The sequence below is a fragment of the Polistes fuscatus genome, unplaced genomic scaffold (genome assembly GCF_010416935.1).
Source record: "Polistes fuscatus isolate 324 unplaced genomic scaffold, CU_Pfus_HIC Scaffold5, whole genome shotgun sequence".
Lineage (NCBI taxonomy): Eukaryota > Metazoa > Arthropoda > Insecta > Hymenoptera > Vespidae > Polistes > Polistes fuscatus.
In genome coordinates this window covers 3,519,817-3,808,174 of record NW_025113129.1, presented here as the reverse complement: position 1 = coordinate 3,808,174, position 288,358 = coordinate 3,519,817, and the positions used below count along the sequence as shown (strand labels likewise).

At 42.3% G+C, this 288,358-nt stretch overlaps 3 protein-coding genes across 12 annotated transcripts; 2 read left to right on the top strand and 1 right to left on the bottom strand.

Moving 5' to 3' along the window:
- The first annotated feature begins 51,188 nt into the window (after positions 1 to 51,188).
- On the top strand, positions 51,189 to 73,202 carry LOC122522658. 2 transcript variants are annotated; one of them, XM_043643920.1, is made up of 2 exons: positions 51,189 to 51,290; positions 72,949 to 73,202. In XM_043643920.1, the coding sequence occupies exons 1-2, from the start codon at positions 51,227 to 51,229 to the stop codon at positions 73,185 to 73,187; spliced, it is 303 nt and encodes a 100-aa protein (XP_043499855.1). In that variant the 5' UTR covers positions 51,189 to 51,226; the 3' UTR covers positions 73,188 to 73,202. The 2 variants fall into 2 exon arrangements, with proteins under 2 accessions (XP_043499855.1, XP_043499856.1); XM_043643921.1 differs by lacking the exon at positions 51,189 to 51,290 and adding an exon at positions 71,364 to 71,395.
- A 29,538-nt stretch (positions 73,203 to 102,740) lies between these two features.
- On the bottom strand, positions 102,741 to 233,656 carry LOC122522656 (protein tiptop). 6 transcript variants are annotated; one of them, XM_043643909.1, is made up of 6 exons: positions 233,609 to 233,656; positions 232,094 to 233,071; positions 148,407 to 148,538; positions 134,965 to 135,027; positions 111,637 to 111,883; positions 102,741 to 109,315 (listed from the first exon to the last, which is right to left on the bottom strand). In XM_043643909.1, exons 3-6 carry the CDS (start codon positions 148,471 to 148,473, stop codon positions 105,586 to 105,588), a joined length of 4,107 nt encoding a protein of 1,368 aa, XP_043499844.1. In that variant the 5' UTR covers positions 148,474 to 148,538; positions 232,094 to 233,071; positions 233,609 to 233,656; the 3' UTR covers positions 102,741 to 105,585. The 6 variants fall into 6 exon arrangements, with proteins under 6 accessions (XP_043499844.1, XP_043499846.1, XP_043499845.1 ...); XM_043643911.1 differs by lacking the exons at positions 232,094 to 233,071; positions 233,609 to 233,656 and adding exons at positions 151,390 to 151,553; positions 154,849 to 156,348; XM_043643910.1 differs by lacking the exons at positions 232,094 to 233,071; positions 233,609 to 233,656 and adding an exon at positions 175,289 to 175,915.
- LOC122522657 (zinc finger protein 473) lies at positions 217,688 to 267,302 on the top strand. 4 transcript variants are annotated; one of them, XM_043643915.1, is made up of 10 exons: positions 217,688 to 217,824; positions 217,969 to 218,591; positions 245,878 to 247,021; positions 247,118 to 247,387; positions 247,607 to 247,924; positions 248,106 to 248,713; positions 248,781 to 249,269; positions 261,360 to 261,557; positions 263,470 to 263,647; positions 266,859 to 267,302. In XM_043643915.1, exons 3-10 carry the CDS (start codon positions 246,035 to 246,037, stop codon positions 267,096 to 267,098), a joined length of 3,288 nt encoding a protein of 1,095 aa, XP_043499850.1. In that variant the 5' UTR covers positions 217,688 to 217,824; positions 217,969 to 218,591; positions 245,878 to 246,034; the 3' UTR covers positions 267,099 to 267,302. The 4 variants fall into 4 exon arrangements, with proteins under 4 accessions (XP_043499850.1, XP_043499852.1, XP_043499854.1 ...); XM_043643917.1 differs by lacking the exons at positions 217,688 to 217,824; positions 217,969 to 218,591 and adding an exon at positions 234,549 to 234,636 and having other exon boundaries at positions 246,019 to 247,021; XM_043643919.1 differs by lacking the exons at positions 217,688 to 217,824; positions 217,969 to 218,591 and adding an exon at positions 234,560 to 234,636 and having other exon boundaries at positions 246,007 to 247,021.
- Positions 267,303 to 288,358: the final 21,056 nt, after the last annotated feature.

Sequence of the window (288,358 nt, the reverse complement as noted above, 5' to 3'; positions counted from 1 at the left end):
TCGCGGTAGCGTGTACTTATCGAACGTCGCCGACGCCTAGGTAGACGCGAGAAACCAGCAGCAAGGTTCGTTCGTTCGCTGGCTTATTCCTCTCGACTCTTTGCAAAGCCAAGAGCTTGCGAACGAGCTAGCAAACGATCCCCTTTGCGACCGTATTCGCTCTCCCTCTCCCTCCTCCTTTATCGTCCCTGTTTCTCATGGTAAAGACGGAGACGAGCATTAAATATTGGATCTACCGGTGTTGGGAATTATAGAGGAGAAAGCCCCGTATGTGGACTACACTCTCTGCATCTTTTCGCGAGCGACCCTCGACACATCCGGAGAAAAAGAGAGGAGAATCGAACTACGGGAAAAAGGAGAAGAAGCGGAGGGATAAGCCTCTCTTCTCGCGGGACCTTGAGGCGAGAAGCGTTGTGTAAGGGAGAGAGTATCTTTTGCTCCTTTTGGGAACTCGGTAGGAGAACGCCGGCACAGCAGTGAAGAGAGATAGAAGAGAGGAGGATGAGGGGAAGGTATATAGTAGCAGTATTCGTACCTAGACGGGCGAAACGACTCGGGAACGGTGAGGATACAGCAGGCAATTGAACTCCTTCCGTTTATTGCTTCTAATTAAACGACCGAGATATTTCTGCTACGTTTCATTAGCGTAAAGCCGAACTCGGAGCGCGACGGCACGGTTAATGCATTACCTTGCTGCCGTCGTCGCCGACGTTGCTGTTGGTGCTGCTACTGATACTAGTGGTACTCTCCTATTGCTCTACACTTTATCCTTTTTTTTTACTCTCATCGAGTTTGTCCAAAGAGCCAGAAAATTCGGCCCGCTCCCCTTTTTATTCCACCGTAGGTAGAGCGAGGCTGCTCGAGTCGTATCGCTGCTCAAATCATACCTTTTAAGTTTTTAATTTAATATCGTATCGACGAGCATTTTTAGTGACAGTTAATTGTTCAAATTTCTATTCTCGAAAGGGTCAACGTATAATATATTCGTGAAAGCCGAGGATAGAAGAGGAGGAAAAGTTACTTCTATAATTATTGCCGCGAGTCAGCGACGTCATACGCCGCGCTTTGCCTCAAGGCTCCTTTGCTTGGGAAAAGTATTCTATTTTATGACACCGTTGACACATTAGTTAGACCGTCGCTCGCGGTAATTCAGATGACTTGCGAAAGTGTATTTTGTCCGTCGTTCTCGGCATCACGCTATACTGTCATGCCGAATGTGTCAGTCATCTTTTATGCTCACCACCAAGCCTCCTCGGCACGGTAAATATCGATCTTGAAATTCCAACGTGGGATAAGACGGGGACGGACAGGGAGAAATTAAAGGAACGACTCGAAAGTAGATTAACGTTCGTTTCGAACGATTAATAAAAGACATTTTCTTCTTCGGTTTACAAAACGACGAGGTAGGGGAGGAAAGGAGAAGGATCGATTCTTTGTTTGTTCGTTGAAAGAAAAAAGGCGAAGAAACGGAAGATTTACGTCTCTCGCGTCGTTCGGGATCTTCCGATCTGTTCTCGCGACAAGAGTAACGAAGACGTTCTCCAGAGAAGGATGCCAAAATAAAGAAAAAGAAAAATACGGAAGAGGGGGAGGGAAGGGATGAGAAAGGGTTGGTAGAGGTTACGGGATGGGGTAGATCGGAAGGAGAACGTGACTCGCTTGCGCCAATTCTAATTTTGTGCTGGTTCGCTTAATATCTCGTCGTCGTAGCGAGAAACACGCGATAAATCTCCGGATTCATTATCATAAATTGGCTCGACGGGACCTGCACGTCGTCGTACGGTTGATGCTGACGGCCGGAGAGCTCGTCTTAACGCGCGGGAGACGTGGTGTAGGGGGACGAGAGGGCGACGAGGAGGACGGGGAGGAGGGCGACTAGGAGGGTGACAGATCAAAGCACCGGCGAGGAAGGACTTCGATTCGGTCGTTTACGCGTGCGAGCTCGTCGTAAAAACGTCCTTTCGCGCTCTCCCTTTTTATTCCCTTCCCTCCTTCCCTCCTTCGCCCCTTCCCTTATCTTATTTCTTTCTTTCTTTCTTTCTTTCTTTGCCTTCTTCGAAGACCTTCGATTTATAGACTTAGAATCTTCGCCGTTCTCGAGTAGCGGAGTATCTATCGAGAGTGATCTAGGGCCATTAATCTATCCCCAAGGATATTTATTTTATCCTAAAAATAGGTCACACTAGTTTTGTCTTACTACGAGGAACTATAAAATCAGTTGGAATGAATGGATTGTACATTTTATTTATTTAAATAATTACTCTAATTTGTGCGATCTTGCGTTGCAAGAAATATTGCAATATTTGAAGAATTCAATTTATCTGACTTTTTTTTTATTCTTTTTTTATTCTATATAAATATAAAAAGATATGTAACATTTACTTTGATCGACATTTCATTATGTTTAATATATTTGAGATAAACGAGTCACCGGGTTAGTTTTGTTTTTATTAACGACCTTAACTGAAAACCGTTGTCTGGAAGGAACAATAACAATGAGGGAGTTTTATCGGTGATCGTCGTTCGTACAATGATCGTATACGCTATTCCTCTCAGTAGAGTTTTTGCTTTCGAGGCAGATACATGCGTGGCGAGAATCTAGCAGTTGCCAAGCAATAACCAACAACGCGGCCGCTTCGTGTAATTTCCCTCGACAGACGTTTCAACGTGTTCGCGTTTGTCTACTTGTATACGTTGTTTGACCATAGGAAGCAAATATCCCGAGGCCGCTAAATAGACAGGTAACCATCAACGTTGCCTTCTTAATGACCGCTAAGCTCTACGAGCTACGCTAGCCAGGAATAAAGATTAGATAGAGATTAGAAACATAAAACCGTGGCCAGGCGCAAATCGCGTTATATTTGCGTAGTTTATTAAAGTTTACCAAGCATTTATATAACAACTACTCGTTATTTTATATTATAGTAATATCTATGCTAAGAAGAGAAGGAACACGCTTATTAATATTTCCAACTTATTAATCTAAATAAAAAGTACGACATTTAATTGTTATTAACGCATTGGCTTCGTTGCGTCAACGGATATAAAAGTATACAATGTATAATTTCACTCGCATAAGTATCGAACAATTCTACATCGCTACTTTGTCAATCGTTAAAAATAAGAGCGATAACGGATTTAGCAAGGACATTGTCAGAGTGAAGAACGGACGCAAGTGCGAGATATCAATCACTAGCTTTCTCGAGGGCACTTCGAGTCATGCCAACAAAGAAGTCTAGAATTACGGTGCACGTCGAGTTGAATCGTCGATTCTGGACGACGTAAAACCTTCCTCGTTCGTTCGTTCGTTCATTCTTTTTTTTTTCCCCTCGTCGTCGTCGTCGTCGTCGTCGTCGTCGTTGTCGACAAACGTCGAGTTTCCGAGAAGGTCGACGTTTCTCCACGAATCTCGAAACGTTTGTCTCGTCTTAAACGAAGCTTGGCCGCTAATAGGAGAGTGATTAATTACAGTTACGCCTTGGTGTGTTACGATCTCCGTAGCGCATCGAGCCCTTAATGGAAATAACTAAGTATTGTTCGGGTGCATGCCTTCCGTACGGAAACGATCCATCATGGCCCGGATAATTAGTACAGCCGTGGTTGCGCGTATAATCATCACTCGGAATAATAATGCCGCGTGGCTGTCCTCTCTCTCTCTCTCTCTCTCTCTCTCTTAGTTGCAGCGAGAGGTGCGAAACGAGCCGAGCGTGTGCCATAAGCGACCCTCGATGCGTCCTAATAGTGTATGCGTGTGTGTGTGAAAACAGTTACAAATGTTGATATACATATGCATGGATTACATATATACACTATTCAGATATAGAAACTTACTCACACGCGTGTACGTATTGCGTTCTCCTGGCGACGATACACCAGCTTAACTATCGTACTGTCATCTTACGTAAGTCATTACGTTGAGTGAATATACGAAACAGGAAAAGCTTGTCAGCGAAAAAATGTTGCCGATGGATGATTGCGAGTATCGTTTTCCTTTTTGTACTCGTTGCGTCATCAACGTACATGTGCATGCATATCAAAGTATAAATAATATTTCTAAACAAGCTGATTATATACGCTTCGTTTTTGTTTGAAAAGTGTCAGGAAAAGTATACGGTATTATTACAAAGTAATTTCTCTTCGAGTGTTGATCGAGAAATGATTGACTTAGCTTCAAAATGTCGGATAATACGATAAGGAAATTGTAGATATTATCGTACTGGTACCTAGTAAACTCGTAATTCACCTTAACATCTGAAAAGGTAAATTGAATTTATAAACGTTGGGAAGGTTTGGTATTGTTAACTAGGAGAAATTGTTTTGCAGGTGTTATTGCGGATACGACAATATTCGTGATGAGAATAAATAAATCAAAAGTAAATATATAGAAGAATAAAGAATAATTAGCAACCTTTGTACGTATGCGCGTGTGCGTCGAAAAGAAAAGACGATCTTGATTTTAAGCGTAAAAAGAAAAGAAAAGAAAAGAAAAGAAAAGAAAATAAGATAAGGGTGTTCGTTCGTAGCAGAAAGAAAATCTTGGTTGGGAGGAAAGACTCGTTGGCGCAGCGGCTCGAAACTTTGGAAAAATCAATCCCTCCCGCCGCGCAGCGCCAGTGTCGGTGCAATTCATTTGCATGGGAATTGCACCCCACGGAGACGGCTGCACCCCGGTATCGATTTTAAGTGGACCGCCTGTCCCGTCAGCCTCCTGTCTCGTCTTCTCTCTTGGACAGAAGCTACTCGAAGTCGCGCAAGCGCTCTGCCGAGTGCAAAATTCTCCTACGCTTTACTCCGTCCGAGACGTCGAAAGAAGAAAGAGAAGAATACCAACGGAAGAATAGAAACTTCCTTCTTGCCAACCTTTGCGTATCCTTTTTTCGGCTCTTTTCATTTATTTTTTCGTTCTCCAATTAAATGCGTTTTCGGGACATTATCTAAAATTATTTAGTATTTCGTATCTAAATCAACGACATATTATTTTTAAAATATCAAATTTCGACGCGCATCGTTTACCGATCGATTTAATTTATTCATAATATTTGTAACTTTACGATATATTTTCATCACATTTCATTAATATGATTTATACATTTATGAACTTTTACGAAAGCAATTTAAACGTCTACTTTTCTAATAAGTTCCTCGAACGAGGGGTAAGGGAGGGGGTGGTTTCCATCGCTGATTCAAGAAATTATAAACGAAGTTTGAAAGTATTTTCGCGTGGAAAGTCGGCGTTTTTGGATCGTACCTTTCGGATTTCCTTGGCCGTACATAGGTGTAAAACCGCGGCTTTCAGACAGTTTCAAGGATATCCCTTGTGGCCAGTACGTAAGGACAATAAGCCAAAAAGTTGGTAAGGCAGGCACGGCTGAAGCCGTTACTTGTTATGAAGCTCATGGGTGAAGTCAAGATTGTAATTAGCCAGCACTAAGTTTTGAGGTTTCTCTTGGTATTTGCATGCGATCCTCGCTGTTCTTCCACGTTGCGTATATACGTGGATACGTATGTATAGTACGTTAGTAGTGTACGAACTACGAACCGTCTACAGACAGCACGCGTTTAAACGATTCCATTGGCGATGGTAAGAGAAAGAGAGAGGTGGTCTTTGCGAGATAGAAGCAAAATGCACGGCACGTATCAAAATTTCGTATTGCGAGTTCTCTACCGTTTCCTAACGACCAGCTTTTCCTCTCTCTCTCTCTCTCTCTCTCTCTCTCTCCTCCTTTATCTTTATCTTTCTCTCTCTCCCTTCTCTCCGTTGATCTTTAGTAACTTTTAACATGCATTCTACGCTCTTTACATATTTTCAGATCCTTTTTCAATTTTAATTTGGAACAACGGGTGTTTCACCCGTATCGTCAATGAGACGATTGAATATTTTTCGAAAAATGATTTTTCTACTCTATCGAACGCGATCGAGGTCAATTGTATCTTGTGTGAAGAGCTACTAATTACTTTAACGCATCGATGTTGGTATATAGCTGTCATTCGCATGTATCGGGTCAAGCGTAGTAGTTTAATTTGATCAAAAATCAGAGATTGGCAGGTAGGGTAGCAGGGGTAGTAGATTCAACCAATAAATTAAATGATATCAAACCGAAACGCTTTCGAATCGTTATTAACTTTGAATTATAACTTATATTACCATTATTCTTCAAATTTCCACGGTTTGATATATTCAAAGGGATCATCACGCCGAACACGGAGGACTAGTTTGAAATATTCATTTTATCCCTTTCTTTCTCTCTCGCTCTCCGTAAAGAAACATAAAGTTTCATTAAGAAAATGAATAGATAAGTGTCGCGTTAAAGAGTAAGTAGTTATTAAACATAATTAAATAAAAGAAAACAAAGTTCGACAGAGAAAGAAATAAAATGAAAATTTGTTAAGGAAGGACACGTGTCCAAATCTTCTAAAAGATTTCATTTAAAGGTATTATTCTTCGCATTTTTTATTAACAAGGTAATATCTCTTTTTTTTCGTCTGTTTTGAAGTTTGTAAAGTTTGCATCTCTCGGTGAGGGAATGCTACGATCGCGGAGAAAACGGAGTCCTACTTTACGCGAACACGCGCGTTGGGAGTTTATAAGTCGAGCGTGTCAATGAATAAATAACGACTCAGCAAACCTTTTCGGCAATAGGAGCACCGAAACGTCAGGATGGAAATTTTATTGTCAACGATCGTGGGTATCGAAGTGAATGAGTCTGAAATAAAAGAAACGAAGTCGAGTGAGAGAGTAGAAAGAAGAAAAAGAGGACGAGGAGGAGGAGGGGCTAGCCGGTGGGGATGAACGGGGGTTTAGAATGGCAGTGCGCCCTCTGTCTCTGTTAATGCATCGCCTCCGGAATGGCCGATTAATTCCAACTACGGGAAGGAAGCGACTATAACTCGTCTCCGTGGAAGCATTCTTAATCCGCGCACTCTTTATTCTCAGCCACCGTTCTCCTCACCGTTTTCTCTATTTCACTATCTCTCTATTTCTTTTTTCCCTCTGCCTCTCTCTCTCTCTCGCCGTTTCTACTTTAAAAAGAAATCTCTTCTCTGGTCGTAGTGGTAGAAGCATGGAAAGGACCGTACCCGCCGTTTCTCTGGTGTTTCGGTTTTCGAAGGAACCAGGACTTTGCTTCTTCGTCGAAGAGAAAGGCTCGCTGTTTTATGGGCCAGCAAGTGCACTTCTTATTAGGATTCCTTCGAAAGCGGTTTATCGAATACGACGTGCCTCTGTCCGCGCTTTTACTACGGTGATATATATTTCTCGAATCGTGCGAAACGTCGAATCGCCGGTAAAATAATACAACGGAAAAATATATAAAGTCGGACTGGAAGGAATGGATGAATATTTATCAGGGAGAAAAGTTTTTGCCGACGATTATGAATGCATTAATTACGCCCTTTTAAAACGTTTGTACCGATGAATTTAGAAAACGCGAGGACTACATTCCAGCACTTCATTCTCGCGGACATTTTTCATTCGGGGATGGGAACGGGAAGGGTGAGCTTTAGAAAAGGGGTAGACACGGACGGAAACGAAGTTCGGCGAAACACGTACGGCAATTATAGTCGGCCATCCCCGGGAAAATAGAGGGGTTTCTATCCCGCGATTGTTATCTACACGTGTTGTTTATTGATTGTCTCGTTGTCTCGAAGCAAACCTGGAACGTACGTCGCGCGGACTAAAAGCGCGGCTGGTGGTAATTGCCAGTGGCGAGAAGAGGCGTAACAAAATGTACGTTCCGAGCGTGTATTCGAAGAATTAAATTCCCGAATGGATTAAAGCTAAGCACGGGGGAATCCGTAGGTACGTATGCAAATTTCGTTCATAAACGTTGCACGACGCCAAACCGGTGAGAGAGAGAGAGAGAGAGAGAGAGAGTTTTGTTAAGATATCTTTGCACGCAAAAACCTTCCTTCCGAGGCCGTTATCGTTACTACGTTATTCAGCTTCGTTGCCAGCATTACTATTGTTCCTTGAAGAAGTACCTGCCGTCCATCGTGCCATTTTCATTTTACTTTTCTTCAAAACGCATATGCCATTTAATAACATAATCTTTATCAAACGTACTTAAAGAATATCATTATAGTTATGACAATAAAAGTCTTCTTGTTCGTAGCAAAAATAAGATTTTTATTGCCCAACCTGGCAGGAGAGTGAAACTTTTGATGAAAACATCGATACAGCGAGCCACCTTACAAACGATCAACGAAATTCCAGGTAAACCGGGAACGATCTCGACGGGAGTTCTCTATCCAATTTTCCTTGCATGATCTCGCGATGAACGGTGCGTATCGGGAGTCTCCTGCGAATGGTGTGAACAAAAGAAAATAGTCGACGGAATAATCGGGAGAGAGAGAAGAAAAGAGTTTGGTACTCTATACCGTTCATCCAAATCGACGAGTCCAGGCAGAACGGCGAATTCCTCAGAGAAATCTTCACGGCGTTAGATCATCCGAGCGCCTTCCGTACCTACCGTACCAGCAACGAATTTGTTTCGCATTGTGCAAGGTCGAAAAATGTTTGAGATACTTTCGCGTCTCGGTAGAACCGAGGAAATAAAAAGGAAGTTCGACGAGAGTCTTGGGTCGAGACTTCTTTGAAAAATTCTCTCCCGGGAACAGTGACTGAAGTAGGATGGAATAAAACTAGGTAGGATGATTCGAGCGTTAAGTTAACTCTTACATTCATTCGATGGATTTTTAAGCCTTTGCCCTCGAGAGGCGAGTCTCGGTCATTACGGCGCACGGTAGGACGAAATCCGCATAACGTGGCCAAAGGTAGACGAAACTTTTTTCTCTTTTTTCGGAATTTTTAACTCGTGGAGTTGTTTCAACCGTTTAAAATAAACAAGTGCTTATGCACATCCGTAAATTTTCGAGTCGGTGGTAGGCCCCGAGGAAAAAGGGTTTAATCGATGCCGCGTTCTTCCAAAGACATGCACGCTGTGCTAAGGGGACGCCTTAGTCGCTGGTACGAACGTTGCTAAGCATGTACGAGTAAAAGAGAAAGAGAGAAAGACAGAGGAAGATCTAGATGGAGAAAGAGGGAGAGGGAGGGAGAAGAGGCAACAACGTGTACGGTGTTAACGGGCTGCCATTTTCGATAAGAGGCGTTGTAAGGACGACACTGATCGCCTACGACGTGTAGGCAAGCTGCTCGTAAAGTGTTTAGTTGAGGGGAAGGTAGAGTCGGATGGGAGGGAGGAAGGAGGAGATCTCGTAGGGAACGGGGTAGATGAGTTAAACTACACGAGGTCTGACGGTAATAATTGAGTGCCGCTCTGTCTAGTTAGCACTTCGTGCCACCGGCTGGCTCTCGTCACTTTATCGACTAAACGACAGCGATGCGTGACAAATCCATCTTGTCTTAACCGCCGACGCCGAAGCGATTATCGACGGTGTTGCGAGGAGGAGCGTTAGATTCGAACGAGTATACGGCTAACTCGTGGCATGCCGAACAATGGAAACTAAATTATCTATCTATTCTTTTATATACTATCAAATTCCATAAGAACCTTTTACCAATTTCTAAAAAAGTTTGCACCTATTCATCATAGAAGAGTAGAAAAGGTGGGACAACGAGTGTTCCGAGGGAAACGGAAATAGTCGGAGAGCGTGTATATCCGTCTCCGTTAGGTTTGGCGAAGCTGTTCTTGCGACTAAACAGCGCCGCCACTGTGCCGTGGTAAGGAGAAAGATTTACGCGACTCTTTGGCAAGTGGCGGGGAGTAGAGATATCAGACGCAAAAGGGAGGAAGTGTCTGGCTCGTTTGTCTCATGCACTTTTTCGGAATCTCTGGGCTCCTTCTACGGGTTCTACGGGGCGGCGGGGGGGGGGGTCGGAATCGTCGAGAGAAGGAGGGAGGCCGAGAGAGGATAGTTAACGGGCTCAGAACGCAAGAAACGCAAGCAGACGAATGGTAGTCGGCCAAGATCCGGTGAGTTTGGCTCTCGAGTGAATAATTAAATTACGCGAGTGAAAGATCCCGCGATGGGGCGAAGAAGGTGGGCGGGAAGGTGGTGGGACTAGAGGAGCAAGAGGAAAACGAGGAGAATGAAGAGCAGCAGAAGGAGGAGGAGGAGGAGGAGGAGGAGGATGCTGGCTGCCTGTTCGGTTGCTGCTTCCTTGCTTGCTCGGCTGCTCGAGGATCGAGAGCGCGCCTTGGAGGAGGCTCAAAGTTGAAATTTCACGCGCCATTGTTCGATCCTCCCGCCGAAGGAATAGGAGTTAGAAGCATTTAGGGAGCGGCAAGCAGGCAGGCAGGCAGGCACGGGGCGGTGAATTACGGTCGTAGATACGGTGAGACGTGGCAGAATGAAGGGGTGGAGGAGAGCGAAGGGATGCCACGAGTAGTTGGGTGGACGGAGGTGGAACGAAGAGAGAACGGGATGGAAATATAGATAGAAAGCATGGTAGGGAAAAGGTAGAGGGTTGCTCTCTGGGTCTGAGACTTTAATTCCAGGATACATTCGCACGGGCCACGCGCTTCTTCGGCCTAAACGACTTCGATTTCAAGTTTCTCGCGGTGTGATGTTGTGCTGTGATCTGGTGAAACGAGATTAATCGCCCTTTCCTTTCTTCTATCCTATATGAACTCCTTCTTATCGTTACGCAAGCTCATCGTCCGTATCTTTCGATCGTTAAGAACTGACGATCCTCGAAAGGATCGATACTTCACGCTGGTCCACGCGTTTTTTTATATTTTTTTTTACGACAAAACGTTTTTCATCTCCCTCTCTTTCTCTCGTGCCTTGATGAAAATTTCGTAGTTTTCCGTCACATGCAAGCTGCCGTTTTGGCAATGCAAATGTTGTAGTCGTATACGTATATTGAAAAACAAGATAGAGAGAGAAAGAGTATTGCGTGCCCCATAAAACGAAGATGCGAATCGAAATACTGTAAGGAAGAGGTAAAGGAAGGGGAAAAATCACAGGAGATGGTTGGAGGGATTTGGTGGAGAAGCAGAGAGTGGAAGGAAGTGGGAGAGTAGGAGGAGGAGGAGGAGGAGAAGAAGAAGAAGAAGAAGAAGAAGAAAAGAGAGAAGAAGAGGGCCCGCATTCTCGGAGATTATCGTGCTCGCCATCAGCGTATCACGGCGTCACAGGACAAGATTTATATGTAGAGTTTATTGTCGCTGAGTCCGCCCTACTGCGTTTTATGGATGTTTTTCGAAGGAGCGCTGCCGCCCGCGTGATCTATCGCGGCACCCTCACCCTTCCAACCCCGCCACCCACCCTCTTCCTCCTCTTCCTCCTCCTCCCTTTCGTGCTTCTTCCACTTTCTCTCCTCTGCTCTGATTCGGCACACTAGGGTGGTAGCACGTCCTCTTCGGTGGGGGGAGATGCGGAGGTTTCCTAATGAACGCCACAACCGAGTCTCTTCCTTTGCTCGTTCTCTTTTCCCTCCTCTTCCTTTTCTCTTCTTTCGTTCTTCCCTTCTCTTTCTCTCTTTCTCCGTTGGTCTTCCAACTGTTACCGTAGCCAACGCCGCGTTGCTCGTTCCACACATTAACGCGAGATTTATACCGCGGAATCCTAGACGATATCGCATTTACATTTTTGTCGCATCTCTATAAACCACCTAGTTGGATATACTCCTCGTTTGCAACGCTCTTGGCCCTCCTATCCTCTGATTGCCGATCTATCAATTTTAGCCGTCGTTATTTTTCCAATAATACAACTTCCTGACATTTTCTTATTAATAACGCGAATTAGGTATTCAATGAATAATCGAAATATATATATATATATACATATAAAATTGTATGGAATGATTGGTAACTATCCGTAAATACTTTGATCGTTCATTAGTCGTATCAACGTGTCCCGCATGCCCGTCCATCGTAGGAAATCGATCGACCACTACTCGTCTATATCTACGATACACGATATAGGACAGGATATAGGGATATGCGAGGATGCATAGGATATAGGTGTGCGCATCGGAGAGAGAGTTGGAGATTCGGAGGACGCGCGAGAGAGCGATCCTGTCTTCGGGATGTGCGAACGCGACGCGACGGCGAGCGACCTCGATTCCCCATAAACACGTGAACGGGAGAGGGAGATACATGGCGGCAGTATGTTACACGTGTTACCGGCCAGCACGTACGGGTTACGTCCGGCAGTCAATCGCTCTAATACTCGCACCGAGTGCGCCTCGGTGTATACAGCTGTCGGTGGCGATGCTTGTGCGCGCTGCGTTCCGATACCTATATTTCTATCCCTCTCTCTCTGTCCCTCTTCCCTCTCTTCTTCCCGCTCTAACAACCGTGCACGATCTCTCTCGTCGAGGTTCTCTACCTCGCTTCGCAGGAACTACATCACCAAGTGATTACCTCGGCCTCGTCCTCTGCACCCTTCTTCCTCTACTATCGCCACCACCACCACCACCACCACCACCACCATTTCTATCGCTATACCCTGCTTGCACTCTTCCTCCTGTTCTTCCTCTTCTCTTTTTCTCCTCACTCTCTCCGATCGTTTTCTGCTCCTCTGCGGCCCGTTACCAAACTTCAACGGGTAAACCGAGTCACCGTGGCGAAAAAAATGCTCTTTCCTCTTTGTACTTTTTCGTCCATCGTTCCGTCATGATTTATCGTATGTGGGATGCCGACCAGAGAGATCGCTTTGAATTCACGCGTTTCGTTAAAATCGTTAGTTAGATAGGTATATACGTACGTTATACTTTTTCCTCTTCTTCCCTTTTTCGCGAAATCCAACTACAATTTGATTTGTTTGTTTGCATTTATTTCTTCAGAAAAAGTTAGATATTTGTATACAGGGTAAATTTGCTCGAGTCGTCCCTACCGTCTAAACCGTATTTTTCATGTTTTGAATTTAATATCGTATCAACAATGTTCCTAGTAGCAATTAATGGTTCGATCAATGTTTTTTTACTAACTATGTGCTAGCATTAAATTGAGATTTGATTCATAGATTAGATTCGATAGAACGGCACGACTAATAGAACATTGTTTTTTTAAGTACAGAGGAAGAAATTCTTTTTGTTTAATCAAAAAATATGTAGAAAAGTATCTTGCGTTGCTTTAAGTTAACCGAGTAAACTGTGGCAGATAGAAAACGTATACGAGGAGTTCGGGTAGACGTAAAGCTAAATTTAGATTCAAAGGTAGAATTCGCGGACGACGTCTCTCGTGGAGGTTCTTACGCGCGCGTGAATCTCCAACTCGTGACATTCGTAGTCCAATTAAGACTACTTTCATCGGCGAGGCATGGATTACTCACTCGAACCCCTACCCCACCCCCTGTAGCACGGCATCCTTATTATGCGTGTTTAACAAAGCTGAGCTGATTATATCAATAAATTAAGGAAAGCCGTACAAGCTCTTTCCTCTCGGCGCGTTTCCTACTCGCGGACGAGTACTCAAGTTACGACGATGAAAATAGTAGTGGTGGTGGTGGTGGTGGTGGTGGAGGTAGTAGTGGTAGTAGCAGTAATAGTACCGATGACGGTGATAGTGGTGGTAGCAGCAGTAAACCCCCGTATGGGTCTGGTCTACGCCGTAGTCCCGGAGCTGCTTTACCAAGACGTACATCACCGACGTCCAGCTTGCTCCGCCCTGAATTATGCTCGACAATTATACCCATCTACCCGTGCGGTGGGCGTTATTATCATATTATACCACGTAACCCCTTGCTCGCGCCTTAACGCGAACCTTAACTTTGCTCGAGGAAGAAAACGCATTTCGATTTCTTTTCAACCGAGCATCGTTCGAGCGAACGGGGGTAATAAACTCGATGATATTATTTCAGTTATTATACTTAGGATCCGTCCCAACTAAAGTGAAGGAAGATGACATCCTTTTGGAAAGTATAAAAATGTTCCAGCCAGAAAATCAAAACTATCGAGAAACTATGATTTTGAGAATCCGATTCGCGAGGGAGAGGGAGAGGGAGAGGAAGGAAGAAAAGGAAAAGACGTGGGGAGAGGAGGGAGGGATGCGCGAGCGAGGAGCGAGAGGCGAAGGTGGAGCTGTTCGATCGATCGACGCGTGTCCCTCTCCGCGTGGCAATCGGGCCTGGAGCCAAAGCCGGCCGTGCTCTGCGGGACGGCCGTGAAAAATCCCTGAATTATGATAATGGCGGCGACATAATGCGATCCAATGAGGCAATCAAGGGGCGGCGGCAGCGTCGGCGGCGGTGGTGGTGGCGATCGTCGGTCGACGGTATCGATGGCCGATGTCGGTGTGCTGCTACGCCGAGGGCTGCAAATCGGGAATGGAAGGGGGGGAGAAGCGCGAGTTACGCAAGCCAACTCTCGTATTAGTGTTACCGGCCACCGAGCCGAACCGAACGACCAACCGGGCGATCTATGTGCTGGGGACGATACAGTGCGTGTACCAGGTATAATTGCCGTTCGTGGGCAGCAGTTGCTCTAGGAGGACCAGTTTCCATCAATCAGCTCGGCTAAACGGCCGCTTGCGAACGCGCACGAAAGCTCTTCTCCCTCGACCGATTCCAATTCCATCGACGAGTCGATGCTTAACTACAACTTTTTCTTTCTTTTGCCAAATATACAAAACTCTTCGCAGGTCTTGAAACTTTTTTAGATCATCGTTTGTTCTATCGATCAATGCTTTATTCGATTGTAAAAAATTTACCAATAAAGATCGTATCCGATGGTGGTGGTGGTGGTGGTGGTGGTTAGCCGCGGAATCATCTCTCTCATGATATGCTACTTTATAATTGAAATAATGATACGCGATGGTTATTAGTGGGCATTCGTTCGCTTAAACGAGCGTATATTTATTATCTTTTAAATTATATCTCGGGGGTTGTTTTACCGTAAATGAGTCCCAGAGTACGTTTCGATGCATTTTATTTCATATTTCTAATTATTAGTAATGTACATCCTACGCGATACGAGTACCTAAATGCGCTTGCAATTAAAATGCGCAATTCGTCGTTACGTTAATCCAAAATATCGCGAATACACATATCGATATTATGGAGAGTAAAAAGAAAGCTCGGACTCGGCATAATGGAGTTGGACGCTTTTGTTACGTTGGCCTGGTCGGGTGGCGTTAATTAAAAAAATTGCTACGATAGAATTATCCCGATTATTTCGAGTACGCGTTTGACTCGCTTTGGAAAGGATTTTCGTGCCGCTTCAATCTTCAAATTTCCATGGGAGATTTTCGTAATCGCTGGCTCGATTTCGTCGAGGGCGTCGATCAACGTGAATGCGCGAGTGCGCGTGCCAATTTGGTAACTGTATCCAATACCAATACCTGCACGCATAGGCAATACATACGTGCTCGAGCATATAGAACGGTTGCGAGTGTATGTAGAGGAGCAAGCACTGCTGATAGGATGGGACGCCATGCGGGGTAGTTATGGGACCACGAGGATGTTAATGACCATAAACAAGCAATCACTGTAATCCGCCATGAGTCACTCCAGCTGTCTGGCTAGCTACATAGATACGACCTGCCATATGCCCTGCCTAACCGAGCATTGCTGGATATGCGCTAGATCATCCGTGTTCCTACGGTTAAACCAGACGCTTCGCTATCGAGCTTCCGCGCGTTATCCTTCAAGCAAATCCAACCAATTTCTTCGATCTTTTTTCTTTATTTTCTACGCAATTTTTCCAACGAACGAACATCGAATCCGAAAAATCGTTACATTTTAATATCGGTTAAGAATTTAAACGACGATATTTATTTTCTCGATGTTTTTCATTCTTCATTGATTTGTTTTCGTTTCCCTCCCTAATCTTTCTCTCTTTCATTGTTACTTTTAAAGAGGAAAGATCATTTAGTTGTCGACGAAAAAATCCGCAATCACTTAGTTGCCAACCCAATAGTAATCTCTTCTATCCAACAGATATTCCAATGCTGAGTGAGCGTTCGGTGCAAAGCGTGAGAAAATCACCGACAATTTCGAAAATCTACAACTTACGATATAGTTTTATATCCTTCCTTGTAGAAGCGGATGGAGAGGGAATGAAAGAGAAGGCAAGAAAAAGGTAAATGTTGGCGAGAGAGAGAGAGAGAGAGGGAGAGGGAGGGAGAAAGAAAGACAGAGAAGAAAGAAGATGGGTAAAGAGCAGACCCGATATCGACATCTACGGCGAACCTTACGATCGAGGCTTACGACGATCGTAAATACGTCGACGATACAACCACCTCCTCTCGTTTTATCCCCTCCTCCCCCTCCCTCTCCCTCTCCCTCTCTCTATTTCTATACATCGGTTTTCCAAGAAACTACGAAGAAGGGAAAGAAGAAGAACGATGAATAGATAGACAGCGAAGCGAAAAAGGAGCTGGTACGAAGTTAGAAGAGAGGAGAAGGGTCGAAGGAGAGGTATAACAGAAATAGAGTAGCTAACCGTGCCGAAACATTTTATGAGTATCGATCTCTGACATAAAACGACTTTTCCTACTTACGTCCTACTACATACACGCGTGTGTCAAGTTTTCTGATGATGAAAGTATTATCTTACGTTTACCTACAAGTACTTACATATTTCTTCTAGTCATACTACGATGATCGTATTACATCGACGAAAAAATAAACCGTTCAAAGTTCGCAACAGTTTGAAATAGGTAGGAAGGGATATATTCGAAGAATTTGTATTCTTCGAAACTTAATGATAACACACGTGTTTTATCTTATCGTCCTGTAGTGTATAGCAAATAGATCCTTTTTAAATGATTGCCATTGGAGAGATTGACGTGCTTTTCGATGAGTTATGTGTCTCGTACTATTCCCTTGTAAGATAAATTGTATTTCTTGTGAAAAATACTTTCAAGAATTGGTAGAGACAGTGATATGGATAGGGCGCGTCCTCGAAGGAAAATCTAGGGTGTCGAGTTAAGGAAGGAAAGAAGGAGAAGTAAAAAGATAAAAGGATAGAAGGAGAGAAGAAAGTATGGCAGTCAAGCAAGCTTCGCTTGCCTCGGTTCGCTTTGAGCGTTAGCGGGCAAGATCGCGGAAAGTTGGCGATGACGGCGGATGTTATTGGCAGCGAGGCCATTCGTCGCGATGATGGATGCTTGACAGGCGCTCCTCGTTCGCTCGCCAGGCAGTTATAATAAGTAATGGGCTCACTTCCGCCGCCATCGCGCTGCCTGAATGCCTCACTGCTTTGCTCGGCCATGCCTCCGATGCCCTGCGAAACCTTCCTACCTCTTTCTCTCTTCTTTCCCTCTTCTTTCCCTCTCCTTTTCTTCTTTCCCTCTCTCTCTCTTTCTCTCGCTCCGTCTTTTTCCACCTAGAGCACTTTCTCGTCGCTGGGCTCGTTCCCTCGGGCTGAGTGAGGCCAGGCCACTCGTCTTCCTACTCTTTCCATCCCGCTTCCTCCTCCTCTTTCTGCTCCTTCTCCTTCTCCTCGTAATAACTACAAATCTGTCACGCATTAATTCTCCGTCCGGCATAAATTCGAGCACGGTACAAGCGGAGAAGGAAAAAGTTATCACGGGGGTTGGGACGGCAACTCACCCTCGTCTCCGCTCTCGTCTACTCCACTTTCTCCGTTCTTCTCGTTCCGTCCAACGCGAGAATCCGACTCTTCTCCCTTTGCCCTTTCACTCGCCCTTATACTTGTCCACGTCTACTTCTTTTCCTCGTGAGCGGAGAAAAGGGACGACTGCTATGCTAGAATGCTGCTGCTGCTCAACGTGCTTGCCGCGATGGTTTTAAGGGTTGGAACGTAAACGTTATCTCCTTCTTCTTCTTATTTTTGTTCTCTTCATTTTCTATTTCACGTTATTTTACCCCGTACTATCGCAACTCGCGTATGTACGTACGTACTTACGTATTACATAAATATTGGACATAACGCGCAAGTATTTCTTCCCCCTTCGTTTGAAAGTACTTTCTGCCCTCGCCAGATTGCGGTCGAAGTGATTGCGGGAAAGTTCGCGTAAAGTTTTCATTCGGACTTGGGGAGTTGTCGGAAGTCAGTCATCGGCGCAATCAACGCCGAGAGAGATAGAGAGAGAGAGAAAGTCAGACGGAAACTTTGCGACGACGAGTTTGTACCGTGGTTGAAAATCAACGACCGTCTTTCTCGAAATACCGTTGATGTGTTCAAATATTTCATAAAATCCGTCCAACGAAATACGTTGATTAACGCTCGAAATGATTTTCTTTTGCACGATTTCGAGTGCCATCGGAAGAAGAAAAAGAGATCGATAGAGGATGAGCGGGGTGCATGGGCGAGGGGAACGGGGTGGAGGGAAGAAAAAAATAGGAAAATCGGTAGCGTGTAACGCGTGTTAGGTGGAATCGTCGCGTCGATCGTGAAACGCGCGGCGGGGGCAGTTATTTGCAAGTGTTGTGAATTTATACGCGGTAGATAGGGGTAGGTGCGAGTTCGAGAGGGTGGGAGTGGTGCAACGGGGAGATTCGCTCGACGTTCCGTTGTTTATCGAAGCGGTATGCCGCGCTACGCGTCTCTCCTTCCACTTTAGTGCTAGCTAGCATCCACTCTCTCTCTATCTCAATCACCGATCGCTGCACCAATATTATCGCGAGACTGCCGTGTTCTCGATTCCGTGCTCGTAATCGTTCTCTCTTTTTACGACCAATCCTTGTTATTAGATACTACGAATCCTCCAAAAAGAAAATCAACCTAGTCGAATCTCAATCTTTCCGAATACAAAACGGATATAAGTGGAGAGCACGAAATAAATGTTTATTTTAAACAAAACGAAAAGTAGTAAGCATCGATACCGTTGTTTTTTTTCCCCCGCCCGGTAGAGAAGATTTCGTCTCAGGATGAAAAAGATCACGTAACGGATTTAGTTTGTAAGAGTAGATTGCTCGTTTCGTATTCAATGTAATAGACTCGTTACAAATAGCGGTTCGGTTGGGTTAAACAGGAGAATCCTTGAGAAGAGGGGAAACGAAAGGTTGGGGGGGGGGCGAATAAGGTGGTGGAGAAGACAACGGTAAAGGCCGCATAGAAGAAGGAAGAGAGAGAGAGAGAGAAGAACAACCCTCTGGGTAGTAGGTTCGGCGACGAGAGGAAGCGAGAAGACTACTTCAACGACCGTGACAAATAACTCTCCTTCAACGTGGGTCTGCATCATTTAATTTTCCTTAGCCCCGCCACTGGAATCGATGATCTCCTCTCTCGAGTATCTTACCGAAGACGAATGGGATGACTTAGACAACGTTTCGCCACCTTCTCGGTACTAAAAGCCGGAGGTAGGAGATCGATCAGCCAGGATCCCAATTATTCGCGGAAAATTAACCCTTGACGTTTGCGATACCATCCAGAATCGAACAGCGATTAATGACCTTAATCGTTAGATTCTCATCCTGTTTTCTCATTCTCATTCTCGCACTTTATCTTTTATTATTTTACTCTATTTTCATTTGGAAAAATTACTTTGAATAAATTTGTTAACGTAGATTAGACGTTCGAGTGAACACTCTTTCGTGATATTTTGGAACCCTCTAAGGGTTGTCAAGGGATCCAGGCGAGAAGGGTTCGAGAAATCGTACATAGGTAGGCTTGAGAATAATCTCGAGGGTAATCGTAGACGAAGGTAGATCTAAAGAAGAACCTTTCGATAGCAGCCGAGGGAAAAATTAGAGCCTCCCGTAGAATTGGAGAACGGAGATTCTAATTTTCGGGTGGTAGGTAGTTGTACGGGGATACGATAAGAGGGAGGGAAAAGGGAGAGAGAGAGAGAGAGAGAAGGAGAGAAAGCATCAGCTCTGTTCAGGCGATTCTCCCGACATTTACAGCCTTCAATTTGCCTTCCGAGAAAGTGCCGGTAGTGGGCAAGCCAGGAATGTTAATTAAAGCCGTTCGCTCCTCGATCTCGCGCTTCGACTAATTAGTCGTGCACAATGCCATCGTGAACGCCAGCGGAAGAAAGAAAGAGAGAGAGAGAGAGAGAGAAATATAGAGGGAGGGTGAGTAGCCGAGGGTGAAGACGAGGAAAAGAGGGTGAGTTGGTCGTGGCAGACGAAGATCACTTCACTCGGATACCCCCGATATCTCGCGTTCAAAGGAACTGCCGAATGTCAAACCCTGCCGCTCGTATCTACTGTCTGGATTGCGCTCGAAAGAAGAATGCCAATTTGCTGAAAGCCCTTTTCGCGGTAGCCAGCGTCACCGGTTGAAAATCTTCTAATGGATGGTCAGAATTCCTGAAACGATCTAACGCGTTACCACAATTCGCCTACGTATGTTTCATTCCATCGTCGTCTTCGACCTTATTTCTTGTCATCGCAAAAAAGAAACCTTTTTATTTTCGTCTTCTTCTTCTTCTTCGACAAATTTCATCGCTAAAGCTTATATTCCCAAGTTGTCAAGTTTAGCCTGGCCGTGTAAAATGTGAGCGTGGCATTTAATGTATTCAATATATTTTTGTTTATTCTTTTTTTTTCTTCTCGTCCTATTTTTAATTACTAGCAAATTTGAATTTTCAATTTTGTTAGCGCGTAGAGGGACAAAATCGATACCGTATTCTCTTGGTTTAAATTCTCAGTGAAAAGTAAGCGCTCTAAAAGGAACACTAATATGCGCGCCCCCTCCCCCCCGGTATACCTGACGCGGTGGTACGCACGAAATATTCGTAAGATTCGGTATCGATTCAAGGTGCATTGTATGCAAATGTGTGCGCGATCGATAGAGACAGGTCGGTGGTAAGGAGGTGAAGAGGACAGGGGAAGTTCGGGTTCCTTTCCTCCGTCCGGAATTTACGTCTCCTCCCATTTTTATTTTCTTTTTTTTTCTGTTTATTTTCGCGGCATTTGTCCGAAGCTTGGGGGGAGACTAGAGACCAGTTAGATAGAAAACGAGATCGAAAAGAGTTAAGACGATCGTAACTGGGAAAAGGAGTCCCGGTAAGAGAGGACTTTCTCTCGAAATCCGGCGGAAGGAGAGATCGTAGGGAAAATTCTTTTACCAGGATAACACGCGGATACGAACCGTCGGGGTAATACAGTTAAAGAGGACGGAAAGGAAAAGTACGAAGGAGGAGTAGAAGGAGGAAGCCAGAGAAAGAGTAGGAAAAGCCGAACGAGCGGCAGCGGGGGACCTCATCTAAAGTTACAAATCGCAATTCTTCCATGGCCGTGGTTCCGATTCTGTAAAGTTATGTTATGGCGCAAAGTAAGCGGGATTTATCAAGAAAGTTGGTATAACTCCGCTACGACTATTGATGCAATGAAACGATTGGCTCCGCCTCATTTACTACCCCTCTGCTGCGTCCTCACCCCTTTCTTTCTGATCTTCGTCTAACGCGAAAGTATTCTTTGTCCTCGTCCTCGTCCTCGTCGTCGTCGTCGTCGTCGTCGTCGTCGTCGTCGTCGTCGTCGTGCCGGCATCTTTTCCATTGGAAAATGCTTCTATGTATCTACTTACGTATTCTCTTTATTTTCGCGTTCAACGTCCCGTAGTTGCGAGAGGAAAAGCAGGGACAATTAGATCGTGAAACGAGGTTATTTATTTCATCGGATTAACTTTACTTTTTTTCATCTAAATCTACAATGTATTTAACGTTGATCGAACGAAGGATAAAAATATATGTCGTGGGACTTTGGATTTCACGGGGAGTTACGGCAAAAGGGGTTGAATGGGAGAGAAACGAAATCGTAGGTTTATCTTTTATCTAAAAATATTATGATGTCTTCATCCGATGCTCTTGGTGGTGCAAGGTGGCCGCCGGTTTTGATACGTCCCCAGCGTGGTGTAGACTCGCGCATGGCCGTATAGCCGAAGATATATGAACGGGATTGCAATCATGTTCGTGCTACCCGAGAGTGTCCTGTTGGGATAATATAAATATTGTACAGTCGTCGTCGTCGTCGTCGTCGTCGTCGTCCTCGTCGTCGCTGTCGTCCTCGTTCAGCGAAGCTAGCAGAGATGGAGAGGTAAAGACGAGTAGGATCCACCTTCCTGGTGGATCCAACTACGATACGATGTTTCTTAGAATATTAGCCGATATCCTTGGCTATTGGCTCAAGTATTTACGAGGACGACGTCCTCGAGGAGCTTGCCAGAGTACACTCGTCCTACCCACGGTGGTAAAGAGCTAGGATAAGTCTGTAGTAGAAAGAGTCGAAGCGAGGAAATAACTGTACGTACACGTGTGTGTCTATATAAAAAGAGAGAGAGAGAGAAAATACCATAGTCGCAGCATATCTGGTGTAGGTTGTTGAATTCGGGGAGGAGGGAGGGAGAGGAAGCCACAGGCCGGATAAGATTGCGAAACCGGTGTTCTGGTCCCTGGTGTCCTTTAGCTCCTGGCTTCGCTGTAGAAGATAGCGATGACTGGCCATGGAAACATCCGGATACGAAAACAGAGTTACGTATCGATGCTGACCGTACATTCTGATTTTTGACCAGTAATCATGATCATCCTGACTTTTCGCCTCGGAAAAGAAAACAACTAACTTACTGAGAAAAAACAAGGATAGTTGCGGAGGTCTCGTCTAAGGTGTAAAAAGAAAGGAAGAAGGTGGAAAGAGGAAAGAGTAAAGGAAGCACGCACGCGTCTACGAGCCGGTTAAATAAGCATCGTAACGTAGTGGGAAGAAAAGTTTTCTAATACCGAAGCCCATTCAGGATTACGCCGGAGATTGAAATGTATATACGTATTTACGAACGAACTATGTCCCCGAGGACAAGACGAGCTTCTCAAATCCTTATCTCTTCTTCTTTTTCCTTAGATTTGCTCCCCCTCTATCTGGCAGAACGTAAACGCGTGTCCTACCACGCTCGTCCAAGGGCCCGTTGTCCTTCCCTCCTTATTGCCTTCTCGGAAAGTAGTAGAAAGCAGTGTCGTTATTACTTTTAAAGGAGTCTCGGGCAAATGCGTATTCTCCAAGTATCGAACTTTATGCGTGTTCCCTCGAGAAGAGGGGAAACCGCTCAATCAAGTTTGCTAGAAATTTCATCGACTAGCCCTATCTCTTGCCCCCTTCCCTTTTTATATATCTTACTTTTTTTTGTTCTCTATTTGTATCTCTCGCCGTCTCTTTCCCCTTTCCCATTTCTTTTTGACAAGTATAACCACCGGTTGTCTCCTGGAAGCGAGGAACTGCGAGTTCGCATAGTTGTTGCGCGAGTCCAACCTCATCCCTTCCCATCCCCTTCCGTTGTGCGGCGACCACCCCTGGTAGTACCCGCCCGACCACCCACCCGCAGAGACCACGGTTACAAGGGGCCAGTATTTATGCACATTGTTGACTGGCACGTGGATTTATGCACGTCCGTTATATTATGCGTCCTGTCGTCCCCCGTGTAAAGCCGGTATGCCTGGTACCGTCTCGAGCGTGCACGCAACATGTATTTCGGCTTACCGTCGTCTCCCGACACTCGACAAATTCACCGAACCTTCCAACCGAGAGTCCTGAGGGTAAGACACGAGTCCAACGAGTCTAAGACATCTATCCGTTAATACTCATTCCTCTATGATAGGGAAGAAGGAAGCTTTGGCGAAACGGAAGAAACTCTCGTGTCTGGTTTCTCGTTGAACGTTGAACAACGTAATAAAACGCGGTGTCTCGAATTCCAATGGTCAGCTAGTGCGGAGACTCGTTCACGATTCTCTTGCAGAAAAGCTGTATACGTTAATACATATATGTATGTAGGTAAGTCCGTAGGTATAGAGTAGAAATGTCGGAGAGATGACGGTTGTTTGCGAGTCCTTCTTGGAACATCCCCGGGTACAAAGGCAGGAGGTTCTGTTCGGTGCGGCAGAGCTGACGTGGCCCCCGGCAGGGTGAGCATTGTGTCTGCACTCTCGACCACAACCGTCTCCAACACCACCTTACCTCGGCCACTCGACGGTGAACTGAATCGAGCATGTGGACGGGACAGCAAGGAAATCTCCTTCTTGCCCGAGACCCGTCATTCCTCCTCCCGCATCTTTACCCACCTAAAACCTCTCCTCCCCCCTTCTGCAATATCTACCAGCCAACCCTCGTGCCAATTCCAAATGTCCGTCCAGTGTCCAGCATCGTCTCTCTACCGGCTACCGACCGAGAGCGCGAGTTTTGACCTTTGCCCGATCGAACTTTTAGAAATAGGACGGACAAGTTTAGGGTTTCTTAGCTTCGAGCATCATCCTACGATATAGGATTTTCTTCGGCTCGAAAGACTCGATACACATAAAGGTAGATCGAAGGATCGATCCATAATGGAGAGTAGTAGGTATTCTCTAACCCCTATAAATTCTCCCGAGTTTCGAGGCATAAGCGATAGAGAGGCGTTGTGTGTGAGGTATCTAAGCAGCGTTCTTGGATTCTCCTCGAAGGCAATTAGCCTCAAGGGACTTTGGCAGCGAATCGGGATACGGCGGAAATGGTTTCGCAAGGTGGTGCTAGGAAGGAAGGAAGAGAAGAGAAGAGAAGTGAAGAGAAGAGAAGAGAGGAGAGAAGCTTCGAGCTTTCTCGAGTGTGCCGTGCGGCACACGCAGAACCTTGGCCGGCCAACGCTTGCCGGCTTGGGTTGCTGGGGTTTTAGTGTCTCGGGGAGTAATAACGTCTCGGGGTGTAGATTATACGGTGTGTGTGTCCGGCCGGGAACAGGGGGCGAGTGCCCAGTTGGGTCCTCCGATGATGCAAGGTCCCCCGGTGCCACCCCCAACCCGGACATATATTAGCATTCTAACCAACCATTATTATATGTGCCTGGTGAGCCGCGTTGGACCGAGAGAGCACCCGGCAACGCCCGTGTTGCGTACTTGGACCAAGTTTACCAACAATTCACCGGGGCTCGCGCTCTATAATGGCCCCACGGCTGCTTAATTTATCGCGGTCGTAATTAATAGCTTTGTAATTTTCATACAGGCATACACGGACCGCGTACGCGAAATTTATGGATACGTTTTCGCCAGCGATTATCGATTTCTCAACGAGATTCTCGTTGAGAATACTCCGACAACACCTGAACACTCCAAGTCGATCGTCCTTAAATCTTTCTTGCGAGAATCTTACTTATCGTTAGGGTCTAAGCTAAGCGAGTGCTGCTTTTCTATGGAATAACGATCGATGGATGAACATTAGAATGCTCCTCCTATCTTCTTTGTATCTTCCTACGTTGAGATGCTCAACACCGTCGATTATCAATATAACGATTACCGAACTTGCAAAGAAAGATTTATGACGCGCTTGACGTTTCCGACGTTGGGAGAATAACCAGAATTTCTAAATTTACGAGACAACGATCCTTTCCACGTACTTTTACATGATAAATCTACGAATGATTCTTAATAATAATAATAATAGCAGCAGCAGAAGTACTCGTGCAATTTCTACTGACCTTTAACGACGTCAAATTTACAATGAGCAATTTCGATACCGTGGAGAATTAGTGGTCGCATGTGGCATCGGATTTAGACTATCTGTGTAAATTACGAGCACTAGAGTCGTTATCGGTTTAGACCAATAATCAAATCATTTCTATTATTGCATCTACTTTTGAAACAAATGTCAAGGTTAGTTAAAATCTCATCTAGGTAGTATTGGTCGTCCCGATAGTCAAGTTTGAGTGAATTTATTATTAAATATCTCTTTCGTCCGGTAAGTAGTTCCTTCTTTACGGCGTTAAAATATAAAATAAGTAGACGGGCATGGAACGGCACGAGGTGCTCGGCCGCGATACCCTGCCTGACTTGTGGCTCCATTAGCGCCCCCGCCCGGTAACGTATAGCATAATAAGAGTTTATGTGTCAGGTTGATGCGCCAGAAGGCTGCCAGACGAACTCCGCGGCATAGAAAGTGTTATATTTTCATTAGGCCGCCGCGCTCGTAACGAAGGGTGTCTTCGATGAATTCAGAAAGGGGAGTGAAACGGCTGGGCGGTCGCGAAGAGTTTTATCGTGGAACGTTGGAAATTTAGATACTTTTCCCTCCACCCTCGAAAACCCCATACCATTTACGACGAAGTAATCGCTAAAGGTTTTTCGTCTCGGAGGGAAACATCGTATAAGAATTAACTTAAATTAATGTTTCAACGTAATATTTCCATCTCCTTCTCATCAAAGTTTGTTCAATCATTTTGATGTAACATGAGCGCGATTACATTGAATGGTAAGAATTTGGTAAAAACTATTTTCCAGACAAGTATTTCCAGAAGGAGCATTAAGAGTAAGGTTTATGAAATGTCGCGATTCGAAGAGAGACAATATTCCTCATGGGTGTAGAAACGGCTATCAATAATGATCCATCATTTTGGTACGTAACTGTCTCGGTGACAGAGGCAAGGCGTTAAATTTGCCAGGACGTTCCTCGTACGAGGACAACGGTGGCGATACTAAAGCGAGTAAGAGAAGCAGGAAGATCCTTCGTGTTAGTGGTCGTTGTAGGGAGGATAGCCATGTGTACGCGGCTGAGGCATTATGCAATCTTGGGGTAAACTTAGCACTTAGAGGGGACGGGGAGTTAATGCAACGACTACGACGACGACGACGACGGCGACGACGAGGACGAGGACGAGGCCGAGAACGAGGAAGAGGAAGAGGAAGAGGACGACGTAGAATGGGCGAGGATTCCCTAGGCTGCCGGTGGGTGGTCGAGTTCAGGGATATATCCGTCCGGTTTCGAGTAAGAACCTTCCTATAGCTCGGGCCGCTCCTACCCTCTCGGAGCCGTACTCGCGCGTTCTCTTCACCCTTCTCTAGCACCTAGGACGCGAGAGCGAACGTACGATGGTCCCTTCACTATGGACACTATAGTTGCGGCTAGTTGGCCGTCACCTCTGCGTCGACGCTCCCTTGTCTCTTCGACTGATTCAATTTGCCCGCCTCGTGGCTGTTTAATTACTGGCCGGAGAATGGACCGTGGACGAGAGAGACGACTACAACAGAGCCAGTTCCCTCCAATATGCGTCCTCCGTGTATTTGTGTATACAAGCGTATGTGGGAGAGTAGGAGATAGAAAGTCAGTTAGAAAGCGAGAGAGACGGAGAAGAGCGCGTTCGAAGCTGGCGCAGCAACGACAACCCCCCCGCTTGCCCAGTTCCACCTAGTGGTGTATTGGTGCCGCCGGTTCTGCTGGCACTAAGACACTAACGGAATAACGGCATTCGCCGCTGGAGATTGTTGTTGATGCTAAAGTAACGGGTAGCCCTGAGGGGTCGCCGCAAGAGCGGAAGAGAGGAACGGAGAGATCCGACAACGCGGAGGGTTGTTTCAGGGGCTATGGAAAGGAATAGGAGGGGAAGAAGAAGGGTCGGGGAGAGAGGGGGATAGCTCGGGTCAACCCTACGACGTGTCTTGCAAACCAAGCGACCGTCGCGTCCACCCTTCCCATTTTTCGCGTTCGCCGCCCCCGCATTCTCCAACTCGACGATGTCCTCCGGCTTTACGGTCGGTTTGGAATACGATTTTACTGCTATCGGATAAAGAGGCCGCCGTAGCGTCCTCTAAATATCGATGGCCCTGCGCGAACGACCCGAAGGAAGGCGACCAGCGCGACGGCTTTTTACGGCTACTGCTCTCCTTTTTATTTCTTCTTTTCCTTTCTTCAAGCTTTTTGTTTTTTAGTTAGCCAGCTGAAATAAACAAAGTATGAACAAACGTCGATGATATCTTTATAAGCATTCGTTGACTATGTTCGCGTGATATCTATCTGAAAGATTAACGGTGCTCGTGCATCATTAATAATTATATTGTTAGGAAGAAAAAGTTCTCGGTCTCGTCGTATCGACCTTGATCGGTGAGCGACGCGAATTTGTCGAGTGGTAAAAAGGTGACGTCAGCAAAGGCGATGCTCTCATCCGTCGAAGCAAAAGAAGAGAGAGAGAGAGAGAGAGTTAATGGACGTACCGACGGACGGATGGACTGCAGGCACGCGGAGGCAAATTCTAAATTTATACCGGGCAGCATCGCGCACCATCGCGTATCTCTATTATAAGACGGCTATAAATTCAGGGATTCATTATCATAAATTGGATCGCCATCGGGTCGTGCACGTCAGCCGGGGAATGCCTCGCAAACGGAATAACGTGTACTATAATAAAGCTCCGGGACTCTTTACAATAGCTCTTCGCCATGGGTACCGGTATCCAAGGTCATTGGTCTCCCGACGACCCGAACCGATGTGCTTCTGCTGCTGCTGCTGCTGCTGCTGTTGTTGGTCTTCGAGAAACCTGGCTCCCTTCTTCTTTCTTCTTCGCGTTCTTCTTCTTCCTCCTGTTCTTCTTCTTCTTCATCTAGCGCCGGCTCGGCGAACAATACGGCTTTGCATATCGTTCGAGAACGGTCGATGCGTCCTTTCCATCGAGACCAGACTTCCCACTTACGCGAGCCTACTTGGGCTCTTTTTAAACGTCTCCATAAGTCGTAAATATATCTACCTATCTAAAGTTTGTTTATCTTTTTATCGAATAAATGATAGGATGTAGGATAAATCCGGAATCGATTAAATGATCGGCTAAGAAGAATTACGTTATTCGACGAACGAATGAATTATTGTCGGTCATGGATATCGCGTTTTATGTTGAATGGTCATTATGGAAATTTTCTTCGGTATACAATTCTCTTTTCATAAATCATTAGGCATTTAAATCAAACAGGATTTTACCTGGAACGCGAAGATTAGATGTCTTAGACGTTAGAAATCTTCTACTTACGTCGTCATCGGAAGGACTACGTTCCGTCGGATAAAAAAGAATTTTTATTCCGAGACGGTATAAATTTATTTTCTACAGCTGAATATAACGTATGTCATAGACAATGAAAATTTATAAAGACAAAGTAGGTACCGTAAAATCGATCAAAGTAATAACATCAGACTGCGAGGAACTAACGTAGAAATTGAGAATACGAATCCGGCTAAAAAGTGAATCCGTGTCAAAGGAAAAGAAGGAAGTCTTTGAAACGGCATTTATGCGCACCCTTCTGAGAAAGTACGCGTATCAAAGTGGAAATTAATCGTTGGAAGATAGACGAAAACTCCTGACGAGTCTCACGTTCGCTGATTGATTTAAAAGGGGTAGTTCGTAGAAGGAAATTCTTCTGAGACTCGCAAGAGTTATCGTCTGTCTTCGACCCCCGTTTCATCTTCCGCTTCTTTTTCTTCTTCCTCTTTCTATCTCTCTCTCTCTCTCGTACTTTCTCTATTTCGCGTATTTTCGTTATTCCGTCGAACGCGACTCGTCTCTTGGAGCTTCGCGACGTTTACGACGCCACGCGACGCTAAGTCTGTCATTGTCGAAGCACGACAAAGCGACGGAAGCTGAGAAGGGGATGGCCTCAAGACGACTTATGGTTCGTCGAGAGAAGTATCGCTGCCGATCAGTAAGCTCTTTATTTATTGTCCTCTTTATATCACTCGACTGTATTTTTGCTCGTATGTATTTCTAAGCGATCGAAAAGAAACCCTCTAGCTTTTCTTACGTAGAACGACATCATTAGTAGCAGAGAAGACAAGAAATTTGAACCCTTTGCACACTCGAGGGTATAAGTGTTTATCGATTGATTATCATTTTGTTTTGTTTGCAGAGAGTAGATCAGCGTGAGAGACTGCGCGAATATATCTCTAAAAATCGGAAGAAATCCTAACATAAGATCTTACCCCGCAATCCATTACACTGTACCCACTCAGAGAAGGCCTACGTCCAGCAGTGAACCATAGAGACTGAATAACGATGACGATGATAGTTTAGTACATATACATAAAGAAATGGGAGAAAAAGGAACCCACGAGAGTATTAAAAGCATCGGTCGTATTTCTACTTTCTCGAATACATTGAAAGCACAGGTGTAACCGCAGAAGATATATGTATTATAGGTAGAGCTGGTGGGTGCGAATATGCGTTCGGGACGTTACAATGGCACTTTAGTAACGAGGATCTCGACTCGTCAATCAGCTTTCAAAATTCCTCAGTTTTTTCGTCTCCCCGTACGTTGAGTTTGCATTGCATTCGCGTAAGTGCTTAACATAGGAAAAATACTCATGCATAGATTTAACGCGTATTGGCGTATATACATATATGTAAGCAAGTGAGCATCCGTTCTAGGTTCGTGCCGGACGATGTGCCTGCCGATGACGATGAAAAACAGAACAACGACGACGATGGGTGGTCAGAGTGGTAGTGGTGTAGACTATGTCGATTCCAATGGAAGTGGTAGTAGTGGTGGTAGCGTGGTGGTGGCGATGGTGGTGGTTGTTTGCAATGGGGGAGTCGGTTCGCTCGACGCCGGGCAATAAAGTGTGCTCCGACGAGAAAGCTCACGTGTTCGCGTTTAGCATTTATCGAAACCCCGTGCGCGAGATCGTAACTCGAAAGTGCAGGCCTGCCTGCGTGTCATGCAGATAGGTTTAAAAGCCGAACGTGCCGCATTTACAAATGCGCTTTCGCTCTCCTTCCCACCGTTCTTCCGATCGCAACCTCTCTTCTTTCTTCTTTCCTTCTTTATCCTTCTCTATGTCCTCGTATCGCTAGAAGGAAAGAGAGAGAAGGACTCGCGGCAGCATTAAAACGCTTTTGTGGGAGGAAAGTATTCGCTCCGTTCCTCTTTCTCTCTTGCTCGCGCGCGCGGGAGAGCGGCCAATTTAAATTGAAAACGATAGAGCTCGGCGCAGGAAACATCCGGATCTTTGCACGATTCCGTTCTCGTTGAAGTTTTTTTTACCGATTTTCGTGCGACTCGATTCGGAGATCTCGTAAGATCGTCGAAAACGGATCGATGAAAAGTTAATCGGTCAACGAGTTTAGGATGACGTCCGTTTTTACATCGGAGATCGATAGAATTCCTCGGGTCTTGGTAAAATAAGAGAAGAGGAGAAGGGCTTTGGGATGTGGGAAGTCGTATATTTTTGCGAGACTGGTATCGGGCGCCTTTCGTGTCGTAGAAACGTTGTTTCGTTCTGACGAATCAAGGACGAGCGGTACGCGAGTAGGGGAGATCGATATGAGTCGAAAGGAAACATAAATTAGGGCGTTTCTCGGGACGAATGCGGCGTTCTATGGAGCGCCTACGGTGAACAAACGTGTGCGTGCCTAGTATTTCGGGGAAAAGAGAGAAAGATAGAATGAGAGGGACGAAGGAATAGTCGGGCTAAGACGAGGCTTAAATCACTCGTCCGCCGTTGCCTCGCGAGATTGGTTTTTCCCCCAGGAATTCGTATCATATAATTTCCCCGACGGCACTCCGACGTAAATTAACCGCTTTTGCCCGTAGTCGAGCCTAGTCGAACGTATTCAACAATAAAGTACGTTTTCGTGAATTATACATCGATCGCTCCTTCAGGAATAAGATGACTCCTACGAAAAAGGAAAATAAAGAAGAAGAAAAGAGAACAAACCTATGCGTTGCTCCTACGACGACCCTTTTGTACGATGTAATTTCGGATGCGGGAGCGAGCGTGAAAATTTGTTTTTCAGTCTTTTTACGATTTTCCTACGTTTATACGTAAAAAATAAATGAACGCTCTACCCTATCGTTCCTTTTTTTTTTTGGTCTCTTCCCCAGTAAGATAAGTTCATTTGCATTATTTTTTATTAATTTTACCAACAACCTATATACTCGTATATTCGATCGCGAAGAAACATCGTCGTTGCACCATAAATCAGTGCATCGAGGCAGCCTCGAAGCACGCATCTCAAATTTGTCGGGCCGCGACGGAGTCTATCCAGGTGACGAAACTATCTCTGTCGCACTCGATAAAAAGAAATAAGAAAGAAAAGAAAAGTGGTAAAGTAGGTTGAAAAGGAAGAAGAAGAAGAAGTCTCTTTGTAAAAGGGAAAGAAAGGGTTGGGTTGTTTCGTTTGGTGCGAGGTGCGTTCCGCGTGCGGCTGACACGCGAGCCCCGCACACGTACGCGTTCGGAGAACGACGACGAAGACGACGACGACAATAAAAAGGGATCAATCCGCTCGCTGGCTCGGAGGAGGAAACATAAATCGTACTGCCGAGACAGTTTCGGAAAGGGCGAGCTTCGGAAGAGAAAGAGAGAGAGAAAGATTCGGAGAGTAGCGGTGTAATACAAACAAGATCCAGTCGGTGACACGAGGCGGTAAATATACCGAGGATGGCGAAGAAGAGATGGAAGAAATCTGGAGGAAGAAGGAGAAGGAGAAGGATGCAAGACGCGTGGACGTGCTGCTACACGAGAACGAGAGAAAGAAATAAAGAGAGCGAGCGAGGAAGAGAGAATGGCTCTGACGCGAAGCGGAAGAAGTCGTGTCGCAGTTGTGTGTAGCTTCGTACGATGTCCTCTTTCTCATCCTTCTCTTCCTCTCTTCCCACCGCAGTAAGTCTTTTTCTCTCTTCGAATGCACATCTCTCATTGGACGAAAGAAGACAGAGTTAGAACAGGGAAAAGAGCGTTTTATTTGGTAAGACGACACGACCGAGAGACAACTGACCACATCGAACTGTCGTATTTCGGGCTGTCACCTGTCCGAATGCTACGAGTTCTCCGCTTCTTACATATGAAAGAGGAAGAAAGTGGTGGAAAGAGGAGAAAGAAGAGGGGCGAAGCGAAAAGACGGGTTCTGGCTGAGCAAAAATAGTATTCGCCTTCCCCTTCCTTTTCTTCTCTTCCTCTTTCTTGTTTTCTTTGTTTCGTTCTGTTTCTCTTTCTCGCAGGGCGAGGGCCGAGGTAACGACAAGAGGACGACGAGCCACTAAGTGTGTCACGGCGCGTCGTCGTCCGACGATGACGACGAGAAGAAGATGAAAACTATCGGCCGCTGACTCGTTTAATTACCAATGTTCGCACGCCACCTGACTCCTTTAGTTTGTCTCGCGAGATCGTTCTTCTGCTATTCTCTGCTCTTCCTTCCGTCCTATTCGAGGTTAAAATTAACGTCCGCAAACAAGTCGACGAACTTTAATCGAATATTTTTGTCGGATAAAATATAGAGTAAGATTATTGGCGCCGAGCCTAGTTTTCCTTAAATACCAACAATGCGTTGATATGAGCTTAAAGGAAAATAAATAATGTATTTATTTGGGAAAATAGGAAATATCGAAAAAGTTAAGAAGGTCGACGTTTAAAGTTCCACGTTTGGGGTAGGAAGTAAAGAATGGAAGAAACGTAGTAGAGGGGAAGACCGCAAAAGCGGCCTCTCGTCGACGTCAGTGCGAGTTCTGGTTACCTTAATGGAGACACGTTCGCGCGAGCCGTCTCTCACGGCGGCAAAGCCGATTTATCTGCGCCCACGTTCCCTCCTCGCTTCTTCTTCTTCTTCTTTCTCCCTCTCCGTTTCTCTCTTCGAGACAAGCTCGATTCCAGGGAGTCGGTCCTCTTCTTCCACCGAGACTTTCCCTCTTTCTCCCTCTCGACTTTTTCTTCCTTTCCTTTCCCTTATGCTTTCTCCCTGTTCTCCCGCACACACCCCCGAAGCATCGTGTTCGCGTACACCGAGTATCGTGTCTTACACGGGGATATTTCACTTTTCCGTGTTGCCGTGTCGAGAAAAACGAAAGGTCGGCCGAGGGTGAAAGAATAAAAAGAAGGACTAGGATACGACTAGTAAAGAAATACCGACGTTCGAGCCCTTGGTTGCGATAGAACACGCACCTCTTGTTTCTGATCGTTCCAATAGGAAGGGACAATTTTTCAAATCGCTAAAGTAGGATGAAAAGTTGACAATGACCGTGCGAGTTCTCGTCAAAAGGAATTAATTAAACGGTAAATCAAGAAGGAACGGAAGGAATGAAAAAGGGAGGATAGCTGATCGTAAATCAGTAAGGAAGTTAAGGAGGAGTCTTCTTGTCTCGGAACGTAGATCAAAAGAGTAATCGGCTAGTAGTGTGTACCCGCATTCGACGTGCCACACAAATCGCCGTTCAAAACTTGTAATTCTTCCCCTAACGGTTGGTCGTCGTCGTCGTCGTCGTCGTCGTTGTAGTCGTTGTTGTCTGGCAACAGCATTTCGTAGTCGCGGCGACAAATGTAAATTTCTACAAGGACGAAACCGGATTGTAGGAACCGATCGTGGTAGTGTTGCGAGACGTACGTTCCTTGCTCGGGGATCTATCGAACGGACGGACATTCGAATTATCGACGCGCCGATCCGTACCTAAAAAGAACGCTGAGTTACAACTTAGAGGAAAGAGACGACGGAAAAGGGAAAAAGAAGAAGAAGGAGAGAGAGAGAGAGAGAGAGAGAGAGAGAAATCGTAAAAAGGCGTCCGAACGTTTTGCGTTTCTGACGTTCGACATAGATCAGTCGGAATTACGATCGTCGTCGAATCGTCCGAACGAACGAGTCGATCCGGTCTCTTCCATCGAGGACGCGAGTCCCATAAAGAATGGCGTTTCTCTACTATCCCTTCGCTTCTTCGATCACAATACCGTTTCATTCTTTCTCCTTCTTTCAATTTGACTTTATTTTTCTTTCTATCGGTGGTACGGTCCAGAAAGAAGCAGCGGAGGAAGCGAATAGAGCCGTAACTTATGCGCGGACACGACGAACGACGACGGCCGTATCGACGCAGATTTCGAGAGAAACGTCGCTGCTCGATGTTGAATTACGATAATCGAATCGTTTCGGTTGGAGAAAAGAAGGAGAGACGGAGGAAGGGAGGGAGAGAGAGAAGGTTGTTTCTTTTTCCACGCGAGAAGCTTCTCCCGTTCTACCTCGTAAAAAGGCTCGCGTCCACCTACGCTGGAAGCGAGCGGATCGGACGTCGTGCTCGCGCGATTTCGCTCAAATTTACGATCGATACGTTTTCGGTGCTCCTTCTCTTTCTCTCCCTCTCCCTCTCTCTCTCTCGGTCTTTTTCACCGATATCCGAGGCGCAGTAACAACCGAGCGAGCATTAATTATAGCACTGACGTGAGTCACTGCCACGAGAGAAAAGTTTTGATTTCTTCGAGAACGTGTTCTTTCTTCCTCCCTTCCTTCCTTTCTTTCTTTCTTTCTTTCTTTCTTTCTCATAGATCCGCGTAACCCGAAGATACGTTCATAACCCGTCGTCGATAACGCGTATTTACGATCAGCAAGCTTCGAGCGATACCACCGAGATTCCGTCTCTCTCTTTCTCCTGCCGGACTGCTCGTATAAAAAAGGTTTCTACCTTGAGATAAGACCGGATGGTATATCGACGAATAAAATCGTAGATCACGTGGGATTCGAGGGTGGACGACGTCGTTGCTGGGAACCTTGGAAGGACACGAGGTTGACCTTAACGTAGATACGACGACCGTACGCGGATCGAAACGCGCGCAACCGAGAGAGCGAGGAGAAGCACAGTTGCGAGGAAAGAAAGAGAAACGAGAACGAAGGAAAAAAGACGAAGAGGGCTTTCGAACGGAATGGAAAGACGATGGTAAAGTAGTGGAAGGAAGAAAGAAGGGGGGACAAACGAAAGGGGGTGGTGATCCGTGGAATCGGAGCGCAGAAGTTTGCCCGGAAGGCAATGAAGCACGTCACGGAGATGATGGACGCCTCCGCATAAACCTGACGAGTGACTCCTGGCGCCTTCAGGAACGACTCTGAGGAGCCCTCTACATCACTTTTATTACGGCCGTCCTCATTTTCATATCTCATAAAACCTTCGGGGTGCTCTCTCGTCTTTCTCCTTCTCACCGTCTCTTTCCTCTTTTTCTTTCACTCTCGCGGCCACGGACGAGCTTGATATACGTATAATCCGCGATCCAACTTACGTGGCGAAATTATCAGTCCCTTTCTCTCTCTCTCTCTCTCTCTCTCTATCCATCTCCCTTTACTTGCCTGCCTGCCTGCCTGCCCCATCCTCGGCCGTCTCTTTTCTCCCGTCTCTCATCCGTCTTCGCTGTGGCGTTAGCCACGTTGATGCGAGCCAAAGAAAAAGACAGAGAGAGAGAGAGAGAGAGAGAGAGGGGAAGAGCTTTGTGTGAATTATCCGCGACTGTTAAGCGGAAGCGAGATATATCAAAGTTGCGTCGCCTGCGAAATACTTCAAAGTTATTTTCTTTCTTCTAAATGTGGGTGAAGCTTAAAGGAAAACAAGCCGATGTTTCCAAGGAAAAGTATCGGGAGGAAAAGAAAGATTAAAGAGAAAAAGCCGACGGCGTGTTAAAACATTAGCCCAATTTCCGTTTAAAAGTCTTGGCAAAGTTTTCGCATGAAACGTAAGTGAAAAGGATGATAGAGAATAATGAAAAGTACGAATAAGGTATACGAGGGGTACTCTGAAAGCTGACGAAGGAGCAGGTGAAAATCGAATCGCGATGGTTAGGTACTCTTAGGCAGCTCGTTGTCGCGATAAGGGTCGTTCTTCGCCCTTCGCCGCGCCGGCGGAATAGGACGCTCGGTGAGTGCCGCTATGCTGCCGGCGACATTGAATGACTGCGCTGCACGTGACACCGGACTGACAGGTTTATGCGAGCGCGCGTGTGGGAACATAAAAGGGAACACGTAGCTAGCTGCCTGCCTGCCCGTGATGTACGTCTGTTTGTGTAAGTGACACGGACCGAGTGAGTGACACGTCTCTACCCGCCAACTTCCTCCTACACCCCCGCCTTCTCCTCTTCCTCCACCTCATTCTCCTTTCCTCCTCCTCCTCCTCGTCCTCCTTTATCCTCCTTCACCTCTGCCTCCTCGACGAGAACCCCTCGCGAGCGATCGCGCGGACTCCACCCACGCCACTTCCCCCTTCGCCCCTTCGCCCCTTCTCGTCGTCTCTCCTCGTTCTCGTTCTCTTCTCATTGCTTCTCCCGCGGGTCTTTGTTGGCTGTCGCTGACGTCACGTTACCGCCTGCACTTGACGCCGCGTGAAACTGCAAAGAGTACTCTTGCATGAACGATACCTACTACTGCGTTATCCCGATTCTCGGAGAAAGCTATCGATTGATCTCTTTGACTTATCAACCCTTACTTACTTGGGTACCTACCTACTCGAAGCTGTCTTTATTAAGGTATCGAGAAGTTTTATCTAAACTTGGAAGAAATAGGACGGGACGCTGGAACGCGATGAAGAGATCAATTTCAGGAGTATCCGCAAAGAAATTTTCTTCATTTTCTCGAAATCAGGCGATCTAGATGGAAATCGGAAACGCCGGTTGGAAGGAGGAGCCACGGAATTGGCAGGAATGCAAGTAGAACGACACGCTTGACGATAAATCGCTCGACTTCTTAGCCGATAAAAATCATTATGAAGGCGGTATTGTGGACATTATTAACAAGTAGCTATGATTACATTAACGTCGAATGGCACGAAGTACAAGTCGTATTATATATGCAGAAATATGTCGGAGAGAGAATGTGCGTGTCTATGAGATAAGAGCTATAAATTCTCCTCTTTGAAGCCCATCGGAGCACGTCACGCAGAAGGCGAATGCCTATCGAAATTTTTGACGATTACTCGAACCGCGTCGTCCGGATTGGTCGATCTCGATAAACAATATTAAGCGTGCTGCATGCAAGAGTCGCGTTGTCGTCCCCGTTCTCGTTTCTCGGTATCGATGTATTATTTTAACGTTTTTTTTCTTATTTTAAATATAATATATCATTACGGAGAACGGTGACATCATTTTTTGCCGAAATACGCTCCCACGAGTGTGAGAAATTAATCTTGACGCACGGCTCCCATCTAAGAGTATATTTATTTATCTAAAATATATATATTTTTTCACGATAATTTCGTTTATGTTCATTCAAAATTATATTTTTGTCGTAATATTGAAATATTATTTTGCGATAATGTCTATTGCAAAGTTTGGTAATCTCAACGTTCATTCCTGTTTATAAGAATTTCAAATGTTGCATTTTAAACAAATATCATTCGTTTAAAGTTGACAATTGGTGGGGTACGAATACTCCTGGGATTTATTGTTCGCGTATGTATACCTAATAAACTTTATTTCATTAACGAATACTCAGAAATGTGTACGGATATCTACAAACGCTACTGTGCGAATCTCGCTCCGATGGGCAATTATTGGTGTGCAGTCGTTAATTAGCGCATCCGATCGTAATAGGTGTGAGATTCTTTGACTTCTCTACTAATATCATACGACCCACCCAACTTAATCGACCTTCAACGAGACGGGAAATAGATCTGACGCGAAAGGTTCGTTCTTTTAGTCCCTCTTTCTCTCTCGTTTCAACGTTTGTATCATTTTCTTTTTAACTCTTGATTTATACTCGATTAGCTTTACGATCGTTCTCTCAATCGATCCCGAACTCGCAATTAAAATAACGCTAAGCATTAAAAAGAAAATCCTTTCCGATATCTCAGACAATTTTTCATTTAATCGTACGCGACTTTGGCCTTTGTGAGCGATATTCATCTTTACGTTCTTTTTTTATTATTTCGTAATTATGACTTTTTCTTTTTCTTTTTATAAAGTTTTCATAAATTTTTTTTCTTAAACCTTATCGGACTACATTGCTTTGATATTATTCTAGATACTTTTTCGGTCTGGCATTAAAAGGGTTAAATAAAAGAAAAATATGTTTAATCTCTTGCAATAAATTTCGTATGAGAAATTTTTCTACTCACATATATACCTACTACCAATACGTCTGTTTTGAGTGATCAGAAGTAGGAAGGGTGCTAGACGGCGAAGAAACGTCGACGTTTCGAGGAAGGAGGGGTTCGGAAATTTACGCAACAGCAAGCAGCGACCTTTCCTTTGCTTCCATCTAATTCAAAACTATAAATCGAGGGCGTCTGTTGTATGTATGATGGCGGGCTGGCGTGAACCTGCGAGCTCGAAACGAACGAACGAACGAACGAACCAACGAACGAACGAACGAATGGTAGAGACGGAAAGAGTAAGAGAAAGAGGAACGATAAGAGTGTGAGTGAAAGAGAAAAAGAGGAAAAGAGAGAGAGAGAGAGAGAGAAGGTAGACTGACGAAGGAAGGCGGAGAAGAGGGAAAGACTGCAGAGCCAGAGTAACGTAACAGATGCTGCACAATAAACACCTCCCGTCACTTCGCTCCATAAATCGCGCGGCGGGCTCCTAGAAGAAACATTCAACCTCCATCTACTCCTCATCCTCCTTCCGAACCCGGCCACACCATCCCTTCTCCGTACACTTCCCCTCGATCCTCTCTCTTCCTCGCCCTTTCCAGCTCGTCCTCCTTCTCCGACTTCTCCTCCCTCGCCTTACGTGCCAACACGTCGCAGCGTGTTCATCCGTGGATAGCACGAATCGCGTTAAAGTCCCGCAGGACGAGCTAAATCCCGACTAGTGATTTCTCCTAGATCGAAGAGAGAGAGAGAGAGAGAGGGAGGGAGGGAGAGAAATCGTGTTTATCGTTCTAATAATTCAGTTTATTGCATTTATATCGTTATAGAAAGCAATCGATATCGCTAAAAGCTTTTGTATTAAAAAATAAGTAGACGAAATATAAAGATAGCGGTACCTTTATAACCATACGTCCAACATTTTCGATATCGATTCGAATTAATACGGATGATTAATTAAATGTTATTTAATTAGCATTTACGCTATTAGATTTAGAACGTAAGGCAAACGATTGAATAAAATACGAGAGTAAAATAGTCGATCGAAGCTTCATTAATTCGGTTTTCACTTTTAAACGTACTTTCCAACTTATTCTTCCACCCTCTTTTCCGAGTTAGTAGAGTTCCTCTTCTTTTTCCTCTTTCAACACCTGCAGTTCGGTTACGCACGCGAATCCCGAAGTAGGGCGAGCCTTGAGACCCCTCCTGGTCCGGTCGAAGGGGTGGTGGAAGAGGTGGAGGAGAAGCAGCAAGAGGATAGGGCTATAAAGAGAGGGGGGGTGTTGGCCGGCAGGTTTGTCCGGACGCAAGATTTACAAGAGCACAGGGCCTCGAGGGTTACGACTCGTTATTATATGCTTTAATTACAGCTCGCGGTAATGAACTATGTTTAACCGTAACGTGGTAGGCTAGGCAATAAATTAACGGCGTGGAAAATACTAAATCATAACTTTGCCGATGCTGCCGAGTAGATAATCGGACGCCGAAACGAATGCACGTACGTATCCCACGGCCAGTGATCCACGCTCACCCCCACCCCTCCCTCTTCCAAAGGACTCCCCCCTCAGCCGTTTGGTCCTCCCGAACCTCTCGTTTACTTCCTCCCGCTCGTGTTCGCTTGCACTTTATGAGAGAGAGAGAGTGCAAATTCGTGGCTGCGTTGGACTCCGAGAGTAAATCGATTGAAAATTTCGACGACTCGAAAGCGATTAAAGGGCTGAATGAGAAAAGTCGAAGAATTGTCGATTCTTGTGGCTCATCCTGCGAGAGAAAGAGAGAGAGGGGAAAGAGAGTTCCGACGCTTTTCTTATTGGCGAATCGTTCTACTCGATCGTGTCTTCGAGAGAGAGAGAGAGAGAGAAGGGTGGGGGTAGGGATGGCAGAAGGGAATAGGAGAAACCAACACCCCGAAGAAAGGGGAGGTTACCGAGTCTGAATTTATCGGTCTCTAATTAAAGAGCACGTTAGAGCTCGCGAAGGAGGGCACGGTTCCGTGCAGCGATTCGAATTAAACCCTCAATTCTGGGTAACGAATGTACCCTCTGACCTATGCCACCATCGACGTCGTTCCTTTTCTCCTTTTTCTTCTTTCTTCTTCTATCCTTATTCCACTTATCTATTTCTCTTTGTCTCTTTAGTTTCTTTCGCAGTATCCTTTTTTAGATTCGTCGTCGTAAAGCGTATATTATAGTAAAACTCGCGTACAAAGCTCGGATTCCGGAGCTCTGCTCCTTTTTACGTCAGGATACATTACGTGCTCGTTACCGAAGCGGAGACGCATCAATTGGGATTTATGCGTCTGAAATTGCGATTCTCCTCGTCTCTATCTATCTCTCTTTTGTTCTGTCTCCGTTGATTCGTCTCTTTCTCTAGCGGTGAGTAACCCTAACGACTTATCAACGTTCGTGGGTTGTCACTCGAGACGTTTTCTTCTTCTATACAGCGTGGTAAAAAAAGGATCCAATATTTGGATTACATTCGCAGAGAGAGAATTTGCCTAAAAATACGCTAGGCTTAAGGAATATGCAAAATTGTATGTCAACCTATGACCAGTAGATGTTTCCCTTACATGTCAATTGTCGGCTTGATTTTAGGACTCGCGTTAATTAGACCTTATTTATTCCTTTACTATAAGATATTAAAATATTGGACTGTTTCTTTTTACCACCCTGTATAATTTCGTCGAAGGAAGCAAGGACGGACTTGGGAATACTTTTCCTCGGAGTTTCGACGTTTCTCGAGAAGAGTTTCAAAGTAACTTACTTGCTACTACCACCACCATGATGTACCACTGGCGTGTACTAAAGTGCACTTACGTACATACGCGCGTTGATTAGACGAAGAGAGGAAATAGAGAAGAAGAAAAGAAAAGGAAAGAAAAAGAAAGAACTGAAAAATCTAAACCCATCTAACTTAGTTGCATGACCGTTCAAGGGACTCCATTCATATGGAGTTTCTTGCTATTAGCCGTCTCTATCGATCAGCAGACACCGCTAATGATACTCCATTAAGCTTGGGCTTGCCTTACGGTAACCTTCGAACGTTAATAAAAATCACACGGCTTTCATTGAGGGACACCGAACGCGAAGGAAGGAAGATTCCTTTAGACGAGAGCTTTTTATCGGAAAGTTTGTCGACGTTTCTTCGAGGCATCAACAAAATCATTTTCTCTCTCTCTCTCTATCTCTATCTCTGTTGTTTTTAATTCTCAAAGTACTCGAAAGATTGGAAAAAGAATCTCCCTTGTCCAGATTAGAAAAGTTAGTTCGGGATGCTGGACGAAAAGTGGAAGAAGGATATCGTAGGATAAAACGAACGAGTCCTGCAGCGTGCACACGCGATACCTGGACGATTATTTCCTATTATTTACCTTATTATTTAGGTCCAGCAGGGAGAGCTGGTTGAAGGGAAAGAAAGAAAGAAAGAAAGAAAGAAAGAAAGAACGATCGGGGCGGGTGAGGGGTGGTGGAGAAAAAAGTGGGAGAGAGAGAGAGAGAGAGAGATGGACCCCGCGGAGGTTAGGGGCAACCGTGGCCGCGCGCGGCCGTATTGATCTTATCCCCCGACATGAGAAATGCCCGCCGGTTTAATAAACTCCCGGGACTTATGAAGCACGTCAGGGTGATTCACGGCCGCCTCATTGAGTCGTATTTATACAACCGCGGCTGATAGATTTATGGAGGACAACGCAGCGTGGTCTCCCTCCTGCCCCTCGCAATACTCTTCCACCAACACCATCCGACGACGACGACGACGACGACGACGACGACGACGACGACGGAGAAGCAGAAGACGAAGACGACGAGGACGGTGACGATGATATTCCTCTTCCTTTTCTCCACCACCTTCTCAAACGCAACTTTTACCTTCCTAGCCTCTTTTTCTCTTTACATACGTAAATACGTATGTATGTACGTATGTATGTACGTATGTATGTAGGAAAGTATTATAAATACATGCATAACATGTTCAGGGCCGCGCGAGCGAGATTCCATTTAACACGATATTCTCTTTCTCTTTCTTTCTATACGCGTGTATATATATCTTTTTCTTTGAGTTCTTCTACACCTTGATCAGGCTCCGTCCGCGGGGAAAGAGTGCGAGAAAAAGGAGAGAGAGAGAGAGAGAGAGAGAGAAAAGAAGAAAATGTACGGCCGAAGACGGCTCGAAAGAAGAGCGTAAAAAAGTGGAGAAGAGGAAGAGTAACGAAGAAGGTGGCTGGAGCAGGCGGCGAGTGAGCGAATGTGTATGTGCGACGGAGAAAGGAAGAAATAAAGAAAGACCAAGAGAAAGGAAGAAAAAGAAAAAGAAAGAGAATGAGAAAGAGAAAGAGAGAGAATGGTAGAGGCAACGTCCATGGACGTCAGGAGGAGGCTCATGGCGTCACACACGCAGTACAGCTCGCTCAAGTCCGAGAGCGAGAGCAAGCAGCCTTATAAAGTAGCCGGGCTACGATTTAATCCAAAATTTATTTCCTCCATTAGTAAAGGCTTGTCTCGCGGGGCCTCGAGCGTGAGCGAGAGCCTGACGAGGACGACGCTGGCTGCGATCGGGCCTCCCTCTCTTCCTCCTCCCTCGTCACCCCTCGATTTCTTTCACACGTACACACACCCAAACATGCCCTCTCTCTCTCTCTCTCGCTCCCTCGTGGGAGCGTCGGAATGCACGCCGGTGCATCGGTGCATCGCAAGCACACCACTACATTATGACTCCTATATCGCCATCTTTATTATATCCGCGGCGCGCCGGTGTCCGCGCTCGCGTTTGACAAGCGTCGTTTCTCCCATCCTTTTCCTCCTTCTACTCTTCTTTTTTCTTTTTTTTTTCCATTTTTTTCTCTTCTTCTTATCCTTCTCCTTTTCTTCCTCCGTTTGTCGTTCTGTCTTTTCACATTTTTCTTCCCCACTCTCTCTCTCTCTCTTTTTATTTCTTCTTTTTGTAAGAATTCAAGGTTCCGGGGATCGACTCGACGCGAGATAGGTGAATGGTGAACTCGCATGGACCCTCCACTTCTTTCTTTCTTTCTTTCTCTTTCTCTTTGTGTGCATTTCGCACTCGGAGACGCGTCGACGCTCCTTCCACCTTTCGAGTTTCCTCGAAGTGGACCAATATTGCATTCGACGTTCGTAAGGACCCTTCCCGATAATAACGGACATCGACGTAAAATTAAGGATATACGATTGGCTGCTCGCCCAGCGCGTATAATCGTCCAGCTTCGTCGATTACGCGCCGTATATTGATTCTGTTTTATCGCCTTACGCCGGTCTTGCCCGTTGCGGCAATCGAACGGCTGTCGTCGGAAGAAGTTTAAGGTCCGAGGTAAATCTTCGTAAGTAAGTGCGAGCCTTTCGCCGATTCTCTCTCTCTCTCTTTCTCTCTCCCTCTCTCTTCCTCTCCAAAGTGCTCGCTTCTCTTCGCTTATTCTTCTAGGGGAGAGAGAACGACGATAATTGTCCGTCCGGCTTATAACTTTGTCTTGTTCGAATGTGTTACTTTCTTCTGAGTCCTGAGAGGGTCTAGCACGATGCATGTGTATTTACGCGTTAGCTAAGCGATAATGATAAAATTTATAGCTATGTATATACGTATATATGCATGCATACATACGTATGTATTTATACAAGGTAGGAGAAGAAATCATATTACCCCTTTAACCATATCCAAATGTTTTATTTCGCGAGAGAGAGAGAGAGAGAGAGAGGGGGAGAGGATCGCGGGTGACTATACTTTGCGTTTCGTTTTATCTCAACTCGTTTGAAATCCATTCGCAATTTTTGTCGAACGAACACGGACCACTCGAGAATGATTCTGCTCTTTAACATAAATTCCTTCCTTCTTTACTTTGGACCAATCATCGATTCAGACTACTCGGACTTTCCTTTCGGTTGAATTTTATTTCGAGGGAAGGAGGGACCGTATATTTCGTTCTCCCTTTTTAATCGAAAACGGTTTAGTTTCGTTCGACAAAGAAACATATTACGTTGGTGCGAGAGAATGCGCGAAGATGAAAGATGAGAACTCTTTACTTAAACCATAGACAGAGGTGCTGCGTAAGATACGCATCGGCCGGTTCTCGACAAATTGCCTTCTCTCTTCTTCCTGGAGGATCGGCAGTTCGGTAGGTAGGCGGGTTGGTGCAGTAGGTAGAAAGGTTACGTTCCGAGAGCTCGAGGAGTGGGGCTTGACGTCTCAGTCAGCAAGAAAACGAGGAACGGAGAAAGAGAAAGAGAGAACGTGGTCTGCCATGATCTTCCTCGATCTTCCGAGACGGTCGTTTCATCCCCCGGGGGGATCGTGACGAATAGATCGCTTTATTACAGCCTCGAACAGCGATATCTTCTAAAGTCAACGACAAAAACCTACGCGTTTGACAAGGATCCTGCGCATACTCTCATGAAAATTTCTCCAAAGATCGTACATGAACCGAGTCGAAATTCTTTCCATTCGTTTATTTTATTTTTCTTGACTTTTTTTAATACACTCCATGGGTGGAACGCCAAACGAGGAAACAGGATACTATCTGGTGGTAATTAGATGGTAAAGGAACGAGAAGAAAGTACGATCTATCACTGGTTGCGAGTTCAACGAGTATCGAGAGGAGCAAGGAGGGATAAAAAGAGAGAATCGAGCGCGAGAAAAATTTAGAGGGCAACAAGTGGGCGGTTGGTGAACCTGATCCTTCTCTCCGAGGGTTAAAGCGTGAGTCGAGGGGGAAAGGAGGAAAAAGAAGAAGAAGAAGAAGAGGAGGATGAGGACGAGGAGGAAAAGGAGGAGAGGAGGATTGGAGGTCGCGACTCCTGCACTTGTGCATTACAATGGGGATCGTAAGTGAATAGGTCAAGACCTCGTGCATTGTAGCGATTATGTATGTAGAAATGAGTACAAACGATTGAGGGGAGGATAGAGTAGTAGTAGAGGGAATGGGGTTTTGGGGGGGAATAGGTAAGGAGGGAGGAAGCTCTCGCTTCGAAGAAAGAAAAAAGCTTTGCCGATTCGAAACCAGTTTCGCGACATTCCAGGTGACTCTTGAGCAAGCTTAGAAACGAATTTGACTTTCCTATCGGCTACCGATTGTGAGTTTTTCTCTTTCAGTGCGGGCGAGTACGGCGTGTTACATATTCGTGCAAGGATAATGAGTCGATGAATTAATCGATCAATAAGTTTTATCGCGTTGGGTAACATCGATGACGAATACGACAACTACTACGACTCGTCGAATATATTAATATCGTTAAGTTAAAAAACAACAACTATGCGTATATGTAGTCACGCGTGTCTGTGTGTGTGCATTATCGATCGTTAGGAGAGATATCAATATCGCTGGAGGTTGCGTTATCGATGACGATACTATATGTTACGATATGCTGAAAAGCGGATTAAAAGGTTCGAGAAAAATAAATCAATCATCGTGGAAACCGATCGGTTTTCATGATAATACTTTACCGAACCTATTTTATTGCTACTTCTTTCGCGTGGACGGCATCGTCGATGACGCACGCGTTCGTTTCGTTGTCGTCGTCGTCGTTTCTCACTCTCTCTTTTTCATATTCCATTTTTCCTTTCTTTGTCTCATACTCTCGACTATGTTCTTCGTCCTTCGACACGTCGCAGCCGCGGATCGATCGACCCAACGCGATGCGTCCGGCGACGATCGTAAAAATCATAAATCGCCTTCTTCGACTCTTTTGCGTCGCATTGATCGCGAAGGATTTCTCTGTTTGTATGGCGAACCAACAGATGGCGCAAAGGGTAGTGGAAGGGTGAGCGCTCTTTTCTAAGAACAAGAACAAGCTGATGAATATGACGAAGAGCAAACTCTAAATTCTTTTTTCCAGATTTTTATGCTATATTATTTCTTTATTCGCGCGCATATGTGCAGCATAAACGATACGAGAATAATCAAACTTTTTCATCTACCATAGCAACATTTGTAGATCTCTAGTAAACAAAATTTGAAAGGTACACTCGACAAACCGCGAACGCGAATGTAAGGCGTGCATTATTAAATCACGGATTTATGATCAAGATCATTCGATATACCTTCCTTCCAATGGATCCATTCACTCACCTCGATATCGCGAGTTTCGTATTTACCTACATAGAAACGGATCTGATCGGAGAAACGTAAGCATAACTACTAACACAAGTATAATACAGTATATTCAAATAATAATATAAAAATAAATATCGGCAAATTTTTTGAATTACCTGCTACCTGTAAAATTGATGACAAACTAGCCCGCGGGAGAATTTGTCCACCCCCAATAGATTCCGATTAAATGCAATTTACGAATTTTTGTCGAATGTAAAATAAGCATTCTTCATTCCTCAACGATTCCTTCTACGGAATCGAAACAAGTCGACGTGCGATCGATTCTTTCAATCTAATCACTAAAAATCTTATCGACAGTTTAAATATAACCATTTATAAAGTAACCGATCAAAGACCGGTTTTCAACAAAAGTTCGAGTTTTAACGATCCAATAGAGATAATAGTCAATTTGCTACTGGATCAAATAATAAAATAAAATGATCTTAATAATTACGTTGGTCGTAAAGTTCAAACGAATGAAAAAGAAATAACATGGTATACGGAATTTTAATTCAAAATTGAAAACCGGTCTAGGTAATTGTTAATTGTTAATAGAAAAGAAAAAAGGGAGTGAAAAAAATGGTGATTAATGATTATAAAATTGTTTTCCAGGTGTGTCTGCGAGCCTAGCCTAAGCAGCACAGTATTATCATAGAAGCGTTATACGACATCCTTAAGAGTTTGTTCGTTACTCGCGATATTGTAGATGAAAATCGAATGTTATCTCTTAATCTATCTATCTTAGCCGGTTGTCTCTCTCTCTCTCTCTTGGAGATCCCACACACGTGTCGATCGAACGCGAGCCGGTGACCACCCTCTCACCGGTGTGCGACCGTGATCGGATTAGCGGCTCCCCTTCTCCAGCCATTTCCACTTTGGTAGCTCTTACGGTTAACTACTAAAACTCTAGTTGCTGGAAACGTTCTCCTGCGGCAGGGATCGCACTCGGTGGTTCTCTAGTAGTCGCACGCGTGCGTGCACGCACGACACACTTACTTAGACCCTGGTTTTGCTGGTGCGGCCACGGCGAGCAGCCGGCAATGCGAGATGGTCGCTTGCCATAAATCAGATTCCCGTGAGATAGCCGAGCGTGCGAGTTGCTTCTCTCTCTTTCCCATTGGCGGGTTCTCGCTCTCTCAACTTTTATCGGCCGTACCGGCGCCGCGTGCTAATTAAACCGACGTGAAATAATCGCGGCCGTTTCACGATTGATCGTTGATCGAGGCCGTCCGAGTCTGGCCGCCTTCCTCTTCTCTCTCTTCTCCTTTTCCTTTTTTTTCCTTCTACTCAACAACCCTCCTACTCCTCCTCCTCCTCCTCAATCGCAACACAGAGGATACAGGATATATATTTGCTATACGGTAAGCGGTATCTCGTAGAATGCGACCGACATTGCAGGCATTTTTTCGCAATCAACTCTCTTCAAAGTTTCTCTTCGACGATTGGTACCGTAACTTTGATTCTTATTTCGATATGAAAATCGGCCACGGGGGGATGTAGGGATTATTTCCGGATAGTAGTACCTAGACATACCATTAACCGTTTTCTCTATTTACGAACGTAGCGTAGAAACGTTCGAGAACGTAAATTTAAAGTCGATCGAAAGTATTATAGGAGCAAAAGAAGAACAAGAAGAAGGGAGAAGGTGTAAGAGAATGGATCTCACCGATCGAGATTTATTTCCTTTTACACCGTCTTTATTTAACGGCTCGTAGTCTATCGTAGAGTCGTTAATCGTACCGTGTCAACAGGACTTTATATACATGATAGAAAGGAAGAGAAGAAAGAGAGAGAAAAAAAGAGGAAAGGAAGAAGGTAGCTAGTCTGAGATCGTCTCGAAAACAAAGATCGATCTTTCCGTAGCGAGGAAGGATCATTATCATGAAAAGCTTCGACGAGCGGTTTCGATGGGAAGCACGTCCTTCGTTACTCGCGACAAAGCTCGGAAAGAAAAGGGTCGACAACGGGAGGAGGACGTTTCGGTACGTCACGCTTTGCGCGAGTATGGTCAAGGGGTTAGGGAGAAGGGTATCGAGGGAGGGCAGCGGTTTTGGTATTTCTCGAGCGAGGGTGCGGACGGCTGCCTCGGAGTCCTTTCACGCAAAAGGGGCTCGAAGAAGGTGCTGGAGGGAAAAGAGGAGGAGGAGGAGGAGGAGGGCTCGGGCTAAGACTAGCTCGACTCTGGATTTATGCGATACTCAGTTTCGAGAAGGGAGGATCGCATCGTGCACTACTCCCCCTTTGCCTCTCAACGCTAGTATCTAGACACAGCAGAACTTACGTACCTATGCTCGTCTACATTCGCATACGTATGTGTATTAAGCACCTCTCTCCCTTTCTCTCCGAGTCTCTTTCACTCCGTAGGACGTTGGATGATAATTACAGAGGCCGTAGGATGGATGTGTGTCGGGCGGGACCGCGTTATCTGGTCTCCTGCCCGCCTACGAGGATCGGCACTCTCGACTTATTCTCTATTGTCCGGCACGGAGGTTATCGTTTGCCGAGTCCAAAAACACGAACTTGCGAACCCATCCTCGAGCCTATGGAATGACTTAGTACTTTGAATCTTCGGAACAAACGAATAGATTCCGAACCGATCTTATCGAACTCGAACAATTTTCTTCTTTTTAATTCAACGCCAAGAATTACGATCGGTGACTTATTTAATCTCAATTTGTTTATTGAACTGAACGAAATTAGAAAAATTATTCGAACGAATAGATCTCCGAAAGAAAATGAATGTCAGAGATTATAGTAACAATCGCGTAACGAATAACATATTCCTCGAGAAATTGATAGAAGATTTCTCAAACGTTGCAGCGCAATTATTATATCGAATTGGTAATGCGTACGACGGTAGGAGGGATCGAGCTCCTACGCCGTTCGATGCGTTTCATAGAAATTTATGTCGCGGGCAGACGCGAGATAGCGTTCATAAGTCGTAATCTTTACATTTAGCCGCATACTCTTAATGCACGCCATAAAGTAGATTTTATCACAATTATCGCCGTTGTTTATTACACGGTCCTGACTTCGTACCTACCGAGGAATAACAAACTACTTTACCTTGTTCGGGGATCGTAAGAGTCGGAGGTACTACCTAACGACATGCATTGTAACAGCTGTTTCCTGTAACTTCTATTACAATCACTTTCGTGCCTAGCCGATTTATCACAATGCTACTACGGCCGTATTATGTATGGTCCAACTGTTACAATAGCACACACTAGCGACAAGAAGCTACGAGTCACGGCAAGAATCGCTATCTTCACTGTTTAACAGGATGAACGGAAAGGGGAGGTTAATAGGAGGATGTTTAGAGGGTGGAAGGTAAAGACTCCTCGAGTTCGATTTCCGCCCTTACTTATGGTTTCCCGTGTATCCTCTTATCCAAATATTATTCACGACCGGCGACTCTAACGGCATCTTTTCGATTCATTTTAAAACGTTACAATCTAACTTTTCGTATTCGTAAATATTTTGTATTATTTTGAAACGTTAAAAAGTGTATCTTACCTATCCTTGGGTAATCAAATGTAAACGTCGCTACGTAAACAACGTCGGATTATTACAAGAACGTTTCCTTCTGTTTTCGGCGCGATCATACCGATATCAGGGTGTAGCGTCAATTTTTATTCAGTCAGAATAGAAGAGAGTCTGTTCGTTTTTAAAGCGTATGCGAGCGAAAGTATCTTGCATCGTAAACACTTCGTTTTAATCGATCGCTTTGAAAGCCATTGCCATCGTTTAGGATCCACGTTATCTCCTTCCTTTGGTACAGTGCCTCTCAACCTTTCTCATCTCAGGAAGTATTTATAAAAGATTTCCGAGTACTTCTGAGGGCATTTGTATAGTAAATTTCAATACCTTTCGTAATAAATTTGTAAAACTGCGCGATTAATCGTAATAATATTTATTTATATATATGCGTAAGTTTTAAATTTATTTTCACCTAGGTATACGTTTGTATATATCGATAAATGAATCGCGTTGCTCGTTGGATATTCGTTAAACGTAACACGCAGCAATCGTTAAGGTAAAGAAAGATTTTCGCGATCTTCTCAGATTAGTTTCCCCGAAGGTGGTTAAGTTAGATTGGAAAAAACGTTGGGAGACCCTGCCTTGGACGATAGTTAACGCACGACCTACGTGGCAAAAGGGCTGAACAGGTTTTAGAGGATACCGGTAGCAATAAACACTAATACCATAGTGGTATCTAACCCACGAAATATATTCTCCATCGATACACGCTATCTCCGTCTTGGCTTGGCTGAATCTTCTCGGTAAACACCACGGGAACATTGCACGAACTTAAAATATGAAGTGTCTCGGTGGTCCTTAGCTCGCAATCAAGGACATCTTCGGTCTCGATTGCTTTGCTTTTTTCATTTTGCAAAATCACGAATAATTTGCATTTACTTGATTGTACATTTTATTGACTAACCGAATAAGAATTACGAACACGTTCCTCTTTTTCCCGAGTTAAGTGCATCGTTTTTTCAATTTGCGTAAACCTATTTGATTATACCGAACGTTGATCTCCGTACTCATTGACTTCAAGAAACTTAATCCACTTGTTAATCGGTATATTTAATTCAATGTTTTCAAGAAACTAAACGACGATCTAAAACATATTTCATTCGACGAGTTAAATATGCCTACATTTACCATAACTTCGACTGACTCTTCCCGTGAATATCTTCATCGGATATTATTTTTACAGGAAAGAGCCGCTCGAACGATTTGCTTGATTGGAGAAGCGCGTACACGTTGGTCAGGAACAGCAGCGATGGCGACTACACCAGAAATAGCAGATGCAAGGATACTGCGGTTGATAGACGAAAAGATTTTTGGTATACGTTCTATCTTTTAAGTTACAAATCCGCTAAAAGTATTTATTTTTTCGTAATGTTAATATTTTTATCAGTCAAACTGCGACAGTGACGCAACACCTGCAACTCGGTATTTTAAAGACCGATTTCCAAATCGTTGCGTCTTAACGTATCCTATGCAACGAACGGAAAATTAGCGGTGGTGGGGATTTGTGGAAGTAAGAAAAAGAAAGAGAGGAGTAATTAATGGAGAGATTAAAAAGCTAAAGAAGGAGCCGAGTGTACTGAGATGTCGAGTACACGAAGCGCGAGATTTTCTCTCTTTCTCTTTTTCTCACTCTCTCTCTCTCTCTTTGTTGCTCTTTTCATCGTCGGTTAGTTCGTGCAGAGGAGCATACACACAAACATCTGCGTGCCCGTGCAAGTTTGCAGGATGAGAGCAAAGGCGAGGAAAGATGCTGCTTGGTAATTAATGGCGGAGCGAGTTCGTCACAAATCACGTGGCTCGTCCTATAACTCACCGTGTCTGACGTGTATTTAAATAGGGTCCGATAGGCTGAGAGTGCCTTCGCGGTACCGCGAGAGCATAAGTCCGTTTCTACTACGACGACGACGACGTCAAAAGCGATACGAATGACAAACATTAGCTTCCGACCTTTCCTACAACTTTTCCATTCCCTCCGAGGAATCGAGGTGCAACTTTGTTCGCAATAATCACCGGTGCTGCACTCTCCCAACCCTAAATTCTTCTTTTTTTTTCCATCGGCAAAACGAGTTATCCAATAAAATCTTACCACGCGGATGTATTAACCGTCCTCCTTCTTTAATATTTTCTTCCTTTTCTTCCATACGATCGTATTTTGCGATATTCTCAATTCGACTGATCGATAATTGGATATTATGTATCATCGATTATTCCCGTAGATAACGCAAATAACGAGAGTATTCGATAATTAGAGAAACGAAATGTTTATTTGCGAAATACGAAGGTGATAAAATACATTTTGCGGGGGCATTGTAAAAGAAATAGAAAAATAGGAAAGAGAGGTAAGAAAAGGAATGACGTAGCCGAGATCGACGAGGATGGTAGAGATCGAGGGACCGGTGATTATGCAGCTCGTTTATTCGATAAAGGTTCGAATGCATAGCATCGCCACGAGAGAAAAAGAGAGAAAGGGAGAGAAGGAGAAAGATGCCCGGCGGAGATCTATGACCCGGCAATATTCTATGAGCGATATTTACGAGCTTTAAGATAACTAGAAAATGTTTTGCCCGATGAAGAATCTACTTCGACTTCCCGAACATCGAGTTCGTACTTAGCGATACATTTTCCTTTTGACTGGAAACACTGACTCGATATCCTTAGCAAATGATTAATGTATTCCTTTATTCGATTCAATCGTCCTGAAGGATACGAGGGACAGTTTTCCAAGTAACAGCAATCGGTTAATTATAAACGCGAAGACGTATTACAACTATCGATCACCTCCTGGCTGGTAGCACATCGATGATGGATTTAAATGTCTGGCAAGTAACCGCGACACAAAATCCAGAAGCACGATCCCGTAGAAGCAGTTTCCTGCGAGAGGAGGCTGTTATCCTCATCCTCCGTTATCGAAAAGCTAGTATTTATAGCTCCATTAAGGCTGGGACTAAATCATCGGCAGAGCCGCAACTTTGTTGTATCCAGGCCCGACACGCCACTGCCCGTACGTACGATACCTTCCCGGTCGCGGACCTCTTCTCTCTTGTCTAATATTTCCTACACCCTCCGCTCTTCTCTAACTACAACAGCCTCCCTATACATATTTTCGTGATATCGATATCGCGGTGTAGGAGTAAGAGGACAAAATAGAAGAAAACTTTTCGCAGCCGTCTTGCGACAATACCGATATTATACCTACGTACCTCCTTTCTCTTATTGCTACACCGAGAATCGTTCTAAAGCAATAGAATACTCGAGAATCGAGATGATCGTCCGTTATCGATACATATTAACGAGACTATATATCAATATATCCAGCTACGACTAAAGAAAGTGCTTACGTTCGTCGCACTAAAATACACCACGTACCTCTACCAACTACCTCTACAATCATCCGAATCGCTATGGAGAATCGGACTATAGGTTAGCCGTAAGTAAGTACCCGAGTCGTTCGTTATGTCCATTGGATCGTTCCTTTGGTCTTCCTTCGGGAGCAAGAAGAGGGCAAATTAGCGAGAAACGATCGACACGATTTCTTAGTGGACGCCTTGGTTGCTGCTTCGACGGATAAATACACACACACACACACACAAACACACACCCATATACATATATATGGTACGTGGAGAAAGGTTGGTGAAAAGAGCGTTTAGAATGGAACGCGAAGCCATTGAGAGAAGAATCCGTGCTAAATTTATCAAGGCAAGGACAGGTTTCTAGGAGGGCAATTTTCGTCCATTAGGCTAGTCGAGAGTCGAGAGTAGATCCGTCCTGATGACGCGCCGGTGGCAGGATATCGCGGTCCATCAGGTTGTTTAGTGTCGACGAGGGCGTCGAGCAGGGCGGCCCCGTCAACGGCATACATTACGACCCACATTTACCTCGAGTTACACCGACCGAACTCCTCGGAATATATACAGGCGTGAGCGCACGCGCAATCACGCATACACTCATATTCTACACACGTACATCCACGCAAACATGGGCGAGCATATTCGAACAAACACGAAGTCGACGGAGGACGAGCCAGAGGAACTTCTTTTTGGTGACTGCACTGGTGAAGCGCTGGAGGATCGGTGCAACGCGTCAGCATTCATTAGCTTGGACCTTATCTCCTTTGCCTCTACTCTCTTATTCTCTCTTTCTTTATCTTCCTTACTCTTTCTCTCATCGAATGGAGAAGCGCAAGAAAAGGAAAGAAAAGAGGAAGAACGTATCTTCTTCTTATTCTTATTCTTCTTTTTCTTCTTCTGCTGCTGCTTTTTTCTTTTCATCGCTTCAGCCTTTATCCTTCCTCCCTCTCTCTCTCTCCCCTCACTCTCTCTTATCGAATCGACGATAGACTTGATTTATAATTGTTTTCTTTCGTTGGAAAACAATACACTCGGTATCTGATGAATTCTTATGAATTTCCGACGTCAAGTTTCTTCTCTATCCTGTTATTGTAACATCTATAAAATATCAAATAATGATCCGATACAAAATTGAATACTCGTAAAATAAGAATGCCGTTATCTTTGTTATACGAGTAGAGATGATCAAAGTTAAGGATAACGCGATCGTTCGGAGAAAAATAAATATGTAAAGAAGTATGATCGGGTGAAAGGATCATTAGCATCGTATTTTTTAGAAAGCAGGAGGAGTCCTCTAACTGGTGCGTGTACAACTGCGTGCTCCGCCCTCGATCGAAGAACGGAGCTCTCGTAACATAAAATGCTGATTTTATTTAAACCATCTCTCCCTCCCTCAACCCTCTGGGAGCGTTGCTCTATCTTTGTCTCTTTCTATCTCTTTCGGGTCCAGTCTGCACCACTGCCGTCGTATTTATCGCGAGGCATTCCGGGCGGACGTAAGTATGTCGGTCCTTGGGTACGCCCGTTAATAATGTCCTTAATCCTCGTGCTCGAGCTCTCTGTGGCGATCCTCGAGCCCCGACGAGCTTTTTTGCATATACTGCGAACACACACACACACAACTATGTATAAAGTATAGGGGTGTGTGTTTGCGAATGTGCACGAACGCGTGCTTTCGCCATCTTTCGCCGAAACGGTGATCGCAAAGCGAATCGTCGCTTTTGCTACGTTTTTTCGGCGCTCCGCGATATCTACTTTACAACTGTTCGACGATGCACTCCTGTGTACGTGTGCATCTGTACGAGGGTGGAGGGATGCCTAAAGACGATCTAGTGGTTACGCTCGTCGTTCCATTGTATTCGACGATATGCCCTCTTGATATACGAACGAGAGAAAAAAGGGAGTTTGTGAAAAGCCCTCGTATCCTGTTGACCAATACGTAAATACGTTCCCCATTCGGTGGTGGCTCTGTTAAAACGTAGTTGCGAATACATTTGCTTCAGCTTTAACTTCTTCTTCGACAATTTTTAAACACTTTGCTTAATATCTATACGAAATATGTAACATGCATCGTGAAATGATTCCGGACATATAGGAGAATAATTTATGCGTTTTGATGTATCATAAAAATTAATTGGAAACGTAGTTCTCGTGGGATCGTTTTCCCGAAAAGACGGGAACTTTGAGAGGAACGAACTAGACACGTCGGTCGGTTTCTGCCTTCCGTCGTTCGTACGGTCGAGAAACGTGGAACAAGAGAAGGAGCTTGGCTGACGTCAAGGTGGTGGTAGAAAGGGGAGAAGAGAACTGGTAAACGAACAAGAGAGAGATAGATAGAAAGAGAGGATACATTGGGAGAGAGAGGAAGAACGAGTCAGACAGAGAAGAGAGAGAGGTTTCAGGCCACACCGAGACAACCGGGGCTAAACAGCCATCTAAATGCATCCGAGGTGGCGCTCACTGCCATTACGGCTGATGGACGCTTATTGACGCACGCCCTGCCAGCTAAGGTTGGGCCTCTGGCAAGTCCTCCAGCATCCCTCCGTATCCCCTCCTCACCTGTTTCTCCGTTACCGTTTCCTCTCTTTTAACCCTCTATCTTCCCTCACGACCTCATACCATTCCTAGAAACTCCCCCGCGCTAGGGAGCGCGAATTCTGGCAACGTTAGAACGTCTCGTTCGTGATAATAGAGAAGAAGCATTCGTGACTTTTCTTGTGCTTTACATTTTTAGCAGAAGGATATATAAGATGAAAAGAGAGAAAAGATGTAGTCGATTTATTATCGGTCATTAAATCCGAGGCGAACGTATTTAGCTAAGGTATGTATACTGCATTTGTATGTACTATATATTGACTATTAAAAATCCCGATTTTAAAGGAAAAACTTTGTTAAAATCCAAATATAAATTTTTCAACAAAAATTACCAATTGCACGATTTTTCATGCCACCTTGTTAGAGCACGTAATGTCATTCTATTACTATATTTACCAGGAGAATATAATTATTCAAGAAATGATACGATTTTTCATGCTACCTCTTTGCACAACATATGATCCTGTTATAAAAATCAATTAGCTTGGAAAAATGTTCATTTTCCCGATAATTTTAATTCGATCCTTTTTCGTAGTTTAATATTTTTAACAGGAGAGTATAGTTATGTTATGAGCGTCCTTTTAAAAACATGTAACACGATTCCTTCATCTTCCTTTCTCTCTCCTTACAATGTAGAGAGTAATAAATTCAATAGCAATCGGACTCTCAGAATTTACCGAACGATTTCAGATAAGATAAACGTTCTTGTCGGACTCGTCGAAACGTCCAACTTCGATACGTCCGACGTTAATCCCATAGGATCCTTCGTTGTACGCGAACGATATTCGATAAGGGAAAAGAAGTTGAAGAAGGGTAGCAACGTAAATGGAGAAGAGAAAGACAAAGAGAAAAGAAGGGAGAGAGGGAGAGAGAGAGAGAGGGGAAACAAAAATATCAGTAGGCGTCAGCTTCCGTGGAGAAGTGCCACCCCGAATCCTCGTCGTTCCATCGGCACGGCAGGATTATCACGTTATTTATGCGGCAATAATAACGAGTTAGTATATGCGCGGGATGTGCTTTATATCCTCGCGAGCCATTAGGGTTAATACAGCATCAGAGATCTCCCTTTCTTTCTTTCTTTCTTTCTCTTTCTTCTTCTCCTACCTTTCCTTTTTCTTCTACTAACTCTCCTCACTTCGTAAGGAAGTTCGAACTAACGCACCCTGCGAAATGAAACTTCGTACTTCTCGACACCGTTGTCGTCGTTGTTGCACTTCTCGTCGTCCTCGCAAACGAAGGACGGCCGGTTATAGTCCTTTCTACAGAAGAGAAAGAAGGAGAGAGAGAGAGAGACTCGCTTCTTACTTACGACAACGTCGTATCTCACGTCGCACCTGCTAAATGCCGCCGGTACGTCATACGGGACGAAGCAAAGGGGATAATCTCAGCGAAATGCATACTGCCAGCGTTTCTCTCTCTCTCTCTCTGCTCTTTCTTCTTCTTCGTATGATAAAAATCGAAATTACCGTGACGGCTTGGTTTATCGTCCTGACGATAAACTACGAGGATCGGTAGTCTCTTTTATTTGTTCTTTTATTTAAATTTCATTCCCTTACCTTTCACGCACGCACGTACACATATATTGGGTTCATACCGATTTATAAACATATATTCGATTTATATTTCTAATATACATTAATTTTTCTCTTCAACGGTACGAACTTTTGAGAAAATTTCTTACAGCTATACCTTTTCAATATCCCATCATTAATCAGCATACAATTTTTCGTAAAAACTGTAAATGTTATCCAATGAAAATCTATATCTATCATTAAACAAATGTACTGTGTTTAATTAAGTAGCAAAATAATGATGTAAATGGAGAATTATTATTTTAAAATTCAGCGGATACTTGCAAGAATGGTAGCCATTGATCGGTAGCGTTCGCCAATAGGACCCAACAAGGAAAGCGATTCGTCGAGGGAAAGATCATTGCGAGTGGAGTTACCTGCCGAAGAATCACGTGGGAATCCGAAAGAGGCCGTGCCGCAAAGCAGCGAAGAGAAAGGGTGTAGGGAAGAAGGAAGAGAGGATGATCAGGGACGACACACGAAGAAAGGAATTGAGCCGGTTGATTGGCCGGCATCGATTCAATGCGATGTGTGCGGAGAACGATAGATCAAGAGAGAGGACGCTTGACGGCCATGCTGGCCTCAAGTCCCTTCTTTCTTATTATTCCCTTTCTCCTTCTTCTTTGTCTCTTCGCGATACGCGAAGATAAGTATATATCAGGTGGTAGGGGGTTAGCGAGGAAAAAGGCAAAAGAAAAAGAAGAAGAAGAGAATTCCGTCTTATCGACACGGAAACGACAAAGAAAGGTAGGAAAATCAGGTGGGAGACGGAAAGAGGAAAAAAAGACCGAGAGAGAGAGAGAGAGAGAGAGAGAGCGCTGTTGTTCGATTCGGGCCGCGCGACCGCGGAGAATACGAACGGCCGAATTATGAAAATGACCCCGTGTGACGCGGCAACCACCCTCGCCCGAAGAGATAGCTTCGAGCAATAAACATACCGCCCCGCAGCCTCCAACCCCTTTTGCTCTCTATTTCTATCTCGGTCCTTCTTCTTCCATCCTCCTTTTCCTACTCTCCGAACCGTGGACGTGTCGTACTCTCTCGCGAACGAGACGAAGAGCTTTGGAAAAGCGAGAAGGGTCGCAAGCGCTCGCGCGCACGTTTTCTCTAACGGGCTGGATGGATCCTTCCCACACGCACGTAAACACCTACAACGAACGAACAACGGAGTTCTTAGCGTGAAACCTACCCGGACTTTATAAGGACGTTTCTCGCTGGAATGCCGAGTGGATCTTCCATTTCTGTCTTCTTCTTTTTTCTTTTTTTATAGTTTTTTTTTCTTCTCCTTCTTGCTCCATCTTTCTCATTGTACGGAAATAAAAAAGCGAGTATTTTTATTCGAATAAAATACATCGATTATAATACGTTTTACGGAGGAGCGTTCGTTATTCGTGATTCCTCCTAAGTGTAACAATTACGGAATAAACGCATCATTTAATTTCGATTAATGTAAAATAACAGCTCTCCCAATGTGTACACGTAGATATAAATCTTAAGGAAACGGATAGTTTCGTCTTTGACGTTTCCACGATAATAGAAGTACGATAGTATCGAAGGAACCGAAAGAAGTAGTCTACGTTAATCGTAAAATGCGGGCACGAGCGTGCTTCCCTTGGAAAAAACGCACGACCCATTGCCCTAAAAGCTATTCGGCGCGGCATTTATCCTGGAATCTGCCTCGTAAATTTCCATTTCGACCTCGACTTCTTGGCGAATCGCCGTCCTGACGGCAAACCTAAGACGATATCGCTACTGATTGCGAGAAAAAGGAAAATAAAATCGATCGCGAGTTCATTCGACGACGTTACGTTACTTCTCGGCAAAGCACATTTGACGAGCCAAGAAATAGATTTTTTGTATTTCCGTTTCGAAACGATTAAACGCTATAAGGCAAACAAAGGTAATATAAACGGATAACGAGGTACGGTAAGAGGGGGTTGGGCATCGAGCATGTATATCGAAGTAGATCGACGTGCACCTGACAAGGCTCGTGACGCATTTCCTGCGGATCGTTGCAGAGCGTGGAAGCTCGAGCAGTGGCTATAAAGCTCGCTCGGTCACCGAGGGCCATCCGTCAACCCTTTGCCTCGTCGTCCGACGTCCATCGCTAGCTGGCTAGCCTGTCAACCGTCGATCACCCTTCGTTCTATCTCTATCTCATGCTCTCTTTCCACCCGCTAACCCCTTCTACAACGGTCAACCGAATGGATAATGAGCCTGGAACGTCCCTTTATGCAGATAGGCCCGCTTGTCTGTGGCCGCTTCTCTTCTAGGCGCTGCGTTTGGCAAATAAACCAGTAAGCGATGTGCTCGGGCCTTCGCTTCGTGTCACTTCGAATCACGGAAAGGTCCGATGGATTTTCCTAGTTAAAAGCACCTCTCGTTAGTGAATACCTATCGTGAATCAACACATTTACATATCTACATACGTATGTACGTGCATACGTAAATACTCGTGCATATGTAGGCATGCACGTATATACTCGGTACGCGCAGCGTTTGAGACATAGAATGTGCTTTGGTAAACGCGTCTGCGCCAAACGACGACGTTCCAAATGGGACGTCGCAAAATAAAGGTATTTTATCGGTGGCTTAGGAAATAGGCTTCGACCTGTCGTGGCCGTTAATTGTTCCGCAATTAGCAGTACTCGCGCAAGCTTGGCAAACGTTCAGAATGGGAAACACCACCAAGATTTATGAAGACGCGCGAGACTTTAGAATCATGGATTGTGCGAACGTTCCACGTTTGTTTGTGTAATGTGTCCATTGCTTCTACGATCCTTTGGTTACAGTTTAGACGTAAGATTAATTGTTACTTTTCCTGGATTTCTAGAGCTCGTCTAGAATCTTGGCAGATGTTAAATTAAAGATAACATTCCTAAATTGAAATACTCTATCTTTTTACTCTGCAAATCATTTTCAAACGAAACAAATGTACATGAAATGTAAATAAATGAATTGTTAACTGCTTGTTTATGCGATTTCAATCGTTTCGTTATTCAGTGTGGTATTAATCTAAACATATAAAAGAAAGAACATATATAAATGACCGAGGTAGTATTTCATCCATGTTTCGTCGAAATCGAGGCCAGTACGAGTATCGGAAAAGAAATTTACACGGGCGGTCTACTTCGTAGCCGAGTCAGATATTTGTTGACTTATGGGACCACGCGCGTCGTCATAAAAGAGCGATCGAATCCGGGTGGCGAACGTTTTTCGCTCTCATGCTTCTCTCTCGCCTGCTTCGTCTCTTTTCTACATTCTGATTCTTTTTCTATTTTTTCTCTTTCTCTCTCTCTCTCTCTCTCTCTCTTTCGAACATCGTAAATCTATCTCGTTCGGTACTTGATGGACAGGTTTCATACGCTAATTGCCGATTTTTGCTTTTTTCCTGTTTTTTTCCTTTTATTTTTTTTTTGTTCGAGGGTGAAAAACCAGCTCTGGCCAGTGGGTTCAACAGGTGTCGTGGTGCCGCTGGGTCACGGCAAACTTTTATTTGAGCGCGAGAGCGAGGAAGGCAGGGAAAGGGAGAGCAAGCAAAAAGGGGGAAAGTGAGCGAAAGAGGAAGAGCTGGAGAAACAGAGAAAGAGAAAGAGAGCAAGAGAGTGGGTACACGCGGAGTTCAGCGGCCGAATGGGAGTCTATTAGTTCACCCCGGAAAAACGCGCCCCTCTTGTCACCTCTACTCACCCTCGTTCGCTCTCTTTGTCTCTCTTTCCGCATAGAGGAGACCACCCTGTTGTTTGGTATCGGCTGACGTTTTTTTTCTCCATTTTATTTCTCTCTCTCTCTCTCTCTCTCTCTCTCGTACTTTTTCCATTCGAACACGTCGACCACCGTAATCGCTCTGTCGAAGCAATCCTTCAGTCTGGTCTCACGGTGGACAGTACGATAGACCTACGAATCGTTACCGTCACAGACTCGACCGTAATTTTTCCAATTACTTCGATCGTCGATCTACTCTCCTCCACGCGATTTCCTACACTTATACGTTCAACGTCTGAGTTCTAAAGCGATACGTTTGACAGGGCAAAATCTTCGAGACGAAAAAAGAAAAGAGAAATTTTCGTGATATTTAACGAATGTTACTTGGCGCAACCAGAATGCGATAAATGAAGAGGGACGAATAAATGAACATACGTGACGTTTATTTGTGTCGCGGATGTCAGTCGAATCGAAAGGATAATTACAACATAATTGGCATGTCGATTAACAAATTTGGAAACGATGCGTTGACCTTGATAAGTTTCAATCGGTCGGACGTTTTAGGTTCGCGTCGATTTCCTGCCCGCTAATCAAAATCGTTATTCGCGCGTCAATATTCTCGATGTTGGTGCATCCGAAGCGATAATTAATAATTACATATCATCTCTAGAACGCGTATTAAACGAAAGTCAATCACAAGTAAATCATTAATAGGAATTTTTATGAAAAAATAATTATTACGCATAGAAAAAGTAGATGTCTAATCATAAAACCTATTTATACGATTACCACGCTTCTTCTTTTTTATATCTCAAGCTTTCTTTAGCTCATCGTATATTGTTCCGACTAGACATGATCTCATAGCGACTACTAAGTAAAAACCATTTCAACTTATTTCAAACAGAAATGAAACGCGGAAATGATTATCGAGAGATTAGATCGGCAGGTATTCAGGATCATCGGCGAACGATCGTTTCTTCTTGATATTTCAGGTCATCGCGGCGACATCAAGAACGATCTTGCCGTTCGGCACCAACACGCGGTATCCTTTTCTCTCTCTCTCTCTCTATCTTTCTACTTTTTTTCCAGGCGCAAAAGACGAGTCATCGCCATCATCGGGCGAAGAAAGGAACTAAGTGAAGCAGATGCGTCTGCAGATAGGAAGGAACCCGCTGCTCATTGAGTGACGGTAATCAATACGTTTCATTTCGGAGAACAATCGAAAAGACTGGTCAGATAAATCCGTCTCGTTTCGACATGTGTTCTCTGACAAAGGAGTTTTGTTTTCTCAAAAGACAACAATCAACTCTAGAGATCCAAGAATATCCAAGACGTTTATCCTGACGTCTATATTTGATCTGTAAAAAATGATTCATCTTAAGATACGTCATTCTTTTCAACTCATTTAATAGAAATTGAACTTGATGACAAAATCGATCGAGTAAAAATAAAAAGAAACATAATAGGAAACGAGGAAAAATATTTAAGCGAATAAACACCTATCAACGACGCATCATCGATAAACGAGATAAAGATAGGTGTTTTATTTACTAATCGGGATGAAGTGGATGCGGAAAGACGGACAAGTCGTGCGACCAAAGTCGTCGTCGTCGGCAATTCATCGATTGGAGAACGATCCCGGTCACGTACGAACGCTTTTAGCCACGTAAGGATGACAGGACTTATTCCAAGCGGGTATTGTTATGCACCCGTCCATCCACGAGCAGATATTGCGGCTACAATATAATGCATAATACTTTTGTGTAGTACCGACCAAAGAGGAGAATCAGGGAACGGTCCTGCCCGTAACAGGACGATGGAAACGAGTTGCGCCGGAGATAATAGCAAAGAGATAAGGCCACTGCCTCGTTACATTCGGCGTGCCAGTTATGTGACTCTTCTCTTTTCTTCCTTTCTTTCAATCTTCTTCTCTCCTTCTTCTCACCTTTCTTCATTCTATCCATCCCATTATCTTTCTTCTCTCCCTTATCCAATAATAATTTTCTTCCCACGTATTTCCGCAAAATTTCTATCCACGCGTCTTCCACCCACGATGATCCTTAATTTATAACATTTCCAGACCGTTCTCCTTTATCGATATTCACGGAGAAAGGATTTTACGAATCGGTCGACGAAACGATTCTAGTTCGACATCGTGGAACTCGTTGAACATATATGCACGTTGAAATCCCAATCGACGTTAACTCTGAAAGGTTATGCATAACGCGAAACAATTCGAACGAGGAAGCGGCCAATTTCTCTTATAATCTATCCGCATTGCAGTGCACCAGCAGCGAAACAACATATTTTATTGGCCATATAGGAACGTAAAGCCGAAGCCACGAGACACACGTCACTCGATAATACGTTTCAAGCGACGATTATTATTACGGATTCCCTATGACGAGATCTCCTATCCCACTATCTATGGTGAAAATACGATGAAAAATGGAAATACCATTTGGAAAAAATAATTGACGTATTTATCCCGTTCGGCAATGTTATGCACGTGCACTGTACATGTCTCCGCAAGGCGGAAACACGCTTTTCCTATGCTTTTACATGCACAGACGAACAAAAAAAATCAACCGATTTACGAGAGTCCAGCACATTTCCATCTGCATCGACATCGGCACTCGAGCGTATCTGGTTACGCGTTCCCATTCGTTTATTTATCGCACGGAAATTTCGCTGATTAGTATCGTGCGGACTGCACTAATGCGTTGTCTCGTAATTCATCGATTTTAAACCAAGCTAACCACGCCGGTCCATTGAATCCACGAGCGAACCTGACGCACGCGATGACGAGAATTTCGAGAGAGTAACGCCAGAAAATTACGCCAATGCTTTTTCGATGCTATCTATCCCTCTACCTCCTATCTACACCTGCGCCCGTAAATGCTCGCTGCCGGGGATTTTTTTTTTCTCCTATACGCTCGAGTTTCCTTTTCCATCAGTCATGTGTCATCCTTTCGCGCATGGAGTGTCATTCGGTGACAGTAATGTTTCTGTGCAGCGAAAATGGGATTACCAATAACAAAAGCACATATCAAAATCAAACTACGATGAAGTAAACACAGGCCTTCGACGTTTCGCTGTTTTATTCTTCACAGTGATAAGATATAAACCGTTCGAGGATCAAAAGAAAAACACAAATTTATTCTGATATGAAAAAAAAAATGGAAAAAATGCTCATACTCTAACTCCTCGACATTACTTCATATCACGTTAACCCCAGAGTCGCGTACTCCTAGTCCTATACCTCTAGTAAAATAAAATAAAATAAGTTTCTTCTCTCTCTCTCTCTTTTCCTTTCTTTGCAGAAAGGGAGAGAGAGAGATTTTTGTCTTTTTCGCCCTTTTTCGTAGTCTCGCGCACCATCTCTATCCTTTCTTTTATCGTCTATTCGGCGGCGCGTTCATTATCTCGTGGAGTTTCTTAGGAGAACGGCGCCAGGAGAGGGCGGAGGTGGGAAGGAAAGATCGCCGGGTGCATGAGGCTTCTTTAAGGGATGGAATTATCCTTCGACGTCGTTGTCTTCGTCACGATCGCGGGCAAAATTCTCCGGAGCTTCGTTGGAGATAGCGTCGGTGGACGGATCCCACGGGATGGAAATGGACAAAGTTTCCCTCGCAGTAGCACGCGCTATAGCTATGACTTCACTCAGAGGGGCAAGAAGAGGGAAAGAGAGAGAATCGTGACTGGAGACTCGACTCAACTCGACTTGCTTCGACTCGACTCTCCACCCTTCTTCTTCTTCTTCTTCGTTCGTTCATTCGTCCTTTGCAGCAGAGAGAGAGAGAGAGAGGAAGAGAGAGGGAGAGAGAGAATATAGAGTCGACCTGCCGTTGCAGTTCGGCTCGCATAAACTCAGAGCGATACACTTGGCGCTCGTCCTGAAACGCGAGAGTCCCCTTGTTGGGCGCCACGAGATAAAGTTAACTCTCTTCACCACGCTCATCCACCTACGCGTGTATGCATACCTCTCTCTCTTTCTCTCTATCTCTCTCTCTATCTCTCTTTCTCATTTAAGCTACTCCTCGTAGGGTTCTTCGCTTGTACCAACACAAAGATACTTGCATACGTATAGGATGATATTCGACACAGAACAGGGATGCGCGTTAGGCACGGATAGTCGTTGGAACGTCTCGCTATACAGAATACCTATGGAAGGAGGGTGAAATGGAGAAGAAGAGTAAGAGAGAGAGAGAGAGAGAGAGGGATAGATAGATAGAGGGAGACAAAGATAGAGATAGATAGAAAGGGAGAGAGAGAGAGAGAGCTGTTCTAAAACGTCGTTGGGTGGCGGCGTGCTGGCAGCCTTCGGTCGAAGCAAAGAGGAGGGTGGCTATACGACCGGGTGGATAGGTGGATGTAGGTGATGGGAACTGCAGGTTGGCCCACCACCGAGCCGAGAGATTGGATCCCGGAAATGAGACAAACCGATGGAAGCCCGAGCAGCCAGCCGATGTAGGGATGGAAATACACCGCGTTCTCCTCGATAGTCGCCGTTATCCTACGATGTGTCTTCCCTACCTTCTCTCTCTCCCACCTTATATATGCATCTATATATATATATATTCCCTCTTCTACACCCTTGCCATATCCACGTATCTTCGCAATCGAAATTATGAGATCGATCTGGAATCAAGCTGACATCGTATACATTCGGAAAAGATGGCGAACGTGCTCAAACCTTCTTCGTCCTCTTTGGCTCGATTTAAAGATTCTTTCAAAATGTGGTTTCCCAGAGAAACTCTGATCGATCCTTCTAATTCGTGACTCGATCGAGGGACCAAATCGATAGGGTATGACGAACGAGATATACTCCTGCCAAGTCGTAAGAGAACCTTGGTAAACGCGTATTCCCCGGGAGAGCTTAAAACAAACGATAGATATACCGAAGGGTATACTACTCTCTCTCGCACATATATATGCTTTACCGATTTTGGAAGCTTTCCAATTCGGAAAAATCATCTCACCGACGACGTAACACGACGATCCCATGGAAAGAGAGCTCGCGTCTTAACGACGGTTCAATCTCCCGTCCGGCCTACGTACGCGAACGTTTCACGTAATTGGAAAGGATTTTACCTTCGTCTTGTTTTTCCTCGTTCTTTCTTTTTCTTTTCATTAGACTCTACTGCGAGTGTAAGCGTTATTTCAGACGTTTAAACGAAGAGTTTATTCAAGAGACTATAAGACCGCGTTGGAACTCTAACTCTGTCTTTTATTTCTCGTCCGAAATGTAGAAAACATTTAACGAGACAAGAACGCGTCGACGTGTCTAACACGGAAAGTTTGGTCTCTGGTGGTGCTCTGAGAAAAGGATTGAAGGAAAGAGGGGAAAAACCGCGAAAGCAGAGTTAATGGACGGTCACTGAGAGTGGACAGGTAGGGTCCGTTCAGACTTCTTCTCGCATTTTTCCAGCATTATCAAGTTTTACGAATAAAAATCGTGGCGGGTAGAAGAGAGAGAGAGAGAGATAGAGAAAGCCGAAGGAGGATGTGTTGGTAAATGCGGTCGGGTATAGTACGGACGCGGAAAATATGATGGATTCGGACTCGTCGTCTTTCCGTCCCGTGGCGACCATCCGTCAACCCTTTGAAAGTCGACGGTAGTCCCGGCGGTCGAGGGAGAGAATATGAACGAGTGTGCGCGTTGTAGGATGGATATGTGTGTGGGTGGTGTTGCGGGTCGCGTCGACAGACCGTTTCCGCGTTGCGTCTCTCGGTTATTCGGGCGCAGTGTGTGGCCCGAGCGCGTTATGAGCGCTGACTGCGAGCTGCGCGCGACAACGGCACTCTCTCGACCCTAGCGCGCTTGATAAATGGTCTGATCGAGTCGTCGATGGATGCAGCCTTGCTACTCTCAGCCTGCAACAACGACACAACAACAACAATCGCTACTACTACTACGAGCCACCGTAGTTCGAATAGAACCGCATTGCTTCCGGCTGTTACGCCATCATTCCATGCGCTTTCTTCGGGCTTAATCGACCACTCTACGAGGAATTTTCGTAACGACCATTTCTCGCGAAACTTTCATGCACGTTCTAATCATTTTTTCCATCGATTTTAACTCACGAATATGTAGAAAACTAACTGACTGCTGACTGATTCTCTTTTTAATCCGTTAGATATCCCTGACAATTACGGTTCTCGTGGATAATGTCTAACTAGTACTAACTAACCGACGAGTAATTCTCGAAGAAAAATAGATTCCCATCCGTCTCTTCTACGGCTAAGTAATGAAAAGGGTGTTGATACGGCAAAGTGACAAATAACCCTGTCCGAGCGTCACCAAATTTCCAACCACCCGTGATACCTTTGACATGGGCATCAGCAAGAAAGAACTCTCCATAAGCGAACATCGATCGTACCTTTTTCTCTTTCTCTCTTATTATTCTCTCTCTTGGTCTTGCACACTCTCTCAACCGTAGAGACAAAGTCATCTCTCCGCTATGACAAATTATACGGCTTTGTTTCTAGATGGGTGGTAAAAGTTCGCGTCTCATCTTTTATAACTGTTCGAGCTCCCTCCCGCGGAGGTTCGCTCAACGACACTGGGTCGTCCAAGAAGAGCACTGGGTGATGGGGAAGAGAGGGAGGAGAAGAAATAAGGGGTAAAGGAGAAGGAGAGGGATGGTTAGTACGGGAAGGCGTTTAATGTAGTTTCGGGCGTTCGAGCGGCAAATCCATCAGGCAGTTGCCTCTACAGCGCCATTCCCCACGGGGCGGATAAATACTTATTTAACGCGCTTATGCATGCAACCCGCGGTAGCGATACGACCCGTAAATCTGTCCGAGGAAACACAATGCTGCTAATTATATACATTCCCGTGACGCAAGAGAAAGAGAAGGAGAGAGAGAGAGAGAGAGAGAGACGGTGAAAGAGTACTCGGGGGTGGTAAGGAATAAGAGAGAGAGAGAGAGAGAGGAAGAGAGGGTAGGTGACCTCCCGTAGCCAACGAGCCGCCCTGGTTCCTTCCCCTTCCACCTCGCAGGACCCATGCCGTCGGCTCAAAAGACTCGCAGATTTATTGCCAAAGAGAGGAGGGAAAATGTCGACCTAAGCTCATACGTACGGGCTTGGCAGTTTGTATGTCCGCGCACTCGGCTGACTCGGGAGAGGTCGTCGGTAGAAGCGAGACGACCTGTGAGTGCTCTCCGCGTAAGTGAACGAACAAGAGAGTAAAAGAGTAAGAGAGAGGCAGAGAGATGAAAGGTAGGAGGGAAAGGGGAGCTCGGCTATCGGAAGGGGTGGCTGCGCTTGGAGAATGAGTACCATTGGGAGGTTATGGTGGCGACGAAGAGGGTGGGCTAGACGGCAGAGAGAGAGCTAGAAACTGGCAGCGGAGGAAAGAGAACGAAGCTATAAATTCCATCCCTCCGCGTCTCCGCTCGTCGTACTATATCGCTGATTTATAAATATGACTGCAGCGAAGTATAATAATACGTAGGTACCCACCGAGCCGAGTCGGTATTCTCTCCCTCGCTCTCTTTCTCTTTCTTTCTTTCTTTTTCTCTCATCTTCGTCTTCTCGCGCGTCTCTCGTCGAAGCAACCCTCCTGCATCCCGTTGTATCTTTCCGTTCTTTCTTCCTTCCTTCCTTCCTTCCTTTCTTTCTTTCTTTCTTTCTTTCTTTCTTTCTACTCGCTACTGGCAGGTATGTATATCTATCTATGTAAGTATATGTGTTTATATATGATCCGTGCGTGTAGAGAAGTAGACTCCCTTCTCGTTCGTCGACTTTCTTCTTCCTCGGTCGATTGCACGGGCATTTACCCGACCGACCGACCGACCGACCGACCGACCGACAGACCAACCAACCAACCAACCAACCGACCAACCAACCAACCGACCAAACGACCGACCATCAACCTGCCTCGGCTTACCGTGCGCTCGTGCCTGCATCGTGCCTCCCTATATATGTACGTATAGCCGAGCCGTAATTGAAAATTGATTTACGCGGTCAAGGCTGTCAGTCTGTACGGGGAGAGAGAGTCTCCGGTATCCGGTTTCGCGAGGGTAGTCTTTCTACCACCGTACTTCGTGGATCAGAGAAAGAAGCAATAGCAGCAGCAGCAGCAGCGACTACGAAAAAAGAGAAAGTGAATAGAAGAAGAAAAGGAGAACGAAAAGAAAAGAAATAAATGAAAAGAAAGGTGTTGCTGGATTATGAGAAACACTCTTGCGTAGTCGACCACGGTTGCTAGAGTTGTACGTAGTGGTTGACGCGAAAGGAGAATCGCGCAAGGAGAAGAGAACGAACAGCTCGAAACAAAAAGCAGACTTCAACGCGCCATCGCACCCTTACGAGTACAACGTCACTCGCAGAATATAATCAGGATTTGTAGCGAGTCACGGAGTAGTCGAGGATACGTTCTCGTCCTCGTGCTTACCGTCGTCGTCGTCGTCGTCGTCGTCGTCGTCGTCTCGGGGGGTGGACGCTTCGAGGGAGAAAGATAGAAGGTCGAGAAGGCGGAACGAGAAAAGGATGGTAGAGAGAGAGAGAGGGAGAGCAAAAGTAGGAGGGTGAGACGGCCGAGCGCGTTATTAAGGCACGACAAGAACTCTGGCGTGATGAGCGAGCTGCCGCGCCAGAAGATACCGTCCGTGATTTATGCGACAGCGACATTCAGCAACGAGCTGCGGCCACCACCGAACCCCGACGACCGAAATGATTCTCTCGGTATCGCCTTCTGACCAGAGCCGACCAAGACACCCGTTGCACTCTCTCATTCTCCTCTCTCTCTTTCTCGTTCTATCTCTTTCCCTCTGTCTTTTAGAACGATGCCTGCGCGTAACGTCTTTCTCGTAATCTCTCTCGAAGTCGAGACGCTTCTCGAAAAGGGTACTACCACCAGACTTCTCAACGCTGACGAGGATTTTCGATTTAATGGAGGCACTAAGTCGCCTTCGTGGGAATCGAGAAATTAGGGGAACACACCAAGTGGTAATTATTCACGTCACGCGCTATACGTTACGTCTCTTATCCCGATCTTCTTGTTAGATTAACAAAGGAAAAAAGAAAGTATTATTTTCGAATATGTAAGATAATTGTCGTCGTTAGTTGCATCCTAATTATGTATAAAAATTCAACTTGTGTATTTATTAAGAAAAGTCTTCCCTTTGGCATTCTAGTAATTTGGGCTCGTTATCGCGACGAACTAAATCAAGTTGAATTATTAACTCCTTAAATACGAAAGGCACATACCCTTAAGCTCCCGTCGCGATATATCATATTAAGATTCGTACTTTCGGGGTAAAGTACTTCCAGCGGAGCGTCGATTATCGTAACGTTTCGACGGAACGACGCAGAGAAAACGTATAAACTATATATCTTTCGGTGAACTTTGTCGCTAAAGTAACAAGAAGAATCTTTGTTTTCCTTTCGTAGGAGGCGATCGCGCGTCAGCCAACAGCAGCCAGCTAGGAACAATCAGTTAGCGGGAAAAGCAGCAGCAGCAGCCAGCCGCCGGCTTAATCCGAAATCCAGATTCGCAGGGAGTAGTAAGCAAGACGTGAAAAATCACCGGCTGATTTCGACTCTACGACGGACGACCGTTCGCCGGCCGTACGTCAGCGTATGACATTATTTATTGGCAGCAGCTGACATTCAGACGCGTACTACTACTCTCTGATCCCTTCTCCACTCCCACCCTCGAGGGATCGTTTCTCTCGACGCTTCTCCGCATCGTCGCACTTAGTTCTCTACCTCTATCTCTCTCTCTCTCTTCTTTACCGTTACACTCCTAGCCATGGCAGAAACCAACGCAATGTTCGTTCGGTCCGACTTCTGTCTTCTCTCTCTATCTCTTTTTCTCTCGGTGCCCTCCCCTCTCCCAACCGTTCTCTTTCCCCTCTTTTCTCAACCCTCCTTTCTCTCTTTCTCTATCCAACAACATCCTTCTCTTTCATTCTCCATCTCTATCTCTCTTTCGTTTCCTGGCTGTCACCAATAAGTCAAAGTTATCCTCGGCAGAGAAAAATGCCAGGCGTTTCCCAGAGCAGAGAAAGGCCAGCTTTCTCGGCGTGATTTGTGGCGACCGCTCGCTCAACTCGCCGCGGCAATGAGTCGGTCAGTCGTAAATATCCTGCCGGACCTACGGACTGTTGGACCGATGGATGGACGAACTGCCGAGCAGACCGAAGAGTACGCCCTGCCTTCGACTCCGATCTGGATGACTTCACGTTAGCTCTCTCTCTCTTTCTCTCTCTTTCTCTCTCTCTTTCACATCTTCCAGACGCACGTACGTCTTTCTCGAGTCAGTGCGCTTGACATTTGGTGCGATAAGTCGAAGAGTGTCGTGCTCTTCTGCTCTGGAAAATCGAACTCGAGAATCTCGAAGGAACGCGTGGGTCTTTTTCGAACAAAGACAATCTGCCACTCCCTTTTTGATTAATCGATCGCTATAAACATTTCGTAAAATAAAATATAACGGGAAGGGATAGTTTCATCGTTTGTCGTTTTTCGGCAATCGAACTCGACAATTTGAAAAGAACTCCTGAGGTTTTTTCGGAAAATAATGCAAACGATATTTTTGTACGTTGTTAACGCGTAGATTAGAACTGTTTGATGAAAATGAATAAATATTGTCTTGTAGGATAGATATGGGCAGGATCGATGAGAGGAGTATTCGATCGATTCGTTCTACCTGCCTAAGACGTTCTGGAATTACTGTCGGGCGTGGGTACGTAGTTTCCGGTACTACCTTACCGAAGACAGATAAGATACTTCCCGAGTAACCGGGAATTATAGGCTAGGGCGTTTTCGAACGGTCCTTCTTACAACGAGCACGATCTAACTTCCGTAGAGCTTTCCATTCAAAGAAGAGGATTCGAGCTGGTACTTACATGAAGAGTAATTGGTTTGTGATAAATACCAAATAAGTAGGACGTTTAGTTCTCGCGATTAATCTTGTTCGTCACGGACGAAAAAAAAAGAGCTAGAAAAAGCTCAAACAAATTTGTCCTTTTTTTGTTTAATGTAAAGGGAAGAGTAAAATGACGAGATTATCGATTGAAAATTCGTAGATATTTCAAATGGTTGGATATATCGATACGCTCGTTATAAATTGTCATCGAGTCCCTTCGCGATATATCTCAAAAAGGACACATATCTATGAACATATTGTTTCGATGCTGCAGAATGTTTATGAGCGATAATGATAATGCAGTCGCATGAAGCGAAACTCTTTCAAAATGATCGTTACGAAGTTCTCGAGGAAGATGAGAGTAGAAGAGAGCCAGCCGAGTGCCGATCAAATTCACGATCCTTTACTTACCCACCCACTTCGTCGGCGTAGCTTAGTCGAGCTCCACCCCTCCCTTAAATCACTCATTCTTTAATAATAGACAGATCCCATTATAATACTTGAGATTTATATCCATCGGCCCTCTTTCTTTTTAGCGATAAATTTCATCCTTTATTTCCTTTTTCTACCGTAGATTAGCGAACCGCCCGATCATGATCGGCCTCTAATAAAGAGGTTGCAACGAGTAGACTCTGCGTGATTACTGCTGAACGAACGAGAAAAAAGTCAGAAATTCATTCCGCAAAGCTTTCGCGATCTCTCTCTCTCTCTGAGAAATAATATGACCACCGTACCTTTATTAGCGATTTTAATTGTTTTCGATTCTCGTTAGACGACTCTCGAAAATATTTTGAAAAAAAAAGTATCGACGAAAATTTAATCTACATTTTTCGGATTATAATCTTACGATCGAAATTATTTTTGTTACAGACTTGACCGGACGTAGGAGGCCGGTTATAGTTCGTGCGGTATCGTCGCAAGAACAACGTCTACGCGGATATCGAATTGGGTTACCGCAGGACACGGAGGCACTTAAGCCGTGTCCGCAGACTTCCAGAGCTATGGCCCTTCACGTTCACATGAAAGTTAAAGCAAGAGAAAGAGAGAAAGAGGGAGCAGAGGATGGAAAATTGAGATGGACCATGAAGAGAATAAAGGATCGAGAATAGAGAAAGAAAGAAAGAAAGAAAGAAAGAAAGAAAGAACGAGCGAGTCTGAAGAGGCTGAAGGAAGAGAGGTTTCGTTAAGTCGTGCCGACGTCGTATGTACACGGTCAGGTCGAACCGGACCTATAAATATCTTCGAAACGCGTCAAATAAATCCAAAGCTTTCCCATGTTGCAAGGACAAAAAGGAGCGGGGTGAGCGATGGTCCGATGCCCGCCACAAGGGTGACCCCTATTTATTGCCGAATTAAAGCGCGTCACCATTAATTTGCATAGCATGGAGCGCGAACGCAAAGATACGTCAACGTACGTCCGGAATACCACGCCGCCAGTTGACGATACCCAAGGATCCTTCTTAATGCTTTATGTCTCCAAGCACGATAATTCCTCGTGACGGCGTTCCTCTTCCATCCTTATATCCTCCACACCAATCTTCCTCTCTTCTTCCTCTTATTTTCCTTCGAGTCGAACGAAACGAGAAAGAACAGACAGAAGGAGAAGGACGCCTAGACTATATTTTATTGCATCGATATATTTATTACGATTCTATTCCGTCTTATAATAATCGATTGTTCAAATTCTTTTTCGGGTAACGAAAAGAAATCGTAATCCTCCATTTATCCCTGCTATGTACTCGAATGTTCGTTGGCAACACGAGGTTAGGCTAACCCTGCTTGAAATGGAAACGCTTTTGAGATCGAAATGAGTACGAGAATATCAAGAGTCGAGGGGGTGAGATACGAGGGGAGAGAAGAGGATAGAAAGGACAGAGATGAAGGGAGAACGAGTCGCTCGCTCGATTCGCGCCATAAATTAGCAATTATTTAATTTTCGTAGGGCCCGAGGTCCTTAGACGGCTCTAAATCAGTCTCCGTTGCAAAAAGCATAGATAACTATGACGCATGGCCGTCGGGAAGGGAAGAAAGGGGTGCGCTCACCGGATTGTGGCGGTGGTGACTTGGCCCCGACGCGAGGACGAGCTCGTGAGAAGGATGGAAGAAGGGGAGGAAGGGTGAGGAGGAAAAGAGGAAAAGAGAGAGAGAGAGAGAGTGGTGGGGTAGATAGATAGTAAGAGAGAGGGGGCCAGGAGTCGAAGCAAAAGTAAAAGTAGAAGAAGAGAAGGAAGGGAAGGGGGGGTTAAAAGACTGGCAGCAGGAAGGTAGGATCGTGGGAGGATATCGTCTTCGTCGTTGTCGTCGTGGAGATAGTGGCAGCAGGAGGGGCATCGGAGAACTCCTGGACGATAGGTGACTATGGTTTTGAGTCCGATGGCGGTGGTAGCAGAAACGTGCTTCTGTTCCTCGTGACAACGCTGGACCGCCAGTTGCTGGTTTGCTGGCTGTCGCTGAGCTGGTGGTGGATGAGCTTCGCTGCCACTGTTGCTCTCTCTTGCCTCCGCTGTGTATGTAAATGTGGACGAGCCGGAGCGAGCGAACGAGCTCGTTCCGAGAGCGCGGGGCAGAACGAAAGGCTAGACGGAGAGAGAAGGAGCAGAAAAGGAGAGAGAACGAGAGAGAAGGAGAGCGGGAGAGAGGGAGAGGGAGCTGGGCACAATGGCAACTAGTTTTAATTACAAAGTAAGGTGAAGCGATCAATCATAATGATGTACGTGAGGCAGGCGCGGCCTCTGGGGTGTCGAGGGAGGAAAACGGAGAGGTGGTGGATGAGGCGGACGGCGAAACGAAGAGCGCGAGAGAGAGATAGAGTAAGAGAGACCGTTGTCGGAGGAGAAGGAGGACGAGGAGAAGGGAGATCGTACACTTTGCGTATAATTTACTGGCACTGGATATACCTGAAGTTATGCTATACCGAAGCTGCTGTCTACCCACCGAGTCCTCTTCGTCCTTTTCTCTTTAACTCTCTTTCTCCCTCTCCCTCTCCCTCTCTCTCTCTCTCCATCTCTTCTTCCGCCCTATCTTTCTTTCTCTCTCTTTCTCTCTTTTCTGTTTCTCGTCTCTTCGGTTCTTCGTCTCTGCCACTGTAACGATAGAGTCGAGCATTTTCTTCCTCTCGGTCTTTCTTCCTCTTCTGCATCTTCTTTATACTAACCACCCTCTTAGCCCCGCGCCCTCCAGCCACCCCCCATCCGTCCCTCCTCCATCCGATTTCTCTCTTTCTTCGTCCTCCGCCATCCTTCTCCTCGTTCGCGCGTGCTTTCTCGCTGTCTATGACTTTCTGTGCTCCGTCTGGCAGACTGGCCGCCATAACTCTCGGCTCTCTCCCTCCGAAATATCTGATGCGCCACGCGATATTTACGATCAGCACGCCCTGGCGAAACTTGCCGCTGAAAGCCTGACGGCGATTCACCCTGCCCTTCGCTTCTTCTTCTTCTTCTTCTTATTCTTTTTCCTTCTCCCGCTCTCCTCTTTTTGTCTCCGTCTTTGTCCCTTTTTTTTGCCGTTTTCTTCTTCTTCTTCTTCTTCTTATCCATCGTCAAAGTTTTCTCTCTTTCTTATCTTTCTCATTCGCGAACACGCTGTTCTCGTTTAATGAAGATGTAGGGAGGGGTGGCATACGAAAATTGTCGACAAAAAAATAGATTAAGATCGTTCTAATAGTTGTGGAGAATTCAAGGAAATGGCAGAAAAGCAAAGAGGACGAGGATCGAAAGTTGGGTACGTTGTTCGTCGAGTTGGTTGGTCGTTGTTCTTCGTGGTACGCCATGGTCATGAATATTGCGAGCACCGGTATTTTGAGCCAGCGTGACGGGCGTTGATGGGGATCCACCTCGGCTTCTCCTTGTGTGGCTCGCCGCAAGAACTCCAAGCGAGAGTACCTTTTTCAGGCCTTTCCGACGACCCTCTCTTACTCTCCCTCTTCCTCTCTCTCTCTCTCTCTCTCTCTTTCTCGGTAGACCTTCTTTGCCACGCTCATGTACATACATATACGTATATACATAATGTCCGTTATCTCCTTTCTTCCTTTCTTCCTTTTATTTTCCCTTTTATTTTCCCATGGCAAAGCGAACGTACATATACACCCAGGTGAACACGTAAGAATCTACACACGAACCAAATTTAATATATTATTTGTATATGTGTATACATGCGCGTGTATATTGTATGTACGAATACTACTATACCTGTTCGTTATCGCGAACGCAGAGAAAGGTCGGAAGCATCGAGCACCGACACCAAGCTCGCGTGACGAGCCAATGTCCATCAGCAGACTCGACCCGCCACTGCAACCATACCCATAGCCATACCCATAGCAATAGCCACTGCCACCCGCTTCCACCACCAAAACAAAACGTAATTATTTCACGTGATTAGTCGACCGAGTTGCCCAAGCACACGCCTCACTCTTCTTCTTCTTCTTCTTCTTCTTATTCTTATTCTTCTTTTTATTCTTTCTTGGAGTACATTACGTATAACGCCTTACGATCTTCTACCTTCTCTTACTCTCTCTCTCTCTCTCTCTCTCTCTCTCTCTTTCTTTCTCTATTCTCATCATGCCGGACGTGAATCATTAATGTAAATCACCTGCCCGTCGTTCTCTGGTTAACGCTCCCACCATACCAAGAAGCGTTTTGACGTTCTTCTTCGACTACGAATACGAGAGAACAAATAGAAAGAAATAAAAATAAGGAAAAATGGCAGAGAAGGAAGAGAAGCATGTAATGCGGGAGTAGCAGAAGGCTCTTTAGATAATTTTCCACCTTAACTTAAATGATCATTGTGCATGCGCGTGTGTGTGTGTGCAGTTCCTCCCATCGACTCGCGACAAGATGCATACGGAAATCTCGATGCATTTACTAACCCGTACCAGGGTGTTTTGCAATTAAGCTTTCTCGAAACGATGCACTTCTCTTTCTATCTATGCTCTATTATTGCATTATATGTATTAATGATCGAGGAAAAACCTTGCTTCTCAAAATAACGAGCGTTCGCAAACGGAGTGTCCTTTTTTTTCTATATTTTCTATTTATTCTATTGTCATTTCTCATAATAATCTACAGATTTTTACGACGATCAATACCGAGATATTATTAAAATAAGGAGCATATATTCATTTGAAAAAAGAAAGGGAAAAAAAGAATGAAATAGAATCCGCGTAAATGTGTATTCCAATTCTTACGACCGAGGGTCGTTCGATTTTGAGCGTAGCTAAAAGGGTAGACGCATTACGTAGCCGAGTCTCTCGCGTGCTGCACGCGCAATGAAATAATAACTGCGCGAAATCTATTAGACACGTAACCCTTTGCTTCTCCTTCCTTTAGCTTTTAACGATCATCGAGCACACGCATATGTATACTCGTCTCTAGGTACCTATGTACCTGTGGTATAGCTTTCTCTAGTTTATTTCCACGTGTCTCCATATACACACACCTAAGAGTCACTCGATCTTTCTTTCTCTCACTCCCTTTATCTATAGCACGCTCGAGGGACACGCTGGGAGCAGCACGCGTGACCTTTCTTCCGAGGATGATCCTCCTGACCCTGAAACGAGCCTCTTCTTCTCTTTTACCGAATCAAAAGTTGCCATGGGAATGTCGTACTATTGCAAAAATACCTCCCCTCGAAAAGCTTCATTCGAATGACTGTTTTTTGATCGTTTTTCAGAAGGAACAAGAACGCGAAAGAAAAAAATAAATGTTTCTTATCAATTTGTTGAAACTACTGACGAAAAAATATAAAAGTATTTATATGTACATTATATTTAGATGAATTCGTTCGAAAGACCGTAAGAATCCTATATACTTGCATTTTTTTTCCTCGCAATCTTGATTCTCGTTTGAATTCGTTTCTTTTTCACGAGTAAGGTTCGAAAGACTTATCATCGTTTAAACATGGACTAGTATGTAATATTGTTGGATATCGAATACACGATCGCGGAACATGCTGAGAGAAAGAATAATTATGACGATCGTACTCGAAGTAGTTTCTCGGCCGATCGAACTTTGAAACGAGAAAAATGAAGGAGAGAAAGAGAGAGAAGAGGAAATCGTATTCCATTTGAAGTTTTCTTCACTTACGTCGACGGGAAGTAGCGCGAACGCGCACGCTTATCGGTACAGTGAATGCAAGTAATTTCACACGACTAATTAGCCTCTCGTTAACGAGAGTCCGTTCGAGTTCCAGGAACGGGAATGGCCGAAGTAAAAAGGCGAGATAATTTTGCAATACAGATTCACGACTTATTGAAGCGGTATGGTCTCTTTCCTCTTTCTCCTCCCCTTCCTCCCCTTCCTCCTCCTCCTCTTCGTCGTTCTTCTCCCGTTGGATCCCTCACTCGTCGGTGGTACTCTTCCTTCTTTCGGATCGGAGTCCGCGTGGCGATTAATTAAATTCTCGGGTAATCAAATATGTCAGTCAGCCATCCAGTTTTAATTAAAGTTCGGACATTATCTATTTGCTTTATCATCGTAGAGTTGACTAGTATGGCCTCTGCAGGATAGCACGCGGGATCGAACGATGCTGGAGAGAGGGGGGAGATCGAAGGGAGGGCGAACAGATGAGCGTCAAAGTGACGGGAAAGAGAAGTTGGCTGACGCCCGATCGAAAGTGTCACTACCCTCCTCTGATAGATTGCGATTCGACGCTTCATGCTCTTTTTGCGTTAACTTCAACTCACCCTCTTCCCCTTTCTCTATTTCTCTTGGAAATCTCTCTCTCTATTTTTCCCTCTTGTTTTCGGTCATCCTCCGGTCATTATCGTTGAACCGGTGCGATGCAGCGGGAATTCTCTCCGTTCTTCGCATAAAATTACTCACTCGAAGTAGTATGCATCGAACGGAAATCATCATTTCTAATCCGTTAACACGAATGTATGTACATATACCTGTATCTGTACAGATATGGTTATCGTTCGCGTGGAGATCGTATAATTGAGTGAACGATAGGCTCGATTTGTGTCTTGCTCGCAAATCGAATTCTATCGTCGGTAAACTTCGAGAGTATAATTCTTGCGATAACGTACAAAGTATGCATATGTGTGTAATATTCATGCGTGTCCTATAGAAGGAAGGTTGGAGAAGATATTTTCTTGTAACATAGCATTCGACGTAGGATTATGTACATATATATATATACTATAGTAGAAGATGCATCTCGCGGCTTTCTTTTCTCTTTTTTTTACTCTTTAGATTAGAAAAGGAAGGGGAATCGACGAGGTCCCAGCCACCGCCCGTCGCAGGTCGTCTTCGACGGCGTTCTTCTCCACCTCCTTGAAGACGACGACGACAACGACGAGGACGACGACGAGGACGACGAGGACGAGGACGAGGATGGCGACGACGAAGAAGAAGGCGGTTTTACGTCTTATGAGTTCCCAACTGCGGCACCTCTTCTATTCCTCGCAATGATTTCGTCGCAATCACCCTCATCCTACCAACCGGCTGGCAGGGCCCTCGACGGGAGCGGTAATATCGGAGAATGGCGCGACGAAACTACGAGAGGCGGAGGAACCGACCGACACTTTTGTCAATACAGAGAGAAAGAGAACGGAGTAGTAGGAGTAGAAGAAAAAGAGAAAGGGAGAGAGAGAGAGAGAGAGAGAGGGAAAGCGTCCCTCTTTCTTTAACGCACGCAGACTCTGCCGACGCTATAAAGACCACTCGTGTCATTTCGCAATGACGAAACTTTGTCCTGAATTTTCTCTTTCTCCCGTCCTTTAACTCCGTTCTACTCCTTCGTCCTCCCTTATCCTACCTCATCCTCCGTAACGCCGCCCCTTATATTCTCTCTCACGCTCGAGGTATAGCGAGTTTGTTAGTTCGAGCAGGTTGCTAGCTCGAGCTACCATGACCCTCTTATATCGGTCCACCCTTTTTCTTTTTCTTCCTCTTTCTCTTCTTCTTCTTCTTCTTATTCTTCTACTTTTTATTTTTCTTCATCCTCTTCTTTTTTTCTCCTCAACGATTTCGTACTTGGACGATTTCTTACGTTTCTCTTCTTTCAACCAACCGCAAGACTGCATCGAGTAATAACAAACTGCTCGCTGAAAGTATTGAGAAACAAAAGATATACGAGGAGACGGCTGAAGGAGATCGCTGAGAGAGAGAAAATAGCTGTGATTGAACTGGAAACGAAAAGGACGGCAAAAAGGAAGATGGAAGAAAACTAAGGATGTTGGAGGATGCTGAGTGAGCCGACGATGGGAACGATATTACGTCTTGTCGGACGCCATCGTCCTCTTACGAGCACCCGTCACCTCCAGAAACTTACGACGGCCGAATGTCCGAGAACTTGCCACTGTCCTACTACTATTCTGTATCTACTACCGACTTCAACGATTTTCGAGGATGCGTGCGAAAATCTACTTCTACTTCAACTTTTACTTCTTTTTATTTTTCTTTTTCTTTTTCTACGTGATAAGTTTCATCTCGAAAGACTTTGCTTCGTTTGCCGTTAATGAGTGTGACGTCGAGAAGGACGAACTGGAAATTCGTTCAGCCGAGAAAGAATCGTCGAAGAATATTTCTCGCAAAGCAAGTTTTCGATATGCTCGTCAACTTCAGCTACAATTCTGGTCGACCAACGAGAATTCTAATGGGACGCGTTACGAGCTCGTTTGACTCGCGTGAAGTTCGTTCCCGTTTCAAACGATCTCAAATGTTGTATTTACTTGAGCAATAAAAACTTAAATCTTTGTAAAATATTTTCTTTCTCTATTGTCAAGGAAGAAATGTATCCTGTCTTATTCACGCATAAACAAACTTTATAAACCGAATAATTTTGGCGTTTCATAACGGTTGAGATTTATGAACGTGACTATTTTGAAATACTCTTGGCTGGTAATGATTTCGATGCGAGATTACTCGAATGCGTTGGGTGGACATTAATCGATACTATTTAGGCGCGGCAAAGCACGGAAGCGTCTTATTAATAACACGTTACTGAGAAACGATGGATTTACGACGCATCTAAAATAAACGATACTTATGTATGGAATATGTAAGTACCTACTTTCCTAACTAGCGGAGAACGTAAAAAAAAAGCATCGTTCTCGAGGATACGATGCGGGTTGGCATTAATAACCGTCCACTTTTATGACATCCGGCAAAACTATTTGTCACGAGGCGTCTTTCCGAGAAATGCTCGAGCGGTGCGCGCGAGCTTAACACGCACGCCGATGAATCAGGAAGCGGGCATTACATATTTATCATCGGTAAACTTGGGAACATGAACGAGAGAAGGCGCGGGAAAGAGACGTTTCCTTAGTTCTCTCAACTTATCCTTTCTAGTAACCCAAGTACGTGATATCCCATGTGAATGAGGAAATTTAGTAATGAGATATGCGTTTAAACGTAAAATAGGGTGCATAAAAAGAGATAATATATCTTTATATTATAATTTCAATTTCAAACGTCATTCACCAATACGACGATATTCCATCATACGTACGTTGAGGAAAATGTTTATATTATGACTAGCTGTTTATAATTTTTATCGTGTATTATGAAAAAGACTCTCTTTTTGTTCATTTCATCTTCCTTCGCAAATGAGTTTATTTATTTACTCGTAGAGTCTTTTATTACTTTTCCTATTACGAGTTCGAATCATTTGACTATGTAAACCCCAAGAGCATAAAGAAAATCGTTTGACTATTTCCTCGTAGAACAAAAAGAGAAAGAAGAAAATAAGTTGGAAGGGTCTATAAGGAAAGAGGCCACGCGACACGGCTAGGTAACACGGAGAAGTCCCGCTTGTCATGGTCGTTGTCGTCGCCATCTGCTTTGGTTGCCTTGTGCATACTGATCGTAATGCACGCGTGCATACGTGCGAACGTTATGGACCACCCGCGGAGAGGGACCACCGACGCCCTTTCCGCTGCATTCCTACCAAAGCGAGGACAATTTCGACTCCGTTCTGGACTACCGCGTACGCGAACATAATAGTAATAGTCCAACGGACTATTGCTCTCCTGTGTAACACCTCCTTTTTAAATAATGTTATTCGGTACTTACCACCGGACGTTACTGCCTTGTTCACCTTGTTTTCGAGTTATCTCGTAATTCCTGTCCTTTCGTTTGCCTCCTCGAGAAAATTCATTCCATTGCCTTTAATACTTGAATATTTGACGAAGTCTGCTCAAATTATGCACTATGATTCTTACAGCTAGGACGAGTTCCCACAATTACTCTACATAATGCTGCTGCCATGGTTTAGCTAGAAAATCCATCAAATTCATGTTTTTTTTTTACAACTATTGTACATAATATTTTTCACACATATTTAATTGTATATTATATTACGCACACGAAGTGTACTTGAATAAGCTATATAAGTATTACAACAAATTAAAGAAATTCAAACAAATTATAATAAATTTTTTTTCACATTTCTCGACTTAATCCTAATTAAAGACACATATATGTGACACTGGTCCGAAGATAAGCTATAAACCTTATATATGTGATACATTAAATAAAAACGACCAATCAACGATATCACACATGTACGATACCATATGCTCTTAAAAGCCAACCGGCTCATCACACATATGCGATGCCTGGTAGCAAACATGTTTTTATAATTTCTATCATTTCATCTAATAATCGTATATTTCGTTACACATACGCAACGATCTTCGTCATTGGTACAAGTTTATTACATCTTTGATCGTTGCCATAAAATCGATGCGATCCGAATACTAATGACGGTTAAATTTGATATGTTAGCAACATTGGAATGAGCCGATTAAGCTTTGGCAAAGTTTACAGAGCGATCATTAAAAAAGAAAAAAGAAAAAAATAAAGGGAAAAAAAGTCTTAACTTTGTCAGTGGAATCTTTATCCGCGACGTATATAATGTCCCTCGAAATGGGAATCAACGATAATGCTCGCGTTTAAGTAGAATCGCCGCAAGCCAGAACGATCGTGCATTATGCATTCTCTATCGTGGCGAGTTAAACGAGGCGTACCAAAGCGTGAAACCGGCGAGGAAAAGTATTGCACTCTCCTTTATCGCTCCTGTAAAATCTTATTAGATCGACATTGAACTCTATGCTGGTAGTAGGCAGATATAAGGTAGGAAAAACGGATCGCAAGTCGGGGGATATTCATTTGTCGTTGATGCGAATGAATGGGCCAAGAGAAACCTTCTTAACTATCACGGCCTTCGACGTGAATCGATCATACATTTCGAATAGAGGAAAATGAATATTATAAAATTAAAAATGATATTAGCATAGTTACGTTCCTTGGCAATTACATATCGTATAAAGTTATGAATTTTTGCGTACCGCTCAAGTACTTACTTTTTTTATTTATCTGGCCACGTTATTACACGAGTGTAAAGTCAAGCGATAGGTGTAATACGAAGGACGATTAATTCGAATTACCTTAAAGACGAGATTCTCGCTAATCACGACAAATCGATCTTAACGAATCGATAACCGGAACGATTAATCGGAACGCAAGGAGGATCAATGAAATTTCTGCTTGTTAGTTTCCCTCCGAGTCACGATACTACTATTTGCAAATCCACGGAGAGAGAGAGAGAAAGACTGCTGCAACATATAATCAGAAATAGTTAGTATCAAGGCGTGCATCGGATTCGCATTACAGTTTTGGTTAGATCGGCAGGATGAAAAATCAATCTACCGATCTACCCTTATCTCTAATGTTAGTTCGAATCGAAGGAATGAAGCCGACTGGAGAAACGTGGTCGTCGTTCTTTCGGAAAGCCTCTGGAACGCGGTTAAAGAACCGATCGACAAAAATCCGCTTGTGGATACACATTATGCAAAACGAACGAGCTAGAAGGTCCGAAGGAAGGATTTCAGTCGTCGAGGGGAAGGAGAAAGAAAGAAACGGAGGAAGGACTCGGTCGCATTTGATATGGACCGAAGATAGCCGGTAACGTACGCGCGGGTTCGCTGTCATGCAGGTACGTACCTGCCTCCGCGTGTATATGGCCTCGTCGGTTCGGGCCTAACCATTCTTTCTCTCTCTATCTTTTTCTCTTTCTCTCTTGGGAAAATATTCCACGCACACAGAAAGAAGAAGGAAAGAATCGTTTCGCGATTCTTCGTTGACTGTTCCTTTAGCTCGGACGTATGTACCGGGCGCGAGAGAGGTAAGTATTGTACATACGCAAAGAACTCGTGGATTCTAATCCTGAGAATCCAGCCACGGGATATTATTTATATGGGTGGAGTCGAGTAGTTCATGGGGTGGTTGCTGGCTGGCTGACGGTCGCAACCAACAACCGATCTCTCCAACCTGTGCTGGTGACGGTGAGAGCTTGGTGCCGATGCCGTTTTCCTCTCTCTCTCTCTCTTTCCTTAGTAGGACCGATGCTGGTGCTTCTGCCCGTGCTCCCGGTCACGACTCGCGAGCTCCCGTATTTGAATACAATGCATTATATTGTCCGCGTCATATCATATATCTCCCGGCTAAATAAACACCGTCTCAATATTTAGACCTCGCGTACGAAGCTTGGCTTATGTCGTTGCCGCCGGAGAAGTTGGAGGGTGGAAAGAAAAAGAGAGAGAGAGCAGTGGATTTGGGGTCGAAGGTAGAAACGAACGAATGTATGTAAAAAAAACGGACAGGCTCGGAAAGGGAGGAAGGGTGGCTTGGGTAAGGGTTGGACGATACGTTCTATATATATCTATATTGAAAGAAACCATCGACGCTTAATTTCGTCCTATTCGATTATCGAAATCTTTTTTTTTCTTTTTTTTCGTTTGTTCGTTCGTTCTCGTTCTCTTGAAAGATGGTAGGATTCTTCGAGACTCTGATTAATTTCTTCTTCCATCCTTGAGAATACTACAATACTAAGAGGTATGTTCTGGCTAAAGTTACATTTATGGCTTTATTAGCTTTTTATTACTTTGTTAGTCGGCGAACATTCAATCAATATCGATACGCGGCTTATCCTTCTAAGCTGGACCAACCGAGAGCGACGATTGGGAGATAAGACGAGTAATACGGACATAAACTTCTCACAGGGATCGATTTGCAACGCGTTTACGTTCGATAATAGCTATCATATATTTTTGGTATCGTGAAGAGCTTTACGAAGGCAGTCTTGTTAGATGGTTCGTAGTATCGCTTCAATTTGCTCGAATTATTCGCTTCGATTGTTACGAATTATAGAAGTAAAATGATTAGACTAACTTTTCATCTGCTCTAAACAGTTGAATCTTTCTGAAAGGGTACAAACGACAATTTTATTTATTCATTTTGTAAATTATTAAAGTCAATAAAAATGCTCCCACTCTTGTTATTTTTAACTCTTTGACTGCGGTGCAATCAAACTCCCTGCTTTTAGCAGTCAAAGGGTTAAGCGCGACGAACAAACCTTTTCTCGGAAATTAGAGAAAAAATCTTTAGTTATGGGAAACACGTTGAAACATCGAAGAGCTATGTGACGAATATCTGATTGTCTCAATGACCCGCCACTTGAGTAAATCCAGACCTTCGAATGGGAATCACATGTGCGTTCGTTAGTACATTTTATCTAATTTTCTACAAGAAAATCTTTCCTAAATTTTGTATATTTTTACTCCAGCTTTGGGAGTCTTTTATTCCTACATGAATTTTATCGACAGAAAATTTCTACTGAAACTTTTTTGGCAATCGATAAAAAATCGATAGACCCGCGCAATCGAAAATTACGTTTTCGATCATTAAAATGCCTCATTTTATTCCTAACACGTACATTACAGTCTATTTCCCCTTATCCCTAGTATTAACTTTAAAGAAAAAATTTTCATAGATTCTCGTAGATGTTTATCCGACGTCAACGAAAGATTCGAATAGGGGTATCTTCTTGGAAGTATTTATTAGTCCTCGCAGCCAACGATCATCCTTTAATCGAGACAATTTCACGGATGCCGTTGGTAGGATCGTTACTTTTCGGATTCCCAATCAGCGAGCAAGCGATCGTTCACATTCTATCCTGTTGGAAAAAAAGAAACAAGGTAGACGAGGAAAAGGAGGATAACTAAAACGGAAGAAAGAAGAAGAAGAAGAAGAAGAAGAGGAGAAGCAAGGTTGGTATCCTAGGTCATGTAAGAGAGAAGATATCGAGAGGAACTCGTAAAAGCATAGGGCGCGGGCTTGCGCGCGCACGGCACGGCGTTAACTCGTGATCGAGATGATCTACGGTTATTGAATTCCCTGGAGGCTGCGCGATCGGCACACGTTCCCTCGCGGATACGACTTTCGCAGTAAAAGAAGAAGAAGAAGAAGAAGAAGAAGAAGAAGCCTCGAGCCGGGTAGATCCTAGCCCACGACGTCGACGTTCGAGGAGGATCGGTGGGTGGGTCGAGCCATAAGGTGCGATCTTATCGGTAAACGGGGAAGTGACGTGAGCAATCATCGCTTGGTCATCAAGGGCGAACCCGGGTGACCCCATCAGGATTCGATCGCGAGGGACTCCGAACGGCTGAGCTTTCTCGTACCGAGGATTGAGGAAGCTGCCGTGTTTCTGTTGCCGTCTACACTTATAGCAAAGACGAGGATGGTGCACTACTATGTAGAAAGTGAGTGAGAGAGAGGGAGAGAGAAAGGTGAGATAGAGTTCTGATCGTGCTTGAGCAACTCTTGCGGAGGCGGTGGTGAATCTCGGCTCTGGGACCGTGTTAGGGAAGTCCTCATTTTCTGCTACGCTGCCTGTAATTGTGCCAATCATGTCCCATTGAGCGAGCAACCTCGCGTACGACGGATATTTACCTGCACCTTTCGTAAAATCCACCTCGACGAGAGGCATTCGGGATTTCTTCGTCGTATACGTGAGCCACGCTCCTCTCCCTCCCTCTCACCCCGTTTCTCTTTCTTTCGCAACGTGTTCTTTGGTCCCTCACGTGATGGAGACGCTCTTTGGAGTTAGCAGCTTGGCGTCGACGGGACGGATGATGGTGTTACGATGCGAAAGCGCGATGATACGTAATGAAAGGTTACTCGGGAACGTCGTTATCGTTCCACTTAAGACGCGCTACGATCGGATCTGATGTCGATAACTGGCATACCTAGCTTTTATCAGGAAGACAACGAGTTGTTTCTTAAATAGCCTACTTCGGACATTACGCTATTTCAATTTTCTAATCTTTCCGTAGCTGCTCGTTTATAACTTTCTTTCTTGTTTTATTTTTCTTTCGCTTTTGTTGTCTTTTTTATTGGGATAGAAATTGGACGATAGATATAACGACGTAGATCGTTGATAAAAACGAGAGATTTGATCGTTCTCCGGCCAAAAATATCATCTCGCGCATTCGTCGTAATCCGATACGTCGGGCCGACGTCAATTGACATTTAACATGCAGTCGTGCACTTGGCGTTATATGGATCTGTTGGCGCAGTGTATCGCCCCGGGTTTATGATCTCATCGGCCGATTGATTTATGTCGGCAATTATAGCATAGCTAGGAGTGACGCACGGCTCCGTGTCCGGAATGAGTTATGGGTGTTAATCTCGGGAAAACCAATGAGAGAAGATCGAAGGAGGTGGAGACTCGTAGCGGGACCACCTTCTACCATTGCCGATCGCTCATCTTACTTTCCCATCCCTCTTATTTTCTTTATCTCTTTTCTTTCTCGTACTTTTATTCCTCCTTACTTTTTCGGAGATGAAACATCGTGAGAATGCGACATCGATAGTCGACGCACGGACGTTCGCATCGCCCTCGTAATCTGCCGGCACCTGATCGGCCGCGAGGCGCCGTCAGGACATTTGGGTCCTTGCCAACGTGTCTCATCGACCAAAATAATAATGTTCCTTAATGTCTTCTATCAGAAAATTATTCCTCGGCGTATTCCGTTTACGTGAAAAATCGTTTGCGTTCGTCATCAAGAATATACAACGAATCTACAACGTGTTTCATTTTTATAATCTTTTTTCGATCGATCAATTGTAAGAAATATTTGTTAAATTAATACTAATTTCTATCGTTAGTTTTAGCAAGTATTTCGTAGATACTTGTACATCTTAATGACACACTTTATTTTTTTGTTTTACTATTGTATGATTAATTAATATGTGTAGGTTATTCACGACTTGAGCAACCTTACCCTGAATAGTTAAGGATCGTTAAAGATCGCCATTCTAATTAACTCTTCGAAGCAAACAATTAGTAAGTTCGACTTAATTGACTTCCATTTCTCGATTTCGATTGGATAAGATAAAGATCGGCGACATATTCCTGAGATCTTTCCTGAGTAGGTAGAATTGCCGAGAAGGATTCTCCTGAGAACCAGTTTTCAGAGGCAAGATACCACCTTCGACCTAAGATTTCTAGCAGCATAAGGATACGTCTCCTTTGGATTAGGAAGGCTGTTTAGCATAATTGGTGGCTGTTGCACCACGACGTCTTCCGTCATAATAACCGACGCGTTCACGCTTCGTGCCTCGATACTTTTTTCAAATCATCATCGAACACGCCTAAACGCGTTAAGTTCGTTAGATATCTAACGATTACAGCTTCTTCGCTTTAATTAGGCCGTCCGTTCGATTCGAAAGCGATCGGATGATCGAACATTCATCTTTTACTTTTCATCTTCCCATTTCTAAAATTGTTTAACTTTCTCTTCTATACTATGTGCTGCTATTCGTGCATCATCAAATTGTAGAAATCATATTCTTCGTCGAATTTATTTCGTCTTGTCTCGTGAAAAAGTTTGTCTACGACAAAAGGAAGAAAAAAGTCTTCCTTCCTTATTTCTCATATTCCCCTTTAGATATTTTCTCTCGACGCAATGTCGAAGCATGGAGGAAAATCTCATCGCGTGCATGAATCTGCCGAGGTAACCGACAAGAAAGGGACAGCTAAGGTAGTCTTGGGAGTTATTACAGTGTCCCACGTAAAACATAATTAGATGACGCTCGGTCGAACCGATGCTGCTTCTCTTGCCAACTACTCATATCCCAGTGGTTCTCAAGGAAAACTTCAAAGCAACCGCTAGGACGGTAGTAGGTATATTCGAAGTATAGCGATTGCTCGTATTGCGAATGTCGTTGAAATTACATTCGACGTTAGGAGTTTTAACTGGCGGACACCTATGATTTATAGGCAATTAGAAACGATACCTACTAGTCTCCGAACGTAAGTACTTACTACAATAAGGAACTTGAAAAGAATTCAAGTGCCAACTGACGGCGACCGTTTACACGTAAACGTGTTTCTCTCTCTCTCTCTCTCTTTCTCTGTCTCTTTCTTTCTCTGCAGCAAGAACGCATTTCAAAGGAACAATAAACGAAACGCTTACTTCGCGGTCGAATCGCTTCCGTTTCGAAGAGCGAGAAGTTATAACCCGTGCTATAATTTCTAAACTCTGCGATCTTGTCACGGCAAACTCGAATTTATAGCCACATAGATGTAAGGGACGACTTATTAATGGTGCGCACAAGAGACGCGTGTTTCACGTACTTTACTACTTTCGCGACAAATAATTTCGCGAAGAATTTATTCGGTCGAACGCGTGCAAACTCGACAACGATAAGTGAAAATCAAGGAAGGATCGCTTTGTTAAACGATAAATTGGACTGTTACAATCGACGATAGCCTAGGTGTCTCGCAATTTTCTCAAAACGAGAAGCAAAAGAAGAGTCTTTTGTAAAGCGTTACAACCATTGATAAGAATAACCAAATATCTTGTTCCAGTAAATATACATCCGACACAATCCTCCTTGAGACACGTGGACGACTATTTTATTATTTGACGTACCGTACACGCATGATCTGTCAATAAACTGGCAACAATACGACACGTTGTTCTTTTTCGACAAAGTTAGCGAGAAGGTAGTAGTAGTTGGATAACGTAATCTGCCCACCTGTCTGTCTCCTTCCACGGTTGTCCACAAATTTTGGCTAATATTCTCAACGATGACGACATTACTTTCTAAAAGAAGACAATAGAATGCTTTGATGTCTGGTTTCCAGACTACGAGCTAGTGTTCGCATTGAACTTGTTCCTCTGATATTCTTTAAGAGCAAACATTATACTTTAGTTATTCGTTTTGGCACGTAAAGAAGTACTGGATGATACTCGACGTTATTCGAATGTATGCGAGCTACCGAATTCCTCCTCAGTTTTCTCATTCTGTCTCTGTCTCTTAGTCTCTCTTTCTCTCTCGCTATCTCTCTTTCTCTTTTCTTAGGATCTGGCCCCGTCGCACAGCCATCTCTCGCAACAAACTTTGAATTTATATCGCTAAGGCGATACGAGCATCACAAATCATTGTTATAATAAAGCGCACGTACGGAAGACACGTTGAATGTTTCCCCACCAATACTACCAGCAGTATCTACCGTGTAAAAGTCTTCTCTCCTCGTCCCTCAAATACTCACTCGCACGATAGCACGAAGAAAGAGAGAGAGAGAGAGAGAAAAGAGAAGAAGAGGTGACTCGAACCGAGTCAAAAGAGAAACGTTAAATCACGCTGCGTCCCCGGCAGCAGACGAAACGCTTCTTCTGTCTCTTTCCTTCTTTCTTCCTCACTTTCCCTCTCTCTCTCTCTCTTTTTCTCCGTCTCGCCCTCCCGTGGAGGGTGCCGAGATCGTTTGCTGGTCCAGTACAGAGATACATTGGGGAGAAAAGGGTGGAGATGAAAAGAGAAGAACGGAGAGAGAAGAAGATGAAGAAGAAGAAGAAGGAGAAGAAGAATAAGAAGAAAGAAGAAGTGGGAAGAGGAGGAGAAGTGGAAAAGGAATGAGGAAAGGCGAGAGGGGTATTTACATTGCTAATGTATCGCCAGCCTAACTTCTAATTAAACAAATTCGCACAACCCAGCGCGGCGCGCGGTTGCCGCGCGGAATTGCTTCGAGGATAAAGAAAGAAGCTAATGTGAACGAGACGGAGGGAGATGGAACTAAAGGAGATAGAGAAAGAGAATATACTTTGAACAGGGGTTGGCCAGATCTTCTTCCTCTCTCTTTCCACAAACGTTTCTCCGTTTCTCTTACTTCTCGTCCTCGTCCTTGTCCTCGTCCTCATCCTTGTCGTCTTCGAAGATGGAGGAGCGGAAGGTTGAGGAGATCTTCCTTTCCCCTCTGTCCCGCCTTTCGTACCACCCTATTTTGCTTGAAGGGGTCGCTCGTTAGCGCTCTTAACGCGACTTACCGCCTGGAGCGCGAGACTCGAGCCCCCTGATTCATCGGGAAGGAGGAATGAATATTTATAAGAAACTGCAAAATACTCCCGTCTCTCTCTCTCTTTTTTTTTTACTTCTTTATTTATCTCTTTCTCTCCTTCGCACGTTTTTTCCCTTTCACTCGTTACCACTTGCCCCTTTTTCTTCCAACGTCTACCATCTACCTTTAACTTACTAATTCGTCTATTTCTTTCTCCTTTTCTTCATTTTGCTTTAAGTTGAAACTCGCGTGTAAACGCTGACGTAATTAGAAGGTTGTTTGGATCTCTTCATGGACCGAGTTCTTATGTATAAGCGATATCGTCGTGGATACGGGTAGATATTGTTTAAATTAACAACGATTTCGCTTCTCCTTAATGATTTATGTATACGTTTTATGTAACCAATCTTTACAACTTAATTTGTCCAGTATTCGCGAGACTCGTCTTTGAAAATCTACTCGAAATATCGATCACCTTATTGCTTACTAATTTACACTGATTACAACGTACTCTAGACACCTATAAACCTTGGATATTCTTTTGTTTTAATCATATTGCATTTGCGAATAAAAATAAACGTCTTTTATAATCATATAACAGCGTTTCTTTACCCCTAATATCGTTTATCCAACTTACGTATCAAAGGGTGCTTCTTGTTAGCGAATAAATAACGACGAAGGTAAGGATTTGAAATAGAAATCGATAGGATATAACGAATACCGTTCTGATATGTAATATATTAATACAATTTAATTGGGAGGAAAATCAAGCTCAAAAGAATATGAGAGATAAAGAAAAAGAAATGAAGAAAGAAGAAGGAATATTGTGGGATATTATTTATACGTCATCCGGATAACGGTCTCTCCAGTGTTTTATATCGAGTCAATTTATCCTAAGAACTCGTCCAACGTCGAAGACCCGTCTGCTTTCGGTATATCGAATTCAGTAGCATTTCCCGTAATTGATTTAATCGCTCGGATTAATATCGAGTGCGTGCGTGTCTATTAAAGTAAGTGGAGAGTACCCACGCGTTCTCGTCGAAGGCATCACTACGCATACGAACGACTTATCTTGCTCGATAAGTTAGATACGATGGATGAATATCACGTCCGTTTTTCTTCTTTATTTTTCTACATCGCTTACTCGCGCTTTTTCTCTCCGAGTGAGTTGCAATTAGCGTGGATCGACATAAGACGAGGCAAGACATAAACGCGTTATCCTCCTCTTCGTTTTATCTCGAAGAAATTGCACCCACATTCCAGCGAACGTCGTTGAAGATTAAATGGAGCATTTACAACAGATCCTTCGTAAATCTGTATATCAAAGTATATATCTGTGCATTTAAAGACGTGAGAAAAGATGATATCTAGTTAGCGGTTTTCTTATTTTCTTCGTTTTATTTTATTTGAAATATCAATCTATGCGAAGTCATCGATCCGAGTCCGATGAAATTACATCGTCGAAAAGAAAATAAATATAAATAATGTCTGTTATCTTTGATAACGCATACAAATGTATTAGCACTATTAAAGACAGACGAAAACTCGTCACGATACTTGCACCTCGACAAACGTTTCCTGGACTCTTCTCTGGCCACTCCTTTCTATCTTCTTTGCCACTTCCGGCGTCTACGTCGGCTCGATTTTGCTGCAATAAAACATCTACTCTTGACACCTGCGGGCCCAACGTGACTTGCCATCGTCGTTTTTCTTTTTTGATAACGAGACCACAATACCGCCTCTATGCTTTAACACACGTAAAAACGTGTTCTCTGTGCTTAAGAAATGTATGTGTATACGTATGCGATATGAGTTTTGACCGTGAGAATATTTTACGAATATTTCATTTCTTTTTTATGATAAAGGGTTCGATAATATATTTTTAACCCCGCTAAGTATTCCACGAATGGACAAAAGTTTAAAATAAACAGCTCATTCGTTGTAAAATAAAACAATTAAACGATGTCGTATTTTTTTTGTTTTTTGACGTTACTCGAAAACGTATTTCTGGTCTGACCTTGAAGAATGCACATCGTTCACTGCTCGGATAGATCGGCGGTGTTAAGTGGCGAATTCGTGTACGCGAGTTAATTAAGTATTCACAGTGTGGTCGCGTTCGCGCGCCATGCATCGAAATAACCCGCTAAAACGAAAGAACGAGAATACCTTTTATACGAAACCTCGATAAAAAGGAGCCACGCGAGCGTGACGTCCGATACATTATTAATACAATACTAACTTACGCGGCATATTATCTATTGCAAGAAAATGCTCATCTTAACACTTAAATACAAAAATTGAAGTATCGATCGAATGCTTTGATAATCAAATTGTGGAAATTTTTCTATATCGAATTAATCGCTTTGATCTACATTCCTCGTCAAAAAGATAGCATACGTCATTGAGCAACTTTAAGATAATACAATCTTTTCGACGAGGAATGTACGGTTCGCAGATTAGCTCGCCAATAATTTTTTCATAATCACCGATCATTCAGCTCTGTTTTGTATTTTTATTTTAGAAATGTAAAAGTACGTTCGTTTCTCAGTGGAATTATCGGTCCTTCGTAAATTCAGAGTCGAAGTCTCCTCGATAAGCGTAAACGGCGTCGTTTAGTTCGCTCTCGCTAGCTTATCATTTGTGTGGCAACCGGTAAACTCAGTTAAACACTCTGAGCAATCAGTAGCTTCTTCCGAGGTACCACTTCAAACGACTACAAAGAAAGCCGAAGATTATGCGACGTAATACACAGCAGAGAAATCTTCGTACATGAATTATTTTTTTAAATTCAACGACTCTTGGCACCAAATTTAATGTGCACATCAATGTTACAATCAAAAAATTGACCTAATAATTTTTACACACGCACATGCAATATATATTTTATTTATAGAGAAAAGTAACGAAGCATCTTACAATAATACAAAGTACGTGTAGGAACATATTAAGATAAAATAAAAAACTATTAGGACAACACAATATGTGAAGAAAAACCGAGACATACCAGAGATCAAATTATTCATTCTTCAAAATGGTCAAGCGATTGGTTAATGACGGAAATAGGTCATGCAAAGTTTTAAATAATAGGATTGGCGAGGTGATAGCAAGACGTGTTTATAAGCGTTCGCGCGTACACCGTTTGAACGATGCCGTTTACTTTACGTTCGCGTAAGCGGAGTGAAAGAGAGAGGGAGAGAAAGAGGGAGGTAGGTGTACATAAGCGAGTCGAGCGGCACTTTGTGGGGTCGTAAAACAGCGGCAGCCTTGTAAATCTGTAGCCGAGTGTGGCAGTCCTGACAGATTTTCGTCCCTCCACGCTTATCCTTCGGTATCACCATAGTTCACATCAATAGTTTTCGTTGAACGCATATATTCATTCATACAATTCAAAAGGATAATTTAATATTATACAGAGATATTTTCTTTAGAAAGAATTATAAATAATCTCGAGGAAAAGTAAAAGACAAAATAAAAAAAAAAAGATCGCGTTATACGGCATTATCATTTTACTGTATAGGAAACGTGTACGCGAACGTGCATTCATACAAATGTATGAATATTCGTTCGCTTTGTAAAAATTCAAATGAATAATCGGTGGTAAACGCACGCTTGTCTGTCTTCGTGCGTATTGATTTTTAATGCGTTTATGGGTTTGTAATCAGGACTTTTATACGTCGATTGAATCGCTCGAAGCGCTTTTATGGAGAGCGCCTTTTTGATTTGAAATTATTTACATATTATATAAAGAGCAACGGGAGCAAGAGCGAATGAGCGAGGAGGAGGGGGAGGAGGAGGAGGAGGAGAGGCGGGGTTGCGTCAGGTGAAACAAACATATCCCGCAGATTTAAATCGTTTAAATATCGGACTAAAGCGAATCGTTCTTTAACCGCGTGCTCGGTCTGCCCCTGTTGCGAGTATGTAATTTTAATTGTATCGAACCTATAATTTCATTTCGTTTCGTCCACTTCGATCGTTTATTTTTACAAGGGAATTAAAAGATTACCGGACCGGACTACAAATCTGTATGCCGGGCTCGAATAAAATAGAATTCTACCGTTGTTATAGAATTAACCTTTCATAACGTTAGTTCGCCAACAGAGGAGGATATACTATTAACGTTATTGTAATTCGTCTTTCGATTTATCATCAAGTTATACAAGGTGTTCCCGAAGTCGTTTGAAAAATTATACAAAAAAGTCAACTGATATTATATTCATTAGGAGGAAAGTTACTTATGTGGAAGATACACTGGGCTTCAGCACTTGTACACCACTGGGTGTTATTCGGATACAATGATGCGAAAAAAGCCTCCAGTGCAAAGGGTTAATAATTTATCTGTTATACTTAAGTCTCCACGAGTTTTCGTTTCGCATGGTTGCGTAAGAAAAAATGTTTCATGAGATAAGACGAACGCAAAGGATATTTATTTATGCCAATCTCTTGCTAATTTTCGAGTTCTCGATTGACACGGAAAACGTGTAATCGTAACGGATATCGTGGATAACTGAGAAGAAGTCGAGTTAGCCGAATGGAACACTTTTCACGATGTGCTTTACGATGTTATGCTAACCCGAATATCTGACGAGGTGACGCACTGACAGACGTAAAGCATCGTTAATCACTGCCCACGGAATAGTTTCTTTTTCTTTTTTATTTTTCTCTACCAACATGACGATTCCAGTACGATGTTTTTAACACGTTTAACAAAGAATCTTTCTCGTAAATTAATTCCTACGCAGCACGATACTCGAATGTGAGAAATTCTTTCTCGATTATTAACGAATTAGTGTAACAATTAAATCGATGCCTTATAAACAAATTTAATAATATTTCACAAAGTAATTATACATCTGTTCTCTTATATTATTATCTTTGAAATAGTCTCCATCATTTTCGATGACTAAATCAATAATAATAATAACAGGACATTATTCGAATAGATGTTGACTTTTCAAAAAGAAAATAAGAATTATTTCCAGTCGGTTTGAACGGAAATCATGATCTAACAATAAATGTTAAAGGTACATTAGAAAGTAAAAAGAGAAGAAAAAAAGGGAGGAAAGTTAGATGATCGCGTAAAAACGCTAATCTGAAATGCAAATACTCGGTAAGATTTTACTATGGTCGCGCGTCCGAAGAAAGACGAGTTAAAGGTGGTGGTGGTGGTGGTGGTTGAACGGGGTGGGAACGAGGGAAGAGACGAAGAGAGAATGAACTGGAGGATGAGAAGGGTGAAGAATTTTTATTATTGCGATGCGAGCTTAAGCCTGTTGTTCATGGTAGACGCGGTTCGTGTAAAGTGAAGAACAAATGTAACGAGGCAGTCGCGTCTTACTCAGATAGTAGCTTACCTGATCAGGCGCGCCTTACCCTTAAGCGCGCGACCTTTTTTTCCTTCCTTCTTATTCTTTTCCATTTTCTTTTTTTCTCTTACCTTTCCTTTTTTCTTTTCTTTGCGGCTGCCTTTTAGTATGCACGTGCGACCGTCGTAAAGTAGATGTACAGATCGCGCGTATCTTACGAAACTAAATTGGAACGAGACGAGAAGGGTACGAGAAGCAAAAAAGATGGAACGGTGAGAAGAGGAAAAGGAAAGAGTAAGAGAGAGAGAGAGAGGGAAAGAAACTTGGTGCGGAGAACGCACGACGAGAGTGCGAACACCCACCGGCCAGGCGCGGCATATCCAGCTGGCTCTCCCACGCGTTCTCGGCCAACTGACATCTTCATCATCCACTGCCGGAGTCACGTAGTAACAGGATTAAAATCCTCTCCTGAGCATGGAGCCGCTTCGAAGAGACGCTTCTGCCTAAAAATTGCTCCTAAAAATCACGCCTAAAAATTGTATCGCAGTCGTCGAACGTCTCCCCTCTCCTTCTCTTTTTCTAAGGCGAACGACTTATCAAACATTTTATCTTTATTTGCTTTTATATTTTCTTCCTTACTTTATTTCGCATTCTACGTAGCCTTTACAAAATCTTTGCGAAAAGGAATGCTCGCCACTTGTCATAAAGTAAGATTATCCAAATATTCGTTTACATCTACATTCGAGAGATTATGTCCTCTACGTTGAACCAAAAATCATTAACTGCAGTTTTTAATTTAAGATCTTTGACAGAAAAAGTATTTCAAATCTGTAATTGTAATTACGAGTCACGAAAGACAAAAGATTTATAAAAGTAAGTAAGTAAGTAAGTAAGTTGTTAGATAGGAAAAATAAAAAATCAATGAGGAAAAGATGAGAGATTGTGGTCTTGGTATGAAGGTAAAGCGCGTATTACAAGGGTAAGCCCGTTGGTGTGGATTAAGGCCCGATGTCATCGACGTGACCGGGCATGAAGTGGGTACGGAACGATCCTTCGTAGGGACAAGCGGCGGGTTGGTTATCGGCTGGCCACGACCACTACAAATCTTGGGCTATCGTCGGATCTCTCCTGCTTTTTGGTGGCTCTCTAATGCCTCCTCCGTCTCGTTTTCGTTCTCCCTGTCCCTCTCGAACGGTTGAAGCACAGGAGAGGAGACAGAAACACACACACACACACACATACACGTACACATATACACGGAAAGAGAGAAAGGAACATGGAAGGAAGAAAGGAAGGAAGGAAGGAAGAAAGACTATGGGAGGAGGAAATAAAAGAGGGAGAGAGAGAGAGAGAGGAATCGTTGGAGAGTCCGCTAGCTAGCTAGACCGTTGCCCATATATACCTAACCCATCGTTTAATGGAAGGAGAAAGAAAGAGACAGAGATTCTCGGCACACCCTAACCTCTCTCTTTTATGGTACAGATAGTAACTAGGGATCCCCATAGCTCTTAGAGTGGCGCACATAAAGAACAGAAACGTCAGGACGCGCTGAAGACGAACTGCGTTAACGCGGAGACACGGATTGCACCTAGCCCCGGAGTCAGAGCTTTTGCAGGAGAAAATCGAGAAGTAGTAGTTTTGGTAGGATGAGGAAGAGGAGGAGGAGGAGGAGGATCCATTCTCGCTAAGGAAGAAACCCTAACCGGCCCGAAAGATCCTTTGGAATGAGAGACAAACGGTGAGGAGAAGGAGGAGAAAGAGAGATTTGCGCTCAGCGGGTTCATCGGGGGGGCCAATCGTCGAAGAATTACGGATTTCGATAGGGCACTGGTGTCGTCAACACCGGACTCCCTGGATCCGCGCCAGCGACTCTCAAACTTCTTTTCCTTTATCTTTGACGTGGCTCTTAAAGAGAGGTGAGACCTATCTCTTATCTGGACAAGACGGCTACGGATTTTTAAAGTTCTTTGATACTTCAAAATGTCTTGCGTGAAATTATTTCAATGAAATATGTAATAATAATAATCGCAACGAATACTATAAGATCGAAAGATATAAATAACGAGAAAATATAAGTATTTATCGTTGTAATAATATAATCGATTATGTTAATAAATACAATGATTTTGTTTTTCAAGCTAAGATATATTACTTTACCTATTTCTTTAGGTAGATATCCATTCATCGGCCGAAAGTCGTATTTTTTTGTAAGCCTCCACTACAGAAGCAAGAAAAGTTCTTCTCATCGACGTTGGTGTGTATCGACGAGCAAGCGTTTAAATACCGTGGGCGGGCGGAGAGGGATGAGGGCTCGTTCCTTTAAAGCGAGGGTTAGTTTAAGGGCCGTTCGAGAATCGGTAGCCTCTCTGCCGATGTTTTATTTTATCCTCTCCGCTCCATAAGATCGCATTCTTTACGACCCATTAGACGAATTCATTACCGGCCCCAGGCAATAGAGTAGGTGAGGTTCGTAAGCCCTCTTTTCTTCCTCCTCCCGGCCCTCTTCCCTCTCTCTCTCTTACCATCTTCTTTACCTACCTCTCTCTCTCTCTTTCTCTTTCCTCAGTAACCTCTCCTTCTCGTCTTTTAAGTTTCTCGACTTCTCGCGTTCAACGTTCCTCCATCTTTCCCCATGTAAATCCTATATACACTCACTTATATACTAATATATACGAATATACACGCACATATACGCACTGAATCATCTTTTACGTCGCGTATCGTCGAGTTTTACGCGTTATTGTCTTATTGTCGTCAAAAATAACGAATTAGAAAAGAACGAGAGAGCTCTATAATTATTGCAAGTTCCATCACCGAATTTCGTAAAAAGAACGAATTGTTTACATATACGTAAAGTACATACTTTTGTAAAGAAATGATGAAGGCCATTTTCCACAATTGATTCCCGGATTTGTTTATCAGTTTTTCGACGTTGTCTTGGTTATAGATAGAAATATAAACATTGTACGCGTATGTACACGCACGTAACGGTTTAGACAGCAGGTAACGAATTGAAATAGACATTTGCACCGATAATTACACGTTTTATACACTTTCTTTCAATAATCACGTTACTAATTTTCCATAATTGTTTCCAGAAATATATACCGATGAAGTACCTTCAAATGCGTTTACCAGCTGATCTTAGATAACCATTACAAGCAAGACTAATCAACGCCGTCAAAGAAGAAAGTTAAAGAGATACCGCGTTCGAAGAAATTTGTCCTCTCGCGATTTCTAGCATTTATATACAAGTACTTATTACATTTAAATTGGTTATCATTTATTTTTCTATTTCTGTCGTCTAACGATCGCATTGAGATGCGATAGAAATTTCTATAATTGAAAATATCCTCGTTTAATTTATATCGATAATTATACGTCTCTTATCTCGTAGCAAATCCATTCTGGGTTATCGAAATTTAGATTATACGTTATCTTTTATCTATTTTTTTTCTTCTCATCTCTCGATCACGCTTGGTAATGTATAATAAGTTACGCGGAAAGAAAAGATAAAAGTAAATTCGCGCGCAGTAAAAATTCGTGAAACCAGTCGTTAAAGCAATTAACGAAATAACGTTTGACGAAATTCTATTTACTCGGTGCAAGAAATTTTGTAGCATAACAAAAGCGAGCATTAATGAATGCGACGTAGGATCGCGATGGGTCCTTTTTTTAATCAATTACATGTTACTGCCCGTGATTACGACGAGCGTCATGTATCAAGTGGAGAGGCCCACCTACCATCTAAATCAGTTGCAGGAGCCCTTAATAGCCCGAGCTCCGGAGAAGCGAGAGAGCCTTATCGAGGATTTACCGGCCGCTCGCTTAGATAGTACAAGATTTAAATTCTTTATCGTTACCGTTATCCATCCGTCTTCCCTCTTTTTCGGAGCTCACCGAGTGGATCCCCTCTCCATTTCCTCCCCTCCCTACACTCATTCCGTCTCTTTTCCTCCCTTTTTCGTTTCTCAAAAGCTTTTTCGTCTCCTTCTCCTTCTCCTTCTTCTTCTTCGTCCTTCATAAATCCTTCTTACGTCTCCCTTCGTACCTTACCTACAAACTTTTACTCGAGAAAGGTCCTCCGCTATCAAAATCATCCAACGTCTGCCTACTTCTTTACTTAACATCCAAGTAGAATCCATTCTTTCTTGATTTTAGAAAATAAAGAAAGATTTTCCCTTCTCATCTCCATATAACGATTCGTTATAGATAAAAACATTTTAGTAATTATCTTCATTTCGTAGGATTTATTACAATGAAAAGATTAGCTCGGGAACGAGAACATCAGCGGGATCTGGTATTTGCGGCAATGAGCTCTCGAGTTCTTAACGTCATCTAATAATAATAGTAATCAAAATAATAATAATAGAAAACCGCAACAAAGATGAAATTAACGCGTTGGGAAAGAACTTACCAAAGGGATGTTCTCTCGAATGCATTCTCGAATTTCGAATACGCGTAAAGTATTCTGACCGGATCCATCTCGGGTGGTTCTCTGGAAGAACTAAAAGAAACAGAAAGAGAGGAGGAGGAGGAGGAGGAGGAGGAAGATGTGGCGGATGCGGAGGTTGTGATCGAGCTCGCTCGTAGAAGAGACCAACTCAGAGAGAAGGGGGAGCTTCTCGATGCTGTATCAATTCATTAGCGCATTACGGTTAAAATAAAAGTATTCGCGTATCTGCGGCATGCGGCGTATCTCTTATGAAGAGGAGGACGCAGTGGTCGACCGGTTTTCTGCGACTCCTCTCCATTCCCCTAACCACCACCTCCTCCTCCTCCTCCAACCCGTTCCTTCCTTTTCTTTACCTTCCTTCTCTAGCTCGTTCACCGGGTCGACCTTCATCGTGATTTGCTGGCTGGAGACCGGCGTCCAGCGACTCGAAGTCGTCATTATGCACCGAGAATGCTTGAAAAAGAAGAGAAACGCCGACGCGCGCGAGCGCGAAACCGACGCCGAGGGTAAATAAGAGAGAGAGAGAAAGAGAAAGAAAAATATAAAGAAGAAAACAGGGACACCAACAAGGAAAGGTTCTTCTCGAAGGAAACCGACGGCCTTGAGGCAGATCTTATCTGCACGTTGAACGTCTTCGGTCCCTGATAAGCAAAATTGTCCGCTCGTAATATGCTTTACAGAGTCGCCCTCCCACCTCCCCACCACACCCTCCTGTTTATCTAGTTTATCCGTTGCTCGTGTCTATTCCTTTAAAACGTGAACAACACCACCCCACCACCACCACCACCATCACCACCATCAGCTCGCTCGCGCGCGCTTCTTAGGAGAAGACTTGGGAGAAGGGTTGGTGCTGGCTAGGTAAGAAGGGTTGTATCTGTTTCTCATTGCGCGCGATGGCGTGCACACATTCGATGTGCTATTCTATGATACCGAATTAGCGATCCTACGAGACCCCGACGAGCACAACTTCGAGCTTGTGTCTATTAAGTATTCCAACTGCTCGACGTCCTCGAACATAAATTCGTGTGCCGGCGTAGAACGTAGATAAGGCATATACGTATGTATGGGTGTTTCTGTATGCGTCGGACACGTACCAGCAGCATAGTGGAAACGTATACCGGTATTTCTAATTAATGCGAAAGCAAGTTAAAAGAAAGCGAGAAACGGATACGCCTTTAACGATCTAGTACATCGTTGCGGACATTACGCCGACTTTGTATTATGTATGTCTGCAATTTAATGGAAATACAAAATGGAGGAAGGATCCTATTTGCTTAGATTCCAATTGCTGTTATCACCCTTTAGAAATTCTTCATCGAATCTTCTTTTTCTTTTTCTTCTTCTCCTCCTCGTCTGCTGCTGCTGCTGCTGCTGCTGCTGCTGCTGCTGTTGCTGGAATCTATTTAAAGAAAGCGAATCTTCCGAGTGTACGTGTAATAAATAAGTAAACGTTGAACTCGAGTTATTGTTTTTTTTTTTTTTTTTTATAGTTTATAACATATATATTTATTTGAGCTTTAATTGCATTTTAAAATACAACCGAAATAATTAAATAATGACAAATCTGGTAAAATGGTTTCAAGAGTCGCGTATACATGATGCATAATCTTTGTGGTTGCTTGTATGTAAGTCGGTAGGTACGTTTCGAGCATATCTCTGTCGCACGGTATTACTTTTTTTTTTTTTTTAATCATTTCTTATTTTCTCCCTCCTCTCTATCTCTCTCTATTTTTTTTGTGTTCCGTGTCTCTTTATCTTTCTACCTAAACTTCATTCTCTTTGTATATATGTATTTACGTGTGTAATACGTGTGTAGGCGTTTGTTCTCTGACGAAGAGTATGTATATGTAAATGTACGTGTGTTTCTATGTATATTTTCGTGTGTATGCTCGCACCCACGTAGATTTCGTGTTCGTTCATCACACTTTCAGCAGTCGTATATAATTACAATAATAATATTAATATTATTATTATGTCGATAAATACTTTTTAAAGTCCGCGATGGAAGAAGTAGAGTTTACAAGAAATACGTATACAAGTGTGTTCCGTTCTTTACCGGCCCACCTCGCCGGTGGCCGTACGCAGCAGCTGCCTCTTCTGTCTCTTTCTCTCTTTACCTTTCTTTCCATTTCTCACTCATTCACTCTCGTTCTCTCTCTCTCTCTCTCTCTTTCACTCTCATGCATTCTTTCGACCATTTTTCCACGTTATATCCATCTTTCCCTTGTACTTGACTTTCTTTTCTCTCTTTCTTCCGTACTTTATCATATCATATAGCACACACACAAACACACATCCACGCACACGAGCCTTTCTTTCTCTTTATTAGCTGCATTCACGCTCAATGCCCTAGTAACATTAGAATCACCACACGACACTTTCATCGTCTATCACCCTCTCCCATTTTTTTTTCTCTTTATATTATAATAATCGTAATCGTTAATCAATATACACAATATTCGCAGTAATTCGAGTGACAATAATGACAATATTTTACACGTAAAATGACGCATCGGCTCGCTCGGCGCAATAAATATTATTTCAACAAAGAAAATTTACAATGGTCTCTCTCTCTCTCTCACCCTTTCTTTCTCTCTTTCTCTCTCTCTCTCTCTCTACACGCCATCCTAAGCGCCGAGAAACATGGGTCTCCTTTCTTCAACCCCCTTATACTTTTTTTCTTTCTTTATCATTTTTTTCTTTAAACAAAACAATCGCACATTCGTCGGCTCGATTAAATTTTCGTCATTTTAATTAATCAAGAGCCCCGTTATTACTTAAACATATTTTCATTTTCTTTTCCAACGCACAACATTTTCTCGGAACTCTCTCGCATACTTTCGTTTATTCACATGCATTCAACTTTCGCACGATTTCTTTCTCTCTTTCTCTTTCTCTCTATCTTTCTTTCGAACTACTTGTTCGATTCATTTACTTCCGATCGATTAGCAGTCATAGACCTTCGAAGAGGACTTTTTATTTTATTCATTTTCCATCCCCCGAGCGGTCTTATCGGTTCTCCAAATTTTTTTTCTTTTTTTCGTGACAGTAAGTATCAACAAAGAAATTCCTATACAGGGGCGAACCCTAAACCTATCCTAAACGCTAATAAACTACGGTTCTTATATTCTAGAGGTATACATGCTGACGACCTTACGACAGGTGATAGGTAAGCTGTTCCATCAGTTTCTTTCTCTCTTTCGTTCTTAATTTTTCTTACTCTTACTCTTTCTCACTCTCTCTTTCTCTCTCTCTCTCTCTCTCTCTCTCTCATCTCTCGTCGTAAATGTCCTTAAGTATTTATAAAATCACAAACTTGGCCGCGTGCCGAGCCTCGTGACTCAGCAGTGCCGCGAGATATGGTGGCATCACAATTTAATTAACGCTCGTTCAACACCCACTTCATCGTCACACCCTCTAACATTCTCTAAGTAACAAAAAAAAAACAGTAATTGACAGGAACGGATACAGTGTCGAGTTTCTCTTATTAGTTTCATCTTTTTTTTCTAAGTTTCCTTTCTTCACAAAAAGTTATTTCGTAAGTATAAGTGAAATTTGAAAAAACTAAATGAGGAAAATTACGAGAGGATTCTGTTTTTTAAACGTACGCCAGAACATCTTAGTGGTATCGCTGTGTTATCGTTTGGACATTAGAATTAAATGTTGCTAGTTATAAGTTGAATTGAAAATACGTAATTTTATGCATTAGAAATAACGTAGGTCATCGTCGTTGTCGTTGCAGTCGTCGTTGCAGTTAACTTTACGAATGCGTACCACTGAAATTTCTCGCGTGTGTGTTTCTTTTTTAGTTATTTTTTATTTGAAAGATAATTTATTATAAACGCAATGGAAGAAGTAATGCGTTTTGAAACGTGGAAGGGGCTTGCTTCTTTTTATCACGAAAACGGAACTCGAAACACTCCACCACATTCCGTGCGGAGATTTTCTCGATGAAGGGCGGCGCCGTGCACGATCGAACGAATCGTGCCGAAAACCCCTCCCCTAGGAATGACAAGATTTTTGTCCTCGATGATGGCCCAAAAATGATCGCCGATTAATTATAAAAGGTATCCACGTCGCCTTGTTTTAACTTTCCTCGAACGACGTACGAACGAAGCCTGCCGTTCTTGTGTCGTCGAAATGACATCGTTTGAATTTTCATTTCTATGATAAAAAAGCACCGTATTGGAAGATCAACGGATTCGCGTACGATTACGAATTATTCGTGATTCGGACACGATGCTGAAAATTTCTCAGTGTTCTTCTTTTTTTTTCTGCACAAATCTGTAGCCGATAATCTATCGATCTTTGAACTTTGAAAAGCTATTTAGAATGATACGACGAAGGAAGAAGCTTTTACATAATTTATGTAATATCATCGAGTGATCGCAATGAATATGTAAAATTGTCGAAATTTTACGCGTCGATTAAAAACGAGCTATCGTTCTACCGCGATAGGTCGCCGCGTCCGATGCTCTTCGAACATAAAATTGAAAATAAAGTAAGATGCCATTGGCGCAGGGCGTCCGCGCGGCGAAAATTCCAACCACATCGCTAGTTTTACAGTCGTTACAGTATAGATACACTTATGTACAAGTGGCACCGCTACTTACGGAGCTCGGACTATACGTACTTGCTGGACAACTGTTTGGCCAGCTCCGTATACTTGAGAAACTTTGAGTGTGGGCTCTCCTCGAGCGGAGATGCCGCTGACTGGGATGGGCTGCCGTTGGCTTGCGGAAGAGGCGGCGACTTGTTGCGTTGGGACGACGTGGGTGGAGAAGAAGAACTGTGACCACTGGGGCCACCACCGGAAGTCGCCTGCGACGCCGCTGCGGCCGCGGCTGCCGCTGCCGCCGCTGCCGCCGATCTTCCGATCGTCAATGGATCTGGGATGACGCCATCTTTCACGAAGTGCATCTTCGAGAGATGATGCCTGTAGGCTCCTTTGGAAATGAACGGGGTGTCGCAGAAGGCGCACTTCATGATCGAGTCTGCCGTGACTACGGCGTCGTTACAGGCCCAACTGAAGGCTAAAATGGCTCCAGGAGTTGGTCCGGCGCCTGGTCCGCCAGCGCCTACCGCACTACCGCTTCCAGGAGCGATCGAACTACCGGAACCAGAAGTGGACCTGGACGCGCCGCTCCCACTGGGACCACGCGTTTCGGTTTTGTCACAGAGTTTTTGCAGAGCTGCCAGCGGATGGCTGCTCGTTTTTCGTCCTTGCGAGTCCACCGTGTTACCGGTACCTCCTCCACCTCCACCGGATAGGCTATCGAACATAGAAGAGAGGGCACCGAGGCTACTGGATGCTTTCGTATCTGGCGTTCCTCTCGGGGTGACCGATCTATCGCTGCTGGTAGGACTGCTCGTGCTGTTTCTGCAAGGACTGCGAGCCACTTGCTCGACTTGGCTCGTCGATCTCGGAGTAGGTGGATTCATACGGGGCGACTGAACTTCTCTACCTTCCTCTGCAGTCTCGTGAAGACTGCTTCGTCGGTGATTATACGAGGCTTGTTGTTCTTCCTCCTCTCGACAATCGTCCACCACTTCTTTCTTAACGAACACCTCTCTCGACGATTGTGCTTGTTGTTCTTCCTCGTTCGTTCCTCTTTCGTCCGTTTCTTCGTCCCTCGGTTCTTTCTTAACCACCACCGCCGAGGTAGACTCCTCGTCTCCGGACTCTTCCGCGGTTAAATGATGACGCGTTGATAATGGCGTCGGAGCTTGTTTATCCGGAGTGACACGATGGTGATGAGAATGAGCGCTGGAATGCCTCTCGTGGCCAACCGAAGGAAGATCCATACGTCTTTCCGGTGTCATCGTATCCGTCCGACCGCTTCCTCTCTCCGATATGGAACTGGACTCGCTTCCGCTCCGTTCTCTCCTCGCAGCAGCGCTCGCATTGTAGTGCTGTTGTTGTTGCTGCTGATAAGATCGAAGAAGATTCATCGTTTGCGGATCCACCAGTGGCTTCGTGTAATCCACGCTTTCGTCTATTCCTAATCTTTTAAGAATGCTAGTTCCCATGGGTGCACCTGGCTGAGCGTGATGCAACCCTGCCGTTCCATGTCTCACTCGAGAATCGAAGCTCTTTTCGATCAACTTCTCGATGGCGTTTAAGACGGAGGGAGAGGACGTGCCGCCGGTGGTTTCGTTCGCGGTCGGCGTTGGAGTGTCCTTACCTGGGGTGGTAGCGTCGCTAGCCGAGGAAGGTGATCGGTGATGCCTCGACGATACCGAAGAAGCATCCTCGTTCACGCTTTTACGGCCACTCTCGCTCGGTGGCAAAGTCGCTGGCAAGTGATTCGACGACATGAGTGCAGTTTTTAAGAAATTTCGGTTGTTAACACCGACCGTTCCGGCCCCTATGCACTGACGTATGTGCTCGACGAAGATGGTAGTCTCGATTTTCTCGCCGCATTTCTCGCAGGTAATTCTACCTGCGTGTTTTCCAAGACTGTGGCTTAGGCCGGTCCCAGCGTCGCCATTTTTAAACTCGTTTTGCGCCCGTTCCAATTCCAATAACTTTCTCACCGGCAATGATTTTTTTCTCTTCTCGCGCGTTTGTCTCCGACGACCACCGCTCTCGGTAATCGAGCGCATTATGTGCTCTTTGTAGTGAGAGTTCTTGACCATATGATTACTCAACTCTTTCAAAGAACTAAAGGCCTGATCGCATACTTTGCAAGTTAGTACGGCGCTGACATGACTGCTGGCTGCTCCAGCACCGGGACCACCACCGGCGTTACCTCCGTGGGGACCGCCGCCGCCGCCGCCGGTTCCGGCACCAGGCGGTACTCCGCCCGCATTTCCTCCGCTTCCGACTCCACCTCCGCTACTACCGCTGCCTCCTCCCCCGCCTTTGCTCTCATCGGAAGATTTCCAAGAAATAATTTGCTCCTGCGAGATGATGTTGGTATAATGTTGCGTTTGTTGCATGTGCGAGGTCATTTCTGCGAGGGAACGGAAGCTCTGACCGCACCACATACATTTGAGGATCTGCCTGGTTTGCTCGGCACCTTTCCCAAGCCAAACGTCTTGACCTCTGACCAATTTTCTAGGCAACGGCATAGTTTCCTTTATGAGGAGGTTCAACTCGGATGGACTTTGCTTGTTAGTTGGGGCAGCGGAGTTGTTGCTACCGGCGACGTTGCTTGTCGAAGTTTGCGGCTGGTGCGATTGTTGCGGCGGCGGTATCGTCGGCATCGTCGTTTGTTGGGGATGCAAAGCTGCGGCCGCCGGTGGTACGGGCATATTAACGCCGCAATGCTTCGCTTCCTTCATGTGCGTCGTCATAGCGGCGAGCGTTGGGAAGCTTTGTTTGCACCATACGCATTTAAGAACATCTTTGGCCTGATCCGCTCCTTTGTTCAGCCAATGAGATTGCCAAGCACTGTGACGACTACTCGACGTTGTGGACGGCGTGCTGCCTACGGAAGTGCCACCGCTACTGCCGCTGCACGAAGACGGCCTGAAAAGATCTTCGCCACCTAATTTGCTCAACTCGCTCATTTTTTCCAAAGCCTTGGTCGCTTCGCTGGGTTGATAGGACTTTTCGAGGGCTGCCGGAGGCTTCATTTTTCCGTTCCAAAGTTGATGGTGATCAACAACACCGCCAGTACTTTTCGGAGACAATTGTTGCTGACTAGTAGCCGCTGCTGCCACAGCTGCAGCAAAGTATGGAAAGTGCGAGGCCACGACCGGCGATGTCCACGGTGAAACTACCGGTGGCCTACCAAACGTGGACGGGGAGTTGGTTGCCGTTACGTCTTGATGACCAGTCGAGGCCGCACCGGCCAATCTCGAGGATTTACGGGGAGGCGGAGGGGAGGAATCTTCGGGGCCTGGTCGTTTTCTACTAGGCACCGACAAATCCAACGGACCGTTGTTCGTCTCTGTCGAAGAGGATGGCGTTGGCGGCTTGCTGAGGTTCAGAATATGCTCTTCCTCCTCTTCTTCCGTCGAGGAAGCTTTTCTCGTGCTGAAGTCTAAGACGGCTGGCAATGGGGTTGCCGAGGGTGAAACCTCGCCGATGCTGCTCGGCGAGACCATGAGACCCGGCGTCGCTGCTGGTGGCGAACAAGAGGACGATACCAATGGCGATACGGAGCCTCGCGACAAAGGCGAATGTCCGAGGAGGAGCCGTTGATGTGTTTGCTGAAGATACGCCGCCATCATTGCCGCCGAATGCGATGGCAGAAGAGGATGAGTCCCAAGGGGTAGAGGCACGATACTACTCGGACTAACTGGACTCGCGCTGCTCCTCGTTGCTAAAGGTGGGGGACTTCCGGTCGCTGGACCGGAGGATTCCCGAGAATCTCTCGAGGGACAGCGTGGACTCATTTGTTCCCTGAAAGAGTAACAGAAAGGGCTATTGAAAAATAATGACTTTTGATATCCTCTTCGACTAGTCTGTCATATTCGGTCGACTGATCGCCGATTTCCTGAGATTTTGACGATTCACCTGCTTCTTAATCTCTCTTTCTCTCCGAATGTCTATCTTTTTCTTCCATCATTTGCGACTTTCCCCGCCTCTCTGACCGATCTCTGCAAAGCGCGTTCGATGCCACGAATCGTTCGTACCGGAACTCTCGACCGGACAGGCATCATTAATCATGATAACCGAGCGATAAATTTCTTGTAACTGATCCGCGAATACCGGCACAACGCAGGTGACGCCGTGACGTTAATATTTCATAACCGGCCGCCATGAGAATTACTACGTAAACAGCTTTCGCTGTTGCTGCACGATGGAAACGACGAATACCCGGAATCGGTGATGAATATAAGCAGAAAAAAAAATTCTCTCGTGATAGATAGAGCCTCTCTTGACGCTGGCATGTTTTGCGACGCAAACAGCGATGGATAATTCACGCTTGAAAACGCCTGTCGTTCTTAACTCCTCGTATCTACGAGGATATGAATGCGAATAAAAATACTGTAGTGCAACGGGAAAGAGACGATTCGTAAATGCCAGCCTTACCATCGCGCGTCGGTTCGTTGAACGCATAAAATGTGACCCGGTATATGACATATGATACTGTATTCATTGTTTTCAAAAATACAAATCACATCTAAACGACGGAACTGTCTCCCCAATAAAGTCTATTAACATTTATCGCGAATGTACACGCACGGTCGACGTGAGAAACGCGTGATCGAATAATTCTCAAACACCATAGAGGGCAAAAAAATATTAGATACCTTGCGGAACGTCATCCACGCATAGGAGAACGATCTATCTCAAGAAGTAAGCACGTGGTCGTAAGCGCGGGCGCGGGTGCGCTCGCGTGTCCTCTCTCTCTCTCTCTCTCTCTTGCTCTCTCTCTCTCTCTCTCTCTCTCTCTTTTTCACACTTGACGACGAGGTGTTCTCGACACGAACGGAAGGGACACAGTAGAGCTGTCGACGGCTCGCTCGTAACTGACTCCTCCTGACTGAATGCCGAATGCGTGCCGCGAGATGAAAGGGGACCACCGCCACGCATGCAGGGGAAGTTTTTGGGGGCTGGCGGCTCGAGGGGAGGGGACATCACCTCCGGCCTTCGCCACGGCGTCCCTAGTTTAGCGAGCGAGGCTAGAGGTGGAGGTGGAGGTGGAGGTGGCGATGCTGATGGAGGTGGAGGTGGTGGATGTGGAGGTGGAGGAGGCGTTAGCGGAGCAGTGGGTGCCTCTAACGGGTGCCGCTAGCAGCAGGCTCCTCTCGTCGTTGTGTGTGTTGCAGGGCGGCGGCGGAGGCGGCGGAGGCGGCGGCGGCGTAGGACTCTCTTCGTAACACGTGCCTATCTCTATTAGCCGTGCGACGTTGCGCGGCAGCCACCGATATCAGCTCTGACACCAGCTTATTTATCCCTCTGCCTCCGTCCTACTCTTCTATTCCCCTCCCAACCCCTAACTCGCTCTCTCTCTCTGACGAGACCCGCCGCTCTCTCTGACGATTTGTTGCGTTCAAACAAGGAACAGAGCGTAAAACACACTCATCCACGTACGTGAGCACACAGAAGAGGGACCCAACGACGGCAACATCAAAGTGCAAAAGCACCGTACGGCTTCCCCGATGATTTAGGTGCTTTATTATCAAGTCTACGGATAAAGCACCGACTAATGAGTTTGAAACGCCACGATGTTGATCGTCCTCTTTCTCTCTCCCTCGCTCTGTGCCGTATCTACTTATACGTACCATCATCTAAGTGTGGCTTTGTTGCGCGATTCCATTTTAAAGACTTCATTTTATAACTACGCCTGACTATTTTCTTAATTAGCTACCATTCTAAAAGACCAACATTGATGTTTGATAAGCCCTGCTCGAGACGTTCATATTTGTACTAGAACGACTACATACATTTGAATCAAAAAAAAGTCCTCGCGTGATCAAGACTCTCCAGAGAGTCCATCGTATCCCACGAGTGTCATTTTTGCCTGATAAAATGGTAACGTTGTTTCTTCGATTCAATAACGTTAGCGAGAGCGATAAAAATTCATAATACCCAAGTATGTCATTCCGAGAAAGTATTAATGTGTATGATGGATTGAGGGGTAAAACTTGTTTCATTTAAATTACGCGATTTTTTCTTTTAACCATTATCTGATGCTTCGGAGAAAGTATTTTTCTTTTAACCTAATTATAAAACATTACTGACGCGTCAAATGATATAATGAAAAATTGAGATACCTATCAGGTGGTCCAGTATCCCTCAAAATGGTAGGATTTAATCTCGCGGAAACGGAAGTTGATGGTGGCGTGGGTGGTGATGCTTCCTCGTCATCCTCCTCGTCGCTGGCCTCGCCATCGTCATCTTCTTTGGCTGCAGGTGCACAACCTCTTTCACTAGGGCTGACGGGGCCATCCTCGTCGACGCAATCGCCCTCTTCGCCCTGGAGGTCCGTGCCAGGCCCTGAGCCTTCGACGCCGTCCTCCCCTACGATCAAAATCAAATTCACAAATTTATTTTTCTGATTGCTATTCACAAACGATCAAACATGTTTTTATTTCATTAATTATTCTACCAAAATCACACGAATTGGCTATTCCAGTCTAATATTAACTATTTATTAGCTGTAGTAAATATGTAAATCCTAGTACTTGACATTACAATAAATTGCACTTTGAACCCGATCATAATCGTAACTACGATAAATTGTTAACTTTTATTAAACCTTCCCCATTTTAGTAGTACTTGTCACGGTAAAACCTTTCGTTTAAAGTAACGTATAGTGACGTAACGGAAAGATTATAGAAAATGTGAGAACTAGTATTTCGAATCGACGAAAAGAAAGTGTATCTTTTTTTAAAATCAATTAGCTCTTAGGATTGGCAGAGAAATCGTTAGAGGTTTTGATAATTTATAGAATATATATCTGGAGGCTGAAATCTTCGATATCGCGATTCCATCGACTGCAACCATCCGTGACAGAAAGGCAGTTGGAAACAGTGAAGTAGGACTTTCTATCATCTAAAGCATCGGGCACGAGGTGATTAAGTACGATAGAAGGAGAAAGGAGGAGGTGGCGGGGAGAGGGGGAGGAGGGGGCAGAGAGCATGCGACCCGGTAGAGAGAAGACGCTCAGAAATGACGGAGCTAAGTACCCAGGAGTGATATAAAGGTGCAGATGGCGAGTAACACAATGGCACTATCGGTTCATTTATCAGCCTTTCGCGATGGCGCCGCTGCCAACGACGACTACTACGACGACGACGACGACGACGACGACGACGACAGCGATGGCGTCGTCGACATCTACCGTACTCTACGATGAGAACGTTGGATATGTTCTCGACGATGACACTGTGCCATTGTGAATCGGTAAAGAGTAAGAAAGAGAGAGAGAGAGAACTTCCGTCATTTGCATTATGAGTTTTAATCAAATCATTTCCTTTTACATCAGAATCGACGAATCTACACAAAGAGACAGAGAGAGAGAGAGAGAGTCCAACTGGTACGATTCATTGTCCTGCTTCTTTTACAATATTAATCGTGATTTAGCATTCGATTCGTTGGATAACGAAAGACTGTCAAAGGGTGGTAGACGTTTTCCATGAGGCTACATTCAAAATGGAGGAAACAGAAGTATGGTATCAACGACAGCGGAGCATCGAACTCGAGACGAACGATCGGAGTATTGAAACTCTCTTTCTCTTTTCTATATCTTTGTCTCTTTTTATCGGAGGAACCCTCGGAACCGACCGCCATCTTGAGAACGACGTGTCCACCTCCAGGAAGGGAGTGTCGTCGGTGGCGATCTCTTCTGGTACTCGTACGAGAGCGTAAGAGAAGAGGATGAGTTAAGAGAGAGAGAGAGAATGGTACGGGGGAGAGGCGTACGGAAGGAAGATAGTCAGCAAGGTAGCACACCTCCCTGATGCAGAGAGGGGGTGGGGACAAACCAGGAGCACCGTCCTACTTTGCCGATTGACCAACCAAACGATCGTTTGTTCGCGGATGGGCCACGGAAGAGGGAGAAGAAAGGAGATCGCACATTGATCCGTAGGAGCATCGGCAACTAATTACGCAGATTTATGTCCCCATTGTCCATTGTCTCTCTCCCAGAGGAGAGCGGCCCTTCGAGAACCCAGCAAGACCGAGGACGACTCTTGCTCGGGGAACCAGCGCACGGTTCGAGATCCTACTCGTGAGAGAGAGAGAGAGAAACGAATGCGGGGGTATGAAAAAAAGAGACAGAGAGAAAGGAGGAGAGAAGGAGAGACAAGCACGACGACGACGAGGACGACGAGGACGACGACGACGACGACGAAGAAGACGAGGACGACGACGAGAAGAGATAAAAGGAGGACCCTGAGGATCGCTCGGATTCAAGCTTGTTGCTGGTAGGGGAATGCAAGAACTTGCAAGAGGGTATGAGGGAGGGAGAGAGAGAAAACGAGCGGGCGGGCGGACCACCGGCAAGCAGCCCCGCCCGCTTCGAATATCGTCTCTTCTTTTACCCTCTCGACTTGGTTCGTTTGTACTCTCGTCTACTACCTTTCTTCCTTCCTCTCTTCTTCTCACTTCTTCCTCCGTCCCCTTCTCTTTTTCCTCCTTATTCCTGCTTAGAGCATTTTCCAGCTGTTTGGACAGTCTTAGTGTCATCTTTACCATTTCTTTCCGAAATGGTAAACGTTCGTATAGTTATTTCCCATACTAAACGAGAGATTTCAACGAAAGCATCTTCTCTCTTTCCTTTTAGTAACAATGCGTCATTTAAATATTCTCTTATTGAGTATGCGAGAAAAATTGATGAATCTTTTATCTATCTAATTTATGGATGATGTCAATGAATTGTTCCTTAAGAAACGAGGGGGGGAACCTTAAGGTTGCACTTATACTTCAATGATCGTCCCATGTTATCCAGTTATGGTCAAGGTCACGGCAGATACCGAGAAGAGGATGCAAATGCAGCTAGCACGAAGAAACGTCGTGCGGGTCCTATTGGCAGGACGCTAACAAGGTGCACGGGGAGTTGGTTGGTTGGCTGGTTGGTTGGTTGGTTGGTCGGTTGGTTGGTTGCATATACCAGCACGGTGCAAGGTAAGATACGACGGGAACGTGGCGTACCGAGTTTTAAAGCGGCCCGAGCCTTGACACTCGACGAGATGTTGCCGTACGATATCCGTTCCTCCTGTCCTCGCAGCTATTTCAGCTGCTGGTATCATGCAACTAACTAGTACTTACATTTGTATCTACCTATGAAACTTTAAACCTGTTTCCTTCTCTACGTCTTTCATTTTTCTAATAATATCCTTTAATCTCAGAATTAATTAATTTACAAGAGTATAATAAATAAGGAACAATAATTAATCTTAACAGTCAATTCTTTCCATTCCTATTATTTTTCGCTTATCAAATTATTGGTTTCTCATAGAGTCACAAAAACTTTCCTTAATACCCTTCCCCTAATCCATCTCCTTTTAGTTTCACTATTCCTCTCGTAGTCCTTTTCTTTGTCCATCTTCCGATGGAACATGTGCTACGAACTCGAAACACAGATAACTGAATAGGTGTGCAACACATGTTGCTATGTGAAACTGGTTAACTGCTTACCCGCTTGAGTATCCGTGGTGTTCGCGATACCGCGATCTAACTCTCTTGGCCGCGAGTTCTCCGCAACCGACGATAGTCACGCTCACGACTCATGGGGACCAGATCGTTCCTTGCTAATTGCCAGTAACCCTGTTCATAGCATCAACCTTTTCCTTCCACTCGAAACGCGATGGACACTCTAAAGTTTCTCTTTTAAAACGTGACGTGTTTCGATCTACTTCCAAATATTTCTTTTCTATTCAAAGTAGTTCCTATTTGTTTGGTTTAAATTTAAAAAAAGATTTGAAATGGTAGCGTTGCTTGCACAAGACCTGGTAAGGAACTAAAGTATGACTACTCGAAGTTACGCTAGGCACGTGTTCGAGCGATAAAATGAAATTTACAAAAAAAAATAACAGAAAACAGAGATTAGAAAAAGTACCGTCTTTTATGCTTTATAATAAGTCCACACAAATGCGTGACTTGAATCACATGAATGATAAAGTACGCAATAATGTTAGTGAATATTATCTACCGATCGTATAATGATAAGATCTCCGAAATTATCGAAGCGATGTTATAAAACAAAACACTTATTAGATTTCAGCATGGTTCCAAAATATTCCCTAGGTTCCCCGAGATATTAAAAAGATTTGAAAAATGTACGGAGTCGATGTGTCCGACAAGTGAATTCCTCAGGATGCATCCTGCTTTACGTATACGTAAATCACAGGGATGACCAAGAAGTATACATTAACGTGTTTAAAAGCTCGCGGTAGTGAGCACACGAAGCACGACGCCTTGATTTATATGACCTTCGAAAGTGCTAAATCAGTTTCATTTAACGGTAATTAGACTCACTAGCGTAGTCATACTTTTGCACTCGCAAAAATTTACGACACTGCCGAGAGGAGAGTAATGTTTAGTTATTTGCGAGACACCTTATCGAAAGAAAGGGGATTATTTAAGCGATAAACTCGTTGAAAGATAAATCAGCTTCTTTAAAAAAGAAAAACCAAACGCAAGCTTATTTCTGCAAAGATCGTTCGACACATTTCGATATCAAGCAAAATTATAGGATCGCAGAAGAAAATAAGTATGTACGTAAAATAATATCACCATTTCGTCCATTCGAATAATCTTGATACCGAATCTTTAGGATATTCTATTACGAGAACAAAATGAAGTTATTTGTTTTTCGTCTCTGTGAGCAAGAAGCCAACCAACAAACCAACCAACTAACCGAGCGATTTACGAATGGAGGGGTATAAAAGAATTTAATTTTCCCTTCCATAATAGCTACTCAGAGATTAACTCGGGAAAGTCCTGGTTTGATTTCGTCGAATCTTTGTAAGCATCATCGTTCCTTCGTTATGTCATTCTCACGTCTTTTTCTAGCGATTGTGTCAAAGACACTCGTTCTGAGATATCAAGTAAAATACTCCGTTTGATAAAAGGGAAGGAAAGAAAGATAAAGAAGAATAGAAAGAAGGGAAAAGGAAGAAATATAACGGATAATCATCGTAATAAGAGATATCTTACGTCGTAGAAATGAAATTTGCGAATAAACGGATCGAAGTTAGATAGCTTAGAAGCTTGCAATAAAACAATACATAATAAGCCGGCGGCGTTGGAGCAGCAGCAGCAGCAACAGCGGCAGCATCAGCAGCAGCGGCAACAGGAACGGCTCTGCAGCCGCGGCCGCGGCAGAGATGGAACAAAAGGAGACTGGAGGAGGACAGGAGAGGAGATGAATTTCTGATGCGAGAACCGTCGGGAGGCTGGCGAGGAGAGTGACAGGAGGCAGACGAAGAGACGAACGGATGGACAGGCAGACAGACGGACGGACGGACGGACGGACAGGCGGACGGGCGGACAGAAGGACGAGGATGAGGATGAGGAGGAGAGCGAAGGGGGAAGAGGGAGAGCCTCTGCATTGTGATTCTCTCGCGGTCTGCCAGAGAGTGACTGACGGGTGAATCCGTTCTCTTTCCTCCACGCGTCCCACCTCTTCTCCTCCTCCTTTCTCTCTGGGCACTTCTTCCTCTCAAACCGAGCGCCTCTCGAAACCCAGTGCTACATCTACGCCAAGATGTAGGTAGTACCTCTACCTATCTACCGAACAAGAATGAGAGAGATAGGAAATTTCTCGGCCAGCGCGCCATTTCATGATTTTCCTGAATCGTATGTTCACATTCAGCTTTCATTTCTTTTCACTTTATTTCTCCCACTTGGTGTGCTCGAGCGCTTGGTATGAAACGACGGTGATTCGATTTCGCGATCTCTTCTCTTCATCTGGAATTGAATGTCCAAAAGGAGAACGTTCATCATATTTAATATACGAGTGTATGATAAATGAAGACTGTGATCGTCGATGAAAATCTCGACGATTGTACTTTTTCATTTCTTTTCTTTTTTTTTTTGGGAGGAGGGAGGGAGAGTTAGTTTCTTTCCTACGATAAGTTAGGACTGGGTGTCCGAGAACGTCGTCCTTTCGAAAACGTCAGGTGGTCGGATTCGTGATTCATTTAGGCGATCGTTCGGGAGGACGTAAACGGAACAGGAGGACAGGCTGCGGAACCGAAGACGGAGTACCTACCTACCGTAGTCTACCTGACTGATTGACTGATGAGGCGACTGTTATCCTAAGTCAACACTCACTCCATCAGCCTGTCGAATGTTCTTTCTGTCTCTTTCGCTTTCTTATTCTTTTTAGACTACTCGAACGACGATGCATCCTACCAAACCAAAGCCACTTTGTTGCTCCTATAATGTTTCTCTCCAACGTTGAATAAATTCTACCATCTTTTTTTTTCCATTCTACAAAATACGCGTGGGCAGACATTTTTTAAATTTCTTTTTTATACAATTCAACGAATTTATTAAATTTATATTCGAAGTTCATCGTAATGAATGGTGCATTTGTATAAAATAAGACTTAAAAGTAATACACGTTGGATGTGTATGGTTATGCACCCATAATCCACGCCAATATCTTTTATCAGACGAAGAAGTTTTAGCTCGAAAGATCGTCGGGTGGGGAAAGCATTCTCTACTTCAATTTTCTATACGGATATTCCAAAGTCGCGGCACTTGGACACGCCTCGTTCAATCTCACGCGATCGACAAGGGCTGTGAAAAGCCTGAATCCGTGCCGCCCGATTGCTTTCTCCCTGCTGCCACCGCCTTTCCTGCGTACACTTGAAATCTCCCTCATTCTCTTTCTCTCTCTCTCTCTCTCTTTCTCTATCTCGCTCCTTCACTCTTGATCTCTTTCCAGCTTTAGTTCGAGTCACAACTCGAAATATCCAGCTTCGAGATCTTGGATTTCCTGGGCCCGATGGCTCTGCTCTATACGAAATTGTTGTTTCTCCGAGTAACAAAGTCTCTCGTCGCGAATATTACGTGCCGGAATCCGTGAAAGCTTCGTCCATGCTTTTCATTTCGTTCGTTCCTTCGTTCGTTCCTTCGTTCATTCCTTCTACTATCTCTACCGTGTATCCAAGAAACATCTAACTCTATGCATACATCTCGCATACCAAGAAATTCCCTGCTAATGCCGAAAAATACTCACCGAGATGAAAGCGCTGACGCTGTGTACCTATTTCACGTTGAAACTTTTATCGATAAATTATCAGTCGATCGGCAAGGGTACGAGGAAGAACAAGTAGAACAAAGCAAAAGAGAGAAATACTTTTGAGCATGCCGAAAATTACTCTACTTTCTTCGTATAAAGAAATTGGAGAGAAAAATTCATCTCGATTAATTTATTTCGATATGTCGAACGATGAGTGAGAAAGAGAAGGTGACAGGAGGGCAAGAATAAAGGATGAAAGAGGGGAGGAAACGCGAGGAGTTCGCGCCAAAGGCGTAGTAGCGTCGTTCAAAACTGCTCTTGCTTTGAAGAGGCCTGAGAAAACCGCGTCTCGACTAGAGCGAGACCAAGTTAGATGAAGTGAAAGGTAGGTGAACGAGAGAGAGAACGACGACGACGACGACGACGACGACGACGACGAAGACGACGTAAAAGTGGGAGATGACGGAGCGACAGAAATGTCAGGATGACGGTGAGTGATGGACAGGAGCCCCGGCGACGCAAAAGCTCTTGCGTTTCTCGTGAGAACAGCGCTTGGCAGATTGGCAAGATACACCGCGACCGCTCAAACGCTTGTACGCTTTATTAATGTTCGTATTTTAGTGACATTCTCTCTTCACTCTTTTCCACCTCTCTCTCTCTCTCTCTCTTTCTCACTTACTCGTACACTTTACAATGAAAACGTTATGAAAATTTTCTAGACAACAAACGAAAGATTATTCAGAAAAAGATATTGTTATAGGACGATTATTATCCGTACGATATACTCTCCCCTATAATGAGCTTGATTTTCATATTTTTGTTTAGATTTTCTTTGAGATAATTTATAATTGGTTCGTAACAACAACACGTGTATCGGGGATAAACTTTCTCGTTGTAAATATATTTGAAATAATATGAAATAATTTAATAAATGAATTATGTTATTGTAATTAGTTAAATATATTTACGGAGTAGAAGATATCGATAGCTAAAAAAAAACAACTGCAATGTATTGTAACACAGGGAGTTGGTAAATTATACGATTTTATTATTTAACGTGTTATATAAAAAGAGTAGTCGCGAAATCTTTGGCTCGTTATACAGGAGTCAACTGTATTTTCCCAGTGTAGGAAACACAGGAGGTGCATTATTCGTTCGTATCGAGAATGAACATTCTCGATTCTTGAGAGATCTCGAACGTCACGATTAATTTCGTTGAGACTACGATCGAGGGCGGGATTCACGGAGGGAGGAGAGAGAGGATGAGGGGTTAAGTGGGAATGAAAACTTGAAAATAACTTTGGTCGAACGCGCGAAAACGTGTACTTTATACCTGCCGTGTCGTTTCACAGCAACGAGAACGAAGACGACGACGACGACGACGACGACACGTTTCCGTTTGCGGTTCTCTACCGTAATTCGTTGTTTATTACGGTAATAAATATTCAGACTAGGTTTGTCGTAGAGTTAACGTATGAAGAGGGATGGACGAGCGAGTACGACGTATCCATCCTCCTATTTTATTTTCAAATTTTGGCACAAATAATGTCGACTTGTTACTCTAGATTTTCGTTAAACGATAACATCGAAACAGAGAAATGAAAATTTCGATCTATCGGAAAACATTTATTTAATCATACGCAGACTCGTTAAACTCCTTTTATCATGAGTACATTTTTAACTGTCATTTCGTACTAATATTTGTACCCACGATATTCTCGGGTAACGTTCCGTGCACGTAGTTTAGCGACGCCTCTTAATGCATTCGCTTTAATAACTAGCTAATACGTTTAGATATATATTGGAGGGGGAGAATTATAAATCGATGCATTAGGCGGAACGCGTGGAAAAAAAACACGTGACGTTTTAACGGCGCTCTTAATGTCTCTTTGCCTCACAAAGTAAAGATGGCTTATCCTACTAGCACCCTTCTCTCTCACCTCTCTTCTCATAGATGCTATAAGACGTCGTAAATAATAAAAACGAACTACGCACAGATTGCAAGCAAGTACGATCGTCTTAAATAAAGAAGAACAATTATTATCTTTCGCGATGATTGCAGCAATAAAAAAAATAAAAGAAAACAAATTGTTTGGACGAAAAATTAGCACAACGGATAGAGAAAATTTAGCATCGTGTCAGTCATCGTTGGAGCGATTAAACGACGATCCTTTTCATTCGAAAAATATTCTAAACGTGCCAAAAGAATGTTCACGTTGTCGGTAGTTTAATAATCCACCTTTGCTACTACGTCATCGTCGTCATAATCGTCGTTTCGTAGCCTTTCGCATTTCGTGAGATGAGGTATAATTAACTATCCGGCATCATCGGGTTGCAAAGAGGAACGAAAAGTAAGAGAAAAATAAAGGAAAAGAAAGAATAAATAAGGGGGAGAGAGAAAGAGAGAGTGCGAATATGAATGTATATGAGTAAAAAAGTGTGAGAGAGAGAGAGAGAGAGAGAGAGACGGAAGCGCGGTATCTCTTTGGTGATTGGGTGGCAGGGAGTGAGAGGTATATAGAGAAGGCAATCGGGTTAATAGTCTCGCGCGTTCTTCGTCGAATGGTATTAATGCACACAACATACATGCACACACGTGTACAATAAATACATGTATATACAGTGTAGGTAAGCCGCGAAGATGCAAGCAACCGATGCGAGAGACCGATGCGAGAGACCGATGCAGGTACGACGACTGGATGATGGATGGACGGTACACGTCCGGTAAGACCGTCCGTCCGTCCGTCCATCCGTCCAGTTCGTCCATCCGTTCGTCTGTCTGTTCGTCCGTCGGTCAGATCGCGCAACAGGCGACAGTGATGATCGATGCGGGACTGCCGTCGTTCCTGCTCCTGGCTCCTGCTGCTGCCACTACCGAGCACGATGCTCGCTTGCTGATATTGATGCTGATGCGTTCGTTGTTGCTGTTGCTGCTGCTGCTGTTGCTGTTGCTGTTGCTGCTTAGGAAGGCAAAATCCGCAAACTCGTTTCGCGCTCTTACTTAGTTAAGTGTCTACTCGTATCTAATGATTCTTACGAAAGTTGACACGGAGGTGCGCATTCAATCAATATACATATTTATATATCATTTGATTAATGACAACTATTATTTTGTATTAGAATTTAAAGAAACTTATGTTTTATTTGATATCTACTATTTATTATTAATATTATTTTGCACGCGCGCAAGCAAATATTACCTAATAAATCGATACTTTGGAGGAATCATAAATTTGTCTATTCTCCGAGAGGGAAAAGAAGGATCTCGCGATAGACGAAACGTCAACAGTCCCTCAAGCTTTCCCTTCGCTCGTTGCTAGCCGTGTTCGGCTTTGGAAGGTTCGACGAACGTCCCGAACCGGACGCGGCACCGAACGAGAGAAGCCGTAGAAGCGTGGATGCTACTGTGAGGGACAGAAGGAGAGAGGAGGTGACAGGAGGACGCCTTCATCACGATATCCGTCACTCCACTCCTCTCTCTCTCTCTCTCTCTCTTTCTCGTGCTTTCTTCAGTTCCTCTTTCTCTTCATCCTTCTACTCCACCTCTTCCTCCTCCTTCTTGTCCTCCTTCTACAGCTCTTTCTTGCACTTTCCGTCACGCTGCCTTTCGAAGTGTCAGTCCTGTTACAGACTGCCGGTGCACGGCCCGTGACAACAATAATTGTCAGCGAAGTAACGTCTCTCAAGTCGAGAAAGAGCGAGGAGAAAGGGTGGAACGTCCGACGAGAGAGAAAGAGAGACCCGACAAACGCTGCTGTTCGCGCGCGCGCAAAAGAAAGAGAGAGAGAGAGAGAGAGCAGTACGCTCTATTTATAGAACCGACAACAAACACGGAGCAGCTGGTGTCGATCCGTCCGGTTATCGTTGCGTTTACACTGACTGTGTCATATTCGCTTTCTCTCTCTTTCTTTCCCTCTCTCTCTCATTCTCTTCTGCAGATCTTTTTTTCCCTTTTCTCTTTCTCTCTCTCTCTCGCAGCAGCGCACAGAAGTTAAGAATCTTTCGCCTTCCTGTATGCCCGTCCATCACATAAGTGTTTCCTTAATACGCGAACGTCTGTGCTCGATGTACAATTTCTTCTTACCCATCCTTCTCTAATAATACAAACTTAGAAGAAGAAGAAGAAGAAGAAGAAGAAGAAGCAGAAAAAGAAGGAGGGAAAAGAGAAAGAGAGCGAGGGTGAAAAAGGCGAGAGTAAAAAATCGCTCGTACACTTTGACTTCCTTTTTCGTGAAGACCGTTTCTGAGGAGTGAACGTTCTTCTTATGGACGGATCTTTCGATCCGTTCCGCGTGGAATACCCTTTACTTCAGAGAGGGAGGAGGAGGAGGAGGATACTTCGCGGCTGGCCGCTCGCGGCGTGACGGACGTAGAGAAAATAAGGCGCGTGACCGGTCCGCGTCTTAATCCCGTCTTCTCTCTCTCGAATGGATGTCTCTCGAAAAGAGCCGGCCGTCGCTCCTGCACATCGTCTTTTCGTTTCATTTCGAAAAGGAAGAAAAACAAAATGAACAGATGAAGAAGACGAAGAATAAGAATAAGAAGAAGAAGAAGAAGAAGAGGAAAATCCGAAAATAGGCCGACGTGCTCGCGAGCGCGAATGAGCGAACGGCCGGCTCACCGATCCGTCCTAATAAATATTGTGTCAACGTAAATAAATGCCTTGCCACGTGGTACGCTCGAGTGGTTAGAACTAAGAAGCAAAAGTAGTCAGAGAGAGAGAGAGAGAGGAGAGGAGAGGAGAGGGAAGAGATGGCGGCAAGCTCGATCCGTCCTCCGGATGACGGACGGTTGATGTACAGGAGGACAGGTGCACTTTTCGATCTTCTCTCGAGCCCGAAGCTTGCACTCTTACCGCTCCTTTTATTGTAGTCCGTAGTCTTAGTCGTCTTATGTTAGTTTCGATATCATCCTCCTACTTCCTGTCTCTCTATGCCCTTTTTACCAAAACGATTCGTTTCGTTTGCTTACTCCTGACATTCCTTCGACTCGAAAGATTTCTCTTACAGGAATCCTTCCTCCTTATAATATTCTACATGTCTATGAATATTCCTATTTCTTATCTGACATATGCATTTCTATTAAATTTAGATACTTTGTATCGCGGAAACGATTTATTTAATATCGTAAATGCTTTTATCGGGCAGATAATGATCAAAAGCTCGCGTAATACCTTGTAGGAAACTCGTCTATCTCATTGGTAAAAATCGAATGTATAGGCATCTACATATCTGCTAGTCGCGCTCGTTGGCCAAGCGTATAAAGTATTTGCTACGTACGTCCGGCAGATTAGCGTGAATAGGGATTAGAAACATCGACTTGTCGTTGAAGTAACGGATGGGTGATGCGGTGGACAGGTGCACCACTCAATCTTCCTCTCTCACGCCGTTCTCCTCTAATTTGCCTGTCTCTGCGGGCTTCGATCCGCCATCCTGTCCGTGTAAAGTGCGTCACGGATGCACCGGTTAACTTTACGCTGCAAAGTCCGAACCGATTTCTATGTCCGTTACTACTATTTTTCTTCTTTTAATCTCTTCTGTAATTATTTTCACTCTTTCTTTATCTCTCTCTCTCTCTCTCTCTCTCTCCATTCCTTACAAGAGATTAAGAGAAACGTATTCGGTTTGTCTTCGCGTCCGAGTAGTAATGGCGTCGGCGTCGATTCAACAGGAATGAAGAGTTCGCGTCGTAGTTTCTAAAATTACATTGAAAAGCAACCGTCAATGAATTTAATATACTTGGGCATTTCGAAAGATCTTTCCGTCGGTTTAATTCTCCTAATATTTCCTCTCTCCTTCGTGTCGTCGTTACGGAAGTCCATTAAATATCTCTTCATCGGTGGACAGTCCGCCTAAAAATAATCATGCTAATGTGGTACATGACAAGATTTACGAGCTACCCGTATCTGTTAGCTTCGACGAACTTTCATCGATCAACGGTAAGGTTAATTAAAAATTCCAAATCATCGAGATCCGAGGAATTTTCAAAAAACTTCACGAAAACATTTTTATGTCAACAAGATTTCTGATTAAATTTGGTTATTTCGTAGAATTAAAGACAAATTATGATCGGTCCTGTCGTTCGTTCTTGGCCTTTGTCCTTTTAACGACTGGAAACATTCGTATGGAGAAGAAGAAGAAGAAGCGCGACGAAAGGAACGCGTTCCTGGCGTACGTTTTGGAAAAAGTTTAGTTCTGGAAGAAGCGTAGGATGATGGTGAAGTAAGGTTGAGGGGCGGGAGGGGTTGGGAGGTGGCAGTCAGTCAGTCACTCGACTCGCCGTCGCTCCAAGCCAGAACAGTTCCAGTGTAGTCGTAAGGGGGCCGGGACCGAGCTTGGAACAGATTTATGCGACACACATGCGGCAAGGCGTATAACTCACTCGCTCGCCCATAATATCCTCCCTCTGAACCCCCCTGACCGCCCCATCGCTCGCCGCTCCTGGCCCCCAAAGGCATCGGGATGAGAGACAGACGCACCAATACTCTCCAACGAGACCCAAGCGCACTGATATTTATTACGTATTGGGATTATGTTATGCAGTGGTTCCCACCACGATGGTTTCTCCTTACAAACACGGATCCTTCGAGTTATCGTTATTATTATCACCAACGCTTTCTAGTTTCTTTTCTCCTAACATTAAATTATTTCGTTGTTCGTAAAGAAAGTAGAAAACGTTATCTCTAAATTATCGTCACATTGTTTCATTTTTTCTCTCTTTCTTTTTTTTTACTTTAATTCGTGAATCTAACTCGTGGACTACTTGGACCCTTTATTATTCCGTTTAACTAGAATTTAATGTCTTCCATGTCATCGGGTTAATAATCGTGTCCAAGTAGCGAATAAAATGAAAATACTTGAAAATAAGGTCGTCCAACGTGATCGTCGTGGCTGATATACGTGACTAGAAGCAATGCTATTCAAAATATTCGACGTTGTGTAGAGAGTTGTTTACATTGCTATAATAAAACGGCTGGTACAACGCCATCGTTGCATAGCAGGGAACGGCATCAGTCAACGTAATTTACAGTAGAATGTGTCATACTCCCGACCACCACTCATTTAGAGCCAAAAAAAACAAAGTGCATATTCCAATTTGTACATCGTCAATATCGGATACAAAATGTACAAGTACAGCATACCTACGAAACTATACCAAACTATGATTCTTTTTCTCGACGCGATAACGATTTCGTAATTTCGATTGCGTGCTATCGCAAATAAAAGGAAAATTTTTCCATTGACTCGCCCTATTTCGTTTGCCCGTTTGATGTATTAACATAGCAGATGTAAAAATCGTATAAAACAGGTGTCGACGAGAAGAGAAGAGAAGAGAAGAGGAATAGAAGAGAAGCCATCGATATAAATCAACGCGATTATTGATGTTTCGGCTGACTACGTTCCGCCGCGACCACTTGATTATCGTGTCTGAGTAAATAACCGTATCTACTTACGGAACAAAGGATGAGCGCGATACTCATAAAGTGCTAGGCAAGGACGGATTAACAATGTAGCCAGCACACATTCGATGTAATCGGATGACTCCTCTCGATCGTTCACACGCGTTACGTTGCATTTTAAAGAATATATACAGCGTCTACCAACATAAAAATAATTTCATCGCTTTATCGTAGGATAAGAAAAAAGAAGAAATGACGACTTTAAAAGACGTCTCGCGTCTAACCGCGTTAGTATTTGATCAATTTAAGCGGCTTTTCGTGTTAACGCTGGATATAACATTGGCATTCGTTATTAAGATAATATTCTACTCTTTCCCGTCTATCACATCTAGAATTCGGCTGAAATATGTTAGATGTTTATGAGCAACCGGTAGGTATTCAAAACGGAATAGGGGAACGAAGCGAAATCGATTAGTCCCGTCGCGAATCGTCAACGCCGCTTGGAAAGGCAAAGAGTTTTTTCGCGGCATCAGGAATGCCACCGTAAATCGTCCTGTCTCCTCGCTTTCGCCCAACGGCTTAACGTATATTCCCATAACGCGAATAAAAACGGGAAACGAAGCGGCAACGGGGCGGCACGAGGAGAAACTGGGGAGGGAGAGAAAGAGAGTGTGGTTAGAAGCGTTCGTAAATCGAGTAACTTTCGTTTGTGTGTGGGAGCGAGTGTTATGTTCCTATATACCAGTTAGAAGCTTCAAAGTACAAGAAGAAGAAGAAGAAGAAGAAAAAAAGAAGAGAACAGCCAATGGTGGTGACGAGCAAGTTGAGGAGAAAGAGAGCAAAGATACCAAGAGAAAGAGGAAATTGTGTATACGAGGGGGGTTCAGCTATGCCCATACAGAGTCTAGTTAGCTTGGGATCGTACCACCTTTGTTTGCGTGCCCCACCTCCGCCATCCTCGCGATCGTAGCGTGTCGTGCGCGCGAACGCGGGCTCGTTCGCTCGCTCGGCCACACGCACACAGCAACGCTTTCAGGACACACACGTGTACAAGCCTCTTCGTTACGCACACCACGAACTCGCCGGTAGCCGTAGCATTATATCGTGAGCACAGAAGTAATTTATAGTTGCAATAATTTATTGGGTACCATGGGGTTTATACTTGCCTGACGTGTAGCCATCCGTCACCGTCAGTGACGTCACCTCCCTCCACATAATGACTACCTACGTCCCTGACTCTTCCCCTGTCCCGCCAATAGCTCTCGCTCTCTCTCTCTCTCTTGTTCACTCCCTGTACACTAACGGTCCCACCATTTACCCCGTACCTCCCCCGCTTACACCTCTTGCACCCTTCTACGCGTAACTAACCCCGCTCTTCTCATTTCTACTAGACCATTCGTCTAGTTATACTATGTAGCTTGTACCATCGCTTAACGACGTGCGACGTCCGCCGTAATAATCGTGTGAATCTGCCTCAGATAGAAAAACGATGATCAAGTATGGTATTAACCGTCCGAACGATCAAACTATCAAATTCCCTTTCCCCTTTTCTTGCATTTAAATTGCATAAAGCGCCATTTGTTGACTTATTATTAATGAAAATTGTCTATTCTGGTAAATATATGCGTAACGTGGATTTGATGTTGGTAGTAATCGAGTGGAATCGGAATGAAATCAGCTAGACGATCGGTCAAAGGTTTCAAAAGAGAGAGAGAACAAGAGGTCAACGTTCGTCATAGTACGAACGAACGAGGTAGCGATAACGATTTTTTATAAAGTCAAAAAGCGAGAACGAGAAGGAACTAGTATATTCTTCACGCGGCAAAAGTTCGTTTGCCTGACGGACAGCGTCGCGTAAGACAGGATGACGTGAGACCACGATACGTCATGTCTGGCCTCTTTCCTTCCCTCACTCCTTTTACCTCTCCATCTCATTCCACTGGTGCGCTTCTTCTCCTTCGCCGACATCAACCTCCGATCTTCGTCGTCTCGTACCTACTTCCTTCGATTTCACGTACACGCGAGAAAATAGTAGAGTGTGCGTGCGAGAGTGAGAGAGAGAGAAGGAAAATGTCGGCATCGATGTAGGGGTGCCAGTGTATAGCAGTCACCACACGATGGCTGCTAGAAATGACGAGTCGGTCCAGAGCTAGATATGCTCGTCACGTCCCTCGCTCGCCTTTTCCCATGAGGGAGAGAGAGAGAGAGAGAGAGAGTGAGAGAAAAGCAAGAAGGATGGGGGCAAACGGTGAAGGAAGAAGGAGTAACGCGCTAGGTAGTGGTAAGCAGGGAAGGCAAGGTGTTGGTATTGCTACCGTTGGCGATGTTGTTGGTAGTAGTTGTAGTAGTAGTTGTAGAAGTGGTAGTAGCTGTGGTGGTGTCACTGAAGGAGAACAAGTAGGGTGGTGCTGCGAGTGGAAGTGACGTTGACGGGCGTTTGTCACTGTCCTCGGCAAATAATATCCAGCACTGCTCGGTATAACCACCCCCATCTCTCCCACTCCCGTCTTTCTCTCCTACTCCTCCTCTTCCTTCTCTTCCTCCTCCTCCTCCTTTTCCAACTGGAGACTCTCTCGCGGACAACTCACACCGTGAAAGTTCGAACGTATGCGAGAGAGAGCTTGTTCGTGTCTTTGCTAGCCAAGACGCGTGTATGTATGGTATATGTACGTTCGTGTGTGGAAGCATCCGTACGGATCTATAACCACTTGTGCCATGAGCTATGAGGGATGGCCGTCCCGTTGTACATTTTCTCCTTCGGCGCATTCTACCATCACTTTGTCTATCTGCTTTCTATCTGGTTCCTCCTCTTCTTATTCTTTCGGATAATTTCCGTATGGATCAATGATCCTAGACGAACGTAATGTAACATTTGTTTTCCATATGTCGTGCATATGTATATCTAACGTCTCTCCTCCACGTGACGCGACATTAATAGAGTAGAACAGGTAAAAAAGATAATGAATCGTGAATTAGCACGAGGGAGCTGAAATACTGCTAATGGTGCTGTCCCTTTCTTCATCCACGGTGTTAGTCCCCCTTCCTTCGGTATACCCAACGAACGAGTATAATTAGGGGAACTTATTCCTGCCGTCGGAAAAGGAAGACAAGATCCAACGTAGTCGAAGACGAGGAGAATTGATCGAAGCAGAGTGGGCGCTGGTGCGAAGTGGCAAGGGTGGAGTGTCTTGGCGACAGCCGTCAATCGATTGTCAAGCAGGTCAGCCAACCAACCTAACCCAAATCCTTCGAGTCCTTCTTCTCTTTCTCTCTCTTTCTTTCTCCCTCTCTGTCCTTTCGCTGTCCGCTGTTACATTGAAAAGGGGATGACTTTGGAGACTTTGGATGCTTAATAATTACTAAAACCTAAACTATTCTACGTAGTCTACGGTCTACGGAGGCTAATAATTATCGATCTATTCGAAAACGTAGATACTATCGAGAATTATCGAATGGAAACGCAATTCTTGGGACTCGTCGTAATAAACTCGTTCGCTCATTTCGACAACGACGACCTCTCGAATTAGGCTGCTGATTCGTAATTACAGACGATCAAGAGCGAAACTCGCAGCTTAATTTGATGTTATACTTTAAACTTGGCTCGTGGTATAAAGTCAAGATATCTCTGAGAAGAACCGCTTTACAATTTGTTGGGGTTTAGCCGTAATGACGATCTCGCTGAGAGTTCGTGGAATTCCGTCTGCGACCATAAACTTCGGGGCTGTCATTAAGAGCCGCTTCATCGCCGATCACTTGGGCTAACCAAGTTTTTGTTTCAGAAATGGTCTGATGATCTCACGACGAACAAATCTCTCTCGAATCATTTCCCTCCTTCGTCGTGTAAATTAGCGAATTATAAAAGTAATCGATCTTTTATATTTTTTGTCTTGCATCAAATAACTATACAAAATTACATACTTTAACTGCCTAGACGCGTACTGGACTACGTAGACTGATATTGAAAAGTATCCTGTTTCACGTTAAAAAAGAAGTAGATACGTTGTTAGTAGGAAAGGGTTTAAACGTCAAAAGAGGGGATTTAATCGAGCGACGAAAACTGCGGTGTGTTCAATTTCCCTCGATTAACGTCTCCTCGGTGGGGAACAGGAGTTCAGGTTTGGGGCGAACTCATTCGTCGAGTCAAGAGGGAGATAGGGAAACCAACATCGAAAGAGAAAGGAGGAAGGTTAAGGGGGTTAGTAAGGAGGAAACGAGAGGAAAACTTTCATCGAGGAGGAGGAGGAGGAGGAGGAGAAGCAAAGAGAAGAAAAGAGAAGGGATGTAATGAGTCGAGCGTTGCGGTGACGAGTCGTTTGTTAAAGTGACGTTTGGACTTGACCCTTCCGTGTTCCCTTTTCCATCGTCAACGTGAACTCTGCTTATCCAACTGCTATCTTGTCTTCTCTCTCCCTCTCTCGTTCACTTGACATCGCCAGATACGAAATAAAGCAATACGTACGCCGATGTATACCTATAACCGTGTCCAGTGAGTAAGTGGAAAGGGAAAAGGGAAAGAGTAGACACCCTTCTAGTCGTTTTCTGGACTCCCTCCTTCTCCCTCTGGCCCTCTTCCCTATCGATATCAAGACTACCGTCCGACAGATCAATGCCGTGAACGGCGACGACGCCTGGGCGTCCACCGACGTCTCTTTGGACAGACGGTTCTGAGCATCGACGAACCCTTCAAAAGCACCAGCCAGTCGGCTTTAATAGACCTAACCTACATTACTTTCGGAAAAACTACCATTGTGAGAGCATCCGTTTGCTCGAGACTCCCAACGGAAGTCCGTCCCTTACCAAAACTGATTAACTATAAAATTGTTGCAACCCTGTCGGAGGGTTTTTAATCCGAATACTTTAGAAAATGATGTTTAGTTTTAGGTAAAATATAAAAAAAACATTAGTCTCGGACTTTGTCGGAATGCTGTCAGCGGTATTCCAATAATTTCAATCTTATTGACGTAGGCCGGCTAACCTTGTGTACGAGAAAGGGATGGTGTCTTGCGGTGGTATGGAAGAGACAGGACAGTTCTGAGCAAATAATGTGACGGACGGACAGACGGCACGTTGGAAATCAGACTCGTAGAGTTCATTGCATATTCAGCGAGTGGAGACAAAGTAGGAAGGAGTTTTGTCTTGGACTCTGAAAGATAGAAAGAAGAAGCAGGATAGTCGGAGGTGGTGGAAAACGACGAAACTGGTGGTTGGTTGTCGGAAAACCGAAAAGTAGCAGTCGGTCGACAGAGACTTTCACGAGGATAACGCGTTACTGTACGATATCCTCGTGTTTATTGGTTTCTCTATTTCTCTCTCTCCTTACCTTTTCTTCCGGATACTCGAGGAGTCTTTTGGAGAAAAAGCTAGAAGAGACGCGGGAAAGACAGACGTGCCTGTGCAGAGGGTACACGATTACTGAGCGGCCGGTGATATATCTTGACGCGAGTTATTTACAGTAGAGTAGAAAAAAAAAGTTGAGCTAGGAGGATTCATTCGAAGTTAGTAAACGTATGTAGTTCGTTTTTCCTTTTTTCTATTTTACTGTGTTATTTCCGACACGTGCTCAAGGGCACGTGTTCTCTCTCTCTCTCTCTCTCTCTCTGTTTTCTATTATGTTTCATAGTATATTATTAAATCGCAATGTAAAATTAATCTCGGACCATATCTATCTTCTTAATTGGGTTAAACGGAAATGCGTTTGAATTAAAATAAATGTTTACGAAAGATAGAGAAAGAGAAAGAGTGAAAGGAAGAGAGAGATAGAGAGAGAAAGAAAGGAAGCATGATGAGCGTGCGTTTTGATTGAATAAACTTGAACAAAGCCAGGTCTAAGTTTAGCTCGCGAAATCAAGGCGATTTCTTAATCTTCCTCTGTGTGTCTCTTTCGATGAAGCTAACAACAATTTTGCTTAACAGCCCCGCCGGTTCGTCCCTAATGACGCATTTTGACGGACGAGAACAGAAATCTGTTTGTAGAAAATGTATGGTAATTGCTATCACGCATGAGATTGTTAATTTGAAGCCAACGCGTGGGATGATGTCTGACAGCATTGAAAAGAGCAATAATAAGCATTTGATGTTCCGCAGATTGGAGACGTTTCTTGGCATCGTTAAGTTTGCAATAATCTGAATTATATGTATTTCCAAATATTTTTACGTTTTCGTGTTCGCAAATGAGAAGAAAAATAATGTAAAGAAAAAAATGTATATTTGAATCTATTGTAAAAGATATATATACACGTTTATGACGTAGCGTTATATTTCATAACGATTGATTCTTGTTACAGACAGCATACTATGGGAGAGTAATGAGAACGGGATACGAAATGGGATTTGAAAGACAGCTTAAAGGATGGATTAAACCGTCCACGGAAGACAGTGTCGAGACTGTCCAGAGGTTTCGGTCCGAGAGTTTGAAGGAAGTTGGAGCCTTCGACAGCGACCCAAAGGTTTGTGTGCTGTAGTACGTGAAGGGTGAACGTGAGCTTGCAGTAACGAAAGAGAGAAAGCTCCTGTGCCATTCTACGTGTATATGCGAACAAGAGAGAGAAAGAGAGAAGGAGAGGGAGAGAGAGAAAGATGGTGTATGTATTCGACAGTAGAAGAGAAGGAAGGAGAGATCTAGAATGAAAGAGAGAGAGATAGAGAGAGAGAGAGAGAGAGAGAGAGAGAGATGGAGGGTGGCTGTTTCATCTGTCACCTGCAGACGCCGCCTTCCTTTCCGTCATCGTCCCTCTCACCCGGCCGGCTACCACCCCCGGCGACCCCCTTTAATAATAACAACAATAGAGCTGGACTAGTGGCGGTCGGTCGTCGTCGTCGTCGTCGTCGTCGTCGTCGTCGTCGAGGAACGCGGCTTGGGGGTGGATGTCGGTGAAGAGAGAGGGATATGGAAGGAGTAGTGACGGTGGGACGGTACGGGTCACAAGACGGCCGTGTCACGTCCGCTTCCAGCCTCAGTTCTACCCCCCTCGACAGGTCCACCCTACGTGTCAACCTCTTCCAGGGGCGTACTAACTTATCTTCGACAGCGGTTGCATTTTTTTCCATTCCTCTTTTCACCGATAACAATAACTCTTTCTTCCTTTTCCCCGTTCCACCCCCATTTTATCTTGGTCAATTGTACATTGGCTTTTTTTTCCTTTTTACTTTTATTATCTTCGGTCCAAGATTATCTCCGTTGGTTTATACATTCCATCGAAAAAGGTATACGAATAGTTTCATATATATTTTATAGGATAGAGTGAGATATGTTACTCGATTATACGAATGATAAATCATGGAATGAAATTTTTCAGAAATTACGAAACTACCGTCTCGAGAAAGAAGGACGAAGATCCGTCCCTGATATCATCCAGTTTCTCCTTTTACCAACGTTCGTTCGTTCGTTCGTTCGTCCGTCCGTTCGTCCGCCTTGTCTCTCGTGACCCTTATTACACGTCGCGGCTCAACTTCATCAGGGGGATGTCGCACCACTCACGAGTACGAGCATTAACCTACACGCGTATTGGTGCGGACTTGCTCGGTCCTATATGTGTAAGCTACTACCGTTATGCTAATGCCCACGGACATCTCTGTGGGGGTAGATGCATCTGCAGTATTTTGCGATAATGGTTACTTCGGTTGATAGTAGAAGTAGATGGCTAAGCTTGAAACACCTTTTAAGACGTAATATAACAGATAATATATTCGGAACAATATATTCAGATGCATTTATATTTTTCTATCTATCTGTTCGTTCTATTATTTTGGAGATGTACTTTGAAAGCACCGATGAACCGAAACTCGAACCGATCGAAGTTTATTCCTCTCTCTCTCTCTTTCATTCAACTCTCACATATCCCCAATCGATATGTACTATTCCACGAACTGTTCTGGATTACGAGTAGTGTCGTAACCGTACATCGCTATTCGCTAATTAGAATTGTACAAGTTATTTATATTGGTAGTGGTAGGTATGCATGTCGTCCGAATAAAATAAACTCGTCGTTTACTATAAATCGTGACGCAGACTCTCAGAGCGTGTGGTTTTATACCCGCGAATGCATTCTCGCTCTCTCTCTCTCTCTCTCTCAACGCGAGCAAGATTCTAAACTCGTATTTCAGGAAATTCCAATAGATCGTAAAGTATCAGGGAAAATTCATTTACAAACTTGCCGATTCGCGATCCCAGCATCGTCTTCGAGAGGTTATCGATATTTTTGCAACATTTTTATATTCGCCATAAGTATGAGAAGTTGCACGAATATCCAACGATCATTTAACGCAAACTCGTGGAAAACAATGCTGAAATTTTCATATTTCGACGTGGGGCGATATTTTTTGTCCGATAGCTACTCCCATCGTATTTGCTGTAAGCGAGGGATGAAAAAAGAAAGAACAGGATACACGTTTATTAAAATCGTATGAATATTTTCGACGTCGCATTGCGTCCAATCGCGAACATCCTCCTTCTCTCTCTTTCTCTTTTTAGGTAATCGCATATTATTTTTCTGTACGCGCACGTAGGTAATATAAAGTGTAGGTGGCCTGTGTATAACCGAGAAAGATCGAACGAGGGAAAGGGGAGCCCCGTTGCGCATACTTTTTGTCGCGAACTTCGTGATTTCGCGCGTGACCTCCGAACGCGTTCGGACCATTAATCGTTCGTAATTTCGTTCGATTTAATTACCTGGTCGACGCGTCCGAACCGAACGAGGCATTAACCGTCCGTACAGAACGCGAAATGTTTGCATTTTAATACGCGTCGCCGATGTTTCCTCTAGCTCTTTCCCTTCCCCATTCTTCCCACCCACTCAGTACCACCACTGCCACCGCCACGACTCACCTCCCTTCGTTTCGCTCCCTACCAATCCGCATATACTTTTGCTTTACCTACCTAATAATAGACGCGTAACGAGTGTGCATCGTTGCATCAATTAACTCCTGATAATAATTAGCGAGATGAGAAACACGTTGCGTGCAAATCCGACCTGCATTTTTTCGTGTCGCTAAAAAATACTCACGAACCACTCAAATTACGACGTTTTATAGGTCGACGTATACTCCCATAGATTTTATCCTGATGCTTACCTAGAACAAAAAAAGAAATAAGATTTCATTAATATACTGATCGGTCGAGTATTTACTCAACTTGTGCATAAATATAAATACTATCTATAGGAATGTATGTTCGAGCAATTAAATAGCAGATTGTTGATTGATGCCGATGAACTACCAATCCATAGGTTACGTTACCCCATTAACTAAGCATTATATTGCGAACTGCTTTTAAGTACGTCGAACATATACGCATATACTAAACATATACATACATATACAAATATATACGCAGACGTATATGCGAGAAACATCGACTGGCAAACGGTAGACAGAAATTGGCTAATCGTTCAACTGCGAAAATACAATTTTACGAAGCGTATTAAAAGAGAAAAGATCAAATTACCGTTCCATACATGGAAAGGTGTATTGTCTTTTTTATTTAGCTCTCCACTGGCGCAAAAATAAAAAATAAAAAAAATAAAAAAGGAACAGGAGAATCGGTAGTAAGCGCAAGAATCTTGTTGGATATTGGTGGTTCGGGTCGATCGATGAGTTCGATACCGAAGTAATTCGATGAATGCACGGACGCGTGTGCGTAATGGCAATCCCACGCTGCGCTTCTCTCCGAGTTTCGTTCGCCACCGCCCCGCTTTTACCTTTTTTTTCCCCCCTTCTTTTCTCTTTTTTAATTTTTTTTTTTTTTTTTTTTTTTTTTTTTTTTTTTTTCATTCGAAAGGTAATCCAATCGAGAACGATGATTGAATTATTAATTGAATGACGCGCGTGGTCGGGGTCACACGCGCGTTCCCGTGTATCCGCCGTCGTATCCTCTTGATGGTTCTCTATTTCTCTCTTTCTACCAAAATTCCCCTTCTATCCATTCTCCCTCCCTCTCTCTCTCTCTCTCTCGAAATCGCTTTCTCCCAACAGTGAGATGGTTGCATTCGTCGCAAATAATTCGTTGCGCCTATGTAGCCTACTGTCGTAGTATTTGCGCCTTTTAATGTGTCATAAATAATTTATTGACAGACTGTGAATTAATGGAATAAAATTGTAGGTTTTTCTTTTTTTTTTTCACAGGTAGATTTTATCGCAATCCACGAGAATAGCGAATAGACCTAAGTTATTTTGGAGTGCATGAAATTTGCTCCCATCTAATCTATCTATCACCATAAAATCTATTTCAATCGAGAAGACTATTAATCAACGTTGAAATCGAATTCGCGATGTGAAAAATCGTGTCTGTATTTAAGGGTAAAACTTAGAAGAGCACAAAGAGCAAAATACGTTCGACTGCGGTTACTGTAAACAGATCTGAGTAAGGAGTCTTCTTGATGTTGAACGAAGCATAGCCATCGTATCGAATTAAATCGACTCAAAAAGAAGAAAACGAAAAGAAAAAAAAAGAAAAAGAAAGGAACAGAAGAAGAAAAGGAAGAAGAACAAGGAAGTGAGAAGAAAATAGACGAAGATTAGAGAGGAGAGGGAGCTAGCTAGAAAATTAACTGAAGACGGTAGTGAATTTGAAGTTAAGAGGAAAAAGAAAAGAATAAGAACAAGAGATAGAAAGATGAGAGAAGAACAGAAGGCGAGAGAAAAGGGAGTACAAGATTCCGGATGGAATGGTGGTGATGGTGTGGTGGTGGTGGTGTTGGTGGTATACGGTACGAAAGGGGGCTTTGTCTCGATCTCGTCGACGTCCTTGAATAATCTCGTCCTCGGAAATTTGATCGACACCGGTCAAACGGGTCGACCGGACTTCAAACGCACACGTGTAAGCTCTTCTCAAGTAGGCGGACGCTTGGGGAGTCGCTTAAGTCGATGGAGAGAGGAGATGACAACGAGGATGAAGAACCAAGATGAAATGAGAGAGGGAGAAGTGGAAGGGAGAAGACGACGACGACGACGAAGAAGAAGAAGAAGAAGAAGAAGGAGAAGGAGCAACGATCTCGTCTTTTTGGGCAAATCGAGAGAAGAGAAAGAAAGAGAGGGATAAGATAGAAAGAACATCGTCAAGAAGGCAACACATGGCTGGAATAACTCGGAAAGTGTCAGAACGATAATCTGACGCTGGCAACGTGATGGACAGGATGGACAGTCCACTTCGGTCTCTCGTCTCTGTCCGTCTGTTTCTTTCTCTCCCTTTCGCTTCTTTGCCCCTTGATCAGCCGTCATCTTCCCGGTTTATCTCTTTTTGCAGCGGCCCACCTAACAACCCATCAAATCATTTCGAGCTTTCATAGTCCTCGGAATGAAATAGCATTGGCAATTTTCTCTATTTTACAACGTCACCTTACCCAAAATTCAAAGCCCTCGACTTTAGTAACATTTGACGAAAATGTCAGGTAGTAGACATAAGAGTTAAAAAGGGAGGATTGAATAAACTACGAAGAGAGAGAGAAAGCTCGGATGATATCGCGCGTATCTCAACGACGATGTGTAAGTAGTATGCGCGAGACCACAAAGGAACGACGATCAATAATACTCTTTTTACAAAATGAACAGCGTGCGACTTAAAAGAGAATTTAGACATTGATTTAAGCACCTACGTAACATGATTTATCGTAACCAGCTGTTAGAGCAATGCGCGACCCGTAACATTTATTGTTCTCTTCATAGTATACGATTCGTTTCTTTTTTTTGTCCGCCCTCTCCTCCCTCTTCTACCACCCGTCTGCGAATTGCAAAATGATCTCGACGCGTTCGGGGTGGAGAATTGAAGGAAAAAGTAAACGAAATCTCAGACTCCTGGAAAAATAATAACCGAGAAATAAACCTTTTTCTCCCGTTTTGCGTCGATCTATTGACTGTCGCAACTGAAATCAGAATTTATCCCCCCGATGGAACAGCAAATAACTTTATCGTGAGAGAGAAATAGAGAGAAAGAGAGAAAGGCTTCGGAAACGAGACTCGATCGTGCGTGTGGAATAAAACGAATAGTATTCAGCGATATCAGGAATAATTATTAACAGCAGCTAACAATAGAGAAACGTATATCGAAAGTAGCGATCGTTCTTTCCCTTCGTTCGTTCGTTCGTTCGTTCGATCGTCGATTTACCGATCGTTGCGAAACAAACTTCTCTCCTATCCATAAAGAAAATCCGATTGTAATATTTAGCGATCTTCGAATGAGATCTGAATGAAATCGGTTCGAGATATTAAATAGTCTACGCTTGGTGTGTCCGTTATTCAATCAGGTGTTCAGCATGCGTTTCTACGCGTCCGACAAATGAGGTGTTTAGATCGGTTAAATCGATACGACGGAGAAATAAAACAGAAGAGGATAAAAATATCGTACACGTATGTAAGTAAGTAAGATGGACAATACCTATGAATCGAGTATTAAAAAGAATAATCAAAAGTTAAGGTGTCGAGAGAGCCGAGTGTGGTCTCGTTTACGAATATTAATTCCAGTCTCGTCACTCGAAGCTTCTCCGTTGGTTGGTACGAGACGAAAGCCAGGTGCACCGAGACGGATCGAGGTCGTCGCGACGAGGATATTAATTGCTATGTGACACGTACGACAGAGAAAGAGAGAGAGAGAGAGAAAATGTGAGGGGATGGGGAGGGAAAGCGAGGTCTCTTCGATGGCTTCTTCTTACCTCCTACTTCGCCATAGCGATTGATTCCGACAGGCTTTAGCCAGACTGCATATAATCACAATAATTGACGACGATGGAAACGTATAGGACAAGATCCGTATGACCAAGACCGCAACCAAACTGGCTTTCGATTCTCCTCTTTCTCGTTATATCCTCTCTCGTCATATTTATGTGCCAAATTTTTGTTATAATGTCAAGTCTTTCGCAACGTATCGATATATGTATGATTCATATACACGAATTCACACATACATGTATATATTATACATTCGCGAAAAGTAGTTTCCCGTCATTAAATGAGACGATTAATTATATCTTTTCTACATATTAAAGCTCGATGATCACCTACCTACCTTCATCGTGAGAATAACGAAAGAATATTATTGCCTTTTAAAATGGTCTTTCTTAACCGTGATACACTCCGTTATTATTCTTTAACGTTATGTCATAATCTGCAACAATTAGTATTGAACAATTTAATAGAGGAAAGGGTAATAGTTCATCAGTACGATTTATCTTGGTCAATCCTATGACTCAAATAATGTCGTTGGAATCGTTACGTGTACGTCAAGATTAATCGATCACGATTCCAACTCGAAGTGGCTCAACAGAGCGCTCCGCTTATCGTCGATCCGTTTGTAGGAAAAAAAAATGATGGAGAAAAAAAGAAAAAAAGAAATACCGTCTACTATGACGAAGTTAGAGTAAGGAACCAAGAGAGTACGGGGGACAATTAATAGATCACAAAAGTGAAACCGTGCGCAATGAGTTTGACTTAGCGTTGCGCTTTTACACGGTAATGATCGATGTCGGGAGTTAATGTTCAAGGCGCGATATCGCGACGCGGGTATATATCTTACATCGGAGTGACACGTGCACGAGGAAAATCGCATTACTTTCGAAAGAAACAGGTTTGTGACAGCATATCAGCAACGGGACACCAGATGTTAATCGTTCCGAGCGTCGAACGCACATTTGCTGCACGTAAGAGATTCTGATCGATCTCGAAATTAAAAAATCATCGTCGTTCCTCAATACAATTTGTATTTATTAATTGAAAAGAATGGGAGGAGGAGGAGGAGGAGGAGGAGGTAATGGAAACAAAATACCAATCGATATATACACCTAACAATTAGTTAAATAATCAGTAATACGTGACGTAAGTTGTTTGTACGAGATGAAAGTTAAAGAAAAAGAATGATACGAGACGAAAAGGTTTACACCAATTTTCGATGCACCTAGTTGTTTAATTGAAGTAGACAAATTGTCGACAGATATCGATCGATGTCACGCTATTTCAGTACCTAGGAAAATGAGAAAGAAGCAAGGATAAAAGTTAAACTCGTTTAGGGATTAAGATTATCTCGAGATCGAGAATAACAGTTGGGGGGAAGATAAAAGAGCAGGGGGGGAAAAAAGAAGAAATGATGGAAGAAAGGGAATAAAGAAGTAAGTAAGGAAAGAAGGAATGAATTCTATTCGCGTTATTCCGCGTATAAGCAGCTGGACGCGGGTGAAACTTGCGCGAGTGCAAGGACCCCGTCGTGCCATGCGGCTTACATTTGAATGGCTCACCTGGAATCAGCGTTGCCGCGGTGCAGATAACATCTAACGAAATCGGTTGTCCAACCAGAGCCCCGGGGGAATTAAAAATGAGAGGAAGGGTCGCCTGCTGGCAGGTGAAGGAGGAAAAGGACCGTATTATTCGGCCTTTCGTTCTTATCACATTCGTTCTACCTATAAATCTAGCGGACAGACACGCGAATTCCGTTTCTTACTTTGCGTATTCGTAGATATAGATTAGTATGTCTACCGAGAAAACTGAGAACCTCGAATTGTGATCAAAGTTATGTCTCCTGAATAAATCGACGAATTTGTCTTCTCGTTCAACGAAGAAACTCGATTGTTATTGTCGTCCTATATGTTGAATAATTTCATTATTCTCTTACTTTCACGCGAATATTGTATGAAAGAGTTCACTTGATCCACCTACGGGCATCGACGGAAATAGGCGCTACAACGTGGCGATAAATATCATGATATTATAATTAAGCTGCTAGCATAAAGCGTGGGATACGAGATGCAACTAGAGAAATACTTGAACCTAGACTCGATAAGAAAAAAGAAAAGAATCGGAGGGAAAGAAAACGCAGAATGTAAAAGCAGAGATAAAGGAGAAAGAAACCGTGTGTACTTTTAAAATACCAATGGATAAAACTTATCGCAGGATGCCAATATTGTGAATGGACACGAGAAGTAAAGGTAAAGGAAAGGAGAGGAGATGGTAAAGGGACGTAAAAAAGAAAGAAAACCGAGCACTTGGCAACGAAGATCGGTCAAACGAGAACGTGAATGCGTACATCAACATCGTTGATTCGATTGACGATCGTTTTACGATCGTACGCGGCCTTGTCGGCTTCTCGGAGTCCGCGGCTCCTTGAGTGGCACCGACTCATTTCGATCGCATTCGGAATCGCTGCTGGCAGCAGCTTCTCTACTCACGACGGATGAGGCAGACTAAAGCGAATGCGATACAAACGAGACTTCAATGCGACTGAACAGCATCTCTCTCTCTCTCTCTCTCATCTGATATTTTTCTTCTGTTTTTTTTTTTAACATATATCCTCTTTGAGATTCATACAAACCTTTCGTTTATGCGTTTGTAGTGTCATCTCAAAATCAAACCAATGAAAATTGTATTTTCCAATGATCGCGTTTTTCAGCAGGAAAATAATACGCGTGCATGTACACGTTAACGCGTTTAATATAATACTACATCTTCTTGGATCCTATTCAGACATCGAGATGGTCCATGCCGTTTGAAATTTATTTACGCTCAGCACCCACGCTCAACCAACATCTTATACACGCTTTCCACTGAGAGACTTAGATTTACGTTGCCTTCATAATCCATGATATAACCGTTCCGCAAAGAAACTTAGTATCGTGGTACGTGATATAAGTGCATTAATAAACGCTACGTTTCACGCTCGTACGAGAACCTAGGATCGTTCTTAGTATTTCACAATGTTTCCAGCGAAAATTATACCTATGTACAGATCTATGTACATAGATGTGCTTTATTTATGAAAAACGCGTATGCGACGTACGATTCTCGGGAAAGGTGATTGTCTCAACGAAATAGCTAAAAAAAACATCAACCTTGATTTCGTTATCCTTAAAAAAATACAAATCTTGTGTAATAGTTCTTTTCTAATCGATGTTTAAAATGAACAAAACATATATATTAATTGCTCTGCCAAGTTACTTTGGAATGTTTATTAACGACTCACAGCGAATGCAACAAGACACGGATTATCGATGATTCTCGTATGCATCGTTTCGGTTTATACATCGCATTGGCTGAAAGTGGCATAAATCATGATTTTCCCATCGGTCGTTCCTATCATTCCTAGTACAGACAACGACGTATTCGACGGCGTATTCATTCGAGCGTAACGAACAACACGTTTGTCGGTGGTTAATCCTTTCGATATTCAACCTTTTTTCTCTCTCTCTCTCTTCATATCGACCATTATCCATCGATCGATCTTATTTGACGCGATTCAAAAAACCGATTCCTAAGAAAACAATGTTAGTGTTCTCCTATAGAAAAATTAAACAAATAAACGAACAAAATGCATTTGTATTTATATTTAAAAAAAAAATCCTTTTCTCTCTCTCTCTCTTTTTTCTCTTCATTTTCGTTCTCCCTCTTTTCTTTCTTTTTTTTTCACCCTCGAAAAAGATGAGAATAAGGATGAAATATTTGACTGGGAGAATTCGTGGCCTAATTATTCGTCCTGTCGGCGGATGTAGGAGAAACGTAGACGGGAAGGACGAAAATCAAGTGCGGTCGAGAGGACGTCACTCCTCCGGAGGGGCTTCACCATCTCCACTTCGGCCAGCAACAGCCAGCAACAGCAATAGCAACAGTAACAGCACCAGCACCAGCACCAGCATCAGCATCAGCATCAGCACCAGCAACGGCAACAGCATACCGGCTGCCGACTAATATCTCGTTCTTTTGTTGCGTTTCGCAGCAATTCGCCTGGCTCCGCAGCTCGCAACGAATTTCGGGCTGATTATTCGGAGCTGTGGAGTGACGTAGTCGGTCGGCTGGATTAAAATGCTGCTAGTAGGGCTACCGAGCGAGGACGAAAAGAGAGACACGAGTAATGGAAAGGGTGCGGAAGAGTGCAAGAGAGAGAGAGAGAGAACGAAAAAATAAGAGAGAGAGAAGATTTCACGTCGGAGATGTCACCCCCGAGGGGTCCCTGCTACAACTGGTCGTGCACAGCCTCTAGTCTTTCGTTCGTTCGTTCGTTCGTTCGTTCATTCGTTTGCATCTTCCTTCCTTCCTTCCTTCCTTCCTCCTTGCTGTTTTCTTTTTTCAATCGTATGCATCCCTTCACCTCAATCTTCCATCACGCGATTCACAGGTCATTGTTGTGTGTTCTAAATAAAAATTTAACCGATTTGAAAAATTGAGATTATTGTCTAGTACTATTAAAAATACTCAACATTCATATGAATACTTTCGGGAGTAACTGTACGTACTGTATAGCTCACTCAGAGACCAGTAATCATATTTTCTATAAAGAACTGGTATTGCTGTGCAGATAACGATCCACCTACAATTCGCACTATCTATACTATTTTCTCGGCACTTTACCGGAGGGCAAACTGAGACATACTAAATATATATATATATATATGCACCAACATGGGGGGATATTCTTGACTGGTACGAATTCGATAATAAAACTAGCGATATTCCTTGCTCGAGAAGGCAAACACACACGCGCGTGACGTATCATCGAAAAATCTCATCCAGACTATCAAAAACTAAGCGTAATGTACGGTCGTAAAGTAGCTAACGCATTAGTACCCAAGACATAGCATACGAATAAAGTCGACACACTGGCGTCATTCAACAGAACCGAAGACGGTGTAAGAAGGAAGGACGACTGCTTGGTGTCACGATAAAGATGCTACTCTGGGACATCGTTGAATGCTTCAGGGGCTAAAGAGGTAGATAGAACAGAAACCATATATACCATTGGGGAGAGGGGAAGAAGGAAGAAGAGGAGGAGGAGGAGGAGGAGGAGGATAAAGGCGTAAGAACACCCTCCGGCTCGTGAAGAGTCTGACGAGAGTCGGCCGTTAGCGTGTTTTACGGCGGCATTAAGCTTCTCTTAAATGACGCACGCAAAGTGCTCCTCCTTACCACCTTACCACCCCCCTTTCTTCTTTCATTCCTCATGCAAAATCATGTCTACGTTTCCAACCAACCACGATGTTACAGTCTCGGCTACCTCGCCAATCAAATTAAGTTTTATCCTATCGAAAGTAGAGGACTAGATACGGTTGGTTGAGATCCTTCGAAAAGGAGCAATTTTGGACTATCTAAATGCATCGAGAGCTCCTGTCCAAGCAATAGGAATTTACGGTAACGCTTATTCGATAGGTCTTGTGTAATAAATGAAATCTCGATGGCGGATAGGGCGGAGGTTGAAGGAAGGGTCGATAGTACCCGATACGTACCTACATATGGTTGGTACATAGACGGCAGGTATGTAGGTATATCTCTATAATAAAAAGGATAAGCTACGTAAGCTGCAGCGGACAGTGAGAAGAGAGAAAGAGAAAGAGAAGTAGAAAGAAAAAGAGAAAGAGAACGCATCGAGAATCGAGAGAGAGAGGTACGGAGATGACGGGACGAGTACAAAGGTGAATCGAAAATACCTGCACGACAGAGATCAGACGTCTGCAAGCGTGGTTGTGCGGTATAGAAGTATCGCACTGCTGAAGAGAGAACATTTGTGGAAAGAGAAAGAGAGGGAGAGAGAGAGTACGACGACGACGACGACGATGGAGAACCGACACGGTACCTCCGTTCCTCTAACGGAGGACTGGTGGAGGACCAACGATGGTGAGCAACGGAGGGCACGTAAGTCCGCCCCCGGCCCGGACGACAGCCCTCGTTGGATTCGAGTATTGACAGATATTTAAATGAATATTCCTCGGCTGTTAGGGTCCTCCCTCTCTCTTTCTCTCTTTGAAATCAAAGCAGAAGGTAGAACGGTTCATTTAAACGTGCACCGATAGCTCCTCCCGTTGCGCGCACATGTATATGCTAAAACACACATAACTAAGAGTAAGAGAGAAAATATGTATGCGCGGATACAGGTTTTCACTTGTCACGTCATCCACGGGTTATCATCGAGCGAGACGACGACTACTAATACGGGGGAGAGTCAAAGTCGCCCTCTTGACGACCCTGTTTGTCGAGCACACGTGCGCGAGTACGCTTATTCACCCTCGGCCATTACCACCCTCTCTCACCACCATTACCACCACCATCGTTAGCCTCATCGTCTTCTTCTTCTTCTTCCTCTTCTTCGTCTCGTACATTCTTGTCACTACAAAACATTCTGTCCTACAATTTTCAAATTTCTATATGTGTGTGTGTGTGTGGATATTTATCTACTTGAAAATCTGCCGAAAAATGACAGAAGGTTCTTAGAATTTAAATCTTTAGTATTTTATGGCGTCGATAAAAAATTCTTTGCTTTACATTGCTTCGAAATTCTGAAACAAATAATTCTTGGATACCTGAACTTGGGTTTCTCTTTTGTATAAGTGTGGCGTGATGTTCTTTAGTCCCATGTAGTCATTCTATTTTTTTCTATTGTACAAAATAGGGTTGCATCAAGAGGATGAAAAGTTCTGAGTCTAGTACGTGGAGAGGTGAAAATTGTGGTGAAGATTTTTCTTTTTTACACGATCAGATAAAAAAAAGAAAAAGTAAAGAAATCCAGTTCTTTGAAATACGTACGAACCTAAACCAACATTTAAAGTCACTCCTTTCCGTCGACGATCATTTTCTATTAAACTTTGAACCAAGTGATTTTCAAATGGGAGTTTCGGTATAACCAGGAGTGAGTTCTCGAAGCAAACGAGAGGCGCGTTAGTTACTCGTAAAAGTCATGTTACGAGCACGTGACAATAAATCACGAAGAACGAGTCTAATTTTGAGAAGCGTGGCATAGAACGAGCACGTACAATACTCATATCCACCTATCCTTTAGGTTTATTCATACAGGATAACAGTCGTGGTATCCCATACACCTGCATCATTCGAGACGAGTTGTGGGAAACGACTCGCAGAATTATCACGTTCGTAGCTATCTCTTCCTAAAAAACGTGAAACCATCAGAAACTATCTTTTCGAGTACGCGCCTGCTCACGTTCTTGTAACTTTTATCGCGACAGATCCGATGACACGCGCCGAACCAAATTTATTACCCGTGCTCGAATCGATGCATCACGTTTGCCTGACGCGTAACAAGCTCGACTGATACTTTCAGGTATCCCAAAATTATTGCCACCACATTTTCCTGCTAAACGCGTTCACGTTCACGTCGAGGAGGTATACAATAGCAGAAAATATGTGCGTGTTGTTTTCAAATAAAGAACTCAAGATTTAGTATACGCCTGTCATCGTCGTTATAATCAATTTTTTCATTAAATAATAAATATATTCAATACAAATATAAAAAGAGAGATTATTTTTTTTAATTTGACAAAAAGTACAATCTAGATCTTGATCTGAAAGTAAAGTAAATTAAAGTAAATTAAAGCTTATTGTAAAAGGACCAAATGAAATAATCATTGCAAATTATACGTTCGAAATATCGCGCACGAAACGATCAAAGTGCTTTTAAGGAGGACTTTTTCTTTCTCATCGCACCCTCCTTTCTCTTCTCTTGTCATCCATTCTGTCCAGTCTGGAAGATGGTCGTTCGCTGTGAAATCGAGGTTGATTGCACATTTTACGGACAGTCAGAACAGATCGAGAAAAGTCAGTCGGTTATCGGTTTTACGACACCGTTTCGTGTCTTTGCTTCGTAACGAAAAGATGGGAGTAATACCCCGAGCTTCAACCGATCTTGCTGATGTTGTCCGTTTGGTTATCCTCGTCGCTTGATTGCACCGCTATATTCCTTTGCTCACGAGAGGGAGCCCAATAAAAAGTTTTATTTAAACGACCGCAATTTTGTTTGGACTCGGCGACACTCGCTCATTACCATAAAGTATTATGTTATCTGAAAATAGGTCGAACTACCTTTATAATGGATCTCATAATTATCGACGGCCCTCTCCCTCCTCGAATAACGAACGGACAAACGAACGAACGAACGAACGAACGAACGAACGAACGAACGAACGTTGCTTTAGAGAAGAGAGGAGATGAGAGGAGAGGAGTGAGAAATCGATATGAGTTTAAATGCTCCCGTATCTTTCATCCGCGAGGTTCAAATTTTCATCGGGATAATTGCTAACTACAACTTGCAACATACTACTCGAGCAGGAAGAGAGCAACGTTTTAAGTAGGATTTACGCGACAAATAATTATGCTAAACACTGACGATGAAATATACATTCTATTTGTTCATTAAATATACTCTACTAAATCTCGCGTCATAACGTCATCATTTTTCTTTATTTAGTTTTGTTATTAAATGAAGAAACGATGAAAAGTGTTTTACGATCGACGTGTACGATCATTTAGAATAAATTATTTATATTATGTAATCGAGAAAAAAGGAATAGTTTTAAAACCACAAATAAAAATGTAACTAATCTTGTATTCATCGTGCACGAATACAAAGTGTTACTTTTTTGCAGTTGCTATTTATCGAGTCAACATTTTAAAACATATGTAGTATTTATAATAAAATATCATTATGCATTCCGTATCAATATGTGCACTCACACACACATGACGCAACCCTGATCTACTCCTACCCGTTCTATAAATATTGATCATTTATTTAACATTAAAGATACTACGATCGATCATCGATGATCGGTTTTTATTTTTAAACGTCAATTCTGCATTCAATATTATTACCTTTTTACATTTGACTTCGCGTTAATTATAATTATAAACATTATATCTTGATGTTTTGTAAATATGTTATTTAAATTAATACAAAATTGAAACTATTGTTAAACTATTAACCAATTTGTGTAATAAAATATTAATAAAAAGAAGTGTTAGAAAATTAGAAGAATACAATTTTTATTTGACACGCTTTTAAATTTGGAAGTATAAATCGATGAACGTAGATCGAGTTGAAATTCGATGGAAAAACGTGTAGCAATTAAAAGAACGACGATAGAATATCGTAAAAGTTGAAAAGTAGAATGTATCCCATCGGAATGGCACCTGTGCAAACCTCATCACGGGTATCTGTCTGATCGAGGTAGAAAACCGTTCTACCTGCGCCCACCTATAGGATCGCTATACCGTTCGTCGTATCGGTCATGTTTCTTTGGCCACAGCTTTGCCTTTATACAACGCTTTACATTACCGATTTACGAGGCTCTCTTTGATGGGAGAGAGAGAGAGAGAGAGAGAGACAGAGAGAAAAAGAGCGGAATGACGACAAGCACTTAATGAATGGGAATTTCTGAACGTGAGAAAAGTATAAACGTCGTTAAACGAATCATTGTGCCTAACTATTTATTACATCGGTATTTTGATATATGCACGAAGAATCGGCAAACGAGCACAATAATATTTACTACGTTAAAAACAGAATGCGATTTAAAACGTTTACAGGCGGCGAACAGTCTACTCGTAACACACATTGGTCTATGTATTAAACATTGCTTCTATTTTAAATCGTGCGTGCATATAATGCTTCGTCTAATGCAAAACGTGAACTGAAAATAACTGGTGTAGTATAACATGCGTAGCGATTTTTCGAAAAACGTTACATTTGTTATATTTACCGGTTAGATTATCGCCGCGCTGCTGCGGCCACCGGAAGGAAGGCCTCGGCTGTTGCTTGCTTCGCATATCTTCCGTCCGATGCGGCGGCTTCGGGCCGCTCGCTTTGCAAACGTTCGGAGACCACTACTTACCTAAAAGAGAAAAATGTACTCTGGTCAGAATATTGTTAATAATCCTAATCTTCAAAAATGCGAACAAATGTTTACAGTCCAACTGATAACCCTTTAATGAGTATATATTAAAAAAAGACTCGCAAGTAACGTTCAACATAAAATGAGTGACCAGGAAGTTCATACCGATGAAAATATAATCCGAGCATAAAAAATGCTCGCGCACAACGCGCGATACTTTGGAGAGTAGCTTTCCGACAGTCAAATTTTCGCATTAACGAAAGGGAGAGGAGAGGAGAGAGAGAGAGCTCACCCTTCTTGACTACATGCTTTTACATAGGAGTAACAACGTATCCACCTCATTTTCCTCTATTTCCTTCTCGTTCTCCTTGCGCAACGACACTCGTCCTACTCCTAGCAAGCCACCCACCGAAAACGAGCGAGCGAAACTCCCTTATCCACCCGGTGCCAAGCATCGTAACCAGTCGTATATCTTTCTGGCGTACGCCCTCGAAAGCGGCCGCCTTTGTTTCAGATATTTATGAGGCGTTTTAATTCGCGCGCACCGTCACCCGGTCGGTGGGGGGGTGCCGAATGGTGTTGCTGGAAAGGGAAGGGAAGGGAAGAGAGTACCTCTGCTACTAGCAATGGTGGTGGTGGTGGTGGTGGTGGTGGTGGACAGAACGAGGCTAGGAGAGGTATGAGAAGGGGTTGTAATAGGCATAAGGGTGCCTCGATAAAACGGCACCCACCTCTCAGTCCTCCGACCCTTCCTCCGACCCTTCCTCCTCCAGGCGTAGGCCATAAGCGCAAACAAACTCTCGCTCGTATATCTCACCTCAATGGTTTCTACGTTGGTACGTAGGGGTGACTGTATCGCGTCGACATCGTCCACCCTATTCCCCCAATCCTTCCCACCTTCATTCCTCTCCTCTCTCTTATTTCATCCCCTTCCTCTAGGAGCTCCCTAACTTTGGCTCTTTTCAAACTCGACAACTTCAAGATATTTTTATCCATTGGTCTAAACTATAGGCAGAACGCATCACCAAAAAACAACTTTGATAAAAAGTATTTAGAGCTCAAAAAGAGTTGTTGACATTAAAAATCATTAAAAAGAAATAGCATATAATATCTAAAAACTATTGACAATATTTTAAACAAAAAGTCTAACTCCTCTTTTCCTTTTTCTCGCGATTAACGATATTGGATTCAAAATGAATGGATAGGAAACTCTTTTAGAAGTACTTGTACAGGTCGATAAATTCCTCTAATAAGGTCTGGCACCCCAACCCCATGTGATCGAGTTAATTAGCTTTCTATAGCGAAGAGGTGGGTCTTTTTTTCACGCGAAATACAATACATCCGCCTGACTGATCCACGAGAGTGGACTATGTGGCGACCCTTTCGTAAAGACTATTATAAGAAAGAGAGAGAGAGAGATAGACGAATCCGTCCACAGTTGTGGACTTTCACCGCTAACCACCTCTACGTTTTACCTCTACATATCTCTCTCTCTCTCTTTTTCTTTTTCTCTTTCTTTTACTCTTTCTTTTACTCTTACTCTTACTCTCTCTTTTCGTATGCTCACGATACACTAGAGAGGTAGCCACACTCCTGCTCATGCTCTTCTTTACGCGCAGCCGAGTTTAACAGTAACAGTACGTCACCCTGTCGCTCTCTCTCGTTTCTATCTCTTTCTCTCTTTCTCTCTGGAACGTTCCTACGAGAAGGCATCTGTTCTCCGTTCCTCTATCTCCTTCTTTCTCTCTCCCCTTACACTATTCTCTTGCACACACTCGCCTCTTCTTCCAACTTCCCTTTACCGACCTCTCTCGACACCCTCTCTTCACTCTCTCTCTTTCTCCCATTCTGAACGTCATCCTCTCTCCTTCTCTCTCTCTATCTATCTATCTATCTTTCCTTTTCTCTCTCGCATGCTCCTTAACAGCCTTCACTCTCTAAAAGCCTGGGTGTGATCTATGGCGGGACGTTGCGTCACTCGGGGAACAGATGCAGGGCTCGTATATTACTCGGCCATATCTGCGAGAAAGACGGAGAAAACGCGATGGAGGAGGGTTCTAGGGGAAGCGAGGAAAGAGAGGAGAAAAAGAGAGAGAGAGAGAGAGAGAGTAGAGGGAGAGAAATCCTTGCCACACGGTCAAAAGAATGGCAAACGACACAAATCACTCGGCCTTTGTGTCACCCACCCCGGGCATGATTCTTTCTTTCTTTTTTTATTTCTTTTTCTTCTCTATTTTTTCTTCTTTTTTTTTTTTTTCCCTTTCCGAGGGTAAAGGAAATTTACTCGTCGACGAAGCTTTCCGGGAAACGTCGCTGTTTTGTTCACCGGATCCATGTACACGCTCAGCGGACACGTCTGGCGCCCGGAAACAAAGGCTCGCCTTCGTAAGAGATGTCTTGTCGTACGAGAAAATTTGTTAAGAGCCGGTAAAGTTAAAGCGACGAAGGAAGGAGCACTCTGATGGCGAGGGCGTGTGTGTATATATAACACATATATATATAGAGGGTGATATTCGAAGGGCTTATTAGTAGTCACTAAGAGACGAGGAAAAAATATCTAATTAACATGGATCATAAAATCAACCTTTTTCTGCTGTTAATTAATTTTGATTATTTTTGAACGTTCCATATCGCAAACGAGTCTTTTGATAACATATCTAAAATTGACTCCGAAAGAATTTCAGTTTATTTTATTTTAATTGCTACGTCGATCTTCTTCGATAATCACAAAAACAGGGCAGAGACAAAACATTGTTCGGAAAATTACAAGAAGGCAATCTGGATGGTGTCTTCGAGGCTTGGTATGTCCTAACTATGAGATATGTATTTAAGTATCAACTTATATACTTACGTTATAGAATCTTAAGACGTCTTTCTTCCTAGAGCCCTTAAACTTTAGAACAAAGAGACGAAAATGAACGCTTCGCGACATAGGTATTCCACTTGCCTTGGTACTCTCTGACGCTCAGTGTGTACGTATTTATGCGTTTGCTCGTGGAAACACTAGCCAGCTGTCTGTGGTAGGAGAGGGAAGAAGAATGAACAAGAAGTGGGGAGGGGGAACGAGAGAGGGAGAGAGAGAGACAGAGACAATCCTCGAAAACGTACGTCGGCAGGGCAGACGCTTCCAGAATCCCATAAATCAGGTCAGGGTTGGCGACGGGGGTGGCTACGGTGGTGGTTGCAGTCGTAGGAAACGGGAACGTTGTTAGGTAAAGGTCGACGCACAGAATGTGGGAGGGTAGAAGAGAGGAATAGGAAGAGAAAGAGAGAGAGAGAGAGAGAGTAGTCCAGTACGAGAACGACGAACAATAATGGCGCGCATGCTCGTAAAACCTTGGCGCCAATTCCATCCACCCGGAATGGATCCACGTACAGTCAACCAACTATCCCTATCTTCTTTCTCTTCGAATGTTGCAAGGCGAGCGTAAGCTTTGTTTGATCAGGATTTTACATTGGACATAACACGCACGTGCGATTCAAGATTGGCTTCGATCCAGTTTTCTAACACCAATCTACGTATTATTAATACGCCGGCTGACGTTCTTAATAGATCCGCAGATCATCGATTTGTCCTTCGTAGGAAAAGAAATAGAAAAGAAAGATGGAAAATAAAAAGAAGAAGTTGTTAAAAAAGTAGAAGAAGGCGAGCAGGTGGAAAGAAATCTGTTCCCTCTACCTTAAGAAGACCCCAGATGGAAACGTTGCAGTTCGGGATATTGGAAACTGTCGGGTTTCGAAAGGAAAACGCGATCAGTTAAAGAAAGGGCGTAAGGAGGTGGAGGAGGAAACGATGTATTTATGAGCAGCACGTGAATTTGGAGATAGTAACGTAACGTAACTTAGCAGGGAAAATGTCCGGTGATTCACTGAAAATTGCCAAGGAAAGAGCATCACGTGTAAAAGGTGAACTCTGTTAGATGCTAGATGTCGTTCATTATTTCATATATATATACTATATTATATATTTTCCGAAGTTTAGAGAGAAAAGGAAAAAGTTAGCTTTTAGGTAGAAAGAGAAATGGAAAGAAAATGGATGAGACAGTGAGTGAGGGTTAACAAGGGAGAGAGGAGATAGAGAGAGAAAGGCGAAATCGAAAACGTCGCTAACGCGCTGACGCTGCTCGGTGCTCTTTGAGAGATTCACCCTTCAGCAACGTTAAGGACAACCGTCAGATCAAAGGCAACGGACGTAGGGAAAGGAAGGGAAGACTCCGGGGCAACGTGGCATCCGATTGATTCATTGGACGCGCGTGCCTGGTTTCAAATCACCAGAATAGAATCCGGTGCCTCGGAATGCCAGGCTCACGGCTAATCCATCGAGCGTCTTTATTGCTTTGCGACATTTATAAAACGTCAGAGAGACGAGAGATCCACGCGATCGCGCTCATTCGTCACCGATTATAAATCGTCCTCGTGTCTTCCCTCCGACCCCGTTAAGCCCGCTCGATCCCCTCGCAGCGATTTTCTGCTCGTCTCCACCTCGCCGCCGTGTGTCCTCCGATACGAATCGAGACTCCACTTTATATCAGGCCAACTTCATTACATATATATGTGTAAGATTAAATTTATAAAAAATTGAACGGATTCGAGAAGCAGCCACTGTCGTTTGTTTCTGCGAATCACGACTAACAATAAGTTGCGTTTGGGTGTTTTAAATCGTGATCGACCGATTGGGTCGATCTCGTTGGCCATTCCCATTCTATATAATAACCTACCTCCGTTTCTATCTTCGTCCACGAGAAATCACATCGTCGCGTCAAGTCCCGTTCTCGTCCAGTCTCGACTCGTCATGTCACGTTGTTGATCATCGATCGAGAAAATTTTTACCCTGCTATATAAAACGAAAATGGTATAATTCAGTGACGGTGGAGGATTCGCTCGATTATCGGAAGTCACAAATCGAGCCAACGTAAAAAAAACGTTCGAATCAGTGGAATTGTGCTCGTTGTTATTCGGTTCAAATATTAACCCTCCGCCCTTCCCACGATTTTTTCTTTTACCTACCTATCTATAAACTTTCAACAAGCTATATATCATTTAATTCGAAGAAGACCGAATTATAAATATATATATAGATCCGACGACACATTTAACAATAGACAATCCTCATATCTCCGTATAGAAATAAGTCCGGTCGTTGCGGCCAAATTTATTTCGATGGTGCAAATAAAATATTTTATTGATCGATTTGTTCGAATCGCGCGTGGCAATGAATTACGTACGGCAGGAAAGAAAAATCTTCTTTTATTTTGTTATTTTTATTCTCGAGGAAAAGGTTTGCTAAAGCGCAAGGAATATCTCTCGAGTTAGGAAGTACACAGTGCACTCTTCTCTTCGGGCCACTTGATTCTAACTGGAACCACCGCCTTCGGGCACTTGGCCAGTTAGAAGAGAGAAATAGAAGGAAAAAAAAAGAAAGAGGAGAAAAAGATCAAAAAAGAAAGAAAGAAAGAGACTAACAGAGCGGATCTCTCTTAGCTCTTGACGAAAAAACGAGGGTATATCCGGTTGCCAATAATTACATTCGCGCGAGTAGTTTATTCGATGGAACTAATAGAAGGTGAAAAGAGAATTTCCACGTGCGGAATAAAAGGGTCAGAGATGACAGTTTTAGTCGAGTAGGAGGAGATAGTAGTAGGAGTAATATGGGATGGGAAGAGGGAGGGGTGAGTGGGTAGAACGGGCTCGTACTAACCGGTCTAAATAGGTCCGTCGCGTTTCGCAGGCGAAGGTGTAGCAAAGATAAGGCGGTCGTTGCTTTGAAGCGTCCCAGGGTGGCCGTCCCGAAACGAACGGGTCCTAAAGACTCTCCACCTCTTTTCCTCTTCCTACCTAGAAGGGGGACTCGTAACGACCGATTCCCTTCGGTTCCTCCCTTCGTCCCTCACCTAGGGAATACTCTAGTACTCCTGTATAATATCGCGCCCTATCCCTTCGCTCCTCTCGTTATCCTGGAGCTCGGTGTGTCTATGGATGAAACTCCCTCCTCATTTTCTTCCCTCCCTCCCCCCCTCACACTCTCATTCTCGATGCTGGCACACTCGGAGACCCGCGCATGTACAACACTCACACGCGTAAGAGAAAGGCCAGTTCTACGGACGAGAAAGCAAGAAGATACAAGCAACGTTGGCCATGGAAGAGCTCGCCTGGAAGCCCCTTTAATACTCGCCCCGATAGCGGAGTGTTTCGAGTAATTGGGAAGTAAAACAGCCCTCCGACATGCACCCGGGCTCTCTCTCTCTCTCTCTCTCTATCTTTATCTTTTACTATGTCTATCTCTTGCTTGCTCTCTTACTTTTACCTTTACCTTCTCCTTCGCGTCATTTCGTTCTCTTGCTATCTTCCTCGCAAGACTGCCAACGAAGAAGCTTCTTCTTTCTTCGAGTTTCCTTTTCCAAGATGCAATAACAGTAAGAAAGAGAAAGAAAAGAAAATGGGAGAACGCTAATTAAAGAAACCGAACCCAAAGTTTTTGAGTTTCTCAAAGTAACGGATCAAGTTCTTCAAAGATCTTTACACGATTACCAAAAGTAACATCGATTTTCACTACAACGGACACCAGACAGACCAAATTTCTGAAGTATTTAAACATTTATAGTTTTTCTAATTTTTATTTTCCCTAAATAAACCTAAAGAGATAGAGAAGAGCAAAATTACGCCAACGTGACGAGACGAATATATCAGTGGTGTTAATCGCGACTAACGCCCATCAAAACCTTCATTCGAATTCGTGAATCATTATGGCCGTTTCTTTAGAATGGAATTACCGGTGAGTGGTGCTAATAACACGTATGAGCTGTTCTCCGTGCTGACTCTGATCACGGTGATAATTCCAACGAAGGAGGACGAAGGGGGTAGGGAGGAGAGGGAAGAGGAAGAAGGATTCTCGACATTGAAGTGATTGTAGAGTCTCGCAGTTAGGGTATATCCTAATCGTTGTAGATGAGTCGAGGATAGGGCTACCCTTTCGGCCTTATTATTACCAGTTGGCTCGGATGTAAGCGCGTGTCCCATTACGCGGACGATTATTTGACTAGTCGGTGATTGTGGTAGTGCCTCGGGGAGAAAGAGAGAGAGAGAGGTCAGCAGAGGCGAAGAAATCGAGCCAATAGAAGGGAGGGAAGAGGGAACGAGAGGGAAAGAGAGATAGAGAGAGAGCGAGGGGAGACAGGAGCAAGGTAAGTAGGTATAAAGGAACCTGACTGGACGCGAACGTATACGCGCGCGTTCAATACGCGGCCCTCGAGCACAGCTGTCACTGACATCGCCGCAATTCGAAACTGACCACGACAGCTAACCTCGGTACCGGCGGACCACAACGGCGGAAACTTATACCCGCCTTCCGATTGATCCGTCCCGGCCACTCACCATACGCCGAGGGGGACGGATTAGTCGGCCGATGTCAGGACGCAACCCTGCCGAGGATCAACCAAACGAAAATCAACTATGAGAAGCAGCCAAGCACCTTCGACAACCTCTTCGAATTAACTTCGACCGAGTCTCCGATATTCCACGAAATTCATCTTTGTTTCCACGAGGGTTATTTCCAATCGGGAAAACGAACGGATAATTGCTCCTCTACTTTTCACGAGTAAGGGAAATTTTATTTTACGTAAAAAACATTCTTATTGCAGATATTATCCTACGGCGTCTTTCGATACAAAATCTCGATACAAAATTTCGATACAATTATCTCGCTTTGGGATCTTCGATCGCAATATAAACGATTTATCCTAGTTTCTAAAGTTGTACTATCGTTGTAACATAAAGAATCGGTCAGGTAGAGACGAGTCTCTTTTTTTCGTTAGAAAACGGCAGGGAACACTTTACTACCAGAAAGACTCGAAAGTTGAAAGACTAACTCACGTGATAGAAATCGATCGAAAGAAGAATGATGAATCCCGTAGGCGGCTGAGAATTAGGAAGCATAACGCCGGTGGCCATCGGGAGATCCGACTTCTTAATAGGAGGACGCCGAATAAGAGGATTCGGGTAGAGCAAAGTCATCCTCGGTCTCATCCTCCGATCGAGAGGGAAGAAAGTCGAAACCGTTCAAGGGGGAGGGACGAGGTAGGGCGAAAGAAGGGCAAGGGTCCTTCCTGGCTAAACGCATCCAATGAGGAAGGTGAAAGGAAGCTGGGTAATAAGAACGAGTGCGATAATGGCGTAGCCAACACAAAACGGCTTCGACGAGGGAAAAAGGAAAGTCCGAGGGAGGAAGTTGTGAGGGGGCTTGGGGTTGGGGGGGAGGGGAACGAGGCTTTCTCGGGGGGAAAGAGACCGTCGGTCAATCCTTCGTTCGCGAGAAAGAAAGACGTATATACATCTACAAATAGAAAGAGAGAGTAACCAAAGGTGATTGATGGATTGTCAGTCATGGTGCAGCTATCAATCTCCCCTTTATTATTTATTATTCTTTCCGCGGTGGGTACTCCTCTTCGAATACTTCTCTCTCGTTTCGGCCTTCGGCGAAGTCTAAAAGGCTGACGGTGACGAAGCAACGGCTCAGGTATTAAGGTCTGGTATATAGGGTGACGCGTTACGTTCGTTCTGCGAAAAATACTTCGAAAGAAAGACTGACCGTTGAAACGCGACAGGATCGATTTACCGTTCAAAATTTGTCCTGGATTTCTTGACGTATATAAAGCCTATATATATATATATATATGTACGTATGAAATATATCGTCTATATTTAATAAAAAGTCATTAACTGCAACATTTATGCTACCCTCGATTATTGCTCGTCAAATAAATTTTGAGTTAAACATAAGTATAGATATGTTTCCATCTATCGGACAAAAAAGTGGTTGGACGTTTAATTAAAGAATTTTTCTACGATCGTCGTCTATGGAAAAATCTTCAAAATAAAAAGTTTCATCCGACTATTTAGTACCCCGAACGAAAATTATAGCGTCACGTTTCGTTCTCGGATACGACAAAGGAACGCATGGTTGGCGCACATCGACGATCCTATTCTTCGTAACTACATTGAACGCGCGTACCGCTCATGCGAACGAACGAACGAACGAACGAACGAACGAACCTTCTCCACTCGCCCCTGCTGCGTCACGAAACAAATGCGCGTTCGGCCAATCATCGTCGAACCGACAATGACGATGACGAAGTGGAGGATGACTCTTTGCAGCTGTCAATCCTCGAGAATCGCGGGTACGTCACGACCCTGGCTGATCTTCGAACCGTCAGAGCCAGAACGAGAATTTTCTCCTTCTATCTATCTCTCTCTCTCTCTCTTTCTTCATTTCTTTTTTTTCTTTCTTTTGTTTTTTTATCTTTCTCTTGTTTTTCATCCTTCTCTTGTTTTTCATGCTTCTTTTATTTTTTCTATCGCCGGCGAATCATTGCTCGTAAATCGATAATGTTTCCTTTTCTATGCGTCAAATATTCGCCGAGGTTTACGACTTAACTTTCAAGAAATTTATTCTAGTCCTCACAATCGAAAACCCCTTCCTCCCTCCCTCCTTTAACAAGTTTTAAACCTAACTATGTTTTGCCGATCGTAACAACCGGGCAAAGAAAAATAATTAATCGACTTGCCTTTAGAATCGAAGTCGGATGAAACCACTCCCCGTTCCTCTCTTTCACAAAGACGTTAAGTAAATACATAATTACTATAGTTATACACGAAAGACACTCTTGAGATTGACTGACTGACTGACTGACTGACTGATTGACTGACTGACTGTCTGACTGATTTGGTCGTTGAAGATGAGCAACTTGGAAGAATCCTAAACAGAAATTGCACGTGCGTCATTTATCTCGTAAGGATAAAAGAAAAAAAAAATGGAAAATAAATAATGACCACAAGCTATACCCACCCATTCGTATTGCATTCAATTGCGATTAACGAGAAATTCATTAGTTTCTAATTGAACCCTTCGTGCCTTCTAATTCAACCTTTCCGATCGCGGGGGTAACAATCTTAACATTTGATTAATGATATTCTGAAAATACATTGGGCGCCATTGTCCGTGCTAAAAGTGGGAGCATCTCGTTTAATTAGAAAGTGATAATTTATGCGATGTCTAATTACTTTAAACGATGTTTAATCACTTTCTTTTCAAATCGCAACGAGAAAGAGAAAAATAAATTGGGGAGGGAAGAAAAGGAGGGGGGAGAAAGATGGAAGAAAAGAAATGAAAAAAAAAAAGAAAAAAGAAATAAAAAGACAGAGAGGAACTGTAAAACGTTCTTGACCTTCCGTTGATGAGATGCCCTCGTTATCTTTTATTGCTAAGTCACACTCCTCTGATTCATTCGCGACCAAAATCGATCGTATCTCTACCATTTTCTACCCCCTATTCCTCCCGCCGCCCCCATCACTCTTCTTTCCTTTTATCTATCTATTGATTAGCTTTCGAAGATACTCCCGCAGTGCAAAAACAAACGACACGTTTGCATGTCCATCGACTACGAAAATTACTTCCCGATGAGCTCGAAGAAGTTCGTTAAACGTTAATTATTCTTACGCTCGCGACTTCCGCGTATTATCGCGTTGCAAAAAGAAAAATATGGACGACTATTAACAAAAATTTACGACCAAGCTATTACTTTTATACCATTCATGATTTAATCTTTATGTAAAAGCAGACTGATTAAGGATTATAAGAAGTAATGGCAGTGGACATCGGAAAAAAGTTTTCCACGTACAATAAGATTTTAATTAACCTATTGCACTCGACAAGGGGTATATCCTTTTTCGTATATTTGGTTAACTAACAGGTCATTCCATTTCGTTGATTTGAATGATTATTTTCGTCTGAAAAGATAGTTGTGATCATGCGGCTCTTTTGAATGATGGATATTACGAAGAATTTGACGAAAAACAATAAGATCCTAATAATGCTCTTCCGTTCGTAAAATCGAAATGAATAAAGGCTCGCAATGAAACGTGGCATGATGTAGCGTAGTAAGAAAAGGAATCGAGAAAGGTGGATAAAGAGAGGGAGCTGAAGGAGGAAAGGTGGAGGAAAGGTGGAGGAGCATCGAGAAGTGAAGTAACAGGGAAGGAAAAGTCGGCGGCTTAGGCGTTTTAAGTTTCTGCAGGCATTTGAGAAGACATCGAGCAACTCGATCTCTCAAGCCGGACGCCGGGGATACCTGCACTTGAGCCTCTTAGACATTTTTTGGAGAGTTAAACGGGTCGCCTACCCAACAACCTAGGAGCAACTCGACAAAAATGAACGCTCACCGACGATCATCGAAGAGAAAAAACGTTTCGTTATTGTTTGGGGCCCAGATGCAAAACATCTCTGGGCAAAGCGGATCGGCTTATCTCTCTGCGTGACCGTTCTTCCGAAATCACCCTTTCGTAAAATCACTTCGACGACTGCTCTAAATTACAATAACTTAACATTTTCCTTCCTGGTAAATCGTTCTTTTCGTTCATTAACAAACGTATCGAATTCTACTTTTATTCGGTTGTGTATTAAATTCAATTTATATTTTTTAATCTACCGAGTATTCAGAGATTCTTCGAACTAGGTCGAGTTACTGCTTTTTTTTTTTTCATGTACAAATAAAAAATAATGACTCTCAGAAAAATCGCATTTTTTATATTCATCCGCAATTCTTAATATCGATCATGAAATATGACATACATACTTGTATCATAATCAATATAAATTTCTCTATTACATCTCGTATTATGTAAAAGATTAGATACTCATAAATAGACGTAGAAATACGTCACCGATCTTAACATTTCTATTTCTCATACGAGGCGAATATTTATCGGAACGATAATAGCTAATATACTACACGATTCTCATCGAAAAATCTTCCAATCGTTTAAATATATATATATGCACGTACATATACATTAGAGTCTACGATCATTCTCACGGTGTTAGATTATGAAAAAAAACTTGAAACACGCTTCGACTTATGAAACTTCTCGAGGATCACGTACTTAACTTACACTATTCGTAAGATTACAAGAAAATTTTCTGTTTTAATCGACAAGGTCTTCTCGTTGAGAACACCGATCGTAATTTTCGCTCGATGGCAGTCACGCTTTTTGCCAGATATGAAAGACGTTCGCTTGAACAAGCAAACTATAAGATTCTATCTTTGACATCTAATCGACTACAAAAAATTCTTCTTCTCAATCATCGTCTGATTTATTTCGCACCGCAAACTACAACCTGTCAACGTTGATCTCAAAAAAGAAAAAAAAAGAAAAAGACCACGTCATGATCAGCAATATTTTAATTAACCTACGTATTATAAATATCATAGAAAAAAAAAGAACTTCCAATTGGCATGGATTGAGTTAGATTGAAAACACGAGCGCGTTTTCGCTAACGCATTTCACTCGCGAAGCAATGGACGACGACGAGTTCCGAAGGTTTCCGTTGACTCCATTCATATTTAAGTGGTGCTGTTTATGAACGAACCTGGGGTATTACGTAACGCATCGCGAGACCACGGAATCTTTTTATATCTCACCACGTAGAGACTTGCGAAGAAAACCTATCACGTAATACGTACATTTATTATGTTGCCGTGAAAACTGGTGCCAATTTTTAATAGAAATTTAACCCTCCGTTGGGTAAGCTAAATTTTTCCTAACGTCGTAGTGGAAAAAAAACTCATATGAAGTATCGATTGTTCAATTATTATTCTTAATACCATAATCCCAATCCATTTAATTACTTTGAAAAAGAATACGGGAGAAATTATCGTTGAAAAATAACAAAAATCATCTCTAAAAACTCGCAAGGAAAATCATTTTTGAGACGTCTTTCTCTCTATATATATATAATATATATTTTCTTTTTTTCGCAATACTATTCCAGCAAAAGATAATTATTCCGAGGACGTTTCTAAGAATTCATTCGATTCGTCTGAACATCTTTTGTCCGGATTTCATCGCGAGACCGGTTTTCACTTTACGTTCTCTCTTCCACGCTAATGAAACTCCTTCGGTCTCTCGCATTTCACCGTTAATAAAAGCTATCCCCCGTGAAAACCATACTCGACGACGAACGGTCAACGTTAGAATGAAACTTAGACGAAGATAAATAAATTACGAGCACCCTGTCATAAAAGTTTGCCCGAATCGAAACTGCTGCTGCTGCTGCTGCTGCTGCTGCTGCTGCATCGAGGAACGAATTACCGACACGTTTCTGCGCCTTTTCATTTTACTTTCTTCAGGTTTATAGGACCTACTTTTAAAGGGAGAAAAAAAATACGGATGGAAAAGCGAACGTTAAAAAGGTGAATCCTCGCAAAGGGTGCGGTTGGATAGACTACCACGATGCATTCACAGAAAACGTCAACAGGTGTCCGTACGTTCGACAGTCTCTAGTATTTCTTAAGTTAACCCAAGTCTCTGGAATGCTAATTCATCGATAGCTCCGAGTCATTCGAAACGTTAGGTGGAATGTTCACACGGCCTTAAAATGCAATGTTTATTTGTTTAAGTGGATATGTGACTTTTTGCATAGTTTTCCCGAGGTACAAACACGAATTTATTTGTTCCTTCACGTGCTAGACTAATGACAATAAAGAAAAATTGTAACACAAATAAAACTAGTTACATTAGTTTTTTTTTTCCAACCCCCACGGTGCCACGAATAAATTAAGTGCCTGTCATCAAAGATTGTCACGGCATTCAACTTGTCAATTAAACATAAATATAAACGTGATATTAAACTATTATATTTTTTGATAGTTCCAATTCTGCGACGCGAGAGTTTATTATTAATAAAATTATACCTTATTTAAATTAATCTACCAAGAATTTTTTCAAGAAAAAAAAAAATAAAAATAAGAACAAAGAAACATGACACGTAAAAAAAATTCGTCTATTCGATCCGATAAATTGAAATAACTTTTCAATAATGTCTTTTAATTTTATTTGTGTTCAATCAAGCGAGCAACTAATTCGCGAAAATGTCGACTTGAAACTAACCATTCCGAGTTAATTCGATCAATCTAACGTCACCTTTCGTTTTTTTTTTATTTCAGAATCGGGTTATTAATGAAGTCTGCTAACCTGTAAGAAAAAGAGGAAAGGAGATAGATAAAGACGAAGCTGGAAAGAGAAAGGAAAAAACAAGAATGGTGACCACGTCGTTGAAATCGTTACTGATCGATTCTCGGATTGTTCCAAGATGAAAGAATAGGTTGAACGTATTATACAAATACAGTTATATTAATGATAAGTGTCACTTAATGCTTGAAGATCATTTCCAACGATAGCATCACCATGATATTTTCTCTCCTTCTAATTATCGATGCATCTTGCACTTCCTTCGAACTCGATTTAACGAATCGCGACCGAGTTTTCTTCATTTTACTTTTTATTTACTACTAACGGAAAACATATAATTCGCTTTTAATAAGAGGAAATACTTAGAATTAATTATCAAAATCCGAAAGGAATATTAATTATCAATAATATACTATCCGTTTATTAAGTTGATATCTATATGACTTGTAAAATATACATTTTATGTATTGATACTTTCACAATTATTATTTAATCGAAGAAGAGGAGAAAGAGAGGTGGATGATGGAAGGGAACGGATCGAATAAAAATTCAAAAAAATGATAACCTGCTCATGCTCGCATAACTATTCTTAATTTTAAATTGAAGAGTCATAAGAGAAAAGTATGAACAAAAACTATTGGATAATAATTGTATAAACCGTAAAGGGGTACCGGATAAATTTATAAATGAATCGGTAAGTATCTCGAAAGATCGTTTTCGTGATTGAAGGAACGTGGAGGATGAACGACAAGGAAGGACGACGAGAAGGAAGGACGTCAATCTTTTATTTTCTCAGAAGCGGGCAAGGCATCGTCGCGAACGACATTTATTGATAGCCGTGCTTACGGATAAACTCGAAATTATGACGATCCGTGACGATCGTATCTGGGCGTCGATGCGTGGAAGCGGGTTAATTGGAATCGTACGTTTGCGAGGACGGCCTAATGGAACCAAGTGAGAGAGAGAGAGAGATTCCAATTGAAATAAAAAGAAAAAGAGAAAGAGAGAAAACTGTAAAAGCAAAGTGCATGCACACGTCGAATGAGTCGCCAGTGACTCTTCGACGACTACGATCGATAAAATTATGACGAATGGCACATCGTGACGAGGCCTTAAGACGTCAGCGGGGTCTCTCACCGGGAAATTGGGTTACACGGCCGATGAGCCGATCATAGAACCATGGAACGATTATCGATTCTAACGTCCTTCGATGCTCACTCCTTTCGAAACAAAGAGAAAGAAAAAGCTAAAAAAAAGAAACGATAGGAACAGATTCAAGACTAATTCCCAATCTTTTCTGTTCTAATTGATTTAATTATGACGAAATGTATTTTTATTTTTATTGACTATCCCTAAATCGATATAATATTAATAAGTGCAGTTGCGATTATACGTTTGAATGTACGTATGGAAAATGAAGATGTTATAAAATCGAATCCAAGTAAATATCGTTATAAATAAGAAAAAGTAATATCGAGAAAATCGATTAAAGTAGACCAATTAGTGTCGATAATAACGTAATACGAATTCGCTTGAGCTGTTTTTAGTGAAGTGTGATCGCGTACAAATCGTAGCCAAGACAGACGTTGAACCGTCCTTGAATGAAAGAATTCTTTATCGAGTAGAAAAATAAATATCAGCGCAAATTGAAATTCATCGTGTACAAGGTCGTAAGAAAAAGAAGATTGTGACAATCTTGTTACATATAGAATTTATTTGTTCGCACGAGTCTAATTCAGGGGTACTCAACCTTTTTTTCTTCGCTTCGTTTTCGGTCGAATGGACCGGAGGGCGAGGGGTTGCGAAATAAGGGTGTTAGTTTTGGCTGTTAAAAAAGAAAACAAAATTCATGACTGGGTGTCTCCACCTGCTCGGTCTAAAAGGCTGCTTACTAGGGCACAGGCTGCTTACTACGATTGGTCTAATCAAATCGAATAGAATTTTGTAACGGACTATAGTTTCCTCGAGACTGCATGTATGCTAATATCGTTCACGAATACGTCACTGTCCGCGTCCGGCAAACGATAACGTCAAGGACTAGTAAGTACTTTACTTGGAGGAAGAGGTGGAAGAAGAAGAAGAAGAAAAAGAAGAGGAGGTCGAAGACCGCCACGAAACACAACGTTCAACGATCGATCGATCCTGCTTGCCATCAATCAAGCTTGTCAAAAATAATCGATCGACTTGACAATTCGAAGCCGACTCGCCGCTGCTTACGACGAACCAGAGCAAACTGTCAGACACGAGCGTACAATCGATCAGACCAAGCGCACTTTTAAAATAACCAAAGATACGACCTCTATGCACTCGTATACTCTTAAGACTACATTTTATTGCATATCATTGCATTATCTTTCCCGTTATTTACATTTCATTTCAATTAAATTTCTGAAAACCTAAATACCCGCTCGGCCTGTTATATATTTTTACAAGCAAATTACATTATCTTATATTGATTATATGATTACCTAGAAATAAAATTCAAAATATTGTGCACGTGAAACTTATGAAAACAAAAAGAAATAAAAAAGCAAAGAAAAATACCAAAGTATTCTAACAAATGAATAGATACTTTCTCTTTCTTATTCAATAAAAGTGTATTAAACCCATCGATCAATGATTTTTCTAATAATCGTTTTATTAGTCCTATAAGAATATGCGAGTGGAATCATTGGCGAAGAAAAAAGAAAAAGTAAAGGAAACAGACATTTCTAGGTAGGATCATGATTTATTAATAAGTACGACAACGAACGACGTCAATCTAAGAGCGGTCAATAATGCGCGATAGAGAAGCAATTAATCTGACGTCCGCTCGTCATTGTCTTTCAGAACATTATGCGCGTCATGGCTCAATGTTGATTACACAATCCATACGAACAAACTTGCAGTTTGTTATTTTTCCTGCTTACGCGTTACGAAGTTAGAATTCTAATGTTTTACGCAACTTAAATATGATTATTTTTGCTCTCCTTTTTACGGGTTCGAGTCATTTCTTTATCAACACCAATACTATCAAAAATGTGGTGTCTTTTCAACACCTTTCTAGAATTGACAGCACACAGTTTCTATCTTTTTGTGTATTGATTTAAACAAAATAAAAAATAGAGCTTGCTAATAATCCATAGTAGGTAATCCATCGTGTTTAAGCGATTGACTAGGCAACTTGAACAGTATTACGTACTTTGTTACACGCGTGCACCCTGCGGGAGCAAGCTCGGTCTCTTTGCTAAAGAAAGGATGAGAAAGAAATAAAATAAGAGAGAGAGAAGAAAGAAGAGAAGAAAAGAGAAAAGAGAAAGAGTGGGGAGGTAGAAGGGGAGGAAGGGTGTAGGGGAGGATATCGTTGTTATCCGCGACCTGTCCGCGTGAATGTACGTGCCAGCAGGAGGAATTACTATTCCTTCTCACTCACTCCACTCACTCACTCACTCACTCACTCACTCACTCACTCTTCTTGTCTATCCTCTTTTTCTCTACATCTCTGAGATCCTTCTGGATTCTCTTTGGAACGAGCCAAGCTGAACGGATGGATTGATGGACGTTTATTATCATTCCCATGGATGAATATCCCCGGCAACTCGGTGGACCGTGTCACGTTGAAACCTCCAGTCCCCGGGCATCGTATCGTATTATCAGATATTTTCAACTTAAATCTTTTTTTTCCAAATAATACGACAAATAAAAACTATTTAAATGAGAAGAGAATCGAACGATGTCTCTTTCGTTCTTATTCGGAACAAAATAAATTGCTTGAAGAATTAAAAAAGAAATTAAAAAAATTAAAAAGAGAGAGAGAGAGAGAGAGAAAGAGATTGTTCGCGTGGTCGGACAAGGCATCTTTGAAGACGAATACGCAACGCCGATGACGTAATAGCCACGATTATTAACTGTTATCACGGTGCATCGTACGAGCATAGGCGTATGACAATGCATACGTACATGCTGCATCGAATACTATTAAGAAAGACCAAGAGAAATAGAGAGAGAGAGAGAGAGAGAGAGAGAGAGAGAAGGTTCGTCCTTCGATACCAACGTAGGGCTTCGTACTTCCGGTCATGTGGAATCCGGAAACGGACTGTCGTACGCGGTGATTCATCGCTCGATCGTGCTTAGATAAAGTTTAGAAAATTTCTTTACAAAGATAATAAGACGTTTGTGTATACTTTGAAAAGAAATGGAGAAGAGAATTATTCAATCAATAAATTATTTAATTATTAATATAAGTTATTATATACATGGATAAAATAAAAAGCGCGCGTACTGAGTTTTTAGGAAACACGATATCTTTGGAAATGTATGATATGCATGGAAAGGGTTTCGTAGAAAAGTAACTCGCGAACTCGTAAAAAAAGAAATAATAATAATATAAATAATCGTAATAGCAAATATAAATAAGTGAATAAAATTGTCCAATTGGTTTGGTTATTCCATTGTCATAATTACCAGTACATAGAAAAAAAGAAACGAGAAACAAATCGTTCCCTCCTCGTTGCGTAGAATGACCGAGAAACGAGAAGGGTTTAATTTGATTGAACGGCACACGCGATCGCTATAATAGCAGAAGAATTGTAAGGAATAAGAGAAGAAGAGTATATGAGAGAGAGTATTAGAGAAAGATAGAACGAGAAAAAGAGTTATTCTGTCTTAAGAGAAATGTATCAACGTCGATAACACGTGTTTGTCATTCCTCTTGATAACGATGATACGCTTTTAATGCGACCGGTGCAGCGTGTCTACGTAAATACCATTTGATTTGGTACGTCGCCTTGAATTAAAGAAAAGTACGGGTTATATAGATCCTAGGCGTTTAATGCGGATCAAGAGTGATTTATAGATAAGAGTCAGTGCTGTGCCCGACAAACGCATGCAATTCTTACTGCGGAATACCGTGTCGCGTTAATTCTGTAGTGCACGTTCGTATACGAGATTATTCCGATGCATCAATAATGCAGTAATGCAGTGGCACTTAAACTGTTTCGATTCGCGATCTTTTTTCAAATTTAATCATTTCCTAAGACCCCCCCCTCCCCACCAAAAGGTACAATTTTTTCAATTTTTTTCGTGACTTCCCTGAGGATTGGGACCCTCGTTTTAAGAACCACTGATATAACGGATGACTCATCGAGCAAGACTCTTTTTTCTTATTCTTCTACAGTTCTCTCTTTCTCTCTCTCTCTCTCTCTCACTCGATTATTCCCTCTCATTTTTTCTAACAACTCGTGTTTTCCTCCTTTTTCCTCTTAACCAAACGAGGTTTATCGTTTATCGTAAGACGACGCGCAAAGTACTTCGTTCCTCTGTTTGCCTTTCCTCAAATTACCCTTTTCCTTGTATGATGACTTTAATAGTGAATTAAAAGTTAACCGTCTACGAAGCCGTGCTTCTTCTTCCTGCAAAGTCGTTACTTTCTCATGCATATATACATGCACGCATATACGTACACAGATAGATGGATGTATAAGTATTATCATGAAAATGAATGAGTGTTTCTCATGAAAACTTTCTGTTTTCAATCTTAATTCCCAATTAAGTGTGAGAGAGAGAGGTAGAAAGAAAGAAAAGAAAATGAAAAAAAAAGAAAAAAAAGAAAAGAAAAGTATGTTTTTTGCTCCCATTTGGATGTCATTAATCGTGATGGTAATTTACGAAGAAAAGATGTAGAAATCCGATGACGTCTCGTTAACGCTGATGCAAGCGGATTAGCGTATGCGCAATCTTTTCGACTCACTGACTTCCGATATCAATCGCATTTCTAAGCATCGTGTCGTATTAATATACCATGAACGGTACGTACGGCGCATGCCATACGAACTACCGACGGAAAATCAATGAACTTCTTAATGTCACCGAAGCGTTTCCTCGTACCGTACCGGAAAACTCAATTTCGCGAGAAAACCGACTGCACGGTTCGACGCCATACCAACCTATATTTCCAAATGCGTCAGTCGCGTCTTCGTCTCTCCTCGTCTCTTCGTTTCTTTCAATGACTTTTTGTCCGTCTATCAAAATTACTTTATCAAGACAGACACATCTCACTCGTACGGCCAGAATCTTTTCACTTTAACCTAACAATTGTGACCGTCGATTAATTTTTTTTCCGCTAGAAAAATTCGAAAAGAAAAATAAAACGCGTCACACATCGAAAGATGATCGTTCTATTTTCGCAAATTAGAATTCAAACAATATAAACTTTTTGTTTAGGAGTGTGTTACTTTCCTAGATAACGTATATACTTGACACCATAAAATTGCTCGGATAGATCGAAAGCTGGAGATTCCACTAAGGTGTTAAAAGAAAAAGGAAAATGATAGACGACGTTTCGCACGACGTATAATTCAACTTTAATTAATTAATAAGACCAGTCTGTTGACTTAACAACTTACGTTCTGCTAACGCAGTACTCTCACTTTACTTCTCTTTCTATCTCTTCCGTATCTTTTACTGTTGAAACGGTGCAAGTAATTCGCTATTAGCCATGTACCGTGTTTAAACATGTATCCGTTATCCCTTCCTCGCTAAACGTTATCGATAAGTTTTCATCCGGAGCATCTAACAGAATCTGTAATCGGAGATAGAGGTAACGAAGTGTTCCCGTGTAATTATCGCATATTAGTCTCCTCATCGTCCACATCTCTTCTGTTCTTTTCCAAATTAATTGCTATCCAAATAATTTTCGGCTATACGAACGTATATATCATCAAAAATCCTCATTTATAACTGATAGATTATCATCAAAAGAAATAATGCAATATGTGTGTGTGTGTGTTTAATGTAATTATTTTTACTGAGGGAACAGCGGTTACCTCTCCTCTTCCTCCGCTAAAAAAAAGTTTATATTACATCGATACGTATGACCGAAATAGAAAATACGCTAGAATGTTCGATGTATCAAATCGATGAATTCAAATCTGCCCGGAATGTGTTTTATGCGATCTACCATTTAAAATACGATCGTATATGTTAGATCCTACAGCAAAAGAATTCGTAAACATTCTGTAAAAAACCAAAACATTGATACTTTTCTTTCTCTCCCTCTCTCTCTCTCTCTCTTTTTTGAAAGTTCAGCTACTTGAGTAAGACAAGAGTGAAAAATAATTCAATGATAACTAGAGCAAAGTTTATTTTTATCTTTCCTGAGAACTTCGCTAGAAATAATGCTATCCTCTTAAAATAACGATAAAAAAATGTTTACTCATCGCTGAATGTTTTCTAAACGAACGAACGAACGAACGAACGAGTTGGTGTCGTGACGGTAGGTATTGGTGATAAACGACGAAATGCAGAGCTTTTCGTTTGTTCGTTGACGAGAACGATGGTTTACAACGAACGTATCGTCGTGGTCAAGCTCGTTATCGATAATTAAAAATTGTCAAACGCACTTTGGTCGGCTCGGCACATCATAAACCGTGCAGAATCCGTTGGGAAGTAGCCCTGAGGGTCATTGTGGGAGAAAGAGGGGGGTGTGGGTCTGATGATAGGAAAATGGGGTGGGGACAGGAGGGTGTGCGTACCAGAGAGAGAGAGAGAGAAAGAGAAAGAGAGAGACAAGGCAGATATACAGCAGCGTCGCGATCATTAGCCAGTGTATTATTACTCGCTGTATATTAATTGATTTCGAAAATACAATTTTCTGTTCGAGCGATCAAAACCGTACACCCTCTTCCCCCTTCTGCTCCTCTTCCTCCTCCTCTCGATAGAGGAGTATCCTATCGATCCTCATCCTCCTCCACCTCCTCCTCCTCCCAGTACTCTCCTCTTGCTCTGACTCTAGCGTTATGCCTCGTTCAGTACTCGTGTCTACATCATCAGCACGCCTGTAGCGTTTGCTTTTTAGTTTAAGCTCAGTTCGTATTATCCCGATACTGGGGGGTGGTTCGTTCGATTAAATAAAAAAGAGGGCTAGGCTAATTCTTAACGTATACAGATTGAAAAATCCATTTTTATAAATACAATACAATGTAATAAATAATAAATAAATCTGAAAAGAAGTGTACTCGATTATTAGTCTATGGGATTAGAAAAAAACAATTGATGGGATAGGATTGTAATGGTGAAAAGTGTAATGGAAGAATGTAGAGTATTAGGAGTAACGCGAAGGTTGGAAGAAAAGTAAGGAAGGGTAAAGAATTTAAGCAGGTTGATTAATTAATTTGAAACGAAATGGAATCTCGGTCAATTGCATTGACTCGAATTGGTTCTTCTCGACCGGTGGAAAACAAAAGGAACGAGTCGCGCAAAGCCCCCAAAATCATCAATTGAAAGGATAGAGGTAGGTATATTTTAGCCGTATATAGGGTTGTATTTACGCACGCATTAATGATCGAAAATCCAAAGAGGCACGATAACCTTTCGCGGTTGTTCGTCGTCCGGCACGCAATCGAGCTTGGACGCGAGCGGGCGCAATCGATGCGTGAAAATGGAAGTCGCCGAGGCTAATATCTCTCTTCCTTTTTTCCCCCTTTCATCCCCACCACCTTTTCATCCCTACCACCACCACCACCACCACCACCGCTACCTTTTTTTAACCCCGGTTTTCACCAAAATTAACACTATCACGCCGAGGCTATAGCTCTCTTCCTTTTTTCCCCTTTCATCCCCACCACCTTTTTCATCCCTACCACCAACCACCACACCACCACCTCTACCTTTTTTTAACCCCGGTTTTCACCGAAACTAGCGTTATAGCTATAGATTTACGTACCGAGTTCGCATAGGTATACACTCCCATACTCATACACGCAAACGCACACGCTTATACATAAAACGAGGGAAACAAGAACAAAGAGAAAACGACCGCGAATAAACTCGTAATGTTGTGATACGAGAGTCGTTAAAAAGCGTGTGACCACTTGGATTTGTTTATAATAACGTTATTATGTTTTTTGTCTTTCTTTTTCAACAATTATCCTTTTCGTATGGATTCTTAGTTTAATGATTTCATTCCTATTACGAAAATTGCTCGTTTTAATTATCGTCAAATAAATCTGTTTGATTTGTTATTTTGTTTTTTTCTTTTTTTTTTTTTTAAACGAGTAAACGAACTCTTTCGGGTAGAAAGTTAATGTTGAAACGGTCATGAGCGTTTGGATTTATTTACTGACTTTTTCAATAATTAACTGTTTATTCAGAGTTTTGGATTCGTGATTTTATTTTCAGTTGAAATAAAATAAAATCTTTCCAAACATATAATACATATCATAAAAATTAAATAAGAAATTATTTTGTCTAATCTATGTCGTTACTTTAACGGTATAATTTATATTAGGAGAAGGACATCTTAAAAGATGTGCCAGTTAAAATCGGCATCAAACAAAATTTAGTATTTAATTATTTTTACTTCGAAAGGGAGTAAAACGAGTCAAGTCGCCTAGAGTAAGGAAATAATTTTTGGAAGTCGTTTATATTGAAGACAAAACGTATGCCTTCGTTAACGTTATTAACAAGGAACGTAAAGACGATATACTAACGTGAAGGTATATATTTACGTACACATTGTCACGGCACGCGCGCACGATCGTACAGAGTCATTCATTGAAACGTACCCATACACACACGCACAGAAACGTACTTGCACAGTTGGATACACGCGTATAGACATTCAGGAGGAAAAAGAGGAATAGAAAGAAAACGAGAGAGTAAGAGAGAGAGAAAGAGAGAAGAATTGCGCGCGGCGTTTTACAGCCAACGGGCTCGTTCGTTTACCTCGGTAATAATCTCGTCTTTCTTCTACGGACTCTTCGTGCCTTTCGACAGATAGACATCCATCGTTTACGAGATCTTTACGATCACGCAAAGATTTAAATGTACACGTAGCAGCATGTTCGCGTTCCGCCTTGTCTCATTCTATCTCTCTTTCTCTTTCTCCCAGAACCGGCCATCTATCCGCGTATACTACGTCGTCCAAAGTTCAAACGAGGAATAAGGGGATTATTTTATGACTCAAACGAATCTCCACTTTGCCAACGATCTATTATCCCTGTGCGTATGGTTTACGAGACTTTTTCTCTTTTAATTCTTTTCTAACCAGGATAGCAACGAACGAACAAACGACCGAACGAACGAATGCTTTTGTACATTCTAACTTTTAATTTGGAATTTTTACGTGGACGAAAAAATGTCAAGAATTTCGACGAATTATACAGTACAGTTCGATACCGGATATTTTTCCTACTGGGTATCAAATTGGTTAGACTATCCAACGCGTGCTAACTTAATATTTTTCTATAACTGAATACTCCGATAGCTCGATATATTCAACATTTCATGTCTGTCAACGGCAAAGTCGGAGCAAAGGTACGGGTTTCGCCGTTCCGCTGCTTCGAGTTTACTCGGTACGAGAAAACACGGGATGGAAGACAACAAGCCTGGACGAGAGAGACAGAGAGTGACAGGGAGAAACTAAGGGGAGGGGGGAGGGGGCGGGTGGAAGAAAGAGAGAAAGCCCCGAGGCCCGAGTATCGATCTCATACATAATTAAATACCAGCTCGGCAAAGCATCACAAAGAGAGCTTACTTCAGCTTTGATCTGCTGACAGACGGGGCCCGTCATCGCGGACTTCAATAGGCGGCACTGAATCGCGGGGGTGTGCTATTGACACGGGTACGTGTATTGCCGGGTATATCTCGCGTGTGTACTTGCACGATGCACGCGTGCGCGCATGTTTATAGGCACGAACGTTTCGCGCGTTACAAGCGCACACGACCGCATTAAGGCTTCCCGATCTTGCCCAACCACCTACTATATACACATGTATCTTCCTTTCTCTCCCCCGCCCTCTCTTTCTCTCCTCCCTACCTGTGCACAGGGAGACTCTTTTGCATTTCGAATTAGCCATTCGCGAGTCCCTGCCTAGGAAAACACTAACGAACATGCTCGAGGGGCACTTCGATTCCTGAAAGGAGGAAAAAAAAGCTGATGAACGTTTCTCCCGTTTTCATGTTCTGGAAATATGTCTTCTTTTTTCTTCTTTTTTTTTTTGAAAAACCCTTTGTGTTCCTTCTTGCAAAAGAAACGAATTTCTTTCGCGTCTATCCCACCAGTTTCTTCTTTTTCCTCTCCTATTATTTTCCAATTTCTTCAATTCGAATCGATCATTTTAATAGTTATTTCGTTTTAAAATATTAACGAGAGTTCGAAAAACGATTTCTGTCACGCGGTTTAATTGAATATGATTTTTTGCAAATTTGATTAATAAAAAATTAACGAGATATTGCGATGCGTGTACCGCGCGGGATGTATTTATCTGTATATCTAATGTGTGTGTGTGTGGAAATATAATTCTTTGTTAACGCAATGATTTATTCAAATTGTTCAATACGTCGTATCGTTTGAAATTTATACGAAGAATAAGCCATTACAATAGGTGCTAATTGAATTTAATTAGAATGTCGAAAAAAAAATATACTTTCCGCTATAATAAACTGATAATCGAAATCAACAACGTCAATGTAGCGTTTCTACACACTTACATGTTTACTTAAACACATATACGAGCAAGTTGATAAGCTGATATTTAGTTGCTGACAACGAGAATGAGAGAGGAATGAGAGGGAGAGAACGAATACCTTGATCTTCCTGCTTATCCTACATCCCGTTTCGTGCAACCCTTCCTAAGGCTGTTCTACAGACGCATAGGCGACTTCAAAGACGAGAAATATCGACCGTGCTTCTCTTCACAAATCTCCAAAGGAATATTGGTAAGACGTAAACAAATCACTTAAAAATTTCTCTTCAAAATATCGAGAAGAATTTTGTCTTCTTTCCTTTAGCACTTTTAATTATACCAGCGAAAAAAATGCAATTTGTTGATAAATAAATTCTTTCGTTTAATGATCGATATTCATCGGGAAAAGTAAAATCGCCGAATAAATTGTTTAAAGTCTTACCAAAGTCGCATTGAAAATCTGCGCTATATCCGTTAAAACCCACTGTTATCTATCGCGAGCAAACACGAGACGAGTCGACGAGACGTATAAATGAGCATGCAAACATAAATTTATGACGACGACAAATTTCCTCGCTCGACCGACCGTTTCCATGCACGAATCGATTGGTCTTTCCGATTAGACAACGTTTCGTCGAAATTCGTGACAATCGAGGAGTTATGAGTCACGATCTCTTATTACCATTCAACCGCACGAATTCTCAAATATTTCTAATACGTTATTTGCAAGGAATAAAGGTGAATTTTCGAAGTAATGACATTACGAGTTGACGTATTAGAAAAATATTGCGAACAACGTGTAGACTAATTTATAAATAAATAATCGACAGGTTCTAACTTCACAACGAATAAATTAAGACAACCTTTGGAATCGAATAACACGAGAGAACGTTGATCTAACGAATATCAACTGTGTGAATCGAAACTTATATATTATACTAATGTTTATTTCGTGCGTACGATTAATCAAAAGAATATCAAAATATTAACATATTTTGCGAGTGTAACGATCAAGAAACATGAATCCAAGATTCGGCCACCTGCTACGCACACCGCCGCACTTTGTTTATGCAAGTCACGCGCCCGCGCTCCCTCCCCTTTTCCCACGATAGATCCATCTGTAGATAAACGAGGAAAAAAACTAAATTAACCTTCGAGCGGTAGTATACTTTTGAGAAGAAAAAAAACGAAAATTGAATTTGACAGTTGGCACGTACGAGTCGTCGAGATAATTTGATGCTAAGGTTTCGACGAAATAACACAAGAAACAAGGACGACTCTCACCAGCGAAGTAGTGGTTCCAATGCACAAGTTGCGTCAGTCTTGCAGACACCTCGTCGAGGACGATGATACTGTGTCAGGAAGAAGGATGCTCGTCTTGCGAGCAGGAAAAATTCGATACCACGAGCATACGAAGAACACGCGGGACACCATGTCAGCACGTCATCCTCTTTCTTTCTCACATCTAATCCTTTCGACACAAGACCAATGACAATGACACTGCACCACTAGTCAAAGAAAACGAAGAAAACTCCTTAGGTCTCTATCTCCTTATATATTATCTGATCTAAATCACTTGTTCTTTCAACGAACTTGCTTCCTGAACTTGCCCTTGCCTCGTCTGCGTTCATTTAAGAGACATACAATTAGAAAAAATATTCACTATACACCGTCGACAAAACAACAAAGTATATACGTCATATACATACATACATACATACATATATTTGTAAAGAACGATATAAAAAAAAAATTACACGAACGATAAATAGAATAAAAAAGGATATCGCGAGAGTACGATGATCGACCGGGATTGGCACAGTTCCGTAATATGTTTTCGAGGGAATTCGTAGAGAACGGTAGAACGGAGCAAAAATAAAGACCCTCCCACGACGGCAGCACGTGGCGCACTGACGGCTCCGCGTTCATCCTCCCCGCCTCTGCCCCCTCCACGAAGCTCGCGCGGCGCCGTCGAGCCGCCGAATACCGCGCCGCCACCGCCGCCACCGCGGCCCTGACCTATCCCCACCACCGTACCATTCCACCCACGCCCCCCGATACTTACACGCTGACTCCTTCTCCTTTTCCACGTCCGCCACCTTCCTCCCCTATTCCGTCACAAATCTTCCTATACGTTTCTCTTTCTCTTTCTCTTTCTTCTTCTTCTTCTTCATCTCCATCCTCTCCTTTCTTCCTTCTCCTCCTTTCTGATCCTTTTCGTTGTCTCTTCTTCCCTTTTTCTCCTTCTTTCATCGAATTCCCTACCCCTTCTACCAAAGAGATCATCTACCCTTTCCACGATTTCTCTCCCTACTCTTTTCACCTCTTCTCTTTCTCTCCCTCTCGCAGTCCAACATCTCTCACCCCCCAAGCGAGCTCAACTTCGACGTTGCTCGTCTTCTTCTCGTCCGCTCGTCTCCGTCACGGCTCGGCCGTCCATCCGTCTTCTCCTCCTCCCCCTCCTCCTCCTCCTCCCTCCACTATATCCTACTCATCCTTTTCGTTCTTTAGTCGAAAGAACTTTGTTTGTGGGTGTATGTCTGTGTGGGTGTGAGTGTGTGATCCCTCTTTCTCTCTCTCTCTCTCTGTTTCTTTCACGTACCAATCTCAACTCATGCATCTATTTCTCTCCTCTCCTCTCCTCGTCCTCCACCCCACTCCTAACCCTAACGCTTTGCAGGAGTTTCACGGCACAGCACAGTGCCAGGTGCAGCTTCCGCACTCCGGGGCAAGAAAAAAAATCTCACTTCGACTGACCAAGGAGAGATGAAAAGTGTGAAAATAAGGCCGACAGATTTATATAGATCAGTGGTATGGTTATGCGTGCATGTATCTTTTAGATAAATATCACTATCTTCAGATTTCCGTTACTAAGAGAGTATGAGTCGTGAGTAGTTCTAGTTTGAAAGAAGTTAGATCGTACGAGACGAGATTAACATAAGCTTGAAACGCATTAGTTTACTTTTGAAACGTCAAATAATAATTCATGATCATAAGCAGGTACGATAAATCTGTATATATTAGTCATTAAAATATAAGTCTCATCTCGTAGGATAATACAAAATAATATACTTTTTATATTATCTCGATACTGGAATCGTTGAAATATGCAAGGCAGTGTTATAATTTTATAATAAGAAAAATAAATGGTCAAGTCAAAGGTTTTGAATAATATGTCTATTATTGAATAGAAAGAAAAACTTTGTCAGACTTGGAATCAGGAATCAATTTAATCGTAAAAACGGTGTAACAGTGAGAAAAGTAATAAGGATAATAGATCTAGATCGATGCAATTTATTGGTTTGTTTATCCGTAAAATCCGTCATCGTTAAATCAAAGTCATAAAAAAGTGAATGATATATGTTATAAAATAAGACGTCAATGATAGAAAAAACTAATGTCAAACTTTGACGAGAAACAAAGAATCTCATTAACGCGTTTATACATCGATCTTTGAGCTATCCTCATTAACTGAACATCAAAATGTAAATTAAATCTTAAATAGTATTACTCGTGTTCGAAAAAATTCGAAGAAACGAACTGAGAGACTAAAATATACAAAGAGGTGAGATGTACTATCTACAATGTTGGTAAGATGTGTTTTTCAGAAGGACTTCGAAAAGGACTACGAAAAGGATTACAAAAAGAAAAAAGGGACAAGAGCAAAGACTAGAAAGAGGATGCTGTTGGCGATAGAGGACAAGTTGGAAGAAAGTGTGGGAAGGGACGACCAGCTCTCAACCCTTCTCTCCCAGCTCTTGAAGCATTAAGAGTTCGGTAATAAATCTCGTTGAAAAAACACGCACAAAGATAGAGAACAAAAAGAAAGATAAAGAAAGGATAGAAAGAAATAATATTCCAAGTTTGAGGCTCAGTGTTTTCTTCGTGTCTATCTCGTCGTTTGCTTTCGTCCATCTACGATATGTTGTACCAAACGTTCGAATAAAAGGAACAAGAAAGATAAAGAGAGAGAGAGAGAAAGAGAAAGTGCAAAAATTGCTCGCTATCTTCCTCCCTTTTTTTTCTCTTCACTCTCTATAATCTTATTGTCAGATACCTAAACCCAATACATTTTGCTACTCGGCGTTTTACAGGTCATTCGTCCGACAGGAACGAGGTCGACATGATCTATGCACACTGTGCAGAGCCAAGTGTCTTGCTTTGCTTGATGCATCGATCCTCAACGGGTTTTGATCTCTTTTTCTTACTTTCGTCCATCCTTTTCGGGTTATTATAAGTCTAGTGAAAGTAGAACGCTCTAGTGAAAATAGAACATCCCCACGTGCACCCACGTACGAGTTCACAAAAGAGAAGGACGAAATGAAGAGGAAGAAGAAGAAGAAGAAGAAGAAGAAGAGTAAAAGCCCGTAAGCGTGCACCTGCGGTCTGCCGAGTCTGTGATCTCCATGAAGTATCATCATGTAAAGTAGATTATATAAATAGACTTAAGTACACTTTTATTTTAACTGACCAAACGAGTAAAAAGTGAACGAATACGAAAATGGTTTAACAAATATTCCTATACTAGTACACGAATTCTAACGGGTTTAAATGCAAAATAAATCGAACTTTGAACGTTTAAAAGTAACTTTGAGGAATCTGTTGGAGCGTATAAATTATCCGCCGATGACGTCATCCCCTGCCAATGGACAATGAATCAATTACGTTGACATACGGTATTCAAATGCGTTCCCTATTGCACGTATCATCGAGCGCGTTGTGTTTCTGCGTGGAAATATTAATAAGATAATTTTTTCCTCTCTCTCTCTCTCTCTGTTTGTTTCTATCTTTGCGTTTTTTTTTTCTTTACTTTGATTCATGCAAACGACGTTATTTATAAGCATAAATCATAAGGAGACAGAAGAATGAAGAGGGAGTGATAGAGCCGGGCCCGAAATATGTTGTAAGAGGAAGAATGAAGCGGGCGGTGTTTGCCCACGCTTTTTGCTCTCCCTCTCTCTCTCTCTCTTTCACACTAATACAGCACCTGCGTTTACGTGTTGTGATTCGATCGGACATTCCGTCGGTTTGCATTCGACTGATTCTCTCTCTCCTTCTTTCTCTCTTCTCTAGATATTCATTGAAAACAAGAATGGAATTCATAAAGCGATTTATTATTGATCATTGAACCTAGACGTTGCTCGTAAACTTATTATCGACGATTTTTTAGAACTATATGAAAGGAAAACATACTAGATACAGTGAAAAACAAAAATACAATCGAGTAAAATTGCAAAATTCTTTTATACAAAAAAGAAGAACGAGTCCTAGAAATGTCTAATTTCATATCAATTAAAATGACGATTTATTAGATGAAATTTTATGATACATTCTTTTCCTATTTACATAAAATATTCAAAATATCTTCCCGTCTGAATTTAAACCTTAGCTGGTTGTCCTATTGAGTTCCAAACACTTTCTAAAATTCCTGACGCAGTGTGTGGTAGATGTACAAAATTACTACATACTTTAATATAATGTAATTTGTGGTTTAGCTTTAATTCCAACAAATAAAATAAATTACCATCGTAATTAATAATCTTATAACATAGAAATAATGAATTTCCAAACGTAAATGAATACAACCAATTATTCTTTTGAATAATCTATCAGTAAAACGTTGTCATAACATTTTTATTATACCCTGTATACCAACGTCACATTTCACTCGACATTAATTTTTCTCGCAGTCAATGGAGACAAAAATTCTCCAGAAGAAAGGACGACCGCGTAAAAGAATTTTGCAAGATACAGAGACAAAAATGTGGGATTTTAAGGTTTGCAGAGCATCGACGAAGGGAATCAAAGTTAAAATAAAATAAAATAAAATAGAATAGAATAGAACAGAATAGAAGAGAAGAGAAGAAAGAAAAGAGAGGAGGAGTGAGAAGAAATCTCGAGAAAGAAAATAGAAGCGGCTCGTGCGAAATAACGTCCCTTCGTTTTCAATTACGGCAAACTCCTGCGACAAAAGGGCGAGGAATAAGAGTTCGGCAAACGCTTGGGAGACGAAAGATCCTCGTCTTCTTCTTCTGCTTCTTCGTCGTCGTCGTCGTCGTCGTCGTGTCGTCGTCGTGTCGTCGTCGTCGTCGTCGTTGTTGTTGGAGCTTTCTAGTCTCGCGGAGCAATTTTGGGCGTAGAGCGTTTTACGAAACATTGAATCTGAAAGACGTTCTGAGAGGCATTTTACGGGGGGTGCACGAGCGGGATGGAGAAGAGTACACAGAAGAAGAAGAAGAATAAGAATAAGAAGAAGAAAGGTTACGGGTAGGCTGGTAATGCTGATGGCTATGGTGGTGGTGGATGATGGTGGTGGTGGTGGAAGGTATAGGAAGAACCAACGCGAATAGTACGACGACGATGGTTACATTCTACGGATCAGAGAGCTCGATAGCGTGCCGAAGTCGAAGCGAACGGCAATAAATCCATTTTTCGTGAAGGGTCGGTCGAAGGGGCGAGAGCGAGCCAGGGTCTGATTAGCAGCCTGACTCGGCCGTACAGGATGACAGCCGGTGAGTTATAATATTGCCCATCCATCTATTTATCTACTCCATCGGGTCTCTCTCTCCTTCTCTTTTTCTTTTATCTCTTCCACCCTTCGAACTTCCTCCCCTTCCACCCGCCTTCCTTCCCCCCTACTCTCTACCGAGAGTACCCCCTTAAACCTCACCCCTCCCATTCCCTTAGCTCAAAGTGTGCATAGCTCCGAATATCGGAAACGGCCTGCGGGATCCCGCGGGTATATTCGAACGAGCGGATAAATATAAATTAGCTCGAGCTATGACAAAGAGGGGTGCAAAAGAGGGACAAAGTGTTCATCTTCTTCATTCGTTTCACCCATTCTTTTAGAAGAAGAAGTAGTAGAAGAAGGAAGAGGAGATAACAATTATCAGGTTGTGTACCTAGGATTCGATGAGCAAATTGTGTCTCTTTCTTCCTTGAGACACTTTCGATAAACGTCCAGAAAATCAAAATCAATTGTTTTGTAAAACGAGCTATGTACAGAATGTGCAAATAAAAATGTATGTATTTATTGGGACAATGGTCTTCTGTTTTTCTCTTACGCTCACTCTTTCGGTATGGTAAATTTGATTGAAAAACGATCAGAGAAGAAGAATAAAAATTTGTAGTTAAGAAAAATCATCGAGTCTGAAGTCTCTTCTTCTTCTTCTTCTTCTAGCTAATCCGCTTGGAGTCAGCGTAAAGACGTTTCGATGAAGGAGGAACGGGTTAAGCGAACAGGGAGGAGTTTATAAGCTCGCTCGAAGAAAAGCGTACAAAAGGTTAAATCCCTAGGATCGTGACTGGCTCGTTGCTATAACCGCCGCGGGATATAAATGACGACGTTACAAACGACTCTCAGCAAACGAAGATTACGATGTCATTATTAGCTAACATCGTCGGTGAACGACCAACGACAATGATGCTTTCGACGATTACGTCCCGATCGCAATAGAAAGAAAGCTGATAAGTCAAAAGTGAAAAGTTCTTCGTGTTGTATCAACGATTGGCAAACATTGACTCCTCCAAGACAATTTCATTCTCATTTTTCCTAACATTTGATATTCATAATCATTTATATAAATCTAAGGTAGCTTCGCGTTTAGTTTTCCTAAAACTAATTTAGAGTAATCAAAAATATGTGATTTTTATTTGATATTAACCCTTTGCAGGCAGGAAATTCCTCACGGTAGAGAGTAGTCGACAAAATGACATGTTACTTTTTTCGGCTTCACCCGAGCGAAAAAGTTCTCGAGTGCAACGGGTTAATAAAAAAAAGTTGCTCGTCCCTAAGTTATATGTTTTCCTCTCTTTCATTCTTTCTTTATAGGTAGATCGGTATTGAAAAGGTGATGAAGTCACCATAGTTTCCCGAAGAAGGCATATATCTCGATCACCACTTTTCGAATGTCCGAAGGAAGAAGAAGAAATTAAGCTCGTAGGATATTGCATGAGGAGTGACCTTTCGCAAATCTTACCAAGGGAAAAGGAGAAGAATAAGAACAAAAAGAAGAAGACGAAGAAGAAGAAGAAGAAGAAAGAAAAGGCGAACGGCGGGACACCTCTCTATACATTTTCAACTGGAAAGACGCGGCGTCCCGAACTTTCGACGGGAACCAGTTCATATATCTGAAGTATGGTCGCCATAAATAAGCGACCTGTCCGTTTGCTCTGTTCGCCCAACCCCTTTTGCCGATTTCTCCCTCCCCTTTTCCTCCCTCTCTCTTCCCCTACACATATATAGATATATATACATATACATCTCTCTCTTTCTTCTCGCGTTACAAACGCAAGAAGAAACAGCGAATCTATTCTTTCATACGACACAATCTTCCTTCTTCTAACCTTCAACCGAAAACTCTGTTCTTCTTCTCCACTTCATCCCCTGAATTCCCTACCAGAGTCGTAATATCAATCTATGCAGAAGATTTTGTTGGAAGCACTTTTCTCTGAAAGGTCAAGGAAAAATCACTGAACTCGCTTCGGGATCTCTCCCCTCATTCGTTTTACGCGTTTTCATATAGAGGATAGGGAAGGATTCGGTTCTGCGAATGAGGAGGAGCAGGAGCAGGAGGAAGAGTAGGAGGAGGAGGAGGAGGAGGTAAAGAGGAATGATCGTGCGTGTCAACGGCACTGCGGGATCCCGTAGGAAGGCGCGACGCGAACAGGACGGCGGCGAGGCGTGCACGCTCCACCAAATCAATTCTTACGTCCGACATATTTCAGGTTGCCCGATCGTGACTGCACTTGCCACCGAGATCAATTCTCTTGATTGATCGACCGTCCCTCGTTTCTTCCGATCGTTTCTCTACCCCCCCCCACCCCAACCCTCCCCAACGAACGCATCGCGTTGATCTTGCGCAACCGCGATTGCACCATTGCGTAATTGATACGTTTGCATTCGACCAACCACCACTGGTTTCAGTCGCGGTTTGTAGTCTTTGATACTTTGAAACAGTATATCTCTGATTCGTGAAGAGAATAAAGATAGAGGATCTTGCTTCGATCGTTCCGAGAGCATGAGATTATCCGGACCCCACCTATCTAACCAAGTGTCGTGTGTCGTTCTTTATTTCTTATTTCGAATGAAAAATAAATAAGGTAGACAATTCGTGTTCAAAGATTTCATTATAAAAGTGGTATCGTGAGATACGGAATCTTACGGTTCCTCTTCGAGGATTTCATCGATAACAGGAACAAAATCTACTTGATCCTTAAATGCTAAAGAAAAGAAAAAGGTATATGTATATACCTAAATACTAGTAGCATGATCGTCCTAGAGGTAGAACGGACTTTAACCTCTTCGTCCCCAGTGTTCTCTTTCTTTTCTCGAGTCTCTTTCATTCCTTCTATCAGATGTAGACGAGAGTTAAGGGAGAAAGGGAAAAAGAAGTATGAATAATAAGCTTACGTTCGTCCCACGTACGAGAGCTTCCTTGTAATCCATAGTAAGCCAAACATCGATGCTCCGATATGTAAAGAAGGAGGAAGAGGGCGAACAGTTTAAAGTGATAGGACAAAACCCTTCTATCCTATTCTTGTCTAAACGCTGATTAAGCAGCGTCAGATTATTCTCGACTAAAAAATCCCTTTTAACAAATTTAATATTTTTTTTATATAAAGTAATCGTGCGTCTCGATATTCATTATTTTCGATAACATTGGTTCATTCTGAAAGTGTAGCATTCGGATATTTTTAACATCGAGAAAAATCTGAACTAATTGATCGAAAAAGTGCACACAACTGATAGGATCCGTTAATATGAGAGAACAGGGTGGTTGTTTCCTTTTGATCGAAGCCATTGTGGATTGAAAAAGTTGTAGTTTGATGGGCCACCCGGTTGGACAGACCACAGAGTGTGCACGAGGAGGTGCATAGACGCAAAGACAAGCCCGTATTTGCGGTGCGCTCGCGTTTCTGCAGCCGGCTATAGCTTAGCTAGAGGACGAAAGGCAGGAGGGAGAAGGAAAGAGAGAAAGAGAGAGAGCGGGAGTGATTTATGCTAAGTCGGTGATGCTGGCGAAGCAGGGGCCCCGTGTGTACGCTCCCAGGCGGCCATCTTGAGCTCCCCTCGTTTCAACCAAGTTCAACCGATTGATGGACGCGTTCTTACTCTCTTAACGAACACTCTTATTTCGGAAACTTTCCGGCCTCGCCATCGTCCTACTTTTTCGTGCTATTTTCCCTTTCTAACTTGCATTCTATTTTATTTCCCTTTTTTATCTTTCTTTCAACGAATACCAGACCGGTTACCCAGTTTTTCTCGTAAATCATTCACTCAGCGAATCGGGCGAAAACGATACTGATTTATGGAAAGATACGTCAAGAGAGTAAAAGCGTCTTAACCGTGAAAAACCGTGATCCGATTTCCATCACGAGGTTTCCATCACGAGGTTTCCATCACCGATTCAGTTTCTTGGATTTACGAGCCAACGAGGGACCCTTATGTTACATAGATAGAGACTGAAAGAAAGAGAAAGAGAGCGACGGGCCCGGGGGTCCGTGCGCAACAATGAAAGCACGCCATTTGTCACAGAGGCGCTTCCTCTGCTTCTAATAAACGTTGCTGCTCCTACCGTCGTGTAGTCGTGCACAACCGTGCTGCACGGATCGACCTTTGCTTTTGCTTCATGGATCGTGATCTCTCAAACAACCTTTCTCTCTTTCTCCTTCTATCCACTCATTTTCCTTTTCCTTTTTCAACTCCTGCGTTGTGTTCCTCTTCTTCTGCTTCTTCTTCTCCTTCTTTGCTTTACACACCACTCTCTTCAGCTACTTGCAATCGAGAGAAAGAAAAAGGCCCAGTCGCAGTGGGATACGACGTGCCTACGTTCATATTTTCACAAGCTGGCACAATACGCCAGACCATCGAGCAATTGTCATACAAATTGTCGCTTATTCAGCGGCATACCTTAAACACAAATGCGTTTTCATTCTTTTATCTTGCTCTAACGAGACTACTAAACAAAACTTTCAAAGATTTCCATGATTCGAAGGAATCCGTTTTCTTTTCAAATTGAAAAGAAATCATTTGCGGTCGATGTTATCGAATCATTACGAAATGGAATGACTGATCTGTTATTTCGAGTTGCCGATTCGTCTGAACGAGAAAGGTCTCGAGAGTGCAAAGGGTTCATTCAATTTCTATCTCTTATCAATATATGCAGAGTTACTTAAAAACAATGCGAAAAGTTCTCATTGAAAATAAAAAAACTGATACATTTAGTGTTAAAAAAAATGTCTCTTTCTACTGACACGTAGACAGAACAGTCGACTTGATTATTATCAACGATAATCTTGAAAAACGAAGAACGTGCTCCACGTTCCACGAACGTTCATTGTAAAAGTCCACTCGTTAATAGTGAGCAATACATTTCCCTTGCGACTCAAAGTAAACTTATTGGACGTGCCAGAATGAAGAGGATTTATACACGACGTAGAAATTATGATACGTACCAAAGCTACCTTCTAAAAATAAAATCAAAGATCTCTCGTCGTCTTCGTCGTCTTGCGATAGAGTTTCAAATTCCATATTATTTCCATGAGTAGGTGTAAAAATACTTTATAACGTTAATCGTATACATATGTATACGTCAACTGACATAATGTAAAATATACAGCAAACTCTGTTATTGTCAGATTGTTAGATGAGAAGATTGTATTAGAAACTCTAAGGTATTCATTTACACTTTCTAATTAATAATATTTTCTAACCGATGTTAGATAATCGAGTCTTTTAACGCATAATTGATCGGTCATTATATGCAAAGAAAGCTTTTATGCGTTTCATATGATCACTGACTGTATCAATGATTTAATGAAAATAATTCCAATTCTTGAAAATTGACAATATCATGAATGAATATTAAAACTATCGATTATAGTAAATGTTATTACAATAACATATTGCATAGGCTCGTGAATAGTCAATGGTATTAGTAATTAGTAGATATCAAAGGTAGCCTCGTGCGTTCTCCCACGTGATTCGTCGTCGTTAAAAACAAGTTCGAAAGTTCGTCCTACGAGGAAGAAGTTACGGCGTTTACCTGGCGAACCCACTCACCTCGAGATTATCGATAAGCGTGTTGCTTTTTCTTCTCTTTCTTCTTCTTTTTCTTTCTTTCTTTCTTCCTTTCTTTATTCGTCTCCTCGGAATTTCAAGAGACGATGCTGCGTGATCGATAGAGAAAAGAGTTATACGACGACGAAGGTCGCAGTCTTAATGATTCGGAGAATCAACACGAGAGATGTGTCTCACGTTGTTCGTGGTGAGCATCCGCTGACACATCGAGCAATATGCAAAGCACTCATTCGTTCTTTGACTCCTCGAGCTTGTCTCGCCGCCTCGTTTCAGAAATATGAATCGAGATACGAATTAATGCTAATTCTATTTGGAAGTCTCCATTCTAAAAACAAGTTTCAATGATTGCCTCGGATATTTTCTTTCTTGCTAAAAATACAAATCTTTCGTCATTTTTTAATGTCATTCCGTTCATCTAATTTACTTTCTTCGTAATATAAGCACTATAAAACAGTACAAACGTGTCAATAATTATGACAATTAAGAAGAGGAATGATGAAATCAATTTTTCGTCATTTTTTTGGCTTATTCAATTATCATAATTACGCGTACATAAATAGATTCTATTTAGATGTAATAAACGTCAAGCGAAACATCAAGAAAGAAAAGGAAGTTAATAAAGAAAACGAAGATATCTTTCGTCTGAAGGATACTGACCAGAGAGACAGACAGACATACGTCCTTGGACAAGACCAAAACGAAGTAAAAGAAGAAGAAGAAGAAGAAGAAGAAGAAGAAGTCGTATCGTAAGCTTTTATTGCGAAGAGTTAGGTGGAAAATTTGCCAGGACATTGAACGTCAAGCTTAGTAGTACAAACACATGGTGTCTGTTCCTTTAGCACGTAAAGCTAAGCTTGATAACCGAGATGTCCCCCCAATCAACGAAATGTTCCGTGAATCTTCGTCTAAGAAGGAAAGAGGAACGGTAGGTAGTAGTTGCCTTAGCGATAACTCGGTGCCGTTTCGTAGACTGAGGTCATCCATGTTTCCCAGCAGCAGCAGCAACAGCAACAGCAGCAGCAGCAAAAGCAGAAGCAGCAGCTACCAGCTAGTTTCTTTTTTTTCTCCACCCCGAAACGTCACCGGTGATATTTATGGCGAGCCATAGAAGAGAGTGGAAGCAGGGCCCGAGCGTAATTCTGTCAGCGTCACGCTCTCGGCCTCGAAGAGAAGCCTGGTAGGAGGAGAAGTGAATACAGAGAGGGAGAGAGAGAGAGGGGTGTCTGAGGAAGAACTAGCAGAGAGGGTAAGAAGTCCCGGATGGAGGAGAAGGAGAGAAGAAAAAAGTCACTGGAACGTTTCCAGCAATGGCCCGGTGTGCACAAGCGAATAAGAGGGCGCCTCGTGGTAAGACGCCGTAATGGCGACCCCTGACATCACCAGTCAAGGTTATTGTCCATTGAGGTAACGCGGTAGCGTTAACCTCGCAAATTTACGCACGGCCCTCTCCTACCGACTCGCCTTTTATTATCTTCTCCGTGGTGAAACTCGACGACACTGGTTATGGTAGCCGATCGTCAATCTTACCTCGTTTTAGGTGTTAACGTCTTAAAGATACTTTTAATATGTTTCGAATAACGCATTGTGCCGTCTTCGATGTGTTACTTTCAAAGTTATATACTTAGCGTTTTAGGAGAGTCCAGGTCCTTATAATTATTTCATATAATTTCAAATGACGATCATTTGGAAGTTAGGTAAAGATTGTTGCGCATAGCGCGCAATTACCTATCTATTGTTACTTTTTATTTGTTTGTACGTTTGTTTGTTTGTTTGTTTGTTTGTTCAGAAATATTTGAGATACTCGTGAAAAGTGGAAACTAAGTAGCAAGCTTAGAAAGGCGAGCCAGCGAAACGAACGCGATCAAAGTTTAGCAAAGTTACCGACGACAGGAACCAGTCAGAAGCTACCCACCCACGTTAGCAATCCGCACCACTACCGGTTCTACAGCTGCACTCGCATCGGGTCAAGTATCTTGTACAGTTACTTTCCGCTACACATCTTTTTCCTCTTCGTCTTCGAGTTCGCTCGGCACGACTTCTAATCCCCATGATGTATTAGATATTTAAGTAAGATTCTTATTAATATATGCAAAAATATAAATAGCAACGATAACAACAATTCTATTCGTATTGAAATTAAACATTCGTCTCTGCCATTATTATTTAAATCGAAGTAAAAAATTGCTTTACGTTGAAGTTCGTCTTCGTTGAAAAGGCAACACACCTATTAACGATTTCAAACTTTTAAACTGTTCTATCATTTCTTTTTGCTAGTTTGTTACCAGTACTATAAAGGGACGGCAAAATAATCGTCAGAGCGACAATTTAGCGACAGTTCAGCGATAGGGTGTATCACTACGTATTCTTCGTTCCTTTCCTCGCTGAACTTTTACTGACTCGATGAAGCTTCCACTTCGAGGAGGTCCAAGAAGTCAAGAGATTTATTGCTCCCCTCTTATAATAGGTACAAAACCAACTTACTCATCGTGGGTGGCTTAACTGAGAAAAACGATGACGGAGTCTCTACCGAGTTTTGCGTTCAAACCAAACTTTTCGATTACGATTATATTCTAACCTTCGACAAATTCTCCTAACCAACCGAGAGATCGATACTTTTTTAACGACAGGAGAAACAAAGTGAGCAGGGGGGTCGGGGTGGCGGAGGGGGTCTAGGAAAGTAAAGGAAAATAAATCATATTAGTAAGGCAATCATTTGAAATCGTAATAATATATATATATATATATATATATATCTCAGAATCCTATCAATAGTACAATCTCTTATTTCTAATGTTTATATCGGAGAAAGTATCGAAAGAGAGGAGCGGGAAAGCTTATCGCGAAGAAAATATCGTAAAACATTTTATAACGGGTATAAAGACGGAAAGTAGAATAAAACCGTGTGTGTCTCCAGACGTATAGTGTTTAAGCGATATATTTGCACGTACATATATAAAACATATATACTTAGTACTAAAGAAAACGTATAGAACATAGATGTTTTTACACGTACACATCTACTTACCTACCACTCACAACTACCAATCATCGACACTCTTGTCCTTCGCACGATTTCTTTAGCCTTGCTATATCTCGATCGACCTTTTATCAGGCAAGAGCCAGTGCAACATTGCGAGTGGCCACTCGCCGTGATTCGGTAAAAATGTATCGAAAGGCGTTATAAGGGTGAGGTAAATTTATGGGAAGAAATGCTACGAGATCGATCGATCGGACACATTCGAAAACGTTTCCCTTTCTTATGTAACTTTGCGAATACTTTTGTAGGAGAAAAATTGTAAAACCGGGTGAACCGACTCGCGCGAACGATATTTACGATCGTTGCGATATTTACGCGAGTTGTGCTCGCGCATGTGTATGCGCGCGTACAGCACGGAAGTTTAATGCAAGGAGACTAGGAACGATGATAAACTCTCGTAGCTTAATGAGCGATTTGTATCGATGTATCCAGCCGATGTTTCCAGCCGATGTTTCCAGCCAATGTCGAATCGCCACAGCAGGATCGACTCGATCGAAATTTATTTCGGCCGCGTTCACCGTCAACGATATCATCGGCTAAACAATAGTTAACGGCCCGATAAACGTTATGAATTTGACGAGTTAGACTTGTAACTCTAAATTATATCGGGGGGGGCAAAAGGTTCGAGATCGTATTTAGAACAAACGAGACGCGTCAGCCGCGAATAATGAATGATCCGTTTAATAAATAAATCGCTTAAAATAAATACTTTCCTATCTGTTTCTGTCGATAACAGGGACAAAATAGGATCTATCGACGAGTCCGAATAAATTCGAATAAATCCGATATATTAGCGAGGAGTATGGGCGTGTTAACAAGTAGGTGTAGGTGTACACAGGTATGTTCAAAGGACACGTACGAACAAGTAGAAGCGTGAATCGAAGTAAAGAAGAAATATCGAAGGAAAGGAAAGGAAAGGAAAGGAAAGGAAGAGGTAGGGTGAAGGGTTAGTGGCGAGGGAGCCGGGAGGAGGGGGAGGAGGGAACGTCCGCGCCTCTGGCTCGGCTGGGTTATACGATATCATAAAAGGAATCACGTGAGAGCGAACGGATGGACGTAGTACGTACGGACCGATCAGGTTTAGGCAGCTGTCTGCAACCACGTCACTCAAGTTCACTGTCGGGTTCGCGGTGGAATGAATGCCTTTCATTATAAGCCTTATCTTCGGCCCGATCTCTCAACCCTTTCTACCTCCTTCGAGTTGCTCTCTTTTCTCCCTTTCTCATCGCTTCTTCTTCTTCTTCTCCTTCCCGTTCCTTTCTTTTTCTTCTTCTTCTTCTTCTTCTTTATCGTTCGTTCTTTACCCTCTTCGAGAAAACAAAGCTCGCGAAATAGAAAAGCGTAAATAGAGCCAGTACGGGCCACTGCAAACACCTAATCCGATGATATTCATCAGGATTGCGACAGGGTCCGAATAGGAATGTTATTGGGTCGGTTGGAAAAATATTTGTTCTCATTAAAAATCGATACGAATGTTGGTAAATCCGAATCTAATATGTATTCTTAACTGTACTTAAAAATAAATGTAATTTAATGTAGACTCGTAAGTTAACAACGATAGTGGTCAGAGTCCCAAGTTTCGTAATATTAAAAGGATGAAAATGTTCGAGATAAAACATGATAATGTACCGATTTCTAAGTTGGATGCCGAGAGATTAAGAAAATAGAGAAAAGTAAGACGTACGGCGAGCGTTCGTTGCGCGTTAAGATAAAAATTACGAGAGAGAAAAATAAAGAAAGAGTGTCTTATGGGGGGGGGGAGAAAGAGAGTTGTGCGGCAGTGCGAGAGACGTATGGTGATTATACACTCTTCGATCAGCTTCGATCGAGCGCACGATCGATCGAGAGGAAAGATTGGAATCACGCCGATGCGTGTTAAACACGTTACATGCATGTTGTGTAGTCGGACGTGGAAGCAGATTTATGTGGAAGTCATGCGATCGCGAGTGTTTTACGCGATCTTAATTCTTTTTTGGCGTCTTTTCTTTTTTTTTCTTTTCTTTTCTTTTTTTTTTCTTTTATACCTAGGTACACCACCCTACTCGTATCTATAAAGTAACTAATGTTTTACTTTCCATCGACAATTCGAATTGAATCTACAATTTCGTGTACATCTCGTAAATTTTTATTCATCGTTTAAATATCCTTTGGTAATCTTAGAAGTTATTTATTATTTTGTTCGTTGTAAGAAATGATCAAATTATGGGCATTTATTCGTTGAGTCAGTATTTCAAATTAGTCATCCGTGACTAAGGCAAAACGTATAAAAATTGGCGTGGTAATCAACGCGTTAAATAAACGATCAGCATTTATAATAAGATGCAATAATGAATATATAATCTTCTCGTATATTTAACAAATACCTTCTTCAAAAGTGTATAATAAATATATGAAATTATTAATCACCTAAACCTTTACAACGAGTTTAATTGTACGTCAGTTCAGTATTAGCGATCATACGAATAATCCGAATAATTTCGTTAAAAGATGTACATTATTTTAAAAAAGTTGTATCTCATAAAAAGAGGATTCGCGAATGACGTGGTAGGAATAAAACCGAGGTCATATCCTGTACAAAGAATCGTTCGAACGTTACTATCCTGTGTTTGAAAGGCGAGAGAACCGCGTAGAAGCTTCTTTTCCCCCATCTAAACGTCCCGATTTAGGTAAATGCGCTCTTTCTGGGTCGACGGCCAACATCGACGGACAAACTCGACGGCCAACATCGACTGACGCCAGTCACGACTACCGACGCGCGTCAAACATCGACGTTTCGACATTGGCAGGCGCCTTCCTTCCACCCAAGGCAATCTTTCCTCTCTATGCAAACGTCTGCATTTTAGACATTCAGACTGATCATTAAATAGTTGAAAGTTCCTCGAGCAAGCTGGACGTATTACCAAGAGCATAGAAGAGTTCTTTGCTTTCATCGATCTACTTTTACCTAAACTCGATTCAATCGAGATCAAATCAAATCTATCGATATTAGACATAGGTATATCTAAAAATTTCCATAGAGTGTTCTGTGCCTACGAGGATCAATCAATTTCAAATTGGAAGTTATTAGACACCCCAGGAATCTATGAGAAAAAAACTTTTGTCTTTCTAAACAACAAAAATTGTTTATAAATTAAAAAAGTTTTATTTAAATCTTCATTCATTTTGTAAATATATTTTTATAGTCTTTTTTATCCTTATCTTTCAATATTTACTCTGATTATTTTACAATGGGTAATTCCAGTAAATATATGAATAAACAAATCATCCATATATACATATACTGTGTACACATCTTGCAGGAAAAAGTAATATGCATTTGACTTTTATTATTAATGATTTTATTTAAGTGTGCATATTATTTTGACTAGTAATGAAAACCTAAAATTACTTATTTTCGTAACACGTAATAATATTTTATAAATCAGATTTCAAATATTACTACTTCTTTATCTATTAAAGGAATAGGTATGTAACTCTATCGAACTTATCTTTGAAATTGATTGCTCGCCGAGACAGAACAGCAGATAGAGAAAGAGAGAGAGAGAGAGCAAGAAAGAAGGAGCTTAATCGTAATGGTAAGCTATCTGTGTCTCGAGCAAAGATTGATAGCTCGTTCGACGAAAGGGTAATTCCTGAAAGTGTGCACGCACATATGAGCGAGCAATAAGAAGCAACGTAGCTCGGTGTACACTCTCTGCTCGTTAAAGAAGGTTAATCGTACTTAACCATAAGCCTTAGTAACCGTACTCCTGCTCGGTAGGCGTGTTGCGCCAAATTTGCATGTTAATTTATTCCGCGATCCATGGGCTAGCCAGTGCCACGAGTCGTTGGTTAACCACTTCGATCTTCGTCCCTACCTTTTCTTTCTCTTATCGACGATATACCGTTGGATCTCACTTCTCCGAACGGAAGCTCGTCATATTCGAACTAGCAGTATGCTCGTTTAATGATAAGTGCGTTATCGCGTACGAGTAATATATAACGTCAAAGATTCCGATCAACGGGAACGCATGTTTCCAAGTAAACAAATATTATTTCATATATATATATATATATACACATTCTTTCTCAGATTAAATACGATAAAAGTCTCGATTAACCTATTTGCATCGTAACTCTAACCACGAGAGAATCATTTACGGGACATTGATTTTTGTTCAATTCCAGACAATTGTAGGGATCCATCAAGAGCATATACCGTGCAAGCAACTCGAGACAATCTAAAAGAATACTAACGTAAGGGAGGGTAAAGATTAGAAAGTGGAAGGGTCCAGATGTTAAGGAAGTGACAAGTGTAAGCTTATTTGTTCGTGACCTCGACTAACATGCAAGATGCTAAAGGAACAAGGTTGGATGAGTTGGGGTGGTGTATAAGGTAGAGAGAAATACAACGAAAGGTTTCTACTTTTTCAAACGAGTTAATCTCGAATTGTAATAAGCATAATTATACCGGGTAATAAATGAAAAGCAAAGAAAAAAAAAAGATAGACTGCATAGAACGTTAAGTGCAGGAGTGTCCGTGCGCGCGTTCGAACAACTCGCATCGTTGACTCGCCGCGGTCTTCGTCGAGGGCAAAAGCAATTGGTTTCGTTGTATTTCTTACGGCCCCGTCACTCCGAGAGCAATTGACTTTGATCCGGCCGTGCGCGCGTAACATTGAACGCAATTACGGTCAATTTACAATGCCCTCCCTGTCGTTCCTCGTAATCGGCCGTAGGTGGGATAGGGCCGCGTATCGATTGCTTTGGGATTCCAGAGAGCTCGATATATACGAACGCGGCCAATTAACGAAGTGGCACGCGAGACTAGCGTGGGTGTGCTACCATCTCGCAAAGCAGGTTATTTTAGTGTCGAACGAGCATAGACGATCGATCGATCGATCAAACCAATACGATCGATTTCATTTATGCGTATAACTCTTTCTACAAGCACACCATTAACCTTTCTCTCTTACAATTAATTAAACTCCGATTTCATTATTACCCCGAGAGAATGACATTTACGATAAGTCGCTTGGGGTTACACCTCTCCACTACAAAAATTATTCCAAAGTGCGCAACACCTTTTTTCTTCGACAAGTTTACGCGTTCCCACCGACAAAGGAGTTATCCCTAAAGGATTGCGAATACCTTATATATATACTATATACATAAAGAATGAGAGAGCCGATCGACGATGCATCGCGAATCCACTAGGTCCTCTTTCGTGCCCACTCACCGTTAAAGTCCGCGAATTCGAGTGGACGTGACTCTTCGTATAATATTACATCCTATTAAGGACGAAATAACTGCCGGACGAAACGCGACAGCGAACGATAAACGAAAGGGGCAGTGCCTTCGAGATGCGTGCCACCCAGCCGTCACGCGTCCGACTCACCTCGAAATAACTCGAAATAATACGACGTTTTGCAGCCTGACGAGCCCTCGGTCCCTTCTCCGTCTGTCCTTTTCTTTCCTTATCTCTCTCTCTCTCTTTTTCTTTTAACTATACATACACATTTATTCTCCCTTCGTAGCCCCTCCCACCGATCGAGTATTACTCGCACGCGTCACGATAATACTATCGACGTATGTGTATTCCTATCTACGAATGTTCGAATTTCCCTCTGATAGTTTCGTGCAACGGAGGGACGCACAACGTCCAATTTACTTGCGTCGATCGGCTCGATCGCTTAGGATTAGTCTTTACTAGCGTTGAGAATATCCTTGAGCGGCCATACGATTAGTATTCGCGAGCGTCGAGAGGGTGTCGTCTCTTTATAATAGGGATCGATGATGACCGGATACGATCCCGATTATCGGCAAGCTCCGGTGATAGTGGCTGAAAGCGATCGAGAAACGAGCAGTAACGCGTAAACTCTCAAAGCAATACGTTTCAGCTTCAGTTCGGTTTCCCACAACTATGGAAACGTATTCACGATTTTACGCGATCCGTATAACACGATATAACCCCTCGTATAACGCGATATTTCGAAATAATAATTTCTAACTCTGTTTCAGAATTGTGAGAAATAACTAAAGATATTTATCTTATTGATTCTTTTTTTCGTATTAGACAAATTTGCATAAGACAATTTTTGTCGGAATAAAACAAACGTGTTAAACAAGAGTTATATCATGTTGGTAGAACGATGCATTCTCTAACGCGCGTTCGAAAGACGATTCTCGTCTCGTCAACGTTAGTTCCAGGTTCTTCCCAACGAATGGCGTACATCAAGGTCGTTATGCAAAATCCAATTACACACAATTAGAGGCGAGTCCGTTTAAACGCCTTCGTGCACACATTCCTACCTACTACCTATAATGCATATCTACGTAGGAGAGAATTAGTCTATCTACGAGGCTTAGTTTCCTCCGCGGTCAATATGAATTGCATTATCGCATCGAAACTACGAAGGTACAGAAACGAATGGGAACAATATTTGCATGGAAGAGTTCGTTATTAATCATGTTAATAGTTTTTTACACGAGAACACCGCGATCCTTGTCACACGCCAAGACCATTCTCCATCATATCGAAGTTTGCGTGGCTCACTAGCTGAAACTCTCTTGAATCATTTGAAACCACATATTACTTTTAGTACTTATAATCAAATGCTAATCGTCGTCTTGAGAATAGGAGTACGATATATATCGAATGAACCCTTTGCTCGATCGCGAGTAATTTCTACCCCTCTATTTTACTAATAAAGTAAGGATGAAATGAGGGTGGTTTTATGTTTTCAAGGTTGGAGTGAGAGTGGTACTGGAATAAGTTCGCAGTCGAAGGAAAATTTCAACTATAAATAGCGGTGTATTCTAAACGAGGAACAAAGAGCGCATTGGATCTAAATTATGAATTTCATCAGCGGCAGTCTGCCGTTTCATTCCACGTTTTAGACTCCTTCCATCCTCCACGCACTCCTACCACTCCTCATTCAACTCCCCCTTACCCTTGCTTCCACCCAATCCCATCTCATCTCTTTCTCGATCTTTCCTTTCTCTCTCCTTCTATCTATGCTTTCTTACTTTTTCATTCTCTTTACCCTACCTTCCACACCGAACGCGACTAGCTGTTGCTACTCCCTCCCTCTTTCGCAACCTTCTCTCTCAGCACCCCCATTCCTCCACCCCCATTCCTCCACCCCCACCTCCTCCACCTCCACCTTCTCCTGGCGACGTCCGCTATACCCCGAGCGTCCTCTTTTAGCGCGGGCGCGGGAGATGAAAAGTTCTGGCGAAGACATAAAAATGCGGCGCTGCATTTCCCTTTTAAAATAACGCTTTTTCCTCCTTTTTCAGTTTATTATTATCAAGTTGTGCAGGAGGAGGCTGCATTCCTCCTCTTTTTCCATCTACTATCTACTCACCCTCTCTTTCACTCTTTCTTTTACATCATCCTTCCTACCTTTCTTCCCTTCCTCCATCGACTCGACGATCTTAGCCGCAGGGTGTAAGGTGCCCTAAACCCTATCAACCCTTGTATCCCCTATCCTACCCTATTCATTCTTTCTTTCTTTCTTTCTTTCCTTCTTTCTCTTTATTTCTAAACTCCTTTTTCTTTCTCATTCCGCGACCGTATTCGTAACTTTGCGTTTCGGAAACTTCGCCGTTATGAAAATTAACGTTCGGTGTTTACTCAACCCTGGCGAATAGTATACGTCCTCGCATTTGGATTACGATCCCCTACGTAATCACAATCTTTATACTTTCTAAGAGTATACTTTTTCCAAATACTCGCCATTTAATTGGAAAGATTCTGAACATCGCCACTGTTCTTTTACCGATAAAATCAAAAACACGAATACGCGGAGACAATAGACGAATACGAATGTGATACTTTAATCCAGTGATTCTTAACCTTTTCGAAAAGTGCTCCTTTCACGAAACTCTTTTGACTTGTAAGGAGCATTTTTGGGACACCCGAAATCATTGACAACTAAAATATACATGAACGTATCGTTTAATAAAAATTTACATACGAATCGATGGATGCCACGTTTTCATAACTTCGTGTAACAAATTCGTTGACAACCGGATTAAGAACCACTGCTTTAAACCATTCGAAACTTATTGATCATTCTTCGCGCGTACATCGATCTTTCGATCAGTTTACACGAAGGTCGAAAAAAATACCTCAAACGGTGTGTCGTAAAAAAAAAGAAATATAACACAGACTTCTCTTCACAACCGACCCGTTCAGAGAATTGTTTTCCAAATTTTATTATCAAAGCATATCGAATCGCGATATATATATGATGCTTAACTTTTTTAGATATAATATTAAAAATCAATTTCTCTGATTATTAAACATAACACCCATTAAATGAGTATCAATAAATTTTATTTTCGCGATAAGAATGTTTGAAATGTCAAACGTCTACCCGAATTCTTCTCGAGCGCAACATCGAAGTATCAGCACGAAAAATTAATGAATAATTTGATATGGCTACTTTACAATTCCGATCAAGTTCTCGGGGAGGAAAACAAAAATCAAGTAGATAAATTAATTATACACGTTAACGAGTAACTCGCGTTTGATCGCAAGTTTCTCGCTTATCGTTCGCTTCTCGGCGAACAAAAAAAAAAAGTAAAAAAGAGAAAAAAAAATTAAACTTTCCGAAGCAATATCCGAATAACGGGAACTAAAATGAGTGCTTTAAAATGTTACGGAAGGGGATGGCAGTGGTAGGGATGATGAGAACAAGAAGAAGAAGAAGGAAAAGGGGTGGATGGGGGTGGGGGAATTGGGAAAAAAAAAGTATCACCGAGAAGAATGATATCCTTGCGTTGTTAATGGTGAACGACACGATATAATCCGGTCTCTCTCAGTCTTTCGTTATGCGATCAAATAAAATATGGAAAATAACAGAGATATCCGAAATAAAAATGGCATCCTCGCTGGGTAACCAGCAACTCAGTGAGGCGTAATCATTCGGTTTTCTCCAAAGAGCCAATACAATGAATCAATATTATTTCCTTCGTTACGAGTATTTTGCTTGCTTACTTGCTTGCTTGCTTGCTTCATCTGAAAAGAAGAAGAAGAAGAAGAAAAAGAAGAATACGATAACGCGACGACATAACCGAATCCACGCGAAGCTCGATCGTCGAACGTGTCTCCATCGCGACGGGGCATCATTTTTGCCCGAAAAAAAGATTTCTTCGATTCGTCTGTTAGAAGCCACGCACGCGCTCCTTCGCGAGATTCTTGCCGGGCAAGTTTATAACACCGAATCATCATGAATCATCGTGGATCCAAAGAGAGAGAGTGAAAGAGAGAGAGAAAAGGTGCAGGAGAGGAGAAGGTGGGGAGAATAAAATAGCAAAAGAGAAGGAAAGATGAAAAGAGAAACGTGAACAAATAAAAAGAGAACGACAGGAAGAAAAGATTTTTCGGGCAGAAACGCGGTAAGATATCTCGTTCGGCTTTCCAATAAATAACGAGATAATCTCCACTGAAATCGAGGGAGTTATGTCCGCCATAAAGATTGACCTACGTTATAGACATGTGTGTAAGCGAGTATGTGAGACCTATGTGTGTAGGTGTAAGAGAGAAATGTGTGTATAAGTAAGTAGAGGTAAAATCACGTTTACACGAGAAAGGAAAAAAGTATAAGGAGGCCTTACCAACACCGTCAAACGTATGATTTACCGATGATTATCGGAACATTCCTGATTTCCTCGGTCTGACGATGCAAGAAGTTGCTGAGAGAAAGAAAGACAGAGAGATCAGGAGAGGAAGAGAGGGAGGAAGAGAGGGAGAAAGAGAGAAGGAAACATAGAAAGAGACAAGAGCACAGTCGGTGAGATACAAATGAAACAGGAGGAACCCCGCGTTCTTGTTTTTTCTCTTTTATTTGTTAGGAAAAAAAACAGGTTGAAATGCGACGTCGTTACGGTACGAGAAGCAGGTAAATTTAAAAAAGGAAAAAAGCGTGTGAGACGTCAGGACAGGATCGTCGTCATCGTCGTCGTTGTCGTCGTAGTCATCGGATCAAAAACTTTCATACCGTGTCCGTGCAATTTACTCCTTCCGTATAATTTTTCCCTTTACCTTTGACGCGAATTTTAAATTATTAGTCGAGAGAACGCGCGCGCGATATTGTAAATTTAAGACGGGATTGGTGGTGCGTCGATTTTATCGAAACTAACAAGGTAGTTAAGATTATTAATCGTTGTAAATATGAAAACGAAGACGCGCGTTGCCAACGATTTCTATTATCTTCGCGAAGATTTTGCTAACGTTTCAAAAGGAATCTATTAGTGATTTAAATATTAATGGTATTTTAAGCTCATTGCATCAAAATCGGCATCTATTATTATTTTTCGTCAAAAAATTCGGCAATGAATCTTCAAACAAAATGTGAACTAAAGTTATCAAGCATATAAACAAATTCGTGAATGATTACAGAAGACAGCGTCTGATTCTCATATAATTAGACTATCTTTACGAAATGATAGAATAAATCTCCAAAAAAGAATGACAAAACTTTATATACGATAATTGTATATTCGTTGAATAAGAAATTTCGTCTAAAATAGAAAATTACCGCGAAACAGATTATATCCGAGTTTAATCCTACTAAACTACATACCTTACAACCAAACGTTTAACTTTATTAATAATTAACCATTACAAACTTATCCTGGCTATCTGCTGCACATTTGATCGCATTAATCTTTGCTTTCCATTTGATTTAACTCCTATCAATCTGACTCCGAGATTCGACCGAGAACTCGAGCAAGTATTACGAATTAAGATGAAACTTTTCTTTCACTCGCGCGCATACAATTTCCTCACCTTTGACATAAACCACGAGCAGAATTAATATTCCTTTCGTCGTTCAATCACCAATAATATCCTGTAGAATTTTTTATGAGCAAATTTCGTACGAAACGTTCATTCGCGTGTCTTAAAAAGATACGCAAATCTTCAAACTAAAAACTAGACAACTCTAATGAGAGAGAAATGATAGGTGGCAGGAAGGTTCATCTAACGCATAGAATCGGTAATTGAAATTTCTATTCCGAGAGGACTGAGCAGAAACTTTTTCAAAGAGCGTAAACGCGCCAGAACGAGTTCATGGTGATTAATGGATCGCGTACTCGTCCCTGCTACGACGACAACGATCAGCGATGGGTGGGTGTTTTAAAAACAAAGGAGTGACTCGGCTTCCGTCACCAGCCATTACGGCCTTCAAAACCACGAACATTCCCTTGCTGCATCCTTCGATTTTTTGCGCGAGAACATGAAATTATCTCTTTCTTTTTTTCTTTTTTTTTTTACAAATATTTTTCGTCGATAATACTAAAAACTAATCAACAGACGCCTATTACAAGTATATCGAATAAATGATATCTAATCATATTCGAGTAAATCCAATATCGTAATTACCAATGCAGGAATATATTAAACGAAGGGACAACAAAAAATAAGAACAAAGAATGTACTCTGGTTCTGTCAGTGACGCGGCCTTGACTAACATGATGGCCGTGTGACGGGGACGAGAAAACGTTTGTGGAGGGCCGTATGGTCTCCTATTTATAGTCTTTGGCTCCAGCAAAAACCCGAACGTTGTCGTCGTCGTCATCGTCGTAGTCGTCGTCGTTGTCGTCGACGACGGGAACTCGCGAGAAGTGGACCTCGAACGGTGCGAGGATGACTCGAAGAAAGAATGAGGGACTGAGAGATTCGAAGCGACGAGAAAAGAGGAAAGAAAGACGTTGTCTATCAAACGTCGCGAGCATCCAACTCGTCTGTCTCGAACGAAGACGTCTCCATCAACCGTCAGGAAAGATCGAGCAGTCGTGTCAGTTTCTTTTCTTTCCTTTTCTTTCCTTCTCTTAACCACCTCCACCCTCCTCCACCCTCCTCCTCCTCCTCTCATTTTTATTACCACCCCAGGAACGTAGCTACGACCGGCGCCTGTCAGCTTTACTGCTACGGCATGTAGTTAAGCAAAATGGCATTAAGTTTCGGAAGCTACGGTTACGAGCCTGTTTCCTTTCTTCAACTCGACAAACCAAACGAGAGTTAAGGCAATTCTCGAGATACTAAGAACGCGCAAATAACTCTTTCTTGATATTCTCGATGACGTTTGCCTGCCTAGCTATGAGAATGATTTCACCGATTTGTCTTATTTTTAATACGAATCCTTTTGAAAATACTGCAAAGTTTAATCGTCAATGCAAGTTGGGGAAAAAAGATTTCTTTCTAGCCAACGAGTCATTTTCAGGCATCGGGTGTATCAAAATTGATCGTTCCGGGACTTTTTGTCTTCTTTTTCCGTTTCTCGAGTAAAACCCTGTTAATAAAAATCCCTCGTTGTCTTTCGATTTACCTTCTTTTTTTTGGGGGGGGGGGTTTCCTTTTCACGGTAGAGTAAACGTAAAAACATTGGAGACACAGAGTATATAATTTACAGTAGACGGGCACGTTCGTCCCGATTTACTTCTACCTCGTTCCGCTTTAATTCCTAATCCCAATAGCCGTGTGCTGATAACGCTGATATACATCGTTTTAAGACGCTACACTCGCGTATTATTATCGCTCTACGGGTAATCCCAAGCACTTCCATCGTCCGAAGCGTATATTTCAACGCTCATCGTGGTATTTACACATTATAATCCGATAGTTGCAACGCGATTAACATTTCAAATAACGCAGATATGGATCCTCGTCCTCGAATTCGTTTACACGTTCTAATCGAGTATATCATCTTCGAGGGGAAATATGTTCAACATAATCAAATTTAAAATGACAAAAAAATAAAATCGATCTTTGGAAAATGTTATGACAATTAAACGACATTGTCGTGTCCATAATTTGTGACGGAATGTCTTTAAATTAAAAGTCGAATACTTAGGTGTTACATACGACAACTCTATCTCACGTTGTACAACTCGTACGTTTAAAATTACCCAACATGTTCGAGGTTGATAAAAAATAAAAAAAAAAAGTAAAAAATGATATTACCTTCTCTCGCTCATATATACGTTTCTATATATATATATATACATAATATACACACCTATCGAAGACATTGGCATCCATAGCATATCTGTAGAAACCGAAAATATATATCGAAAGTTGGAGCGATTGGAAGGCTCGAGACGGTAAATATACGAGTCGTAGGTTCCCTTACGGACGTTAAACGGACGAGAAGAAATCTTAGGTCGTAACGCGATCTCTCTCCGACGTTCTTTCTCTCTTCCCCACTTGGAACCTTCTCCTGATGCTGTTGGAGCGACGAGAACCGTTTTAACGTCGTTGGTCGAGCGTAAATCTTTTGCACGTAGCGAAATGCTTTTCGAACCGCGATAGGACAACCCTGCCTTCTCCTCATCTCTCTCTCTCTCTCTCTCATATACACACAGACATACATGAAGAAACATACACGCGTACACATTTATGACATTTTTTCCTCTCTCTTTCTCCCTCTATCTTTTTCTATTTTCCTCTTCTTTCATCCTCATCTTGACGTTAGTTACGAGTGAACGCTTTTGCGAGAAAACGGTCCGATAAACCGCACAGATAAGAGCGACGGAACTAGGCGCGTAATACTGGGCCCAGAGAAAGAGAGGAAATAAAGTCGAAGTAACAGAGAGAAAAAGAGAAAGAGAGGATGATACTCCGCGCGCGCGACACGGAGGTTCAACGTATGATTATCCATTCCCTCGGGAACACCGGTGTGCTACGACGAGAACGTGCGAGGCAGGAACAGTTATTAGTCGACTATACTCCCACCTCTTCTCTTTCATCCCTCCTCTCGATGTTCCCTCTCTACATCACCATCTCTCTCTCTCTCTCACCCTATTTCTCTTTACACGCTTGCACACGTATACGTATTTACACATACACCCTCTTGTTCCCTTTCTACCAGAGCCGTTGTCGTTTTATCTTCGTGCTCAATTAGCAAATATCATTCCGTAATGCAACGTGACGCGACCCTCCTCCTTCTAAAAGTGTGTGCAACTGCATCGGCATCGAGAAAAAAAAAGGAAGAAGAAGAAAACGGGTTAACTCGACGGAAGGACGTAGAAAGGGAGAGAGAGGGAGAGAGAAAGAAAGCAAAAGGGAGACTCGGTTCAGCTTTTTTATTGACCCTCTAAAAGCCAAGCGTATAATGCGAAGCGACATACGTAATAATTATTGTCGTTCGCGTTTGCTACCGATCAACGATATATCGTTTTTCTACCCCTCTCTCTCTCTCTCTCTCTCTCTTCCCTATATGTTTATTTCTTTTATTCTACTTTCTTTGTTCCTTTCCGGAAACGACATCGATCGGTAGTTTTCAGCATGGGCGAGCGTGTAAGTGCATCAAAAGAAAGCACGTAGAAAGAAAGCTTCTGAAAACTTTCGAGATATCGTATCTTGGACGTAACCGAGTAGCCCATAAATCCTTTGGATAAACGATTAATTAATTATACGCGACAACCATACCTAACTGCGATGCTTCTTCCTCCGATCGGCATCAACTGCAGGCCCCGATCACCATGCACAGCTGCTTTTAATAAATATCTTATCTCTTCGTTATCGTTCTTTTAACAACATGCCAAACGGAGAAAAAAGAAGACAGGAAGATAGCCAGGCCTTCTTGGTAGTTCCAATTGTAAATTATAAGACGCGAAGGCCTTCACGAATTTTTCCCAAGATTTTGTTCTCAACATCTTTGACTTGGTTGGTCTTAAAAATCCTCCCCGAGAGAGGATTTCATTTTCATACGAAACCGAGAGATTTGATTTATCGTTGCACGGGGTAGGGGATCACCGATGATCCCCATGGCATTTTCATTCCTTCCGGTTAAAATACGTTTCATTATTATAATGTAAATGAAATCGTAATGATTTTTCGCGAATCCTTCGTTCCTTTGTAAGCGTTCCTTTCTCCGAGCGTTTCGAATTTGCGATCATGCCGATTTTAGCGACTAGAAAGGATTTGCTCTTGCTAGGCGGAAGTGGTCTCACCGAGAAGGTCGAAGATCGCTCGACGAACACTTCCATGACAAATCGCGCGATCGACAGGACGAACGCGTGTTGGCGGTGCATCAAAGGAAACTTCTTCTCCTCGAGTTCGACCCGGACAATATGCTTTATCGAATGACCGTCTACGAAACGTTATTGGAGTCGATACGAGCAACGAGTTCACAAGATATATACTATACTATTCGGAAACATTTTACAACGACCACCATCATTTCCCTTAACGATCGACTTATTCGTATGGAAGAAAAAATAAATACAAAAAATGTGAATTCATTGGAACTGGTGGCGAGTATTTTCTGTACTTTTTTTAACGATTCGCACTTATATCATATCTTAGGAAAAAAAAACATAAATCAAAATGTTTACGAACAAACAAATATAATAAGTGTAACGATCATGATCGATCATTTACCTATATCAAAATTAACAACAACAACAAAAAAGCATTCAAAACGTACTAGCTAAAAAATCATTGAGGTTTATTTTCTTGCACTGGTCACACTTAGATGCCATCGTAGAACATCCATTGTCCAGTCACGTTCCTTCTTTGAAAATTCGGGTTGGAGACGATCTCGAAGCCGATTCACGTTCGACGACGATTCTAAATCTCATCGATCGAAAGTTTCGAAAAACATCCAGAGATACTGGAAGATTCTGAACCCGAGTATCCGAGAAAAGCAACGAATTGGATTGCGAAATAAAGAAAAGAAAAAAGAAAAAAAAGAAAGAGAGAGAAAAAGAAACGATCAGTTGGCAGTACACACGGTGGTCAGTCAGCTCGATGTCAGGCCGCTAATTGGCAGCCGTGTCGCATAGTAGCAAACTCAAAGAAGAAGAAGAAGAAGAAGCAGCAGCAGAAGAGGAAGCCGGTTTTGCGTAGTCGTCTCATCCTCCTCGCGTAATTCGTAAGCGATTCTTGCCCCTTTCTACCCTTCTTCTTCTTCTTCTTCTTCTTCTTCATCCTCTTCAACAACACAGGAGCAACGGATCTAACACGTCCTACGCCAATGCGTAGCCGCAACACCTCTTTCGACTTGGTTTCCCTTCGTGGTGCGCGTTTATGCGTCACGCGTGGGCGAGTTAAAAGGGGAGCGAGGGGAAAAGGCGGGACGAAAGAGACACGAGGTATCCACTCGCATAACTACGCGTACCTTAGACACACGCTCGACCACCGTTAGTTTGTGTTGGACACCGAGACACCCTGGGTGGTCTTCTACTTCTTCCCTTTTTTTCTTTCCCAACCCTCACCACCCTTTCTTCATCCTCTTTTTCTTTTTTCATCTCGTTCTCTTTCGTTCATCCTTCTGTCCATCCCTAAACCGTAACAGAGCATCAGCGTTCTATCTTATTTTGAAAGAATAATAAATTTTCTATGAAAATATCTGTCCACCTATATACACATGTATGTTTCCAATCTTCTGGATATTATTTTTAAGTATATATATATAGAAATATACATGTTAACCTACATAGGAGTATTCAATTAATTATTACCTACGTTAAAATCAAATAAAAATTGTAAGAATTAAAACGGATTGACCCAGATAAAAAGATTCGTGTAATCTGAACGAGACACTACCATATTCAAAATAACCCAATCACCAGTTTTGAGTAATCTTAATAATTCCGTATTGACATATAAAAATAGATAAGCTTATTTAAAATAATTATCGAAACTAGTATGAAATAATAAAGTTTTTGGTAGAGAGAATTTCAATAAAACGGGGAGAAACATAGATGCAGGAAGGTGACGATAATCCATCCGGTTTGTAGATCGTGCGAGAATATTCGTAGTAGTTCGTGGGTAGGAGAGTAGGATGAAGACGGCGTTTGCGAACCGGAGGTAGAAGGGTGGAGAGGAAGAGGAGAAAGGAGGGGACAGTAACAGTAACAGTAGCAGCACCAACACCAGCACCAGCACCAGCAACAGCAACAGCAGCAATAGCAGCAGAGCGGGTGGACGTGGCCCGCTATCTGCACCGTGCCTGACACCTGACGGATAGCCTGGCGTCGGCAACGCGGGATATTAATTTGGTAATTTATGAGGCCCGATTAGGCAACGCTATCTGTCGAGCTAATGCGCGAACCGTTGGCAGGTCATCGCCAAAGGGTCCTGTGTTTCCTGCCGCAAGAGGACCTCGTTCAACAGGAATCTCCTACAAATAATAATGCTATTCAACCATTGAAACTTCTCTCTCACATCAGCTATGCTTTTCCAACCTACAAAGGATTATATTTTTCAAGTCAATACATATCTATTGATTGTACAATAAAACATATAACTTTTCTGTCATTAAATTTAGTGTTAAGGTAACCCTATAGCCAAATTTATATACCAGCAATGTTAACTACCGATCAACCTGTTTCTTATCTTGAAAAAGTATGGAATCAAAGTTATACCGATATCTTTGAGAGTTTAGAAATAAAAAGATTGTTCCTTCGAACCGGTCAACGTAATAAATTTGTATGATGTCGAGAATAAAAGTAAAATAAGATGAAATGAAAGGAGGAGAAGGAAAAAGGAAAGAAGAAGTAGGCACGTATTTAAAGGGATAATGGGTCTCACGAAATAGCAGACAGCTCCATTCGCAATACATTATCGTTCGCATATTCGCGGGTGTGCAAGGAAATGGCATATTTTGTGACAGCTCTGATCGACGACTCCTCGGTGACGCAGCTTCGAGGAAATACAGAAGGAGGAGGAGGGTTGAAGAGGAAGAGACGAAGGCTTCTACCTTCAGCCCCGATCGACCCACCTAAGCCGCGTTACTTCTGACGTGTGATAGATGGATGCACAATGGAAGAACACGCGCTTGCTGTGACGTGGTCGGTCGTGCGCGCGCGAACGCACCTTTACACGTTTCTCGTCCTAGTCGTTTGCCTGTTATATACCGTGTCGCACTTATAATACGTGTGCGTCAGCTTAGTATTAGTATTTAACGTAGGTGGATGAGGATGAATGGCTCTCGTCAAACGGAAGGGACCGCCCGCCGCTTCGCGCCATAATACTCGTCCGCGTAAGAGGCATAGTAGGTCGGCTTATTGATGACCACTCGGCTACTTACCTACGAGAGAACATGCTATTTACCGGTTTGAGAGTCCTCCTCTCCTATTTGCAATCAGCAACCTCCAAAACTGCACCTATCGCGACGATCGCTACATTATGGCGGAAGAAAACAAAAAACGCTAGATTTCTTGCTTCGCGATCTTTCTATCCATCCGACTAAAAATTTAACGTTAATTGTTTATTTAAAGGATCATATTCAAAATTGGTAATAGTCATTTGAACGATAGGATACAATTGTAAGGAATGTGTCGAATGTGCAATGCAATGAGATATTTTTTATATTCTCAAGTATTTCGACCGCGTTTATAGGTAGAGGTGTTTCTTTCTTTTTAACAAAAGTAATTTATACCTCGAGCGAAATCAAATAATATATTTGCATTATAATTTACGATTATTTTACATCCGTTAGAAATCTCTCGTAAATGGATTTTTCTTTTTCTTAATACTTTGAAAGAAAATTATATCTAGTACGTTCCAGTTTTATCATTACGAAATCGAATTAGATAGATACCTGGCAACGCGTCTTGGAGGTACCATTCAAGCAATTAACTTTATTTCTTCATGGAATGTTAAAAGTATCCATTCCAAGTAATTTCAACGAGCCGTAAGTGTACGCGCGTTAAATCGCATCGTGATTGCCGAGCTCGGTTGGTATTCTAACACGAAAATAACGCGTCCTTCGTTGAGGAGCGTCAGTATAATTTTGTAGTCAGTAAGATGATTGATTATTATTACGGTTTGAATTGACTCTCTCGGATAGAATGAATGCACAGTACGCCTAACCGCGATGCTTCCAAACGAGTTGCCGTCGTTAATCGCGGAAGTAGTCACTTTCGTGGAAACTGATAAATAATGCGAACTTGATACGCAAAGGTAAACATCTTCTTTAATAGATTCGATCCTAAGAGCAGCATGCGTTGATTGGAAAGTAATTAACTTCATTGGGATTCAGGGAAGCTCGCGATCCATCATTAGCATCTTATCTCTCCCATATCGCAAGAGACATATACAACGTATATAAACTTAATTATTATATTAATTGACGAATTAAACCACACACACACACACACACATACACACAGATATGCGATTTCAACTTAATATAGTCATGCTGTACGACTGACATTTTTAACGTTAACCCCTGACAAAGGGTTAATACGCAGAAAAAAAAAGTCTAAGTATGGGGGAAAAAAAAAAGAAGATCAGAAGAGCATTTTTCGTCCGGCGAATGAAAATCGCAACGATATCAAGGTTTATTCCGTTTTAATTCTCTTCTCGTAGCGCGAAGACCGAATATCGGGGATTGGGGGGGACGAAGAGGAGAGGGGACGGGTAGCAGAGTGGCAGAGGGTCATGGAATGGCATGCTGCCGTGGTGCAACGCGTTTCAATTTAGCTTCTACATTGAATCGCGTAGCCATGTCATCCTTCGCGCTGTGAGCGGATATCGTCGCTGACGGCTGTAGGAAAAAAAGCGGAAATCGTTGGATCGATGAGGAAGACAATGATCGAGGGAGTAAACAACGAAACAACGATGGGAAAAAACGAAAGAGAGAGAGAGAAAATACTTTGGACGGAGTGCTCGTAGGAACAATGGTCGCCACAAATCAACGGGATTATGCCACTATTTCACGCATGGCCATGGCCGGCATCGCATGATAAATCAAGCTGTCGTTCGGCCACAATAAACAATAACATTTGGACGGCCGGCTGGTGCGACTCTTCTACACTTAACTCGGTCATTCGCTCTCGTACTCTCCAATGGGGAACCATCGCACGTGTTATTTCGTCGACCTCGAACTCTCTTCTCTGTCTTTTTCTCTTCTCGTTCGTTCGTTCGTGCGTTCGTTCGTTCTTCTTGAATCTTTCGATATACATACACACACACACACATACATTCTATCTTCATCTCGCTCGCGCTTTAATCGATTCTTGGAAAATAAATCGAATCGGGTAGAACATACTCTAAACGAATTTTGTAAGAAATCGTAACGGGTGTGTTTAGTAGTATTATTTATAATCGTTTTTAAACGAAAAACGATTTCCTCCGAGACGAAAGTTATTACCTCGTTTCCTTTGTTGGAAATATCCTTTTTCCGATATGGATTTTAATTATGCATCCGTGTTTTATTGTATTCGGATAATAGTGTTTATACGCGGATCGAGGATTCTTTCAAACTAAGACGATGTTCCGGCTCCGTATCGGTCGTAAAATCTACGCGTGCGGCTGCTTCGACCTTTATGCTCGCATGGGATTAGGGTTGCTCGCAAAATACGTTCTGCCTTCTACGTGGATTGTATGCGTTATTATATCGATACATTGATTAATGTCCTATAGATCAGGATAGATATCCACTCGATAATATCGATTATTCTACGAGTAACCTGAGTATTTATTTCTCTTCTCGAAAGATACGAATTTTTTCAAACGTTTATATAATATTACTTCGAACACGGAAAAATGTTTATTATTAAAAAAAGATTATTATTGATTGATCGGTCAAGGTATACAAATAAGTATGCATGAACTATTGATAAATTGAATATTAAAAATGTTGACATTACACGTATCGAACTGCTTATTATACGTATACATACATCGAGATCAGAATTTATAACCGTTGAAAAGTTGCTACGTTAAATAAGAAAAAATTGAACGCGTTCGTCGTGGATACAATTGAAATCGAAAAGACTTGAAATGAAAATTTTCAGAGGATCGGCGTAAAACGAGCCGCCGAGGAATTTGTATGTCGAAAGTTTATCCGAAGCATCGCGAAGAGAGAACCGGTCGCGTATATGCGATCGACTGACTCCAAGTGGTCCGGGGTTTAGGTATCTCGACTTCTACAACAGCCCACAAAACCACCACACTACGACGTACACCTCCACCACCACCACCACCACACCATGCCATGCCATGCCACACCGCCGACTAATTATAGCCTCCTATTTATTTTATTTACGCGTGTGCTCGCGCGGGCGTACTACTCGCGCTCTCTCGCTCGCGCATACGCACACTTAAAGTGCTGCTGCCATAAATCAAAATTCCATTTCAACGTTCTAACGAAGGATCAAATAAAACACTTTAATTGACGTTTTTACGGCGGCCGGCAGCCGAAGTCGAACTGCTGCCTACCCACCAGACTGACCCTGCCGCTGTTCAGTGTTCCTACTGCCGTTCCTCTCCGCTCCGCTCCTTCTTCTTTGCCCCTTTCTATCCCTCCCACCTCGCCACTCTATCCTCTTTACGATACGAATGATAATTCTCAAACTCGATCCTCGATCGATGTTACTTTAGCTCGTTCCAACTACGATTTTATTCCGACTCTTCTTTCGTAATGAATTTTATGGTTGGTGCGTTCAGGTAAAATCTGATCTATTCGCTGATCGGCCAATTGTTTATCGCATTTTTACGCATGTTACTAACGCACTCGTACGATAACTCCCATATGCGACATTTCCGGAGATCAATTTTCCATGCATAACAATTCGTTAGTAAAGTACAACCGACATAACGCGTGTTTAACGAACAATCTAATAAATCGTACCTGTCATACCCACCGAGTACGTAATTTTATCGTGGTCTCATCCAAATGAAATTACGAAAAGGCAATAAAATGTGGCCTTCCTCCTCCTCCCCCCTCCCTTCTGTTCGATAAAATCGCTTTTGAAATAACGTAGATTTCAACCAACGAAAAAACAATTCCGCAAAATTACTGCGAGATTAGCTGCGACATTATGCCGATATCCCGCGAACGATCACGAACACACTCTGTGCGCCCAATTACGATCGCAGGATACCATCAATGAAAACTGTCCGTATCGATCGTCCGAAAGAAAGAAAGCAAGCCCGATCACACGTGTACCAAAGATTATCCGATATTTGTATTCCCTCTCGCATAATCGATCGCTTTTTATCCGCGAATTTATTATTCAAGTACAGAGATTTTTATTTTTCTACCGACAAAACTACGTTAACCAAAGACGTTTCGATAAAATGAGAATAAAGAAAGATAATAGAATCGCGAATACGTTATTTTCGTTGGAAATTTTCGGATACAGTTACTAATTAATAATCAAAGAAAGTCTTTGGTCGTTTCTATGTCTGTGTTCGTTGGTCTCTTCGCTGAATGACAAAGCCAACAAAATTTCGTCTTTCATCCGATCATTATTTACAATATTTTTGTTCGGCTAATATTAGGTAATAAAGAAAGATTCGTATCGTTTTATCGAATGATAAAAATTGGTTGAGAAATAAGACGAACTTTTGTTGCTTGGCTAATAAGCAAAAGTGACGACTAGCGAATAGTAATTCGCGTGAATCTTGTAATAATGAGAAAAAGATATAGAAAGAGATAAGGTTAAAAACGATTATAGTTAAGGATCCGCCGCCGTGTTGGCTTGCCGCCGTGTGGCGATTATCAGTAATTTCATGGTTTTTCGGGTGAACCGGCGTAAATATAGAGCGAGAGAGAGCTAACCCTCTCTTGGCCACTTTAATATCGGCCCGCGCCGATCAATAATAATAACGAAATACGTTCGGCTCTTGTCTCGACGTCGAAGCGGTATAAACAAGGTATTATAGTAATTTTAAGCCACGATTTCCTTCGACCAACTTCGCTGCACCCTTTTGCTGTGCCCCCGAAAGAGAGAAAAGAAAAAGGGAGCCACCGAAGGGATCATCCTAGCGACGTTGCCAAACGCGTTCTATCCGTCTTTTGTTTTTTTTTTTTTCTTTTCGCAAATCGTCGATCGATTCCTAAAAATCAATATGCCCGACAAAAGGATCGCGAGTTATCTCGAATGTTCTCATTAATAACCACCAAAGCAAATCGCGTTGATGTTCAATTTTGGGAATAATTTTAACGATACCCCTCCGATCAAATACCCCGTTGTATCAAAGTTATTCAACAAATTCGCGATATCAAAATTACTTCGATTAACGGTTCTTCTTTGATCGCATAGAAGAGGATAAAAACAACAAAAAAGAAGAATTGGGGAGGTTGGCAAGCTTGTCGTTCCCCGTGACGTTGTTGTTCGATCGGCGGACGAGCTTTACGATTGGCGGCGCCAAGTGCACGTTTGATGGCTATCGAGAAGGTTGTAACTCTAAAACAGGAAGGGCGGAAGGCCCTTCTCCGAGAGAAAGAGCAAGGAGGAAGAAAAGGACGAAGGAAAAGACTCCGAAAGAAATAAGAAAAGGGAGTAGGCGTATAGCCCAACTTTGTGCCTTCAACGCTTTCGAGATAATGATACTTCCCTCTGATCCCCGCTCCTTTAAATATAAACATACATCCTCCTTACTCTTTGCTCCTCGTCCTTGAAATGGAAAGGGCCTTCCTTTTTTCCTTCCATCCTGGACCCTATTTTGATGCCTTCTCGATTCTTGTTGCTCCGCGGTTTACGACGGTTCGCGTTACAACTGATTATTAGCCCTTTCTATCCCCTCCCGTTTTCTTTTTCTTCTCTTCTCTCTCTCTCTCTTTCTTTCTCTCTTTTACTCGTTTCTCTTCTCTCCATTATTATACGTGGCCATATATGGCCATTATGCCCGGACCCCGATATACAACACAATCCGCCGTAATGCCGGCCATAAAATTAAATTAGGGTTATAACACGATTTTTCACAAAGGTACCGTGAACCGAAGCGCACATTTTCAAGAGCTCCACCTCTTCTACCAGTCTCAACCGACTAGTCCTCGTGGTTCTCTTCTTTATCTACTACTACTACCTGCCTTCCGATGATACCTGCCCGATCTATCGCGATCGTTACATCAGCTCTAGAAGAAGAAGAAAAGAAGAAGGAAAAAGCTTCGAGAACGTGCCTCCTCTCTTATTTCGTTTTCAACTACCGATCGGTGTCGAGGACGTGACATTCTTACTCGGAATCGTAAATACACGATCGAATACTTAATAAAATGATTTCAATTTATCTATGTGTAATGTGTGTGTGTGTGTATACGTGTGCATTAAAAGTTAGTAATAAAATCAATCGAAAATCGGGAACGAAATTTGCATTCTTCACGTTCTATAGATCATTTCTTCTTCGTCAACTCGAATTATTCGTGTTTTATCTTGAGTTTATTTTTTCTTTTTTTTCCTATGTTTTTTTTTGTCGACGAAAATACATAGCCAGGTCAGCATCGAGGCCAACGCGATACGCACTGCGGATTGCAGTAGCAAGCAGTAATGTATGGAAGAGAAACGTAACCGTAGTAAAGGCCATAGATTTCGATCATTGAATATCCTAGCTTAAAAGTTAGTGTATTTTTCCAAATAGAAAAGTAGAAGATGGCGAAAGTCTCTACGTTTAGTTGGGAAACCGCCAAGTTTGTATTAATTTATTATATTTGCTTGTCGCGTCTGGTTTGAATTTTTCCTTGATTGGGAGGTGGTGCACGGTATTAATTGATAACAAAGAATAGTTACGTATTATCAATAGGATGTCTGTACATCGATCATCGGACCGAAACTCGAACCCCCTGTCCCCCCCCCTCCCTGTCCCCCTGCCAATGTCCACGGGAATCCTCGGTGTGTATGATCGTTCGCGAAATAAATCATGCCAACCTTTCGAAGCTAATAGCGCCTATCGAATGAAAGCGATTTGCAAATAGATTCGGATTGCGCGAATCTACGAATAAAAATATAAACGGAAAATATAAAGCACGGCAACAAAGCCGTTAACGCGCTTTAAAAAACATTCGTCATTGTATCACCGCGCTTACCCTTCCAACCCCTTTACCCAGGCCCCTCAGTCAACATACAGCGACACGACGCAACAAAACGAGAGTTCGAAGCTTCATAATGGAATGAGACGGGATTCGGATTGTGAACGAAGAGAGAAAGAAAGAGAGAGACAGAAGAAAGGATATTTTTTTATAATCGTATATTTTCGAACGCGTCCAAAAATACGCGAATATCGGTGGCGCCCGATTTTATTGTCACACCGGTCCGCTTGCCATCCGTCAATTTAAAATAAGCATCTCCCGATTTTGGTCTATTTAGATCCCAAGAGTAAACACATCCAGACAGTCTGAATAGTTTAAGAAATATCTATTTACCGTCCGTCCCCGTTCACGGGTATGCACGATCGACAATGATCGAAACCGTTTAAACCTATACCTGTCTGTGTGCATCTGTACTACTACGATTTACACAAATATACGAAAAGCGAGAAAAAGTAGAGAAAAAGAGAGGCGTGCATGGTCTCGCTTATTAAGGTCAACCGGCAAAAATACTTCCAACCTAATTAAAAGCCATTAAGATTGGTAAGACGATTATATTCAAAGAAAAAAAAAAACATAGATAAAAAAAGAATTCGAGTGAAGAACACGTCTGGCAATTTGGGATGCGCTGATCCCTGCGTTCCCGAAAAGTAATAAACTATTTTCTCTTTTCAATCGAACTTCTAATAGACACAATTGTCGCGATTAATAAACCGATAAAGTGCATAAAAACCATTGACTGGAGAAGAAAAAAAAGAAAAAAAAAAGGAACTAAATAAAAGTATCGTCTTCACGGTTTAGCAAGAAGAAACTCAAAGGGATGAATGAAGAGAAAGAAATGGAAAGAGAGTATACGCTTGAAATACTGAAAAAGAGAAAAAGAGGGCTTGGGTAGGTGGAGGGGGAGAAGAGAATAAGGAGGAAAAAGGGAGAGAGATCGAAGTTTCGCGAAGGAGAAGGCCGCGAAGAGAATTCGAGAGGCCACAAATCACGGGACCTGTGGAACGGGTGAATAGTGGAAGGGGTGGGATAGTTGGAAGGTGGCGGAGTCAAGGGAGAACTCGGTGCCGGCGATAACAGGGGTGCGGGAGGGAAAGGGGAAAGAAGGGGAACGAAAGGAGGAAGAGGGGGAGGAGGGGCAGCCTGCAGACGCGGGGCGCGACATGCTTTATGACGTCTGTTCATCACATCGCCCCAGTCTCATAAATTAGAAATCACCCCTTAGATAGCTGGCACCCATCTACGATGGCCTCAGTGCCGTGGCGGGGTATCGTGGGAGGCAGGACGAGCCTCCGCCTGGTCCGATGCGCAAAGAACACGAACAAGAGGAAGAACGACAGCTATAATTTTCACCGTATGTCACTGCTATGAAGAGAAAGAGACCGAGGAAAAAAATATGTAACGTCGGTGGAACGTTTTATACTTATATCGAGTTCGCTCTCTTTTATGATATTACGTTCATCGATAGTTTCTCGCGAATAAGTTTTCTTAAGAAGGATCAAAGTATTTTTCCTATTGGGATATAATTAATGAATATTTTAATTAAACGTTTCATTAATTTCCGATAAGTTGGTAAATCTTGTACGAAATTCTTCCTTTTCTTCTTTTTTTTTGTTTTTTATTTCAATAAAAACGTAAGGGATATATTTGCTAACACTTATGTCTAACCGGTGTCGTATTATTTTCATTTTGATCAGTCTTCTTCGAAGCGATAAGGGACGTCGATAGGTTACACGAGTATCAACTCGCGAATGACATATCGACGATTATCGAACGGGTCTCTGCCGTCATAGTCGTGTAAGTCGGTGGACGAGGGTAATGTGGGGAGAAGTGTAAGGGTGCTCCTAGTCGGTCGGTATAGACGACGTCGATTGAATCGGTGTAATGAGCTGACTGATTGGCGGTGTCTGGAGGCGTCATCGTTACACGTCTTCAAACACACTCACGCCAGTAACTAAAACCTACACAAGTAAAACCCCCATCACTGTCAATCCCGGAAAGGTCGGCGATCCAACAGCCGCGCCTTCCCTTCACCCTTACTTCTCAACTACCATCTTAACCCCCACCCCCTTTCAATCCTCAATGCCAACGCCACCCACCTTCCTGCCAAAAAGAGCGACAAGTGTACCAAGCTGTCAACGTGCCAAATATGTTCTACTCTTTTCCTTTCATCCTCACGGTAACACCTCCCTCTCTTTTACGACTTCTTTTTCCTTCTCTCTCTCCCTCTCTCTCTTCCCTTTTCATCTTCTTCTTTTTGTCTCTCTTTCTTTTCGAGTTTCTCGGTAAATCTCTCTAAAGGCTTCGATGACTTACAAAAAATATGCAAACATTTCGATGAGTCATTTAAACCATCGTTTCTCAAACTATAGTACACGTACCACTAATGATACATTATATTCTATAGCTACAATTTGTACATTAAATATTTTAATAAATGTTAATAAATGTTTCCCTCCTTGTTTAAAGATTGACAAAGACTAATAGAAGGAAATATCGAAGGAATATGTTCCGCATATTTAGACACCTTTTCTAGAATTAACAAAAATTGGTATTCCAGTTCTTACCGAAAGAAGAAGAAGGAAGAAGGAATGAAGGAAGGAAGAGAAGTAACGAAGCAGTAAATGCATCGGAGAATCTCCAGAGACTGCATTATACTTTTCAACGCGGCAGCGATCAGGCGGCACCACTGTCGGCGAAAGTTTAATTGGCTCTCGAATCCTAGCGATTAATTAATCTTTAATTGACTCTCGACTACTAATGATTCATTATCAAGGGTTTTTGTCTTTGCACAGAGTGCGACCGCTCATTGAGAAGAAAGAAAGAAAGAAAGAAAGAAAGAAAGAAAGGGAAAATAAAAGAAAAGAAAAAAGTGCGGAGAAGAGAGATCGATCTTTCTTACCCCTTTTTTTGCGTTTCCCTTTCGATCTTTTCAAAATGTTTTCATCATATGTCCTATCACAATTCGTCATAACTACCCCTGCACTGGGTATCCGTTATAAGAATAAAATTAATTTAATGAAATGAAACATTTGTTTCGTTGACGAATAAAATAAAAATAATAAATCTTAATCGGGAGATTATAAAAATGCAAAATCTAATGACGAATCGAAAAGGATTAAACCGCGGTTGGAAAAAAGAAAAATTAAATTAGAATGTGAATAGATAAGAGGGGAAGAAAAAGAAAGTTGAAAAAGAAAAAAAGAAATGCAAAAAGTCGTATCTCGAGAACAAACGCAATGGAATTTCTGGTGTAGGTTGGACTCTCGTCCGATCGAGATGTCGATCCCCGTTCTCATAGAGTTCTCGAATGAAGCGGAGGACAAGGTTTCCTCGCAACTAGAACGGCGTTAGGTTCGATCAGCAAGAATACCGCTGAAAAGCACGCGCTCGAGATACGCAGTAGCCGTTGAGTAGTAGTAGTAGTAGTAGTAGTAGTAGTTGTAGTAGTAATAGTAGTAGTAGTAGTGGTGTGGTGGTGGTGATGGTGGTGGTAAAAGTGGCACTGTAGTGGTAGTGGTAGCATACTCTGGCACCTAGAGAGAAGAACGAGAGGGAAAAAGGAAGAGAAAGAGAGGGTGGGAAAGAGAGAGAGAGAGAGAGAAAGATAAAAGCAAGAGCGACGTGACGTCGACGACGCGGAGGGGTGCGCGGAAGAAGGGGTGTACGAGAGCGTGGATTCGACGTCGAGGCGAGGCTGTCCATCTCGTGGCACGTCGCGGTAGAATAGAGTCGTGGAGGAGGACGACGGGGGTAGCGGTGGTCGGGGGTGTTGGTGGAGGAGAAGGAGGAGGTGGTAAAACGGGGCCGCGGGTAGGGTGGTAGAGGAGGTGGGGTAGCTGTCGCTCGCCCGGGCAGCAGACGTCTTCTGACCCGGCCGGTGGCTCAACTCGACTCAACTAGACTCCGCTGGCAGGAGGTAGCAGTTGGAGGAAGGAAGAGAAGGGTACGTTCTACGGAGCGAGAGAGGGAAAGAGAGAGAGAGAAAGAGAAAGAGGAAACGATAGAGCGACTCGAAGGAGCGACCGAAAGAGAGAGAGAGAGAAAAAGCGGGAAGGAGGAGGTGGTGTAGGTGCATTGCTTTTCACAGGAGAAGGTGGAGGAAGTTGGGGTCGTAAGGGTGGCAGGCGTATCGATCCGGACGGAGCTTGGCTGACGGCTGACGAGGCCGTCACGCGAGACGAGTCGAGTCGAGACGAGACGGACGGACGGAGAAGCTCACCACCACTGCTACTACTACCACACAGAACCGAGAACCATCGTCACCCACACTTTCGCAATCATCCCTCGCATCAACGGTACTCTACTTACATTCTTCCTACTACTACTACTACTTCTGCTGCTGCTGCTGCTACTGCTACTACTACTACTACTATTACTACTACTATTACTACTACTAGTACTGTCCCCCACTACTACTACCGAGAAGAATGGTTGTAGTAGCGCCGGCACAGTTACGACGACCACCAGCAGCACCACCCCACGAACTACTAACTTCCATCCTCCTTCTCCAGGGAGAAAGGTGGATGGACAGGCGGGTGGCGGGAAGGTGGAGGGTGCTCGAGAGATACTGCTTACTTCCCCTTCGAGTACCACCGTTCTACGAAACAGTACCTAGATTGTACGTGCACGGCCGAATAGCCTGGCCACTCTAGCGCGATACCGCGTGTAGCATAACCGTAGAATACGCGCGCATCTCTATGTTAACCTAACGTAAGCATGTGCCCATGAGTCTCTATGTATATATTTACTACTTTACGTGTGCACCCTATCGTATCGCTTCTCAGAGGAGGACAAGGAAGAGCAGGATGTTACGAATGCGTGTGCGTTTACGGCTTTTGGCCACGTCTTCTCTTTCGTTAGAGCTGTTTCCGGAAATAGAGGGTGGGAAGGTGGATTTCGTTGGATTTTTCCTTGCTTCCGAATTACCACTGGAAATTGTTACTCTATATCTTTCTCTTTCTATCTCTCTTTCTCTCTATCTTTTTCCGTCTCTGTCTCTTCTTTTCATTCCATGCTGTATTTTCAACTTTTGACATTATAGTAGCAAAAAATTGTACAGTAACTCTTAACGCTCTACTCGCCAACATAATTTCAAAGCGAGGGAGAATTTTCTTTCGTGTCAAGATTGTAATTATTAAATACAAACAAGTACCCACACGTGTGTTATATATGTATTTAATCTGATTGTATATACTTACTTTTACCTATATCCATAGTTCTCAAGATGACTGATTAACGACGTACAGATATGTGAAAGCAGTTGGAAAAATCGAGATCGTTGTGCTCGGACTTAACTCGTGTCTCGACTTACGTCAGAATATGAAAGGTCCGTTCTAACGGCAAATCAATAGATCACTGCTACAAACTAACGCTAGATGTATGTACTTACTTAAATACGTCATGCGAAAATTATGCGTCCGTATATTTCATTATACTCGCAAACGCAACCTGCCCTAATATTATTTTTCTCTTTCTACCGTCATCGTTTATGGCACCGCAAAGGTAAAATGAAAATCTACGAGACAGTGTAAATAACGAACTAACCGATGAATTTGTTCTTAACCGTAAAAAAAAATGTACAAATTTTAAGGACAACGTCGACATGCATATATTATTAAAAACATACTTAAAACTATAGCATTGTGTCAATACGTTCTACGAATAATTATTTTATTAATTATCCCACATTCCCTCCTATTCAAACTAACCCCAAATACGAATATACATATATTTTTATTTATCGATACAAATTAATCAAAGATACCCATCATTCTAACCATTTACTCTGACATTTTATTTCTAAAAAACAAAAACCTTTTTAAATACTTATATCGAAGATACCCGGAGACGATACGTACCGAGAGTGCGTCCACCCTCGTTTGCGAAGTTGGAGAATAGCGTGGATGGAAGGTTACTCTGATTCCCACTACTCGTTCGTCACCCCCCGTCATGCTTTTTCCATCTCCTTAGCAAGCTCATGAGCGCGTTACGAGCTCCCTCCCTCCCTCTCACTCTTTCTCTCATTTCCTCAAGCATTTCAGCTCTGTTTTTCTCTCTCTGTCGTCCGCCGTTGTGATTTAGCTATCTGCTCGAAGGAGCATTGAATTATGGAAGGTCGGAGGGTTGCTGGTGCTGGTGCTGGTGCTGGTGCTACTGGCGGTTCCACCTCCTCCCTACGATCACCCAACCTACTTTCCCTTCCCCTTGAAACCATGAGTACTCGCCGCCCGTGGATCTTGTCGCAAAGGCAAAAGGCTCTCGCCGCGTGCAAAGGCCAAACACCGAAAGTCACTTAAGCGTGCCGGCACGTTCTACGTTCTGAGGACTCGCACCGAAACCCGCCACCACCGATTCCGCTTCGTTTTCTACCCAAAGACTTCTTCTTCTTCTTCTTCTTCTCGTCTGCCTTATTCTTATTCGCCATAGCTATGTGTCGACTGCATTCTTTCCTACCGTAGCCTTTGACGATCAACGTTTTCTATCTTGGACAAGTACAGTCCCGTATAAATTTTTTTACATCTTGCTTTTTCTTTTTTTTTCTTGCTAGGATGGGTAAAAAAGTCCCAATTCGTATCGAGAATTTTTTATAAACAATATGCACATATTGTACACGATATTATTACAAAATTGGTTAGGAAGATATCTTGGAAAATTGTATTTAAACTAAAATTTATTGCATTATTCATACGTATATATATAAATGCCTACGTATTACAAATGGACTAACGTAAATAATTGAATGTATTATTTTTTGTTTTATTTATTATTTATTTGTAAATAAATTCATAAATATTTTTGTGCTCTTTCGATAGGATCAAATTTACCTCAATATTCTCTAAATTTTAGCATTTAATATCGAAATGAAATGTATTTGTATTTCCATTACATTTTCGATTCATTTCATTTGGCGAAAATTTCCATTGAAAAAAATATGTAAATAAATCAATGAAAAAAGAAAAAAAAGCACAAAATAAATAAATAAAACAAAAATTAGTATAAAATTCTTTTTTAAAACGGACTGCATCTACAATAAACTATCTGTCTAGAAACGTGAAAAGAAACTTTTTCAAATAGTAACATATCTACGTAATGATTTTATAATAAAAATTTTCCCAAGAAGAAAATAAAAGATGCAAGAAACTAATCAATGCCAGCTTATGTAAGCATCGATCCATCAAAGTCGCGGAGTCTTGGAACATCGACGATACCCGATCATTTCTAAATGATACTACGTGAGAGATTCAGGAATTATGTGCATGATCTTTCCAGAATATCAGAAAAAGAGAGAAAGATAAAGAGAGAAAGGGAGTGACGCCTTTGTAATAATAATTTATAGCCCATTAAAAGACTTGAGAAGAGACGTAGGTGTTAATCTATCGTTTCTCCAACGTCTAAGATTTTCTAAGGAAGCTAGCTAGCTAGCTTTCCTCCTGGCTAAGCATAAGAGGGGATTTACTTCGAGTCGATTTATCGTCGAAACAATATTATAGACTTCTATGGAAACGACTATACGGATTCTCATTGGAGAATGTTTTCTCAGTAATGTATACCCATCCGACACGACGTTACTCGCATACTGCAAAAGTGAAAAAGAGATGGAAAGAAAGCTAGAAAGAAAAAGAGAGAGAGAGAAAAAGAGAGACGAATCTCTTGGTAAACATAAAACAACGACACGGTGGGGACGCTTCTACGGATATGCGCTTTGATGTGCTGCCATCAGCAGCAGTGAACATCTTCAACGGCTCCCTTATGGCAACCATCGGGCATCTGTCATACAACCGTCTTTTCCTACGGTTAATTTATTAGGACTGCTTAGAATAAAAGAAAAAGAGAGAAAGAGATAGTAGAAAAATAAAGAAAAGAAAATTTGCCAAGATACGTTATATTCGGTTTTTTTTTTTTCTATGCACGATCTAAATCGAGGGTTCAAATCTTTACACTCCATCGTTTCCAACTTGATTCTGTAATAAAATAAAAAAATAAAAAAAAGTTAATAATCTAATTGCATTATAAGATACAATCAAATATAAACTCTTATCAGAAATGTCTTTTTCTTTTTTTTGTAATTATATTTAAATAGAAAAATTCCAACAATAAAAAAGTACTTCGTATTTCAGCATTTTGTATATAAAATCGATCACAAAAATATTCGAGCACCGATAACGATTAACGTTCTGTATTTTAATTAAATATGCAAATGACTGAAAGAAATAATATTTATGCTATGATGGAGTATAGTTTTTAAAAAACAAAAATACAAAAAATAGTTATTTATTATATATGATTGTTTTCTGTAAAATACCGTTATGGTTCAAATCCCAGCTAGCTATTGTTAAAAACTAATTTAAGATTGTAGGAAAAAAATATCACGTAATCAATTAAACAACCATCATAGGAATAGTCAAAAATTTATCGAGAATAAAAACGATTAAACTAATGATAATAATTGTAACCGAAAATTTGAAAAAGTATATTTAAGTATCTTCGGTAAAAATAGTATTAAAGTTAAAAAGTATGATTGACTTACATTAGATGTATTTATTCTTTATATCCAATGCTGCATATCCATATCCATGTATGCACGTATCCATGTATGCACGTATCCAGGTATGCACGTATCCAGGTATGCACGTATCCATATATGTTTGTATCACTTTAGAACACTACGCACACTCGTGCACATATGCACATCACTTGCATATCACTTGCACACACAAAAAATGCACACGCGTATACGCGAGACGAAATTTACTCGACACGTATCTAATATCGATGTTTATCCTTCCGACGCTTGAAGAAGACTGACTGTTATAGGTATAAAAACAAATCTCGTTATTCGACAGTTACCGAAAGTACGCGAAGGTTAACGTATTAACAAGCTCGATGACGCATTTCTAAACGCAACAAAAACGACGGAACAGTGAAATATAAATATCAGAGATAATAGAAGAGTGAGAGAGAAGAATATATAAACAAAACAAAATAGGAATACTCTTTATTCGCAGATGTTTAACAAAAAGCTAAATAATAACGAAGGAGGGGTTAAACTAATTTAAAAAAAAGTCTCTCGGCGTCGAACGTTGTGTTTATACACCCCTCCCCCACCTCTCTTATAACCGGTGCTTATATTCTAATATGATGTCATTTTTATTCTAACAATTTCTTCGTCGAGAAATTTCGTGTACTTTCGATAACTGTCGAATAACGAGAATTGTTTTTATACCTATAACAGTCAGTCTTCTTCAAGCGTCGGAAGGATAAACATGGATATTAGATACGTGTCGAGTAAATTTCGTCTCGCGTATACGCGTGTGCATTTTTTTTGTCTGCAAGTGATGTGCATATGTGCGCGAGTGTGTGTAGTGTTAAAAAGTGATACAAACATATATGGATACGTGCATACATGGATATGGATACAAGGACATTGGATATAAGAACAAAATACATCTAACGTATGTTAAATAATAATTTTTTACTTCAAAGCTATTTCTACTCTTTTACATGTGTTAACGTACTTAGATCACTATAACCACGCACGGTTTGCTTTTACTTTATCTCATAAGTTCGACACAAAGAAAATGTAGCTAGCATATGCGTTAAAAAAGGAAACATCATTTGCGTCATAATCGAAATATCAGCGTCGTTCTAATCTACGTCGCGTTCATTCGAATTGATTGATGCCTCGCATTTATAGACCCAACGGGACTTTAAAAAAAAGAAGAGAAATGTAAGAAACAACGAGATAAAGATAAGGAAAAAGAAAGAAAGAAGAAAAAAAGGTGTGACGGATGGGACGGTTAGGCGGAAAAAGATAAAGTTCACGTTATGTAACTTTGACTTAGGATCCATAAAGTTTAGGATTTATGAAATAAGTAGTCGTTTCGTAGTTTAGCGTCGTCAATCGATTGACCAACATTATAGATTTCTTTAAATTATTCTCGGTCATTACGTCTTTGGTAACATAAGAAGAACAAAGTTTTTTTTTTTTTGAACGACGATCGAAAAGTAAGCAACATCGATAGTAAATTCATTTATCTTACTTAGGCTTTAGCTACGAAGTCAAATGTTGTCGGTGGGTTTATCCCTAGCATCGTAGCAAAAGGTTCCAAAGCGAAAATCAGGAAGATCTTCTGGAGAATTCTCATTAATCTCTAGCCGTTGCCTTTGGCGTGTTTACTCGTAAAGTAATATCGCGTGTAAATCACGATTACCGGAAGTAACGGAAACCGATTAGAAAGCTGACTCGATTGCATAGAACGTTCGTAGTACGGAAATGTAACTATCGAATCGTTTCACGCATGGACGATCCTTTGATGCGCGAGATGACTTTTATCGTTGCTTTATTTGTTCTTCTAAAAGGGAGAAAGATATATAATATACAAGTTATCTTAACGTTTTCTTTTATCCGATTAACAAATTTATTTTCATGTTTTTTTTTTTTTTTGAATCTTTATTATTTTTATTTATATTCATATATTATATCCTACAAACGATCAATTTTGAATATGAACCTCAAACGTAAAAATTAATTGCAATCAAATTAAAATGATGAGTATCAACTTTGATCGTATTATTTTAATACGTAAAGCACTGTCTATAACAATGTAAAAAAAATTTAAAAAAAAAAGAATAATCGTCAAGATATAATATATGAATAATCGTCCATCCCACAGGTCGTCGTAATTGTACACTTTTCATCGTTTCCAATGAAAGATTTTGAAACTCGTGGAAAGGCATTAGATATAAATCACCGGTTTATTTCGAATCGAGTGAGAAGAGTGAGAAATTGATATTGGAATTAGCTGTACGCATTGCCGTGAACGAATAGGTATAACCTATCTATCTATCTATATAACCTAGCAAGCAACCCTTCTCGTTGGAAAAGTCAACGATACGAGTAGATCGTAATTTTCTATATGCATAGTGGGCACGAATAACGTTGCTGAAAGAGAGAGAGAGGGAAGATCGTTCCGACAACGGATATAAACTCGCGGGCGAGATGTCGATCTGTGCATAAATCAGATCATGGTAATAATTAAATAGCACGATAACCAAAGCCATACGAATAACGCACGGTCTATGTAGTATTACAGTACGTACACGATGATCGAGACTTTCATATTATTAGAAGCATTTTTTTAATGTAAGAAATTTTCGAAGGAATTACAATCAAACTTTCCTATCAGTTAAAAGATACGCGATATCATTTATGACCCGAATTCGTCTATCTTCTAACGCCTTAACTACTACATGAGATTGTAATTGCTTCGTAGATAAATTAATGCATAAATAATCTGACGAATAGGAACAATGTAATAACGTTGAAAAATTCTAACGGTAAAAGCGATAACATCATGATAGAATAGAAGCGAGTTTCCTGTCTAATACAGACTGTCCCAAAAGTCCTTTTTACTCGACCGAAAGGGCGGCTATACATTTCTATTTGTTATTTTAAGTGGCTGCATCCTAGGACCCATAATTTTAACGACACTCTCCAACATGGACAAACATTCGTATCTTGAAATGAAGAACAAAATATACAATTCGAATATTAATTTTATTTTAATAAATCAATAATATTTTGTTGCTTTTTTTTTTATTTTTTCCTATTGGAGAAAGAAAATCTTGGAATATACTGTAAATTGTATGGAATTCAAAATGAGAAGAGAGAAGTGCACAGCCTTTTTTATTTTTTTTTTAAAGAATCTACTTGGAAAGCGATGCAACCTCGGATAAATCGTTCCGTTCTTTGGCTCGTCACGAAAAGTTCTGCGAGCGACGAAGGTCGCGCCCCTTTTTCATCGCGTTGAAGGATTTATGACGGCAAGAAGGAGGCAGTTCTCGGGTCCTAAAAATGCGCTAGGCATTGTTTGAGGTGAAAGTTAGCCACGGGTCGTCCCTCCTTCTAACATCTGATTTTTTAACTTTGTTAAATCGCACTTCTTTTTTTTTTTTTTCGTTAAAAAGAATATTCACCCATTTCTATCCGATCTCTTATTCCTTCCAACGTTCATTTTTACAAAGAAACGTCGCTTTACTAGAAGATCGTCATAAAATTTAAATAACACGTTTTACAGGTAGGCGAAAGCCTACTCCCTTTTATCGCAGGTAAACGTTTAAGGAAAAATCACGTATCCTTTTCCTATTCGTAAAACTAGGTCTACCTATCTACAGGGAAGAAGGTACAAAAATTAGTACGAAAAGCATAATATTAGACCTTTATTTAATTTTGATGGATTTGATTTTTATGATTATATTATTTTACACGTTTTCTTATATACTTTTACAAAATAATCAAACGTTTTTGTGAATGTTTAAATAATAATTTTATTTTTTAAAGGAATCAACAATATCATTGATTTTGTACAAAATTCTCTATACATTTTTTCGTTGAATTTTTACATTGATTACTACCATAAAATTATTTTTATACTAATAAATAAATGAGATATTTAACGTATTTGTACAAACTTCTTTATGCAGCAGTAATGAAGAAAATTTAAATTCAACTTGCGTTATACGGTAGTCCAGTGTACTTATACGTGTCCCTCGAATATCTTCGTTTCATCATCGACGAAGAATCCTGGTAATATATTTTTTTTGTCACTTTAGAGATTATGCGTGCACAAATCACAGGTTAACATATATACTCCGTAACGTCGAATAAAAATAGATTCGTATCTACCGAATTTATGTCTTTCGCTTGTATCGTTCAGCTTTCGAAACTTTCTATATCCGTCCGTGTTTGACTTCGAGAACGACGTGAATTCTTTCCACAAGTTTTCCCCCGTTCCCTCAACTCCTATGATCAATTTATTATTAACAATAAACAATAATAAATAATTGCAATCAATAATGACGACAAATATTTCTATTTATTTATAAATATTCTATAATAAACCGACTTATCATTTAAAACGGGTTTGATAGATAGACTAGCTGCTAATATGACTCGTAATGATTAGATAAATTCAAGTGGACACCATTAAGATTAACTTTTCGCAAAGTTTTCGACGACAATATGGTAATTTAACGGTTTCTTAAACTATTTCATTAAACGTTTGAAAATATATTATGTTCCTCGAGAAAGAGTCAATGTTCTTATAAATTATTTATGAAATCACAGTTACGGAAATTAAATAAGTATTAAATTAATAAAATGTAAATTAAAATCACACGCAAATATTTAAATTCTCGGGTTTATATGATAGAAAATATTGAAAGTGTATTAAAAAGAAATTATATAGAATGTATTTAAAAGAAAAAAATAATGATTAACAAGATGATCCAGGATTCTATCGTCGAAATAGATGAATACGAAAAATTTCGTCACAAACAACGTGGACTATGAAGAAGATCAAAGAAAGAATGGAATTTCGTTGAAAACTCGACGGCTACCTCATGAAAAGTTCACGAATCGAAGAAGTAAATGTAATTTGAACGATGGCTGTTTTTAGATACCTCAAATTTAATTATTAATCCGACGAAGAGAACACTTTTTTTTTGGCACGGTTTGAGGCCAGCTGTATTCGAAAATCGATTTGTCCTCTTCTGGAATGAACGACCAGACAACGATTTAAATATAATCGAACGAACGAACGAACGAACGAACGAGAGAACGAACCGGGTCTCATAGTCTCGTTATTCATAAATTCTATTTCTTTTTATATTTTACCTAAACTAAAGATGTTAAATCCCGTGGAATTTCAGAATGTCATCAAATCGATCATTTCCGTTGAATTATCATCCTCTACAGTGAATATCTTGTGTCATGAATTCAACGAATGAATCTACTTAACTTTACTTAGTTACTTACTTGAAGCTTTTCTCTTGTACCCTCTCAACGTTCCTTTCGTCGAGTCAAGAACGTCTGTGATTTTCTCTCTCTCACTTTCACTCTTTCTCTCTTTCTCTTTCTCTCATTTTGTCCGTCTCTGTTCGTCTTTCGTTCGTTGAGCCGAAAATATCCGGCAGCAAAGAGAGCGTCGAACAAGCCGAGCCAACCCGAACCAAACCGAGTCCAAGTTGAACGAAATTAAGAGAGAATACGCGTGCGCAGTCTACAACTCCTCTACGTCGTACTTTATGAATGAAATAAACGCGTCGAGAGCCGCGAAAAGACGAGAGACCACGATTCTCGATCTAAACATAAGTAAACGATTCGATTTGCTCATTTTCTTTCATCCATCTTTTATAAATTTACTCGGTTTTTCTGTTAACAACAAAATAATCCCACACTGATGCTGTAAATGAGAAAATATTTTTCTATACATTTGAAAGGGTATAAAACTGCAACAAGGGATGACACACACGGTGCTCGGTTAATATATTTTAGATTTAACATTAATTAAATATCACGAATGGTCCAATGATTGGGTTTTCATTTAAAAACCTGTTTGATTTTTATCGAATTTGTTTATTTCGCCAATAATTTAGTAATTACATTGTATATTTCGATTAGAACAGTCGATATGAACAGTGTAAGCCGTGATTTTTGCTTAATTCTAAAACCGAGTAAGTATTCGCGTTAAAGCGTTTTAAGACGACGAGGAGATGCGAAGATGCATCTACGCTGCACCTGTTGCGCAGGATTCGAATTTTGCGGTGGATGCCGTAAATCCGTCTCCAAGCACGCGATTAATGCACCTTTCCCAAGCATACCGATGTATGACGCGTTTTATTAGCGGCCTGTAGTGACGTCGATCGTACCGTGTTCACAATTTTTCACCAAATTCCACTATCCGATGACACCTATCGTACACGAGGGATAAAACGCGTTTTTAACACGCTGCTAATCGATCGTTCGATATTTGTAAATGTCCCTCAACGTTCTAGGTATTCCGATAAATAACAGTCAAAGATCATTGCATTATTGCTATGCATTTTATTCGCAACAATTAACATCTATGTACAGAAAATAAATGAAAAATCAAAAAGATTAAGCAACCCAGTGCTTTCGGGGAAATAAATGTATAAACAATTATTTATGATATTTATTAATATAATAAACTATTATACATAGAGCTATTAAAACGAAATTTCACGATTATGAGAATACATGGGATATCGATAATTCATTGATCTTACATTTCGAAACAAATTCACCATTATTTTTTCTATTTACCAGTCTGATTGCTAATAAATAATAATCAAGTAATATGAATTAACTTATGTAAAGTTTTATCTATTTTCACGCATTATCGAGCATGCGCATTTCAAAGAGATAATATCAACGTCCTGTATAGCCTAATAACCTTTACTTGTCTTTTAATTCCTCACTTTAATATCAGACTTTATCCAACATTTTGTGTAATTAATAACAAGATATTTAAATGTATAGACAAAAAATCCGAAAAAATAGAGTTAATTATTTGACCAGGGGGAGGCGAATAAAGGAGGTGATCTAAATATTATTATATTTATGCATACGATAAATTATTTTAATTGACTTAAAAACTTCTTACATTTTTTTATTAAATTTACGATCATAAACGAACCTTCGCATACGGATACACACGTACACACGTAGATAGTATGTATCTTTATATAATACATTGGCTTTTCATCAAGTATGTTACCGTTGAAAATAGAGAGAGTGGATCGAAGAAGAGTGGCAATAGTTCATCGTTAAAATATTGCTAATTAGTTCTCTTCGGTAGAGTTCGAACCAAGCCGGTACCGATACATACTTGAGAGATCGATCCGAACGAATCGATGTTTTGTGAGATCTTTTGGAGAACGGGACATCATAAATCGAAGGGAAGAAATTAGCCATGGTCGGGCTCGCACTTCGATTTTATCCGGAGGCTGCAACCCATATTTTCTTATTTTCTTAGGCCTTGCAACGCTTCTACTTTCGCTGATGACTTTATCCTTTCGATCAACTCGCTTTTATATATATATATATACTATAATATTAGTCTAAATTATTTTTATAGAAATGATCGAAATATTTTCAAATATTCTAGCTTAATGTCTAATTAAAAAAGATGCTTTTTTATATATATATATATATATATAAATTAACTTGCGCTAGAATCGGTTGATTTTCATGATATTTTACAGGATGCACATGAGCGTGACAAAAATCGGGCCTACAAATTTACATCTCTACTGTACAAAGAAGACATACAAAATATTCTACTAATTTAATTTAAAAAATTATTTGAACATTTATATGACAAACCTTCTGGCAAACAATCTCGTCTTAAACTAAAGCTCTTAGAGTTACGTATTTTCATATCTATATATTTCAGTTATGAGAGCATAAAGATCGCTAAGAAATCATCGATGCATCGCCTTGGCCCACATATCATTTTACTTTCGGATTTATAGCATTCGAATATGAGATTCGTTCCACTTCAAATGCATCAAAATCCGAATCGGAAATTCACGATTTCCTTTCTTTTCATTTCGATATCATATTCCGTCTCTCTACGCGTTAGACTTATATCTTTATCAATCGATATCCGTGAATTTAAATAGTGAATTTTAAATTCGATTATTAAAACATTGTCACACTTATTAAATAAAAAATTTCAGACTGTCGTACCATCGACTTCAAATTTTTATTACGAAAGAATAAAAATTCGTCTGGAAAGAGGAGACAAATAAATAAATAAAAGAAATCGTTCCACAATATAGAATATTGTAATTGATTTCAAAGGATGACGTCCTGCCTATGCTGTCCTGCCTGGGGTTTCCTGCACCCCACATTTCGGGGTTTTTTTTTAATGATTACAATGTGACAAGCACATAGAATTTGAATTTATGTTCGCCGCTAAAGGGATTGCACGCATGCGCGTATGAAAGTCAGGCAGATAGACAGATAGACAAAGATTTATCGGTTCTTGGGTAAGTTTTGGTGGAGGGCAAGTTGAGTGAATTGTAAATGTTTCCGGCAGAACTTCACCAAGATGGCGTCCTCCGTTGGGGGCGAGTTTGTTTACGCCTCATGGCTCCCCACGTGGGAAAAGCAGCATGGCGCGCGTTACGGTCTTCGAAATCCTCTTCTTCCCCTTGTACTTTCTCTTTTTTATTTTATTCTGGCCACTCTTTGATCGACACTTCAAATTTCAACCTTAGCTAAAGTCGAATCACTATTGACACACAGATATACAGGATTCTTATACACCTGACCAAATGTTTAGCTTGAAAATTATTTTTTCTTTATATAAATTAGGAGAGTCAGAAAAATTAGATAAAAAAAGAAAAGAACATTGAACGACCCCTGTCGTGGTATAGAAGTTTGTGGTAGGTTGATAATAAAAGAAAAAAGAAAAAAGAATAGGATAGATGGAAGAAAAACGTCACCGAAAACGCATACGTATGCGAATGCAGTGAACGGTAATTCGTCGTTGTTTTTTGTAACCATAATTAACCTCTTCGGCCACAGTTTGTCCTCCATTAAGAACATTGACTTTCTAATTTGTACTTCTTCACTGTCTACCAATGACACAGACATTTTATGTATGCACTTACAAGGCTTTGCGTAGGCGCAGTAATATTAATGATTAAATCATAAATACTCGAATAATATATGTTGTTCGAAAAAGAAAATGTTTAGTGCACAAATTGTTAGACCTACGAGGCAAATTGACGATTTGTATTTTGTATGCAGTTTTGTTTACTTTGTCAAGCGATCATTCAGGTATGCTTCTAGGAATTTTAGGTTTACGAGTTCTTAGAAGAGTTTCATAAGGAAAACCATGTCTAAACTATAAAAGGGCACAGTAGCAAGGGACAAAAGAAGGAATAGACTACCGTTTGCTGGTATTCAGGTTACTCTTTTATGTATCTTTATTCGAAAGGCTTAAAAAAAACCCGAAAAGAAGAAAAGAAGTTGATAGCATCGATGATCAAAACCAACAACAACGATGAAAAGCTATTCAGATCGGAGGTAAAAATAATAGCACGTGGCTTGCCGACGCTACGCGCTGCTTTACGGCGCACTTTTACATGATCAAATAAAGAAACAATAATATCCTTTTATTCCTGTACATTTGTTATCATAAAATACAAAAGAATTCAACACGTAGGTACTAAAATATCTCATTATCAGTCTAGAAATGATTTTTCCTTGCGAACTGATTGAAACGAGAAACGATGATTGTTAAAGTAAACGATTGTTGAGCGTGCACGAGCTTAAAATTAGATCGTCAAAATATCTTGCCAAATAAATAATGAAAAAATGAAAGATTTGGATGACTTACATTTCATTCGTTGCGGAGCGTGCTGTTTCCTTCGGGGCATCTGCGTCCTTAGGGGTTGTTCAATTATCCCTGTGGACTCCAGTTCTTCTCTCTTCTTAGCTTCGATGAATTGGTCTCGAAAACAGAACGCGACGCCCGTACACTTAGAAAAATTCTGACAAAGGAAGAAACGCGGGAAACAAATGCCGACAGTCTCCCTCTTTATCTTTCTTTCTCTTTCTCTTTCTCTCTTTCTTTCTTCCTCTCCCTCTCTCTCTCTCTCTATTTCCCGCGCACACTACAGTTCACCCAAGCACACAACACGTGTCCGACGACCACTACCTCATCGTTATCGACGAAGATTCTATTTTCGTCGTCGATTTAATTGTCGAATTTTGTATCATCTTCCTCCTAATCATCATCGTCATCATCGTCATCATCTTCCTTATACAGCACTTGTTATTCATCGTTGGCTATTGTATACGACACCATACAATTTATTTTCTTTGCTTTTTATCGGAACAACCGAGAAACACTCATGCACTTTTCCACTTGCTTTTTTTATTTCTTCTTTGTCTTCTTCTTTTTCTTTTTCTTCTTATCAATACACCGTAGTCCGGGAGTAATTGTATAGATTTATGTATAGAATTTCTGTATTATTCTGCTGTTTTTAATATAGCAATTAATACTATTCATATACTAATTTTATCGATATTTTTCATCACACTTCTGCTCTAAACGATAATCATCGTCGATTATTCGTAATATTAATAATAATTGCAGAATGCAAAAGAAAGTTTAAAAAGTTGTCGAATAATACGCAGTGATACCAGTCTCGTATTTTTTCGGCCATCTTCGAATTCGTAGGCGCGAAAGAAGAAGAAGTCAGAAATCTGAGTGTCAGAGACCGATCGCCGCGCTCCGCGTAAACCCGCACTTTAATCAAACTATTTCGTGGTCGTCTCCATCGATATCATTGGTCGAACGACATGAGAGCACCTATGAAGAAAGGAAGTGAATATAGCAACATATAAAACTAAAAAAAAAAGAAGGTTTGAGTACGAAACCTTCTTTTGTTTCGCGTTATACGCGTATAATCTCTTCGCGAAGATAATAAATTCACGATAAACGAATGATAAAAAAGATTAGGAATAAAAAGAAGAAGAATAAGAAGAAGAAAATAGGATTTTTGTTTCGCGATTTTCGGAATCAATCCCGAGAGACTCCGTTTGTGAAACTCGCGCGCGACGTTCGTGAAGTTGGACAACGCGAAGATGGAGGCAAAAGAAAGAAAGAAAGAAAGAAAGAAATATAGAAAGATTAAGATGAAACGATAGAATAGAGAAAAAGAGAAAATTAGAAGAAAAATAAGTGAGTTAAAAAGAGAAAGAGAGAAAGAGAATGAGAGAGTGAATGCTTGGAAGGAAGGGGGTAGTAAGAGCGAGAGCGAGAGCGAGAGAGAGAGAGAGAGAGAGAAACGAAGAAGAAGAAGAAGAAGGAGGAGGAGGAGGAGGTGGTGGAGGAGGTGGAGGCTACCGTCGTTCGTGGATCGCGAAATCGAGCGGGCGGCGGTCCAGCGCTGACTGACTACGGACTGGCGTCGCGGCGGCAGGCCGCATGGTGGGGGGCCCCAGGAGTAGCAGTCCTCTTTCCCTCTCTCACTCCTTTCTATACTTCTCGTTTCGTCGCCCTCCTCGCCACCTCCACCTCTTCCTCCTTCTTCTCCTTCCTCCTCCACCTTCTCTTCCTTCTCTCCCTCGCACTCAGTCCAGCCGCGCCGCGTCTTTCTTCTTTCTCCTCCTTTCTCTCCTGCTCTCTCTCGTGCTCTCTCTCTCTCCTCCCCTCCCCTTTCGCTTAGCTCGACCGTTCGCGCCTCGCGCACGCGAATACAAAGATAGAAGAGAGGGCCAACCGGGGAGGGAGAGAAAGTCCGTCTATCCTATGCACTGAGAGACTCCTTTACCAAGTGAATGAGCGAATCACAATGATGGACAAGGATAAGATGTATCCTGATTGCACGACTGTTCTATGACGATGAGAAATTAATCACAATGACGATGATTTAACTGACACTTCACAAATACAATTAATCGAAAAATAAAACACTGTTGATTGATGCTATTGTTTTCACTGGATGCGTTTCGAAATCTATCGCGATTGTTTTTGTTTCACGTCGATAACAATCCACAGTTTTCTTTTGTTTCACTCTTATTTTAGACACTTTTCTTATTCGGTGATCTTTTCAAGGAATTTAAAGGAACGAAATGAAGAGAAAAATGTTTGGAAAATGCGTTAAGTGAAGGGCCTGAAAGCAGTGTGCGCACGAAAAGAGCTCGAAAAAGGAGGCGGGGCCCTCGTTCACGGTATCTGTTCTCCGCGTGCGGCACGATGAGAGTGCCTCCACGGGAGGGGAAAGGAACACGCTTCAGACAACTTACGCTTCTATTCGCCGCCGCGAGAGGCGCTCTCTTACGTGCGCGGTTTTACGGCGACGCGAGGACACACCTGTGAGTTTCTCAAAGTTTTCATTCTAATATCTTCTCATCGTAACACCATCCTGTTAGGTGAGTACGTATACGATGCACTTTTTCTTTACCTTCGATCAGAAAATGTAATTGACTTTGAGACTATCGGGGTTTAGATACGAGACGATGTTTTAGTAAACTAACCTCAAAAATACTTCTCGTTCTGTTCCAAACTACTGTTGAGCATCGTTGAGTAAGTTAGATATATAAGCCAAGTTAAAATAGTCGGCTCTAAGGCTTTGAAAAAAGAAGAAATATTTGACAATAATGAGTAGTTTTAAGTTGACGAGGTAACGCCAACGTTTTATTTATTTAGTATCTTGAGTAATAATGACACGTTCGTAACAATGTAACTTGGCGAATTGCCAGTAACGAAACAAGTATTTAACTTTTAGAAATCGTCGTATAGAACAGATATATACCTTCGTAAATCAAGTTTATAGAGGTGTACATAATGGTGTACAATATATACGAAATACTCTCTCGGATATTATACAATTTACTAATCGTACTATTTAGAATAATTTTCATAAATCAAATTTTTTAATGGATTATGACGGGTTACTTTTGTTGCACATTTCTTAATGTTTTATTTTAACACGAAGCTATGTGTTAAATAATAAATGTACAAAAATATTTTCAATATCTATATTTCCACATATTAATTGTTAGCATTTTTGTGAAAGAGAAATATGCAAAAATAAAATGAATCCAATGCTCATAATTACGACATAACCTCCAAACAGATAAGAATATCCGAATGAAGAAAAACCGGACAATATTTTTCGTGAGAGCAATACTCAATCAAAAGTAAGTTCGCTCAATTGTTTTTTGCCATTGTAGATACAATTTAAACAATCGAAGTGAGATGAAAAAGAAGAAATATGAAAGTAGGAACGAAATCTCCTCGTACATATTGCAATTCCATCATAGTATAGATTCGTTTTCAAGAAAGATAAGTTTAAGGTTTCAATAATTCGCTGAATTCTCCTCGATTGAGTCCTTTTTGGCGGGTAGGAGAAAGAATGATATGAACAAAAGATAAGGAGTTGACGTTTGGTCAGTGGATGACGGTGACGGTGACAGTGACGGTGACGATGACGATGACAGTGACAGTGGCAGACTGAAAGCATAAGGCAGGGGGCAACGCTGGCAACACTGGTTAATGCTGCGGGGCGAAGTAGTGCATTGGCGTACCAACTGGCAGTGCCCGCCTACCAGGCGGAGCCCGCATGATCTATAGCGTCATAGAACACCCCGGCTGCCGTGGTAGGAACTCGATGGATACGCCCACTCTGCGGAACGTGCGCGCTCTGCCCCCGCCAGGCCCACCACCTCCACCACCTCCACTCCACTCCACTCTACTGTACTGTACTCAACTCCACTCCACTCAACTCTACCACCACCACTGGCAGTGCCGTTCCAGAGGATGTTTATGCTCTTGGCTGGCGAGGTACGCCGTGTCTCTATCTAGTCGCGGCTCCGCGCTCCTTCGCTCTCCTTCCAAAGACGACGACGTTCTCTCTTCCTGCGCTACTGCCGATAACCTTCTTCTTCTTCTTCTTCTTCTTCTGCTTCTCCTCCTCCTCCTCCACCTTCTCCTCATCCTCCTTCTCTCTCTTTCAGTTAGATTATCCCGCCCTCCGGCCCTCTTTTATTCATTCGCCGTTCATTACCGCTAAACATTCCTGTCAATTAAAAGTGCAGCCGATTTACTGTTCAACCTCTCTGTCCCTCTTCCTCTCCGTTTCTTCGTATCATCTCCAACACTGCGCCCCCGCAAAGACCCCGCCTGTATCATATCGTCGATGGGACGTTAAACATCGACCGATCCTTTTACGCAAACTTTGCATCGAGCAGCTCCCAAGTTCCTTCTCGTCGACCATGCGACTCTCCATGTCGAGATCTTTTTCTTTATCGTCGGGGTTCCAACTATATTCTATTCTATATCAATTTTTATTGATCTCGAATACAACTCGGAGAAGATACGTTCACAAAGGAGATAGGATTTCTCAATTGTAATTATCTTTCTCTCATAAGTACTACTTACTTACTTACTTACTTACCTGCATAGTAAATAGGTAGACTGACCGACCGTACAAACTGGTTTTCAAAGTTGTCAGGGAAAAAACAGGAATTACCTGATAAATCGTATACTTTAGTTTGGTCTTTTCTTTCATTCGTTTTTTTCTTTCTTCAAAATTCTTCAAGTCAAGATTACCTGGACGACTCGATGACACGACATTCATCAGTTATTTATGGGGTTGGGACTTTGATAATTTACACAACGAAAGAAACTTTACGTATTCTCGAAATATCCTAATTATATGATCTTTTTTGTCTACTTTCATTTTAAGCGCATTTGCATAGAACGACTTGGTATCGATGGTAACGCCAGGATTCGATCGAACTTTATGCGCGATTTCTTCTATCCTCTCTTCTCTCTTTCTCTCTCCACCTTTCTTTTATGTATGCATACAGATACATAGGAACAAACTTACACACGCTTACATTAGGGTCTTTGCTCTTCGACGTAGACGCGTAGGACGTTCCGTGCGGGGCCGAATATCAGAGAGAATAATTTACTTCAACGACGATCGTCGCATCGTTTTTGTTCGTGTCGTCGTCGTCGTAGTCGTCGTCGTAGTCGTCGTAGTCGTAGTCGTCGTCGTAGAGAAGTGGTCATGCCGTTTCTAGTTTCAACCCGCATCAAGCCAATTCGACGCCGACGAAATTCGCGGCCCGACGTTTACGAGACCGTTTATTAGGTGACGTTCCCATTGAGCGACTTGTCTGTGAGCTGAATATTTCGCCTCTTTCCAGAATCTACATGGGAAAGTTCCACGCGATATTTGTTCACCCAGGATACACACCTAGAAATATAACCGAATATTGGCGAAAACCCTACGACAAAGAACACGGATAGAAATTTACCGTGACGCGATAAATACTTTGTGAGTTCAACTAGGCAACCTTTTACGACAGGTCAAGGAAAGAGAGAAAGGAATAATCTCAAACACCAAAGTCTTAGCGTTCTAGAGAGAATAGAACAAACTAATCAACTGTAATCATCCTATTCTTATGAAAATAATGTACCATTAATTATTAAACCTTTAACTGTTGGATACTTGTAATAAAATGTCATCTCTGTGAACGCTAAGTACCATTTATAAAATTGATACACGATCGAGTATTACTGTCTCTAAACTTTCTAACTAATCTGACTATACCAAGGTATACCTCCAATAAAAAATCAGATTAATTATAAGAAAAATAGGAATTTTTAATCAGCGTTGAGAGAACTCGTGGTGGACTGGGAAGTTTTACAGGTGATGAAAAATATGGAAAGGGAAAAATAAAAATGAGAACAAAAATAGAAACCAACAAATGAAAAAATGGTGAGAAGCGTGCGTGCGGTCAGACGAAGAATGTTGGAGGGTTGTTGGGTTTACGCGAGAGAGTAAGAGAGAGAGAAAGAGAGAGAGAGAGTCTCTTCTGTCACGTAGCAGAGGGGGATAGCCGCGGGGGGTTTCCTTTTACGAGCATTGCCGTCGTCAGTGGACGCGCCCGGAGGTACTAAACTTGCGAATATTTCGCAAGGCGTCCCGTTATGCAACGACAATGTGGGTCAGTGCACAAACCGACCCTCCTCGTCGACCCTCCCCTAGTCTTCCTTGTGGAACGTTTTAGCGGTAGGTATAGTGTAGTAGGAGTCTCCCTGCGGGATCCGAAATAAGTGCATCTCGTAAAATAAAGTACCACGCACCGCTTTCCACGGTTCTCTTCTAGTCTAGCAACCATCGTCGATCCAACGTCCAGTTTTCTCCGACATCGTTTATCTATAATTCTATGCATGCATATATATGAACCCTTTAAATTTGTCAACGTCTCAACGTGATTTCATTTAACAGATTATTGACACGATATGTCGCAAACATTTTCAGAACAATATACGATCGCGTTTATATAAATTTTGTTATTATTATTCATACCTTTTATCGATAGCTCGTGTGGATACCGATGCAAGCTTATTTTTAGCTTAGTAGTTACCAATGCAAATATATATTTCCGTTCAATTCGTTTAGAAACGATCATATGTATGATTTGATTTATGACAGGGACAGGGACAACTTTACGAAATTGTATACGGGCTTTTCGGAGGTCCTGACAAGAGCGATACGGTTAACGCGAGTGCTATGTTGTATGTCCAGTGTAAAAAAGTATCGGTTAAGATGGTGTAGCTTTAAATCTGTGCGCGTCTAGCTTTCGCATCGGGTCCATCGATGCGTGGGCGGTCTGGCGTGTGTGTGTGTGTGCGTGTGTGTGTATACGCGAAAAACGTTTAGCACGAAGTATACATGGATACGCGAAATGCAAACGTTTGAAAATAGATCTTCGCGTACATATATGTATATATATATATATGTATATATATATATCGACGTTTCACTTCCTATGCCCATAAATTTGGTATAAAAAATCGAGTATACGAAATAGTTTACAGACGTCGATTGGCATCCGTTAAATATTTCACGTTTGTTGCCAAATTGAATTGTGCGTGCCTGTTGTAGTAGGTGTACAGCTAGCTAGGCGTTACATTTATTTTTTTCTATCACTTCGTTCGCACCAACGTCTATGTTTTTGTTTTTCAGAAAACCAAACGAAAATGTTCATTTGTCCTAATAAACTCGGTTACTTCGTGAAATATGACCAATAAATAATGACCATCGACGTTGTCGCGTGCCACTTTACAAGATTCTATTACCACGAAAATCATCCGAATGACAAGTCAAAAATATATCTTTGTACTTTTATCAAATTGCTCAGGAGAAAGAATAAAATAGAAAAGGAATAGAACATTAGTCACGTATCAGCTATAACAAGTAGAAACCAATCTTCCTTTTCGTCACTCCAATTATCCCAATACGATTATTTTCAAGGACGTATATATACTTTTTTCTGACCGAAGTTATCTTGGGTAGGGTCGTGAGAAACCTTCAAAGTACGAGACTACATTTTTTCTTTCTTCCCTTTTTCCTACGGTCCGCAGTCATAAATTATCCGTTTCTTTTTTTTTTCTTTTTTCTTTTTTTCGGAAAACTAAAATAGTAAGGAGAAGTAGAAAAGAATGGAGATATCTACGAAGAGAAACAACTGTTCGGAAATAGTTAACTCAAATTTCAAAAAATCTATCTCTCCTTCGAAGTAACCTTCAAATATAGAAAATATTTTCAATGTAGAAAAAACGAAGATGTCGAGATATTCATTCGAAAGGATTACCCACGAGTGTGCGAAAAATATTCTGCTTGCATAGAACGGAATATTTTAACGATCGATAAATTATCAAACTCGATGTTTCGATTGAAATCTGTAACGGAAGGCCCAGAGACGTTCGTTGTTCCTACATTGAATTAGATTTAGATAGGTGTGTATGTAATAATTGTAGAGTGTTTTTGCAGGGGTGGGGGGGATGAACCTATTTATCGTCGTTTATGTTAGTTTTGGGGTAGTACGCTTTAAACGTACGGTAAAGCGTAGGTACCTACGGGCAAGGAGTGCTTAAATCGTCGGAATAGTTGCTACTCGTTCTTCTCTCGGAGTTATAAATAAGCGTTACACGCTCGTTAGGTCGAAATAAAAGTTTTACGACTCTATCGAGAGCCGGTTACGGATAGAAAGGATGGTCAAGAATAGTACTACGATTTCTCTCTCTCTCTCTCTCCCTCTCTCCGTTTCGATATTTTCCTCTTTGTTTCTTCTTCTCCTTCTTCTTCTTCTTCTTCTTCTTCACCTCTCCTACGTGATTCGCGCGGAGTTTTACTATAGAATGCGCGAGATACGGTGTGGCGCAAATAAAAGAAAAATTTGCACCGAGTCCATCGGATTCATCGATCGCGGCTAAAGAAAATGCGAAGAGGCGTCTTTACCTTCGCTTACTCGTAAAAGTTTCTTCAAACGAGGGAACTTTAAACTTCTACCATATAATCTATATTTTATATCTCATAAAAAGATATTAACCCGTTTGCAGTCAAACTCTACCTGGGTAGCACGGACACGAGCCCGACACTATTATAAAATATTAATTTAACATTTTCATCGTTATACAATACTCCAAATTTACTAATAATAAGTTACGACAAACGAAACTGCATGGAAATAAATGAATGCATACGACATCATTCCTAATAACGTGTTTATTACTAAATTAGACGAAGAAAATGCAGATTTGCATTTGCAAATTTAACGTGTTAAACTTATACGTTAAATAAATCCAACGTTCAAGATATCAAAATTCAATTAGTTGTTTTGTTCGCGAACATTGAATAAAGTAATACGAAGTGAAAATAGTTGGAAATTGGCAAGGGGGACGAAAGAGCAAAATTAGCGTTGACCGGACGAAATCGAGCTTTTTGAGAATTTTTCGTCCTAGGGAGAAAAAATCGTAAGGAAAGATGTGTGGAAAATAAGAAGAAGAAACAAGGAAGAATCGCGAAAGGCGCGAGTCTCTTTGTGACGACGACGACGACGACGACGACGAGGACGGTGGCAGGAGGTCAGGGGTCGAGTGTCGGTGTGTATAGGAGCGTTGGCATTAGGGAGAGAAAGAGATGGGAAGAAGCCGTGGTACGAACAGGGTAAGAAGGAAGAGAATGAGGAGGTGGGGAGGGGAGAGAGGTTTCGACGATAGGGCGAAGGAAGGAGGGTGAATGAGGGTGGCGGAGGGTGGAGGAGGGTGGGGAACGCAGAGAGAAGCCGAGGTCCGTCGGTATCGATCGGGCGTCTGCGGTAGATTGACACGTGTCATGGCCGCCTCCCGCTCTCTTTCTCTCTCCCTTCTCGCGGGAGCGCATCGAGAGAAATAGACAGAGTCGGAGACGGTAAGAGGTGGGAAAAGGATAGCTGACCGAGATGTGGAAGAAGAGCGTAGAGGGGGTGGGGTGGGGTGGCTCGGATAGGGAGTTTTCGAGAGAAACAGAGAAAAAGGAATAAGAGGGAAAGGCGCGAGGGGGTGGCGAGGTAGCGAACGGCAGTAGCAGCAGCGGGGTAGGGTAGCGCGCCGTCGAAGGTGGTGGGTGGGTGGTGGGTAAGCAAGCAAGCAGGCAAGCAAGCAAGCAAGCAAGCAAGCGAGCGAGCGAGCGACCGACCGACCGACCGACCGAGCAAGAGAGAGTTTAGGGGTGGCGGGAGGGTCGGAGGGGACGAGGGAAAAGGACATTAAGGTGCGTAATAGCCAGCGGGGCGAGCGCGCACCGCCGCGGCATCGATTAGACAGAGGCTCCCTCGTCCCACTACTAGAATGCAGCCCACCCTTTGCCTCTCAGCCCTCTTCCTCATCCTCCTCATCCTCCTCCACCTACTCCGTCGAACTGGAGAGCCCCCGAGTACGTGCTCTACATACACACCCGGTCGCTTATGTCAGTTCCTGTCCTGCTGCTGCTGGTGGTGCCGCCGCCGCCGCCGCTGAGAAGCTGAAAGAGAGGGGATAAAAAGAGAGACAGAATCGTGAGAGGGTACGGAGTCGAGGTGAACCCACCTCCGACTGACTCTCCCCGCACCTATACCTATACCTATTCCTATACCTATACCTACCACCTATCTTATCGCACCTACACACGCTGAACGCACACGAGACCGCTCTCGCTCGCACGCCACCCAGCGGGGACACCAACGTCTAACGTCGTTATAAACATTAACGGAGCGGCTCAATATTCCCCGGACCTTGCATCCATCCCCTATACTCTTCTTACCCCTTGCCACTCTCTCTACCCTCGGCTAGCCACTTCTACGATACGATGGCCAACCCTCCTACGTCCACCGGACTCTCGCACGAGTCGAGCTCACCTTACTACAGCTTCCGAATCCTACCGACTACTCGCTCCTACGGATTTTACTCCGAGGCTATCGAGATATCGAAAAGACTATACGGAATGAAAATGAAACAGATGATAGGATAATGTAGTGTCCCTATCTTTTGTTATTTTCTTCAACCCCTTCTAAGATCACCCTTCTGCTACTTTTCTTTTTTCTTTTTTTTTTCTTCAATTTTATATCATTGTTCTATTCTTTCAAAAGTTGATTAACACCAACGCGATCTTATTTACAACGAAACAACGAATACCGTATTAGATGTAGGTCCTTTCAACAGAATCTCGTAGCATCTTAGTTAGTTGGAAAAAGAAAAAGAATGGAATAGAGTCTTGGGTGCTCACTGGCTAAGATCGGGATCGTCTAATTTCGTTCGACGAGTCCCATAAGGATTCCTCTCATCTCCTTTTTCTTTTTCCTGCTTTTCTTTTTTCTCATTTCCACCGACTCGAAGCTTCGATTTTGACGATGGTGGTGTTCAGAAAAGGGGCAGCAGAAAGTTCGTTTCTTCGTTCGTTATGTTGAACTCGTGTATAAGGGTTCGTCTTGATTATCGTACATCGTGATGATTATTAAGGAACGAGAAGAACAGGAAATTCTCAATCATTCCGATTGGATTAGAAAGGATGTTAGGTAGAGGAGGGTCTAAAAGATCGTTTCATCTTATTTGTAGGAAAATCAACGGTTCTCTTAATTACATTGAAAAAAATCATGGATAATTACATCGTAGATAGGTGTGTGTATATATGTCTAAGGGTTTATTTATCGAAAAGACACCATATTGTGAGAGAGAAAGAAAACGAAACAAAAATATATCAATCATTCATTTGATATCCTTTTTTCGTTTCTTACTCGTAGCTTTCTGCGAAGAAGGTAGTCGCGGATTTTCTTGTAAACGTTCGTCTTCCTTATCGTCCTGTCTCTCTCTCTCTCTCTCTCTCTCTCTCTTACACGAGGGATCCCTCGAAGCACGGAGAAATTCGTCTACTTCTCGCGCGTTCAACAAGTTTCCACCCTTCTCTTTGCTTCTCTCCGCCGACGTTGTTGGATGGATCGCTAGGTGACCACGTCGACGTGCCGTACCATTACTTTTCGCACTTTTTCCAAAAGCGTCTCTCTGAAAGCTTGCTCTCCTTTTTTTTTCCTCTCTTTTCGCGCGGGTGTATCTCTCTTTCTGGCCCGAAGGGTCAGCAGGTGTTCCAACTTTTTGCCATCATTCCAATCCGTAATGAAAAGAATTGGTCATTGGCCATCGTCGATCAACGAAGAACGATAATGCTACCTAGAACCATAACTAGTTAACGAAAACTCAGTGTACTTCGAACTCGAACGCGATATGTCAACGTTGGATATCATATTGACGTATCGACTTCTCCAACGTTGTTCACGAACCATCGGCCAATTAACGGGTCTCTTTGTTTTTTCAACAAATACTCGTAAATCTCAACAGATCCATCCGGTTCGTTTTATCCAACCCCTACTCCCCCTTTCCAGCCTCCTCTTCCTATCAAACACGTTCCACGCTTCGAAACGTTATCCCTCTGTATACGTGTATCTATATACTTACACGATATTCGAGATACGCGCACGCATACACGCACAAGTACGATCCTTCCAATTTTCCAAATATCTTCTCCTCATATCGGTTAACGTGCCGTTCTAATCCTGACGAAATTCTTTTTTCTTATTTATTTTCGTTCGGCACACGTGCCAAGGATTTGCGTTATCATTTTTTCAAGAAATTTAAATTAACGAAGAATAGAAAGAACAGAGAGATAATAAACAGAAATTCGTTATTCCATTAAAGGTATATAATGTTTGTTCTTCACTTTTAATTTATCGCATAATTTTTGATCAAACATATTATTTGTAAGTTTAATAAATATTGGAAAAATTCGTAATCGTTCAGGTATATAGAACGCTTGATTAAACCGATAAATCGAGTGGTTTTTATTCAGGAATAAAAAGGTACTTTCCGATTGTCGACTAGTCCTTCTTCTTTCTTCTTTCTGTATGCATCTCGCTGTGTAAAGCAGTGGTAGGTTTTAAAGTGACAATACATATCGACTGAACTTAACGCTGTAAGGGGATAGAAAGTTTGGTGGCGCACGCGTCAGTTCTCCGCGGTAGTCTCCGAGAACACCCTTCTCTCCAGGTTTCCCTTCTCCCTTCTCCTTCCACCCTTCTCCCTTTTCCCTTTTCTCTTTCTACTCTGCTCCTCGAACGTTGTCCCTTTCGTATAACACGAATCTACAAATACGTGCCATTTGAAAGTCTTTTGTTCGAACGACGATGCGGATAAACGTTCAACGACGATTGCACGAACACTTTTTTCCATACATACAAAATCATGTGATTAGAATTACAACAAATATTGTAATCTTTATTAGTAGAGATCATCTTTTAACGTAAAAGAACAATAACGTTGACCCTGTACATATTATCAACATTCGAAATAATTATCGGATTTTTGTTTCCTAAAAAGGAAAGAATCATAAATGATAAATAAAAGAAAAACTCAGGCTAGCGTAAAAATAAGTTAAAGATAAACAAATATAAACTAGCTTCTCGATCATTTTGACAAAGAGAACGTATTTCGAGTACTGCTGTTGGATGAAAATTTCATTCGACGCTTCTCTATCTTTCTCACTCTGTTTCTCTTTGTTAGCTTAATAAGACGCGAGACGTAGAAGAGAGGAGGTCGCTGCCGGTTCACAGACTTTGTAAAAGCGGCGGGGGTGGCACGCGGAGAAAGGGCGCAACACGAGGAGGGTGAGTTAGTTGGTTGGTTGGTTGGCGAGGGGGTGAAGGTGGCGAAGGAAGGACGGCTTGCGGACGGGGTTGCCAAGGGGTGCGGGGTTGCTTGAGGCTAACAGAGGGAGAGAGAGCGAGGGGCTGAGGGGAGAGGAAGCGGGAGGAGAAGTGTCGTCGTCCGAATAACGGCCAAGCGGCATCGACCGATCTTCCAACCCCCCCGAAGCCCGTGCGAAGCGTCAACTTGTTTCCCTTGTGTTCTGCGAATATCGGTCCTTCAATTTGCCCGCTGCGGTTCGCTAACGCGCTTCTCTTTTACTCCTTTCCCCACGTCTTTATATCCTTTTATTTAGTTTTTCTTCTTCTCTTTTACCATTCCTTTCTTTCGCTTATTCTTCTTCTTCTTCTTCATTTCATCTTTTGATTGGAACAATTGTATTCGATAGGAGAGGAACGATCTAACGCGTAAGAGAACGTTCCTTCCATAGGACACGGTCCTATCTCCTCCTATGTTCTTTCTTTTTAAAAATTGTTAATCGAGATAACGCGAATTTTCCGGGATAAAAGTTGTTTGAAATAATTGGAACGATTAAAGTAAGTAGTACGTGCTTATTACGCGTTCACAGTTGCTAAATACTTTCTATGCAAATGGATCGCCAGGGATGATCATAGTTGGGAATCGAGTCGCGCGATCTAACAGGGCGTTATCGCTGCTTAAACTTAATTACGGGGAAGGTGAAGAAAAAAACATTGGGTTTAGTTGGATTGCAAAAAGAATGATTAACGAAGGGATTGTCCTAGTATTCGTCGATGGAAGATGGAGGGTTACGAGGACGACGACGATACGCACTTTTGTATAAAGTGTCACGTTACGATACACGGATTAGAAAATTATGTTCGTCATCGTCAATTAGGGTGTCGTCCACCCGACGACAAAGCAGAAACCGCACGAGAATCGCCCTCGACTCCTACCACGGTATCTTATCCGGAGATACTGAACGCAGATGCTTTCTTCAGTTCGTTGGAATTACAGAGCAGTTCGAAATCGAATCCCAGACGTACGAATACTCTATTAGAGAGTAACAGGAAATACAAGAGGAACGAACGACGAAAGAAAGGTCAAAAGACGCCTGCGGATACCGAGGATTCCAAAGAAAAGCTTCACAGTATGTTACCAGCTGATACCGATTTGGACGATCCCGAGGAACACCTCTGCATTCCGTCTTTCGTTGGGTTCTCCGATATCGTTACTTCAACCGCCAATAAATCTACGACCACTGTCAATTCAAACAAATTGAATCAATCGATTAGACATTCGACTATAAACATCGAAGCTTCGAGTTTTCCGATCAAACACGAACCGGATCATTCCTTGGAAGGTTTAGTTAATGATTCCAAACAAACCGATAGAAAAAAGCCGGAAGAAAATCAAAGAATCGAACAAGATCATCATCAGACGTGGCTGGACGACTCGATATTAGCCGATCTCGTTGAAAATAATGAGAATAAAGATTTGACCAGATACGAGGAATTCGAGTATCAGCAGGACGTTGACTCGGACGATGATATGTTGGACGAAGATCTTGCCGAGGAGGAATCTTATTCCGAATCCGACGACGGTGAAGATCAGGAAAGACCACCACGAGGTCACACAGGTGGAAAATGGAAACCTGGCTTGAACGATCTTCCTCAGAATATAACTCAGTTGCAGGACGACGAGGTAGAAGTCGAAGAGGATCAACATTCGGAACACCCACCGCCCAGTTACACGGGTGGCAAGTGGAGGCCCACGGAATCAGCTCAGGTAAAAAATCCTAAATAATCGTACAACTCTGTTCAGCCACATAAATGTGGAAAAAAAAGGAGCTGCTAATTTGTTATCTCGCAATGCTCATCGCAGAAAGATGAGGATTATCAGGGCAAGAATACAGCGGGACAACCACCGCCAGAACACACGCAAGGAAAATGGATACCGGGTACGCAAACGGATATCGACTCGGGATATTGGTGCAATCCTTGCGGCAGGAAGCTTGCGTCGCGATTGGTCTATAACAGGCACCTTCTCTCTGACTTGCACGCTCGAAGAAGCATTCGGGAGATCGACGATGGTGTTCATCTACCGCGTACCGCAAGGAGAATATTGACGCGACGGCAAATCGCCCTAGCGGAGGTAATATTAGTAATCTGAACAGATAATTCTTATTTTGTATTAACAATATACACGGTGTCCCCCAGGTTCCAAACTCTCATTCAAACTTTATCGATACCTTCTGTGGCACTAAATAAACAAAGAAAAATAGACACCTTGTATAATAAATTAGTTTTCTCTATAAAATTATTGATTGTCTTTGAAATTTTATCTCACGTAATCTAATGTATACATTTACAGAAAAGCCAACATACATCCGAGGATAAAGAAGTCAAGAAGAATCCTCGTAAAAGAGAAAAAGAAGTACTCTCGTGCGAGATGTGTCACGCTCGCGTGAGAAAAGCTCAAATGGGCAAACATTTGCTTTCCCATTACCATTGCCGCGTGGCAGGAATAAATCCTCAGAGTCCAAGGGCGCGTCGATTTCTATTGGAGAACATGGGGAACGTAGTTCGCCAGTGTCCATTCCAATGCGCTTCTTGTCGTTTCTACTGTAATACCGAAGAAACCTTTTTACTTCACTGGCGTTCGGAACTCCACTCTAAAACTTTGAAAAAAGTAAATATGATCTTTTATCGAAAGTATTCTTCAATTATTTTTCGCAAATTGTTTTGTCAACAAAATGTTGAATACATATATATATAATTACGTTCGTTTCTTTTTACGTGCACACGTCGAACGTTGAAATGAATATTTGGGTCAAACTCGTGTTATTTTATTTCGATATAAATTGTTCCAGATAAGTGGAAGCTACAGATGCGGTTCTTGCGATTTCTGGTGTGCTGACAGTAAAACAATGGAGACACACTTATTAAGCCCGAGTCATCGTGACGTGGTATCAATGATGAACGGTTCGGTACCGGTGGTAATCAGTCGTCAACAAGCATTGCCCTGTAGCAGCTGCAACCGTCAATTCCGATATAATCTGCAGCTGCGAGTGCACGTCAAGGAGACAGGACACAAGGAAAGCCTCACAGCATCGGACGAGTATCAACAGCGTATCACGTGCAGCATGTGCCCCCAAGTCGTGAGGTCCTTGGTATCTCTTCAACGCCATCAGCTAACCTGTCACGTTAACAAGGAAAGCGAAAAGAACGAATTGGCCCTTTCCACGCAACCAACGCCTTACTTTTGTTCTTTTTGTTCGATGAACTTTGCTACCTCTCAAGAAGCCGTTCTTCATCGAAGAACCTCGACTCACAAGGAAATTGTTAAACAACTCAAATCCTCGTCTGAAAAATCCTCGAAGAGGACCCTTAAAAATTGTCCGCATTGCGGCGAGAAACAATCAACTCTCGCGGAACACAAGGAACATCTTTTGAACAGGCATTTAAACTTGTGTTACAGGTTGGTTTTGATTTGTTGGAATAATATACATTGTTAGCATCGTTATTTATTAAAGAAATTCTTGCAGATGTCCACAATGCGGAATACTTTTTGCTTTTTCGCAAGAAGTAACGAGACACACCAGGGACAACAAGTGTATCAAGAAAAAGGAAGTTAACGATTCGAAGGCAACAGTGGTAAAAGAAGAATGGAAGTGCAACACTTGTAATTTCTCGACGGATTTACAAGCGGAACTGATATTTCACGAGGTCCTTCATAGCGACAGCGTTGAATCGTCGAACAACGACAAACGCGATAACAACAAATCGATAGTCAAATATCAGTGTCCTTTGTGTAAAAAAATTTTCACTAAGGCGTCCCTAAGGAACCACATCAGAATGCATACGGGTGAACGGCCGTTTTCGTGTGCCAAGTGTTACGTGTCATTTATAAGAAGGTCTGACCTGAACGTTCATGAAAAAAATTGTTCCTCCTCTTCGATGACTGATTGGCCGGACGAAATTCATCGCAGAAGAAATTTCGTCTGTTCGGAATGCGACAGCGCTTTTTACACCAAGTAAATATTTTCATATCTTTAAACTTAGCGTTTAATTCTTATAGTAAAACTATTTCCACTCGCGTAACTATTGCAAAGTTAGATTTTGAATCGAAAATAACGAATACACAAATTCTGCTCGTAAATTTTACAACGATCATCGAGTCTCGATTCCAAAGGTAACGTGTTTAACGCGAGACATCTCGTCACCGTCGCTTAAACTTTACCAGTAAACATTAACGACGTGCAATGTTCGGCTGTAGAAATGTTTTGGACCACAGCAACCCGCGTTCCCGTTATAAATAAAGGATGGCGCATTCGGTAGAAATAAAAAGCTTAGGACAATAAAAGCGTTTGCCGCGAGTTGGAACCGCGAAACACTCCGTTGTAGTAAAAGTGTCCTCGCTGCATAACTATAAAATAAAGGACCGTATCCGTTGGCCAGTGTAGAGGAAAGAGAGAAATAGAAAGAGAAGGAAAGCAGATGAGTATGGTACTTCGAGTGTAGGAGAGAAAAAGAAAGAGGGGAGTTAAACCTGAAGACGTACCAAGATAAAGATAGGAAAAGAGAGAGGTGGGGGAGGTGGGAGAGGTGTTTTCTGCAAGACACCAGCTCGTATTAACATCTCATAGTGGGTTGCGAGCTTGTACGGGTCATTCTAGTATTTAACGGGCTTGCATTATGAGCCGCGAGTAGGTATATGCTCTCCTTCTTCACCCTCCTTTCCTCTCCTCCTACTCTTTCTTCTTCTTCTTCTTATTCTTCTTCTTCCTTCTCTAATACTAATGTATTCAGGTAGGCGCCTATACGTGGGAGCTCACAGCTAGGGCGCCTCGCATCGTGTTAACCTTCCCTTCGCAAACGTTCGCGAGTTGCACGACGTCGACATAAGTATTAAAACATTGCTATAATACTCCGAGCAGAGAGAGACGGTCGACTATAAAGCAAATGTTAACACCTTATGCTTTATCCTCTTTCTCTCTTTTCCTTTTCGAGTACTTCGCACCACCCTTTCTTTCTTTCTTTCTTACAAATGTGATTTTTAAAATAAATGAAAATATCAGATTATTATGGGAAAGTAGTATTTGTTCGTACGACGTCAGATGAGGTTCTCGTAAAGCAACGCGTATCTCTCGAAAAGTTTTCAAAGTCCATGAACTACTTAATCGACGAATTACATCATCCAACCCATGAACGTACTCCACTACCACCAACCCACGGAAACCACTCTCAACTGCCATTTCATAGATCAGCTTGTCAGTATCGCTTGGAAAATTATGTTCCGTTCTGGATATCTATCGGAACAAGTAAGAGGTATTCTGCTATCCTGATTTTCCCTTGGAAGAGTGCATGTCCTTCGTCTATTAACATGCTTTCCCAAGGAATCCTTAAAGTTTCGGTCATTTTAAGGAAGGAAAAGAAATAAATATATAGGAGAAAATACTTGTCAAGCTTGGCGGCGAGGGGGCAAACTGAATTCGTTTTGTGTTCTTTGGCAAAGGATAAAAGAAAATAAGAGAAGAGTGGAATGAAGGAGAATCTAAAGAAGAAAAGAAGAGGAATAAGAATAAAAAGAAGAGGAGGGGCAGAGGCAGGCAAGTAAGGGGTAGAGGAAGGAGAAGGTCGTGCAGAGGGTCGGCGGCTGGGATCTAGAAAGAAAGAAAGAAGGTAATTACGAAGAGACGGGCAGCTCCCGCGCAACCGATCGGCTACCCAATTCTCAGAATACGCGACCAGTTCGCGATGTATGCGCATATTCAAGATAGTATGTTACATACGCGAGTTACTGACCGTAGGTTTCGCTTCGTTCGCCACCCCCGCTCGCTCTTCCCTCCAACAGTGGCCTCGGTGGTGTCCCTTGGTGCGGTGTCCAACCCTCTTACCTCCTTTCTCTCCGTTTCTCTCGACGTATGCCGTGTACACGCGTTCCCCAGAGGTATTTACATATATGGACCGCGGCGTGGCGCGCGCGTATCTTTTATCTTCCGTAGCAGTAATGGCGCGTCCACCTCCTTCGTACCTGGTCAGGTAAACACCGTGCAGATAGGCATACTGGGTGAGATTGCCGTAACCTCGCAGGCCCTGCCGTCGCCCTGTTCATCGGGATGCTTTAACATCCAGACGCGATCCTACTTCTTCCATACGAATAAATATCGTCCTATGCGGGGAACCCTCCACGGTGCAAGACCATAGATCCCAGATTAGAAATTCTAATGCACCTTCCTTCCTTCCTTCCTTCCACGTCGAACGTCTTCCCATCGTTGGCCTTCATTCTTCGAAAATCTTACATTTATCCTATATATCGAGCTAGATTTACAGGACCTTACTACACTGATTTTCAACGAATCATCCTTTAGTTTCTTTTTTTATCGTAGATTTAGTTTTAGGATGGAGTAAAAGATAAGTTTGGATTCCCCATGGAAGTCGTATAATCGTCGAAAGAGAGGGAGTTTAGTTCGAAGACACCATTGTCTTCGTAACCGTTACCATTCTCTTGCACCTCTAGCTGCTAACGAGGCACGGTGTCGTCTTTACGGATCACCCCATAGACACCCTAAATCCTCCTCTCTTACCTCTTCTCTAGAGAAAGACGGAAGGAAGAGAATTGTCCGTGCTCTCGAGGAACAATGCGTGGCTGTTGGTCTCCCTCTTTTTCGGAGCGAATGGTAGAGGACGTCCAGCAGAGTGTCGCCGGAACGAAAGCTTTTTTTCTCGAGTTCTTCGAGTCACCGGGGGTGGGAAGACTCCCTCTCTCTCTCTCTCTCTCTCTCTCTCTCGGCCCCATGGCCTTTGTGCCATGCGAGTTGGGTATGTGCGTTTCTCTACCTGTCTCCCTCTCTCTCTCTCTTTATCCCATTCCCGTTTTCTCTCTCTCCATCTCTTCTTTTCCATAGCAGCCATCGTTTTGGCGTAGTAGCCGTGCGCGACGATGGTGCGCGCACTGTGGTGTACGATGGCACGCGGTAAGCACGGCCCCGTATGCAGAGACAGTTTAGTGGTGACTGCCCCGCGAGTCCAGTTGTCGCGTGAAATATTGCAATTCATAAAATAAAACAGACCTGTGGTCGAGAACGCGTAGATATAGCCAAAGCCCGCGCTGCTAACCATCCTCCTAACGGCCAAACCATCCTACTACCCCCTTCGTTTAACCATCTCCTCCACCCCTTTAGACTGGGCTACCCATTCCCTTTCTCCCTCTTTCTCTCTCACCCAGTCGCAGGTTCTCTGCACCTTTACCTTCGACAAAGCCCGCATGCACCTCCGCCACTCTTTATCCTGTTCGCCTTCTTTCTTTCTCTCTCTCTCTCTTTCTCTTTCTCGTCGTTTCTTTTCTTTTGCATTCTCGCCTCTCCGTTCTTGTTTCACGCGTTCGCGAATGGTAACGTCGCCAAACCGCAACGCTTCCTAAGCTCGAACTCCTCCGCGGACTCAACATTTTTCTACTCGGAACCTCCTGTGTCTGTTGCCACCAAACTGCCTTCTGGAATCCCGAATAGGATGCGTTCAGTTTTACACACATACACATACACACGCACACATGTATCCATACATAATTACATATATACTTTACTCACATAAGCAGGTTAGATATAATTTGTACATTCTTACTACTACAACCAGCAAGTTGAGAGACAAATTTTAAGCCCTCCAGTCTTTCTTCAATAATTCAGGATTTACCTTAGAGTCCGTTCGTTTTTTCTCCTTATCTTCGAATCCGTTGGAACTATCGGGGTATAATCGACGAGGTTCTTTCTACCCGGAGGGAAAAAGGAGGCGTCGACATAGATCGCGGTTAAAATGCCGAGCCTGCCGGAGATGCCTCCTTTTCCGCCGACGAAATTAGCGAGCGACATGTTTATTGTAAATGAATCCTACTCCGAGACCATGCGAGAGGGAGGACGAGAGAGAGAACGAGAGAGGGAGAGAGAGAGAAGGTGCTTGGTAGAGTAGCGTTCTACGTATCCAGGGGATGGCGCCGGTCGAGAACGAGGAAACGAAACGGGAGACACGGAATGAGAGAGAAAGAGAGAGGGAGAGACCCGGAGTTTGGAGGGTGCGCGCGCGCGAGCTCAGTGTCCCGATTTATGCGCCCGTTACCGAGCCCTCTGGCGCAATTAAGCTTGCGTTATAATATTGTTGTTTATTCTGAGCCTCGGCTGGGAAGCGTTAACCACCCCTTCGCCGGTCTTCCACGGTAGTACTAGGCGACGCCACTTTCCTACACTACTACCCCTCGAAAGCACCCTCCTAATCTTCATGACGCGGCAGCTAGATCCTGTCTCTCCCTCTTCCCCTCTCTCTCATACTCTCTCTTTCTTGGTATGCGTCTGTTTCTCTATCTCTCGTACACTTTCGCAAAACTTCCAACATCAGCGGCTATGCGGAACTACGCGTTCAGTACCCTTGCACCAGACGAAATTTCCTCTTCTTCCGTTTGTCTTAACCTGATAGGACGAGAAGGAGAAAGATAAAGATAGAAGGACGGGGGCTGAGAGAGAGAGAGAGAGAGAGAAGGGACTTCGATCAGGATCCGCGTTAATTCCAACTTATTCCACCGAGCGGTCACGTACTCGCTTAACGAGCTTCACGCTCCTGACAGAAAGCAATGCGCATCCGGGTTTCTCCCTACGATTTGCGAGGACTTTTGACAAGGTTTTTACGATAAAAGGAAAAATAATGCGCTTGCCTTACTTTATTTATTGTCTATATTTTTCGATTTGTTCGTCTTGCGCTATATAGCTTTCAAATTTACAATATTATATTCGAACCTTTTTTTTTTGTTATTCGAATGCGCAAAGTCGTGAACATAAAATTGAAAAATTCGTCTATGACGGTTTTTGTATTCAGCTTCTGTATTCGTCAGTAATAAAGCGACGATAAAAGTACGCGTTGAAGTTATCGTGATTGGAGGATAATGAAACACGATCGGGTATGTATGTGTGCGTGTGCGTGTGTATGTTTGGACACCACAGTGTGTAGAGTTTGAATTTAAAAAAAGAGATTTTGACGCAGGGGGATTACGTTGTGCGAAGAGAGTAAAACGCGAGTTAAAGTGGACCGTGAATTAAAGCCGCCTTCGTAAAACCGGTCGTTGCTACTTATTCAGCTGTGCGGTAAACGTAAATCGGAGTTGGTTTATGATTCCGTAGCCGGTTGTAAATAATAACGGTACGCGTTACGTCATATTTTCACGCGCGTCCACGCTGTTCGACATTGCCGGGAGGGGATAGCAGGAATAATTTCTCGTTTGTAATCGGTAGCGATAATATGTTTCATGCATTAACGTTGACACGCATTCGAAGATTCCTCGCGTTAATCATTTCATCCAAAATTTGCTAAAAATAATATTCGTCCAAATACAATGGAAGAAATTTGTTAAACGTAAGTTTCTCGACCTACGTGCCATTATTGTTGCGAATTTATCGATCGGATCGATTTATCGCGATTGAAATGCAGAAACATCGTGAATGATCCGATCGTATAATCTCGTTGATTTATTTCTTCGTTTATGTATCTATTCCGTGATCGGAGAACGAAATCGATTTTACGATTCCTCTCGACGCCTTTATCTCTTTTCGTAACGTTTAAATAAATCATCGAGGTAGATACGATTCGTGCCAGTTTATCGTCCTTTTTGATACTTAAATTCAAACATTCTTAACTAAATATGCTTTACGCGGATAAAAGAGAACGCTCGTTGCGTCGAATTAAAAATTGATTTTTGTCGGTTACAAAAAAGTAAACAAAAAAAAATTTCATTCGACAAAAGAACGTTGAATTTGAATATTAATTCGATGAAAAATATTCACTTTGGAATATTAGTCAAATGGAATAACACCGTGGTTTGAGAAGTTCGATACGATCACATCGAGTGCCGAGGTTAGAGAAAAGGAAAGCAAATAAGAAAGGAAGAAGAATAAGAAGAATAAGAAGAATAAGATGGAGAAGGGATAAAGAAGAAGAAAAGGGATGGGAAGGGAAGGGAAGGGAAGGGTCAGGGGGACAGAGGTGGACGGACGTAAGGACGTACGGACGGACGTACGAACCGACGAAGGTGGGATTGAGTTATGACAGCGTTTGCTCCAGGGGGCCGGGTTTCGAGCTGGCGAAGCGGATATTCTTCTTATTCTTTATTTCTTGGTCTGCAGGGCCGCCGTAGGAACCGTCGGCCATGCATCACCTTCGGTTCACTTTGGTCCGGCCTCCTCTTCTTCGGCATCCTTCCATGAGCGTACCCCACCGCCATCACGAGCCATCACGATCCCACCTCGCCCATCGTCCCTTGGAATCCTCGATTCCACCCACCTTGGCAGCTTCACCGGTTATCCACTGCGGAGTTCACCGGCTTCCTTCCACCAAGGATTAACGTTTCTAGTATCACTCCTCCTCTTCCCCCTCCCCTCTCCCCGCTCCTTCCTTGGCCTTCCTCCTGTGCGAGTTCGCGACTCTCCTCGTTAATTGCATCGGCCGCGCTCGTAGGTACGTCCACCTTCCTTCCAGACCTTGATCCCCGCATCGACCTTCTTCTTCTTCTTCTTCTTCTTCTAGTTTTTCTTTTTTCCTGCCGTTGCTGCTTCTACTACTACTTCTTCCCCCACTAGTCTAAAAGCGAATATAATACCGATAGCCTTTTACGATCCGTCCGATCGTTCAATCCCTCTATTCGAGATACTTGACGTTTTCTTGATAAGAAGCAATAAATCATCGAATAGGTGGCTCGATTCGCCTACAACATACATATGTATGTATGTTTGACTTCTCCGTTTGAAAAATAAGAAGGTAGAAAGAGATACGAGTTTTGAAGGTGGAATAGAAAAGAGAATGGTACAGAACTAAGGGCACGCGTAAATCACGGGTAGTAATAAAGATCCACTTGTCGCGGGCGGATATTTATGAAGCGTTTCACGGTTCTTCCCGCCAAAAGAGAATCACCTTTTAGCTCTTCGCCTCGGCCTCCGGATGAACGATCGTCCGATTTCGAGATAATCGAAGAGGTCAGTGGCGGAGGGGACTAGGGCGAGAACTCGAACCAGGAGTAAAGACGAGCATGGCGGTTGGAAGGAGAGGAAGAAGAAGAAGATAAAGAAGAAGAAGATGAAGAAGAGAAGATGAAGAAAGAAAGAAAGAAAGAAAGAAAGATAAGTCGATGCTCGACAGAACGAATGAACGGAGGAACGAATGAAGGAACGAAAGAGCGAAGAGGCCATAAATACCTCAGCGCGTTCAGCCAATTAAAACAAATCATTTTAATGCACAACCTTTTTAATTAATGCCCGTGCTCGCTCGCTCCCATCCGCTTCCCTCTTCCTCCTCCTCCTCCTCCTCCTCCTCCTCCTCCTACTCCTTTTACTCCGCGCGTACTACACGATCGGCTTCACCGGCTCTGCAATTCCCATCTCGAAGCGATCGGGTCCGATATTAACTTATACGTCACTCTGTATCTCGCATGCTTTCCCTCTCTCTCTCTCTCTCTTTCTGTTCGTGTACACAACCGATTATCCTTAACCCCTAAGCGCGGACGTCCGATGATGACGCCACGGCATCACCGGGTTCGCTGAGCTACCACCAGTCCCAATGATGGCTCCTTGCAAGTCCCTAACCAGACTCGATTTTAATTATACGAATTTTCGCGACTTGATTGTACATTCCACCCCACCACCCCGACCTTACTCTTCTTCTCTCTTTTTCTCTTTCTTCTTGTTTTCTTTCTACTTCTTCTTCTTCTTCTTCTTCTCCTTCTTCTTCTTCTTATTCTTCTTCCTCTTTATTCTTTCTTCTACAACAACATCGTCGACGAGATTTATGCCCTCCAGACGGCAACTGGCAGATAAAGATAGGATACCGTGGTATCGATATCCGACTGGATCCGACTTCGTTAGGATACAAATTGAGATACGGCCGCGATCACAGGATACCCACTCGTACCACCTAACGTTATACTTTGATCAAAGGGAACCTTAAAAGCTCTATCGGATTTCTACTAAACTATTCTAAATTGTTCGCGTGTCTAATGTTCGAGTATAGGTTTACTCAACTAGCTAAGTACCTATACGATCTAGGCAAAATGATGATTAGAATTAATTGCTAACGAAATTGTAGCCGATTCGTAGGAGAATTGAAAGCTCCCGCGAAACGTCAGTATTTTCGGATCTCGCGATGGCACCCCGGCCATCGTTTTATCGACGGCTCGTTTTAACGACGATCGCGCCAGCCCAGAGATTAGACTTTTAAATGGCCCCCGCTCAGAGCCGGTACGTATTTCACGAGATGACGGTGGACGTCGCTTTAAATCATCCGGAGTGACCGCATCCGCTTGCCCAATCGGCCCCGAGTCTCTCCTTAACGGCCTCTTGTCACGCCTGCGACATTCCACCGAAACACACCGGCCCTCTTCTTCCCTCAAACCTCCTCCTCCTCCTGCTCCTCCTCCTGCTCCTCCTCCTCCTCTTCTTTTCTTCATCTTTTCTAAAGATGAACCACCCTCTCCGTTCTCCCCTCGCCCATAAACGCGTTTCTACTCAACGTCAACGTCTTTTCAAAATCTACAAATCAACTCACACTTTCGTTCCACGGACTAATATTGTTCTATCGGAATTCAGAACCGATTGGAAAGGTTTACCTATCTATATATACTATGGATAGAGAGAGGATAAAATAAAAATGTAATAAATATCTGGCCACCGTCTACGTGTTCGTTTGAGAACCAAACCGTTGAGCAACTACGCGAGTCGTCGTAATTCACCGCTCCTTTCTTTCACCTTCGTCAAATCGATTCGATCGACGTTCTTTAGATCGACGTTTCTTCGAAAAGATCCCCGAAACGATTCGAGTTAATTTCCGAAACTACGATTTTTTTTCTACCTTTTTTCACTTCACGAATATATATAAATGTCACGACACTTTTGAATATATCTAATTAATTAATATTTCAAAGATATCTCTTATTTGCATTAATTTAAGTAAATTTATGTATTAAGGGTAACGGATAGTTTTGACTAGTTTGTTGTTAACAAACTTGCAATATAACAACGATTAATTATTATTTTCAATATTAATCTGGTATTGAAATAAAAATGAACGATTAAAAATCTTTTAAATAGGTATACGGTACCCCAAATATATTATTATTTGAAGGATATTTTTTTGAAAAAAAAGAGAGAATATTTGTTGAAAAATCATAATACGTGTAGTTTAATTTATTATCATGAAAATGTGTAGGAAAGTCTATCTCGGGTTCTTCCGGCGCGTATATTATTATTCAACAGGTAACCAAATACGAATGGCAATAGGTAGAAGAGAGGTCTCAGTAATGCGCTCGCGCGTGCACTCGCGCAAGGATTCATTCCATGCGTGAGAAAGCGCACCTGCATGTAGAGAAGATGGCACAGGTATTAATATTACTTTTTATCGCGGATTCCAATCCCCAGGAAAAGTCTTGTCTACTGGACACAGAGAATGTGATAATTCAGATGCAATTACCAACCGTCGTGTATGAGAAAATATGTTGTGTAGAAAAAGAGAGAGAGAGAGAGAGGAGAATGAAAAGCCTCGAACCGATTTTCCGATTACACGATAAATATCAACGATCTTGAAATGAAACTTCTCTCGTCGTTTATGTCATTTACAAGCGCATTCGTGGCAACAAATCCGATGCACCTTCGATTCCCAAGAACGGAATTTATACTTTCCGCGAATGGACATGAGCTCTTTCATGTGGACGTACCTTAAATAATTTCTAGGTATCTACCCGTGTACTTGTATATAATTTTTAATAATCATCTAGGAAAATTCAAACTCGACGGATCGTTGATGATATACCAACGTTTTAAAACGAATAATCATCTTTTACATATTGCACGATGCTTTTTCAGCTATTTGAGAATGTTTGATGTTAACGATAAGATCGAGAACACATCTCTTATCTTAGATTACATATAACTTTGTATATATATATATGGTAATAAAAAGATAGCATAGAAGAAGGGTGTATCGTAGATATAATTCTAGGATCTTGTATAGATACTTCAGGTTTACCCGTTCTCTCATCAAACGTTAGATTATCTTCCGTAAATCGTAAAGAAGAAATCAATGTAGGGTTACTCAACAGAATCGAAATATTAATTCTTAATACCAAGATAAATAAATACCGATTGTATGATTCATTTCCGGATTACTCGGGAAGAATTGTACGAAAGGGTTCGGCCTTTTCTTGGGTTGTACCCTTTCGCGCGGGTGTATCGAACTCGTCCCTGGTCTTTATCGTTATCTGCATCGTCGGCACGATCCTAGTGGATCTTTTCGAGTATCGTTGAGGATCGTTGAGGATCGCACGCAATGCACGCGTGCGTCCTCGTGAAAGTTGCACGCGCAGGATACTTGGGAAAGATCCTAACATCGAACACGCAGGTTCGATTTAAAGGATTCGCGAAACACGCGTACTCAAGTCCTGCTACCTGCATCTTTTTCTCTCCCTTTCTCTTTCTGGCAGGTGCAAGGCATAGTCTAACGTTGACCAGGTTCGTGCGAGGGCGTGTATACGCTGACATTGTAAAACTTGGCGTTACACTTGCGTAGCCAATTGGGTAGGCCGGTTCTCCCTCTAGGACGGCCCAGATCTCACGTAGCTCTTTCTCTTCTTCTTTCTCTCTCGCACTTATTGCCACTCACCGCTTCCCAGTATCCTCTATCGTCCTTCTTCCCCTACCTTTTTGCTTGGATCTTTCTCTCTCTCTCTCTACTACTTTTTTTTTCTTCTTCTTCTGTTTCTCTTTCATTCACTCTCGATCGGTCTCTCCGAGTAAACTCCCCAAGATATCGGCGAGTTACCATCGCGAAAAATCAGCGTCCTTCGTCCTGTCCCCGAGCAGCTTTCCAACAGCAGCAGCAGCACCACCACCACCACCAATAGCAAGAGTAAGAGCACTAGCAGCAAACTCAAGAACGACGTCGAGATCTTGCGGCCGGCAACCGGAGATACGAGTACCGCCGATCCTGGATACTTGTGTTCGAAAATTTGCTGCCAATTTCGATAACATCGACGAGGGAAACGGTCGTTCTCGACTCTACTTCGTTCGATGAACGATCTACCTTTGTACGACATTGTTTAAAAGTAGTAATCCAACGATACTTATAGATATTCGACGTGTACTTTAGTAATTTAACAAAATTATATAATCAATTTCTAACGTGTTTTCTATTTTAAACGATAATAAACGAAATCTAAATCTTATCTTAGAAAATATGAGGAAGAAAATATCTCGGGTATAATAAAATGAAGAAAAAATTATTTCTATCTCATTAGTTTTTATTATACGAGATTATAAATAGTCGATCTTTCCAGATTCTCTTCCTCCCTTGTGTTTTTATTTTTATATCATACTTAAAAAGAAACTTTAATCCTCTGATAAAACTCTAATAGGCAACAAATATATATGGCTTACCTATATTTAAAAATTCCACTTTACTTCGAGCAGATGATTTAATTAACTTCATAGCCGTAAAAGTCAGTGCTCTCACTGTATCCTAATTAAGGTGTCATAAATCCTCACTTGCTTCCTCTTTTGAAACGATGAGAATTCTGAGCGGTAAACCGGGAGGAGATCCATTCTCTCGATACGATCTTTTTGACTTACTTACACCATCTTAGAAGAGATAAAGAGAATAGGAAATATCAACGAACGAAAAAGAAATTTGAAAAAGGAGGAAAATGACGAACAGAGGGTATAGAATGTAGGAAGGCTGTGTTTTACTTTCTTTCTTATTCTTGGCAGGTTGATATACATAGGATGCAACAGCTGGGATCGGATCGTAAGGCGTGCAAACGGGGCCCGATACTCGCACGCGTACCGAGCATTCGTAGGCCCATTGTCCTGTCTTATTACGCGTCGAACTTAACGAAAGCGCGCGTGCCTATTTAACCGGCAAAATCATTATTCTCAACGCCGTTTAACCACGCTCAAATGGTATTCCAAAAATTGTACTCGCACCCGTGAAATACTTTTCGAATATACTTGGCATACTTTTGCTCGCAACTGTTTTTTTTTTTCTGCAACCATGCACACTATCTGGCACATATGTCAATAAATTTGGTTAATCCGCTTGTGTTTCAGGCACGCATTAAGACAACACATGCTTAGACACGCCGGTAAAAAGTACAAGTGCGGTCTTCCAGGTTGTCCCACTGTACTACGAACAGCTTCCGAGTTGAAGTATCATCGTTCCATGGTCCACGACGACGCCTCTACCAATAGAAAATATCCCTGCGAGCACTGTTCTTACGCAGCCAAAACTAAGACCCAACTTCGCAGGTATACTACGTGTATTTTCATTTTCATAATCATTTCATTGTTAGACCTAAGATTACAAATTTACGATTAGTTCGGGATAATAGAACAATAATTTAATGTGATCAGTCGTGTATATTATTATTAATGAGTCAGGCGTAAAATTAATCGAACATTTTTGCATGATCCTAGAAGAAAATGGAAGATCGATAAACGATACGCTTCCGCGTGGGTGGGTGGTGGATTTTACGATTCATTCCGCATACGATTCTTTGAGTTTGTCGACGAGACGCGTTTAAAAGAGAATAACAAAAAAAAAATTGAGATAATAAAAGAGAGAGAGAGAAAGAATAGAGAATATTGGTGTATCATCAGCATCCTTCCAACCAATATTTTATTGACATTAATTTTAATCAAGATTTCTGACCCGAGTTCGATGCATTCCTACAGCATTAATCATGTTAGCAAGTCGCGTATATATAATTGATGTCTTCGAGGAAGCCGGATCGAATTAATTGCGAGGATGCAACGGACGTGTCAGCACGTATACGGGTCGCATATATTTATAAAAAAAAAACACAAAAGAAAACAGAAAAAAAAAAATAAAAATAAAAGGAAAAATAAGAAATCAATTTTCTTTGGGAATCAATATTCGCATATACTTATGGGAGGATCGTACGTTTGAAAGTTGAATATCTTTCCGATATATAAACGCGCAAGTTCCTTGTCCAATAACTTGATCTCGATCTAAATCGACTAGAACACGTTACGGTGGATGATCGAGACTAATATTGCTATTAATCGGCAAGATAGTATCGAACGAATAGCATTTAATTATTGATCCCGATCGATCTAAGAAAATGGAAGTAATTTGATACAACCGATCGATGATTCATCATAACGACGTAATACTTAATGGAATTCGTGAGAATTTGTATGAGGAGAAATCATACGATTTTATAATATATATCGATGGGGTTTTTTTTTTTCTTTTCATTTTTCCTTCGAGGTCTCGATTAAGTCATAATAATACCGATTTGCAATTTGCCGAACGATCAACCGAAGTCCGGTTTAAATTAAGCCTTATTAAGGGTATTGTGTCGTAGAATAGCAAACCGATACGTACTAATAAATTTCATCTCATTTCCTACGACAGCAATGCCGAGCTCGCGAGCTTTGGAAGAAAAGAAGAAGTATCGCGAGCGTCAAACGGCTAAAGAAGAAAATAAAAAAGGGTAGAAAAGGGTTGGGGGCGGTGGGGGCGAGAGCGGGCAAGCGGAAGTTGCGTGCAGGAGCCGACTAAGTGCGGGCAACCCGTTATGATCTCGGCACACACGGCGATACTCGATGCGATACTCGACGCGATACTCGACGCGATATTTCATCGCGAATTGAGTACTTACTACGTGAGTCGAACTCAACGCAGGCCGCAGAGTGTCGCGAATCTCCTCTTTCTCTTTCTCTCTCTCTCTCTCTCTATCCGTCTATCTAGCTCAGTCTTGTACCGCGAAGCGGAGTAAATCACGCGGGATTTTAATTAAACGTGTCATGCATTTCGAAGCTGATATACGCGTAGCCACCACGGCCAATGGCTCCCTCGTAATATCGCGCACGCATATCGCATCTTTCATAATCACCGGTCCCGCTGCGACGATGAACTTCCCGAGAGCCGCGCCTCGGCCTGATCGTACGTCTTCCGCCATTTCGAATATATCAGCCGATATAGCCTATGCCTTTCTTTTTTCCTCCTTCCTCCCGACCCTCCCCGAGCCCTCTTTTTAACTCTCTTTATCGTCGTCGTCGTCGTCTTCGTCGTCCTTCGTCTTCGATGCAACCACGCGCGCCCACGCTCCTCGACTATTTTCCATCTTATTATTATTATTATTATTATGATTATTATGTACAGAAGAGACGCTTATATTTGTTCTCGTTCCAGGCATCAGGTCAGGCACGAAGAGTCAACGAGCGTGGAGAAACTCAGATATCATTCCTGTCCTTACTCCGGTTGCACTTTTAGAACCAGACTTAGTTTTCATCTACGCCGACACGTGCGGTTGCACACGGGAACCAAACCGTACAAGTGTCGTTATTGTACTTACGCCTGCAATAATCTGGTAAGTTTGTACCTAATCCGTTAACGACATTTTCAAAGAGAGAGAGAGCACGCGTGGAATTCTAATTCTTAAATAATAAACGTAAATTATATACGAATAAAACGTATTCGTGTTAGAGGAAAATTAGTGTTGCCCTGTGTAAAAAAGTTAAGCAAAGTTTCGCATCGAACAAAAGTTGCCGACTTCTTATGTCGGACGACCGAAAATGTTCGGAATCGGTCGACAGATCCAATTTTTGTATTGGAGGGATCGGAAAGGGCTGGTAGATGGAGCCGAAGGTAGCCGTCGTGGCGTAAATTAAGCAAAGTACACGTTAACGTTAGGACCACGTCGCGTTCTCTGCTCGTACAGCCACCGCCGCCACCGCCGCGGCCACGGTTGCGATAAGATAACGAGTTAATTGTGCTCACTGGATGCCCACACACGCACGGAAGAAGAGGAGTCCGGTCAGGCTCTTTCCCCTCTCTCTCTCCCTCCGGTCATACCGTGCTGTTGGCCGGTATGCTAATGCCCTTTGAAGCTTTAGTTGGGATGCGACTCGAATACGAGGGCTCCGTGTCTCTTTGATAGCGACATAAACTCATTCCAGTGGCTCTCATTTCGATTTACGTTTGAACAACGGGGAACGGACATATTCTAGGAGTAGTTACTTACGAATTTACTTACTTGGCTACCACGGTTGCGTTCAAATCGTTCGACGTTATGTCTTTTGCTCGCTCGTACATATACACACATATATATATATATATATTTATATATATAGGGTGATTCACGAATCGTAATCAGTAGAATATTATATTTTATTTCAAGTATTCCCTAAGTACGATAACATTCGTGAATCAGCCTGTAAACGTATTCTATACGTATAAGATACATGGAAATATTGTAGTATTTGTAAACTATCCTACTAATAGAACCGAGCTTCGGACGCGCATAAAATCCGCAGATGCATATCGGTGGCTCGAGAAACAATGTAATAAATAATAAAAGCCCGTCGCCATTCTACTCTATCGGGATCTCTCGTTCATTCTCTCTCGTGGAGAATGTTTTACCGATTAAGATAATGGAATTACTCCGATCATTGCGCGCTTTAGCCGCGGATAGATCGATCTACCCTGGTATACCTCCTCCTAGCCGACTACTGCAACCGTGCACACCTTATCTCGAACTAAGCGAGAGACGATCTATGTTTCTTAAACGCTTGACTTTGATGCTATCGACTTGTACGCCCTGCTACCGGTCGTTAATTTTCAACAACAACAAAAAATACATCCAGAAAAATAACTTAAATGGAAGAAAAAATGAGAATAAGACAAACCAACAAAAATAACAACGGGAAAAATAGGTACGAGGCTAATGTTCCTTCCAAAGAAATTTCTCGGCTTTCCTATTACGACGATATACTGATTTAAAAGTACATTGTCATTGCCCATTTTTTGCCCTTTCTCACCCACTCATTCGCCATATCCGTTTTCCTTTTCTTTCAAGCCTTTCACCCTTCTTCCAACTCGCGTAACGTTCAGTTGCATTCGTTCAGCGTTCCCTCTTCCTCTATCATTTTACTTTAAGCTGGTATTTATTTGTCGAATTTGTATTTGTATTAATCGTGGGTATGGCAATTACGAAACGTGGGTATTCAATTATTTCTAATTTATAATGGGAATCGTATGTAAATAGATATTATTTATTCTGTCGTAGAATTTGATGAAAAGTTGTTTCGAAATATACGTGTAAGTTAATAATTTGAGGAAAGAAAAGAAATGAGATCAAAGTTTTGCGATCACTGGGAGGAAAATGTTGATTTCGTGGTCGCGTGTCTCCGCGTCGTTCGAAGGGGCGGTTTACATTTGTTTCTTGTTATTTTTGTTGGATAGATAAGAGACGGAAAATAGACGAGCGGGCCCTAGGAGTTGCGTTGTGAACGGGGCCTTAATGCGGCAACGTCACGGAGCACTGGTCGCGCCGCGCGGAAAGATTTACTTATGGGAAATTAAATTTGATGTTGCCGTTGCCATCAACGGCTCGTATAAGCCCGCCTGGTAGGAAGATGTTTACGACTACGGTCGGCTACTTAGGCCGAGAGGGTAAAGCGCCTTTAAATGCGCCAACGGCATGGCCAACGAACGCGTCCGGTTTTGCACCGCGGCGAACCGTCAATCGGTTCTTCTCTTAACTCCCATAAGGTATACCCAGGTAGAACGGAATGACAATATTTTCCCAAATCTTTCTTTTCTTATTCTCGTCATTTGTCAAAGTCCTGAAAACGATGACAAAAAATGTAACCAGGGAAACGAAAATTGTTAGAGGAGGTTAATCCCTCACAGTGGGCGTTTGACGATCGTCGTTTTCGTCGTTTGTATAATTAAATTAAACGAACCGTGACCGATCGAATACGATGACTGCTTTTTAATTCGGTATTTAAAATTCTATTAATAATTTTATAACTTTTATTTCTTTTTCTCGATTTTATACCAATTACATTTGTTGCGATTGCAATTAATTACGTTATGATGAAGATTTGACTGGTTGTAAATAAACTGTCGATAGGTTTAATACTTTTTTCTTTCTTTTTTACTTTAAGAAAGAAGGAAAAGGTTTATTTTCGCAGAGGAAATTTGTGATCCTTCGATCATTGTGTTTCAACTCCCTTGATCGAACGCGTCCTCTTCTTACGAGGAGAAAAAAAAAAGGATATCAAAGTTATGTCCTTTATCGTGTAATGAGACGCAACGCGAGTTCGTATCTTTTAACGCGTAATGCAAATTTGATAAGAACCAACAAGCAGCGTATATTCTTATACTCGCGCACAATCTCTTAGATGATAATAACACTAGGTTATAGGAGGTTGTCACGGTCTAACAAATTTCAAATTTATCGATGCTATTTCGTACGGAAGACAAATCACATCGGCGTGGGCAAAGCAGTTCACGATTATGGTTTGGTAAGGTGATGTAAATCAGACACCATGACCGAACACTCTTGACTGTCTTTTCGTCGTCACTTTCGTTCGAGCGAGACGCCTCGTAAGTTTAAGACTGGATCATTGTCCATTAAAGAGCTATGAAAAGCCTTTACAACGTGGCTCCTTGCATTTGCACGATTTATTTATGACTCTTTCTACAACGCTTGTAACCCAGACACTCCAACTATTTCTCTCTCTCTCTCTCTCTTTCTTTCTCGTCTATTTATTTCTTTTGTTTTTTCGTTACAGGAAAATCTTAGGAAACACGTACTATCCAAGACTCTGCATCCCGGCAAAACGATCTACGAGTGTGACTTTTGTGCTACGAAAAATACCGACACCTTTCGCACGAACTTTGCCAAAGAATTGCGAGCTCATCTTTTGGACTCCCATGGCGACAAATTTCCAAATCCCGAAGACACGAGAAATTACATTCTCAATATGTTCGAGATCGTTCCGGATTTGGAACCGGCAGATGAGCCGCATTAAATGTATTTTTAGTTTTATCTAAATACCTCGCGATCCGAATTATTTGATTTTCGAGAAAATTATTATGGAAAACGACGAAAGGAATAAGTTACCAGTCATTAACTTTACTCCTCAAATGTTAGCTGATATACGATCGAAAGAAAATGTTTATCTCGCAAATAACGATTCGTTCGTAATTTAGAAAAGTAAACGAGATGTATAATCGATCAGAGTGATCAAATAATTTCTACGGAATGACGTTTCTGTAAAAATGTATATATATTTAAGTTGCACTTTTACTTTTGTCATTTATTCGTTGAAATCTTTTAATAATCGAGTATTCCTCTTTATGAAAGCTCGACAAAAATAAAAAAAAAGAAAAAAGAAGAAAAGTAAGGGAACTGTTTCGAAAGAGTAGAAACACACACGGAAGCCAGTAATAAATCGCGATGAGCCGTTACCGCAAGCGATCGTATAAATTGAGCCGATCCGAACGAGGGAAAGTTCAAACACAAGGCGTTCAATCGTCGAACGTTCGTAAATTAGACGATCATCCTCAACCAGCGGCGTTCTCTTGAAACGGATCAGCTCGATGAAAATGTGCTTCGACGACGTGAATATACATACCTATCGGCAACTGGTATCACGGGTAGGTAGGTAGGTAGGTAGGTATCGTTTTATTTACATCGAACAACTCGATATATCTGTACACACGCATATACAATACACAGAAGAGTGAAAAGAAAGTTTCTCGGTTGATTCGTCGTTTCTTCCGCGTCTCTCTCTCTCTCTCTTTCTTTCTCCCTCATGGGTTTTACGAGTATACACGATTCGGGCATCGTCCATCTTCGAGTTTGAAGATTCCGATGTAAAGACGAGTCAAAAGTCAGACAAAGATAGAGGAGAGGCTAAATGTCAGAGTTACTCAACATTTTTTCTTCCCGTATTGCATATTACATCAAACTAGTCCTATGATTAAAACAAAGTATATTTTAATCATTGTCATTAACGCGAGTTCATAAAAATGTTGATAATTTGGGGGATTTCAAATAATAGTCGAAAATCTTCAGAAACGTGAGCAGAAATTGACAAAGGGTATGGACCAAATGAGCTGAAATTTCCTCGAGGCGTTGGAAGTTGAACGCGTCGCGAATGCTAGGAAAGATCGGACGATCCGTCGTAGTTGTCGTTTTCATGGTAGGACTGTACTACTACTACGGCCAGGAAGTAGTTAAGGTGATCTACGGTCACGTGGCACGGTATGTACTTTAGACGTGTATACGATCAAATCTTTATGCCCCGTGCACAACGCCAGAGAGAGAGAGAGAGAGAGAGGAGTGCAATATTACCAGAACCAACGACAAGAATCCTCTTTCTCTTTATTCCTGTCTTTACTTCTTCTTCTTCTTCTTATTTTCTTTTTCTTCTTCTTTTTAACTTGACCCAGCCTACCGCGCGCGCGGATTTATATTTCCCGCCCTCGAAAAGAATTCACAATATCCGATATCGCGCCATCCGACTTCGAAAATTTAGCAAAGGGTATAGGACCAAATGAGCTGAAATTTCCTGCGAGGCGTTGAAGTTGAACGCGTCGCGAATGCTAGGAAGAATCGGACGATCCTCGTAGTTGTCGTTTTCATGGTAGGACTGTACTACTACTACGGCCAGGAAGTAGTTAAGGTGATCTAACGGTCACGGGGCACGGTATGTACTTTAGACGTGTATACGTCAAATCTTTATGCCCCGTGCACAACGCCAGAGAGAGAGAGAGAGAGAGAGGAGTGCAATATTACCAGAACCAACGACAAGAATCCTCTTTCTCTTTATTCCTGTCTTTACTTCTTCTTCTTCTTCATTCTTCTTTTTCTTCTTCTTTTTTGACTTGACCCAGCCTACCGCGCGCGCGGATTTATATTTCCCGCCCTCGAAAAGAATTCACAATATCCGATATCGCGCCATCCGACTTATCTCTATCGCCATTGCGATTCCTTACGTTCGAGATACTTTTATTTTCATCCTTCTTTTTATTATTGTCGTTTTCTTCTCCCCTTTTCTCTTTCTCTCTTTCTACACGTTTTACTTGCCGGAAAACGGCAGTACACTCGCATCTTCTTTCGACACGCAACCGGCGTTGCAGCTTGTTAAGAGGTCGACCGATCGATTATCGCATCTCGTCTAAGTATGTATGTACATTAGCTTCGTTATTACATATTTCATTTTTTCTCTTTTTCTTTTTCTTTTCGTTTATTCAATCTTTTTCTTTGCCAATAAAATATTATTACATTTTCCTTCTGCTTGTTATGACCGATGCACTGTTGTAACATTATAACAAGTCGACCGGTTCGGTGGACAACGTTAGTTTGAAAATTTCCCACGAAAAGAGGACGGGAATTAAGAAAAAGAAAAAGAAAAAGAAAAGGAAAGGAAAGAGATAAAAGAAAAAGAGAAAGGTCGAGTGAAAGGATACCGGTCGTCGAAAAATTGGACGTGATTGACGATGCACTGTTGTAACATATAACAAGTCGACCGGTTCGGTGGACACGTTAGTTTGAAAATTTCCCACGAAAAGAGGACGGGAATTAAGAAAAAGAAAAAGAAAAAGAAAAGGAAAGGAAAGAGATAAAAGAAAAAGAGAAAGGTCGAGTGAAAGGATACCGGTCGTCGAAAAATTGGACGTGATTGAAAGTCGAGGATGGACCACCTCGTGGATCGTCTTACAAGACGCGTTTCCGTCTTCGAGGGCTCTGATTGTGAGAAATGCATCGCGCTGTCGTGCAAGATAGGTGTCGTAAAGTATGCAGCCCTCGAGTAGTTCTCTCGGGGAGCAAAAAGGATGAGCGGACAGACCATAGGATGAAGATAGAAAGAGAGAGAGAGAGAGGGGGAACGACAAATAGATGGAAGGAAAGAGAAGAGGACGGTCGGTAGGTCGGAGAGGAGGAGGGGCTGAGGGGGGTACCACGAGTCCTGAGCGTGAAGGATAATTTATTGACTAATTACGAGGATGTCCTTCATTACGGGTCGAGCAGCAGTCGTGGTCGCTTGCTCTCGCTCGGAACCGGCATTATTTGGCGCCCGAATATTTACGACCGCGTCCTCCTTCAGCCCGTGGACCTGGTCCTCCGCCCCGATACTGCTCCATCCGAGAGAACCAGAGAAAGAGAAAGAGAGAGAGAGAGAGGAGGAGAGAGAAAGACGGAGAAGCGGACCCATAACGATGTGTCCCGATCTTACGGCCATTCGGGGACCTGGAATTTCCTTTCAAGATGGCGAAGAAGACCGCTGACCCTCCCCCTTGTAAACCAAAGCGGTCCTGAAACTCGCGAACGTTACTCTTTCGACAAAGAATCCCTCCTCCTCCTCCTCCTATCCAATTCCGGAGACAATTCGGAGGATATTTTAGATAGTTTTGTGACACTTGGTTGCTTTGATTTTGCAAGTAATGCAAAATTTAATCTCACCGGTTAAATATACGTACGTATTTTCGATTAGGATTATTTGTATTTTGATGAAACCTCGATATATCTATGTATTTTTATGTATATATATGTATATATATATTCATTTTGTATTCAAGAAAAAGGAGGAGAAAAATAATTAGGCACGATTTAGGTGACCGGTATGCATTTAGCGACTCGATTTTATCCTCTTGTTTTTTTTTCCTTTTTATTTTTTAATTTTTATTTTGTTTGCGCCATCGGACGCACTATCGCGTTTGTTATCTCGCGACAACGCGAAACTCAAGTTGATTAAACTTTTTGCGTTTTTTTCTTATAGAGCTTTATTTAACGATAAGAACAACGAAATAAAAAGTATAGCAATTGGCAGTAACAGTCGACGATGATCGCAGCTAGAGGACTACAGATAAGATAGGACCACCAATAGGGTCGTCTTGTTGCTTTCGCAAGTAAAACAACCTTCGTCGAAGGGAGATCGACGAGGATTTGAATTCATTTTCGACCGATCCGTTCGAGTTTTATTTACTTACGATATTCATCTATCGTCCTATACTTTTTAATAAAACTAAACTTTTTTTATAATTAATACATGGGTAGAATATTTAAATCTGAACACTCGAATGTCCGTTTTTTTATGATTTTATGAAGACAAATTTCTCAAAGACAAAGTTCTACTACTTTGAAGTATTTTTTAATGCTAAGATTGTTGAATCTTATTAAATTGCATTATATGAAAACAGTGTTATAAAAATATATCGCGTTGTACGTTGCGTGTCGCGATGATCGTATCGGGTCGTATCGAAACCATGTTGTAAAAGGGTTCAGCGTACAAAGAAGTTTGAAGGGATAATTTTACAAGAGGTAGAACCTATATGTATTAACCATTTTTATTTGAAAGTACTGATAAAGAAACTGATAGGACAGGGAAGATAAAAAGTTGACTAGAATTCTCTCAACATTGGAGCGGTTAGGTAGAGCGTTTAATGAAGATGTAACTAAGCGGACTTAGGGTTGGTAAGACGACGATGGCCATCGTCCTCGACGCATCTTCCTTTCTTCCTTCCTTGTTTCCTTCTTTCTTTTCTTACCTTCTTCCTTCCTTCCTTCCTTCCTTCTTTCTTTCTTTCTTTCTGCAGCTTCAAGTTACCGTCAGAACACACCACTGCAACTTCTCTTTACGAGCCTAGTCGAGCGTCCAGCGAATCGGGAAATTCTGCAGACTTTATTTCTCCGATTACACTTGAAAACTTATACTAAAGGCAAGATCACCCTTGATAATCTCGAACCTTTAACGGCGATTATTTCGACGATCTCGAATCGATTCGAGAAACCAGTATACCTTTGACTTCAAATAAAAACACTGCAAATACTCTTCTTGCCCCCTCTACCCATATATAGTTTTATATATTTATTTAAATGTTATTTTTGAATTGATCGAAAAAGGGTTACGGTTAAAAAAGAGTTCAACAAATATTCAGCAGAATTGTTAATAATTTTATTTGTCCCGTATTAGATATAGTTGATAATCGTCAATTATAGCAATCGGTCAACGGTTTGGATTATTTTCGTGTCACGTCTAGGAAAAGAATCCCTGAGATTCTTGGAAGCGTCGAGAAAAGAAAGGTAAGGATCTCTGGCATATTCTCGGGCACCGGTAGAATCGCTGGGATTCCATGGAGGTCGAACCATGAAAGAGAAACGATATATTTTGTCAGGATACTCCTTCTCGGACAGGTCTCCTCGCGTGAGCTTCTCGATGTCACGTTGCTTTCGGACAGCGGGTGTTGGAACGAACTCACGCACACGCGTGCTCGTCTTAATTATCGGCTTAGCAATCATTTACACTCTACTAAACGTAACCAGTCCTTTTTTTCAACTTTCAATTTCGTGATAAAAAAATCAACGAGTAAAATCAATGAAACACATTTTATTTCTGTATAGAATATAATCAACCGTACCAATTGCTATACTTGTTCGATTAAAATGATTGTTTATTGTTCATTTCGTTTAACGTTAAATTAAAATAAAAGGAAAAAATTAACGATCCAAATAACGCGCGAGTATTGATTTTTATTTTATATTTTAATTTTATTTTAATTTTATTTTAATTTATTTTTTTCGTCATATAAATATGTATAATATAATATAGGTATTTTTGGTTTTTTTTGTTTTGTTTTTAAGCAATACGTTATTTATTCCGAATTAAAATGGATTAAAAATTAAAATTAGATATATCATATGAATACTAATTTATTTTCCTTGAATAAAATATTTTATCAATAACCAAGTGATTTTTATTAGTAGTCCGGTAGAGATAAATATGCATCAACGATACGAAAAAATCAATTAATTTCAATAATTTGACTATCGTTCCGAATTTTTTTCAAGAAAGAATCATACCTTATATTCGGTTATTCTGTTTTTCAATTTCCAACGTTTATTGTATTTTATTTTCCTCGAAATAATATCGAAACTTGTGAATTTCATTTAGGAGTTAATCTATGGGAAAAAGAAACAAAAAACATATATTGGAATTTGAACGAATACAGGTATAAAGATACTGATATATATAAAAATAAATATTTTGTTTTTTCTAAAATGGAACAAACCCTTTGAGAAATAATCCAATTCACATTTGGAATCGAAAATTCAGTGGAATCAAGGATTCAGCGACATACGAAAGGACGGTAGAGCGTGTCCATCAATTAATTTCTTAATGACCGTGGAGCGTTCCTCGTCAGGTAGAAGATTCGGCCATTACCTTCATCCTCGCACCACTTATACCAAAATATCAAAATCACCTTCGTTGAATATCTCGCTCGTAACAATTTAAACATGAAATTCTCTCTTCTTCTAAGTTCGAGAATTTCGAAATGTAAAAGAAGAAGAAGAAGAAGAAGTACGGTCTATATTTATCGAAAAAAAAGAAAAAAAAAAAAGAAAAAAATAAGAAAGTTTAAAATATGTAATACTCGAACAGTTTTGAAAAGTTACGACAGACCGGGGGACTTCTTGGATAATCTCCATGGTGGATCGAGAATTCGAGCAGGATAAGGAAATTCGCAAATTCGTGCGGCACTCGTGTACGGCTCGTAGCTTCCTGCCAATTAATTTGGAGGCACCCATATCCCGTGGGAGGGTACCGTGTCTCACGAGAGAGAGAGAAAGAGATAGACGAGAGACGAGACAAGAATGAGAGAGAAAGAGAGAAGCCGAGAGAGAGGACTTTGGCGGGCAAAGGGGCCCCACAGGGATTGATGGCCACCACCTTTAATGCCGTTTGTATGTAGCGGCGCGCGTAAGCGCCTCGCCTTACAGTAATTAGCTCAACAAACGCGCCACCCTGTCCCATCAATTGCTACCCTACGCTTTCTCTCTCTCTCTCTCTCTCTCCTTCTCCTTTTCGTTCTCATTCCATCTCTCTTGCTCCCTATCTCCTTCCGTTTCTCTCACGAGAGTCTCAGTTCTCTCTCCCCCTTTCCCTCTCCCTCCCTCTCTCTCACTCTCTCTCGCCGTATCTTGAATTAAACATTCGATGCCTCCTGTCTTGTCGGCGTGCGCACCTCTTGCGCCGAGAATGCAAATGCAGAAACGCGGCTCGCGCTGAGGACTCTCCACGCGTGTGCACGCGTGTGCAACATTGAGCGTGTGAGCGTAGTAAGTCCTACACACGTCGTCTCCCGTTTCAAACTAAACACATGCGCGCAACAGTTTATGCATGAGAGAGAGAAGTTCTCTCGATAAAATAGGAGGAATAAAAAATGAAAGATAAAATGGGGGGATAGGAGGGGGAAGAAAAAAGTGTTATCCTTCGAGCGACGAATTAAAGAACGCACCGAAACCCGATTGAAAAACCACGATGCGCAGATTCGTCCGTGTATTCCCGTCGATTCTACTCCACCCTCCCTCCCTCCCTCCACCATCTTGTTGCGTTCCCTCTCTCTTTCTCCTTCTCGTTTCATTCTGTTTCTCTTTATCCAGCTGTGGTGCTTCCTTCTTCGGTTCGGTACCATCATCGGTCTTTTGGAATTTAGGGCCACGTCCTACGGCAGTGCAACCTGTTTTTCTGTCTTCGAGCAGCAAGACTCTGTTTCTTCGAGAGAGTCCTAAATAAATCCGTGACGTATCGCCGCAAGCCTGTATATCGAATAAGCGAATCTTTGAAATATTAATACAAGCTGTAACGAGCTTGTAACGAAGAGGGATCGATCCTTCCTATCGACAAATTTTCTTCGTCGTTTCTTTACCGTAAATCTCTACGGACAACAACCAAGTTTCTTCCCTTCTAAACGATCTAACGTTTTAAACGCGTTAGATATATGGAAATTTCTATTAATATGTTTAACGATTATTGTTACACGGTGTCCAATGTCATATCATTTTTTTAATCATTTATTTTATTATTTATTCGTATGTGTGATTGATCTTTTTCCACACTTTGTTACAAATTTATTTATTAAGTAAACTCGATCACCGACGCGTATGCATATTTATGTAAATGTCGTACATACAATTTTGGTATTCGCGATAATGGAAAATAATTTGTTAGGAAAATTGAAGGAAAGATGTGTGACACGCGTTTATTAATAATCATCATTTTTGCTCCGCCACGCGATACGATTATTACTTTCTCGCTAGGAGGATGCAGTTTGAGATCCCACGCGTGTTCGCACGTATGATCCTCTTCCTCCTACCGTCCCTTTTGTCGTGGGAAAGAAAGGGGAAGACCCATATTGCGCTCTTGTCTCTGATATTTACGATTGAAACAAATCAAACGTTATCAAGCATTCCGGAAGGACGATAAAGAACACAGAGAGGACGCGTAGGTATTCGAGACTATCCCGAGGGAAACGTCATAGCTAGATTCTCTCTTCCACTTGGTATCCTGTCATATTCTCAAAGTCCGAACGATTGGTCGGCTGATCTCAACAAAATTTCACTAAAGCTTACAAATTTCACGAATTTCACCGACAAACGTCAAAGTAAATTTGCCGATAGAAATCAATCGAGCAATTTTTAGACTATCCACGCTTGAATAATTATTTTCACACATTTCAAATTAGATCCGGTGAATATAATATCTTAGAAACCCTAAAAAGTACAATGTTGTCCAACAACATTGAAAAAATCCATCAACGATGGGTTAAATAAAAATCCCCTCCAAAAATTAGGGACCAGTTTAACGTGGAATAATACGTTTATAGAAAGAATGAGAGAACGTCTCGGAATTGTCCGATCGACTTCGCGATTGGAGGAGACGAGAGGGCATAAGGCAAGTCTCTCGGATACTCTCGGATACGATAGGAACGATACGTCGTCGTGGAGAGTTTGCAAACGAGAGAAATCCTCGAAACGCCAAGCCTTCTCCTTGCAGGCCCTTATAAATCCATCTTTTTTTACTAGCAGACCCCTTCGGGGCAATCTTGCATGTCCCCCCACCAGTATCTCGAAGCTAAGGGAATGAGCTGAAGGGATTGGGAAGGGGAGGTGAGGGGCCTTTCGGTCCCTAGTGATTTAAGAGCGTCGCCTCGCGTGTATCACACCGCGGTCCATCCACCATCGTGAGAGACGAAGAAGAAGAAGAAGAAGAAGAAGAAGAGGAAGAAGAAGAAGAAGAAAAAGGTTCGGTGTTGCACTCGGTTCTTCGATGCTTTCACGATGGGATACACCGATCCATAATTCGTCCTATCGCGGCTACATACGTGTGTGTTGTGTGTGTATCTTTCTATGTAGTAATAGTAGTTGTAGTAGGTAAGTACTTACCTTCCCAGTAAGTAGCGCAAAAGTATCGAGCACCTTGTACATGTGTATTGTACATATATATATAATATATATATAATACTTTCTTCACAGAGGAACATTATGTCTCTCAAGCTGCACCGCAAACCGCGCTGAAGTGAAACTCTGAGATGACCCAGCCAACGATCCCCGCTCGAGTTGATTTGCGAGCATTGCGAGGATCGCGAGCTGGATTGCTTTATGAACCGATCAGTTTGCTTCAAACGACCACCGTATGGACCCATAAACGTCCTACATTTTCCTCTTTTATTTTTTCTGACAATGAAATGAACACCCGTGGGCGTTTTTCCTGTCTAAAACCTGCGACTAATATCGCGAAAATTCTTTAACAAAGTATTTGCTTGCTGAGGAAACAATAAATCTTTTGTATAATTATAATTACAATTCGATAGGACACTTTTCAGCAACCCAATAGGATTTACTAATATAGAAATACTTAAAAATTGCATAACTCTTAAATAATTGTGGGTAGTCGATCAAGACGTGCATACCCATACCCATACCCATACCCATACCCGTACCCATAATCTTAAAAGAACAGAAGGACTCGGAACCTTTCACCACAGTCCGTACACGATAATGTATGCGCGAAAGATTCAGGAGACGATTCGTAGTGCGATACCAGAAGCCCGGGAGAGAGGTGGAGGAAGGGGGTGGTAGTTGTGGTGGTTTCTCTCTCGGTTCGAGTTAGCTCGGACCTGTCTCGATCGGTTGGATGCTCGCTGGTAGAACGCGGCTTTCTACGTAAACTCGCTCGACCGATACGATCTAAGAGGCCCCGGTGCGTTCGATCCTTCGTGAACTTCGATGCTCGACCACCCTATACATACCCACACGCAAATACGTATACCATACTTTCATCCTCAAAAGTATTTGCTTTTGAAGCCTTCCCTAAACCTTATTCAACTCTAATTCCACGATTAAACTCAATTTTATTATATTCAACAATTTGTTGATTAGATCAGATCAGATTAGATTCGCGCTAATACGTTCCGAATAATTTCTAAATCGATCGGTCATTTCAATTATAAAATAATAATAAAAAAAAGAATATATTTCGATTTCCAACATTTCCATTAACCCATTCACACACAAGACATTTCGATACACCCTAAAATTTCTCATTGATCATACGCGTATGCTGCGTCCGCGTCGTATTTTCATTATTTTAATTAAAAAAAAAAAAGGAAAAGGAAAAAAACGGAATAAAGGGATAAAAAAAAGTCGTCGTCGGGATGTAGGGGGATATACTTTTAGATGTTCCCATAGTAAGAGAGGAGGGCTATCGATTCTCACACAAGGACGCGTAGCAGCACCTAACCGCGGGGGAGTGTAGTCCTCTCTCTCTCTTTCTCATCGGTGAAAGGAAACGATAGGGAAGGACAAGAAAGGGAAAGAGAAAGAGAGAGAAGAAACGTAGGAAGAAGGGCCCATGGCACGAGCATGGGTGTGCGTCGCCTCGTGACAGGATGGTCACGATCCGGGACGGCCACCGCCCGTTGTCCAGGATCCAGAAGCAAGGAGGTAGTATCTTATTATCCTATCCGAGCGAACCACATACACACACACAAACACATGGTGACAGCCCTTATAAGGGTCGCCGTTCCTCAAGCCGTACACGCGAGAGAAAGAGAAAGAAATAAAAAGGCTGAGGTAAGATAGAGAAAGAGAGAGAGAGAGAGAGAGAAACTTGGTGGCTACCAGAAGGCAAGTTCTACTACGAAAAAAGACCACCATCCCCATTAACATCGACCGGGCTGCTGCTCGTTACAATGCGTGCTCGGTAATAGGCCATTACATCCGCGATGTGCGTAAAACTTTCGATATCATCGTCTTTACCCTCCTCACTTCCTTTTCACCTCCACCATTTTATCTCTCTCTCTCTCTTTCATCTTTTTAACATTCTTTTGGTAGATTTTTCTCTTAGGAACGAAGAAAGATTCGCCTTATTGTATTCGAGCTCCCTGAAATCTTATTTTCTTAGCGCAACTGTTAAATGAGAGAAAGAGAAAGAAAATATCGTAGGATATTCGTCGATCATTCTCACGGATGCGACCTTGAACCTGCAGCCGCTTCGGTTGGTCGATGTATGCTTGAGCCGGTGTTTCTACTTTCTTGGGTGTTAATCACAGCCAAGGTTACCCGGAGTTCCCTCGAGTCTCTGTGCTAGCAAATAAGAAGGACAGAAAATAGAAAAAGAGAAAGAACGAGAAACTCGACCGAATAAAAGATGAAACCAGAAGGGGGGGGGAAAGAAAAAAAGTGGAAAAAAGTAAAATGATGCATGCCAAGTTGGCCACCGTCGATGCGTCGATTATTTTCTTTCTTTCGAAACGCAAATGCTGTTGATCTGTCGCGTTATTCTTCCTCTCTGTTTCTTTATTTCTTTCTTTATTTATTTATTTATTTCTTTCTTTCTATCTCATTTGAAGGAGTCCGTTTTAATCACGATCGCCGGAAAGATCGGCGCGATCATGATCCATCGATCGCCCAGACTCGACGTGTTTACGCGTCCTTTCTCGTCGTTACCTTATGCTAATCGATACCTACACCTGTCCGGCGACGTGCCTCGACGTTTAAACGGCTCCCCCATGTGAATTATTCGAGACCGAAAGTGCCGGGCACCATCGACGTCTTATGTTTCCTTTTTTTCTTTTTTCTCTTCTTCTTCTTCTTCTTCTTCTTTTTATTTTTTATCTTCTTTTTTTATTTTTTCGTTCGAGTCCAGAAGATTCGCCAACGTTGCTATAAGAGTATCTCTTCTTCTAGCTGACGACGCTAGGTCATCGTGAATATATAAATTTCGTAAAGAAGAATAAGAAGAAGAAGAAGAAGAGAGAAGAGGAATTTAATCCTTTTTTCGTGACATTGACCGGTTGAAATATGTTGAGAAAAATAAAAAATGACAAAAAAAAAACAATAGACAGATTTATCGATCACGAAAGGAAATAGTTATTTTTATTCTATTCGACTTGTACCCCTATACTCGCTTACCATTACTAAAGTAATACCTAGCCTGAAATCGATAGAGTCCTCGAGAGTTCGTTAGAATTATTAGAAAGCGGAGAGTTATCGCGTATTACGTAGAGTGCGGCGCAACTGCAGTTGCCGTCCGTTACGATGAGCTACGGGAAACGTGGATCGACCGTTACGATCGGATTAAATGTGTCCGTAGTTCGACCTTAAATCTACTAAACACTCGAGATATCGATTTAAGATTGCCCGGCCGGGGTTCGTGGAACGATCTTTTTAACCGATCGCTAGAACGAAGTTGTAGCCGAGCGCATCGCATCTCAGCTCGTACGAGCAGCAGCAGCAGCAGCAGCACCAGCACCAGCAGTACCAGCAGCACCAGCACCAGCACCAGCGCAGCGTGTTCCGATCGTTTAAGAACTTCACCGATCGCGATATTTCATGCGATCTGGGTCTATAAAGATTTCAAACCTAACTCGTCCGTTCTATCATCTTCGAGAGGATGTTATCGACGATCTGAAAATTTCTCCTCCACGAAATGTTTCAACCGTATCTGTATCTCTTCCTTGCTAAAAATTGGATAAGTACCAACGTCGTTGTGGGGGAGAAAAAAGAAAAAAAGAAAAAGAAAAGAGGTGTAGGGGGGAGGGGGAAGAAGGGATGTTTTTCGTCTTTCGATTATTCGGCCAACGACAAAATCCACTTATTAAGATGAGGATACTGGCCGAGATACGCGCACACGCACACGCATTCGATATATCCTTGAGTAGAGTGTAGTCGTCGATCCGCATCTGATGGGAGGTAAAAATTCAGAGGATTCAGAAAAGCCGGATCGGTCGGAAACGTGTCTCCAGAAAGACGGTCTAATTTACTCGGCTGTCCGCCCACGGCTTCGCGGAACTGCAACCTTATCAGCTCGTTAGTTTTCGGTCCCGCCGGTAGCATTCAAACGAGCCTTCGGCCAGGATACTCTCCCTTTTCTCTTGCTCTTTTAGCTTCTCTTACCGGCGAGAGAAACGCGTTACTTCTTAGGGTAGAGAGTTGCAGGAATGGGAAAAAGAAAAACATACAGGGAGAGAAAGAGAGGAGGACAGTGTGCGCCTCGTTGGCTCGGTAATGATCCTTTCGTGGGTCATCAACGGTTGCGCCAGTGGGACGTACATGTGCACCATGGGATTCGTGAGGGATGGAGCAAAAGAGAAGGAAAAAGAACGCGCGGAGAAAGGGAGAGAGAAGAAAGAGATACAATGGTGGAAGGGCGAAACGTTGCTTTGAGTGCATTATATGCAGAATAGGGTACACCATAGTGCGCTTCGGGTGTACGGACGTAGAAAAGGAGAAAAGGACGCTTAAAAAGAGGAGCAAGAGAAAAAGTAGGAGGGAGAGTGAGAGGTAGCCACTGGGCAGTCTCCTCGCGCCAGGATTTATAACATGGTGCCTTTACTCACACACCGGTACACCTGACTTATGCAAAGCGAGGACCCACGTCCCCTCGCGCCCAAATAAATGTCACCGAGAAACAAAAACGTTCGTTCTCTCCTGGCGCTGTGCTGGCCCGGTTGCTCAGGCCCGTATTCTCCAATTCGCCGGGCCCTACGACGATCCAACTTACCCACCACCATCCTCTTACTTGCTTGTTCTTCTTCTTCTTCTTCTTCTTCTTCTTCGTAGTACGCGCGAGCACCGAGCGAAGAAAAAAGGGCAACCATATTTCAATGACGTCATCGGTACAAAAGCATGCGTGCGGAGGACGGCGAAGAGAAGGCGAGTCAAGGTGGAAGGAGCATCGCAGAACCCGGCCGGATTTACTCGCGCGGTGACAAAGCACCTGCTGTCCTGCCGTGCCTTGCTCTCTCGCCTTCTTCTTCTTCTTCTTCTTCTGCTTCCTCTCTTCGTCTTTCGATCGTCCCATCACCCTCTCTCCTTCTTCTTCTTCTTCTTTTCTTTTCTTTTTTTTGCCAACCTTCTCCTCTTCCTCCTCCACCGTCAACCCTTTTCCTTCTCTTCTCTTCTCTTCTCTTATTTTCTCTTTCCTTTCGCATCCTGTTATTCGTTCTGGTATCATGCTGCTGCTGTTTCTGCTCCTGCTCCTGCTCCTACTGCTGCTGTTGCTGCTGTTGCCGCTTCGATATGGGACTTACCATTGTTCGTTTACGTTTTCAGATCGACGACGGGAACCTCCTCTTCTCCTGCGTTCTTCTGTCTCGCGCCTATTTTGTTACCCCTGCCATCCCGTCGACGCTATCTATTCTTTATTCTTACGTTAGGCCTTTTGTTTTGACCCTGGAATACCTTCTTACGGAACACAAGACTCCAGAGAAAAGGATTCGAGTCCTTTAACGGATGGAATAATTGTTCTTTCACGTCCGTGTCATCGATTAAATGGTTCCTTTTTTTATTTTTATATTGAATTTTATCCCCTGCTGATGCTTTACTTTATTTATCCTTCGGACGAGTTAAAAAAATACGAAATATCAAATATTTTGTTAGCGTGCCTACGTAGTTTCAAAGTTGAAGACCAGTTCGTAGATGAAAAATAACAATATTCCTCGTACATTTTATTATTTATTTTTAACAACATTTGCGACTGCAAGTATTTTCGTTCATTTCCATCTAACATTTGTGTGCATTTTAATAATTATTAGAAAATATTAAAAAACCCACTCGCATCTTTCCTCTTATCGACAGATCCGGACCATCTACAGGAAAACATCCTACGTATCAAGCTACGAAGATAAAATTTTAAATATCTAACAGATGGGACTTCGATTCGCGTATATACATCCTTCGAAGTTATAAAGATCCAGTCGCTAAAATAAGATTTCTATCCTAAACTCCCATTTATACAGACATTTTATTATTGCATTATTTTTCTTGATTCTTCCAACGGCTATTATACTTTTTATTTAATTTTTTAATGTCTCAAATAACAGTTAAAAAGTTAAGATCATCATTCCGAATGATGAAGTCGTTCTCGTGACAACCGATCAGACGACATTAATTTAATCCCATTTTTTCAAACTGGATAGGGTAAGATCGGACGCGTAGAACCGATTAATTTCTTTTATAAATAGGAGACCTGGTATGGGGACCATCAAAAGAAGGAAGGAAATATTCTAATACGAAAGACGTGTGGTTTGGTTCTTCGCGAGAGCTCACGCAGTGCCAGGAGAGACCGGTGAGCCGTCGAGCCGGTGCACAGTCACTGATGAAGATAACGCCAGTCCTCCTTTGAATTACGAGCCGGGACCGGCAATAATAAATTCCAGCAAACATTCATTTTCGTACACGCAACTTTATGTCGTCCTTAGCTGGACTAAGCACTCTCCACCGATGTCATTTAGCATCCTGGTGATGGTCCTAATAGTCGGCTCTTCTCTCTCTCTTTTTTAACCTTTCGGGCAACCCACCTACCATTTGGGATTTACGCTACGACATCGACCCTGCTAACATGTTCGTCGATGATACCTCTATTTGCTTTTTGCAAATCCCCGCAAAATTATTCGAGAAAAAGATATTACAAAGGTATTACGATTGTACCTAATAATCCTTGGAATCTAATCCCTACAAATTTTACTTTTTTAATTTGACAAGGACTTTGCTATCGAAACGAGGTGTCAAAGTTTAACCCGATTCATGGAATCCGCATAAAAGTTACGAAAATTGTTATTAGAAATCTTGAAATCTTCAAAAATAGGGGGTAGCGGGTAAATTCTGTTTTTAATTCCAAGAGAAACAGAGTTTACTTCAGGGATGCGACCCTGCCCAACGCGAGCCATGATTCTCTCCTATCTCCAAAAATCAGGAGGAATCGTGTCCTAACCTAAAATCCTACCCAACTCGACAATATGGATGACTAGTACGTTGTTTTAATGGAAGATTTCACTTTTCTAGTTTGCGTTTGGGGACAAAGTGCAAGGTTCGACCTGATTAAATGAATTCACCGAAAGGTAAGGAGAACACTCGAGTGTCAATAAAATTCCGACAGGTGAGTTAATCAATTTTGGTTAATCGACAAATACTAGGAAGATCGGAAAGATGGCAGAAGACACAGCGGAGGAAAAGGAATAAGAAGAAAAAAGAAGAAACGTTGGAGAAAGAGGAGGAAGAAGAGAAAAAGTGGGAGGGTCACGAGAGCTAGCTAGCGGAGGTCACGGAATCTTCGTTCCTAAAGATCGCTATCGGTAGCTCTCTCTCTCGGAGTCGTGCACTCGCGGCAAAAACCAGCGGAGAAACATTTTCGCACTAATTGGAGAGCACTTATCGAGGAGGGCAGAGAATCGTTTCCACGGAATCGTGGATCTAGCACGGGGCGGTTTAGTTGCGGCCGAACGATCGAAAGATCCATGAAAAGCGCAACGACGCCTACCCAGATAATTCCGATAAGCTTGTGGAAGCGTAAGACTCGGTCCTGATTTAATTGAGCATCCCATTCTATTTCCATCTTTCTTTCTTCCTTCCTTCCTTTCTTTCTTCCTTTCTCTTCGTTTCCTTTTCATTTTATTTCCTTCCCGAGGATTAAAAGAGAGATCTTGCAAGTTGGAGAAGGGGGATGGGGGAGGAGGCTCGGAAAGCCCCAACGAGGGAACACCCGCGGCTTCGGCCAATCGCCAGGCCTGGATGGAGGCCTGGCACGATGGACGTACCAGAATTATGATCTCCTCGCACGAGAATCGCAAACTCGCCACGAGTTTCGCGCGCCAACCGAATTTATAACCTTTCGAGAGTACCCTTACACTTCCGCGAAGATCTCCAGTCCACCAGTTTTGCCTCTCTTTGCGAATAGATCTTTCTCCTATCATCCCAAAGTCCTAACAATTTTTAATCCTTTCTCGTTCTCATTTTTTTTACAAATATTTTACGAAAAAACCTGAATCCAATTCCAATTTCAATCGGTGACGTTGAACCTGAACAAACGTCAATCTAAAACCATCAATCGTGTTCTCAGCTACTAAAATTCGTGTATCGTTCGATTTATAGGCGGCTTCCTATAAATGTTGGAGCGTCCACTTAATCGCGAGTCCTTCACGAAAAGAAAAGAAAAAAAAAAGAAAGAACATAACCGGGAAGAAGAAGAGAGATACGTAGTGGAAATTATTATCCGAGAATCAGAGGCGTTCGCAGGAAAATTAAAGAGAGTACACCGGATACAGAGAACGTTGTGCGGGTAGGTAGATAGAAGTATGTATATAATATCCTCGAGAACAAAATGCAAAGTCACCAAAGGTAAAGTAATAAAAGATGGTGATGGGGTGGTAGAGGGGAGGAAGAAGGGGTGTGATGGGAGTTAGGTGCGAGGGAGTAGAGCTGAGGCAATCCCGTCGAAACAAACGTTTTAATCCAGAAAACACGAGGGACTCTCTCGAAGGTATCTCTCTCTCTCTCTTTCTTACTCATACCAGCACACATGTACACACACACACTCAAGCAAAGGACAGACAGTTTCTCTTCTTTTCTCTCGTATCTGTTTGGTTGTGTCGGTTGGGGCCGCGGTTGGTCGCGCGCGAATATCTTGGGGTAGTTGGTATGCGTGGGTGTCGAGCGACGACGTATAATTTAAGACTACGAACGCAACGATTCAATTTCACAAGAGCGCGCGCGAGATTTCTCGGTGCTAGTAGTAGTAGTAGTAGTATTAGTAGTCGTAGTAGTAGGTATAAGCAAAACCAGCAGAGTCCAGCGAGGAGGAAATAATCTCTTGATTTGTGCCGTGAATAAAATCACTCGATTCATTTTCGTCCCGGCACCGCCGTGTCCTCCGTTCGTCCACCTTCTCATCCTCCTCCTCCTCCTCCTCTTCCTTCACCTTTTTTAGTCTACCTTATCTTCTCACGAACGACCTTTCTCGAGAAAGAAATGGAAAAGTTGTAGTAGCACGAGTAAGCAAGTCAAATGTCTCGCACGAACTTGCCGCCTACGATGATTTCAATTCTCCCTCAACGCCTCCTATCGGTATTCTGCATTTAAAAGCGAATACGAGGAACACGTTATTGCGTTTTTAAAGTATCTATGCATTCTCGCAAGAAGGAATGCGAAACAATCTACGAACGTTGAACGTGGAAGAAGAATATTCGAAAAGAGCAAAAAGAAGAAAAGAAAAGGATAGGAAAAAAAAGTCACGTTAAACGTCGATTATCTCCCAACTAAAATAATTGCGAAACAAATTCCACGAATGGACGCTCAAACTCTCCCCGTTTTCTCTGTTATCCCTATCACAAATATACGAGCCTCGCAGAGTTAGATATCTTTCGCTAAAATGTATTCAATGAGTATCGCACTAAAGGGACCATTTACCATTTTCCATTCTCTCCGAAACGAATCAAATGTGAAATACAAATGTAAAATACCGTTAATCTCTTCCTATCGAAAAACTTCACAGACGAGAGCTTAGCTCTAACTCCGAGATTAGGATTTTCAAACTAAATAGAACTCGGAGTCTCTCAACGAAATCGGAAAATAATTCGATGGGCAGTGGATTATTCGATCTAACGTGAGAACCGGACCATTCGTTGGCTGGCCAGGTGAGACCAAGGTGTATATTGGGATAGTAAGGTGCAAGGAGGTGTAAGATCATCGTGTCATATATACGTATACGCAGTAACGAATACACGTTAAAATAGAAAGAAATCGTATATACGTAGATACGCAGACATGTACACGTATACACTCAGCGAGACGGTCTACCTCGTCCGGGCTCATATAATTGCTGGCATCCATAACGCTGATGTATTTATGGCATTAACTCGCCTCTTTCTCGTACGCTGCCGCCCCCGACCCACCCCGCGGAGAGAGACGGCCATGCCCGTAGCCGTCATGCAACCACAAGTAGAAATAATTGGTTGAAAACAGCGCGCTCTTAGGCGGCAATATATCCAGCTTACTCCCCGCTGTCGCATCGCTTAGATCACTTCCCCGCCACGAAAACTACCTCCCCTCGCCCCTCACCCCTCCTCCTTCCTCCTTCGCCATCAACCTTTGCAGTTTCGTCCTTCGTCCTTCCAGCTCCTTCTTCTTCTTCTTCTTCTTGGTTCTCCTGATTTCTCGATGCACCCCAACCCCCCCCCTATCCTTCCTCACCGCTGCGTCCTCCTTTAACCAACCCCCCTTCTTTAACCCACCCGTTCATTTGAATAGCTTTTATTTATGAAAATTGAATTGAATGCTTCTCATTTATGAAGGTAATTGGTAGCTGTCATGAGTCCTGCCGTAGGATATCCCACTTTATACGCGGATAAGCGGCGATAATTATTCTTGCAATTGAATTTATTTCTATAAGTCTCGTTTTCTCTCTCTTTTTCTCTATTTATTTCTTTCTTTCTCTTATTTCTTTTCTGTGAACACTGCCTAGCTAGCCTCCGCCGATCATTCAGCTCCCGTCGGTATGTCGCGTGCTACGGGATACGTTGCTAACGTGGAATATCCCTGGAAACAGGATAACACTCCTAGCGGACTTTCTCAAATGCGCTGCGATGGCGCTCGGATGTGTTAGACGTGTCCGAAAAGGTTCTTATCTTTGCCGTTTTACTTCCCTTATCGTGAATTATCAACAGGATTCTTCTAGCTTCTATTCTTCAATTTCTTCTAGTTTTTATCGATTTTCAATGCTATTGTAGAATGTTGAATAAAAAGATGAAAAGGGGTTGATGTTTTATTGGATCAATATTTATATACATTATTGGTATTACGAAAAATAAGTATTTTACGCTTGAAAACTTGTAATATTGTCTTTGATATATCAATCTACGAAAAGTACTCTCTCTCTCTAAACAAACGAACAGATACGAAAAATTTCAAAAAACGTATACAATCAATCCTAAAACCGCGATTATGATATGATCACGATAACCAGTGTTTACACACAAAGATGAGAGACCAATCATCAATCTCGAAGACAGATCTCCGTGTTATACGAACGCGATGGAATCCTGGAACTAGCAGAAGCAATAGGACTAATGCTAATCTTCAATGAGTTATCGTTGATCGGTCTGTATTCAGGACAGGCCGTACCAATAATCTACGTTCCGCGTAATCAATTATCGACGTTATCGCGATAATTTATAATTAGTATCCTCGACATTGAATCCCCCTCCCCCCACCCAACCCCCAACCCCATCGGATCCGATCTGACGCATTTTATCGTCCTCGGAAGCGTTTTCTCTCTAACGCTTTCTTTGCGAGATAATTTCGCACGTTTGTTCGCGCTCTCGATATTTACCGATTTTACTTGGCCTCTTGGCGATGACCACTTTATCACCCTGATCGAGAATGGTTTCTCCTCTCTCTCTCTCTCTCTCTCTTTCTCTCTCACACAGACACACGGGTACGATAAAAGGAGAGACCATGTTCCGTGTCTCTTATTTGCGATAGCAAGCCAGGAATCTTCGTTTATCGAAATCGAAATCGAGCCAAGCCTCGGCCGTAATTTCTAACGTTTTATCGCTCATCGAACTTCATAGATTAGGATGGTTAGAAGACGCCCCGTAGAAATCGAATGCTACTTTCAAAGTCGATAATATATACCTGTATAGATATACAGGACTCCATTTTCCAGTAGTTTGTTCGAAAGCGTTTCTACATCGTGATTCTCCCCCTTTTTGGAATAAAAACGTTTCGGTTGGAAAGAAAAATAAAAGAAAATAAGATACAATCATTTTGCTTCTTTTGCATTTTTCTTATTTGTTCTTTCTTTCTTTCTTTCTTTCTTTTTCTTTTTATTTTTTTTGTTCTAATTCTTAAAAAGTGATATCCTTAAAAACTAAATCTCCCGAGAATTTTTCGTACACGTTGATAGAGTACGATGTGTGTAATGGTTCACGGACGAATAGAGACGAGACAACAGAGTTGTAGTACTCTTTCCGTTCTTTCGTATTACTTTTCGCCGCCACAAAGAAGACCTCGAAGGGGGTTGGAAAGGGAGAGAAAGAGGGTTGGGGAGAAACGACTCTCGAAGCGTATTCCGGTTCTCCGTATATTAAAGTCCCTTTACCGATATTGTCGCGCTATTACCTTTCAAATCATGCGCCAGCCAAGCAGACAGCAAAGGTTAGCAAA

What these genes read in the sequence shown, in the direction of transcription:
- LOC122522658 (XM_043643920.1), top strand. Translation starts at nt 51,227, where the DNA reads ATGGCGACTACACCAGAAATAGCAGATGCAAGGATACTGCGGTTGATA. An exon ending in GATAGACGAAAAGATTTTTG is followed by an intron (nt 51,291 to 72,948) that starts GTATACGTTCTA and finishes TTTTTGTTACAG; the next exon opens with ACTTGACCGGACGTAGGAGG.
- LOC122522656 (XM_043643909.1), bottom strand. Translation starts at nt 148,473, where the DNA reads ATGCGAAGCAAGCAACAGCCGAGGCCTTCCTTCCGGTGGCCGCAGCAG. An exon ending in AAAACGTCGTAATTTGAGTG is followed by an intron (nt 111,884 to 134,964) that starts GTTCGTGAGTAT and finishes TTTTGATCGTAG; the next exon opens with GGGAGGACGGCGTCGAAGGC. An exon ending in GATACTGGACCACCTGATAG is followed by an intron (nt 109,316 to 111,636) that starts GTATCTCAATTT and finishes TTACTCTTTCAG; the next exon opens with GGAACAAATGAGTCCACGCT.
- LOC122522657 (XM_043643915.1), top strand. Translation starts at nt 246,035, where the DNA reads ATGGAGGGTTACGAGGACGACGACGATACGCACTTTTGTATAAAGTGT. An exon ending in GGCAAATCGCCCTAGCGGAG is followed by an intron (nt 247,388 to 247,606) that starts GTAATATTAGTA and finishes ATACATTTACAG; the next exon opens with AAAAGCCAACATACATCCGA. An exon ending in ACTAAGACCCAACTTCGCAG is followed by an intron (nt 261,558 to 263,469) that starts GTATACTACGTG and finishes TTCTCGTTCCAG; the next exon opens with GCATCAGGTCAGGCACGAAG.